This window comes from Oncorhynchus clarkii, chromosome 17 (genome assembly GCF_045791955.1).
Source record: "Oncorhynchus clarkii lewisi isolate Uvic-CL-2024 chromosome 17, UVic_Ocla_1.0, whole genome shotgun sequence".
Lineage (NCBI taxonomy): Eukaryota > Metazoa > Chordata > Actinopteri > Salmoniformes > Salmonidae > Oncorhynchus > Oncorhynchus clarkii.
The window spans coordinates 57933493-58173217 of NC_092163.1; the positions used below are offsets into that span (position 1 = coordinate 57933493).

At 42.3% G+C, this 239725-nt stretch overlaps 6 protein-coding genes and 2 pseudogenes across 30 annotated transcripts; 6 read left to right on the plus strand and 2 right to left on the minus strand.

Annotated features, from left to right (window-relative positions):
* Positions 1-28698: 28698 nt before the first annotated feature.
* On the minus strand, positions 28699-35471 carry LOC139369859 (alkaline phosphatase-like). Its single transcript, XM_071109139.1, has 11 exons — positions 35343-35471; positions 34077-34196; positions 33141-33256; positions 32569-32743; positions 31047-31222; positions 30694-30834; positions 30441-30510; positions 30166-30300; positions 29797-29988; positions 29539-29658; positions 28699-29379 (listed from the first exon to the last, which is right to left on the minus strand). The coding sequence occupies exons 1-11, from the start codon at positions 35410-35412 to the stop codon at positions 29114-29116; spliced, it is 1581 nt and encodes a 526-aa protein (XP_070965240.1). The 5' UTR covers positions 35413-35471; the 3' UTR covers positions 28699-29113.
* Positions 35472-62476: 27005 nt separating this feature from the next.
* Positions 62477-80950, minus strand: LOC139371168 (alkaline phosphatase-like). 2 transcript variants are annotated; one of them, XM_071111303.1, is made up of 13 exons: positions 80815-80903; positions 79797-79873; positions 78598-78726; positions 78030-78149; positions 71953-72068; positions 71380-71554; positions 70742-70917; positions 65771-65911; positions 65523-65592; positions 65249-65383; positions 64880-65071; positions 64623-64742; positions 62477-64463 (listed from the first exon to the last, which is right to left on the minus strand). In XM_071111303.1, exons 3-13 carry the CDS (start codon positions 78665-78667, stop codon positions 64198-64200), a joined length of 1581 nt encoding a protein of 526 aa, XP_070967404.1. In that variant the 5' UTR covers positions 78668-78726; positions 79797-79873; positions 80815-80903; the 3' UTR covers positions 62477-64197. The 2 variants fall into 2 exon arrangements, with proteins under 2 accessions (XP_070967404.1, XP_070967403.1); XM_071111302.1 differs by lacking the exon at positions 79797-79873 and having other exon boundaries at positions 80815-80950.
* Positions 80951-82746: 1796 nt separating this feature from the next.
* On the plus strand, positions 82747-127270 carry LOC139371172 (endothelin-converting enzyme 1-like). Of its 3 annotated transcripts, XM_071111323.1 has the most exons (19): positions 82747-82949; positions 108673-108756; positions 111883-112015; positions 115854-116066; positions 117135-117259; positions 117486-117632; positions 118046-118111; positions 120707-120895; positions 121683-121825; positions 122058-122172; positions 123405-123515; positions 123615-123713; positions 123998-124075; positions 124287-124390; positions 124696-124806; positions 124987-125054; positions 125487-125677; positions 125915-126010; positions 126187-127270. In XM_071111323.1, exons 2-19 carry the CDS (start codon positions 108673-108675, stop codon positions 126361-126363), a joined length of 2250 nt encoding a protein of 749 aa, XP_070967424.1. In that variant the 5' UTR covers positions 82747-82949; the 3' UTR covers positions 126364-127270. The 3 variants fall into 3 exon arrangements, with proteins under 3 accessions (XP_070967424.1, XP_070967423.1, XP_070967425.1); XM_071111322.1 differs by lacking the exon at positions 82747-82949 and having other exon boundaries at positions 108302-108756; XM_071111324.1 differs by lacking the exons at positions 82747-82949; positions 118046-118111; positions 120707-120895 and having other exon boundaries at positions 108524-108756.
* On the plus strand, positions 125186-125339 carry LOC139371511 (U1 spliceosomal RNA; annotated as a pseudogene).
* A 1559-nt stretch (positions 127271-128829) lies between the features above and the next one.
* Positions 128830-204623, plus strand: LOC139371169 (eukaryotic translation initiation factor 4 gamma 3-like). 17 transcript variants are annotated; one of them, XM_071111304.1, is made up of 36 exons: positions 128830-129402; positions 153513-153612; positions 154844-155011; positions 158035-158127; positions 158520-158570; positions 158765-158797; positions 161683-161703; positions 163273-163452; positions 163568-163679; positions 165441-165547; positions 171240-171374; positions 175658-175787; positions 175973-176734; positions 177036-177124; positions 184311-184584; positions 184712-184836; positions 185964-186104; positions 186501-186665; positions 186879-187076; positions 193102-193245; positions 193417-193653; positions 195467-195571; positions 196009-196147; positions 196407-196543; positions 197218-197308; positions 197419-197545; positions 197645-197856; positions 197981-198096; positions 200772-200944; positions 201048-201173; positions 201520-201601; positions 201825-201923; positions 202028-202174; positions 202373-202454; positions 202554-202700; positions 203582-204623. In XM_071111304.1, exons 1-36 carry the CDS (start codon positions 129239-129241, stop codon positions 203761-203763), a joined length of 5394 nt encoding a protein of 1797 aa, XP_070967405.1. In that variant the 5' UTR covers positions 128830-129238; the 3' UTR covers positions 203764-204623. The 17 variants fall into 17 exon arrangements, with proteins under 17 accessions (XP_070967405.1, XP_070967406.1, XP_070967410.1 ...); XM_071111305.1 differs by having other exon boundaries at positions 186504-186665; XM_071111309.1 differs by having other exon boundaries at positions 185964-186083.
* A 5937-nt stretch (positions 204624-210560) lies between these two features.
* On the plus strand, positions 210561-216888 carry LOC139371173 (heterochromatin protein 1-binding protein 3-like). Its single transcript, XM_071111326.1, has 12 exons — positions 210561-210656; positions 211197-211272; positions 211551-211758; positions 211863-212022; positions 213315-213458; positions 213641-213712; positions 214003-214157; positions 214402-214492; positions 214612-214771; positions 214921-215032; positions 215313-215477; positions 215572-216888. Exons 2-12 carry the CDS (start codon positions 211206-211208, stop codon positions 216053-216055), a joined length of 1818 nt encoding a protein of 605 aa, XP_070967427.1. The 5' UTR covers positions 210561-210656; positions 211197-211205; the 3' UTR covers positions 216056-216888.
* A 782-nt stretch (positions 216889-217670) lies between these two features.
* On the plus strand, positions 217671-222454 carry LOC139371174 (SH2 domain-containing protein 5-like). Of its 6 annotated transcripts, none has more exons than XM_071111327.1 (10): positions 217677-218212; positions 218891-219002; positions 219183-219263; positions 219592-219666; positions 219765-219911; positions 220023-220223; positions 220369-220561; positions 220996-221101; positions 221391-221550; positions 221669-222454. In XM_071111327.1, exons 2-10 carry the CDS (start codon positions 218952-218954, stop codon positions 221858-221860), a joined length of 1206 nt encoding a protein of 401 aa, XP_070967428.1. In that variant the 5' UTR covers positions 217677-218212; positions 218891-218951; the 3' UTR covers positions 221861-222454. The 6 variants fall into 6 exon arrangements, with proteins under 6 accessions (XP_070967431.1, XP_070967428.1, XP_070967433.1 ...); XM_071111328.1 differs by having other exon boundaries at positions 217739-218245; XM_071111329.1 differs by having other exon boundaries at positions 217794-218212; positions 218898-219002.
* Positions 222455-228622: 6168 nt separating this feature from the next.
* On the plus strand, positions 228623-233293 carry LOC139369467 (kinesin-like protein KIF17; annotated as a pseudogene).
* The last annotated feature ends 6432 nt before the right edge of the window (positions 233294-239725 follow it).

Genomic DNA, 239725 nt, shown 5'->3' on the forward strand with positions numbered 1-239725 from the left:
GTATGGATGGTGCCAGGTTTCCTCCTGACGTGATGCTTGACATTCATGCCAAAGAGGTCAATCTTGGTTTTATCAAAGCAGAGAATTTACTTTTTTATGGTCTGAGAATCTTTAGGTGCCTTTTAGCAAACTCCAAGCGGTCTGTCATGTGCCTTTTACTGAGGAGTGGCTTCTGTTTGGCCACTCTATCATAAAAGCCTGATTGGTGGAGTGCTGCAGAGATGGTTGTCCTTTTGGAAGGTTCTCCCATCGCCACAGAGGAACTCTGGAGTGACCATTGGGTTTTTTGTCACCTCCCTGACCAAGGCCCTTCTCCCCTGATTGCTCAGTTTGGCCGGGCGGACAGCTAAAGGAAGATTCTTGGTGGTTCCAAACTTATTTCATTTAATAATAATGGAGGCCACTATGTTCTTGGGTACCTTCAACGCTGCATAAATATTTTGGTACCCTTCACCATATCTGTGCCTCGACACAATCCTGTTTCAGAGCTCTACGGACAATTCCTTTGACCTCATGGCTTGGTTTTTTTCTTTGACATGCACTGTCAACTGTGGGACCTTACATAGACAGGTGTGTGCCTTTCCAAATCATGCCCAATCAATTGAATTTAATCAAGTTGTAGCAACAACTAAAGGATGATCAATGGAAACAGGATGCACCTGAGCTCAATTTCGAGTCTCGTAGCAAAGGGTCAGAATACTTATGTAAATAAGGTATTTCTGTTTAATAATACTTTTCTAAACATTTCTAAAAAACAGTTTTTGCTTTGTTATTGTGGGGTATTGTGTGTAGATTGATGTTTTTTCAGAATAAGCCAAAATGTGGAAAAAGTCAACGGGTTTGAAAACTTTCCAAATGCATTGTATATTGGATGAGCCTTCAAATCAAATCAAAGTTTATTTGTCACGTGCACCGAAAACCTTACAGTGAAATGCTTACTTAAAGGCTCTAACTAATAGTGCAGAGAAAAAAAAAGTATGTGTGTGTAGGTAAGTAAAGAAATAAAACAACAGTAAAAAGACATTTGAAAATAAAAGTATCAAGGCCATATACAGACACCGGTTAGTCAAGCTTATTGAGGTGGTATGTACATGTGGGTATGGTTAAAGTGACTATGCATATAAGATAAACAGAGAGTAGCAGTAGTGTAAAAAGAGGAGTAGGCTGGTGGTGGGACACAATGCAGATAGCCCGGTTAGCCAATGTGCGGGTGTACTTGTTGGTCGGGCCAATTGAGGTAATACAGTGGGGAGAACAAGTACTTGATACACTGCCGATTTTGCAGGTTTTCTTACTTACAAAGCATGTAGAGGTCTGTAATTTTTTATCATAGGTACACTTCAACTGTGAGAGACGGAATCTAAAACAAAAATCCAGAAAATCACATTGTATGATTTTTAAGTAATTAATGTGCATATTATTGCATGACATAAGTATTTGATCACCTACCAACCAGTAAGAACTCTCTAGTTCAGAGCGACATTCATTCATGTTGTTCTAGAATGGATGTTTCGGTGGTTGTTCTTCGCGTTCAATGATACCGAATTCCTAGCTGCAGACTAGTAATTAATATCAAAGACTTGTTCTTATTCTGTCAGTATCAATAGTCTAAGAGTTTAACCATGTGGTATGGTTAAAAGATTCAGCAATGGTCTGCAACCTTTGTCCTCCCGTGATTGAGAGAAACATGGTCTACGGAGAATTTCTCAAAATTGGGGTTTTATTCAGGAGTTGCACAAAAGGGGCTGTCCCAGGATGCCTGAACCTAATTAGGCTCATGGGCGGTCTTCTGATTTAGTTCAACTCAAAAGGGAATTGGAGTTTCCTTCATTAAACAGTCCAAAATCACATTGCACGGGGGATGGTGCTCGCTGTACCCAAAGAGGGCAACGTCATGACACTTGCCATGCGGTAGTAGAGAGAACAGTCTATGACTGGGGTGGCTGGGGTCTTTGACAATTTTCAGGACCTTCCTCTGACACTGCCTGGTGTGGAGGTCCTGGATGGCAGGCAGCTTGGCCCCAGTGATATACTGGGCCGTACGCACTACCCTCTGAAGTGCCTTGCGGTCGGAGGCCGAGCAATTGCCGTACCAGGCAGTGATGCAACCGGTCAGCATGCTCTCGATGTTGCAGCTGTAGAACCTTTTGAGGTTCTCAGGACCCATGCCAAATCTTTTTAGTTTCCTGATGGGGAATAGGCTTTGTCGTGCCCTCTTCACGACTGTCTTGGTGTGTTTGGACCAATCCCAGTTTGTTGTTGATGTGGACACCAAGGAATTTGAAGCTCTCAACCTGCTCCACTACAGCCCTGTCGATGAGAATGGGGACGTGCTCGGTGCTCCTTTTCCTGTATTCCACAATCATCTCCTTAGTCTTGGTTACGTTGAGGGATAGGTTGTTATTCTGGTACCACCCGGCCAGGTCTCTGACCTCCTCCCTATAGGCTGTCTCATCGTTGTCGGTGAGCTTTGAGGGTACTATGGTGTTGAACACTGAGCTGTAGTCAATGAATAGCATTCTCACATAGGTGTTCCTTCTGCCCTGTGCGGTGTTTGGAGAATATCGTGTGAGTCCTGCTTGGTGCTGTTGTTGTTGTTGTTGAAAAAAATCTTTGTCTAATCCGAGGTGAGTGATCGCTGTCCAGATATCTAGAAGCTATTTTCTGCCGTAAGATACGGTTGCAGAAACATTATGTACAAAATAATTTACAAATATCATGAAAAAACCCACATAATAGCACAATTGGTTAGGAGACCGTAAAACGGCGGCCATCTCCTCCTGCGCCATTTTAGCCTTGACAAGAATACAGTATATAAATATGAAGTCTGTAAAACAGTATGTAAACATGAATTAAAGTGACCATTGTTCAATGACTATGTACATAGGGCAGCAGTCTCGAAGGTACAGGGTTGAGTACCGGGTGGTAGTAACAGTGATTAAAGTTCAGGTCAGGGTATTGGGTGTATGCCGGCTAGTGGTGAATACAGTGCCTTGCGAAAGTATTCGGCCCCCTTGAACTTTGCGACCTTTTGCCACATTTCAGGCTTCAAACATAAAGATATAAAACTGTATTTTTTTGTGAAGAATCAACAACAAGTGGGACACAATCATGAAGTGGAACGACATTTATTGGATATTTCAAACTTTTTTAACAAATCAAAAACTGAAAAATTGGGCGTGCAAAATTATTCAGGCCCTTTACTTTCAGTGCAGCAAACTCTCTCCAGAAGTTCAGTGAGGATCTCTGAATGATCCAATGTTGACCTAAATGACTAATGATGATAAATACAATCCACCTGTGTGTAATCAAGTCTCCGTATAAATGCACCTGCACTGTGATAGTCTCAGAGGTCCGTTAAAAGCGCAGAGAGCATCATGAAGAACAAGGAACACACCAGGCAGGTCCGAGATACTGTTGTGAAGAAGTTTAAAGCCGGATTTGGATACAAAAAGATTTCCCAAGCTTTAAACATCCCAAGGAGCACTGTGCAAGCAATAATATTGAAATGGAAGGAGTATCAGACCACTGCAAATCTACCAAGACCTGGCCGTCCCTCTAAACTTTCAGCTCATACAAGGAGAAGACTGATCAGAGATGCAGCCAAGAGGCCCATGATCACTCTGGATAAACTGCAGAGATCTACAGCTGAGGTGGCCATGGTTCATCACTTTATCTCAGTGACTAATTTGGTGTCTTTACCTCAAAGCAGTCCTACTGAATTGTAAAATAAACGTCTACCCTGGCTGCCAAATCTGGGGTGGCTCCATATCTAAATCTTTTCAGGGTACATAAGGCTTTTATCACAAAGTGACGGATTGAGACAAATTTGTCAGCATAACTGCCCCACTAATAGGAAGTATGTGCACGTCATGTGTAGATTGTAAAAATACCCAGCATACGCATTGATGTAACAGGTTTGATTGAATTCCAGTCTCAAACAGGTGGAGCATGTCGTTGATTGCGAACTGAACAAATATTTGGGCAGACCTATCCAAACAATTTGACAAGATCAGTACAATACAACCATCTGCTATACATTTGACAGGGAGCCTTTTGCTTTGTTACCTGGGTTTATTGATAAATGACTGTGGTTGAGACAGGAGAAATTAGATTTATAGGATGTTTAATTGACACCAAGGACGTCAATATGGAACAACATGTCAACATTAAAAGCATACAAACAACATAGTGACGGGGGCATCTACAGAGGTGGATAAAGAAAAGAGGATCCTGTGGCGTAAACCTTCTTTGTTTTGTTATCAGACAGGTACCCCGGGTAGAGGGGCCCCCAGCCCCTTATTAATAGGTGACTTAATAATCTGGCCAGCGGTGGGTTTATAAAGGGCAGAGCAGAGCAGAGAGGCACACCTCAATTCAAGGAGTAGTCTATTCTCTGCATTTTAAGGCTCTCTTAGACATCCGGGCTAAGCTGAAAATGAAACCACTGAGTGTTTGTGTTGATCTCCAATATCCTGTGGGGGGGTCACTGAGTGTGGAGAACAGGGTGAGTAGCAATCTTCTTTATGTCCAGGTCATGGTCAGAAATGTTTGACTAGTGCTGTGACTCTTTGACATGGGAGGAAAACATTATTCTGGAGGTATTAGGGTTTGATTTGCATTTAACATATACTCTTACCCAGAGTGACTAGGGTTAAGTGCCTTGTTCAAAGGCACATCAACCTATTTGTAATCTACTCAGCTTGGGGATTTGAACCAGTAACCTTTCAGTTACTGGCACACCACTCGTAACAGCTAGGCTACCTACAATATCTGTAAGTGTCTAGATCTACTTGGAGTTTAGAGATACTGGTTGACACTTCTCTATTTCTTTCAAAAAAATGGAACCAGGCAAGTCAATCAAGAACCAAATCTAAATTACAATGACAGTCAGACAATGACTGAGTGTCCCTTAATTGTATAGAGCATTAAAAAGCGATCTACTTTTTGTTGGTTTTAATTATCATATAGCAATTCATTCTAGCTATTATCCATACACCGTTACACTTGTTTTGAACTAATTTACAAAGATATTAACCGGCTTATCTGTATTATAATATTTTAAGAAGCATGCTGTGAGAATCACCTCTATAAACCTGTCAACTTACCCGCAAACACCAGTCTCAATGTCAACAGTGAGGAGGCAACTCTGGGATGCTGGCCTTCTAGGCATACTAGCAAAGAACATATCTCAGACTGGCCAATAAAAAGACAAGATTGAAATGGGCAAAAGAACACAGACACTGGACAGAGGAACTGCCTAGAAAGCCAGCATCCTGGACTCGCCTCTTCGCTGGTGACGTTGAGACTGGTGTTTTGCGGGTACTTTTTAATGAAGCTGCCAGTTGAGGACTTGTGAGGCGTCTGTTTTTCAAACTAGACACTCTAATGTACTTATCCTCTTGCTCTCCCACTCCTCTTTCTATTCTGGTTAGAGCCCGTTTGTGCTATTCTGTGAAGGGAGTAGTACACAGCGTTGTATGAGATCTTCAGTTTTTTGGCAATTATTCACATGGATTACCTTAATTTCTCAGAACAAGAATAGACTGACGAGTTTCAGAAGAAAGTTATTTACAGGCCATTTTGAGCCTGTAATACAACCCACGAATGCTGATGCTCCAGATACTCAACTAGTCTAAAGAAGGCCAGTTTTATTGCTTCTTTCATCAGGACAACAGTTTTCAGCTGCGCTAACATAATTGCAAAAGGGTTATCTAATGATCAATTAGCCTTTTATAATGATTAGCTAACACAATGCGCCATTGGAACACAGGAGTGATGGTTCCTGATAATGGGCCTCTGTACACCTATGTAGATATTCCATTAAAGATCTGCCGTTTCCAGTAGTCATTTACAACATTAACAATGTCTACACTGTATTTCTGATACATTTGATGTTATTTTAATGGACGAAAAAATTGCTTTTCTTTCAAAAACAAGGACATTTCTAAGTGATCCCAAACTTTTGAACGGTAGTGTACTTCAGTATCAAAATTAAAAGTACAAATAATTTCAGATTCCTTATTAAGCAAACCAGACCGCACCATTTTCCTATCATTTTTTATTTACGGATAGCCAGGGGCACGTACCAACACTCAAACATAATTTACAAACTAAGAATATGTTTAGTGAGTCCGCCAGATCAGAGACAATAGGGATGACCAGAGATTTTTTTGATACAGTAAGTGTGAAAATTAGACAATTTTACTGTCCTGCTAAGCATTCGTAATGTAACAAGTACTTTTGGGTTTCAGGGAAAGTGTATGGAGTAGAAAGTACATAATTTTCTTTAGGAATATAGTGAAGTAAAAGTAAAAGTTGTCAAAAAATATAAATAGTTAAGTGACGTACAGATACCCCCAAAAACTACTTAAGTAGTACTTTCAAGTATTTTTCCTTAAGTACTTTACACCACTGCATATAAGATATCCTACTCCTGCCACTAGGTGACATGATTAATGTGTGTGGCTCTCGACTTATTCTACTCACAAGAGCCCAATAGAAGCTGACCAAATAGCATTTGAGTGCAATAAAGTGTGCAAAACAAAGAGTACATGCTTCTCTATTGCTCTGCGAACACGAGGGTGATTCATTCCTCCCTTTGTCAATATTAGCATTGTATCTGACACTCCGACAGTCAGAGGCATATATTATATGAATGGTATATTGTTACAGAAACTGGGTCGATCGTTCAACTAAATGAGTGCCTTTTGCGTCACTTAAATTTTTGTATTAGAAATTGTGCTCTAATATTGAATTTTAAAAGCCTGTTATATTAAATGAAGTGCCCTTTAATATAGACCACATGGAGAATTCAATAAATCAATACATTTTCAATATGAATAAAGACTTGCATACTGTAAGTGCAGGGCGGCAGGCAGCCGAGCAGTTAGAGCGTTGGGCCAGTAATTAAAAGGTTGCTGGTTTGAATAGCCGAGCCGACAAGGTGAAAAATCTGTTGATGTGCCGTTGAGCAAAGCACTTAACCCTCATTTCCTCCAGTTGCTCTGTACTACCATGGCTCACCCTGTAAAACAACATATTTCTCTGGTGTATGTGACAATAAAACATTGGTTGGTTTTTTAAGCATTTGACATGTCCCTCCATGCACGCTATGTGACTTCTAGGGACATTTTACCCACTTAATCCCAACATTTCTTCAAGTTTTCCCCATCATTGTAAAGTGCTAGTTATTTTGTTACTTTGACAAAGTCATTTCTGAAGATTATTATTTATTTCATGTGATTCGTTTATGTCTGTCCCTCATTTTAAGGTCAACCCTGTTACGTGAACGGAGCTCTTGTTTTAATATAGTTCAACTATTTTCTTTTAAAATATAGATATTTGAAGAAACATTGAACATCAAATAGTCAAAGCATAATGCAAAGTGGTTCGAAACTTTTTGGCAATTTTCTGTTTTCTGAAGCTTGCATTCAATTGCCTCCCATGTTGCGCAAAACAAGCTTCCATTCCCCCTGTCACAAGGGGATTTATGGCTGATTTAAGATGAAATCATCAACCCTGTTATGGTCAACCCTGTTACGGTCAACCCTGTTACTTTATTTGTCACTTAATAGGCACTTACTACAGTCATTTTATTTAACCTTATGAGATGATGTTGAACATGTGCTCTTTATGACAGAATGTTAAAATTAAGTGAAATCTTTTTTTTTTTTTTTTACCAAGTTACACTTCTCAAAAGGCACCGAAACCTTGTGTGTTTGCTGTCTCTCTCCAGCGGATGCCATCACGCCTCCAGATCCTTGTGATATTTGTGCTCACTCCGCCTGCTTTGAGAGTCTACCGTAAGACTGCCACCATCTGTTACACACACACAACATCTGAAGCTCTCCAATTCACACCACACATCTTCACCTTCTCCAGATCTCCAGATGTGAAGTTGTTTGAGCTGTATGGTCAAAATTAAGTTACTTGTTATTCAGCAAAAGGCTTTAAATCAGCAACATTGTCTAGATTGTCAAAATTCCCATGGATTTCTATAGGATATGTGTAACATTCACTGTTGAAATTGAGTTTTGTATAGATAATATACATTTCTGTTGCTATTCAAATTGCATCTAATATATTGTCTCACTTTTTCCACCAGACTAAATTAGTTTGCACTCAGCCAAATGGACTGTAAAAGGACTGTAAATCTTTGTCAGATTCTAAATAAATATGATTCCTAGTTTACTGACACTGTTAACTGTGTTATTCTAGATTGAAACAGCTATATTATGAATATGTCATCATCATTGAATGGTGCACCTTGTCAATTGTACACATTGCATTATAGCAATATATTGTTGAACCAACAGAGGGCAGACTTAAACACGTAAAAATCACCTCACACCGGGTTACTACCTTACTTTACACTAACACTAATTATATATTATGCCCAACTGAATTTTGATGCTGGATTTTTACTTTTCTTTAAATGGTTTTTGGATTTATTTTCAAAATAACCATGATCACCTCGGTTGGTGGGGATGTGTGTCATCATGACAAAGATGGTTCATAACAACAATTGTAAAGGTTCAATTTGAAAGAAATTGAACAATAATCAAATAATGTTAGAAGAAAACACTGATCAAATAACGGTATCACATCAAAGAAACAAGATTGTGCAGAGCACAGAGCGAGGTCACTTGACTTCCAACAACAGACTTTACATGAGTTGTTTTACATGGAAGAGAGGAATCCCAAATAAAAACAGGTCAGTGTTGTTTTGACCCTCTCTATTGACATCACAGCAGGCAGAGACATGATTTCCCTGGGAGAACAGGAAGTAGGAAGCCACCTTATCCATTTACTCCATCCTCTATCAAGTCTGTGTCAAGGAGGTCCACATCACGGTTGACATTCCTGTTCCTATAGAGGTTTCAGCTCTTGTGTCCATTGTGGAAAATGTGTACAGTATTAGGAAGTGAACCCCATTCCTACCACTGGCTGTATTAGCTTGAATTGCTCAGCTCCTCTGGTGAACCTTTGAGGACATTCAAAGCTTATCAAGATGGCCTATGATAATACCACACATGAAAACAGCAGCAAGACTTAAAATAAAGTGTACTATGAAAGATATTTTAAATCCAACGAGGGTATTTCTATTGGTGTGAATTCTCTTTTATCCAATGTTTAGGCTGGCAGAGATGAGCTGCTGCATCAGAACCAAAACCACAACACAAGGGAAGTTTGTCCTCAGCGCAAACAAAAACATCCATCTACGCAAGAATTTACCACCCAGTTTCTTTGTCTACAGCTTACTCACTATGGCCAGAGTTGTGTCTTCCTGGAAGCTGTGTGAACACAGCAGAGCAGTGCTTGACCTGAGTTAAGGTTTCTGCTAGCTGGCTGGCTTGTGTTCTCCTCAGCAGTGGGAGGGAGGGGTACAGTTCCTCTCTGGAGCCGAGTTTCCTCTGTGGTGAGCTGCCTGCCTCCTCTTACTGGAATCAATTAACAATCCCATTTCATAAGCAGATGGAGAGATAGGGAAAAGAGAGTAGGGATTAGATGCGGTTAATTACCAACTGAGAACAGCCTATTTGTTTGAAGACACTTCACAACACTCTTGTCTCTCCTTTGAAATATGTTTTGGGGTTGAGCGTATGAGTGGAAGTCCTTGAATAAATGCCCCCTCTGTTAAATAGTAGCGAGAGGAAGATCAGCAGAGAAACCTAGTGAACTTTATAAATGGAGATTTAGGGCATAGTAGGAAGTGGAACGTGTTAATGTGAAATGTGTTGATTTTTTTTCAGCCATTAAGTCAAATTGTAATCTTTCCTTTACAAGTCAGATTTAGAGAGTTTCAGAAATACATTGTGTAGCAATTGTTTATTTAAAGAACCAATGGATGAATTAGAGTTATAGGAGCCTCCCAGCAGTTACTCATTGAGACTAATGAAAGGGTTCCCTGTTTCAAAAGAATGTCAAACATTCAATCACATGCTGTCACCTTGAATGAGAAAAGGAGAGGCCTTTGCACTAACACACAGTAACCAGTCCCGTTTAGATCATTACAATTTAACAATGTAAAGTATTTTAATATTTGCAGTAATTGGGCACGCTTTCAATAGTTGCAGCCATTTGGGAGGAAAACTTCAGGTTCAGCGATCAGGTGAATTGGATATTAATGTACTTAGCAAGTCATTCTCTTTGGAGATAATCAGATAAATATGCCGTCTATGAACACAGCCCAGATATGAATAGCTGCAGCAAAGAGGAGCTTCCATCCAAACATCCCAACGAAGTCAACATTATTGAACACATAACCCACAAATAAACGTTCACATGTCAGTGAAAAATACATGAGCTTTAGGGGCTCATTAAAGACAGACTTGGCATCTCGCTTTGTGGGGTTTGAAGGGATTGGGGGATGGTGCTCATTCCGCTTTCGATCAACTGTAAGAGCTTGCAGCTGTGAGAGACATCCAACACACTGGGTAGGCAGGCAGGGAGACCCAGAGAGACCAAGGCAGGGATCATAGGAGACGTCATGCAGCTTTACCCCATCAAAGCCTCTCTCAGGAAGTGAGATTTAAGAGTTAGGGCTGCTTGGGTTCTAGAGGAATGACAGGAGTCTAAAGGTCTGCAAGACAATACAATGTCTGAATGAAAATGTCATCCTTTTCCTTGACATGTGAACTCTACTAGTTTCACAGTTAGCTGACTAAAATGCAAAGTATGACATTGAGAATAATCAGTGCTAATACAAATAACCAACTCATCATCAAGCTTTGACTATTTGAATCAGCTGTGTAGTGATAGGTCAAAAATGAAAACGTGAACCCAGGGGGCCCTAGGACCAACTTTGGGAAACCCTGTGCTAGGTCATGTAACCTGGTAGTTTTAAATTGCCCCATTTAAATAAAATAAGAACTTTATTTAACTAGGGAAGTCAGTTAAGAACAATTCTTATTTACAATGACAGCGTACCGGGGAACAGTGAGTTAACTGCCTTGTTCAGGTGCAGAATGACAGATTTCTCCTTGTCAGCCCGGGGATTCAATCCAGCAACCTTTCGGTTGCTGGCCCAACACTCTAACCACTAGGCTCAATCCAATTGGACCAATGCCCATGGTGTTTCAAAAATAAATTCTTATTAGCACAAAGTGCAATAGGACACCATGCATCCAAACATCCAAACGAAGTCACCAGCATAGAACACATAACACACAAATAAACATTCACATGTCAATGGAAAATACTTTAAATCCAAAGAGGGTATTTCTATTGGTGTGAATTCCCTTTTATCCAATGTTTAATTTGTCTGACAGAGATGAGCCGCTGCATCAGATCCAAAACCACAACACAAGGGAAGTTTGTCCTCAGCGCAAACAAAAACATTTATATACGCAAGAATTTACCACCCAGTTTCTTTATGTACAGCTTACTCACAATGTCCTGTCTGACCTCAAATTAACTCTCCTTTGGAGGTGCAGTTGGCAAATGGACACATCGGAGGTAAAACCCTTGATTATTACAGAGTTGTGTCTTCCTGAAAGGTGTGTGAACACAGCGCAGCAGTTCTTGACCTGAGTTATAAAGTTGCTGCTAGCTGGCTGTTCTCCTCAGTAAACACACTCAGATTCAACAAGTAAAATATGACAAATGCATAATCCTTCCAATATAATGATTGACTTGTCAAGTCTTATTCCACTCTGCTGCTCTTGGTTTATCCCCTTCAATGAACAAGCTGCAGGGATGATAAAGCTGGAGAGGAATAAGACTTGAAGGGAGTGCATGATGCATGTGGCACATAGAGTGATTTTATTACTGTTATTTTTATTTGTTTGACTACATATGATTCAGCCAAATACTCCTTCTGCATTGTCTGACTAAATGTGACTATGTTACTATGGCCAACAGTTACTTCATATAATGTGTATGCTCACTAAATCCCTATCTCTCGGGTTAAACTACTTCGTAGTGACTCGCTCTGGCTTGAGAGGCTCATTAAAGGCAGACTTGGCATCTATCTGTGCGGTTTGAAGGGATTGGGGGATGGTGCTCATTCCTCTTTCGATCAATGTTATGGGATTTTTTATGAATAATGACTAAATGATGTATACGGCATTGTAACTGGCAAGAATTCTACCCTGTCTTTCTAGTAGTGTTAAATAATGTTTGTTGATTAGGAAGGGGTTATATGGTATGGACCTAGGAAGACAGGAATGTATGAGGGGGTAGAAAGAGAACGGAGAGGGGCATTAACCTATGTTTGAACCGACCTGGATACAATAATGTTAGTATTTGATGATGTTTGTGAGGTTCAACTTCAGCCCTATGACATAGATAAAAGAGGGCTTAAGAAGAAACAAGATTGTGCAGAGCACAGAGCGAGGTCACTTGACTTCCAACAATAGACTTTACATGAGTTGTTTTACATGGAAGAGAGGAATCCCAAATAAAAACAGGTCAGTGTTGTTCTGACCCTCTCTATTGACATCACAGCAGGCAGAGACATGATTTCCCTGGGAGAACAGGAAGTAGGAAGCAGCCTTATCCATTTACTCCATCCTCTATCAAGTCTGTGTCAAGGAGGTCCACGTCACTGTTGACATTCCTGTTCCTATAGAAGTTTCAGCTCTTGTGTCCATTGTGGAAAAGGTGTATGGTATTAGGAAGTGAACCCCATTCCTAGCACTGGCTGTATTAGCTTGAATTGCTCAGCTCCTCTGGTGAACATTTGAGGACATTCAAAGCTTATCAAGACGGCCTATGATAATACCACACATGAAAATTGCAGCAAGACTTAAAATAAAGTGTACTATGAAAGATTTTCAAGGAAACAATATGGTTGCACTTTACACCACAGCACGGAATAAAGTGGTAATAACATGGTAATGCTAACATGCTTCAAATGTAGTAATTCTGTGCCTTCTCTTGTTCTTTAACTGAATTTTAGACATCTGGAAGACATGTTCTTCATACTAGTAAATAGTTGGTAGAATTGTTGTCCAAAGTCACAGTGTTTCCGGAAGGAAATAATATGCGCTAGAAGAGGGTTTTCCAAAGTAGGTCCTGGGTCCCCCCTGGGTGCACATTTAGTTTTTTGCCCTAGCACTACACAGCTGACTCAAATAACCAACTCATCATCAAGCTTTGATTATTTGAATCAGCTGTGCAGTGCTAGGTAAAAACCAAAACGTGAACCCAGGGGGGTGGCCCAGGACCAACATTAGGAAACCCTTTGCTACTGTAGATCAATTAACCTGGTAGTTTTACATTTCCCCTATTAAACATTACAGAGGCTCAATCCAGTTGGACCAATGCCCATGGTGTTTCAAATATAAATTGATAATGGCACAAAAGTGCAATTGGACACCTTGAATCCAAACATCCAAACGAAGTCACCAGCATAGAACACATAACACACAAATAAACATTCACGTCAATGGAAAATACTTTAAATCCAAAGAAGGTATTTCTATTGGTGTGAATTCTCTTTTATCCAATGTTTAGGCTGGCAGAGATGAGCTGCTGCATCAGAACCAAAACCACAACACTAGGGAAGTTTGTCCTCAGCGCAAACAAAAACATCCATCTACGCAAGAATTTACCACCCAGTTTCTTTGTCTACAGTTTACTCACTATGGCCAGAGTTGTGTCTTCCTGGAAGCTGTGTGAACACAGCAGAGCAGTGCTTGACCTGAGTTAAGGTTTCTGCTAGCTGGCTGGCTTGTGTTCTCCTCAGCAGTGGGAGGGAGGGGTACAGTTCCTCTCTGGAGCCGAGTTTCCTCTGTGGTGAGCTGCCTGCCTCCTCTTACTGGAATCAATTAACAATCCCATTTCATAAGCAGATGGAGAGATAGGGAAAAGAGAGTAGGGATTAGATGCTGTTAATTACCAACTGAGAACAGCCTATTTGTTTGAAGACACTTCACAACACTCTTGTCTCTCCTTTGAAATATGTTTTGGGGTTGAGCGTATGAGTGGAAGTCCTTGAATAAATGCCCCCTCTGTTAAATAGTAGCGAGAGGAAGATCAGCAGAGAAACCTAGTGAACTTTATAAATGGAGATTTAGGGCATAGTAGGAAGTGGAACGTGTTAATGTGAAATGTGTTGTCTTTTTTTCAGCCATTAAGTCAAATTGTAATCTTTCCTTTACAATTCAGATTTAGAGAGTTTCAGAAATACATTGTGTAGCAATTGTTTATTTAAAGAACCAATGGATGAATTAGAGTTATAGGAGCCTCCCAGCAGTTACTCATTGAGACTAATGAAAGGGTTCCCTGTTTCAAAAGAATGTCAAACATTCAATCACATGCTGTCACCTTGAATGAGAAAAGGAGAGGCCTTTGCACTAACACACAGTAACCAGTCCCGTTTAGATCATTACAATTTAACAATGTAAATTATTTTAATATTTGCAGTAATTGGGCACGCTTTCAAAAGTTGCAGCCATTTGGGAGGAAAACTTCAGGTTCAGCGATCAGGTGAATTGGATATTAATGTACTTAGCAAGTCATTCTCTTTGGAGATAATCAGATGAATATGCCGTCTATGAACACAGCCCAGATATGAATAGCTGCAGCAAAGAGGAGCTTCCATCCAAACATCCCAACGAAGTCAACATTATTGAACACATAACACACAAATAAACGTTCACGTCAGTGAAAAATACATGAGCTTTAGGGGCTCATTAAAGACAGACTTGGCATCTCGCTTTGTGGGGTTTGAAGGGAATGGGGGATGGTGCTCATTCCGCTTTCGATCAACTGTAAGAGCTTGCAGCTGTGAGAGACATCCAACACACTGGGTAGGCAGGCAGGGAGACCCAGAGAGACCCAGGCAGGGATCATAGGAGACGTCATGCAGCTTTACCCCATCAAAGCCTCTCTCAGGAAGTGAGATTTAAGAGTTAGGGCTGCTTGGGTTCTAGAGGAATGACAGGAGTCTAAAGGTCTGCAAGACAATACAATGTCTGAATGAAAATGTCATCCTTTTCCTTGACATGTGAACTCTACTAGTTTCACAGTTAGCTGACTAAAATGCAAAGTATGACATTGAGAATAATCAGTGCTAATACAAATAACCAACTCAGCATCAAGCTTAGACTATTTGAATCAGCTGTGTAGTGATAGGTCAAAAATGAAAACGTGAACCCAGGGGGCCCTAGGACCAATGTTGGGAAACCCTGTGCTAGGTCATGTAACCTGGTAGTTTTAAATTGCCCCATTTAAATAAAATAAGAACTTTATTTAACTAGGGAAGTCAGTTAAGAACAATTCTTATTTACAATGACAGCGTACCGGGGAACAGTGAGTTAACTGCCTTGTTCAGGTGCAGAATGACAGATTTCTCCTTGTCAGCTCGGGGATTCAATCCAGCAACCTTTCGGTTGCTGGCCCAACACTCTAACCACTAGGCTCAATCCAGTTGGACCAATGCCCATGGTGTTTCAAAAATAAATTCTTATTAGCACAAAGTGCAATAGGACACCATGCATCCAAACATCCAAACGAAGTCACCAGCATAGAACACATAACACACAAATAAACATTCACATGTCAATGGAAAATACTTTAAATCCAAAGAGGGTATTTCTATTGGTGTGAATTCCCTTTTATCCAATGTTTAATTTGTCTGACAGAGATGAGCCGCTGCATCAGATCCAAAACCACAACACAAGGGAAGTTTGTCCTCAGCGCAAACAAAAACATTTATATACGCAAGAATTTACCACCCAGTTTCTTTATGTACAGCTTACTCACAATGTCCTGTCTGACCTCAAATTAACTCTCCTTTGGAGGTGCAGTTGGCAAATGGACACATCGGAGGTAAAACCCTTGATTATTACAGAGTTGTGTCTTCCTGAAAGGTGTGTGAACACAGCGCAGCAGTTCTTGACCTGAGTTATAAAGTTGCTGCTAGCTGGCTGTTCTCCTCAGTAAACACACTCAGATTCAACAAGTAAAAGATGACAAATGCATAATCCTTCCAATATAATGATTGACTTGTCAAGTCTTATTCCACTCTGCTGCTCTTGGTTTATCCCCTTCAATGAACAAGCTGCAGGGATGATAAAGCTGGAGAGGAATAAGACTTGAAGGGAGTGCATGATGCATGTGGCACATAGAGTGATTTTATAACTGTTATTTTTGTTTGTTTGACTACATATGATTCAGCCAAATACTCCTTCTGCATTGTCTGACTAAATGTGACTATGTTACTGTGGCCAACAGTTACTTCATATAATGTGTATGCTCACTAAATCCCTATCTCTCGGGTTAAACTACTTCATAGTGACTCGCTCTGGCTTGAGAGGCTCATTAAAGACAGACTTGGCATCTCTCTGTGGGGTTTGAAGAAATTGGGGGATGGTGCTCATTCCTCTTTCGATCAATGTTATGGGATTTTTTATGAATAATGACTAAATGATGTATACGGCATTATAACTGGCAAGAATTCTACCCTGTCTTTCTAGTAGTGTTAAATAATGTTTGTTCATTAGGAAGGGGTTGATAATGTTGTATGTTTATGGGGCTGTGTCCTATCTAGGTATATTGTATGTCAATGGTTGCCTAGATTGGTTCTCAATTAGAGGCAGCTGTCTATCGTTGTCTCTGATTGGGAACCATATTTAGGCAGCCATATTCTGTGGGTACTTTGTGGGTGATTGTTTCTGTGTCTGTGTTTGTTTCACCACACGGTACTGTTTCGGTTTGTTTCACGGTTCGTTTATTGTTTTTGTACTGTTTCGGTTTATCATTAAAATCTACTATGGACACTTACTATGCTGCATTTTGGTTCGATCCCCGCTACACCTCCTCTTCAGACGAAGAGCAGGAAATCAGCAGTGACAGTCCACTCATACAGGAGTAATAAAGGCCCAGTGCACTACTTGTGTTCTGTTGATAGAGTGCTCTGTTGTGTACAGATGAACCATGAGCTCATGAATTGCACTTTTTCTACATGCATTTATTGATGGTATATGTCCTTTGTCTATCTTTGATTATGTGTTATGTATGCACAGAGACGCAACAAAAATGTCCCCATGGGGATAATAAAGTCGTTATCTTATCTTATGTGAAAGAAAAAAAATATTTGAAACAAATTTTTAGAATAATCATTTTTTATTCCGATTTATTAGGGGGTGTTGCAGTACCCTCATCACCCCTACTTCCCAAGGGCTATGAACAGCAGTATGATTTTCCAAACAGCAGTAGAGCTGGTGTCAGTCTACTTTGTGCTCTCTCTCTCTCTATCCACTCTCTTGTTCTGATTCCCTTGCTGCTGTGGGTACTCGTGGTGTGGTCTGGGATCACACAGGGTGTAGGCTGTGGCTGGTTCTTTCACAGTGTAGTCTGTGTTCTGGTGGGAATCTATTAACAGTATCACCCTGTGAAAACAATCATCTGTAAATCCACAGTTTTTTCTGCTCATCCAGTCTGTGTCTGGTCCATAAATAGAGCTGAATAAATATTTGACTTCATAAATATTTTATTAACTGCTTAATAAACATCTCAACATGTCCTGTTTATAAGTATACAGCGTGTAACAGAGTACACAAACACGGGAAAACTCAGACCACCACAGAGGTTTGTTCTTCCAGTAGTACGGTGTACTTATCTCCCAAAGTTCACTTGGTTCGTTATAAGTAAATATATATTTTATTTGTGTACTATACCCGTAACAACATTTCCATGCATTTAAACTACATCACATAAGGGAAAACTGAGAAGGAAACAAAAGACATAACCCTTTTAATCACTGTAAGGTGGACACAATGAGTGAAATCAAGAAATCAAGAAATCAACTGAATTGACACATAAAGAAATTATAGAATGGAAGGGTTGGAAAACTGAAATCCAACATTATAGAGGGGAGTCACAAAGATGTTTCAAAGACCCGAGATCCAATCAAAATGAATGACAGTTGACTACAATGGCATTGAAGAGAACGCCCTGAGTAGGTTTGCAAAATTACAGGAACTTGCAATAAATTCCCTGGTAGATTCCCAGAATCAGGAGGGAACAAGCAGGAAATCCGACATCCTCCAACCAGGATTTCTGGATAACTGGAGAATTTAGAGATAGTTCCCAGAATTTTGCAACCCTAGCCCTGAGGCAGCAAGGCTTGGTACATGGGGGGTAGGACTGGGGACAGAACTTACCATAAACTCAGAACACAGATGTTTCATTATTTGCTGAAAAACAAGAATTAACCCATTTCAACCTCTCATGCCTATAAACATTTCAAATCAAAATCTAATTTATTTATATTGCCCTTCGTACATCAGCTGATATTTCAAAGTGCTGTACAGAAACCCAGCCTAAAACACAAAACAGCAAGCAATGCAGGTGTTGAAGCACGTTGGCTAGGAAAAACTCCCTAGAAAGGACAAAACCTAGGAAGAAACCTAGAGAGGAACCAGGCTATGAGGGGTGGCCAGTCCTCTTCTGGCTGTGCTGGGTGGAGATTATAACAGAACATGGCCAAGATGTTCAAATGTACATAAATGACCAACATGGTCAAATAATAGGTCTGGGACAGGTAGCACGTCCGGTGAACAGGTCAGGATTCCATAGCCGCAGGCAGAACAGTTGAAACTGGAGCAGCAGCACGGCCAGGTGGACTGGGGACAGCAAGTCATCATGCCAAGTAGTCCTGAGGCATGGTCCTAGGGCTCAGGTCCTCTGAGAGAGAAAGAAAGAGAGAAAGAGAGAAGTAGAGAGAGCATACTTAAATTCACACAGGACACCGGATAAGACAGGAAAAGTACTCCAGATATAACAAACTGACCCTAGCCCCCCAACACATAAATTATTGCAGCATAAATACTGGAGGCTGAGACAGGAGGGGTCAGGAGACACTGTGGCCCCATCCAATGATACCCCTGGACAGGGCCAAACAGGAAGGATATAACCCCACCCACTTTGCCAAAGCACAGCCCCCACACCACTAGAGGGATATCTTCAACCACCAACTTACCAAAAAATGTTTTGTATTTTTTTTTTTACAGTTAATAGGATGTTTTCCCTGCAGTTGCATGTATTATTTATCGTGTAAAGTATACAGCCATGGTGGCACGTCCTGACCTTAGTTCATTTTTTATGTCTCTATTTTGGTTTGGTCAGGGCATGAGTTGGGGGGGGTCATTCTATGTTTTGGCCTGGAGGCAGCTGTCAATCGTTGTCTCTGATTGAGAACCATACTTAGGTAGCCTGTTCCCACCTGTGTTTGTGGGTAGTTGTTTTCTGTCTCTGTGTCTGCACCAGACAGAACTGTTTCGTGTTGGTCTATTTTTGTTATTTTGTCTTAGTGTTCTGAGTTAAATAAATATTAACATGGACACTTATCAAGCTGCGTTTTGGTCCAATCTTGACTACTCTTCATCAGACGAAGAGGATCGTTACACATGGCTTTATGTGTTGTGTTTGTAATTAGCTACATAGATTTGCTGAGTACTGTACATAATTTAGCTCCTCCGATTTCCTCTCTCTAAATGTGACCTAAGTCTTGGTTTCATTCTTGAGTTCATGAAATTGGAGGCTCCAGTTTCCTAACGTCACAGCACATTTTAGACCATTATTTTCATAATAGGGAGGCTGTATGGAGGAGAATTACAGGAAACGAAATGGAAATATTCACAGGAGGAAAGGCAGGGCTTTCTGGTATTTCCACACTCATTAAAAACCAACACAGAGAGAGGGCTGGAGAGGGATTAGCTTTCCTATTCATAAGAAACATGAGTTGTCAATCCCGACAGAGGTCGAAAGGGCATACATTCAAATGTTGAAAAATGAGAACTTCAATTATTTTTAGTAATATGGCTTTGTGAGATAATACACAGTAATTATTAGATTACTGTAGCTGCCCAGTGAATGACTGGCTTTCACTTATTCACCCTGTGTAGCTCTGTGTCATTCTGTGTACTTCCAAGATAGACAGGTTCTATGGGCAACAGACACACCTATTCCATCTCTGAAACACCACACTAAAGCTGAACTTTCAAAGACCATACTAAAACTGAACTCTCAAACACCATACTAACACTGAACTGGGCGAGAGGGAGTTGACTGGCTGTGGCATGCTTATGTCTGGAAGGCAGGCTTGGAGATGTGAAGCATTGTGAATCTGATTAATAACAGTGCTCTCCTGAGCTCACTCAAAATGTGGAGCAGGTTCAGGGGCAGTTGAATGGCCCAGGGGGGGTAAGAGGAGGATATCTGCTTTGAAAAGTCTCAATGCTCCTTTTCTACAGCAGCCTGTCAGCCTGCTCCTGCTGCCTGTGTTTGATCTGACTAAGACCTGAGCCCCTGCCTGGCTAAACACACTCTTGCTTTTTTCAATTATTCAGCTGTGCTCCACAGGCCCACAGAGTCAATCTCTAGGGCTGGAGGTCAGTGGCCAGATGGAACTGAGGATCCCAGAGAAACGGAGAGATAGAAGGAGACATCCAGAGGGAGAAAGGGAGATGGAGCGATAAAGAGAATTAGTGAGAGGGAGGATGATTTGAGAGAAAGACACAGACAGACAACGAGTCTCCATGGGAAGGAACAAAGCTGTCCCACATTGGTAGCATAATGGACCTGACAGATTGAGGCAGTGAAGCTGATGGGCTTTGATGCCAATCATTTCAGAGTGTGAGATGCTCTGATGATACAATAAAATATTTTTCAGGATAACTCATAAACCGTTTTCACTGCAGCGCAGTCAGAGTTTTTCCATTTGCAGTTCAATTTCTAATTGACTATAGGACTGGGAGACACCTGGTGAACAATAAACAACTCAAAAGGGACAATTTATGTAAGATGTTAATCAATGACTTTCCTAAGAGCAAAACCAATTGTGATTTCCTGGAGAGGTGTTGCAAATTTGAAACAGGTAGTTAATCCGAAAGCCACATTTTACATGCCAGACATGAGAACATCTTGTGAACAATCCACAACTAAAGTCACTCACAAAATATTCTTGGGAATCCAAAATCGAGAATCCAAAAACCAACCTTTCATATGTCAACATGAGAACATCTGGTGAACAATCCATAACACAAAAGTGACTCACAACTTTCCAAAAATAAAAATAAAATAGTGATTTCCAGAAGAGGTGTTGAAACAGATATGTTAGAGGGAGTAGCAGGGAGGGGAACTTTCTGATTGGATGATGGATCACTTGCTTATTACGAGATCGAGTTGTGGTCAGGGAAACAATAAGAATCCAATTACAATTCTGGAATGCATTCTCGAGAATCCCAAACCCACATTTCTCATGCTGGATTCATAAAAGGACTGTGACTGCTGTGATGTCCCTTTGTGCTAACTCAGAAAAATTATCCTTGTCACGTGTAGTGGAACAGGTGAACCCAAGAGCAGACTCAGACGAGGAGACTGGGATGAGGTAACCAAGGTTTTTATTGAAACACAGGTGGAAGATTAAGGTCAGGCCAGGGGAAGCTCAGGCGGGTTGCAGGAAACCAGGTGTGGAGGCTAAGGGGAATCCGGATGGGGAATCCATGGGAGCCGTAGAGTGGGGGATCCAGGACAGAGTAGCAGGACTGACGAGACGTAGGACTGGAGACATGGACCAGAGTCATAGTGGACAGAACTGTAGCGGAGAGGAAAACAACGTCAGGCAAGGGAAAACAGGCACAACAGGATCTAAACAGGAACAAATGGCTAGAATCATAGACTGAATGAGCAGCGATAACGATCTGGCAGCGTGGAAGTGGCAGGGTTGAGTATTTGTAGAGGTCTTGATTAAGGAAAAGGTTGCAGCTGGTGGAGATCTGCTCTGACTCCAGCACACCTGTCTCCGCCCACACAATCACAATCATACACACACACAGAAAGAGAGAGAGAAAGAGCACTGGGGGAGTGGCTGCCGGTCAAGGAGTCACCGGATGAGCAGTAGAGGGTGTGGCAGGAGCAGATGTAACACTCTTCTCCTGTTGGAACAACTCTACTATCAGCCTAGTTGGTTCATGATTAATCTTGTTTGTGATAAAGCAGGAAATGAAAACAGTTGGTGAAACTGTGTGTGTATTAGAGATGAAGCCATATATTCATTTATTACTGTACTTTAAAAATAATATGAATGAGTATGAGCAGTTAAAAGTATACTTGAATGTGTACTTTATAAAGCTTGAAACTGTAAAATTCCTCCAATTATTCATACAAACATAAGACAGGATTATAGAAATATCATCAGATAGATTGCTCTCTTATCTTGGCTGGTGGAAGATGAAATTATCAGAGTAAAGCCTCTCCTGCAGTGAGAAGGTGTATGTAAGGGAAAGACACCAGACACAGACCCCCTAGAGCCCAGATTCCAACCAGGCACAATGTGCAGCACCCACATGAAGAATGCCCCAGGGTGTGTGGACTATACTTCATACCCATCTTAGCTAAACCTCCATGTTCATGCTCCAGTCACCATGAGTCCCGAAGGGCTACAGTATGTGGCTTGAGTCCATTCACATTCTACGCAAACCTCATGCATTCAAGGTTGAGTATAGGTTTGTTTGAACATAACATTTCAGCTATTCTCCATTGTTAGAGATTTTAAATTTCTGTTGTCTATTTTCAAATCACTTCCAACTGCACTATTTTTACTTGTTTCTTTAAATAGTAAAAGTTTTCCTTCTGACAAGGTATTTTAATAATTCCAATACAAACACATTTACAAATTAATGTGTGTAGCATTAAACATTTCTCTATGAAGTGACAGATTTGTTAAAATATACACTTAGTGTACAAAACATTAAAGACACCTTCCTAATATTGAGTTGCACCACCCCCCTCCCTTTTGCTCTCAGAACAGCCTCAATTCGTCAGGGAATGGACTCCGCAGTGTTGCTGGACCATGTTCACTCCAATAATTCCCACAGTTGTGTCAAGTTGGCTGGATGTCCTTACGGTGGGGGACCATTGATACACACAGGAAACTGTCGAGCGCTGCAGTTCTTGACACAAACCGGTGCGCCTGGCACCTACTACCATACCCTGTTCAAAAGCACTTAAATCTTTTGACTTCCCATTCACCTTCTAAATGGCATAGATACACAATCCATGTCTCAATTGTCTCAAGACTTAAAAATCCTTATTTAACCTGTCTCCTCCCCTTCACATGACTGATTGAAGTGGATTTAACAAGTGACATCAATAAGGGGTCATATCTTTCACGTGGATTCACCTGGTCAGTTTATGTCATAGAAAGAGCAGGTGTCCTTAATATTTTGTACATTCAGTGTATCTTCCATCCCAAATAGTACCCATAATGCTTATTGAAAGTGCAACCAAAATCAGTTCATGGAAAACTGACACATTATCAATAATTTACAGAACACACACCAAGAATGTAAACACAACATTTTCAGAAAAAACAACAGGACTTCCTTTATTGGGTAAGAGATTGGCTAGCTTATATTTTATGAAATTCTGACAGTAGGGGACTTTTCATTCAGTGCTTTCAGGAAATATGTACAAATGAGATGGAATACATACCATTTACATTTAAAAAATAACATTTTAAACCATACACTCAAAATAGCCTCTGATTAGCTCATTGTAATGTTTACACGATTGTTTAGGGAATCTGATGAAAGCTTATGATGTAGATTCTATTTACTGATTGCTTTCTGTTTAGGTCGGAGGAATGGCTAAAATAATATATTCATATTCAAATCTAGAGGAATGTCAGGGGAGAGCGAGGTAAGTTGTCACACTGTTCATACCTCCAACACTAGAGGTGTTATCTCAAAAATCAAATAGCTACTTTGTGTGACTACATGTTCTATGGTTAACTTCCTGTTCGTATGTGGTCAAGGTCACTCTAATCTGAGGTGAGCACAATTTTCTTATTTCTCCTCTTCAAAAGTAAAGAATTGGCACTTTACATTTTATGCAATGAAACTTTGTTAGGTATCAAAGTTCAAAATTATAATTTTGCACTGAGTAGAGGAGACAATAACGTGTCTTTTGATAGTTTAACTGCAGTCCTAAGATTCAGCCAATATTTGCACACATGTCAATTTGGGGCAAGTTGTCTCAATGACCTTGTGGCAAGTCGACAACTTGCCCCAGTATACATCGACACATAGAACATGCTCTAAAAACATTGTGATATAGTGTAATCAGCTCTGATAATAGATAATAGTTACTGTAAATTGATTATTATATATATATATATATATATATATATATATATATATATATATATATATACAGTTTAGAGCAGCAGACATGTCCCTAGAGTACACAACACAGGCGTGTGTGGCGTGTGTGTGTGTGTGTGTGTGTATGCCTACTGTATGAGACAGTATATCCACACACACACACACACAGTGTCATGAATTTAGTGTCATGAATTTAGTGTGGTGTTATGAATTGCATTGTGGCAACAAGAATAGTAAACAGGGAGGTGGGCGTAATAAGCCTCTAATGAATATGCAATTGCAATGAGGAAATGTGATTTTAAAGGAAGGAAGGAAGGAAGGAAGGAAGGAAGGAAGGAAGGAAGGAAGGAAAGAAAGAAAGATGGTTAGAAATGATAAAAGAAAGACAGAGGATGGCAGCCCACCACCTGGCATAATGTTAAAGGCAGTGAGGCAGGTGAAGTTGCAGAACAAATCAATCAGGAGTACAGCAAAGGATTTTGACATAAATTCCCGTACCCTGACTCGGTATTGTCAAAAGGTTACCAGAGAAGAAGTTGAAAGTCAGACAGCCATACCAACAACAGTGGTTGGCTATACAAAGCCACAACAGGTTTTTTCACCTGATTTGGAGATGCAGCTTGTTTAGTATAGTACTAGGTCAGCTGACATTTATTTTGGTCTGTCGCCAAGTGAGGTCAGAAGACTTGCCTACCAGTTTGCTGTGACACAACAGCTTAAGTTCGCACCAATGTGGGCAGAAAAAGAAAAGGCCAGCTTGGAGTGGTTTACAGGTTTCTTAAAGCGGCACCCAACGCTGTTGCTGAGAAAGCCAGAGGCAACTAGCCTTGCCAGGGCAAGTAGCTTCAACAGAGAAAATGTTAATGCTTTCTTCGACAATGTAGCATAAGTGCTAGAGAGATATCAAGTTGGACCAGGAGACATGTGCAATGTCGATGAAACTGGAGTGACCACTGTACATAAACCTGACAAAGTGGTGGGCAGATGTGGATTCAAACAAGTAGGGTTCCTCGTCACACTGGCCTGTGCTATCTCAGCCACAGGGAATAGTATACCTCCATATTTTATATTCCCCGTGTCAACTTTCATGATCATTTCCTGATCAACGGGCCACCTGGTAGGAAAGGAGGGACAAATCCCTCTGGGTGGATGAAAGATGTGCACTGTTGACTTCCTGAAACATTTGTTTGAGCATACGAAGTGCTCAAAGGAGAAGCCCTGTTTACTTATTTTGGACAAAACCACGAAGTCTTATCTGTCTGTTGATGGACTCACTTATGCCAGAGTAAATTGCATAATTATGCTGTCATTCCCACCCCATTGCTCTCATCGGCTTCAACCTTAGACAGTTTTGTCTACAGGCAGCTAAAGAGGCACATCAACACCTCTTTTGATGCCTGGATGAGGAACAATCCTGAGAAGACAATGTCAATTTATGACATTCCTGGGATTGTGGCAATCACCTATCCTCTGGCTGCAACCCCCTTGAACATTCAGGCTGGCTTTAGGGTGGCTGGGGTACAACATTACAACCGAGTTTACGCCATCCTACATTACAGATCTCCCCATTCAGAACCCAACCCTACCAGGCCCCAGCACCAACCCTGCCCTGCCAGGCCCCAGTACCAACCCTGCTCTGCCAGGCCCAAGCAACAACCCTGCCCTGCCAGGCCCAAGCAACATTCCAACCCTGTCAGGCCCCAGCACCAACCCTGCCCTGCCAGGCCCAAGCAACATTCCAACCCTACCAGGCCCCAGCACCAACCCTGCCCTGCCAGGCCCAAGCAACATTCCAACCCTACCAGGCCCCAGCACCAACCCTGCCCTGCCAGGCCCAAGCAACATTCCAACCCTGTCAGGCCCCAACACCAACCTGCCAGGCCCCAGCACTATTCCAGCCCTGCCTGGCCCCAGCACCAACCTGGCTCCAGCACCAACCTGCCAGGCCCCAGCATCATTCCAGCCCTGCCTAGCACGAGCTCAGACACAGACCTGCCCAGTTCTTATGCTAGCACCAGCTCACCCTTGCCCAGCAATGCCATTGCTGACAGCAGACTACCAACTCCAGAGGACATCAGGCCATATTCAAAAGCTGACCCCCGAAAACAAGCTTGTAAAGGAAGAAAACGACGCAAAACAGCAATTCTAACTGACACACCAGTGAAGCAGGCAATAGAAATTTAAAAGAATAAGGCACAATCTAGCAAAAGGCTGTTTCTGAAGAAAGGTAAGCAAGGGGGAGGTCAAAATCTGGATCTGCAAAGAACAAGAAGGCAGCTAAAAAAAATGCATTAGTGCATTAGTGTGTTTAAACACCACATCTGTTTTGTTAAGACCTTAAACATTTAATTAAGCAAGTTATCTGCAGCATTCCATTCCAATTACAACAATTACCGTGGATCTATGTGCACGCCAGAGAACGTTTGATTTCAAGGTTCGAAGTAAAGTGGTCGTGCCACTTAATTACTGTGTGCTCTGCCAGTATTATTGTTTTGATTGAAAGACATGATTTGCCAGATTCTCTAGGCATGATTGATTTTTATTTTGAGCTCTTTAATGAAATTGAATTTGGTTTTGAATTTGAAATTAAAATCAATATTCACAATTAATTAGTTGTGTTCTTATTTGTTGATAATCCAATGTGACAACTTACCCGACGAAGTGTGACAATTTACCCGCTGATGGAGCAAACTGTCACATGTGCACACTCTCTATTTAACTGTCTACAACTCCGTACTGAAATAAGACATGAAGATGTAATGAATACAACATATGTGCCCAAGACTTCCTTCTTTCATTTGGTATGACATTTATAAGATTGTGATGGATTGTGCCCAGTAAATGTTAAGAGTGTGAAAAGTGTGACAACATGCCTCGCTCTCCCCGGCATTAGGTTTCTAATTTTCAAAAGGAACTGGCTTCTTTGAAAAGTTGACTAATCCATAGTCATGGCATTGACAGACAACAAATACAGTGCCTTGTGAAAGTATTCGGCCCCCTTGAACTTTGCGACCTTTTGCCACATTTCAGGCTTCAAACATAAAGATATAAAACTGTATTTTTTTGTGAAGAATCAACAACAAGTGGGACAAAATCATGAAGTGGAACGACATTTATTGGATATTTCAAACTTTTTTAACAAATCAAAAACTGAAAAATTGGGCGTGCAAAATTATTCAGCCCCTTTACTTTCAGTGCAGCACACTCTCTCCAGAAGTTCAGTGAGGATCTCTGAATGATCCAATGTTGACCTAAATGACTAATGATGATAAATACAATCCACCTGTGTGTAATCAAGTCTCCGTATAAATGCACCTGCACTGTGATAGTCTCAGAGGTCCATTAAAAGCGCAGAGAGCATCATGAAGAACAAGGAACACACCAGGCAGGTCCGAGATACTGTTGTGAAGAAGTTTAAAGCCGGATTTGGATACAAAAAGATTTCCCAAGCTTTAAACATCCCAAGGAGCACTGTGCAAGCGATAATATTGAAATGGAAGGAGTATCAGACCACTGCAAATCTACCAAGACCTGGCCATCCCTCTAAACTTTCAGCTCATACAAGGAGAAGACTGATCAGAGATGCAGCCAAGAGGCCCATGATCACTCTGGATGAACTGCAGAGATCTACAGCTGAGGTGGGAGACTCTGTCCATAGGACAACAAATCTGGCCTTTATGGAAGAGTGGCAAGAAGAAAGCCATTTCTTAAAGATATCCATAAAAAGTGTCGTTTAAAGTTTGCCACAAGCCACCTGGGAGACACACCAAACATGTGGAAGAAGGTGCTCTGGTCAGATGAAACCAAAATTGAACTTTTTGGCAACAATGCAAAACGTTATGTTTGGCGTAAAAGCAACACAGCTCACACCATCCCCACTGTCAAACATGGTGGTGGCAGCATCATGGTTTGGGCCTGCTTTTATTCAGCAGGGACAGGGAAGATGGTTAAAATTGATGGGAAGATGGATGGAGCCAAATACAGGACCATTCTGGAAGAAAACCTGATGGAGTCTGCAAAAGACCTGAGACTGGGACGGAGATTTGTCTTCCAACAAGACAATGATCCAAAACATAAAGCAAAATCTACAATGGAATGGTTCAAAAATAAACATATCCAGGTGTTAGAATGGCCAAGTCAAAGTCCAGACCTGAATCCAATCGAGAATCTGTGGAAAGAACTGAAAACTGCTGTTCACAAATGCTCTCCATCCAACCTCACTGAGCTCGAGCTGTTTTGCAAGGAGGAATGGGAAAAAATGTCAGTCTCTCGATGTGTAAAACTGATAGAGACATACCCCAAGCGACTTACAGCTGTAATCGCAGCAAAAGGTGGCGCTACAAAGTATTAACTTAAGGGGGCTGAATAATTTTGCACGCCCAATTTTTCAGTTTTTGATTTGTTAAAAAAGTTTGAAATATCCAATAAATGTCGTTCCACTTCATGATTGTGTCCCACTAGTTGTTGGTTCTTCACAAAAAAATACAGTTTTATATCTTTATGTTTGAAGCCTGAAATGTGGCAAAAGGTCGCAAAGTTCAAGGGGGCCGAATACTTTCGCAAGGCACTGTATATAGGTGGGCAGCAACATTGCTTTGTCATTAATCCCGGGAGGGTATTTTTCCCATACAATGATTGATATAAATTCAGAGATATACCCTTCTCTTAAACCAACTGACATGACAGAATTCTTCACATAGTTTTGGTGTTACCTGAATAGTGATCAATACCAAAGTAAAATAACACAACCTATCCTATAAGCAGTAGAAATAAAGTGATATCCTCTTATTTTCCCTAAAACTACATCTGACTGAACAACACCAACCCTGAAAACACTAACTTTAAATGCCCTTGCAGTGGTCATTATAGAATGAAAAAATATTTTTTAAATGGTAAGAAGAAAATACGCATTGCAACTGGAAAACAATATGTGGGCGTATCACATGTATACTAAGAGGGTTGGGGTAGTGCAGGAGGGGGGTTGGGGTGAAGGGTCAGCAAAGGAGGCGGATGAGTGTGAGGAGAGCTGTCAGGCTGGGCAGAGCAGCGCTGAGACTAGAGGCTCCACTGGATGATATGCAGTGGTCTCTGTTCTGGCCAATGCAGGCAGCATAAGCCATGACATGGGGAATGTAGTTCTGCTCGTGGACACCGTGCAGCAGGTGAGCCATAGGGCCCTTAGCAAACACAGCCACATCCTCTCCTCCATGAGTCTCCATACTCAGCGGCACTGCAGACTGGGCCTTGTAGTTATTTTCCTCTGAAGAGAGGGAAGGAAGGGAAGGGGTGGAGGTGGGGAAAGGGAAGGAGAAAGAGATCAGATGGATGATTTTCTGGCATGCCAAAGACCAAGTGATGTCCTCTATGACAGAGGACTGTCAAAATGGCAATACTCCATTGATGATAAGATTTCACTTACCATAGTCAAGGGTGGAGACGTTCTCTCTCAGACCATTGACTACTTTAAACCCTGGTCCATTCCCATATAAGATGGCTGTGAAGGGCTTCTGGTCCACATCACTCAATGTGGGAGCCAGTCCTGTAGACAGAGAGGAAACAATGAACGATCTCCATCACAAACCATTAATTACAACATACACAACATCCAAGTGACTGATGACTGAGTGTAGCCGCATACAATATACAATACATTGTTGCAAAATCATCCACTGCTCACCAAAAATTGTGTTCCCCCTTGGAGTGTAGCCTCCAAAGTTGAACATGTGAGAGTGGTCAGCAGTGACGACAGTCATTGTGTCATATATGCTGGTCATGAGGCCGGCGTGGCCAATGGCCCGGTCCATCTCCACTGCCTCATGCAGGGCCTGCTTGGCTTTACCGTCGTGATGTCCGTGGTCGATGCGCCCCCCTGCCAACGCACAGCTTGGTTAACCTCTCTCTCTCAAGCAGATGAGAAAATCTAGCATCAGGACTGGCAAAGCAGCCTAAGCTGTACAACTTCACATTCAACATGATATACATTATTAAACTTGTGCAGCTGATACAGTATTTACTGGTGCCAGAGTAAATGTAACACAACAATCACCCTCCACCAGCAGGTAGAATCCGCTGGGGTTTTTCTTCAGGATCTTAATGGCCACCTCCACCATCTCTGTCAGTGAAGGATCTGTCTCATTGTTTCTCTCCAGGTCATAGGGAAGATCTCCAGGCTCAAACAGACCTGTGTTAACACAGGAAGCAGGGTTTAATATATTGTGAAACAGGTAGAGAAGATGATCCGTGGTTAATATGATAGAAAACATGAAACAGGAAGGTCGTGAAATCAATAAAGAGCCAAGAATTTAAAAAAAAATAACTCACCCAAAAGGTAATCCACACTATTAGGGTTTAGCGATAAAAGTGCCTTCTTGTTCCATACATAGTGGGCGTTCTGTTTATTTAATAGATAAAACAATACATCATATGGCATTGATCCAACCCTGTGACAACCTAAAGCTATTCAAATGTTCTTGATAAGAAAAATTGAGAAAAGAGGAGGACGGAGAAGGACAAGGAAGAAACAGCAGACATGGTAGAAGAGGAGTGAGAGAAGAACTAAGACAGAGCAGTTGACCTTGTTTTTCATTCGGTTATTCCACTCCTCCACCAAGTTCCTTCTATCGATGCGGGTACCGAAGTGTTTCTTCTCTCCAGGATACTCCACATCTGACTGGTTTTTGGGGAACATGTACTTCCTCCCTCCTCCCATAATCACCTAGACATCCACCACAGAGGTAAAACATTTGATTCCTCTCTATGGACATCCCCGGTAGGGTTAAATATTTTCCTTTTATTATTATCTGTGTGCCTTTACATTACAGGTGCAAGTTGGTCAATATTACTGTCTGAACAATAATGCTCTGTTTTTAACATGATTACTGGATATTTTCTGTAACATCAGGATCCATATTATATGATGGGACTCACATCGATGTTGGGAATGTTCTCAAAGAGCTGTCTGGCGATGTCCTTGCAGCCCGCCTCTACTGCCTCAGCGGGCATTTCTCCATCGGAGTACCAGTCCCTGTTCACACAGTGGGCATAGGCTGCACTGGGGGTGGCATGGTTCACACGCGTTGTCGTGACTATTCCCACTGACTTGCCTGGGTAACAAACACACAAACCGTTTTTGAACCTGCTGCTTGGATTCTGTGCAATAGTCTGCCAGATCTGAAGACAATCAATAGCTCCAAAGAATCTGCTAATTCTAGTTTAACAATTCTGTTGACACCCAGGGCACCATCGAGAGCATCCTGGCCGGTTGCATCACAGCCTGGTATGGCAACTCCTCGGCATCTGACTGTAAGGCACTACAGAGTGTTGTGCGTAGGGCCCAGTACATCACTGGAGCCAAGCTTCCTGCAATCCAGGACCAATATAATAGGCGGTGTCAGAGGAAAGCCCAAAACATTGTCAGAGACTTCAGTCACCCAAGTCATAGACTGTTTCCTCTGCTACCGCACGGCAAACGGTACCAGAGCGCCAAGTCTAGGACCAAAAGGCTCATTAACAGCTTCTACCCCCAAGCCATAAGACTGCTGAACAATAAATCAAATGGCCACAGGACAATTACATTGACACCCCCCCCCCCCCCCCCCCCCCCCCATTTGTTTTGCACACCGCTGCTATTCGCTGTTAATTATCTATGCAGTCACTTCACCCTTACCTACAGTACATGTACAAATTCCCTCTAACCTGTACCCCCTTACAATGACTCGGTGCCGGTACCCCCTGCATATAGCCTCGTTATTGTTATGTTATTGTTTACTTTTTATGATTTTTTACTATAGTTTATTTGGTAAATATTTTCTTAACTCTTCTTGAACTGCACAGTTGGTTAAGGGCTTGTAAGTAAGCATTTCACAGTAAGGTCTACACTTGTATTCGGTGCATGTGACAAAGAAAGTTTGATTTGATTTGAATTCAATTTTCACTCATTTGAGAAATATGACAATTTATGTCTTTTTTGTTTGTTGTTTACCCATCACGGTTAGAGTACTTACTATGTTAGACAGATAATTATGGTTGTACAAATATTTCCACTGAGGATGAGTGTGTCAGAAACTAATTAGTTAAAGCCTGATCCTGATGTGAGTCATCAATTTCTGTGTGCTACAGTATGTGAAGGGCTCAGGTCATAAGTTCACTGTCAACCTGGTCTGGTCGCTAAGGATTGGATCCCTGATCCTCTCTGACCCCTGACCTCTACTCCAGAAGTCGTGTTTTCATTCCTGCCATGTCTCTAAGTCATTGGGGCCTGCTAGGGTGTCTCTGCTTTTGAGAAAATACATATGTAGCTATAAACTCCCCATTGAGATTCATGCATGCCTACGATTACAATGTTATCATGGTGTGTCTCTACTGCTTATCTCAGGTTGGCCAAATAAGGCTTAATATATCTGGTGTGGAAAGGTACTGTGAAAAAACATGAGTTATAATGAGACAGTACCGGCTTCCTTGGCCCATCTGAGGATGGAGGTGACCTCGTTGCCCTGTGTGGTGTTGCACTGAGAGCGGACGGCAGCTGCACTCACACCCACCGTGCCCTCGTTGGCCTTCACCCCACAGAGGAATGCTGTGGCTGTACCCGCACTGTCTGCAACCTGGGCATTGGTGTTATATGTCTGCAGAGACAGGACAGTAACGTGTGAATTATATAGAATTGTAGTAGGAGACATTGTTCTGCATGCCGGGTTGGTATTATCCGCACCTCCATGCATCACCTTGAAACGCTCAGATTTTGTAATTTCTTTTACATTCTTCATTCTTACACAATTATTGACACAGACTACTACATGATCAATCATGTGTGGAATGTGCTGCTCCCTTAACTATAAAGACAGTTTTATGATGTGTGGCTTCTTGCCAAGTATGTAACATAATAACACATTATTATCGTATGACATAGACAGTATGTGACCAGGTATATTGGTCTTGATCTTGGTGAACCATTCATTACTTCCAGATCAATAATGCATGCTATTCTATAGCTTTTCTATATGATAACAGACCAGGTCAGACCTTGGAAAGCGCAACATAGGGGAAATTGTCCATCTCCAGTTGGGTCTCTTCCCCACTCTGTCTGCTCAGCTGCCCCTTCAGTATTCGTGCTGCCGTCACTGTGGGAATGCCCATTCCTACACAACAAAAGCAAAGCAGTGCTCGGTCTGTTATGGTGTGATTCTATTTAAGGGATAGAAAGCCTTTCCATCTCATGCATTAACACCTTTTGGTTTTCTATCTGATTAACATGGCTCTGTGGTCACTTTTCACAGCAGCTGCTCCATCCACTGAACAGACAACTCTACATGTGGTGGTAAAGAACCCCGTCAAAAGAGCTTTTACTTGAGATCTGCCTTGAGTCACCAGAAATTTGTATTTTTAGAGATAACTATCTATTTTCCCTTTGTTTTATATGGATATCAAAATGGATGCTTTTGTAGAGAATGTGAACTGAAGTGAACTTCCACTTTATCCAGCATGATTGTTTTAAGCATGGTTGTCATACATGATAGAGTAAGATACATTGTATGCTGCTGCATGTAAAACATAGACAGTTAAGATCCTTTGAGGGGGACAGTTTAATGGGTTACTACATAACATAATATTAAGCAGAAGCAAAGTTATCCATTGGCACTGTAAGCATGTTTGTTTAATGCTCGATGGCTCCCATATTCAACATTCGATTTAGAAAGTCTGAAGCATACTATTTACTTCTGACTGGATTACATTAATCCTCCAGAATGTTTAGATGGAAACGACTGTGTTTGATGAGGAGGACATACTTATCATCAAAATACTAGTTTTCTACAACCACTAGGAACGATAATCTGGAAATGTATGAAAACTATTACATCTGTATGCTGCACATGAGCTCATAGAGTTAAGACTTCACTTCATCATACAGTATGGCACATACTCATGCAATGAAAAAGGCTCAGTGTAATCATGGCTTACCATCACCAAGGAAGAGGATGAGGTTCTTTGCAGTGTTTTGATTGAGCTTCTGAAGTGTGAGGGCATTCTTCAAAGTACGCTGAGCCCATGTGTTCCAGAACAGGGGATCTTTCTCTTGGTCTGCAACACGGAGGTAGACTTTTAGTTTTAAATGAGGAGGGAAAGAGGCCAGTAGAAGTGATCTGTAACACCTGCGAAAGTACTGGGACAAGTGGGACGGAATATGCCCCAATTAAATGGAATACAAGTTGAGGTTTATCCAGGGAAGCATTTTTTGATGGACAAAAACTTGAATAACACAGAAAAGATGCGTTGTCCATTATTTCCAAAATATCACTTCCTGATTTATTAATTTTTCATAACCTAGTTATAACCTTCTTAATTAATGTTTTACTGCCAGACAATGTCAAGGTTCCTTTGTGAGTAACTTATTTCTATACTGGTTTTAAGTCTCAGCATGACATATAATATGAACAAGTATGGACGATAATATCAAGGGACCAACAGGATGACCATAAGCATATACACATGTACTGTATTGATAATGACATGTTCTGTAGGGTCTGCCACTGCCAACCATATGACATTGGAGATCTCCAGCACGTAAGCTTCTTATTTCTGAAATCGCGTTGCCTAATATACACCAGCACATCTTATATCTGTTTAGGGAGAAATATTACACATCTGGAATCCATTTTGTGAACCTCTCCTTATCTGTACATAATATTTCAGGAGCTAAATGATTCTGGTCATTTTGTAGAGAGAACAGAGAAAATGGAGGTACACTAGCCATCGTATTGTAAATGCAGTCTGCATTACGTTCAGTGGGGTCAATAGACTGACAGTTATAACCCTAACACGCCGTGTTATTCTAAACAGGATGCCATAAACAACAGATAAGTGGCACTTCCTTAATAAGAGCAGTTGAAGACTTCTGCATGTGTCACATCTCCAATAAATCAAAGCCCAATTTAGTTTCTACCCTTCTTCCTGAAGTGTGCACTCATTCACTCCTCCTCAAGGACTATTGGAGCATTGGATTGGTTTCAGCATGTGCTAAAGGATCTTTCCACTAAATTTCCTAAACCGGTCCCTTTCCTTTCAAATATATGAATGGGAGTGAACAAGTGCACACTTCAGCGAGAAGAGGGAATGAAATAGGTCTGTGTTAGTATGTGTCCCCTCTAAGCTCTTCCTGGTGGATTTCAGTCAAACAGCTAGATGCTGTTAAGAGACATTACATTTATTGACAGGTGTGTGTATTACCAGGAAACTGTGGCTTCCCCAGGCCTTCCCAGGCCAGGCAGGAGCAGATGAGCAGGATTGTCACCTTCATGATGCTTTCGCTCTATCGCTGTAGTGTTATCACATAACACGTCCCAAACTAGAGGGAGTCTGTAAAAGAAGGAGAAATCAGTGTATATGAAAGTTGACGATGAGTTTGATTTAAAGTGCAGCAAATGATGTGGAAAGTAGGTAGGTTTCAACTTAGACATTTACAGTGAACAGAAGTAGTGGTTTTGTTGTAGTGTAGTCCTAACACGGCCCCATGGGCCCTGAGCAGCCAGCCTTCATCTATTATTACACCCCCCACCCTGTCCCTACCTCTCCCTCCAAAATTCCCACCCCTATCCCTTCCCTGTGCTGTGGTCAAGGTCGCTTTAATGGGATTGTGGGCCAAATCACAGAGATATTTCACAGCCATAACAAGAGGTTTCAAAATTATTGTTGCACATGCTCTAAATAACCATTATGTGCTTCAAAGAAATTGGTATTTCACAAATTCTTGAAACTGTGCGCGAATGAGCCCTGTTACTTTATGCTATTAAAACAGACAACACAAGTCCTCCAACATCAGTATACAATATGCTGTAGTTGAGTTTAGGGCTGGGCTATATATTGAATGAATTTGATTAATTTGAATGTATGTTTTTGTGTTATATTTGTTTATGCCCGTAGAGAATATCAAAGCCATGTTGAGTTCACAAGTGAACAAGAGTGTCCTTTTGATCGGTGGTGTGGTTCTGAAAAGATTAAAGACTTGAGGATTTAAAGACACTCATACTTCTCGAGCAGTTCAAGAATTGCCTTCATGATAGGGTTGCTACCTACATTCATGAGCACAATGATCTCACTCTTGAGAAAGCTGCAGTTCTTTCAGAAGAGTTTGTGTTGACACAAAACTTCCTTCCAAACCTTTTGTCCGACAGACAGATCTGGGTTTGGCGGTTGCCTGGATAACACTACCTGCCCGAATGTCACGAACTTCAAAATGAGCGGACCAAGGCGCAGAGTGCATTGAGTTCCACATCTTTTTAATACAAAGTGAAACTAGAAACAAAACCACAAAACTTACAAAGAACGTGAAGACCCAAACACACTAACACAAACAATATCCCACAAAGCAGGTGGGAGATAGGGCTTCCTAAATATGATCCCCAATTAGAGGCAATGATTACCAGCTTCCTCTAATTGAGAACCATACAAAACCACCAACATAGAAATACACATTCTAGAACACCCCCCTAGTCACACCCTGACCTAAACCACTGTAGAGAATGCAAGGGCTCTCTCTGGTCAGGGCAGAGAGAGCCCCCCCAAAAGGTGCGGACTCCGGCCGCAAAACCTGAAACCAAATGGGGAGGGTAGGGAGGATGACTAGTGGCGGTGGCGGCTCCGGTGCGGGTCGTAGCCCCTGCACCGACCACGGATCCAGCCATGGAGCTGGGTTGGACACCGCGCCCGGACTGGGCACTGGCGCCGAGGAAGGCTCCAGCCATGGAGCTGGGTTGGATGCCGTGCCTGGACTGGGCACCGGCGCAGCGGAAGGCTCTGACCATGGAGTTGGGTTGGATGCCGTGCCTGGACTGGGCACCGGCGCAGCGGAAGGCTCCGACCATGGAGCTGGGTTAGACGCCGCGCCCGAACTGGGCACAGGCACAATGGAGAGCGCCGGCCATGGAGCTGGGTTGGACGCCGTGCCTGGACTGGGCACCGGCGCAGAGGAATGATAACTAACCTAAACAACAGTATAAGGCATATTCACATTTGAGAGACACATAAAGCGAGGCATAAAGCAATCACAGGTGTTGATTGGGAGAGCTAGCTAAGACAACAAAGGGTAAGACAACAACAGCCAATCAGCTAAAACAACAACAACAGGTAAAATGACAATGAATGGGCAGAGACGGTCGGTTAACTATACACAGAGCCTGAGATCGCGGCTGGGGCCGACAGATAAACAAAAATAAACAGAATGGAGTACCGTGATTAATGGATAGTCCAGCAGGCATCAGCTATGTAGCCAAGTGATCATAGGGTCCTGGGGACAGCAATAGATGGAACAGGGGAGCCGCGGAGTAGTCGCTACTACGCTAGCACGCGGGCGACACAGCGTTTAAAGTTAGCAGCCCGGGGCTAGTAGAAGCGTCTGCTCCGAAGTCTGACGGAGGCCGGTTAAAGGCACAGCGGATGGAGTATTTGTCGGCAGACCAGTCGTGGTGGTGCGGCGGGGCGCCTTGTCAACAAAGGATCCAAGCCAAATGGTGAAAGAGGTATTGTAGTTGTAGTAATATAGTTTGCTCGTCGGGAGATGCGCCTGGCTCACGGCTAACTGGTGCTAGCTTCGGGGCAGGGGCATTAGCCACTATAGCCACTCGGTAGCAGCGGTAATCCGGTGCCAAGGTCCAGATTTTATGGCAAGGATCCGGTGGAGTAGAGGATTCTAGCAGTGTTTGGGTGGAGTCCGGGTTTACAACTGAGTAGGCCGGGAGGTGGGCCTGGCTCAGGGATAGCTTCGGTACTGGGTCACTCGGTGGCAGCTAGCTAGCTGTGAAGATCAGGAGTAATGGTCCAGGGTTTACGGCAGGTAAACATTTTTAGCGCTTCCATTTTTGTCAAACTCAGCAGAAAAGTATCCTGAAGGCATAGTCAGACTAAGGGAGAGTGGGAATTGTCATGTTATCAAACTTTGAGTTGTCATTCATGTATAATTGGGAATATCTTAACACGGTATTAATGCTGTTATGTTTGTGTGTTTGTTGCTTTCCAAGTCTTGTGCTATTACTCTCTTAGGAACCAGAAGGGGAAAGTGGAGAAACTAAAAGCTGCTCCATCTGCAATAGAACGAGACAGCAGATTCAGCTGGAATAGCATTTTGTTGTGTGATGATAGATGGAAATAAAATTGTGTGATCATAGTACAGATGCCATAAGTTTCTGAATTTGTAAACCTTGCGGTGAATGTTTGTTCATTGTTTGTTCATTTGTTTGTTTGTTTAATTCATGTTTTATAATCATTTGTTAGTTTGTTTTATTATTCATGTTTTATTATTGTTTATCCATTTAAGTCATTTTCAAGTTTATGTCAATTGAATATTAGGACGTTATTATTCAAGAGGAAGGACTGTTGGAATCGGCTAAACTTTGGTCATTGAGATATTAAATGAATGATAGGAAGTGAACGAGACTGGGTTTTATGTCAGAAGTGAATGGTTCTCTGAAGAAAGACAGATGGCTTCGGAGTGTGTTGGGTGGACGAGAGGAGAGCAACGTGTGAAACAGGGGCGACAGATGGACATCTGTGGATTAGATGAAGGAGGGGTTGAGGTCAGGAGGTGAGGACAGATTCTCTTAAGGGAGTAATAAAGGTTTGGTATCCTGTTACCCTCTTTATTATCTTCCTGTAGAGCCATAAAATGTAAGGATTGGAGAGAAGGAGGAGTGTTTTCAGTAGGATGTGTATAACTGTGATGGTGAGAAATGTTTTGTTGTCTGAATACAGCTGTGTCGACCCTTTGGGAAGAAATAAACTTGGTTAAGCTTCTCTAATGTGTCCGTGAGTTATTTACTCTGAAAAATAAGAACCTAACAGTAGATAGTGTGGTCTAGAGTTTATCATGAGGTACTCTACCTCAGGTGAGCAATACCTCGAGACCTTAATATTAGACATTGCAACTAGCTAGCTAGCTGTCAGCAACAGCTGTTATTGATAAAAAGACACACACCCCCACCCCTAATCTTAGCAGACATACAGTTGAAGTCGGAAGTTTACATATATCTTAGCCAAATACATTTAGACTCCATTTTTCATAATTCCTGAAATGTAATTCTCGTAAAACAAATTCCCTGCCTTAGGTCAGTTAGGATCACCACTTTATTTTAAGAATGTGAAATGTCAGAATAATAGCAGAGAATGATTTATTTCAGCTTTTATTTCTTTCATCACATTCCCAATGGGTCACAAGTATACATAGACTCAATTAGTATTTGGTAGAATTGCCTTTAAATTGTTTAACTTGGGTCAAACATTTCGGGTAAAGTTCCACAAGCTTCCCACAATAAGTTGGGTGAATTTTGGCCCATTCCCCCTAACAGAGCTGGTGTAACTGAGTCAGGTTTGTAGGCCTTCTTGCTCACACACGCTTTTTCAGTTCTGCACACACATTTTCTATGGGATTCAAGTCAGGGCTTTGTGATGGCCACTCCAATACCTTGACTTTGTTGTCCTGGAGACATTTTGCCACAACTTTGGAAGTATGCTCGGGGTCATTGTCCATTTGGAAGATCCATTTTCGACCAAGCTTTAACTTACTGACTGATGTCTTGAGATGTCGCTTCAATATATCCACAAAATTTTCCTCCCTCATGAAGCCATCTATTTTGTGAAGTGCACCAATCCCACCTGCAGCAAAACACCCCCACAACATGATGCTTCCACCCTCATGCTTCACAGTTGGGATGGTGTTCTTCGGCTTGCAAGCGTTCCCCTTTTCCCTTCAAACATAATGATGGTCATTATGGCCAAACAGTTCAATTTTTGTTTCATCAGACCAGAGTACCTTTCTCCAAAAAGTGCCATCTTTGTCCCCATGTGCAGTTGCAAACAGTAGTCTGGCTCTTTTATGGCAGTTTTGGAGCAGTGGCTTCTTCCTTGCTGAGTGGCCTTTATGGTCATGTCAATATAGGACTCGTTTTACTGTGGATATAGATACTTTTGTACCTGTTTCCTCCAGCATCTTCACAAGGTCCTTTGGTGTTGTTCTGTGATTGATTTGCACTTTTCGCACCAAAGTATGTTCATCTCTAGGAGACAGAACACATCTCCTTCCTGAGCGGTATGGCGGTTGCATGGTCCCATGGTGTTTATACTTGCGTACTACTGTTTGAACAGATGAACGTGGTACCTTCAGGCGTTTGGAAATTGTTCCCAGGGATGAAATAGACTTGTGGAGGTCTACCATTTGTTTTCTGAGGTCTTGGCTGATTTCTTTTGATTTCCCCATGATGTCAATCAAAGAGGCACTGAGTTTGAAGGTAGGCATTGAAATACATCCACAGGTACACCTCCAATATACTCAAATTATGACAAGTAGCCTATCAGAAGCTTCTAAAGCCATGACATCATTTTCTGGAATTTTCCAAGATGTTTAAAGGCACAGTCAGCTTATTGTATGTAAACTTCTGACCCACTGGAATTGTGGTACAGTGAATTATAAGTGAAATAATCTGTCTGTAAACAATTGTTGGAAAAATGACTTGTGTCATTCACAAAGTAGATGTCCTAACCGACTTGCCAAAACTATAGTTTGTTAATAAATCTTGTTGAGGATAGGGGGGAGTATTTTCACTTTGGATGAATTGTGTGCCCATAGTGAACTGCATCAAACTCTGTCCTAGATTGCTAATATATGCATATTATTATTACTATTGGATAGAAAACACTCTGAAGTTTCTAAAACTGTTTGAATTATGTCTGTGAGTATAACAGAACTCATAGGGCAGGCAATCTTCCAAACAAGGAGTGAAATTCTAAAAGTTGGGGCAACTTTGACGTCATCGCCCCCTCCTTTCCGAACAAGATATGGATCTGCAAGCACTTCCTACGCCTTCCACTCGATGTCCTCATTCAGTAGAAGTGTAATGGAGCATTTGCTGTGAACTTTGACCTAATGGGAGGGAAAATAGTCAGTGTCCCAACAGAATGCCATTTTGCTGTGGCGCATTTCACTGTGGGTGCTACGGCTGTTCCATTCGGCCCCAGATGAAAACGTATGATCCGGTTGGAACGTTATTGGATATATATGATAATAACATCCTGAAGATTGATTCTCTACTTAGTTTGACCAGTTTATTTTACCTTGAATTTATCTTTTGGAAGTTTTCGTGGAGTTATCTTGGACCAGCAGTCAGTTTTTGGGCACGTGAGCTGAAAGTGATAGCAAATGCAGCTACTTGGACACTAGTATTGGACATTATGGAACAAAACAACGATTTTTGTGGAACTAGGACTCCTTGCACTACATTCTGATGAAAGATCATCAAAGATAAGGGAATATTTATGTTGTAATTTTGTATTTCCGTTGACTCCAACATGGCGGTTACGTCTGAGAGACGTCTCAGATTATTGCAATGTTAGGCTTTTTCCGTAACATTTTTAAGAAATCTGACACAGCGGTTGCATTAAGAACCAGTGTATCTTTAATTATATGTAGAACATTTATCTTTAGTCAAAGTTTATGATGAGTATTTCTGTTATCTGGCGTAGCTTTCTATAATTCCTCCGGATATTTTTGAGGAATTTCTGAACATGGCGTCAATGTAAACTGAGATTTGTGGATATAAAAATGCAAATTATCGAACAAAACAGAAATGTACTGTGTAACATGTCATATGACTGTCATCTGATGAAGATTTTCAAGAGGTTAGTGATTAATTTTATTTATAATCCTGCTTTTGTGATTTTATCTTTGGCTGGAAAAAATGGCTGCGTTTTTTTCTTTGGTTTGGTGGTGGTCTAACATAAATATATGTTGTGTTTTCGCTGTAAAACATTTTAAAAATCTGACAAGATGGGTAGATGAACAAGGTGTTTATCTTTCATTTGAGGTATTGGACTTGATAATGTGTGAAAGTTAAATATTTCTAAAGAATATTTTTGAATTCCCTGCGCCACCTTTTCAGCTGAACGGGGGGGGGGGGGGGGGGGGGGGGGGAGGTTCCCTGAGGGGAGCTCCTTGCCCCAACAGGTTTTAACAAGACATTTGTGGAGTGGTTGAAAAACATGTTAATGACTCCAACCTAAGTGTATGTCAACTTTCAACTTCAACTGTATCTGTTCTGTCCTGCCGATGAACAGAAACCCAGCCAACTGAATATTATTGTCGTTCAGCCACGACTCGGTGAAACATACGATATTACAGTTTTTAATGTCCCGTTCGTAGGATAGTCTCGAGCTGAGTTTATTTTCCAGTGATTGCACGTTGGCCAACAGAGTGGATGGTAGAGGTGGGTTACCCACTCGCTGACTAAATCTCACAAGGCACCACAATCTCCGCCACCTGTATTTCCGTCTTTTCTTCACGTGAATGACTGGGATTTGGGCCTGGTCTCGGGGAAGCCAGATATCCTTCGCGTCGGATTCATTAAAGAAAACATCTTTGTCCAGTTCAAGGTGAGTAATCACTGTTCTGATATCCAGAACCTCTTTTCGGTCATAGGCGATTGTGGCAGCAAAATGATGTACAAAATAAGTTACAAACAATGCGAAAAACCCCCCCCACAAAATAGCATAGTTGGTTAGGAGCCCGTAAAACGGCAGCCATCCCCTCCAGCGCCATTACATTTTCAATCATGCATCCCAGGTTGAGGCTTGCTATCAGCAGGAACATGTAGTACTCTGTGCCAGGAAGTCGTGATATAATTTTTTCCTTTACATTACATTATACAATTTCAAGAGCTATTACTACATTCATATAAGAAGTGTATAAGCCCTATCTATGCACCATAATACGTTCTATTCCTGGAGTAACTCCCTGTCAGAGAGACTGTGAAAAGAGGGTTAGGCAGGAGGACCGGGGCCAGTGGTAGGTCAAGGGTGAGGGCTCTCTCTTTCAAGCACACTCACTACCTCTATCCATCTCTCTCCAGGTGCTACAGAGACAGACTGGTCCAAGGGCTTTCAGAGACTTCTGCCCAACTACCTGCGATCTCTCCAGGGCACAGAGATGTAAGCTCCACTCATAATAGTATACTTGATGCACTATGTAAACCTCATTCACTATGGCTGTCTGCTTGTGTGATGCTAGCATTTTATCCAGGGCCAATGGTTGGATTGGATTTACTGTACTCACTCCAACTCATGCTCTATCCTCCCTGTAAAAGTCTCCCAGACAATAATCAAAACTATCATTTGTCCATCCACCTTTCTTCTAGGTGAGTCTACTAGGCAATGGAACTCTAGAGAAGGACATCAACAAACCTGCCTACCTGTCACCCCTAGCCACAGACTTTCAATGGCCATATTTTGGGGATGACCAAATGCAATAGTTTTGTATAAACAACTTTTTTTTTGTAAGATTACAAAACTAACTTTTTCATAGCTTGTGTGTTATGTTGGTCTTCACATTTTTTACTAACTTCTGTGATAACTTAAACATCCAGAAAATACACTTAGAGCTTATGATTTAAAATGTCTAAAATAAATGTCTCATGTCCAGAGTGAATGCATTTTTATTAGTGTATATCATACATGTGTCTCAAATAAAATATATATCCCAGACAAGATTAAAGAATGGGACAAAGTGAATATACTGTAAGTCGGGGCTTTGGTCCGTAGCAGTTTTTATGAATTTGAGTGGTTAAATACAATACATGTTGACAGAATGGCTGCGAGACAGAGAGACTGTTGCTGTACTCCCAGGTAAGGCCCTTGCTCCTGGAACCACTTAAGACCCCAGTATTCAGTCAGGAAGCTTGAGATGTGTGTCAGGATGCAGTGGCCTGATATACCAAGAAATACAGTGCCTTGCGAAAGTATTCGGCCCCCTTGAACTTTGCGACCTTTTGCCACATTTCAGGCTTCAAACATAAAGATATAAAACTGTATTTTTTTGTGAAGAATCAACAACAAGTGGGACACAATCATGAAGTGGAACGACATTTATTGGATATTTCAAACTTTTTTAACAAATCAAAAACTGAAAAATTGGGCGTGCAAAATTATTCAGCCCCCTTAAGTTAATACTTTGTAGCGCCACCTTTTGCTGCGATTACAGCTGTAAGTCGCTTGGGGTATGTCTCTATCAGTTTTGCACATCGAGAGACTGAAATTTTTTCCCATTCCTCCTTGCAAAACAGCTCGAGCTCAGTGAGGTTGGATGGAGAGCATTTGTGAACAGCAGTTTTCAGTTCTTTCCACAGATTCTCGATTGGATTCAGGTCTGGACTTTGACTTGGCCATTCTAACACCTGGATATGTTTATTTTTGAACCATTCCATTGTAGATTTTGCTTTATGTTTTGGATCATTGTCTTGTTGGAAGACAAATCTCCGTCCCAGTCTCAGGTCTTTTGCAGACTCCATCAGGTTTTCTTCCAGAATGGTCCTGTATTTGGCTCCATCCATCTTCCCATCAATTTTAACCATCTTCCCTGTCCCTGCTGAAGAAAAGCAGGCCCAAACCATGATGCTGCCACCACCATGTTTGACAGTGGGGATGGTGTGATCAGGGTGATGAGCTGTGTTGCTTTTACGCCAAACATAACGTTTTGCATTGTTGCCAAAAAGTTCAATTTTGGTTTCATCTGACCAGAGCACCTTCTTCCACATGTTTGGTGTGTCTCCCAGGTGGCTTGTGGCAAACTTTAAACAACACTTTTTATGGATATCTTTAAGAAATGGCTTTCTTCTTGCCACTTTTCCATAAAGGCCAGATTTGTGCAATATACGACTGATTGTTGTCCTATGGACAGAGTCTCCCACCTCAGCTGTAGATCTCTGCAGTTCATCCAGAGTGATCATGGGCCTCTTGGCTGCATCTCTGATCAGTCTTCTCCTTGTATGACCTGAAAGTTTAGAGGGACGGCCAGGTCTTGGTAGATTTGCAGTGGTCTGATACTCCTTCCATTTCAATATTATCGCTTGCACAGTGCTCCTTGGGATGTTTAAAGCTTGGGAAATCTTTTTGTATCCAAATCCGGCTTTAAACTTCTTCACAACAGTATCTCGGACCTGCCTGGTGTGTTCCTTGTTCTTCATGATGCTCTCTGCGCTTTTAACAGACCTCTGAGACTATCACAGTGCAGGTGCATTTATACGGAGACTTGATTACACACAGGTGGATTGTATTTATCATCATTAGTCATTTAGGTCAACATTGGATCATTCAGAGATCCTCACTGAACTTCTGGAGAGAGTTTGCTGCACTGAAAGTAAAGGGGCTGAATAATTTTGCACGCCCAATTTTTCAGTTTTTGATTTGTTAAAAAAGTTTGAAATATCCAATAAATGTCGTTCCACTTCATGATTGTGTCCCACTTGTTGTTGATTCTTCACAAAAAAATACAGTTTTATATCTTTATGTTTGAAGCCTGAAATGTGGCAAAAGGTCGCAAAGTTCAAGGGGGCCGAATACTTTGGCATGGCACTGTATTCGACAAAAGCAATGTAGCAAACAAGTGAAAGTGCAGCTTTTGTGATTGGACAGTGAAAATGATATGTGTGTTCTTGACCCCCAGTTCACACTAGCTATTTTGGCACCACGTTTCTAGGGCTAGCCCTGAAAATTCCATGCTAACCCTGCTCCGGAAGAGTGCCAGCTATCCCTGGGCAAAGGTTGTTGCTAGCCCACTTTAGAATGTGCAAGTGTGAACACTGGGCTAAGGCAGTGTGAACACACCTCTTTGAATGCCAACCTATAGCTATCTATAGTAGCCTAGGTTTGTCCTCCATCACTTTTCATGACTGGCTGCTGCCCTGCTGGTGCAGGCGGCGAGCTGTTTGTGTTGTTGAGTTGCTGAGCAACCGAGTTGCTGTCCCGGTTTTAAAACCCAGATTCGACTGAGAAGATGTTAATGTTGTCAGATGCTACAAAAAGGTAACAAACACATCATTGGTTCTTAATGGTCAGAAATTAGCATGTGAGAGTGATAAATTATACATTAAATAACGTTTGCACCTACAAATTTAGTCAATCTGACATTTTTTTAAATCCATTGGTCACTTTATGGACGCTATAGTCTAAGATTAATCTGACATCTAGATTTTGAGCTAGGTAGGTGCAGAAAATACTTGGAAAATTAAATTGCTAAAGATTCTATTTTCTGGTATGTGATCATCGGTAATGGCCGGACAGCTCATGACAAGAGGTTTGGAGTGTGTTTTGTACCTCAAACCAAGTTTATTTGCAAATCAAGATTGGTGTCATATTAGCTAAAATACGGTATGATGGTATGGAGATTTTAATTTAATATTGAGCTCCAACCAATGCCATTAATACACAATTTAAATAGCCTTATATTACAGAGTCAATTAATGCAAACAGTTAAAGGAATAGACTTACTGCGGGTTCTTAAGCTTCTGTAGCAAAAACACGTCTGTCCGTTGATAAAGCACATTCACGTTTTCATATGTCTGTTCCTGATGCTCTTCACAATCCTTTTATAAGCATATGCACTAGCTCTGTCTGGGCGGTCGGTATCCCAACACAATGGCGAGAAACCACCCTATAAGTAATTGCTCTGCATGTTAAGAGTGTAAAGAAATACCTAGTCAACAATGCAAGTTCCTTAATCCTTAAATTCCTTAATACTTGAGAAATTAGTGTATTCATTATATAAACAAATTTAATTTAATTTTAGCTAAACCACCCCTCACCCTAGAATTATCGCTTTAGATGAATTATCTATCTCCAATAGGAACAGTTTATTTATTTATTTCTATCCATGAAAATTGCATACACCAAAACAGGTAGCAGTTGTAACCTAAGTAGGGCCAATATAACTATGTGTACCTGGCTTTACCTACATGTAGCCTAGGAAATCATGTACTGTAAATACATAGACCTAGTGTTTTGGATACTTAGTAAAGTGGGACCCTTTTCTTCTCAGGATAACTTTTTGAACATTAATTGCACCACAAAGTGTGGAACTTTCTAAGAAAAGGTCATCAGAATGTCATATTAATGTCATATTAAGACATAAGACCCTCAAACTCTATTGGTTAGAATGATAGAGAACTGGCCCTTTTATTTCAAGGCTCATTTTGGAAACTCAATATTTACAGTGATACTTTCGTATTGTATGGATGGGTTAGCTGACAACGTCGCAAAAATTATGTGCGAGCTTCCATGTAGCAGAAGTCAGCGTGTTGTTGTGATTATGGATGGCGAGATTGCTAGCAGAAATTCTAAGAAACTGCCATGTGAGGGAGCGTAAGTAGCTCGTTTCATCTTGTTCTTGATACCATGTCTTGTTTTCAGATATTTTGACTGATTTCATGTAAATGATAAAACTTGCTAGCTAGCTAACCAACAACTGTAACAACTTATTTGAGAGACAAGTGCACATTGTGCAAATGTGTTTGTTTTCAATAGACATTGGAGAAGAAATATAGCTTGCATGTTGTCAACAATCTAAGTCAACCCTGTCTGTTTTGCCCCATAGTTGTGCACGCATCGGTTTTGTTGCAACCAACCCGTCTATGGTCGCACTATATGACCGAAAAATCAAGTTAATGTCACTCATTTGTTGTGTCCGGCACACCAACAGCTGTCCCAGAAGATACATGAGAGGACTTCATAAACAGATTGAGCTAAAATAATGGTGGTAAAAAGCTGTTCTGTATAAAACGTATCTTAGCCTGTGTTTTATTAACTTAATTTGTTGCTGCTGTTGCTGTAAAGAAGTCATCTACATTTGGACCATTGGACCATCTCTGTGCGGAATAAATGAATGGTGCGTAATTGTGATTTTCAGTAACATTTGTGACCATGACATGAGGTACTGTGTTTAGCATAATTACTCAGATAACCTGTTTTTGCATTACCAAAACTAGTAATTCCCTGCACTTTAGTCTAGCCTAGGCCTCCTTTTAGTCTAGCCTAGGCCGCCTTATTATTATGATCATGTGGGCAGATAAAGCCAACTACTATACCAAATACGGCTTGAACACACTCTTTCATTGTAGAAAAACAATTATAGGCTAATGTTAAATCCATAGTTGGTTTGTTACTAGCCGACTAAACTCAATTCCACTTGTCACCATCCTTTCTTAAATAGTAGTTATTCATTACCTAGGGTCGAGGGATGAGAGTTTCTTGGCAGTAAACATAAGCCTACATACAGCAGCAGACACGGGTAATCTAATGTTATCTAGCTGAGTTGTAATGTCAAGGTGTAAACAAGCTTCCATATGCCACCTCTTGGGCGACTGTGCTTGTCTTCTTCTTCTATGGTATAATGGCAGTTCGACAAACAAACCTTTAAGGTGCATGCTGCCATCTACTGTGCTCTGTATCTGTGTCATGATGGCATCTGCGAGAGCATGGGCAGCACTATCTTGAAATTGTCAATTTTCTTCTTCACAAGTTAAATTAATTGGCTGAGCCCTCCTGATGACCCGGCTGTCACGACTCCAAGAGTCACCAGGTCATTCCAACCGGACATCAGGAGGGATCAGCTAAGAAACTTGGAAGCCCTTCCCAGTTGACTAAATAAAAATGGTGAAAGTCCTCAATGGCGCTGCCCATGTTAACACAGGCTTTTGGTCACTAGAGGACACAATACAACTCCATGGCGAGGATGTAGGTTTGGTTAGGTTTACTCTCTTGTCCATATTTACACCAACCCAACCCCGGCCAACAGCTCTGCACCCCCCGCAGCTACTTGCCAAAGCCTCCCCAGCTTCTCCTTCACCCAAATCCAGATAGCAGATGTTCTGAAAGAGCTGCAAAATCTGGACCCCTACAAATCAGCTGGGCTAGACATTCTGGACCCTCACTTTCCAAAATTATCCACTGCCATTGTTGCAACCCCTATTACCAGTCTGTTCAACCTCTTTTTCGTATCGTCTGAGATTCCTAAAGATTGGAAAGCTGCCGCGGTCATCGCCCTCTTCAAAGGGGGTGACACTCTAGACCCAAACTGTTACAGACCTATATATATCCTGCCCTGCCTATCTAAGGTCTTCGAAAGCCAAGTTAACAAACAGATCACTGACCATTTCGAATCCCACCGTACCTTCTCCACTGTGCACTCCGGTTTCCGAGATGGTCACGGGTGCACCTCAGCCACGCTCAAGGTACTAAACGATATCATAACCGCCATCGATAAAAGACAGTACTGTGCAGCCGTATTCATCGACCTTGGCCAAGGCTTTCAACTCTGTCAATCACCGTATTCTTATCGGCTGACTCAACAGCCTTGGTTTCTCAAATGACTGCCTTGCCTGGTTCACCAACTACATCTCAGATAGAGTTCAGTGTCAAATCGGAGGGCCTGTTGTCCAGACCTCTGGGAGTCTCTATGAGGGTACCACAGAGTTCAATTCTCGGGCCGACTCTTTTCTCTGTATATATCAACGATGTCGCTCTTGCTGCTGGTGATTCCTTGATCCACCGCTACGCAGACAACACCATTCTGTATACATCTGGCCCTTCTTTGGACACTGTGTTAACAAACCTCCAAATGAGCTTCAGTGCCATACAACACTCATTCCGTGGCCTCCAACTGCTCTTAAATGTTAGTAAAACTAAATGCATGCTCTTCAACCAATCGCTGCCGGCACCCACCCGCCCGACTAGCATCACTACTCTGGATGGTTCTGACTTAGAATATGTGGACAACTACAAATACCTAGGTTCTGGCTAGACTGTAAACTCTCCTTCCAGACTCATATTAAGCATCTCCAATCCAAAATTAAATCTAGAATCGGCTTCCTATTTCGCAACAAAACCTCCTTCACTCACGATGCCAAACATACCCTCGTAAAAAAGACTATCCTACCGATCCTCAACTTTGGCGATGTCATTTACAAAAAATAGCCTCCAACACTCTACTTAGCAGTCTATCACAGTGCCATCCATTTTGTCATCAAAGCACCATATACCACCCACCACTGCGACATGTATGGCTGGCCCTCGCTACATATTTGTCGCCAGACCCCCTGGCTCCAGGTCATCTATAAGTCTTTGCTAGGTAAAGCTCCTTCTTATCTCAGCTCACTGGTCACCATAACAACACCCACCCGTAGCACGCGCTCCAGAAGGTATATCTCACTGGTCATTCCCAAAGCCAACACCTCCTTTGGCCGCCTTTCCTTCCAGTTCTCTGCTGCCAATGACTAGAACGAATGGCAAAAATCACTGAAGTTGGAGACTTATATCTCCCTCACTAACTTTAAGCATCAGCTATCTGAGCAGCTTACCGATCACTGCAGCTGTACACAGCCGATCACTGCAGCTGTACACAGTAAATAGCCCATCCACCTACCTACCTCATCCCCATATTGTTTTTAAATTTACATTTTTGCTCTTTTGCACACCAGTATTTCTACTTGCACATCATCATCTGCACATCTATCACTCCAGTGTTAATTTTCTACATTGTAATTACTTCGCTACTATGGCCTATTTATTGCCTTACCTCCTTACTCCATTTGCACACACTGTATATAGATTTTTATATTGTGTTATTGACTGTACTTTTGTTTATCCCACGTGTATGTCACGTTCGTCGTAAGATTATTCGGACCAAAGCGATGCGTTATATGGGTTCCACATATTTATTGAAGTGAAACGCACAAAACAATAAAGAACAAACGAAACATGATGTCAATGAAGTGCTCAGATGCAACTACACAAAAACAAGATCCCGAAAAAACACAGTGGGGAAATGGCTGCCTAAATATGATCCACAGTAAGAGACAATGATAAACAGCTGCCTCTGATTGGATACCATACCAGGCCAACATAGAAATAAACACCCTAGATTACTAACCCTAGTCACACCCCGACCTAACCAAAGTAGAGAATAAAAAGGATCTCTATGGTCAGGGCATGACAGTACCCCCCCCCCCCCCCCCCCCACCCCCCCCCCAAAAAGGCCGCAAAACCTTATTCTATAGGGGAGGGTCCAGGTGGGCATCTAGCGTCAGTGGCGGCTCTGGTGCGGGACGAAGAACCCGCTCATGACTGGAGCAGGGCTGGTCGCCGTACCTGGACTGAATACCGGTGCTGAGGAAGGCTCCGGCCATGGAGCTGGACTGGACACCGTACCCAGACTGGGCACCGGTGCAGAGGAAGGCTCCTGCCCTGGAGCGGGACTAGACACCAGGTCAAGACTGGACATCGGTGCCGAGGAAGGCTCCGGCCATGGAGCTGGACTGGACGGCGTGCATGGACTGGGAATCGGTGCAGGGGAAGGCTCCGGCCATGGAGCTGAAGGTTCCGGACCGTTGACCGTCGCTGGAGGTTCCAGACCGTGGACCGTCGCTGGAGGTTCCAGAATGTGGACCGTCGCAGGAGGTTCCGGACTGTGGACTGTCGCAGGAGGTTCCGGACTGTGGACCGTTGCAGCATGTCCCGGACTGTGGACCGTCGCAGGAGGTTCCGGACTGTGGACCGTCACAGGAGGTTCCGGACTGTGGACCATCGCAGGAGGTTCCGGACTGTGAAACGTCACCGGAAGCTCTGGACTAGGGACCGTCGCCGGAAGCTGTGGACTGGGGACCGTCGCCGGAAGCTCTGCACGGAACACCGTGGCTGGAAGCTCTGGACTGTGAACTGTCGTCAGAAGCTCTGGACTGGTGACACACACCTCAGGGCGAGTGCGGGGAGCAGGCACAGGTGGTACCGGACTAGGAAGGCGCACTGGAGGCCTAGTGCGTGGAGCCGGCACAGGTGGTACCGGACTAGGAAGGCGCACTGGAGGCCTAGTGCGTGGAGCCGGCACAGGTGGTACCGGACTGATAGCACACTCCTCAGGACGAGTACGGAGAGCTGACTCAGGTGGCATCAAACTGATTACACGCTCTTTAGGGTGAATGTCATGCATCATACACCAACACAACAACTCTCTCATTTCACTCTCCTCCAATTTCTCCACCAACTCACTGACGGTCTCTAACTCTCTCCACTCACTCTCCTCCAATTTCTCCATCTTCTCTCAGACTGGCTCTGGTTCACCCTCGGCTCCGCCGACCACTCCGTGTGCCCCCCCAAAAAAACAATTTGGGGCTGTTTTTTGGGCTTTCGTTGTGGCCGCGAACCACGTTGCTGACCTCCCTTATCTCCTTGCGTCTGCTTCCAAGGAAGGCTTTCGTGTCCTCCCAAGATTTCCTCCCAAGTCCAGGATATCTTCTCCTCCTGGGCACGCTGCTTGGTCCTGGTTTGGTGGGATCTTCTGCTACGTTCGTCGTAAGAACATTCGGACCAAAGCACAGCTTGATATGGGTTCCACATATTTATTGAAGTGAAATGCACAAAACAATAAAGAACAAACGAAACGTGATGTCTATGACGTGCTCACAGGCAACTACACAAAAACAAGATCCCACGAAACACAGTGGGGAAATGGCTGCCTAAATATGATCCCCAATCAGAGACAACGATAAACAGCTGCCTCTGATAGGGAACCATGCCAGGCCAACATAGAAATGAACACCCTAGATTACCCACCCTAGTCACACCCCGACCTAACCAAAATAGAGAATTAAAAGGATCTCTATGGTCAGGGCGTGACAGTGTAACTCTGTGTTGTTTGTATCGCACTGCTTTGCTTTATCTTGGCCAGGTTGCAGTTGTAAATGAGAACAAGTTCTCAACTTGTTCTCAACTGGTTAAATAAAGGTGAAAAAAATCAAATCCAATGCTTTTTCAACTTTAGTGGTAGATGTAAGAAGAATCAAGTAGTCCACCATTTCCTTTGTCTGACAGAAAGAAAGAGCAAAAAACGTCAAGCAAAGTCATGGCACATTTGACATGTTATGTTTATGCAATATTAAACATGTATCACTGACTAACCCCTTCAAATAGGGGTTAATAAAAACAGCTGCAACTAGAGGTCTTCACGGATCCACCTGTACCCGAATCCCCAAGATCCAGAATTGTAAATAATGTCACTGGTCTGGGTCAGATCTGATATGATTGTCACGGTTCTCGGGTATGTGTAATTTTAACTGACTTGTCCGGAAGGGCCCGTACAGATCCTAATGCGACTGCTGCAGTAGAGAAAGAGAGAGAGAGAAATGTTATCATTTATGCTGCCACACTTGCTTTCCACGAGAGTGGAGCGTGGCACATAAATTTATTTTAATTTATTTAACCTTTATTTAACTAGGCAAGTCAGGTAAGAGCAAATTCTTATTTACAATAACGGCCTACCAAAAGGCACATGGCCTCCTGCAGGGACAGGGTCTGGGATTAAAAATGTAAAACTCAAATATAAATATAGGACAAAACACACATCACGACAAGAGAGACAACACAACACTACATAAAGAGAGACTTAAAACAACAACATAGCAAGGCAGCAACACATGACAACACATCGTGGTAGCAACACAACATGACAACAACATGGTAGCAGCACAAAACATACAGTAAAGCATTATTGGGCACAGACAACAGCACAAAGGGCAAGACTGTAGAGACAACAATACATCACGCAAAGCAGCCATAACTGTCAGTAAGAGTGTCCATTACTGAGTCCTTGAATGAAGAAGATTGAGATAAAACTGTCTAGTTTGAGTGTTTGTTGCAGCTTGTTCCAGTTGCTAGCTGCAGTTAACTGAAAAGACGAGCGACCCAGGGATGTGTGTGTTCTGGGGAACTTTAACAGAATGTGACTGGCAGAACAGGTGTTGTATGTGGAGGAAGAGGGTTGCAGTAGATATCTCAGATAGGGGGGAGTGAGGCCTAAGAGGGTTTTATAAATAAGCATCAACCAGTGGGTCTTGCGACGGAGATGACCAGTTTACAGAGGAGTATAGAGTGCAGTGATGTGTCCTATAAGGAGAATTGGTGGCTAATCTGATGGCCGAATGGTAAAGAACATCTAGCCAGCCGCTCGAGAACACCCTTATCTGCCGATCTATAAATGATGTCTCCATAATCTAGCATCAGTAGGATGGTCATCTGAATCAGGGTTAGTTTTGCAGCAGGGGTGAAAGAGAAGCGATTACAATAGAGAAAACCAAGTCTTGATTTAACTTTATCCTGCAGCTTTGATATGTGCAGAAAGAAGGACAGTGTACCGTCTAGCCATACTCCCGAGTACTTGAATGAGGTGACTACCTCAAGCTCTAAACCCTCAGAGGTAGTAATCACACCCGTGTGGAGAGGGGCATTCTTCTTACCAAACCACATGACCTTTTGTTTTGGAGGTGTTCAGAACAAGGTTAAGGGTAGAGAAAGCTTGTTGGACACTAAGAAAGCTTTGTTGTAGAGCTTTTAACACAGACTCTGGGGAGAGGCCAGCTGAGTATAAGACTGTATCATCTGCATATAAATGGATGAGAGAGCTTCCTACTGCCTGAACTAGGTTGTTGATGTACATTTAGAAGAGCGTGTGGCCTAGGATTGAACCTTGGGGTACTCCCTTGGTGACAAGCAGAGGCTGAGACAGCAGATTTTATGACTTTATACACTGCACTCTTTGAGAGAGGTAGTTAGCAAACTAGGCCAAAGACCCCTCAGAGACACCATTACTCCAATACACAAGAATGGAATGGTCTACTGTATCTAAAACTTTGGCAAGTCAATAAAAATAGCAGCACAACGTTGCTTAGAATCAAGGGCAATGGTGACATCGTTGAGGACCTTTAAGGTTGCAGTGACACATCCATTACCTGAGCGGAAACCAGATTGCATACCAGAGAGAATACTATAGACATCAAGAAGGCCAGTCAGTTGATTATTGACAAGTTTTTCCAACACATTTGATAAACAGGGCAAAATAGAAATAGGCCTATAACAGTTAGGATCAGCTTGATTTCCCCCTTTAAATAAAGGACGAACCATGGCTACCTTCCAAGCAATGGGAACCTCCCCAGAAAGGAGAGACAGGTTAAAAAGGTTGGAGATGATGGGGGAAGCAACCTTGAAGAAGAAAAGGTCTAAACCATCTGACCCAGATGTTTTTTTGGAGTCAAGGTTCAGGAGCTCCTTTAGCACCTCGGACTCAGTGACTGCCTGCAGGGAGAAACTTTGTAGCGGGGCAGGGGAAAAAGAGGGAAAAGCATCAGGGATAGTCGCATTAGAAGGGGTGGGAGATAAGGAAATGTTGGACGGGCAAGGAGGCATGGCTGAGTTTTTTAGCAAGGGTCTATGACAAATCAGGTCAAGTTGTTTCACTGAGCAGCCATGACGAACATAGGCTGTAAAACAGTGATCACTAAGGTCATTATAGAAAACACCAGACTGATACCTATCAGGATTATTTGTGAGGATAACATCAAGAAGAGTAGCCTTTTCTGCATGTTTGGAGTCATACCTTGTGAGATTGGTAATAATCTGAGAAAGATTTAGGGAGTCCCATTGCTTTAGGACTTGGTCAAGTGGTTTAAGCATGTCCCAGTTTAGGTCACCTAGCAGGACAAATTCAGACTTAGTGTAAGGGCCAGGAGAAAGCTTAGGGCAGGTAGGGTACAGGCCGGTGCTGATGGAGGATGATAGCACCCAACAACATTCAACAAAGAGCAATTTGAAAGTTTAGTACTTAGAACCAGCAAATCAAATTGTTTGGGGACAGACTTGGTGGAGATAACCGAGCACTGAAGGTGATCCTTGGTAAAGATTGCCACACCCCCACCTTTGGAAGATCTGTCTTGCCGAAAAAGGTTAGAACCAGGCAACGGGAATAGGTGTTACACCCACTTGGGAGAAGCTTTTATTTCTGGAGGCAGATGTCTTGTAGAAAATGCCAGTCTTTGAACAACAGCAGGAAGGGGCTTCAAGGCCTCTGGATTTGGGTGGGGTAGTCTGCCATTTGTTGGACTCAAAGGCTTCGACACCTCTCGCTTCACACGTCAGTGCAAACTGAAGTTGTATCTCTTTGTCCTAGCAAGCTTGGTAGCCTTAGCATTCAGTCCTTATAAAGTAAAATATAATTGTAATGTATTTTTCTACTTGGCTTTTGAAAGTTAAACAATTGCTTCAGACTCACTCAGCTCCAGGTTGGATGGTGTTTTCAGGTTTCTGTTTGTTTCCCAGAGCATTTGCTGTATAGTTTGGGAATAATAATTCTTGGGTGTAGGAAGCATTCCAGGTAATTCTGTCCAAAATCAGGTTGAAGGTTTGGAGTTTTGATTTGGAGTGAAGGTTATGTTGTTTAGGGTAGCATCCTGCATATGTCTCTGCCAAAAAAAATAAAATGTTGTTTAACTATAAATCTATTTATTTTCAAACAAAAGAGCGAGGAGTACCTCGAATAAATAACACATGCGCACAATGATTATCACACGGGACGAGACCCGTAATCATCTGCTCAATCCACAAGGGCACGAAAGCCCAAAACACACAGCGCAGGTACTCACACGCACCAAAGGACATTGTAACAATAATCGACAGCCCAATGGAAACCAAAATGCACAATTATACAAGTACTAATCAGTGGGAATAGAGGACATGTGTGCGTAATGAATGTTCCGGAGGGATCCGTGACAGAAGCTCATCTGCTCATGACCTCTCTCTCTTCTGCACATGTAGCTTGTTGTTGGCCAATCATAAGTCATCAAAGCGGCAATAGGCTACAATCATAGAGCCTCGCTCCGTGTGTGGCAAAAGGTAGGACATATCTAATCAATGGAAGATGGAATTAGAAGGACGAAATAAAAAGGTAAAGGAGAAGGATAGACTATAACGACCAAGAGCCAACAAGTAAGTAGGCTGCTACTTAATATTCTGAATAGAGTTGTTATTTGTAACTGTAGGATGCACTGCAGCCTCAATTAGCCAAGCTAGCTAACGTTAACTAGTTTAATTAACTAGCTTCTCCTGGTTTGATGCAGTCCAAGACAGGTACTACGTAATCATATTTGATGATAAATAACCTAGCCATGGCAGCTATTAGTCTACTATAGCGTGAGTCGACTTGGTCGGTTGCTCTCTCTCCCTCTCTCCTCCTTGCACCCCATGTCACCAGCTCACAATACGGCCCTTCCCCCACCTGCTAGAGCGGTACCTCTCTCCCGCCTCAGACGCTTTATTAGCTCTGGTTAATAAACTAGCTTAGAAAAGTACTTTTCTGCTACTTCCCTCACTCGGACCGGGTCTGGATCTGCCCAGGTCTATACGGAATGGGTCTAGTTTTCCTCGGGTGCATTTGGAACAGGTCTCTATATTTAGAGAATAGTTTTCAGTAAAGTTGTGTTATTTTTGTTTATGAAAGATTTTCCGATTTATTTGGAATTTTTTGATTCAGTTTTCTTTTACTATAATAATCTTGCTGAGATGTAATAAACATTAATGACAGAGGATTACAATGTTATTGAAGAGAATGCCCTGAGGCAGAAAGACAGAACTTGGGGGATAGCACTGGGGACAGAACTTACCTTAAACTCAGAACACTGAACACTTCTATTCACGATTTTGAGTGGGTTTCATTAGTTTCTAAAAAAATAAATAAAATAAGCAATAACGCATTTCAACCTCTCACGTCTAAATAAATATATTTGTTACAGTTAATTAGATTTTTTCCCTGCAGTTGCATTTTTTATTTATTGTGTAAAGTGTATTTGTAATTAACCACTGTAGGTTTGCTGAGTATGTACTTTACCTCCTCCGATTGCGCATTTCCTCTCTCTAAATGTGACCTAAGTTTTGGTTTCATTCTTGACTTCACAAAATTGGATGCTCCAGTTTTCTAATATCACAGGGCATTTTAGGCTTTTATTTATCATAATTATCATAATAGGGAGGCTGTAGGGAAGCCAAATGGAAATAATTATGCACAGGAGGGAGGGTAGGGCTTTCCGGTATTTCCACACTCATTCAAAACCAACACAGAGAGATGGCTGGAGAGGGATTAGCTTTCCTATTCATAAGAAATATGAGTTGTCAATCCCGACAGAGGTCGAAAGGGCACAAATTCAAATAAACAATATGAACTTGTTCAATTCTCTTTAGTAATATGGCTTTGTGATATAATACACAGCAAATATTAGATTACTGTGCTGCCTAGTGAATGGCTGGCTTTCACTTATTCACCCGGTGTATCTCTGTGTACTATTCCATCTCTCAAACACCTTACTAAAACTGAAATCTCAAACATGCTAAAATTGAACTCTCAAAGATCGTACTAAAACTGGACTCTCAAAGACCATACTAACACTGAACTGGGTGAGAAGGAGTTGATCGGCTGTGGCATGCTTATGTCTAGAAGGCAGACTTGGAGTTGTGAAGCAGGGTCAGGGACTGTTACATTTTACAATTACTTGTCTTTACGATTGGGAGACATCTGGTGAACAATCCACAACTCAATAGTGATAACTTATATAAGATGTTAACCATCAACGACTTTCCAAAGAGCAAATACAATTGTGATTTCCAGGAGAGGTGTTTAAAAAAGATTTATTGAGAATCCAAAATCCACATTTTACATGCAGGACATGAGAACATCTTGGGAACAATTGTAGTGGGGTGATATTTCATATGTACAGTATCAGTCAAAAGTGTGGACACACCTACTCATTAAAGGGTTTTAATTAATTTTTACTATTTTCTACATTGTAGAATAATAGTGAAGACATCAAAACTATTAAATAACACATATGGAATCATGTGGTAACCAAAAAAGTGCTAAACAAATCCAAATATATTAGCCATCCTTTGCCTTTATGACAGCTTTGCACACTCTTGGCATTCTCTCAACCAGCTTCACCTGGAATGCTTTTCCAACCGTCTTGAAGGAGTTCTCACATATACTGAACACTTGTTGGCTGCTTTTCCTTCACTCTGCGGTCCAACTCATCCCAAACCATCTCAATTTGGTTGATGTCGGGTGATTGTGGAGGCCAGGTCATCTGATGACTCCATCACTCCCCTTCTTAGTCAAATAGCCTTTATACAGACTGGAAGTGTGTTTTTGGTCATTGTCCTGTGAAAAACAAATAATAGCACAAATCAGATGGGATGGAGTATCACTGCAGAAGGCTGTGGTAGCCATTTTAGTTAAGTGGGCCTTGAATTATAAATAAATCACAGACAGTGTCACCAGAAAAGCACCCCCACACCATCACACCTCCTACTCCATGTTTCACAGTGGGAACTACACATGCGCAGATCATCTGTTCACCTACTCTGCATTTCACAAAGACATGGCGATCGGAAGCAAAAATCTCAAATTTGGACTCATTATACCAAAGGACAGATTTCCACGGTCTAATGTCCATTGCTTGTGTTTCTTGGCCCAAGCAAGTCTCTTATTCTTATTGGTGTCCTTTAGTGGTGGTTTCTTTGCAGCAATTTGAACATGATGGCCAGATTCACGCAGTCTCCTCTGAACAGTTGATGTTGACTAGCAAGAATTGTTCTGAGAATTGTCTATATCAAAGGCAGATATTTAATTACATTGTAAAATTAATGAATTCCCAGACAAGGCATAACACATAACAAGGCAATACTGACATTAAAGCATTTATCCTAGGCATATAGACAAAGCATGAATAAAGAGATGCCTACTAGGCCAGAGGCCTAGAAAATTAGAATTGATCATACAACCTTCCTCCATGGGCTGGATACAGGATGAGAGTGAGAACAAAGACATGTAATTCCATTTATAACATCTGAAAGTGTAACCTTCACAACCAAAACCAACGACCATTGACCAATCAAACGATACCCAGTTTACAGTGTAACCTAACCACCAAGGCCCAATCTCCACTGGGTGTCACAGCATCAAAAGGTTTGTGTGGGGGATAAGGCCAACATAAAAAAAGACAGAATTCCTGAGAAGACAATAAAACCCTTTGCATAGAGCAATTCAGAGTTCACCCTGTACAGATACAAGTTAGAAAAGAAATAATACCTCCATATAGATAGCATCAGAGTTATCTTCTGTGAACAAGTTTCAGATAGATACCAAACATGGACACTATAGTGTTATTGTATCAGTATTCAACAGTCAGTCCTCTGGATACTGTAACAGAGATATTTTTGCGCCTCAGAGGTGGGAGGGCTGACTAGTCCTTGGGAATTGTCCTTTGTGCTTCCCTTGTGTCCCTGGACCATTTGCCATTCAGCTCTAGGTGACAGAGCACATAAATTAGGGCTGAGCTTAAACAATCCACAACTCAAAAGTGACTCAATAAGTTTTCTTGGGAATCCAAAAACCCACATTTCACATCTACAGTTGGTATACCATGGCGCTTGCAACGCCAGGGATGTGTGTTCGATTCCCATCGGGGACCAGTACAAAAAAAGTATGAAAATGTATGAACTCACTACTGCAAGTCGCTCTGCATAAGAGTGTCTGATAAATGACTAAAATATCAAATGTAACATCTGGTGAACAATCCACAACTAATATAATATTTGTACCATTCCAATGACTTTACAAAAAGCAAATAAAATAGTGATTTCCAGAAGAGGTGTTGAAACAGATATGTTAGAGAGAGTAGCAGGGAGGGGAACTTTCTGATTGGATGATGGATCACTTGCTTATTACCAGATCGAGTTGTGGTCAGAGAAACAATAGGAATCCAATCACAATTCTGGAATGCATTCTCGAGAATCCAAAACCTACATTTCACATTCCGGATCAATCCAAGGACTGTGACTGCAGGATTGCTGTGGTCTCCTTTGGTGCTAACTGAGAAAAGTGATTCTCTCCTGTTGCGAAGACAGTACTGGTGCTGTGATGGGTAGGGAGGTACAGTATAAATAACAATGTAAAGAAAACCAACAACTCTACTATCAGCTCCAATTGGTTCATGATTAACCTTGTTTGAGATGGAGCAGGAAGTGAAAACAGTTGGTGAAACTGGCCTCAAGGCAAAGTACTTACGTATGTGCATTACAGAAGAAACCATATATTCTAGACTTTTTTAAATTACTAATTCATAAGTTGGTGGAGGCAGTTAAAAGTGTGTTTTTAAATCTTAAAACTGTTAAATTCCCCCAAATATTCAAACAAAAGATAAGATAATATTACAGAAGTATCATCAGATAGATTGCTGTCTTATCTTGGCTGGTGGAAGATGAGATGATCAGAGTACAGCCTCTCCTGCAGTGAGAAGGTTTGATTACCAACAACTACGAGAAAGCCTACAAGGGAGGAAGTGAGGGCCCTCGGAGTGTGGTGTCAGGTAAATAACCTCTCACTCAATGTCAACAAAACAAAGGAGATGATCGTGGACTTCAGGAAACAGCAGAGGGAGCATCCCCCCCATCCACATCGACGGGACAGTAGTGGAGAAGGTGGAAAGTTTCAAGTTCCTCGACGTACACAAACTTTTACAGGTGCACAATCGAGAGCATCCTGTCGGGCTGTATCACCGCCTGGTATGGCAACTGCTCCGCCCACAACTGCAAGGCTCTCCAGAGGGTAGTGCGGTCAGCACAACGCATCACCGGGGGAAAACTACCTGCCCTCCAGGACACCTACAGCATCCGATGTCACAGGAAGGCCAAAAAGATAATCAAGGACAACAACCACCTGAACCACTGCTGTTCACCCGCTATCATCCAGAAGGAGAGGTCAGTACAGGTGCATCAAAAGCTGGGACAGAGAGACAGCTTCTATCTCAAGGCCATCAGACTGTTAAACAGCCATCACTAACATAGAGTGGCTGCTGTCTACATACAGACTCAAATATCTTGCCACTTAAATACATTTTATAAATATATGTAATAAAGGTATTACTAGTCACTTTAAATAACGCCACTTTAATAATGTCTACATATGCTACATTACTCATCTCATATGTATATACTGTATTCTATACCATCTACTGTATCTTGCCTATGCCATCACTCATCCTTATATTTATATGTACATATATTATACGTACATATTCATCCCTTTACGTTTGTGTGTATAAGGTAGTCGTTGTGATTACTTGTTAGATATTACTGCACTGTCGGGAACTAGAAGCACAAGCATTTCGCCACACTCGCATTAACATCTGCTAACCATGTGTATGTGACCAATAAAATTTGCTTTCACATTTCCAAATAGGCAAAATGTGCAGCACCCATATCAAGAATACCCCAGAGTGTGTGGACTACATTTCATAACCTCTTAGCTTATCCTTCATGTTCATGCTCCAGCCATGAGTTCTCAAGGGCTATTCACATTCCACACAAACCACATATATCAAATGCTGAGTATGGGTTTGTTTGATTTTCTGTTTCTTCTTTAAACCCACTACCAACTGCACTATTTTTTTTATAGTTCAAATATTCCTTTGGACAAGGTATTTGAATAATTCCAATATGAAAAATGGAACCAATTAATTTGTGTAGCATTAAACATTCCTCAATGAGGTGACACATCTGTTCTAATATATATTCCATCCCAAATGGTACACATAATGCTTATTGAAAGTGCAACCAAAATCAGTTCCTGGCAAACTGACACATTATCTACCATTTACAGTCAACACATCAATAATGTAAACACAACATTTTCAGAAAAACCAACAGGACTTCCTTTATTGGCTAACTTATTTCTATGAAATTCTGACAGGGGGTGACTTTTCATTCAGTGCTTTTGGGAAGTACGTACAAAGGACATGGAATTAATTGTTTTGGTTTGTTTAAACCATACAATCAAAATAGCATCTACTTTCCTTATTGTAACGTTTACACGATTGTTTTGGGAATCTATGTAAATTCTGTTTACTGTTTGTATATACTGTTTTAATATATTCATATTCAAAACTAGGGGAGTGTTACATTAGGTTTCTAATTTAGGAAAAGAACTGGCTTCTTTGAAAAGTTGCCTGATCCATAGTCATGGAACTGACAGACAACAAGGTGGGCAGCAACATTGCTTTGTCATTAATACTGGGAGGTTATTTACCCCATACAATGATTGATATAAATTCAGAGATATACCCTTCTCTTAAACCAACTGATATGACAGAATTCTTCACATAGTTTTGGTGTTACCTGAATAGTGATCAATACCAAAGTAAAATAACACAACCTATCCTATAAGCAGTAGAAATAAAGTGATATCCTCTTATTTTCCCTAACCGTATATGCACAGCAACAACAAACCTCTAAAATATTTGAGCTTGTTGGCCATCAAAATTGCACTGATAAACGATGGGGAATAGCCTGCTTGTCCTTTTGCAGCTTTCCTACCAATGCATGCGTTGTCCCAACCAAGCACCCAAGGTAACTGGCCAAAATTAATAAGCTTGCTAGCTAGCTACTACCAGACACAAATGAGAGAACAACTCATTGACAATTTTACTCGCCGAGCAGATTAGGCTGTTTACATGTTATATAGAACATTCATGAATAACTATAACTTTTTTGGCCTACGGTTGCTGACACCGGTCTTATTCAGCAGGTCTTGCGTGTTCGTAAATTCATCCATTATTCAGCGCTCTGGCACCCTCAGAGCACTCTGAAATTGGAGTAGATGGCTAGCCATAGTGAATTTGTGAACGCAAGAGAAATGCTAACTGGATAACAGGCATTCAGCATAGCTACCAATCAAAGCGATTCACATTTATTTCTAGCTAACCAAATGACACGTGCATCTCTAGCTGTGTAGCCATCAAAAAATGATATGAGGGGAAAAAGTCGGTGAATGTCCTCACTCACGTCCTCCTAGCAGCTAGCTAGCTATCTAGCTAACGCTAGGATCTGTGTTTTTAGCTAGCTACATAAATAGATACCCTAGCATATTAGCCACATTATGTCTGACTTGTGATCATTGCCCTTGCTAGTTTGATTGTATTGACATTCCCAGCCTTAGTTACAATCGTCAGTTTTTGTCCAAAATATTTAGTCATTGAAAATGAAACAGTGCATCCGGAATGGAGGCCAGTTGTGATTTACAACATAATGTATTTACACCAAATGTATTGGTGAATTATATTAATCATGCATTGAACTGCATCCATCTATTCTGCCAACAATGCCTTAATGTACGTCATGGAATGTTGAGTCAAATAGAACCTATTTTTAAAACCTCTTATAAAGTTGGTTTTTTAAATGCCCTTACATTGGTCCCAAAGTCATTAAACTGTACAGAAGGATTTTAAAAAATCAGCAATAGAGAAAGAATCCAATCCGCATTATATCCACACTATAAAAAAGGTGTGGGAGTAATACATATATACAGAGAGGAGGGGTGGGGGTAGTGCAGGAGGGGGGTTGCGGTGAAAGGTCAGCAGAGGAGGCGGATGAGTGTGAGGAGAGCTGTCAGGCTGGGCAGAGCAGCTCTGAGACTAGAGGCTCCACTGGATGACATGCAGTGGTCTCTGTTCTGGCCAATGCAGGCAGCATAAGCCATGACATGGGGAATGTAGTTCTGCTCGTGGACACCGTGTAGCAGGTGAGCCATAGGGCCCTTAGCAAACACAGCCACATCCTCTCCTCCATGAGTCTCCATACTCAGCGGCACTGCAGACTGGGCCTTGTAGTTATTTTCCTCTGAAGAGAGGGAAGGAAGGGAAGGGGTGGAGGTGGGGAAAGGGAAGGAGAAAGAGATCAGAAGGATGATTTTCTGGCATGCCAAAGACCAAGTGATGTCCTCTATGACAGAGGACTGTCAAAATGGCAATACTCCATTGATGATAAGATTTCACTTACCATAGTCAAGGGTGGAGACGTTCTCTCTCAGACCATTGACTACTTTAAACCCTGGTCCATTCCCATATAAGATGGCTGTGAAGGGCTTCTGGTCCACATCACTCAACATGGGAGCCAGTCCTGTAGACAGAGAGGAAAATAATGAACCACCTCCATCACAAACCATTAATTACAACATACACAACATCCAAGTGACTGATGACAGTGTAGCCACATACAATATACAATGCATTGTTGCAAAATCATCCACTGCTCACCAAAAATTGTGTTCCCCCTTGGAGTGTAGCCTCCAAAGTTGAACATGTGAGAGTGGTCAGCAGTGACGACAGTCATTGTGTCATATATGCTGGTCATGAGGCCGGCGTGGCCAATGGCCCGGTCCATCTCCACTGCCTCATGCAGGGCCTGCTTGGCTTTACCCTCGTGATGTCCGTGGTCGATGCGCCCCCCTGCCAACGCACAGCTTGGTTAACCTCTCTCTCTCAAGCAGATGAGAAAATCTAGCATCAGGACTGGCAAAGCAGCCTAAGCTGTACAACTTCACATTCAACATGATATACATTATTAAACTTGTGCAGCTGATACAGTATTTACTGGTGCCAGAGTAAATGTAACACAACAATCACCCTCCACCAGCAGGTAGAATCCGCTGGGGTTTTTCTTCAGGATCTTAATGGCCACCTCCACCATCTCTGTCAGTGAAGGATCTGTCTCATTGTTTCTCTCCAGGTCATAGGGAAGATCTCCAGGCTCAAACAGACCTGTGTTAACACAGGAAGCAGGGTTTAATAATTGCAAAATAGGTAGAGAAGATGATCAGTGGTTAACATGAATACAAAATGTGAAACAGGAAGGTCGTGAAATCAATAAAGAGCAAACTATTTAAAAAAAATAACTCACCCAAAAGGTAATCCACACTATTAGGGTTTAGCGATAAAAGTTCCTTCTTGTTCCATACATAATGGGCATTCTGTTTATTTAATAGATAAAACAATACATCATATGGCATTGATCCAACCCTGTGACAACCTAAAACGATTCAAATGTTAATAAGAAAAATAGAGAAAGGAAGACAGAGAAGAACAAGGAAGAAACAACAGGACATGGTAGAAGAGGAGTGAGAGAAGAACTAAGACAGAGCAGCTGACCTTGTTTTTCATTCGGTTATTCCACTCCTCCACCAAGTTCCTTCTATCGATGCGGGTACCGAAGTGTTTTTTCTCTCCAGGATACTCCACATCTGACTGGTTTTTGGGGAACATGTACTTCCTCCCTCCTCCCATAATCACCTAGACATCCACCACAGAGGTAAAACCTTTGATTCCTCTCTATGGACATCCCCGGTAGGGTTAAATATTTTCCCGGTATTTTACAAATGTTCAATCGCCAGAACAAATCCCTTTTCTACCGTGTAACCCGGTATTTCCCGCCAAAACCAGAAGTGTCACTCAAAAGCATGTAAATAGGCCTGTCTGGATTTGATTAGAGCTTTGATCAAAAATTCAAGCCTGATGCTACCTGAGCCTGCCATACATTAAAAACATTTAATGAGCCCAAGGCCAAAAAAGCCCAAATGATTGTCCCGTCATCCAATTGCCTACATATTGTATAATATAGTCTACTGTACATTACGCATGACAGAAAAACATAAAAGCCCATAGATGTAGCTTGCTATATGCTCTCTTTGGTAAATAAATTAAAGTAGCTCCAGTAGGCTAATCTTTTTGAGTGTGAACTGTACTGTATTGTATTATACCGCATTATATGGACTGTAATTACGCATCGTTCAGGCTAGCGAATTCGATATTAATTTTGAAATATTCTTAGGGCCTATTTGTACACTGAACAAAAATATAAACACAACATGTAAAGTGTTGGTCCCATGTTTAAAAAAATCCCAGAAATTCTCTGTACACACCAAAAGCTTATTTCTCTGTGCACAAATTTGTTTATATCCATGTTAGTGAGCATTTCTCCTTTGCCAAGATAATCCATCCACCTGAGGTGGTATATCAAGAAGCTGATTAAAGAGCATGATCATTACACAAGTGCACCTTGTGCTGGGGACAATAAAGGGCCATTTTAAAGTGAGCAGTTTTGTCACACAAATGTCACAGATGTCTCAAGTTTTGAGGGAGCGTGCAATTGGCATGCTGACTGCAGACCTGTTGCCTGAGAATTTAATGTTCATTTTTACACCATAAGCTGGCTCCAACGTCGCTTTAGAGAATTTGGCAGTACGTCCAACCGGCTTCAAAACCGCAGACCATGATGTGTAACCACACCAGCCCGGGACCTCCACATCCGGTTTCTTCACCTGTGTGTGTGTGTGTGTGTGGGGGGGGGGGGGGGGGGGGGGGGGGGTCTGTAATAAAGCCCTTTTGTGGGTAAAAACCCATTCTGATTGGCTAGGCCTGGCTATCAAGTGGGTGGGCCTACAATATGCCCTCCAAGGCCCACCCATGCCAATCATGTGAAATCCACAGATTTGGGCCTAATGAATTCATTTGAATTGACTGATTTCCTTATTATGAACTGTTACTCAGTAAAATCTTTGAAATTGTTGCATGTTGCGTTTATATGTTTGTTGTACATAATTAGTAGACTGATGCATACAGTATCTTTCATAGTATTTCCCCTAATGTTATTAGTCTACCTCCTCTTTCTCTCTTGACTGCTTCATTCCTTCCTCGCTTTCAACAGGTAGGCTGAATTAAATACATGTTGTTGTCCTTAACTTCATCATTCTAATTACAACTTTGAATAATATAGGACTAAAATTAGATGCAGAAGGCTTTCACTTCTCATCACGAAGATTGAATGGTTATGCTTCTGAATAAATAACTGCTGTAGCCTACCGCGTTCACTCTTCTTTCAAACTACCCGTGCATTCTGGCTGCTGTTTTTAACATTCAGCAAACAAGAGCTTGCATCCCTCTTCGAATAGTCTATTGGTATAAGAAATTAAGAAAAAAAAAGAATGTCCAGCAAGCTATTCTAATCTAGCTTTTCCTGCATGGGACTCCAAGAGCTAAGGAACATTGTTTAACGAGAGAGGCCAGCGGAGCACAGGTGCGTGCGTATTGTGCAAGAGACAGAGGCTATAAATTAGAAGCTTATTATGCATTACCCATCATTAATTAGCTAAATATAAGTCTAATACTGCATTGAAAGTATTACATGAAACAAGTAGGCTGGGACTTGTATATACAGTGCATTCGGAAAGTATTCTGGCCCCTTCACTTTTACAGCCTTATTCTAAAATGGATTAAATAGTTTAATCCCCTAATCAATCTACACACAATATCCCAAAACAACAAAGCAAAAGCAGTTTTTTTTGTGCAAATGAATAACACATTTAAAACTGAAATATCACATTTACATACAGTGGGGCAAAAAAGTATTTAGTCAGCCACCAATTGTGCAAGTTCTCCCACTTAAAAAGATGAGAGAGGCCTGTAATTTTCATCATAGGTACACTTCAACTATGACAGACAAAATGAGGGGGAAAAAAATCCAGAAAATCACATTGTAGGAATTTTAATGAATTTATTTGCAAATTATGGTGGAAAATAAGTATTTGGTCACCTACAAACAAGCAAGATTTCTGGCTCTCACAGACCTGTAACTTCTTTTTTTCTTCAGACCTGTAACTTCTTCTTTCCTCTGTCCTCCACTCGTTACCTGTATTAATGGCACCTGTTTGAACTTGTTATCAGTATAAAAGACACCTGTCCAAAACCTCAAACAGGCACACTCCAAACTCCACTATGGCCGAGACCAAAGAGCTGTCAAAGGACACCAGAAACAAAATTGTAGACCTGCACCAAGCTGGGAAGACTGAATCTGCAATAGGTAAGCAGCTTGGTTTGAAGAAATCAACTGTGAGAGCAATTATTAGGAAATGGAAGACATACAAGACCACTGATAATCTCCCTCGATCTGAGGCTCCACGCAAGATCTCACCCCGTGGGGTCAAAATTATCACAAGAACAGTGAGCAAAAATCCCAGAACCACACGGGGGGACCTAGTGAATGACCTGCAGAGAGCTGGGACCAAAGTAACAAAGCCTACCATCAGCAAGGGCATTGAAGATGAAACGTGGCTGGGTCTTTCAGCATGACAATGATCCCAAACACCCCGCCGGGCAACAAAGGAGTGGCTTCGTAAGAAGCATTTCAAGGTCCTAGAGTGGCCTAGCCAGTCTCCAGATCTCAACCCCATAGAAAATCTTTGGAGGGAGTTGAAAGTCCGTGTTGCCCAGCAACAGCCCCAAAACATCACTGCTCTCGAGGAGATCTGCATGGAGGAATGGGCCAAAATACCAGCAACAGTGTGTGAAAACCTTGTGAAGACTTACAGAAAATGTTTGACCTCTGTCATTGCCAACAAAGGGTATATAACAAAGTATTGATATAAACTTTTGTTATTGACCAAATACTTATTTTCCACCAAAATTTGCAAATAAATTCATAAAAAATCCTACAGTGTGATTTTCTGGATGTTTTTTCTCTCGTTTTGTCTGTCATAGTTGAAGTGTACCTATGATGAAAATCATGTTTTTAAGTGGGAGAACTTGCACAATTGGTGGCTGACTAAATACTTTTTTGCCCCACTGTAAGTATTCAGGCCGTAGAGAAGCCAGATATAGACATATAATTTAATAGTTCCATTTCACGCCATGCTGTTCATATAAATAATTTATTGTAATTTACAGGTTTTTCAAAGTTATTTATCCTGGGAAAAGGGAGTGGTTTTGAGCAATAAATCCACAATAAATCTCAGTAACGGGGTCCCGCCATGCAACCTTAATCCATGGCAAGAATAATGAGGAGAGGAATTATCTGTGAGTCATTACATTACAGGTGCAAGTTGCTCAACATTACTGTCTGAAAAATGTATACAGAATAAAGAGCAATCATTGTTTTCAACAATAGCTGTTGCTTATAAAAATGCTCTGTTTTTAGCATGACTGGATATTTTCTGTAATATCAGGATCCATATTATATACACTACATGACCAAGAGTATGTGGACACCTGCACATAGAACATATCATTCCAGAATCATAGCATTAATATGGAGTTGGTCCCCCTTTGCTGTTATAACAGCATCCACTCTTCTGGGAAGATGTTGGAACATTGCTGGTGGGACCTGCTTCTATTCAGCCACAAGATCATTAGTGAGGTCGGCACTGATGTTGGGTTATTAGGCCTGGCTCGCAGTCTGCGTTCCAATTCATCCCAAAGGTGTTCGATGGAGTTGAGGTCAGGGCTCTGTGCAGGCCAGTCAAGTTCTTCTACACCGATCTCGACAAACCATTTCTGTATGGACCTCGCTTTGTGCATGGGGGCATTGTCATGCTGAAACAGGAAAGTACCTTCCCCAAGTTGTTGCCACAACGTTGGAAGCACAGAATTGTCTATAATGTCATTATATGCTGTAGCGTTAAGATTTCCCTTCACTGGAACTAAGAAAAACAGCTCCAGACAATAATTCCTCCTCCACCAAACTTTACAGTTTCCACTGTGCATTGGGGCAGGTAGCATTCTCCTGGCATCTACCAAACCCAGAGTCGTCTGACTGCCAGAAGCGTGATTTATCATTCCAGGTAAGGTGTTTCCACTGCTCCAGTTTCCAATGGCGGCAATCTTTACACCCATCCAGCGCTCGGCATTGCGACGAACAGTTATCGTGCTGATGTTGCTTCCAGAGAAATTTTGGGACACAGTAGTGAGTTTTGCAACAGAGGACAGATGATTTTTACGCGCTAAGTGCTTCAGGACTCGCGTTCTGTGAGCTTGTGGGGCCTACCACTTTGCGGCTGAGCTGTTGTTGCTCCGAGACATTTCCACTTCAGTTGACCGTGGCAGCTTAAGCAGGGCAGAAATTTGATGAACTGACTGGAAAGGTTGCTTCCTATGACGGTGCCACGATGAAAGTCACTGAGCTCTTCAGTAAGGCCATTCTACTACCAATGTTTGTCTATGGAGATTGCATGCCTATGTGCTCGATTTTATACACCTGTAAGCAACGGGTGTGGCTGAAATAGCCAAATCCACTAATTTGAAGGAGTGTCCACATACTTTTGTATAAAACGTGTAATTGCTGTGACTCACATCAATGTTAGGAATGTTCTCAAAGAGCTGCCTGGCGATGTCCTTGCAGCCCGCCTCTACTGCCTCAGCGGGCATTTCTCCATCGGAGTACCAGTCCCTGTCCACACAGTGGGCATAGGCTGCACTGGGGGTGGCATGGTTCACACGCGTTGTCGTGACTATTCCCACTGACTTGCCTGGGTAACAAACACACAAACAGTTTTGAACCTGCTACTAGGATTCTGTGCAATAGTCCGCCAGATCTAAAGACAACGATTAGCTCCAAAGAATCTGCTAATTCTAGTTGAACTTGAACAGAGTGTCAATTCATTTTTCAGTCATTTGAGAAATATGAGAAAACAATTTCTTTATTTTCTTGTTTGTTGGATCCCTGATCCTCTCTGACCCCTGACCTCTACTCCAGAAGACTTGTTTTCATTCCTGCCATGTCTCTAAGTCATTGGGGCCTGCTAGGGAGTCTCTGCCTTTAAGAAAATACATCTGTAGCTATAAACTCCTCATTGAGATCCATGTATGCCTAGGATTACAATGTTATCATGGTGTGTCTCTACTGCTTATCTCAGGTTGGCCAAATAAGGCTTAATAGGTCTGGTGTGGAAAGGTACTGTGAAAAAACATGAGTTATAATGAGACATTACCGGCTTCCTTGGCCCATCTGAGGATGGAGGTGACCTCGTTGCCCTGTGTGGTGTTGCACTGGGAACGTACGGCAGCTGCACTCACACCCACAGTGCCCTCGTTGGCCTTCACCCCACAGAGGTATGCTGTGGCTGTACCCGCACTGTCTGCAACCTGGGCATTGGTGTTATATGTCTGCAGAGACAGGATAGTAACGTGTGAATTATATAGAATTGTAGTAGGAGACATTGTTCTGCATGCCGTGTTGGTGTTATCCACACCTCCAAGCATCACCTTGAAACGCTCAGATTGAAGTAATTTCTTTTACATTCTTCATTCTTACACAATTATTGACACAGACTACTACATGATCAATCATGTGTGGAATGTGCTGCTCCCTCAACTATAAAGACAGTTTTATGATGTGTGGCTTCTTGCCAAGTATGTAACATAATAACACATTATTATCGTATGACATAGACAGTATGTGACCAGGTATATTGGTCTTGATCTTGGTGAACCATTCATTACTTCCAGATCAATAATGCATGCTATTCTATAGCTTTTCTATATGATAACAGGCCAGGTCAGACCTTGGAAAGCGCAACAAAGGGGAACTTGTCCATCTCCAGCTGGGTCTCTTCCCCACTCTGTCTGCTCAGCTGCCCCTTCAGTATTCGTGCTGCCGTCACTGTGGGAATGCCCATTCCTACACAACAAAAGCAAAGCAGTGCTCGGTCTGTTATGGTGTGATTCTATTTAAGGAATAGAAAGCCTTTCCATCTCATGCATTAACACCTTTTGGTTTTCTATCTGGTTAACATGGCTCTGTGGTCACTTTTCACAGCAGCTGCTCCATCCACTGAACAGACAACTCTACATTTGGTGGTAAATAATCCAGTCAAAAGAGCTTTTACTTGAGATCTGCCTTTTCACAAGTCAACAAAATTTGTATTTTAGAGATAACTATCTATTATTCCTTTGTTTTTATATGGGTATCAAAATGGATGCTTTTGTAGAGGATGTGAACTGACGTCCACTTTCACTTTATCCAGCATGATTGTTTTAAGCATGGTTGTCATACATGATAGAGTAAGATACATTGTATGCTGCTGCATGTAAAACATAGACAGTTAAGATCCTTTGGGGGGGACAGTTTAATGGGTCACTACATAACATAATATTAAGCAGAAGCAAAGTAATTTCCGGTCACAACTTGCAGACTTGTTTACGTGTTGCTGTGCGTTTTGTTGCCAACCTATTTTGCTACCTGACAACTTTACGGTTTTTATTTTTTAATTACCGTTTATATTTTTGTTTTTTTAGTTTTTTCCCTCAACTTTTTAACTCTGGACGCTTTATCTGGACACGGTTCGTCAGGACCTCCAACAGCCGAAGCTAAGTAGTAACATTAACACTAATTGCAGTCGCTGTACTCATAATATACAGGAGAACGATCGCCTTACGGCGAGGATAGCTGTGCTACAAGCCCAGCTTCAGACGCAATCGTTAGGCAAGGGTAATTTCAGTGTAGGAAAGGATGAAACAGCGTCTGTGCCACCAGTAAGTACAGATAGTAGTATAAATCCCCTGGCACAGTCCCCGCAGCCGGACAACTTTCTCACGGTTTCTGGAAGGAAATGCTGTAGGAATGCTCAACCGGTGTCGCTCATTCAGCCGACAGAAACTTTCAACTGGTTTTTCCCATTAAGCAGTGAGTCGGAGTCAGAGGCCGAGCCTTCTCTTATCTCTACTCCTCCCGTTACGGGGTCTGAGACGCCGAAGCTTCCCACCATTAGCTCTGACAAATTGAAAACTCTAGTCATTGGCGACTCCATTACCCGCAGTATTAGACTTAAAACGAATCATCCAGCGATCATACACTGTTTACCAGGGGGCAGGGCTACCAATGTTAAGGCTAATCTGAAGATGGTGCTGGCTAAAGCTAAAACTGGCGAGTGTAGAGAGTATAGAGATATTGTTATCCACGTCGGCACCAACGATGTTAGGATGAAACAGTCAGAGATCACCAAGCGCAACATAGCTTCTGCGTGTAAATCAGCTAGAAAGATGTGTCGGCATCGAGTAATTGTCTCTGGCCCCCTCCCAGTTAGGGGGAGTGATGAGCTCTACAGCAGAGTCTCACAACTCAATCGCTGGTTGAAAACTGTTTTCTGCCCCTCCCAAAAGATAGAATTTGTAGATAATTGGCCCTCTTTCTGGGACTCACCCACAAACAGGACCAAGCCTGACCTGCTGAGGAGTGACGGACTCCATCCTAGCTGGAGGGGTGCTCTCATCTTATCTACCAACATAGACAGGGCTCTAACTTCTCTAGCTCCACAATGAAATAGGGTGCAGGCCAGGCAGCAGGCTGTTAGCCAGCCTGCCAGCATAGTGGAGTCTGCCACTAGCAGTCAGTGTAGTCAACTCAGCTATCACCATTGAGACCGTGTCTGTGCCTCGACCTAGGTTGGGCAAAACTAAACATGGCGGTGTTCGCCTTAGCAATCTCACTAGGATAAAGACCTCCTCAATTCCTGTCATTATTGAAAGAGATCATTATACCTCACATCTCAAAATAGGGCTACTTAATGTTAGATCCCTTACTTCAAAGGCAATTATAGTCAATTAACTAATCACTGATCCTAATCTTGATGTGATTGGCCTGACTAAAACATGGCTTAAGCCTGATGAATTTACTGTGTTAAATGAGGCCTCACCACTAGTGACCATATCCCCCGTGCATCCCCCAAAGGCGGAGGTGTTGCTAACATTTACGATAGAAAATTTCAATTTACAAAAAAAAAATGAAGTTTTCGCCTTTTGAGTTTCTAGTCATGAAATCTATGTGGCCTACTCAATCACTTTTTATAGCTACTGTTTACAGGCCTCCTGGGCCATATACAGCGTTCCTCATTGAGTTCCCTGAATTCCTATCGGACCTTGTAGTCATGGCAGATAATATTCTAATCTTTGGTGACTTTAATATTCACATGGAAAAGTCCACAGACCCACTCCAAAAGGCTTTCGGAGCCATCATCGACTCAGTGGGTTTTGTCCAACATGTCTCTGGACCCACTCACTGTCACACTCTGGACCTAGTTTTGTCCCATGGATAAATGTTGTGGATCTTAATGTTTTTCCTCATAATCCTGGACTATCGGACCACCATTTTATTACGTTTGCAATTGCAACAAATAAACTGCTCAGACCCCAACCAAGGAACATCAAAAGTCGTGCTATAAATTCACAGACAACACAAAGATTCCTTGATGTCCTTCCAGATTCCCTCTGTCTACCCAAGGACGCCAGAGGACAAAAACCAGTTAACCACCTAACTGAGGAACTCAATTTAACCTTGTGCAATACCCTAGATGCAGTTGCACCCCTAAAAACTAAAAACATTTCTCATAAGAAACTAGCTCCCTGGTACACAGAAAATACCCGAGCTCTGAAGCAAGCTTCCAGAAAATTGGAACGGAAATGGCGCCATACCAAACTGGAAGTCTTCCGACTAGCTTGGAAAGACAGTACCGTGCAGTACCGAAGAGCCCTTACTGCTGCTCGATCATCCTATTTTTCTAACATAATTGAGGAAAATAAGACCAATCCGAAATTCCTTTTTGATACTGTCGCAAAGTTAACTAAAAAGCAGCATTCCCCAAGAGAGGATGGCTTTCACTTTAGCAGTGATAAATTTATGAACTTCTTTGAGGAAAAGATTATGATTATTAGAAAGCAAATTACGGACTCCTCTTTAAATCTGCGTATTCCTTCAAAGCTCAGTTGTCCTGAGTCTGCACAACTCTGCCAGGACCTAGGATCAAGAGAGACGCTCAAGTGTTTTAGTACTATATCTCTTGACACAATGATGAAAATAATCATGGCCTCTAAACCTTCAAGCTGCATACTGGACCCTATTCCAACTAAACTACTGAAGGAGCTGCTTCCTGTGCTTGGCCCTCCTATGTTGAACATAATAAACGGCTCTCTATCCACCGGATGTGTACCAAACTCACTAAAAGTGGCAGTAATAAAGCCTCTCTTGAAAAAGCCAAACCTTGACCCAGAAAATATAAAAAATTATCGGCCTATATCGAATCTTCCATTCCTCTCAAAATTTTTAGAAAAGGCTGTTGCGCAGCAACTCACTGCCTTCCTGAAGACAAACAATGTATACGAAATGCTAAATTACCTTTTAATGGCATCAGACCGAGGCTCTGCATCTGTCCTCGTGCTCCTAGACCTTAGTGCTGCTTTTGATACCATCGATCACCACATTCTTTTGGAGAGATTGGAAACCCAAATTGGTCTACACGGACAAGTTCTGGCCTGGTTTAGATCTTATCTGTCGGAAAAATATCAGTTTGTCTCTGTGAATGGTTTGTCCTCTGACAAATCAACTGTAAATTTCGGTGTTCCTCAAGGTTCCGTTTTAGGACCACTATTGTTTTCACTATATATTTAACCTCTTGGGGATGTCATTCGAAAACATAATGTTAACTTTCACTGCTATGCGGATGACACACAGCTGTACATTTCAATGAAACATGGTGAAGCCCCAAAATTGCCCTCGCTAGAAGCATGTGTTTCAGACATAAGGAAGTGGATGGCTGCAAACTTTCTCCTTTTAAACTCAGACAAAACAGAGATGCTTGTTCTAGGTCCCAAGAAACAAAGAGATCTTCTGTTGAATCTGACAATTAATATTAATGGTTGTACAGTCGTCTCAAATAAAACTGTGAAGGACCTCGGCGTTACTCTGGACCCTGATCTCTCTTTTGAAGAACATATCAGACCATTTCAAGGAACGCTTTTTTCCATCAACGTAACATTGCAAAAATCAGAAACTTTCTGTCCAAAAATTATGCAGAAAAATTAATCCATGCTTGTGTCACTTCTAGGTTAGACTACTGCAATACTTTCCGACTACCCGGATAAAGCACTAAATAAACTTCAGTTAGTGCTAAATACGGCTGCTAGAATCCTGACTAGAACCAAAAAATTTGATCATATTACTCCAGTGCTAGCCTCCCTACACTGGCTTCCTGTCAAAGCAAGGGCTGATTTCAAGGTTTTACTGCTAACCTACAAAGCATTACATGGGCTTGCTCCTAACCATCTCTCTGATTTGGTCCTGCCGTACATACCTACACGTACGCTACGGTCACAAGACGCAGGCCTCCTAATTGTCCCTAGAATTTCTAAGCAAACAGCTGGAGGCAGGGCTTTCTCCTATAGAGCTCCATTTTTATGGAACGGTCTGCCTACCCATGTCAGAGACGCAAACTCGGTCTCAACCTTTAAGTCCTTACTGAAGACTCATCTCTTCAGTGGGTAATATGATTGAGTGTAGTCTGGCCCAGGAGTGGGAAGGTGAACGGAAAGGCTCTGGAGCAACGAACCGACCTTGCTGCCTCTGCCTGGCCGGTTCCCCTCTTTCCACTGGGATTCTCTGCCTCAAACCCTATTACAGGGGCTGAGTCACTGGCTTACTGGGGCTCTCTCATACCGTCCCTGGAGAGGGTGCGTCACCTGAGTGGGTTGATTCACTGATGTGATCATCCTGTCTGGGTTGCCCCCCCCCCCCCCCCCCGGGTTGTGCCGTGGCGGAGATCTTTGTGGGCTATACTCAGCCTTGTCTCAGGATGGTAAGTTGGTGGTTGAAGGTATCCCTCTAGTGGTGTGGGGGCTGTGCTTTGACAAAGTGGGTGGGGTTATATCCTTCCTGTTTGGCCCTGTCCGGGGGTGTCCTCGGATGGGGCCACAGTGTCTCCTGACCCATCCTGTCTCAGCCTCCAGTATTTATGCTGCAGTAGTTTGTGTGTCGGGGGGCTAGGGTCAGTTTGTTATATCTGGAGTACTTCTCCTGTCCTATTCGGTGTCCTGTGTGAATTTAAGTGTGCTCTCTCTAATTCTCTCTTTCTCTCTCGGAGGAGGACCTGAGCCCTAGGACCATGCCTCAGGACTACCTGACATGATGACTCCTTGCTGTCCCCAGTCCACCTGGCCGTGCTGCTGCTCCAGTTTCAACTGTTCTGCCTTATTATTATTCGACCATGCTGGTCATTTATGAACATTTGAACATCTTGGCCATGTTCTGTTATAATCTCCACCCGGCACAGCCAGAAGAGGACTGGCCACCCCACATAGCCTGGTTCCTCTCTAGGTTTCTTCCTAGGTTTTGGCCTTTCTAGGGAGTTTTTCCTAGCACCCGTGCTTCTACACCTGCATTGCTTGCTGTTTGGGGTTTTAGGCTGGGTTTCTGTACAGCACTTTGAGATATCAGCTGATGTACGAAGGGCTATATAAATCAATTTGATTTGATTTGATTTATCCATTGGCACTGTAAGCATGTTTGTTTAATGCTCGATGGCTCCCATATTCAACATTCGATTTAGAAAGTCTGAAACATACTATTTACTTCTGACTGGATTACATTAATCCTCCAGAATGTTTAGATGGAAACGACTGTGTTTGATGAGGAGGACATACTTATCATCAAAATACTAGTTTTCTACAACCACTAGGAACAATATTCTGGAAATGTATAAAAACTATTACATCTGTATGCTGCACATGAGCTCATAGAGTTAAGACTTCACTTCATCATACAGTATGGCACATACTCATGCAATGAAAAAGGCTCAGTGTAATCATGGCTTACCATCACCAAGGAAGAGGATGAGGTTCTTTGCAGTGTTTTGATTGAGCTTCTGAAGTGTGAGGGCATTCTTCAAAGTACGCTGAGCCCATGTGTTCCAGAACAGGGGATCTTTCTCTTGGTCTGCAACACAGAGGTAGACTTTTAGTTTTAAATGAGGAGGGAAAGAGGCCAGTAGAAGTGATCTGTAACACCTGCGAAAGTACTGGGACAAGTGGGACGGAATATGACCCAATTAAATGGATGTGTCACATCTCCAATAAATCAAAGCCCAAATTAGTTTCTACCCTTCTTCCTGAAGTGTGCACTCATTCACTCCTCCTCAAGGATTATAGGAGCATTGGATTGGTTTCAGCATGTGCTAAAGGATCTTTCCACTACATTTCCTAAACCGGTCCCTTTCCTTTCAAATATATGAACGGGAGTGAAGAAGTGCACACTTCAGCAAGAAGAAGGAGTGAAAAAGGTCTGTGTTAGTATGTGTCCCCTCTAAGCTCTTCCTGGTGGATTTCAGTCAAACAGCTAGATACTGTTAAGAGACATAACATTTATTGAAAGGTGTGTGTATTACCAGGAAACTGTGGCTTCCCCAGGCCTTCCCAGGCCAGGCAGGAGCAGATGAGCAGGATTGTCACCTTCATGATGCTTTCGCTCTATCGCTGTAGTGTTATCACATAACACGTCCCAAACTAGAGGGAGTCTGTAAAAGAAGGAGAAATCAGTGTTTATGAAAGTTGACGATGAGTTTGATTTAAAGTGCAGCAAATGATGTGGAAAGTAGGTAGGTTTCAACTTAGACATTTACAGTGAACAGAAGTAGTGGTTTTGTTGTAGTGTAGTCCTAACACGGCCCCATGGGCCCTGAGCAGCCAGCCTTCATCTATTATTACACCCCCCACCCTGTCCCTACCTTTTTCCTCCGCAGTCCCACCTCTGTCGCTCCCCTGACCCACCCCTGTCCCACCTCTGTCCCTCCCCTGTGCTGTGGTCAAGGTAGCTTTAATGGGAGCGTTAATGGGATTGTGGGTTGTAGTACAGCGATTTAACAGCCATAACAAAGCCAATATACATGTTTTTTAAACAAGGTTTACAGTTTTGTAAAAAAGAGAGTTTGGCAAATGTATTGTTACACATGTGCTTGAAATAAAATGGTATTTCATAAAGTCTTGAAACTGTGTGCATATGAGACTTGTTAATTTATGCTATTAAAACAGACAACGCAAGTCCTACAGCATTAGTATACAATATGCTGTAGTTGAGCTCACATAAAGCTGCTAGGCTGGTCTCTGAGGAGAAGAGAGGTTTTACCGTCCCACAGATGCATGCCCCTCCATTCTGGGAAAACACTGACCTCAGACACATTCCCCCAAACCTTGGCCCATCCAAAATGTAATGGGAGGAGAAGGAATAAATCCAGGTCAATCAATGTTGTGGTACTTCCAAGAACTCTGGGTTTTGGCTTTATCCTAGGGTATGCTGTACACATGATATCTATGGTGATATTTTTCATGTTTAAATGTTTCTAGCACTGGCATTCTTTCCCCTCCAAACAACCATTGCCTTGTTGAGGAGTTGATAAGATTGAATGCCTGTTGCGCTTATAAAGGCTCCATAAGACCATACTACTAAGAGTTTTTAATTCTGTCAGAGATAAGGCACATTTTTCTATTTAACTAGGCAATTCAGTTAAGAACAAATTCTTATTTACAATGACAGCCCATAAACAGTGGGTTAACTGCCTTGTCCAGGGGCAGAAAGACAGATTCTTACCTTGTCAGCTCGGGGATTCAATTGAGCAACCTTTCGGTTACTGGACCAACGCTCTAACCACTAGGTGAGCTGCTGCCCTTACAGGAAAAATTTGAAGTGCTCAATTGTAGATGAGATATCATCCTCTCCTTAGCAAAGGCTAAACATTCCACCCTATTAATGCCAACTCAATCACAATACAACTTGAGATGTACCCCATGTGCTTTACATCACTGGAACAATGGCCATGTCTAGGGAACAATGACTGACAAGAAAAGAAAAAGGAAAGAACAAAGGTTTGCCATATGTTTTATTTTTTTTTCTGTTTACCTGTAAAAGGTGAGCGTGTCCAACCAATTTAGGTATTGTGCATCACAGTGTATACATTCATTGTCAGCCAGATTGAGTAAATTGCAGAATGCTCTATCCAAATGTGTTGATTAAACAAATATTTCAATCATTCGGTCTGTCTGTCAGTGTATTCTCCACCTTTTCAGCTTTATTGGTACCTTCTTTCAATTATTTTCTGGAGAACTATTGTGTTGTGAATTCTGACATTAATATTACTATAGCTGAGCACTCACTGCTAGTTGACCTTTTTATAATCAAAATGAACACCCAACAGCATAGGATATCAACCAAAATGAATGAAACTGGCTATAGATCTAGATATGTGATTTAGTGTAGTATTGGTTTAATAAAAAAACTTCACCCTTATGGAGGGTACTGCTATTGTTGTATTGATGCTCAATCACGTGTTGGAAAGTTGGGAAGATTGCGATTTCTACCTACAAGAATCTGCAATCACAAAAACTTCTACCACGGCTACATTTATAGGGTAATATTGCTTTAAAGAGATGGAAAGCGATAAGCAATACGCATGTGGTGCTAGTGGCATGTTTAATTGCACCTTTTCCTGACAATGCAGCCAATTGCAAGGATATTTTATGTTGATATTTTCTAAATAGCCTGCACACGATAAACCATTGATATTCCAAACATAGACAATTAATACAAAGAGTTAAAGGAATACACTTACTTCGGGTTCTATTTAAGCTTCTGTAGCAAAACACTTATGTCTGTGTCATCCTGTCGCTCTTTTATACGCCTATGCACCAGCTCTGTTATGAGGGCTGAGAATAGCGGTTGATATCCCACCACGATGGCGAGAAACCACCCTATAAATAATGGCATCATAACATGAAGAGCTGGATCGTGAGTGCCGCCTGTCGACCAGTTTCACTGTTGCATTTAGACTACACAACATATTTAATTCAAACCTTAAATCAGCCGAGTTCATTGTCAGCATGTGAAATACTAAACTGAAACATATTATTGGCCTACATACTTAACATATAGGTTTATAAGTAGCTCATCGTTGTCATTACTTTATAGCCTCGTTTATAAATGTGTAAGAATACAGTTGCTTGCCAAATTTAATGCACAATTTTGGCCTTTACTATTACTATATTGCTATTTTATAACCTCGATTGCATAATGCCGCGTTCATGTGTTAGTCGGAACTAGGAAACTCGGGAACTTCCGACTTGCTAACTGGTTGAATGCAGCACATGTATAGGCTCCTACAACCAGTTAAAAGTCAGAAGTTTCCTAGTTCCGACTAGCACACGAACGCGGCATAATGCACCAATTAACCCTGAGTGATTTTTGTTCATAATTTTGTATCCTTTAGATGTCACTAGAGACCAGTGAATATTCACACAATGTTATATTGGCTATCTCTCATACAGGAAAGCTACACTACCTACCCTTTCTCTGAAGCATCCCACACACAAATGCACAGTGTGAACAGGCAAACAATTACACTACTGGGATTATCTCACCGCTGCCATCAGTGTGTCAATTGAGAGGGAATAGACATAGCAGGACTTGCATTTTCGCTGTGAGGGAGGGAGGCTACAACATTTTAGAGTATTTGTCATGGTCTTTGCACATGTGAAAAATATACATATCTTCTGTCTAAGAAGCAATGAATTGCTTGGATAAAATAATTTACTGAACTGATTAATAGAAGGCCTATTTGGTATAGGTTAAAACACCATCGGAGTCCCTCTGCTATTGTTTTATTACTTTTTTTAAAGCAAAAAGACAATACTATTATAGCAATGGATAATTAAAAAGACTGGACCAGCCAGAGCCAAGAATGTTACTTTCTAAATTACCATTAGGACTAGTAGCCAGGCACGACGCCAATTTTCACAAATTTCCCGTGGACTTGTGAAAATGAGGATATTTTATAATCCCTCTGATCCTATTAGGCACTCGATTACTTTAGAAGCTTTTTGCAGTTATTTTCTTTCATCTCCACACTTTAAGTGATTGCTCTGCATGTTAAGACTGTAAAGAAACGCCCAGTCAACAATACATGTTCCTTAATCCTTAAATGCTGTAACCCTTGACAAAATTGTTTATGTATCAACACGTTGCAATTATTTTCAGGTAAACCCAGGAATTTTTATTTGACCTTTATTTAACTAGGCAAGTCAGTTAAGAACAAAATCTCATTTTCAATGACAGCCTAGGAACAGTGGGTTAACTGCCTGTTCAGGGGCAGAACAGATTTGTCAGCTCAGGAGTTTGAACTTGAAACCTTCCGGTTACTAGTCCAACGCTCTAACCACTAGGCTACCCTGCCGATCAATTATATATCTTCTACTTTTATTTGCAAATCCATGAAAATTGCATAAACCAAAACAGGTAGCAGTTAGAACCTAAGTAGGAAAAATATAACTGTACCTGGCTGTACCTACAAAGTCTAGACAAGCATGTACTGTAAATACATAGGCCTAGTGTTGTGGATACTTAGTAAAGTGCAACCATTTTTTCCTCAGAACTTTTTGTAAATTAATTGCACCACAGTGTGGAATTTTCTAAGAAAGGGTATTAAGTTTTATTAAAACCCACCCATTTCTCAAATCCTATTGGTTAGAATAATAGTGAATCCTTTCTCATTTTGCTGTTGGTTGGACATGTTATTTCAGGGTCAGCATGGAAACTCAATATTTACGTGGTACTTTCGCGTTATATGTTCGCACTATATGACCGAAAATACAGTTCGTCACTCATTTGTTGCGTCTGGCACACCAACAGCTGTCCGCTGAAGGCACTTGAGAGGAACGTATAGAGTAGACGGAGTGAGCTGAAATATTGGTGGTAAGAACCTGTTCCATATCAAATGTATCTTAATTACAAACCTTATGTTTATGAACTGAATTTATTGGCTGTCATTGCTGTAAATCTACATTTGGAGCATCTACGTGTGATGACGTGGTGCGCCAAAAAATTGATGATGTGCAATTAAGGTTTTTATTAACGTTTGCGACCATGACATGAGGTAATATCTTTAGCATAATTCCCGGGGCAACTGGTTCCTGCATGATCAAAACTAGTAATTCTCTGCATTTTAGGCCTACTCCCTGACTTAATAATTGTTGCCTTATTATGATCATGTGGACAGATAAGCCTTTTATGTCTTGAACACTCTTTCATTGTAAGAAAAAATACAAGGCTAATGTTAAATTCATAGTTGGTTTGTTACTAGCTGACTGAAGTCAACTCTACCATTAATGATGGAGTTGAGGAGTGACTAGTGTAGGTGGACTGGAGTTCTGAAGTTACATAAAATGTAGTTTTTAAAATAAAAAAAGACAGATTTCAAAGCCGCATTTACACAATACAATGTCATGTGTAAATGCAGGCTATTCTTTTGCTGCTGAAATCCATCATTTTGAATACAATTTTTTTTCTTTATGTGAATTCTGAGCTCCAATCCACCATTGGAATCTGCTGAGGGGAGGACTGCTCATAATAATGGCTGGAACAGATCAAATGGAATGGCATCAAACCATGCGTTTGTATTTGATACCATTCCACTTATTCCACTCAAGCCATTACCACAAGCCCATCCTCATCAATTAAATCAAATTTGATTTGTCACATACACATGGTTAGCAGATGTTAATGCAAGTGTAGCGAAATGCTTGTGCTTCTAGTTCCGACAATGCAGTAATAACCAACGAGTAATCTAACCTAACAATTCCACAACTACTACCTTATACACACACAAGTGTAAAGGGATAAAGAATATGTACAAAAATATGAATGAGTGATGGTACAGAACGGCATAGGCAAGATGCAGTAGATGGTATCGAGTACATTATATACATATGAGATGAGTAATGTAGTGTTGTGTCTTTGGCTATTGTTACGAATCCCTTTTGGCCCGACAGTCTAGGGGGGGATGGTAATGAGACACGTAACATAACTCATGCAAATTATAATTGTGACAAAGTAAAAGTGTGAACGTAATAACCAGGACAACTGAAATCTACCGTCAAACTCAAGGTTTATTTGATAAACACACGGTAATGGGGGGAGCAGGAAAAAGGGCTGAGCTGGACCCAAGGAAAGAAACAAATATGCAAAAACACCCCTAAGCTAGACTAGCCTACTTTAACAACAGCTAACTAACCAAAAATACAGTGGGTGGTCCGCCCAGTTCTAACTAGTGTTTTTAACAAAGTTCACCTACGGGTAGTGTATGCCCATGGGCGACTTGTCTTGGTTTCCCCTTTTTCCCACCAGCAAACACCATAAGCAAAAACAATACTCACAGGAGATGACAAAGTGATATGGAGGTGCTCAAACAAAAGAGAGGTTAATACACAAAGAGAGAGTGAAACAGAGAGCTCTACATACATGGCATTTACAGAGAGATTGAGCTACTGAAATCTATGAAGAACAGAGATCTACCAACATGGTATTTACAAAGAGATTGAGAGCTCTAGAGCAAACAAATGATGGGGTTTTTAAACCATGGGGAAGGAACTGTGATAGGGTAGGAAACAGGAGGAGGTGTGTCTTCTGATTGATGGGTTGATTGTTGACTGATTGGGGAGTGATGATTTTCACCTGTGAGGGGAGACGGAGAGAAAAGAAAACACACACAGGATACACACACAGGATACTTGTATCCGTAACAGCTATGCTGGATTAAGTGATATGACATGCTATTCTATAAAATAATTTATAGTATCACCTGATTGAGCTAATCATGTAAATGTAATTAACTAACGAGTCGGGCACCACAAAATAATATTTATAGAGCTGTTATCTTCCAAATGAACTCTTAAAGACCTAGTAATATTTTACATCAATAGCAGTCCATATCAATTGTCATCTTAATTCAGTCTCATCTGAAAGTTGTAAATTCTTGGTTATCTGCACGAACCCTGGCTAACAATTTGAATCAGCAATACAAAATTGGGTTTAATTATTTATTTACAAAATACCTAACTAATCACACAGAATTACACATACACATAATTAAATCATAACTTGATTACAAATTACGTCATAAAGGAAAACGTCCCTAGCGAGCGGAACAGATATGACAGCTTGTTACACAAAGGAAAAGGGCTGGGTTTGAGTGAAAGAGCGGGAAGACTGAGGGACACAGGGAGAAGCTGTGCTATCGTAAATACAGTATCTGATACATTCTAAATTACCGCCCAAAGGAAAATGCAATAAATATTTACTCTGAGCTGCTGTAGGTTGGTGGTAGATGGAAGGCCGTGTTGCCAAACCGAGTCCTTTGAAGAATATCTCTGGTTGTCAATTGCATACGTTGTAGTAACGTCGTTGGGTGATAGACAGGATACTCTGTCTGTTCCTTCCTAACCCTCGTTGCGTCTGCTGTTGCTAACTCAACGGCTAGGAGGTATCACTTCTGTAGTGAATAAGAGTTCAAAGTTCATACCATTCGCAACCAAAGCTCACGCTGATGTTGGCTTCGTTCTGTAGTTATTATCTGAACCATTCTGACATAGGACCGTCGTCCTACATCCTCGGAACAGGAGGTTATATTGTTGTCAAGTGCTTATAAAGGAAGGGAGAGGAGGGCGTGTTTGAAAAGTTTTATAGCCCATGTCCCTTCACAGGGGCGGGCCACTGATTGAGCAGAGCCATATCTTATGAAAACCCAAATCTCACATTTTAGAAGTTAAAATCATCTATTTCATCCCATCACAAATAATTTCATATTCAAACATTTAAGTTGAACAACAATTCCATGTGAATCCGATAACTCTGATGTGTAGACTTTCCACTGTAGAGTTTATGTAATCTTATCATTGATGAGAATGTCTCAGATGACAACCGATGACAACCATCATATTCATTAAGTACCACCGCATTTGTTCAATTGTTCGGATTACCAGAATATAGTTCATTTCCCCCCTCCTACTGACGTTCCCAGAATCTCTATGTTAACCAAGGGTTTTACAAATGTAACCTCAGTAGGGTAGAGAGAGGAAAAGGGGGGGAAGAGGTATTTATGACTGACATAAACCTACCCCCCAGGCCAACGTCTTGACAGTAGGGTATGTAAACAAAGTGGCAGAATTTAAAGTGGCTAGTGATACATCTATTACATAAAGATGCAGTATATGATATAGAGTACAGTATATACATATACATATGAGATGAGTAATGTAGGGTTTGTAAACATTATATTAAGTGGCATTGTTTAAAGTGGCTAGTGATACATTTTTCCCATCAATTTCCATTATTAAAGTGAGCTGGAGTTGAGTCAGTATGTTGGCAGCAGCCACTCAATGTTAGTGGTGGCTGTTTAACAGTCTGATGGCCTTGAGATAGAAGCTGTTTTTCAGTCTCTCGGTCCCTGCTTTGATGCACCTGTACTGACCTCGCCTTCTGGATGATAGCGGGGTGAACAATCAGTGGCTCGGGTGGTTGTTGTCCTCATCAATTAAGGTGCCACCAACCTCCTGTGCAATCCACCCAACACCATGGTAAATCGTGGAGTTGAGTTTATTCGGCTAGTTTGTACTTGTCATCATCCTTGTTTGTATAGTGGTTATTCATTACCTAGGGCCCAGGGGTAAGCATGAGAGTTTCTTGGCAGTAAACATAGGCCTACATGCAGCAGCAGACACAGGTAATCTACCTGAGCTGTAATGTCCAGGTGTAAACAAGCTTCCATATGCCACTCCTTAAAGAGCGACTGCACCACAGATGGATGTATAAATGTGAAGCAGCCGGTTGGCGTTTCCACTCACTACCAGATATGGTGATAAGAAGCCCAGCGAGATGGATTTTGGCCAACATTCTGCACATTTTCTCTTAGATGAAACACTTGATCTGCATACAGTTTTCTGTTTTCAAAAGTAGAATCTGTAACAAACAGAGTGGATTTCATTTTGTAGACTTTACCCGTTGACAAAGTTTGACAAAAAGCTGTGTTGTTTAGAAGAAGTGCAAGGGCAGATTAAGTTATTGCACATGCGCACTTCCCAGAGTAGCCGTTCCCAGACATAAATATGCAAATACATGCTAGACGTGCCAATAGGATCTCACTATCTCGTGCTTGGTTCTACCTACTATGAATAATTTGCTCCCATTGGAAACGAGGCTCTGGTCTATCTTCGGTTAGTTGTAAAAATCTTTGACTGCACTTCTATGGTATAATGGCGGTCCACAAACAAACGTTTAATATAAATAAACAAATAAATCCCTACTAACTTCATGTCAACAGTAACACCTGTTACTCCTAATAACTGTTGCCATATCCACAATAATCTTCAACCTGTCATTTCAGCTTTCCATAATCCGAGCCGTGTTGATAACCTTTCCAATGAAAGCTATGAAGTCAATTTTATTTACTAGCAAAAGTGAGCTTTGACACAGCACATTTGTGTAAACAAGATTTCTGAACAGGTCTCAAAACCATGTCAGGACTAGTAGAAGCACCAGTTCTGACACTAGGTCCACTTACTACGGTAGAAACCATGGTAGCTCCATCAGTCCGCATATAGTTCTACCAATCTGTTTTACAGCCTCTGCATATGAGAAATCATGATTCTATATCTCTGGGCCTCTCCTGCCCCTCTCTGCACCTGGCATCCACCAAATGTTGCATTGTGTTCCACCCCACAATTACAACACTTAGCCTTCAGATTATTCCCCCAGTCCACACTTTTCTTTTCTTTACAGTGAGCAGCTACATGTCCCATTCTTCTTTATTTGACATTTAAAACACCACAATGGGGATGGAACAAATTCTTGGATATTCAAACTTTGACGCTCTTTCCTACAAATCAAACTTTTGCTCTCAAACACTATGCCTCCCTTCAAATTGGACATAGATGGACATAGATAGTGGGACCCCAGAAATGATTCTCCTCAACATAGCATACACTCCATGGACATGGCTTTGATCTTCTTCCGATTGAGATATTCCATTTGAAGAATCTTCTGCTGCTGACCACAGAGTATTATCAGTCTACCATTTCCAATGAACCAGACTAGTTTTACTTCACCTAAACTCAGCAAAAAAATAAACGTCTTCTCACTGTCAACTGTGTTTATTTTCAGCAAATTTAACATGTGTAAATATACATAGCAAGATTCAACAACTGAGACATAAACTGAACAAGTTCCACAGACATGTGACTAACAGAGATGGGATAATGTGTCCCTGAACAAAGGGGGGTCAGAATCAAAAGTAACAGTCAATATCTGGTGTGGCCACCAGCTGCATTAAGTACTGCAGTGTATCTCCTCCTCATGGACTGCACCAGATTTGCCAGTTCTTGCTGTGAGATGTTACCCCACTCTTCAATCAAGGCACCTGCAAGTTCCCGGACATTTCTAGCCCTCACCCTCCAATCCAACATGTCCCAGATGTGCTCAATGGGCTTGAGATCCGGGCTCTTCACTGGCCATGGCAGAACACTGACATTCCTGTCTTGCAGGAAAGCATGCACCGAACGAACAGTATAGCTGGTGGCATTGTCATGCTGGAGGGTCATGTCAGGATGAGCCTGGAGGAAGGGTACCACATGAGGGAGGAGGATGTCTTCCCTGTAACGCACAGCGTTGAGATTGCCTGCAATGACAACAAGCTCAGTCTGATGATGCTGTGACACACCGCCCCAGACCATGACGGACCCTCCAAATCGATCCCGCTGCAGAGTACAGACCTCGGTGTAATGATCATTTCTTCGATGATAATCGCGAATCCGACCATCACCCCTGGCGAGACAAAACCGTGACTGGTCAGTGAAAGCACTTTTTGCCAGTCCTGTCTGGTCCAGCGATGATGGGTTTGTGCCCATAGGCGACGTTGTTGCCGGTGATGTCTGGTGTGGACCTGCCTTACAACATGCCTACTAAGCCCTCAGTCCAGCCTCTCTCAGCCTATTGGGGACAGTCTGAGCACTGATGGAGGGATTGTGTGTTCCTGGTGTAAATCGGGCAATTGTTGTTGCCATCCTGTACCTGTCCTGAAGGTGTGATGTTCGGAGGTACCGATCCTGTGCAGGTGTTGTTACACATAGTCTGCCACTACGAGGACGATCAGCTGTCCGTCCTGTCTCCCTGTAGCACTGTCTTAGGTGTGTCAAAGTACAGACATTGCAATTTATTGCCCTGGCCACATCTGGAGTCCTCATGCCTCCTTGCAGCATGCCAACGGCACGTTCATGCAGATGAGCAGGGACCCTGGACATCTTTCCTTTTGTGTTTTTCAGAGTCAGTAGAAAGGCCTCTTTAGTATCCGAAGTTTTCATAACTGTGACCTTAATTGCCTACCGTCTGTAAGTGGTTAGTGTCTTAACAACCGTTCCACAGGTGCATGTTCATTCATTGAACAAGCATGGGATACAGAGTTTAAACCCTTTACAACGAACATCTTTGAAGTTATTTGGATTTTTACGAATTATCTATGAAAGACAGGGTCCTGAAAAAGGGCCTTTTCTTTTTTTTGCTGAGTTTCTTTCTTTCTTTACGTTAGTAGGATTGGGTGTAGATCACATCAAACACCATCACCTGACCTGTGGTCACATCAAATACCATCACAACTTTACACTCCTACACATCATTACTCTTGTTTCCCATCTTCACCCTCACGCTCTCTGCACTAGAAGCATCACTGCTTTCAGTAGCATGGTTTCTCTTTTTCCTGTTACTGTCCTTGACACTCATTCTCCCGACCCATTTCATCAGAACTATCAACCATGATGATCACATTCAAGTGCAGCTGTTACTTCTCCAACTTTCTCTCCATACCCTCCATCACAGCATCTTCACTAATCACACGTCGGCAAACTGCACTTCCTGATTTGGACTCATTTTAGATTTGGTTAATAAAGAAATGCTAACAGCCATGGCTGAATTCAAACACGAGTTGGTTTCGGGGTGTGGTTTGATGTGGGTGTCTCTTGTATGTGTTCGCAGGTGGGAAGAGTTAGACAAATTATTTCGCCAATTAGCTTCAGCCAGCTGGTGTGCAACCGTGGAAAAATGTATTTGACTTTGGATAGCCTATCTCCGGAGCTAGCTATAGACCGTGAATAAATTGCCCAATATACTGTAAATGAGACAATATTTTCACGTTGCACACTTTTTTGTTTTCTTATTAAATGCTTTCAATATTTCTATATGCATTTCCACAATCTCTAGTTGGCCTGAGGTTTTTTAAGTCATTGAAATTTGGTGCTATTGCAATTTTTACATTGTCCCATGTACATTGTGTAATTTACCGATGGTCCCTAACTAGCCCCATAGGGACATCCAAAGTAAACCCAAATTTACCACAGGCATTACGATTAGGTCGTGTGCAGCTGCACTCAGAATGGATGATTACTTATGTGCTGCCAGCTGTGGTACATGTGGGCAGGATTGATACAAACCCAACCTTCATACAGTATACTTTGTGATGCAGTCACGAGCACAAGTCTCTGTTTTGGACGCAACCAAAACCAAAATTAACCTATTTACACCTATTTACCTAAAACATTTAAGTCTAATGTTGTGCCTATGTGATGTGTTGGACTGGTTTGTGTTGTGGGTTGGCTGTGACAACTGTGCCAAATTCCAATGGAGCAATTTACATGGCTGTGTTTGTGGGTGTAATGTTGGAATATTTTAAATATGTTCCTGGCTACAGTGGTTCCCCCTAGGGTACACTAAAGGGTTAACATGTGTTTGACTGCTGAGGGGCAGTATCTGTACTGTAGTGTGGCTCACTGACTCTGGACAACCTACAGGTGGCAGGGACAGGCTATGTATGGCCCATGATCCCTTGGAGTGGCTCTGTGAGTTTAAAACAAAAGCAGTTTAAGACAATTCTAGAAAAATATTAAGAACACATTCATTAGACTCCTAGTAAGTCTACATGCAATGTAGGGCACATGCAGTGAAGTTCACCAGTCCCCGTTTAATTAGCCTACATTCTAGGGGTGTAACGGTTAACTAAATCCACAGCTTGGTACATACTGTACCTCGGTTTTTGGGTCACGGTTCACAGAAGGAGGGAACACATTTTTATTATATTTTCAGTTGAGGTCGGAAGTTTACATACACCTTAGCCAAACTCAGTTTTTCACAATTTCTGACATTTAATCCAAGTAAAACTTCCCTGACTTAGGTCAGTTAGGATCACCACTTTATTTTAAGAATGTGAAATGTCAGAATTATAGTAGAGAGAATGATTTATGCACTCAATTAGTATTTGGTAGCATTGCCTCTAAATTGTTTAACTTGGGTCAAACGTTTCGGGTAGCCTTCCACAAGCTTCCCACAATAAGTTGATGAATTTTGGCCCATTCCTCCTGTCACGACTTCCACCGAAGGTGGTTCCTCTCCCTGTTCGGGAGGTGCTCGGCGGTCGGCGTCGCCAGCCTACTAACCATCACCGATCCATGTTTCATTTTCCGTTTGTTTTGTCTTTGGTTCATTCACACCTGGTTTTCATATGCTTTCATTTCTATGTGTATATTTACCCCCGTTTCCCTGCTTAGGTTTGTGCGGGATTATTTTCTTGTTGCTTGTGGAGGCTTTCCTCAGTGTATTTTGGGTGTGTTTATTATAGTAAGGTGCGTTGTGTTTTTGCGCCTTACTGTTAGTTCCCATTGACTTGGGCGTTGTTTTTGGGTATTGTACTGTCCCGTTTTTTTGGACTTGCCCTTATTGAGCGTCTGCTCCTGCTGACTCCGACATCAATGGAGGAACGCATTCAACAACATAAGGCAGTCTGGGAACAGCGATGGATCAGGTGATGGCGACGATGGACAGGTGGGAGAGAGGTGGCCTTCCTCCACCAGCCACACTACAACCACCCCCACAACCCTCTCATTTGTCACCTGGCTCCAGTGGTATTCGGCTCGCTCTCCCTGGAAACCGTTCACCCGGCTCCTTCGGGACATGAGAGAGTGAACGCCCTCGTCTCCTGCCTCTCAGGCAAAGCCCTGGAGTGGGCCAACGCGGTCTGAAATGATGGAGACTCGGCGAGGGACCACTACCCGGAGTTCACGGCGGGTGAACGTCTGTTCCATCTCAGGCAGGAGACAAGGAGCGCGTAGGACTTCGCACTGGAGTTCCGGACCTTGGCTGCCAGCGCGGGATGGAACAACAGGGCCTTGATCGATCACTATAGGTGTAGTTTGCGTGAGGACGTCCATAGGGAGCTAGCCTGAAGAGATACCACCCTCACCTTGGACCAGCTGGTGGATATGTCCATTCGGCTGGACAACTTGCTGGCTACCCGCCGGACGTCCGGATCAGGATCTGTCCGTTTCATCCCCCAGCACCTCTGCTCCACCGCCCATGGAGCTCGGAGGTGCTGCAGCGAGGGCGACCGGAGGAGGAGCACTTTCCTGCACCAGATGTGGTCGTAGAGGGCACACTGCTGACCGGTGCTGGAGGAGCTCTTCTGGGAGTCGAGACGACAGGCAGGTAGGGCACTGTTCGGGCACTTTTTAGATAGTCGACCATTAGGTTCAGGGCTAATCAGGGAGGCCACGGCTCCACTGGACATGGTTTCGCAGGGGGGTCATGGGGAGATAATTAGTCTCTTCCTTATTGATTCTCCTGCGTTTCCCGTGATGCTGGGGATGCCCCTGGTTGGCCCGTCACAACGCCAAGATTTTGTGGCAACAGAGGGCTCTTCAGGGGTGGTCGGAGGAGTGCTCAGGCAGGTGTGTAGGAGTTTCCATCGGTGCAACAATGGTGGAGAGTCCAGACCAAGTCTCCACCATGCACATTCCCTCAGAATATGCAGTAAAAAGAAGGCTACTCAATTACCACCTCATCGATGAGGGGATTGTGCGATAAATCTCCTGGTAGATGCCGCACTTCCCAGGAGTCACCGTCTCGGTGGCTATGGAGACATATATCTCTGGGGCAGGGGTACATTCGGCCCTCCACGTCACCTGCCTCCTCGAGTTTATTTTTTGTGAAGGAGGGAGGTCTGCGTCCATGCATTGACTATAGAGGTCTAAATACCATTACAGTGGGGTACAGTTACCCGCTACCTCTCATCGCCACGGCGATTGAGTCATTTCACAGGGCACGCTTCTTCACAGAACTGTATCTCAGGAGCGCCAATAACTTGGTGCGTATCCAGGAGGGAAATGAGTGGAAGACAGCGTTTAGTACCACATCAGGCCATTATGAGTACCTCGTCATGCCGTACGGGTTGAAGAATGCTCCAGCAGTCTTCCAATCCTTTGTAGATGAGATTCTCAGGGACCTGCACAGGCAGGGTGTGGTGGTTTATATCGATGACATTCTGACATATTCCGCTACACGTGCCGCGCATGTGGCTCTGGAGCGCAGAGTACTTGGGTGACTGTTGGAGCATGACCTGTACGTTAAGGTTGAGAAATGCTTGTTCTTCCAACAGGCCGTCTCCTTCCTAGGATATCGCATTTCCACATTGGGGTTGGTGATGGAGTGTGACTGCATTGCAGCCGTGCGTATTTGGCCTACTCCCAACACGGTAAAGGAAGTGCAGTGGTTTTTAGGGTTTGCCAACTACTACTGAAGGTTTATCCGGGGTTTTAGGCTGGTGGCTGCTCCCATTACCTCACTGCTGAAGGGGGAACCGGTGCGTCTGCGGTGGTCGGCTGAGGTGGACAGAGCTTTATGTCACCTGAAGGCTCTGTTTACCTCTGCTCCCGTGCTGGCCCATCCGGATCCCTCTTTGGCATTCATAGTGGAGGTGGACGCGTCCGAGGCTGGGATTGGAGCCGTGCACTCACAGCGCTCGGGTATTTCACCGAAGCTCCGCCCCGGCTGAGCGAAACTATGACGTGGGGGGCCGGGAGTTGTTGGCTGTCGTCAGGTCTCTGAAGGTGTGGAGACATTGGCTTGAGGGGGCTAAACACCCTTTTCTCACCTGGACTGAACACCGTAATCTAGAGTACATCCGGGCGGCGAGGAGACTGAACCCTCGCCAGGCAAGGTGGGCTATGTTTTTCACCCGTTTTAGGTTTACGATATCATATAGACCAGGTTCTCAGAACTCTAAGGAGAACGCACTGTCACGACTCTATGATACAGGGGAGCGGTCCATCGATCCCACTCCCATACTTCCGGCCTCTTGTCTGGTGCCACCGGTGGTATGGGAGGTGGACACGACATCGAGCGGGCGTCACGTTCAGAGCCTACTTCACCTCAGTGTCCAGCTGGACGGGTGTACGTTCCGTTCGATGTTCGTGACAGATTGATCTGGTGGGCTCATACGTCACCCTCCTCTGGTCATCCGGGCATCGGTAGGACGGTGCGAAGTCTTAGTGGGAAGTACTGGTTGTCCACATTGGCTGAGGACGTGAGGGTTTATGTTTCCTCCTGCTCGGTGTGCGCTCAGTGCAAGGCTCCTAGGCACCTGCCCCGAGGGCAATAACAACCCCTTCCCGTTCCACAGTGGCCTTGGTCACACCTGTCGGGTGGACTTCCTGACTGATCTTCCTCCGTCACAGGGCAACACCACGATCCTGGTCGTTGTGGATCGGTAGTACATTTACCGTTAATTACTATAATTTCTAATCTACAATGTTTGATTGGTTACTGTAATTTCTGGTAATGCATTCAATATATTACCATTCCAGTCTTTTACCATTCTTGTCAGAGTGGACACAATGTTTGCAAAGTGCATAACCTATGCTACACTTGCGAGAAATAAGTATTGGTTTATTTTATTCCTTTTAGGAGTTTTTTTTGTAAATTTAGTCTTTGTCTTTTGTTTGGAGTGCTCCTGACAATTTTGAGTAAGGACGCGCACTTGATTACACATCAAATCAAATTGATTTATATAGCCCTTCGTACATCAGCTGATATCTCAAAGTGCTGTACAGAAAACCAGCCTAAAACCCCAAACAGCAAGCAATGCAGGTGTAGAAGCACGGTGGCTAGGAAAAACTCCCTAGAAAGGCCAAAACCTAGGAAGAAACCTATAGAGGAACCAGGCTATGTGGGGTGGCCAGTCCTCTTCTGGTTGTGCCGGGTGGAGATTATAACAGAACATGGCCAAGATGTTCAAATGTTCATAAATGACCAGCATGGTCAAATAATAATAATCACAGGCAGAACAGTTGAAACTGGAGCAGCAGCACGGCCAGGTGGACTGGGGACAGCAAAGAGTCATCATGCCCGGTAGTCCTGAGGCATGGTCCTAGGGCTCAGGTCCTCCGAGAGAGAGAGAAAGAAAGAGAGAAAGAGAGAATTAGAGAGAGCATACTTAAATTCACACAGGACACTGGATAGGACAGGAGAAGTACTCCTCCTACAGATATAACAAACTGACCCTAGCCCCCCGACACATAAACTACTGCAGCATAAATACTGGAGGCTGAGACAGGAGGGGTCAGGAGACACTGTGGCCCCACATAGTGTAGAAGGAAATGCCAACATTTGGCCTGCGCGCAAATGTTGGCATATATACAGTGCCTTGCGAAAGTATTCGGCCCCCTTGAACTTTGCGACTTTTCGAGAGACTGACATTTTTTCCCATTCCTCCTTGCAAAACAGCTTGAGCTCAGTGAGGTTGGATGGAGAACATTTGTGAACCGCAGTTTTCAGTTCTTTCCACAGATTCTCGATTGGATTCAGGTCTGGACTTTGACTTGGCCATTCTAACACCTGGATATGTTTATTTTTGAACCATTCCATTGTAGATTTTGCTTTATGTTTTGGATCATTGTCTTGTTGGAAGACAAATCTCCGTCCCAGTCTCAGGTCTTTTGCAGACTCCATCAGGTTTTCTTCCAGAATGGTCCTGTATTTGGCTCCATCCATCTTCCCATCAATTTTAACCATCTTCCCTGTCCCTGCTGAAGAAAAGCAGGCCCAAACCATGATGCTGCCACCACCATGTTTGACAGTGGGGATGGTGTCTTCAGCTGTGTTGCTTTTACTCCAAACATAACATTTTGCATTGTTGCCAAAAAGTTCAATTTTGGTTTCATCTGACCAGAGCACCTTCTTCCACATGTTTGGTGTGTCTCCCAGGTGGCTTGTGGCAAACTTTAAACAACACTTTCTATGGATATCTTTAAGAAATGGCTTTCTTCTTGCCACTCTTCCATAAAGGCCAGATTTGTGCAATATACGACTGATTGTTGTCCTATGGACAGAGTCTCCCACCTCAGCTGTAGATCTCTGCAGTTCATCCAGAGTGATCATGGGCCTCTTGGCTGCATCTCTGATCAGTCTTCTCCTTGTATGAGCTGAAAGTTTAGAGGGACGGCCAGGTCTTGGTAGATTTGCAGTGGTCTGATACTCCTTCCATTTCAATATTACCGCTTGCACAGTGCTCCTTGGGATGTTTAAAGCTTTGGAAATCTTTTTGTATCCAAATCCGGCTTTAAACTTCTTCACAACAGTATCTCGGACCTGCCTGGTGTGTTCCTTGTTCTTCATGATGCTCTCTGCGCTTTTAACGGACCTCTGAGACTATCACAGTGCAGGTGCATTTATATGGAGACTTGATTACACACAGGTGGATTGTATTTATCATCATTAGTCATTTAGGTCAACATTGGATCATTCAGAGATCCTCACTGAACTTCTGGAGAGAGTTTGCTGCACTGAAAGTAAAGGGGCTGAATAATTCTGCACGCCCAATTTTTCCGTTTTTGATTTGTTAAAAAAGTTTGAAATATCCAATAAATGTCGATCCACTTCATGATTGTGTCCCACTTGTTGTTGATTCTTCACAAAAAAATACAGTTTTATATCTTTATGTTTGAAGCCTGAAATGTGGCAAAAGGTCGCAAAGTTCAAGGGGGCCGAATACTTTCGCAAGGCACTGTATGTGCCCATTTGGAGATCTGATAGTATTTCTGATTGGATTAGGGCACCACCACTAATGAGCTCTGGAGCTTTTCAAAGTAATGTTTTCTTCACCCCAAACAGCAAGCAAACAAAATATTTGTTTTTATATCCATTGAGAATGACAATAGTTCCTCAATGTATTTAAAAAAATGTCATGCTCTGATCCAGTGGTAAATAGGTCTAACTGATTACTTCTTATCAGTGCTTGACTTGGACTGAAATAGGTTCCGGTACTCATTTTGGGTGCTGGTAGTGTTTATATTTAGGTGCAGGAGCGTCACAATACTTTTGAGCTAATATTCTAGAAGATGAAGAGTAGCTCAAGCAGTAGAACATTTGAGGTGCTTTTACTCAGCTCTGGTGAGCTCCTGCCCAATTCAAGCACTGCTTCTTATCCCTTGCGAAAATAGCCTACCGTCCCGAGCTCACTGGCATGGGAAACTGTAGCATACAGTCCAGGCGTAGACAATGTGATTTATAGGATATTTATTTTTGTCGGGATATTTTCTATTTGCAGACTGCAATGTTTTTATTTGTTGACTATATGTAGGTTATTTTTACATAGTGGGCAATGGCAATAGAAGTTACGTTTTAGGTTTGTATCATTTTTATTTAGATTTGAATAGTATTTTGATTATAATAAATGAAATTAAAGTATTCCACAAAAATGTGCATATGGAAACCAAATCCGCACGCATGCAGATTGGTAGAAATTGTATGCGCATTTTACATTTACTGTACTTTCGCTGCATTTGTTGATAACGAAATCTGAAAGTACTCTGGATACATTCAGTAGCTTAATAATATTCCTGGAAAATGTGTGGTAGGTGGAACACAAGACAGAAAAATGACAAGGGTTTGAGTGAGCAGATTAACTGGGAAATGTGAAGCACATATTTGGATTTGCCATTTATTTGGCTTGCTTGTATGACATCAAAGTGGTATTTAATATAATCCTCAACTTCTCATCTTTCAAAATACATAGTCCTCTTAATTTACAGCATTTCCTTCACTCCAGACAAAAAAGCATTTTCAAATGTTGCTCAATTAGTGGGAGGGATGGGGGCAACTTTTTGTTGCCTACTGTGCTCAAGTTCAGAACAACTGTCAGTCAAAACCCATACAATTAAGGCACTTATCAGTACCCAAATTTGCCATTTCCAACCCAGGTACGAGTGTAAAAGGTTAAGGAGATTGAAGGAGATCTGTTACTCACTTGTCAGTTATGAAATTAATTTAATAGATGGAGAGAATAATCTTCATTTTTTGCAATCCAGGGATAGCTATGTTTACGCCAAATGAACAAGATGCCAATGTCAGCCATGGAACAAAACCACATAATCCTCTGTTATAATCCAAAGACATTTTGCCTTGTGAAACTGAAAATTCTTAGCAAATTGTGGTCCTAGCCATGCATGCCCACATCCCAGAAACACATACCCAAGTTCATGCACAAACACACACTCCCCTTACACATGATTCCTGCTTACAAGCTAAAATTAAAGCAGGAAGTACCAATGACTCGCTAAATATGGAAGTCGTCAGATGACGCGGAGCGGGTCGAGAGTTTCAAGTTCCTTGGTCTCCACATCCCCAACAAACTATAATGGTCCAAACACACCAATACAGCCGTGAAAAGGGCACAACAACACCTTTTCCCCCTCAGGTAACTGAAAAGATTTTGCATGGGTTCCCAGATCCTCAAAAAGTTCTACAGCTGTACCATCGAGAGCATCCTGACCAGTTGCATCACCGCCTGGTATGGCAACTGCTCGGCATCAGTGGGACCAGGCTTCCTTCCATCCAGGACCTACAGTGGCAAGAAAAAGTTTGGTTGATGTCATTGCTGCCAAAGGAGGGTCAACCAGTTATTAAATCCAAGGGTTCACATACTTTTCCCACCCTGCACTGTGAATGTTAACACAGTGTGTTCAATAAAGACATGAAAACGTATAATTGTTTGTGTGTTATTAGTTTAAGCAGACCGTGTTTGGCTATTGTTGTGACCTAGATGAAGATCAGATCAAATTTGATGACCAATTTATGCAGAAATCCAGGTAATTCCAACGGGTTCACATACTTTTTCTTGCCACTGTATATGACTAGGCGGTGTCAGAGGAAGGCCCAAACAATTGTCAGACTCAAGTCATAAGACTGTTCTCTCTGCTACCGCATGGCAAGCGGAACCGGAGCGCCAAGTCTAGGACCAAAAGGCTCCTTAACAGCTTCTACCCCCAAGCCGTAAGACTGCTGAACAATTAATCAAAATGGCCACCTTTGTTTTTACACTGCTGCTACTCGCTGTTTATTATCTATGCATAGTCATGTTACCCCTACCTACAGTGCCTTGCGAAAGTATTCGGCCCCCTTGAACTTTGCGACCTTTTGCCACATTTCAGGCTTCAAACATAAAGATATAAAACTGTATTTTTTTGTGAAGAATCAACAACAAGTGGGACACAATCATGAAGTGGAACGACATTTATTGGATATTTCAAACTTTTTTAACAAATCAAAAACTGAAAAATTGGGCGTGCAAAATTATTCAGCCCCTTTACTTTCAGTGCAGCAAACTCTCTCCAGAAGTTCAGTGAGGATCTCTGAAAGATCCAATGTTGACCTAAATGACTAATGATGATAAATACAATCCACCTGTGTGTAATCAAGTCTCCGTATAAATGCACCTGCACTGTGATAGTCTCAGAGGTCCGTTAAAAGCGCAGAGAGCATCATGAAGAACAAGGAACACACCAGGCAGGTCCGAGATACTGTTGTGAAGAAGTTTAAAGCCGGATTTGGATACAAAAATATTTCCCAAGCTTTAAACATCCCAAGGAGCACTGTGCAAGCGATAATATTGAAATGGAAGGAGTATCAGACCACTGCAAATCTACCAAGACCTGGCCGTCCCTCTAAACTTTCAGCTCATACAAGGAGAAGACTGATCAGAGATGCAGCCAAGAGGCCCATGATCACTCTGGATGAACTGCAGAGATCTACAGCTGAGGTGGGAGACTCTGTCCATAGGACAACAATCAGTTGTATATTGCACAAATCTGGCCTTTATGGAAGAGTGGCAAGAAGAAAGCCATTTCTTAAAGATATCCATAAAAAGTGTCGTTTAAAGTTTGCCACAAGCCACCTGGGAGACACACCAAACATGTGGAAGAAGGTGCTCTGGTCAGATGAAACCAAAATTGAACTTTTTGGCAACAATGCAAAACGTTATGTTTGGCGTAAAAGCAACACAGCTCATCACCCTGAACACACCATCCCCACTGTCAAACATGGTGGTGGCAGCATCATGGTTTGGGCCTGCTTTTCTTCAGCAGAGACAGGGAAGATGGTTAAAATTGATGGAAAGATGGATGGAGCCAAATACAGGACCATTCTGGAAGAAAACCTGATGGAGTCTGCAAAAGACCTGAGACTGGGACGGAGATTTGTCTTCCAACAAGACAATGATCCAAAACATAAAGCAAAATCTACAATGGAATGGTTCAAAAATAAACATATCCAGGTGTTAGAATGGCCAAGTCAAAGTCCAGACCTGAATCCAATCGAGAATCTGTGGAAAGAACTGAAAACTGCTGTTCACAAATGCTCTCCATCCAACCTCACTGAGCTTGAGCTGTTTTGCAAGGAGGAATGGGAAAAAATGTCAGTCTCTCGATGTGCAAAACTGATAGAGACATACCCCAAGCGACTTACAGCTGTAATCACAGCAAAAGGTGGCGCTAAAGTATTAACTTAAGGGGGCTTAATAATTTTGCACGCCCAATTTTTCAGTTTTTGATTTGTTAAAAAAGTTTGAAATATCCAATAAATGTCGTTCCACTTCATGATTGTGTCCCACTTGTTGTTGATTCTTCACAAAAAAATACAGTTTTATATCTTTATGTTTGAAGCCTGAAATGTGGCAAAAGGTCGCAAAGTTCAAGGGGGGCGAATACTTTCGCAAGGCACTGTACATGTACAAATGACCTTGACTAACATGTGCCCCCGCACATTGACTTGGTACCGGTACCCCCTGTATATAGCCTCGTTAATGTTATTTTATTGTTACTTTTTTATTTATTATAATAATTTTTACTTTAGTTTATTTAGTAAACATTTTCTTAACTCTATTGTCGTGTCTTTGGCATCATTAAATTGAAGACTGTTATTTTATCAAATCAATTCTCTGTAGTTATTATTGTGTGATTAAACTAATCATGTAAATGTAATTAACTAGGACGTCGGGGCACCAAGGAACATCTTCAGATTACAAAGTTATAATTTTCCTAATATAACTTCAGAAATGTTAATATCTGATCAATTAGTCTTCTAATTAATTAATTATTATTTACCTCAGTCTCATTCCAAACATCATAAATTGTTGGTTATCTGCACAAACCCAGCCTTTACTATGAATCATTCATACACCAATTGTCGTAATCATTTATTTACTAACTAACTAAATAATCACAGAAACGCATAAACAAACAAACAGTAGAGATGGTTAAGAGGAAATGATAGGGTAGGTTCCCTACTGGGTTAAGCCAATATGACGGCTCGGTGGACAAAGGGAAGTGGGTGTGGACTGAGAAGGGCGGGAAAGACAAAAGAGACACTACACAGTTGATAGTTATATTAATTGAAATGCAAAGTTCAACCAAGCGTCTCTCTGCTTCCCTGGAGTCTTTCGTGGTTAGAATAGATACTTCAGAGTACCATTCACAAATATTCTTATAGAATAGCTGTTTCGGCGGTTGTTGGTCTTCACATCTCATGTTCACATAATTTCTAGCTGCAGAATAGTAATTAGTATCGAAGATTTGCTCTTATTCTGTCGGGATCGATAGTCTCAGAGTTGAACAATTTCCACCCGTGGGATGGTTAGGAATTCAGCAACCATTACAACCTTAGCTTATACCGAGGTTTTTGTGGTCTCTACTCAACCTTCGCCCCCTCAGCTGACCGATGTATGCTTGGTCTGAAGAGGATTTCTTCAGGTGGGGGTTTTATTCATAACAGTAGAAAAGGGCTGTCCCATGAGCCAGATCATGTCTGTGCTCCTGGGGGCGGGCCAATGACTTAGTTAAACTTTAAAGGGAATACAGTTCTCTCACATTAACGGTTTAACATGGCATCACATCATTTCACAAATAGTTTAATCTTTACTAATTTATTTTATACAATAATTAGACGTAAACCTCAACGGAGGCTCCTGTATAAACAGAGTTATGGTAATGTGGCTGTATTGTCATGAGGTCACAAACATGAAACAAAACGGATCGGGTCGTAGCTGGCTTCTCCACCGACCGTTTACACATTCTTCAAAACATGGATATTGTTCAGTTCTCAAGTTCTGTGATGTAGAATAAGTTCCTTTGTTCTCTCTGTGTGTCTCTTTCTGCATGGGCAGGGGGAGAGAGTCTCCTCCGGGAATTTACAACCTGAGATAACAGAACCTGGATGTAGGAGAGGAGAGAGGGGGAAGGCACTCGCTATACCCAAAGAGGGCCACATCATGACATTATTGAACTACATTGTAGGGTTTATAACTAAGCATTTCATGGTAAGGTCTACCACACCTGTTGTATTTGGCGCATGTGATAAATAAGATTTGATTTGTAATGTAGTTATTCCTGGCGAATGCTCCTGTACCACACATAATTGTCTGGTTTGCAGGATCAGTGTTGAATTACTGACACATGCTTGTGGTTTACAGCCATGCTCAGAAGCCATGGCTTCACTATGTTCCTGGAATATTGACCTCTCATAGCCACCTGCTGCTCCGAGACACATCCACACATGCTGTGGAGGAACACAAGCAAAGACAATATGTAAAGTCATGTCCCAGACCTAGTCAATGAGACCATGAGAAATAATAGTCCATGGTTAATAAGATGATAGTTGGAGCTGTATTGTTAGATTTCAGTGCATCCTTTGATGTTATTGATAATGTATTGTTATTGAAAAAACTCCCTTGCAATGGCTTTACATCACCTGCAATTACATGGTTGGAGAGTTATTTATCCAATAGAACCCAGAGAGTGTTCTTCAATGGAAACTTCTCTAACATCAGATATGTACAGTGTTGTGTTTCTCAGGGCAGTGGTGCTGTTAATATTCTAAATTTTTACAAAAGATTTGCCACTGGTATTACACAAAGCTAGAATGACTATGTATGTGGGTGATTCTAGATTTCAGCACCCAAAGCCAGTGGGCTTTCTGAAATTCTAAATAAAGAGTTACAGTCAGTATCAAAATGGGTGATTATTAATAAATGGGTCTTAAATACATCTAAAACTAAAAGCATTGTATTTGTTTCAAAACATTCTCTAAGACCTAAACCTCAACTGGAGTTGTACATAAATGGTGTGACCATTGAGCAAGCTAAACTCCTAGGTATAACATTAGAATGTCAATTATCATGGTCAAGTCATATTGACAGAATTGTTATGAAGATGGGGAGTGATCTGTTATAAAAAGATGTTCTGCTTTTTTGACACAAATCAACTGTGCTAGTTGTTCAGTCTCTGGTCTTACTGTTCGGTAATACATTGAGTGCAACAAAGAAAGACCTAGTAAAGCTGCAGCTGGCTCAAAACAGAGCAGCACGCCTTGCCCTTAACTGCACATACAGAACTAACATCAACAGCATGCATCCAGTCTTTCCTGGTTGACGATTGACGAGAGATTACCTGCTTTTCCTAGTTTTTATGAGAAATATTACTGTGATGAAAATTCCATATTGTCTGCACAATCAAATAAAATGCAGCTCAGACACCCATACATACCCCACAAGACATGCCACCAGGGGCCAATTCACAGTCCCCAAGTCCAAAACGAATGCATGGCAATGCACAGTTTTATACAGAGCCATGATTGCATGGAACTCCCATCTTCAATTACTCAAGCATACAGCAAAATGACCCTTAAAAAACAGATTAAACAACTAATGAAACGGCGGGGGACTATGAGGGGACAAACACAATTTTTGTTGTTGTATTATTGTATTTTTTACTTGTATTGTTTGTATATCATTGTATTTTACATTTGTGTGACTGTCCTTCAGTGTTTTGTTACTTGTCATGTTTTGTGTTTTTTTGTGGACCCCAGGAAGGATAGCTTCTGCAAAAGCTAATGGGGATCCTAATAAACAAATACTAACACCATGGGACCAAGGGATCACTTGTATATGGTTGTTGTGGGTCATGTGGGGTTAATTTACCTGACGAAGACCATGTCAGTTGAACTGTTGTTTGTGTATCACAGTACATTTGAGTCAATAATCACCTTTGGGTGCAGCAAAACAGTGAGCCAGCATTGTCTTTCATTCTATGCACCAAACCCAGACAGGCTTTAAGAAATCAGAGTTGAAGAATCCTTTCTTCCTGTTAGGATCTCATATAATTACTATATTGTGGAATGCCTATGATCTCACACTACCACTATCTGTGGCCTTGGTAGCAATATAGAGGTGTTCTCATTGACAAAGCCTATTGACAGGATACACACTTACACAGGTGCTTCTGGTGATTCACAAAATAACCCCTTAACCCCGACTAGCCTTACATTAGTCACTCCTTCAACTCTCAACAGCAGGAAACAGAAGACCCCATCACCATTGGTCCTTTGATGCAGTGTTGTTAACTGAGGCAATCTGTGGCAATATGGGGGGATGCGGGCACATCTGCAAACACATCAGTGTCAGGATAGTGTCTAAATATGAGTGTGTGCTCTTGGGAATGACTGTACGTTAGGTGAGTTTGTGCCAGTGAATATCCAAACTTATTTAGGCTTAGTACCGTAACGTGGTGCTTCAACTCATTGACAACATGTATTTATTGTAGATTGTGACTGAAGAGTTGCAGATGTTTTTTTTGTGTAAAATAAATTATCTCCATACAAGGAGGCTTATGGACAGCCATATATAAAACCGAAAAGGATAAGAAAATGTCTGTCATTGGGATCTTAGTCATCAGCTATGCAAATCAAATCCCATTGTATTTGTCACCTGCTTCGTAAACAGGTGTAGACTAACAGTGAAATCATTACTTTACTGGCCCTTCCTAACAAAACCGAGAGAAGGAACGAGAAATTATTGAAAAATAGGAATAAATACACAGTTGGCTATATACATGGGGTACCAGTACCGAGTCGATGTGCAGGGTGTACGAGGTCATTGAGGTAAATATGTAAATATAGGTAGGGATAAAGTGACTAGGTAACAGGATAGATAATGAACAGTAGCAGCAGCGTATGTGATGAGTCAAAAGAGTTAGTGCAAAAAGGGTCAATGCAGATAGTTCGGGTAGCTATTGGTTACTTTTTAACTAACTATTTAGCAGTCTTATGGCTTTGGGGTAGAAGGTGTTCAGGGTTCAGTTGGTCCCAGACTTTCTGCATTGGTACCGCTTGCTGTGCGGTACTAGAGAGAACAGTCTATGACTTGGGTGCCTGGAGTCTTTGACACTTTTTCGGGCTTTCCTCTGACACCACCTGTTATAGAGGTCCTGGATGGTAGTGATGTACTGGGCCATACGCACTACCCTATCTAGCGCCTTGCGGTCGGATATCAAGCAGTTGCCATACCAAGCGAGGCTTACAGCCAGTCAAGACGGTCTCAATGGTGCAGCTGTAGAACTTTTTGAGGATCTGAGGGCCCATGCAAAATATTTTCAGCCTCCTGAGGGGGAAGAGGTGTTGTGCCTTCTTCACAACTGTGTTGGTGTGTGTGGACCATGATAATTCCTTAGTGATGTGGACCCCGAGGAACTTGAAGCTCTCAACCCGCTCTACTACAGCCCTGCTGATGTGGATGGGGGCGTGCTCCGCCCTCCGTTTCCTGTAGTCCACGATCAGCTCCTTTTGTATTTCTGACATTGAGAGAGAGGTTGTTGTCCTGGTACCACACTGCCAGGTCACTGACCTCCTCCCTATAGGCTGTCTCATCATTGTCGGTGATCAAGTCAACCACCTTTGTGTTGTCAGCAAACTTAAAATGTGTTTGAGTCGTGTGTGGCCATGCAGTCGTGGGTGAACAGGGAGTACAGGAGGGGACTAAGCACCCCTGAGGGGCCCCCGTGTTGAGGTTCAGCATGGCGGATATGTTGTTGCCTACCCTCACCACCTCGGGGTGGCCCAACAGGAAGTCCAAGATCCAGTTGCAGAAGGAGGTATTCAGTCCCAGGGTCCTAAGCTTAGGGATGAAGTTGGAGGGCACTTTGGTGCAGCATTCTGACGTAGTTGTTCCTCTTTTCCAGGTGAGAGAGGGCAGTGTGAAGTGCAATAGAGATTGCGCATCTGTGGATCTGTTGAGGCAGTATGCAAATTGGAGTGGGTCCAGGGTGTCTGGGATGATGGTGTTGATATGAGCCATGACCAGCCTTTCAAAGAATGTCATGGCTACCGATGTGAGTGCTACGGGGTGAGAGTAATTTAGACAGGTTACCTTGGCGTTCTCGGGCACAGGGACTATGGTGGTCTGCTTGAAACATGTAGGTATTACAGACTGGGTCAGGGAGAGGTTGAACATTTCAGGGAAGATGCTCTTAGTATGTGTTCTGGTAATCGGTCTGGCCACTCAGCCTTGTGAATAAAAACCTGTTTAAAAGTCTTACTCACATTGGCTACAGAGAGCGAGATTACACAGTCATCTGGAACAGGTGGTGCTCTTATGCATGGTTCAGTGCTGCTTGTCTCGAAGCGAGCATAGAAAGAAATTAGCTCATCTGTTAGGCTCGTGTCACTGGGCAGTTCTCGGCTGGGTTTCCCTTTGTAATCTATGATAGTTTGCAAGCCTTGCCACATCTGAAAGGCATAGTAGGATTCGATCTTAGTCCTGTTTTGACAGTTTGATGGCTCGTCGGAGGTTGTAGCAGGATTTCTTATAAGCATCCGGATTAGTGTCCCGCTCCTTGAAAGTGGCAGCTCTAGGCTTTAGCTCAGTGCGGATGTTGCCTGTAATCAATGGCTTCTGGTTGGGATATGTACATAAGGTCGTGGTGGGGATGACGTCATCGATGTACTTATTAATGAAGCCGGTGACTGATGTGGTACATTCCTTAATGTTATCGGATGAATCCCGGAACATATTCCAGTCTGTGCTTGTGAAACAGTCCTGTAGCTTAGCATCCGCTTCATCAGACCACTTGTTTGAGTTTTTTTCTTGTAAGCAGGAATCAGGAGGATAGAGTTGTGATCAGATTTGCGTTTTGTTTCTGTGTGTGGAGTAAAGGTGATCTAGAGTATTTTCGCTTCTAGCTGCCCATGTGACATGCTAGTAAAAATGAGGTAAAACAGGCCACAAGGAGCACCGCCACTGGATGTACATTTTCTTGTTTGCTTATGGCCCTATACAGCTCGTTAAGTGCAGTTATCCACTGCAGCGCCATCTTCTTCCACATACACTAGTAGGCATTATGATGCTGAGAACTGAAGCTCGCTTTACTCTGAAAATGTCCTTGAAAACCACTAAAAATAAGTGGTTGTCACAGAAGTCGCCTCCCAGTCTTTTTCTCATCCCTCTCATCACCTCTGCGTGTCTCCCACCATCTCTCTCTCTCTCATCAGAATGGCCCCTCCACAGGGTGATGATAGGACTGAGCAAGACCTTGTTAAGGAGAGCCAAGTATATCAGTGTGGGCGTTGGTGGGCATGTTTTATGAGTGGCCTTGTGGAGGTTAACAGAACACTAGTGTTTGTCCGCTGTGCTGTTCAGGCCTTGTGATACTGCCGGTAGATTTGACTGGCCCTGTCCGTGTAATAGAAAGCTGGGTTTGGTTTGGTAGGAGTGGAGTGGAGTCTGCAGTTTTGCTGTAGGCTGGTGTAGCAGTTACAGCTGCCTATTTGGTGTTGACATGAGTTATAGGTGTAGGTAACTAAGCTTTACTTAGGGGAAGTGTCATGGATTAGATTGAATACAGGAGAAGAACTAGTACTACACTTTTAAATTATAGCAGTTTACCTAATTACAAAGGTCAGTTCCAATATCAAACCTTTCCCCAAGCAGTAAAAACATATTATTTTAAGAAATTAAGATGTCTCAATGTCCTTCTGGGTGTAGGGTTAGAGAGGGTAAGGTTTGAAACAATCAACTGTCATGCCTATGGGGTGATGGTAACCCGGGCAACAACTGAAAGCATGCATGGGAGGGCATTTCCATCCAGACTCCACCCTCTGGTCTTGAAAGTCCTATGGATAGGAGAGTGGGAGGGAACTAACGTACAAAAGTTTCCTCCCTAAATCTATATGAAACCACTCTGGGGAATGCACACACTCCCTCTCACACACCCTCACTCTCAGTCACATAAGTCGATTAAGTGAATGCTCCTTCCTGTTTTTCGCGAGTTCCCTCTCTGTTTTGTTTCTTGTTTGACGAGGTTGGGCTAAATTGGAGCTCCAGGAGAGCATGTACTGAAGGAGGGCTGAGCAGAACAACATAGTTGCTAGAGAGGAAGGGCTGTTTCTTTGAAAACCTTTACAGGACTTTTTAAGTGGAGAGTCTTGACGGCGCCCACGAGATTAGACCCCAGGAGTAGCCGAATGACGCAATGGGGGGTTGTTGAGTAGGGGGTTAGGGGGTAGGGAGGTGGTGAGAAGAGGGTAGGAAATACTGGGGCGCTGAATTTAATATTCCTTCCCCTGATCTACATCACACACATCCTGACTGTAGGAAAGGAAAGGAAAGGAGAGGGCCTTAAGGAGCATGGAAGCACTGAGGGAGTCTTTTCTGCATTTGACCTTTCAGATGTCCACGTACAAGAGGGCCACTCTGAACGAAGATGACCTGGTAGATTCCAACGGGGATGAGTTCTACCCCCCTGTCATGCAGGTAAGACAACTATTCCTTTGTATAAAAATAATGGACGAGCTCTGACACGTGACAAGTCTGTCTAGATGCACTCATTCTGCTGCTTCTGTTGTTATGTTATGATCTGCTTGCATTGTATGACAAATTCCATTCCATTCCAAATAAATGCATTAGCATTGAGCTAATCAAATTCCAGTTCTTCTATTATCTTTGTGAGGACTTTGAGCGTCATGGTATTTCCTGAGAGCCTGCTATTCTCTGTCAGCCATGTGCTACATTCAACACAAAGAGCTACTTGAGGAGAAAGACTATTATCTCCTGATGCGTAGACTAAACAAACCACCCTTTATAGAGGCCCATACAGTGTCTGCATTTCTGGGTGCTTCAAAAAGCTTGGATAATCAGTTGCAGAGCCCATCTTACAGAACAGATGTCTCAAGTTGCATGTGTTTCTATAATATTTGACAGGCAAGGAGGAGCTCACTGCTTAGGTTTTCTGTTGATACAAATCTGTCAGATTAATACTGTAGTTAATCATATTGAAAACCAATGTGTTCACTGTACCTGCACTGGTAAGTGGATAACTGCACTGTTATGATAGGATTTTCAGCCCACAGATGTAAGTATATGAACACATTCCATTTGTATTCTTACTTTCTACCTTGCGGATACAACAGTCTTCTAACCATAGAGATTAAAGTATTTTAATTCCTAATTCTATGCTTACAACTCTGAATCACTGTGCAGGATTCTTCTTTCTCCCCTGCACTAAATAAAGTCACCAATAATCACAAATGTTTAACAGAGATACTCTACATGACCAAAGGTATGTGGACACTTGCTTGTTGAACAGCTCATTCCAAAATCATGGGCATTAACATGGAGTTGGTCCCTCTTTGCTGCTATAACAAGCTCCACCAGATGTTGGAACATTGCTGTGGGGACTAGCTTCCATTCAGCCACAAGAGCATTAGTGAGGTCAGACTCTGATGTTGGGCGATTAGGCCTGGCTCACAGTCGGCGTTCCAATTCATCCCAATGGTTTTTGATGGGGTTGAGATCAAGGCTCAAAGTTCTTCCATACCGATTTCGACAAACCATCTCTGTATGGATCTCGCTTTGTGCACGGGCGCATTGTCATGCTGAAACAGGAAACAGCCTTCCCCCAAACTGTTGCCACAAAGTTGGAAGCACAAAATCGTCTAGAATGTCATTGCATGCTGTAGTGTTAAGTTTTCCATTCACTGGACCTAATGAGCCTGAACAATGAAAAACAAAACTTTACAGTTGGCACTATGCATTCGGGCATGTAGCGTTCTCCTGGCATCCGCCAAACCCAGATTCGTCCGTCGGACTGATAGATGGTGAAGCGTGATTCATCACTCCAAAGAACACGTTTCCACTGCTCCAGAGTCCAATGGCGGCACACTTTACACCACTCCAGCCAACGCTTGGCATTGCGCATGGTGATTGTAGGCTTTTGTGTGGCTGCTCTTCAGTAAGGTCATTCTACTGATAATGTTTGTCTATGGAGATTGCATGGCTGTGTGCTCGATTTTATACACCTGTCAGCAACGGGTGTGGCTGAAATAGCAAATCCACTAATTTGAAGGGGTGTCCACATACTTTTGTATATATAGTGTATATCCACTATCCACAACTGATTAAGTAGGAGAATGCAGAACAACACGCTGCACCTACTGTGGACTGTTGACAAAGGTATCACTAGATAAAGGTATTTTGAAGACACTGTTGCCTAACTTTTTAGAGGCTGCAACAACAGTAACTATGTAACTGAGAATCATAACAGGTTATACAATGGACCTGCGCTGTCTGAGTCAGTGGCTTCACACATGTCTGGCTAGAAGTCTGTTACACTAAATCATTTCTGTTTTCATGGTTTCAATATTTCCATTTTACTTCAGCCAGCTCTTTTCCTTCTGCTGAGAATCTGAGCTTCCTCTGAAATCAGATCATTCCTAACATATTTTCCCATGGCTAAGAGAAGAATGGTATGTCACGAAATTAAGGGTACCATAGCAGTTTTCCTTGGGTTGAGATTATTTCCATCCTGCCCACAGCTGGCAGCACCCAAGTAATCATCAATTCGGGGAGGAGCTGCACATGACCTATCGTAATGCCCATGGTCAATTTGGTTTGACATTGGATATCCCTATGGGGCTAGTTAGGGACCATCAGTAAATTACACAATGTACATAGGACAATATTTTAAAATGTCAATAATGTGCAACATGAAAATATTGTCCTTTATACTTAGCTTATCTCTGGGGGGGCAGTCAATAAATTACACTATCGAATGTCAAACCAACATTACCACAGTTGCGCACCAGCTAGCTGAAGCTAAACGGCGACTTCAAGACACAAGGCCTGGTTAGACTGTTTTAAGTTATCTAGAAGGGTGAGTGACTAACTCTACTGTTTAGGCAGAGTGAATGTACAAACGCTTGACACATACAAACACACACACACAAGAGACACACATTAAACCATCCCCCCCAGACCACTCTTGTTTGGATTCAAACATGGCTGCTGCATTTCTTAATGACCAAGCTGAAAATCGAGGCAAAATCGTTTTCACAATTTCCCCTGGATAATAATGACATTTTCTGTGGGGCCTGTGTTTTTATTTTTCTGACTGCTGGCTCTTTCAGTTAAAAAAAAAACATGACAATGTCCTAGTTCATCCATTTTGGAAAGTGCTCTGCCTTCCCCTTATCTGGGGCAGTGGCACAATTTATTTTAATGATACCTTCTGAAGAACTAGAAAATGATGGACAAAATATGAATACATTACCTTTATATAGAGGGGTGTTGAAAGGTGATATGGTATATAATCTGTTAATAAAACCATGCTGTTAATAAAACCATTTCACCCATAACCAGAACATTCACACAGTACTAGTGCCTCTGTGGTATTGAGTGTATCATCTCTGACCAGATAGCGGATACCATTCATCATCGGATCATCGAACATAGTGGTTTGTTTGCCTGAGTACTGTGGATAAGGGGGACTTGTGTACCAATCTTTGTAACCTTTACACACATAACCAGTGTATGTGTAACTATGGAGATGACACTGTGGTGCCCTGTTCTCATTACTGTGTGTGTGTGTGTGTGTGTGTACAGGTGCGACATGGTCCTGGTCCCAGGTGTTGGGCTGAGAAGACATACACTGAACGGAGGCTGTTGGTCCTAGTGTGTGCATTGTCTGTTGCCTTGTTCTTCTCTCTCATCACTGTTGGGATCTTCTACAAAGAGAGTGAGTGGCTAAGATTATTAAGCCTGGTTCAGGTAAATAATCCTGAGAAGAGTTGATCAAACAACCTATGATTGCTCTTTTGTGTTCATATAATCTGCCAACATTTTCGTAGGTACACATTTTTACTGTACCGTCTGTATTTTCTCAGCTCAGTATTAATTTCCTTGTATTTTGAAAAGGGAACCAAATGCCACTTGCTCATATTCAACCACCAATCAGCCCACATGACAAAGTACCGTCATCTGTTATAAGAACCGGCACAAGAATGTGCTTTTACTAGACCATTCACCTTTCCAATCCTTTTATTCAGCTATAATTTTAATCGTTGATTAAAAAACATAAAACTTATTGTCAGAAATAAACAGCCTTAAACATAGACATGAGACAGAATGGATGAATTGGATTTTGGGTTCTGAATTATTATGCCTCTAAAAATATAAACATGTTTTCCACATCCTTTCCCGAAGAACACGTAGGGAGTTGCCAAATGCCGTGGGCTGTCCCTCAGCTTTTGCAACTAGTCCCAAATTCCAGAGCACTTTCTAACAAAATACTGTTATCCACGTTGCAGCCTTATTCTAAAAGATATTACATTTAAAACATCCTCGTCAATCTCATCAATCCCATGATGACAAAGCGAAAACACGTTTGTAGAAATGTTTGCAAATGTATTAGAAATAAAAACCAGATACCTTATTTACATAAGTATTCAGACCCTTTGCTATGAGACTCGAAATTGAGCTCAGGTGCACCCTGTTTCCATTGGTCATCCTTGATGCTTCTACAACTTGATTGGAATCCACCTGTGGTAAATTAAATTGATTGGACATGATTTGGAAAGGCACACACCTGTCTATATAAGGTCCCACATTTGACAGTGCATGTCAGAGCAAAAACCAAGCCATGAGGTCAAAGGAATTGGCCAGAGAGCTCTGAGACAGGATTGTGTCAAGGCACAGATCTGGGGAAGGGTACCAAAAAATGTCTGCAGCATTGAAGGTCCCCAAGAACACAGTGGCCTCCATCATTCTCAAATGGAAGAAGTTTGGAAGGGCCTTGGTCAGGGAGGTGACCTAGAACCCGATGGTCACTCTGACAGAGCTCCTCTGTGGAGATGGGAGAAACTTCCAGAAGGACAACCATCTCTGAAGCACTCTACCAATCAGGCCTTTATGGTAGTGGCCAGACGGAAGCCACTCCTCAGTAAAAGGCACATGACAGTCTGCTTGGAGTTTGCCAAAAGGCACCTAAAGGACTCTGACCATGAGAAACAAGATTCTCTGGTCTGATGAAACCAAGATTGAACTCTTTGGCCTGAATGCCAAGCGTCCGGAGGAGACCTGGCACCAACCCTACGGTGAAGCATGGTGGTGGCAGCATCATGCTGTGGGGATGTTTTTCAGTGGCAGGGACTGGGAGACTAGTCAGGATTGAGGGTAAGATGAACGGAGCAAAGTACAGAGAGATACTTGATGAAAACCTGCTCCAGAGCGCTCAGGACCTCAGACTGAGGCGAAGGTTCACCTTCCAACAGGACAACAACCTAAGCATACAACCAAGACAACGCAGGTGTGGCTTCAGGACAAGTCTCTGAATGTCCTTGAGTGGCCCAGCCAGAGCCCGGACTTGAACCCAATTTAACATCTCTGGAGAGACCTGAAAATAGCTGTGCAGCCACGCTGCTCATCCAACCTGACAGAGCTTGAGAGGATCTGCAGAGACGAATGGGAGAAACTCCCCAAATACAGGTATGCCAAGCTTGTAGTGTCATACCCAAGAAGACTCGAGGCTGTAATCGCTGCCAAAGGTGCTTCAACAAAGTACTGAGTAAAGGGTCTGAATAATTATGTAAATGTGATTAGTTTAAATGTTTATTTTATAAATTTGCAAAAAAAAAATATATGTTTTTGCTTTGTCATTATGGGGTATTGTGTCAAGATTGATGAGGTGAAAAAAACAATTGAATACATTTTGGAATTAGGCTGTAACATATCAAAATATTGAAAATTCAAGGGGTCTGAATACATACACTTACAACCTAAGTGTATGTAAACTTCTGACTTCAACTGTATATACACAGTATGTCCCCCCACTTCTAAAGCCAAAGTTGCACCCCTGGGAATTTCTATGTCATAGATGTATGTGATAATTAGTGGAATAGATACATGCTGGAATTCGGTTTTAACCAATCAGCATTAGACCTACCCGTTGTATAAATTGGGACAATGACTGACTGACCTCATCTGTGACACTACCTCTCGAGGAGTAGCCCTTCTCTCCTCTATAGAAGCTCCATCTATCTATTTTTCACTGTTAATTTCTAGAGCTTAGATAGAAGAAGTTATTTTTTCTGAGGTTATATGTTTTGGCAGTTACCTGTAGAAAACAATGGTTTCCAGATGGTCTGAAAACACCCATGTGCGTTTTTTGATCTCATATTTTAGAGGATTTATTTAAGGGCCCTTAAATATAAACTCAGCAAAAAAAGAAACGTCCTCTCACCGTCAACTGCATTTATTTTCAGCAAACTTAACATGTGTAAATATTTGTATGAATATAACAAGATTCAACAACTGACAAGATTTCACAGACATGTGACTAACAGAAATTGAAAAAGTGTCCCTGAACAAAGGAGGGGGGTCAAAATCAAAAGTAACAGTCAGTATCTGGTGTGGCCACCAGCTGCATTAAGTACTGCAGTGCATCTCCTCCTCATGGAATGCACCAGATTTGCTAGTTCTTGCTGTGAGATGTTACCCCACTCAAGGCACCTGCAAGTTCCCAGACATTTCTGGGGGGAATGGCCCTAGCCCTCACCCTCACCCTCCAATCTAACAGGTCCCAGACGTGCTAAATGGGATTGAGATCCGGGCTCTTCACTGGCCATGGCACAACACTGACATTCCTGTCTTGCATTCCTGTCCTCCAAATCAATCCCACTCCAGAGTACAGGCCTCTGTGTATCGCTCATTCCTTCGACGATAAACGTAAATCCAACAATCCCCCCTGGTAAGACAAAACCGCAACTCGTCAATTTATAGCACTTTTTGCCAGTACTTTCTGGTCCAGCGACGGTGGGTTTGTGCCCATAGGCGAGTTGTTGCTGGTGATGTCTGGTGTGAACCTGCGTTACAACAGACCTTCGCCCTCAGTCCAGCCTCTCTCAGCCTATTGGGGACAGTCTGAGCACTGATGGAGGGATTGTGCGTTCCTGGTGTAACTCTGGCAATTGTTGTTGCCATCCTGTACCTGTCCTGCAGATGTGATGTTCAGATGTACCGATCCTGTGCAGGTGTTGTTACACGTGGTCTGCCACTGTGAGGACGATCAGCTGTCCATCCCGTCTCCCTGTAGCTCTGTCTTAGGCATCTCACAGTACGGACATTGCAATGTATCGCCCTGGCCACATCTGCAGTCGTCATGCCTCCTTGCAGCATGCCTAAGGCACGTTCACGCAGATGAGCAGGGACCCTGGGCATCTTTCTTTTTGTGTTTTTCAGAGTCAGTAGAAAGGCCTCCTTTAGTGTCCTAAGTTTTCATAACTGTGACATTAATTGCCAACTTTCTATAAGCCATTGGTGTCTTAATGACCGTTCCACAGCTGCATGTTCATTAATTGTTTATGGTTCATTGAACAAGCATGGGAAACAGTGTTTAAACCCTTTACAATTAAGATTGGTGGATTTTTACAAATGATCTTTGAAAGAACGGGTCCTGAAAAAGTTTACGAGTTGTTTAATCAAAGCGATAGTGATGTCTAACTGTTGAGGCTAAAGTAGCAGTGTCTAAAATATATTTGATACAGTATGTTTAGCTGCTTGTCCCACTCCGTTGGCAGCTCACCCAGGTGTGTGTCGGACAGAACCATGCATTATTGTGGCTAGTGCTGTGATTGGAGCCCTGGACCGTTCTGTGGACCCCTGCCACGACTTCTACAGCTTTGCCTGTGGGGGATGGGTACGGAACAACCCACTCCCTGAGGGAAAGTCCCGATGGGGTCCCTTCAGCAACCTATGGGAGCGCAACATGGCCATCATGAAGCACCTGCTAGGTAAGATTCCTCCTTAGGGTATGGGGAGTCCTTAGCTGCCCCCCCTCACCAACCCCCTCACCAATACATTCAAACAGCTATGACCTAAACTCACCGTGTGATTTATCTTACAATGCATTGTTTTGAATTATAATGACCCAACCGAAGCCAGGTGGACGGGTTGTCCACTTTGACATCGATCTCAATTAGAACGCTTCGGTTTTTGTTGGCACTGTAGTCACACAAAACAAATTGTCAATCACCTTTTTCTAGCTAATTTGAATGGGACAAGATTGCTTAAGGTTTTACCATACATGCTAAATTACACCAATTTATCCACTTATGGAAACAACTTCACTACAAGCAAAGATGACTGGAGATATGAACTATCCTGCTAGTATGGTCACTGTTCTGCCTGTCCTATCCTTTCTACTTGCCTCGCTCTATTGCCTCACTGTTCTTTCTACATGTGTGTTATAGTTACGTTCCCCAGCAAGAAAACCAAACATTTTGCTCAAACAGAAGGGTGAACTAACAAAGAGTCACTAACCAACAACCAAAACAAAACCAGTGGGGTTCTGAGAGACACTTACGGGGGTGTCTACTGAAATTTGACTAGTAACAACAGCTGGAACCTAAAATTCACTCACCATGAGTGCCCACTACATTTGCCCAAGAAGAGGCTAACAAACATACTAAACTTAAAGACCGAAAGCGAACAGGGAATATCCAATAAAGGATTGGCTAGATATCAAAATAGGGCGCTTCAACTTAAGCTGTTAACCATCCACATCTCTCTAGACAAATGGAGCACTGGGCCAGCCACTCTGAAATAGCACCTGGGCCTGCACAGGTGAAACACCTTCCCACTAACGAGATGGCAACCAGCACAGGTGTAACATATACTGACTATAACAAGGTGACGCCAATCGGTGTGCCCTACGTGATAACGAGCTCTACGGTCTAAAGTCCAACCTCAAAACATAAATGGAAAAACGAAAGCCTATAACAGTTATCCTTTCATTGTAAGATTTTTTTTTGAAGGTTTTATCCAAACTTATCTTAACTGTAAAATGTTGTATATGGCAGAGAACACCACCATGAAGGGGCTGAGCAAGGCTGAGGAGAATGCCCAGATGTATTACAAGGCATGTATGAATGAGACTAAGATCGAGGAGTTAGGAGCTCAGCCTCTACAGGAGCTTATCAATCAGGTGAGTTCACTCCTCGACGCATCCTCATCCAGTCGTCTGACATGGCCCAATGTAGCTATGATGTCACATTTGATGTGCTAACGTATTCTTTGCCATAGTTAATGTAAATAGTTAACCAATTTTTTTTTTTAATTAATCCTTGATGTATCCATTGCCCTGATATTAAAGAACTCTCAGGTTTTAAGTGAGCTGATCTCTGAAGGAGATCATACATTTTATTTTACAGACAGGAGGATGGGCCCTAACTGGCTCCTGGGACAAGAACAATTTCCAGGAGGTTCTACGCACAGTGTCAGCCAACTACCATTGCTCCCCCTTCTTCACTGTGTTTGTCAGTACAGACTCCAAGTGCTCCAACCACAATATTATTCAGGTGAGAGGATAGCCAGTCACCCCAGTGGCTCCAGTCACCCCAGACAGTGGCTCCAGTCACCCCAGACAGTGGCTCCAGTCACCCCAGACAGTGGCTCCAGGCCCAGACAGTGGCTCCTCACTTATTTAGCAGTTGATTTACATTCCTCTTTACATTTGGTAGAACATTCATCAAACATAACTTATCCCCAGATCTATTCAGAGAGGATTTACATGCACATTTACCTGCTCTTTCTTTTAAAGGGGATGTTAGAAATTGTATGGTTAATCGAAGCTGCAGTATACTGTAGACCCTGCAATACTACACTGTCAAAGCTACAGTGGAGACCCAGGCTCACTTTGCTCAGAGCACTGAAATGTTTCAATGGGGTGTGAGCTGGTAGTCATGCACTGTTACTCTTACCTACTGTACAGGTGGATCAATCTGGGCTGGGGCTCCCCTCTCGGGATTATTACCTCAACAAAACTGCCAATGCAAAGGTACTGACAGATGGCTGCACTATGGCTCAAGGGGTTTAACTGGGTGAATGGGCTTAAAAATTGTAGCATGATGAAAGACTGGGTAAGGGAGGACTTAAAATAGATCAGTGCCTTGACACAAAGGCCAGATTAAATTAGGAAATGAATTTCATAAATTGGCACAGAACTACTGAGAAATGTATCTCGCTAGATATTTGTTTCAGTAGCTAGGTTTCCATCCAGTGGCGACAGATTTGCAGGAGAATATTCTAAAATGTACACTACCGTTCAAAGGTTTGAGGTCACTTAGAAATGTACTTGTTTTGAAAGAAAAGCAACAAAAAAAATGTCAATTCTAAAACATCAAATTGATCAGAAATACAGTGTAGACATTGTTAATGTTGTAAATGACTATTGTAGCTGGAAACAGCAGATTTTGAATGGAATATCTGCAGTTGAAGTTGGAAGTTTACATACACCTTAGCCAAATACATTTAAACTCAGTTTTTCACAATTCCTGATATTTAATCCTAAAAATTCCCTGTCTTAGGTCAGTTAGGATCACTTTATTTTAAGAATGTGAAATGTCAGGATAATAGAAGAGTGATTTATTTCCGCTTTTATTTCTTTCATCACATTCCCAGTGGGTCAGAAGTTTACATACACTCAATTAGTATTTGGTAGCATTGCCTTTAAATTATTTAACTTGGGTCAAACGTTTCGGGTAGCCTTCAACAAGCTTCCCACAATAAGTTGGGTGAATTTTGGCCCATTCCTTCTGACAGAGCTGGTGTAACTGAGTCAGGCTTGTAGGCCTCCTTGCTCGCACACGCTTTTTCAGTTCTGCCCACAAATTTTTCTATGGGATTGAGGTTAGGGCTTTGTGATGGCCACTCCAATACCTTGACTTTGTTGTCCCTACACCATTTTGCCACAACTTCGGAAGTATGCTTGGGGTCATTGTCCATTTTGAAGACACATTTGCGACCAAGCTTTATCTTCCTAGCTGATGTCTAGAGATGTTGCTTCAATATATCCACAAAATTTTCCTCCCTCATGATGCCATCTATTTCGTGAGGTGCACCAGTACCTCCTGCGGCAAAGCACCCCCACAACATGATGCTGCCACCCCTTGCTTCATGGTTGGGATGGTGTTCTTTGGCTTGCAAACCTCCCCTTTTTTCCCCCAAACATAACGATGATCATTATGGCCAAACAGTTCTATTTTTGTTTCATCAGACCAGAGGACATTTCTCCAAAAAGTATGATCTTTGTCCCCATGTGCAGTTGCAAACCGTAGTCTGGCTTTCTTATGGCGGTTTTGGAGCAGTGGCTTCTTCCTTGCTGAGCGGACGCATTCTGTCTCCTTCCTGAGCGGTATGACGGCTGCGTTGTCCCATGGTGTTTATACTTCCATGCTATTGTTTGTACAGATGAACGTGGTACCTTCAGGCATTTGGAAATTGCTCCCAAGGATGAACCAGACTTGTGGAGGTCTACCATTTTTTTTCTGAGGTCTTGGCTGATTTCTTTTGATTTTCCCATGATGTCAAGCAAAGAGGCACTGAGTTTGAAGGTAGGCCTTGAAATACATCCACAGTTACACCTCCAATTGACTAAAATGATATCAATTTGCCTAACAGAAGCTTCTAAAGCCATGACATTTTCTGGCATTTTCCAAGCTGTTTAAAGGCACAGTCAATTTAGTGTATGTAAACTTCTGGCCCTGGAATTGTGATACAGTGAAATAATCTGTCTGCAAACAATTGTGCATGATACAAGTCATTTTTACAACAAAGAAGATGTCCTAACCGACTTGCCAAAACTGTAGTTTGTTAACAAGAAATGTGTGGAGTGGTTGAAAAACGAGTTTTAATGACTCCAACCTAAGTGTATGTAAACTTCTGACTTCAACTGTATATACACAGTATGTCCCCCCACTTCTAAAGCCAAAGTTGCGCCCCTGGGCATTTCTATGTCATAGATTTAGGTGGTAACTTGTGGAATAGACACAGGCTGGAATGCGGTTTTAACCAATCAGCATTCAGGATTAGACCTACCCGTTGTTTAAATTGGGACAATGACTGACTGACCTCGTCTGTGACACTACCTTTCGAGGAGCAGCCCTTCTCTCCTCTATAGAAGCTCCATCTATCTATTTTTCACTGTTAATTTCTAAAGCTTAGATAGAGAAGTAATTTTTTTCTGAGGTTATATGCTTTGGCAGTTACCTGTAGAAAACAATGGTTTCCAGATGGTCTGAAAACACCCATGTGTGTTTTTTGATCTCATATATCTTAGAGGATTTATTTAAGGGCCCTTAAATATAAACTCAACAAAAAAAGAAACGTCCTCTCACCGTCAACTGCATTTATTTTCAGCAAACTTAACATGTGTAAATATTTGTAAAAAAAAACACATTAACAACCAAAGGGACAGTACAAACCCTATAGTACGCCACTTGGACAGAAAATGAAGAAATACTAGAGAAAGAATGTATAGCTCAAGGGATAATGCTCTGCTTGTAATAGTCAGTATTTTCCTAGTCCTGGATTGTGTTTTTAATTGAATTTAACCAACATCTCTCCCTCTGTGCTGCCTACATGGTCTTTGCAGTATCTGAATGCATACCTAGACTTCCTGGTGGAGTTAGGGGTCCTGTTGGGGGGCTCACAGGAGACATCCAGATCGCTGATGCAGGAAATTGTGGACTTTGAGACCACCCTGGCCAACATCACCGTACCCCAGGAGGAGAGGAGGGACGAGGAGCTAATTTACCATAAGATCCAGGCAAAGGATCTGGCGGTCAGTCCCAGAATGACTTGCATCTCTCTGCAACTTCAGATGATCCAAACATCAACACCATGTCCACCTGCAGTACAAACATACAGTAGATGACTTCCAGATTGAGCTGTCTCCAGTGGTGTAAAGTACTTAAGTAGTACTTAAGTAATTTTGTGTATCTGTACTTTACTGTTTATATTTTTGACAACTTTTACTTCACTACATTCCTAAGTAAAATAATGTACTTTTTATTCCATACATTTTCCCAGACACCCAAAAGTATGTGTTACATTTTTAATGCTTAGCAGGACAGGAAAATGGTGCAATTCACGCACATATCAAGAATACATCCCTAGTCATCCCTACTGCCTTTTGATCTGGCGGACTCACTAAATACACATGCTTCGTTTGTAAATTATGTATGTGTGTTGTAGTGTTCCCCAGGCTATCCTTAAAGAAATTTAAAAAAACAAGAATTGTGCCATTTGGTTTGCTTAATATAAGCAATTTCAAATGATTGTGTTTTACTTTTGATACTTATGTATATTTAAAACCAAATACTTTTACTCTAGTAGTATTTTACTGGGTGACCTTTTACTTGAGTCGTTTTCTATTAAGGTATGTTTACTTTTACTCGAGTATGACAATTGGGTACTTTTTCCACAACTGGCTGTTTCAATCAAGTGTATTTTGCATAGATTGCATTTTTGGTTTAACAGTGCCTTCATACCTGCTGATTTATAAAAATAAAATGCAAATCTGTGCACGAGTAGATGTTGACAGTATCATTGTTTCTGTGTGTCGGTAGACATTGGCTCCTGCGGTGGACTGGATGCCTTACCTCACAGACGTGTTTGCTCCTGTTCTTCTAAATGACTCAGAGCCTGTGGTGGTGTACGCCAAGGACTACCTCCAGAAGGTCTCTGACCTCATTGCAAGCACTAACAAGAGGTTAGAATCACTTCCAAGCCCTGCCTTCCACTCATTCATATTTAAATGCTGATGGACAACGCTTTGTAATTAAGGTAACCATTGGGGTGATTTAATATCGATTGGAAAGGGATATTATATGAGCAGCACAGGGGACATTATAAAACGTTATGCAAACTAGAATATAACCTTTTGCTTCCTTTCCTGAAATGTTAATATGGTGTAATGAATTAATCTACTCCTACCTGAGCAGTGTCCTGAACAACTACATGATCATGAAGGTGGTGAGGAAGATGGTGTCCATCCTGGACAAGAAGTTCCAGGATGCTGAGCAGCGCTTCTTTGAAGTCATGTATGGAACCAAGAAGGTGAGAGAGAGAGATGGGGAAAACGTCAGGGCTGTAAGCAGGCAGGGAAATTATCAACAGACCTACAGATAAGGGTACTCGAGGGGGACCAGATTTTCCTGCTGCCTCAGTCAAGAAGTAAAGAGATACTTGCTTATAGCACAGATATAAATAAATTAGTGGCTATAAAGTAAACTGTAAACAGAAATTGGCATAGATAAAACTTAATGAGATGTGCACTTGTCAGTGGCGTTAGGGGAAACTTAAAGGGACACTTTGTGATGCTCCAGAGTCCGATGAACTCGTGGATTACCATTGTATGTCTCTTCGTCCAGTATGAATGAAGTTGAGGGTAATTTTGTGAGTCAATGCCAACTAGTGTTACCCATGGTGCAATAACAAAGTCTTATCTACAAGCAACGCTAGTTAGCAATTGTGCTAGCACTAGTCAGCAACTTACTTCAAAGGGTCTCTGCCAAAATCCCAAAGTGTCCCTTTAATTAAACAAGGAGCTGATAAGAAATACTTTAGCTGAGTCACTGTCATCATTAGGCACATAGCGCTTCTGCTAAAAGCTATCTGCTGTGTTGTGGGTGTTCCAGTTATCCAAACCCTTATCTGAGAAAGATCCTGTTAGCCTTGCTTTGCTCTGGAGTCACACTGTCAGAAGCATTGTCAAGAGCATTCTCATCCTGGGGAGTGTGTGCACAATTCCTGAGACCCTCTAAACTACACTTTTAGCACCCCTCCCTTTCTACCCATCACTCACTGTCATTGTTTTCCCTGTCTCTACTCGTATCTCTTGTTCTCTCACTCACCCGTTTCCACTCTGTTGACCTCTCCCTTTCCCCCTTCCTCTGTCTGCAGTCTGTTTGATTCTAATATTCCCTGTAATCGAGGGGAAGTTGGGCGAGAGGGCTGTCCTATTGCCAATCTCGGAGAGTCTCACAAAAACAACAGTCAGCCCTTTTAGAGGGGAACGTGCTGTCTCCCCACACTCTGATAAAGGCCTGGCTTTACCTCCAAGTCATAGCCGCAAGATTATGGATTCCAAGGAAATATTGTTTACTTCAAAAGAAAAACCAACACTTTAATACTTATTCCATGCTTGAGGAGCATTTTAAAAGCTAATACAGTTAGACTGGGTTGATACTACGTTAGTATCATGCAGTGTTTAAGTCTGAGAGACAGTGCTATCTTGTGTGTAGGTGGTTTGGTGTCATAGTTCTCATGTGCTTGGTGTGATGTTTCAGAGCTGCACCCCACGCTGGAAGCTGTGCGTCAGTGACACAGACAGTGCCCTCGGCTTTGCTCTCGGGGCCCTCTTTGTCAAAGCCACTTTTGCTGAGGACAGCAAGGCCATTGTAAGTGTTTCAAGGTATCGCCTACACACCTACCTACACTGTGAACTGCCCCTGGGTTAGATTTTGACAAGCCTTTCCTTTTCCCTATATTTCTATCAGGCAGAAGATATGGTCTCTGAGATCAAATGGGCATTTGAGGACAGCCTGAAGTATGTGGACTGGATGGATCAGGGGACCAAAAAGGCAGCCAGAGAGAAGGTGGGAGAGATGGGTTGCTTTGACTAACTTGTAGAAAGTGTTCCACTGCTGGGGTGAGGGACTTGTCATTACACAGATTAGCAACTCTGGAAAAGTTTACTTCCTTATAACTAACATAAGGTATGTAGCAGCGATAGAATTTCCATTGTATTCCATAAGAGATTGCCAGACAGGACACAGAAAACATAGTCCTTATTGCTTTATCATCAGTTAGTGAAACAGAACTCTGCAGTGCCATCTGGTGTAAGCATCTGTCTCAATTCACCTCATCTGCTCTGTTATAGGCTGAAGCCATTTACAACATGGTTGGATATCCAAAATTCATAATGGACCCCAAGGAGCTTGACAAAGTGTTCAATGATGTAGGTAAATATGTAATTACATTGAATATGCATACTTCTATATTATGACGTCCATGTCTCATATGTTGATTAAAAGACCCAACTCATTGATGTTGTCTTATTATAAGACACCCTGGTTCTGGGGAGGGTTGCCAATCTTACAGTATCTCCTGTTTGAATTGCTTGTGTGTGAACCTCTTTCGCCTTCTAACCTGATTCCCCTCTCTCTCAGTTTGAGGTGGTGTCTGACCTGTATTTTCAAAATGTCATGCAGTACTACAACTTCTCTGCCAGAGTGACTGCGGACCAGTTAAGGAAAACCCCTAACAGAGATCAGTGAGTGCTCGCCTCTCCAAAGAAGAGGTCAAATTCTCTGACGGTTACAAATTCCCATTCTGCTGACACTGTAGAATAGTACTGGCACCCAGAAATGTTCCCTGGCAACCAATTTCCCTCATCCGAACTGATCTTTTTATCTCACTACATAGTGTAAGAGAGCAGCTTAGGGTTCTAATGCTTTCACACTGATCTCTAGTCAACAGCCTAGCTAAGGGGATAGGGGAGAGTCAACGACTGGTTACCATCCTCATCTCAGATTTATGTTCTATGTCTGTCTTATATATTTTGTCTTGCATATACAGGTGGAGCATGACCCCTCCTACAGTGAATGCATACTATAATCCTACCAAAAATGAGATGGTGCTCCCTGCGGGAATCCTTCAAGCTCCTTTTTATAGCCGCTCATGGCCAAAGTAGGTCCCTTTTCAGCCTAAAGTACAAGTACACCACAGTTGTGTGTGTGCACGCTGTACTTGCGTGAATTGTATACAGTGTGTGTGGTGTCTTCACATAGCTCAGAATGTAATTGTTTTGTTATAACGTGCTTTTATTTACTTGAAAGGATTTTGTTAAACTGTTGAATACATTTACAGGGCCCTGAACTTTGGGGGGATTGGTGTAGTTATGGGACATGAGTTGACACATGCTTTTGATGACCAAGGTAAGACTTTGTATTTTCATATAAGTTGTAGTGTGTTAACTCTTGTTACTTTATATGGGAGACTCAGAATAAAATGATGTGACTATAGAAGTCTAAGACTCTCTTTTTAGAAATATAGCTAGGCTGTACACTTACAGTACCTGGCAGGGGAGACACCTTGATCACGAAGGAGGTTCACACCCAGGGCGAGGTTTGGCCATTGCACTCTGGATGAGCTGATCCCTTGAATTCTCTACTGCATAATTTGTGGTAGTGGGGGACTGTGTCCACACTCATACACCCCCCCCCCCCCCCCCCCAAAAAAAATATATATATATATATATATTATATTATAGGCTGTAAGTTGTAAGCATCCCACCAATCAAACATATGGCACATTATGATTTCAAATTAGGTCTCCCGTTCTGAAGCATATTTTGCTTTATGTTAAAGGGAGGGAGTATGACAAGGATGGGAACCTCCGCTCCTGGTGGAAGAACTCATCTGTGGAGGCCTTTAAGAAGCAGACCCAGTGTATGGTGGAGCAGTACAGTAACTACAGCATCAACAAGGAAGCCCTCAATGGAAAACACACCTTGGGAGAGAACATAGCTGACAATGGTGGCCTGAAGGCTGCCTACAAGGTTTGTATGATGGGGAGGTGTTTAGGGTGGGCTAAGGGGAAAGTAGACTTGACAATTCAACTTACAAGCACACATACAGTAAATGTGCAGATGTTTCAGAATCATCAATGTGAGATACAGTATTTGGAACGTTTGAGGGCAAGAAAGATATTTTTTATTTTTTTACATTTCAAACATCCTCTCGCCATAGAGAACAAATGCATGCTGCCTGTAACATGATCCTTGTCTGCTTTGAAGGCTTATGTGAACTGGATTGCAAAGAATGGAGAGGAGGCCACTCTGCCCGCCCTAGGGATGACTAATCATCAGTTATTTTTTGTTGGATTTGCCCAGGTTTGTGCCACTTACATTATCTCCATGTCTGTGGCAAATTTAGTAATGCATTCTCTAGCATGCCTGCCTTCAACATTATGTATTAATTTGAATGACCTATTACATTGATAATGTAAATGAAGGATTATTCACTCAAGTCCTTAATAATATGTGTCTGTGCTTCCTGCTATGTGTAGGTATGGTGCTCAGTTCGAACTCCGGAAAGCTCGCATGAGGGCATCATCACAGATCCACACAGTCCGTCGAGATTTCGAGTTATTGGCACCATCTCCAATTCCCATGAGTTCTCCAAGCACTTTGGCTGCAAGGCAGATGCTCCCATGAACCCTAAACACAAGTGTAAGCTTTGGTGATGCCTAGCTACACATAGGTAGGTCTGGCAGGTGGCAAAATGGACACTGGGGACATGGAGCAAAAATAGATGCAGTGGTAAAGTCTCTAAGGAAGGAGAGTACTGGTCTCGATACCACTGAAAATCCAGCTGTCTTACCCACTACACTTCTCAGTGTCCTTAATGAGGACTGAAGCTGAGCCAGATCCAACTCTCTTCATAAAGAAAATTTGTTATAGAAATCAGCCTCTCTTTCCTCAATGGAACTCTGAAAATGTGCCTTCGTGTTCACTTAATGGAGGGACAATTTTAACACTGGAAACCAAAGGAATGGTTATAAAAAGGAGAACACTAATGGGAACTTCTCTCAATCAGATTTTATGAAGTTGTCATATGCATTATAGTGATATTTATTTGTTGTTTGTATCAGTTATATCAACCCACCTCTGTGTTTTCAGTTACTATATATTTCTTGACTGCAAAAGAAAATGATGAGTTGCAATTCCTGGATTTGGATTGAGATATAATCCAGAGGAAACGGTCAATCACATCTACAGTATAATATAAGTTACTGTCATAAGTGGATTGTAAAAGCCATATTTTATTATTGCACATGATTGATCTGGTCAATAAGCCCAATGTGTAGGCCTAGCTTGTTTCTGCATCGACAAAAGCTAACACTGATTTGGGTTAATGTCTCCAGTGTATGCAGTAGTGGTGTTGTTAGAAAGTGACCCTCACATAATTGGTAAATGCCTGATATAAGAGACATATTTAAACAAATATTCATTCAGAGCATTCTGAAACTCAGGGATGTACTGTTTAACCTTTATTTAACAATGCAAGTACTGAAAAAAATATAAACGCAGCATGTAAAGTGTTGGTCCCATTTTTTTTTTTACAAGCTGAATTAAAAGATCCCAGAAATATTCCATATGCACAAAAAGCTTTTCCCTCAAATGTTGAGCATACATTTGTTTACATCCCTGTTAGTTAGCAATTCTCTGTTACCAAGATAATCCATCCACCTGATAGGTGAGGCATATCAATTAAAATGTTTTATTTTACCTTTATTTAACTAGGCAAGTCAGTTAAGAACAAATTCTTATTTTCAATGACGGCCGAGGAACAGCCTTGTTCAGGGGCAGAACGACAGATTTGTACCTTGTCAGCTAGGGGATTCGCTCTTGCAACCTTTCGGTTTCTAGTCCAACACTCTAACCACTAGGCTACGCTGCTGCCCCAAGATGGTGATTAAACCGCATGATCTTTACACAGGTGCACCTTGTGCTGGGGACAATGAAAGGCCACTCTAAAATGTGCAGCTTTGTCACAGATGCCAAGTTTTGAGGGAGCATGCTGACTGCAGGAATGTCCAACAGAGCTGTTGCCAGAGAATTGGATGTTAATTTCTCTACCATAAGCTGCCTCCAATGTCATTTTAGAGAATTTGGCAGTCCATCCAACAACCGCAGATCATGTGTAACCATGCCAGCCCAGGACCTCCACATCCAGCTTCTTCACCTGTGGGATTTTCTGAGGGGAGTGGGATATGTATGTCTGTAATAAAGCCCTTTTGTGGGGAAAAACTCATTCGGATTGGTTGGGTGGGCCTGGTTCCTAAGTGGATGAGCCTTTGCCCACCCATGGCTGTGCCCCTGCCCAGTCATGTCAAATCCATAAATTAGGGCCTAATTTATTTATTTCAATTGACTGATTTCCTTCTATGAACTGTTACTCCGTAAAATCTTTTAAAGTGTTGCATGTTGCGTGGATATTTTTGTTCAGTATATTAACCATTGAACAAGTCACGTAACAAACACAGTTTTACCGTTCTGTGTCTGGTCATACATGACTTCTCTGTGACGTTACTTATCTAATTGTTCTTATCTCATAGAAATGTTGTCACCATTCTTTTGTATGACCCATCTATTTCGATGGCCCATCTGAGGCTTCATAACGACACCTTTAACGTAATGATGAGCCTCCGTTGTATTCCAAAACAATAAAAGTAAATTAATAGTGGTTATCAACGCTAGATGTCGCTGCACACAAACAATATAGTACCGAGTACAGTACGATCTAATACAAACTTCACTTCTGCCTTCTGGCAGTAAATACACCATCGGTCCATCATTATGTGTACAGATGACTGTACTTGAACCTGATTACATTTTTAGATATTGAGTGAGTGGTTCTTGAGAATGACCCCATACATATAGCAGGAGATAGTTTATTTTACACACACACACTTCAAGACAGCCACTACAGCTAAAATAATAAATAACATTCATTCTTTAAAAAAAATATCATAAAGCGTAGTTATTTAGAACAAAAATAATGCAGTACTCAATATACATGAATGTAGGCCTATGTGCCAGTCAGTATAGGTAATTGGCCACATGAATGCAACAAATGAGCGTCATTTTCGATAGCTGTAGTTAAAACGTACATACCCGTAATTGGACGAGAATAGCCGAATCATCTGTCCTACCGGACTGGAAGCGGCCGGAACGCCATGTTGACGAAGTCTCCCATCTCCGTGGAAAAAATGATTATAGAAAAATCAGTCGTTGAAAACAAATGTTAAATTATCGAAGGAGAAAAGACGCCGGTGATAGTGTTCGGAAGAACTGAAACGGATCTGCAGAGGTCCCGGGCGGGCAAGGGAGGCAAACCTCCCACCGTCCCCATGAATAGCACCACAGACCCGAACAGCGACTTTCCATGAAAAAAAGCTATTCTGAGTTGCTATAATAGCTAGCTAGCCCTAGTGTCGGCTAAAGGATTTGCGGCCTGTTTCAATCATATTCAACGCTTGCTATATTTATGAAAGCTAGATATATTTTGTATCAGTATTTACTAGTGTATTGTTTTCCTTGGTTTGTTTTTTTGCAATGAGTTTGCCGGCGAAAATAGTCCCAAAACCTGCCACTGTCGCAGTAAGTGGACCTGGAACTGGCCCGTCTCCGTCGAGCCAACTGCGGGCTACCCTGACCTCGGTGTCTTTACCGTCGGGAGCACCAGGCGCTCCTCAACTGAACACCTTGCCGCCTCCTCAGTATCCTTCATTGACAAGAATACCCCTGCCATCTCTTGGTCAGGTATTCGGGGGAGAAACATTTAGGTAACGTATTGGTGAGCGGTTGGGTGCGGGTCAATGACTGATGTTTTGAAGAATAGGGAGGAGACATTTAGCTTCTTAGTTAGTTAGCTTACGTTAGCTAGCTAACATATTACTATAGTTGTTTATTGACAATCTGCTCAAATGGCTAGCTAGTAAAATTTGCTAAACTGCAGATAATTTTGTTGGCCAATGCATTTTAACTGTTGTGCTTGTGGGGATCAGAAAAGCTGGTCATCTAGACACAATTTCACGAGTTGGCGTAACGTTAGCTAGCTAACTCTAGAAGGCCACCTCACCGGCTTTGTTCAGTTTACCGGTAGCTAGCTAACTAGTCAGCCACATTCATATTAGCAGCTGTAGACTCATAACTAGCAAATCCGGCTAACATATTGGCGAACTATTTTATTCGGGTCAGGCAGTATTTTGTAAGAGGGTTTGGGTGGACTAGATTTTGTAGCAATCAAAACGTAACTTGTTAATCATCCTAAAACTATATTATTGCTACCTCGTATGAGTGAATGTAAACTAGCTGGGTACAGTAGTAACCTAGCTAACCAAGTTGGGCCTTATCCCCGGTATCCATAAAAGGAATGCTAACTGTCGTTATTTAGCTAGCTAGCTAGGCCGTAGTTAAACCGGGTAGTAGATGGCAACCGGTGCCACACCGGTATACCCATATTGACACGGTAGTGACGCCACATACATATTTGCTGGTAGCTACGTTATCAACTGTATTAACGTTACAGTGTAATGCATTTGATCCAGTATGGGTTTACCGGTATTCCTATTTTATTTGGGGTTATGCATGTATCATGATTGTATGAATGACATTCAGTAAGCCTATGTCAAGTCACTGCGTATCTATTTTTTTTAAACAGAAATTGATCAAGAGCATTTTCCTCACTTCAGACACCTCTTGTCCCTGTGAACACTTTTGATCCCAGCCAGTGGAATTGTTCTGCCAAATTGGATCTCCTAACAAAGTGCCTTGCTTGATTTGTATGAACTTTGTGAATATCAACTTTGAATCTTAATTCATTTGATCCGGCCATTTAAAGTTAGGATCTAGTGGCTTTTTATGATTTAAAACATGATTGTTTTGATCTAATGTCCAGTCATAATGGAAGTATTGTCTCCTGAGTGCTAGTCTTTGAGTCTTATCATCTTCGATGGTGCAGCCTCCGACCAAAAGTTTTAGAGGATGCCCTCTTGGCCGCAAGGACAAAATATTGCTGTTTGAAAGCACATTTCCTGCAATTCTACACATTTAGCCTTGAGGCAGAGAACATTTTCCAGTTTTAAAGTACATTTCCTGCAATTCTACACATTTTGCCATAGCATAAGAACACGGCATAAGCTATCTGAGTGACTTAAAAATAACAAAATCAATGCAAAGGCATTTCTTCAAGTTGTGAAAGGACTATTAGAAAAGCCATAAGAACAGTTAAATTGTATACATTAATCACCACTTCATCCATGCTTAATAACATTAACAACGTTACAGGCTTCTAAAGGAATCTGCCACAGTGATAGCGAGTCAGCTGACTCATATCCTCAACCTGTTAATCTCAACTGGGGAAATCCCATGTCAATAGAAAACGGCTTATATAACACCAAGTCGGGATAGATCGGATGTGGCCAACTACAGTCCAGTATCAGTTCTTTGTGCTGTCTCCAAAGTGTTGTAAAGGCTGGTGCAGACACGGGTGGCCAACTATTTCTCACTCAACGGCCTATTTACAGCCTATCAACGCTGCTTTAGAAAGATACACATCTACAGCAGTGCAAAAGGTTGTGGAGGACATCAAGTCGGCTTGTAACAGCCAGGTCACAGCAGCGCTCTTCTTGGATCTGGAGGAAGCTTTTGACACTACACCAAACCACACTCCAGAGGAAGCCTGTGAAACTAGGCTTTGACAGCACTGCAATCAAGTGATTCACATCATACTTACGGGGAGAAGTCAGTACAAACTGCAGAGCACGCAATTAGCCCAGGTACCTGTGGTGAATGGAGTCCCACAAGGGAATGTGCTTGGATCCCTGCTGTTCTGCATTTACATAAATGACTTTCCATCAGTGCTGGAGAAATGCTGCATACATAATTGCAGATGAGACAATCCTATACTACTCAGCAAATACACCAGGGAGTGTGAGGAGGCAGTGTCAAACGACATCAACAGGGAAGCGTCTTAGTTCGCTAATAACAAGCTCTCCCTACACCCTCATAAGACCAAGGAAATGCTGTTTGGCATCCCACAAAAGCTGAGACGCAGCCAAATCTATTACAATAACAGACAGACAAAAAACGTACAAACAAGTAAACTGCTTAAAGTACCTGGGGAAGAAGTTGGACCCACACCTACACTGGAATGAACATGCTGGCCTGGTCACAGGGAAATGGCTTTCTGGGCTTGGCGCTCTAAAAAGGTAAAGGGACTTTGTCTCCAAGGGCAGCCTCCTGACAATCTACTACCACCATGATGACTCACCTGGACAACTGTGCCACGATATGGCTTCCCACCCTACATCAGTGCAATAAGACAGGTTTTATCCAGCTACAGGGTATCATCAACAGGGCTGCTGGTATCATGACTGGGAATTCACGGAGGGAACACATAAAGAAAAAGGTTTTTCTGCAAAAATCTGGAATCAAACCACCGACGGACAGGATCCATTATAACACCCTAGTGATTGTTTTCAAGGCGACAGCACAAACTGGCTGAATACATGTCAGACCAGTTCAGGTGGGAGTCTTCACCCATCCTCCGGGGGTGCACCAGAGCAGCAGCCAAAGCTTATGACCAATGGGACCATGGCCTTCCAAGGCAGTCTGCAGTTCTTTGGACCATTGCTCTAGAACAAGTTGGACTTATCCACACAACAGCTAGCTAGCATGTCCACCATCAAAAGAGCTTTATACAAATCTAGACTGATGTAATGTGAGTGTGGTTTTGTATGTATGCTCTATATTCTTCTGTGTATGGTGCTTTTATCTAGAAAACTTTGTGATGTGTATACTGAGTTAACACAACATGAGACTGGCCAGGTGAATCCAGATGAAAGCTATGATCCCTTATTGATGTCACTTGTTAAATCTGCTTGTATAAGTGTAGAGGAAGGGGAGGTGATGTGTTAAAGAAGGATTTTAAAGTAATGAGACAATTTAGATATGGATTGTGTATGTGTGCAATTCAGAAGTGAATGGGCAAGGCAAAAGATTTGCAGTGCATTCGGAAAGGATTCAGACCCCTTGACTTTTTCTACATTTTGTTACGTTAGACTTATTCTAAAATGGTTTCAATTGTGTTTTTACCCCTCAATACCACACAATACCTCATAATGACAAAGTGAAAATAATTTTTTAGATATTTTTGCAAATGTATTAAATATACAGATGAAGTCAGAAGTTTACATACACTTCGATTGGAATCATAACTCATTTTTCAACCACTCCGCACATTTCTTGTTAACAAACTATAGTTTTGGTAAGTAAGTTAGGACATCTACTGTGTGCACGACAAGTCATTTTTCCAATAATTGTTTAGACAGATTATTTCACTTATAATCCACTGTATCACAATTCCAGTGGGTCAGACGTTTACATACACTCAAGTTGACTGTGCCTTTAAACAGCTTGGAAAATTCCCGAAAATGATGTCATGGCTTTAGAAGCTTCTGATAGGCTAATTGACATAATTTGAGTCAATTGGAAGTGTACCTGTGGCTGTATTTCAAGGCCTACCTTCAAAAATTGTAGACCACCAAGTCTGGTTCATCCTTGGGAGCAATTTCCAAACGTTTGAAGGTACCACGTTCATCTGTACAAACAATAGCACACAAGTATAAACACCATGGGACCACGCAGCCGTCATACTGCTCAGGAAGGAGACACGTTCTGTCTCCTAGAGATGAATGTACTTTGGTGTGAAAAGTGCTAATCAATCCCAGAACAACAGCAAAGGACCTTGTGAAGATGCTGGAGGAAACAGTTACAAAAGTATCCATATCCACAGTAAAACGAGTCCTCTATCGACTTAACCTGAAAGGCCGCTCGGCAAGGAAGAAGCCAGTGCTCCATAACCTCCATAAAAAAGCCAGACTACGGTTTGCAACTGCACATGGGGACAAAGATTGTACTTTTTGGACAAATGTTCTCTGGTCTGATGAAACAGAAATATAACTGTTTGGCCATAATGACCATCGTTATGTTTGGAGGAAAAATGGGGATGCTTGCAAGCCGAAGAACACCACCCCAACCGTGCACTATACAAAATAGATGGCATCATAAGGGAGGAAAATTATGTGGATGGATATATTGAAGCAACATCTCAAGACATCAGTCAGGAAGTTAAAGCTTGGTCGCAAATGAGTCTTCCAAATGGAAAATGACCCCAAGCATACTTCGAAAGTTGTGGCAAAATGGCTTCAGGACAACAAAGTCAAGGTATTGGAGTGGCCACCACAAAGCCCTGACCTCAATCCTATAGAAAATATGTGGGCAGAACTGAAAAGGCGTGTGCGAGCAAGGAAGCCTACAAACCTTACTCAGTTACACCAGCTCTGTCAGGAGGAATGGGCCAAAATTCACCCAACTTATTTTGGGAAGTTTGGAAGGTTACCTAAAACGTTTGACCCAAGTTAAACAATTTAAAGGCAACCCACTTGGAATGCGATGAAAGAAATAAAAGCTGAAATAAATAATTCTCTCTACTATTATTCTGACATTTCACTTTCTTAAAATAAAGTGGTGATCCTAACTGACCTGTGACAGGTCATTGTGACTAGGATTAAATGTCAGGAAATGTGAAACTGAGTTTAAATGTATTTGGCTAAGGTGTATGTAAACTTCTGACTTTAACTGTAAACAACACCTTATTTACGTAGGTATTCAGACCCGTATGTAAATTAGCTAGCATACACGGACCTTTGCTTACATGTTGCTATGATTTAAAACCGTCAACAGCAGTATTGGCCAAAAAGTATATTTTATACACATTTTCGACACTGCATCCATATGCCGCACATTGTGACATTGTTTACAAGTTTGCTATTTTAATGTGTAATGTGGGGATATAATTTCTCTCATTCACTTACTCAATGCCCCAAAAGTATGTAGGGTGTTCGCTCAATGCTCGAATGAAATATGGGTAATTTCAAGAGGGTGCTCCAAAATGTATGTCTAAACCTTGTTTTCTGTAGCCTATGTCATTATGAATCACATAAAATTATTCATTAGATTGTTCTTTACAATATTGCAACCTTAATATGCTTGTACCTAATTGTTGCTTAAATAAGAACATTAGTTTGTTGTAATGGTTGCAAGTTTAGACCGCGCCTCTCTTGGTTGTATCTCTTCCATATTTCCGTGTTAGGTGGTAACATTTGGAGGAGTTTCTGTGCTTTGGACCAATCAAAAACAACTTGATACTCGTCTTTTTCATCTCCGGATCCGTGGCTTTTTATTCCTCTAACCCCAGTCAATCAATGTTGAGGGGCCCCTTTCTATTGCAATTTAAAGGGGAAGACTAAAAACCTCGCAATGGAAACTGGAACAGATTGTTTTTCCACGGAGGGGTCAGATATTGAAATTCAGTCTGTTAGCTTTGTTAAATTATATATACACATATATATACAGTACCAGTTTAAAGTTTGGACACCTACAAATTCAAGGGTTTTTCTTTATTTTAATTTATTTTCTACATTGTAGAATAATAGTGAAGACACACTAAGTGTTAAACAAATCTAAATATATTTTAGATTCTTCAAAGTAGCCACCCTTTGCCTTGATGACGGCTTTGCACACTCTTTGCATTCTTTCAACCAGCCTCACCTGGAATGCTTTTCCAAGTCTTGAAGGAATTCCCACTAATGCTGAACACTTTGTTGGCTGCTTTTTCTTCTCTCTACGGTCCAACTCATCCCAAATCATCTCAATTGGGTTTCAGTCGGGTGCTTGTGGAGGCCAGGTCATCTGATGCAGCAGTCCATCACTCTCCTTCTTGGTCAAATAGCCCTTACACAGCCTGGCGGTGTGTTGGGTCATTGTCCTGTTGAAAAACAAATGATAGTCCCACTAAGCGTGAACAAGATGGGATGGCTAATTGCTGCAGAATGCTGTGGTAGCCATGCTGGTTAAGTGTGCCTTGAATTCTAAATAAATCACTGACAGTGTCACCAGCAAAGCAGCATTACACCACCACCTCCATGCTTCATGGTGGGAACCATACATGCATAGATCATCTGTTCACCAAGTGGGTGGCTACTTTGAATAATCTTTAATGTTTTTTTGGTACTACATGATTCCATATGTGTTATTTCATACTTTTGATGTCTTTTCTACAATGTAGAAAATAGTAAAAATAAAAACCCTTGAATGAGGTGTCCAAACTTCTGAATTTATTTCATTTAACTAGGCACGTCAGTTAAGAACAAATTCTTATTTACGACAGCCTAAAGGACAGCCAATTGACGGATTTCGTTATGAATTGTAAATCAGTAAAATCTGACATTTTTGCGTGTTGCGTTATAATTTTCTGTGTGTGAAGTTTACATACACCTTAGCCAAATACATTTGAACTCAGTTTTTTACAATTCCTGACATCTAATCCTAGTAAAAATTCCCTGTTTTAGGTCAGTTAGGATCAACACTTTATTTTAAGAATGTGAAATGTCATAATAGTAGAGAATTATTTCTTTCAGCTTTTATTTCTTTCATCACATTCCCAGTGGCGGTTTTGGAGCAGTGGCTTCTTCCTTGCTGAGCGGCCTTTCAGGTTATGTCAATATAGGACTCGTTTTTACTGTGGATATAGAGACTTTTGTACCTGTTTCCTCCAGAATCTCTTCACAAGGTCCTTTGCTGTTGTTCTGGGATTGATTTGCAGTTTTCGCACCGAAGTACGTTCATCTCTAGGAGACAGAACGCGTCTCCTTCCTGAGCGGTATGACAGCTGCGAGGTCCCATGGTGTTTATACTTGCGTACTATTGTTGGTACCTTCTGGCGTTTGGAAATTGCTCCCAAGGATGAACCAGACTTGTGGAAGTCTACAATTTTTGAAGGTAGGCCTTGAAATACATCCACAGGTACACCTCCAATTGACTCAAATGATGTCAATTAGCCTATCAGAAGCTTCTAAAGCCATGACATTTTCTGAAATTTTCCATGCTGTTAGTGTATGTAAACTTCTGATCCACTGGAATTGTGATAATTTCACTATCTGTCTGTAAACAATTGTTGTAAAAATTACTTAAACTATAGTTTGCTAACAATAAATTTGTGGAGTGGTTGAAAAACAAGTTTTATTGACTCCAACCTAAGTGTATGTAAACTTCCGACTTCAACTGTATAAAGTGCCTTCGGAAAGTATTCAAACCCCTTGACCTTCTCCACATTTTGTTACGTTACAGCCTTATTCTAAAATTGATTTAAATAGATTTTTGCCCTCATCAATACACACACACACACACACACACACAATACCCCATATTGACTTTTATTTATTTGAATGTATTAAAAATAAAACACTGAAATCACATTTTACTTAAGTATTCAGGCACTTTACTCAGTATTTTGAACCACCAGTGATTACAGCCTTTGGATATGACGCTACAAGCTCGGCGCACCTATATTTGGGGAGTTTCTCCCATTCTTCTCTGTAGACCCTCTCAAGCTCTGTCAGGTTGGATGGGGAGCATCACTGTACAGCTATTTACAAGTCTCTCCAGAGATGTTTGAGGGCTCTGGCTGGGCCACTCAAGAACATTCAGAGACTTGTCTCGAAGCCACACCTGCGTTGTCTTGGTTGTTGTCCTGTTGGAAGGTGAACCTTCGCCTCAGTCAGGTTCTGAGCGCTCTGGAGCAGGTTTTCATCAAGGATCTCTCTGTACTTTGCTCCGTTCATCTTTCCCTCGATTCTGACTAGTCTCCCAGTCCCTGCCACCGAAAAACATCCCCACAGCATGATGCTGCCACCATGCTTCACCGTAGGGTCTCTCTGTACTTTGCTCCGTTCATCTTTCCCTCGATTCTGACTAGACTCCCAGTCCCTGCCACCGAAAAACATCCCCACAGCATGATGCTGCCACCATGCTTCACCGTAGGGTTGGTGCTAGGTTTCCTCCAGATGCTACGCTACGCATTCAGGAGTTCAAGAGTTCAATCTTGGTTTCATCAGACCAGATAATCTTGTTTCTCATGGTCTGAGTCTCTTTAGGTGCCTTTTGTCAAACTCCAAGCGGGCTGTCATGTGCCTTTCTGAGGAGTGACTTCCGTCTGGCCACTTTACCGAAAAGGCCTGATTTGGTGGAGTGCTTCAGAGATGGTTGTCCTTCTGGAAGGTTCTCCCATCTCCACAGAGGAGCTCTGTCAGAGTGACCATCAGGTTTTTGGTCACCTCGCTGACCAAGGCCCTTCTCCCCTGATTACTCAGTTTGGCCGGGCGGCCGGCTCTAGGAAGAGTCTTGGTGGTTCCAAACTTCTTCCATTGAAGAATGATGAATGTCACTGCTTTCTTGGATGTTGCAGAAATGTTTTGGTACCCTTTCCCAGATCTGTGCCTCGACACAATCCTGTCTCGGAGCTCTATGAACAATTCCTTCAACCTCATGGCTTGGTTTTGGCTCTGACATGCACTGTCAACTGTGACCTTTTATATAGACAGGTGTGTGCCCTTTCCAAACCATGTCCAATTAATTGAATTAACCACAGGTGGACGTCAATTAAGTTGAAGAGACATCTCAAGAATGATCACTGGAAATAGGATGCACCTGAGCTCAATTTCGAGTATGTTTTTGTAATTTTTTTAACGATTTAAACAAAAGATAATGACTGAACCTGTTTTCTATTTGTCATTGATTGGGTATTGTGTGTAGGTTGAGATTATTTTATTTTTATGAAATTGATTATTTCTTTCCAAATGGGGGGCTCATAAAACTAATTCGGGAAGCAGGGATCTTTATCTAGGAGGGGATTGATTTGTCTTTGCTGTAACCAAGAAGCTTGATCTTGCAAGCTAACCAGTTTGCTATGAAGTTAGCCAACCAAATGCATAGCTGGAGCCCTGATGTTGAGAGAATGTATTAACTTAGTAATAAGCAGTGGCATAGCATGAGCTTTAGGGCACCCCAAAAAACAAAACAAATTGAAGGTATTGAACATTTCTAAATACCTCTGTATAATTTCTAAATACCTCTGATGGTTCTTACTAAACACAGGAGACTTCTCGTTAAAATTACAGTCAAGTATACATTTTCTCAAGAACCAAGATCTGCTAAAGCGGTCTGAATAAGCTAACTTCCTATGCATTGTCAGTAGTAACTGTAGTGAGATGGCAGTCCCAGGCCATAGCAGACAGCGTCTTGAACCTTGTGTTTATTCAGTGCAGTGAGAACCTGGTCTGGTGGGACAGCGGAAAGGAGCACAGTGAAGGGGTGGTTTTGTGTCTGCACCATCTTGGCTGTCTCCAGTCACTTCCTGTTCCTCCACTCTGAACCCAGTGCACTCAGCCTCAGGTAGGCTATAGCTCCAGGCTGCTACAATTACAGACTGGAAGGGATCCTCAGGGTTAGTCACTGTGCTATTAGATGGGTAGAGGAGAAGATGCTGTAGTAAACTTAGCATATCAATTCTATAACAAAAGTAATTGTCTGATCCTTGTCATTGTAAAGTGTAATGAATTTTTAACTCTTGCAAGTGACTCCTTTTTCTTTGGGCATTCTGTGTAGTCTGGTGATTCAGAAGGTCATTTGAGATTTTGTCCTGAATATGTTCTCACAGAAACACTTTTTAGGTGATCTAATTTGTCTGCAGAACAGTCAAGTCAGCAGAAAATCTGATTTGACTTTCTAACACTGAACTTCTCCCTTTCCTTTCTCTTATTCTATCAGCACGGTTCTCTCTCTCTCCCTCCTACATACACACTCCGCACATAAGTGGCTTTACATGATGATACAGGGACACGGTGTCTTTTCCCCCTTTGCTGGCTCTAAATGGGACTGGGCAGTGGAGGGTCTTGGCTACTGTACGTTCAAAGGCAAAATAGGGATCGGGATAGAGTGCCGGATATTGCCTGTAGCAGTTGCCCCAAAATGATTGGTAATGAACTACTAGACTTGCAGAACCTGATGATCTGTATCAGAGCCTGGAAACCTGAACCTGTACTTGAGATGGGCATAGGGGTTAGGTTACAGGTCTGGGCTGACCTGGCAGGAGGCAAAGGAGCAGAGTGACTTAGAGGGGTTGGTTTTTGTTAACATCCGTGTCTACTGAGCTGTGATAGGTGCCCTTCTATGCCCTTCACAGATCAGTGTTTTACATGTATGTAAAAAGGTTGTCTGGGGCAGACCATGGTTTCCCTTCCCTACTTTCACTGTGTTCTGTCTGCTGCATCAAAACATGACATGTTTTCTAATGAAGTTGTAGCCTAGGTTGCTAAAGCTCACTTGTTATCCAGTCCCTATTGGTCACATGTAGCAATGAGCTGATTACCTGGCTGTGCATAATTGTACAGACATTCATTTTCTCTCATCTGATCCCTTGGTCTTTTGTAACTCTAATAGATGACATATTTTCCTCCGCTCTCGCTGCAGAAACTAAATGAAGCTCAGACTGATTACTAATTAGTGTGGTCAGCAACTCATGGCTGTAGCTGGTGCTTGCAGGGTTGAATGGGGGGTGCCAGTTAGGGCTGGCACAATTACAGTTAACCTTGTAACTGACGGTTATGGTTGAAGACCGTCATGAAAATAAAAATAACCCTCAGAACTGCAACACTACCGTTCAAAGTGTGGGGTCACTTAGAAATGTCCTTGTTTTTGAAAGAAAAGCACAAAAAAATCATTTTTTAATGACATAAAATTGATCAGAAATACAGTGTAGACACTAATGTTGTAAGTGACTATTGTAGCTGGAGTGGCTGATTTTTAATGGAATATCTATGTAGGCATACAGAGACCCATTATCAGCAACCATCATTCCTGTGTTCCAATGGCAGGTTGTGTTAGCTAATCCAAGTTGATCATTTTAAAAGACTAATTGATCATTAGAAAACCCTTTTGCAGTTATGTTAGCACAGCTGAAAACTGTTGTCTTGATTAAAGAAGCAATAAAACTGGCCTTCTTTAGACTAGTTGAGTATCTGGAGCATCAGCATTTGTGGTTTTGATTACAGGTGCAAAATGGCCAGAAACAAAGACCTTACTTCTGAAACTTGTCAGTCTATTCTTGTTCTGAGAAATGAAGGCTATTCCATGTGAGAAATTGCCAAGAAACTGAAGATATCTTACAATGCTGTGTACTACTCCCTTCACAGAACAGCGCAAACTAGCTCTAAACAGAATAGAAAGAGTGGGAGGCCCCGGTGCACAACTGAGCAAGAGGACAAGTACATTAGAGAGTCTGGTTTGAGAAACAGACACCTCACAAGACCTCAACTGGCAGCGTCATTAAATAGTACCTACAAAACACCAGTCTCAATGTCAACAGTGAAGAGGCGACTCCGGGATGCTTGCCTTCTAGGCAGAGTCTGTTTGGATGAACTCTACAACGTTTTGTTTCTTCTTCTGAAACAAGCAAGGTGTTGTAGCAAGCAAGTCTTCGGGGACTGCAGTCATTTGGCTGACCAGTAACCGTCATCTAAAATGTAATGACCATCACAGCCCTAGTGCCAGTGCCTCTGAGGGTAATATGTGGGTATGTATGTAATTATAAGGCCCAGTGGAATTGGGCTTGTATAACAAAATAGGGTAGCTAAAATAATATGGCCTTTGTTAACAGTTCAAATCAAATTTTATTGGTCACATACATATGGTCAGCAGATGTTATTGCGAGTGTAGCAAAATGCTTATGTTTCTAGATCAGACATTAGCTGTTAGTGCAGCAGTATCTATCTAACAATTCCACAACAAAACCTAATACACACAATCTAGTAAAGGAATGGGATGAGAATATGTCTTAAATATATGGATGAGCAGTGACAGAGTGGCTAAGATGCAATAGATAGTGAAGGATACAGTATATACATATGAGATGAGTAATGCGAGATATGTAAACATTCTTAAAGTGGCATTATTAAAGTGACTAGTGTTCCATTTATTTAAGTGGCCAATGATATCAAGTCTGTAGGTAGGCAGCCGCCTGTCTGTGCTAGTGGTGGCTGTTTTAACAATCTGATGGCCTTGAGATTGAAAAAACACTTCTATCTCTCTGTCCCAGCTGTGATGCACCAGTACTGACTTCGCCTTCTGGATGATAGTGGGGTGAACAGGTAGTGGCTCGGGTGGTTGTCGTTGATGATATTTTTTGCCTTCCTGTGACATCAGGTGTATGTATCCTGGAGGTAGGGCTGGGCGCTATACCATATTTAACTATATACCGGTATTTATGCACGAACCGGTTTGGGTTTTTACTTTACTTTCTATAACGGTATTTTAATGTTTGGTTTGTTAAATGTGATACGCTGTGTGTGTGACGTCCATTTTTATAGTTTACTCCTCTACTTGAGTCATCCCTTTCCACACTATCTCCATGCCGCTTTCCACACAGACCTAGCCCCGCCCCCTGTCACTCAAGGAGCATTTGTTGTTGCTTGACCACGAGGCACTTGCGTTCAGTCTACATGGTCAATGCAGCACATGCAACAATGTTGATGACAACAATGTTTCCACTTAGATCTTAATATAAATCCACATGAGTTCTATAATTACAATATTAGTTTGTTTCTTACATCTGCAAACAGCTAGTTTGTCTTTTCTTAGCAAGTTAAGCTAAATTGTGTTAGCCACTAATGCTAATCGCTAGTCAGAGCGAACGTAGCTAGTTAATACAAATACTGGTGGAGGCATAAATCAGCATGTTGTTTGTGGAACAGTATCTTCTAAATCAAAGAGGAAAAGGTGAAGCATGAGTATGTTGGCTATATGAATAAAGACTTAATGTAGCCAAAGATTATAGGGTCACCTAGGAAACACTGAACACCACTTTGGTTTTCACCCTGTCACAATAACTCGTCCATGGCATTTTCATTCGTTGTCATGTCAAACAACACTGTATTCAAAGTGCCCACTATTATTTATATTCTAGCTAGAATTATATTAAAGTGTTTTGTTCTAAATTGCAATGGCAACATTTGGTTAAAAATAAGGACAAGTATTTTTGCCCATATCGTGGCAGTGTGGAAATGATTGAAAATGAGTGCTGGTAATGCAGGAAATGATTTTCGTTTGAAGTTGAATTGAACAGTATAAAACAATCCGACTAGAGAAAGACCCATTGAAATAATTTAGAATATATGTGTTGCCACCCTAGGGTCACGCACTACTTATAAAGCAAATTTAGAACTTTTATTAATCAAAAACATAAAATACCGTCAAATTTGAAAAATACCATGCTATGATATTTTGGCCATATCGCCCAGCCCAGCCCTACCTGGAGGACAGGTAGTTTGTAATGCGTTGTGCAGACTGCACCACCCTCTGGAGAGCCCTGTGTTTGTGGGTGGTGCAGTTGCCGTACCAGGCGGGGATACAGCCCGACAGGCTGCTCACAATTGTGCACCTGTGAAAGTTAGTGTGGGTTTTCGGTTCAAGTCAAATTTCTTCAGCCTCCTGAGGTTGAAGAGGCGCTGTTGTGCCTTCTTCACCACACTGTCTGTGTGCGTGGACCATTTCAGTTTGTCGGTGATATGTACAGTACACAGAGGAACTTAAAACCTTCCTCCTTCTCCACTGCTGTCCCTTCGATGTTGATAGGGGGGTGCTCCCTTTGCTGTTTCCTGAAGTCCACGATCATCTCTTTTCAAATCAAATCAAATTTTATTTGTCACATACACATGGTTAGCAGATGTTAATGCGAGTGTAGCGAAATGCTTGTGCTTCTAGTTCCGACAATGCAGTAATAACCAACAAGTAATCTAGCTAACAATTCCAAAACTACTACCTTATAGACACAAGTGTAAGGGGATTAAGAATATGTACATAAAGATATATGAATGAGTGATGGTACAGAGCAGCATAGGCAAGATACAGTAGATGGTATTGAGTGCAGTATATACGTATGAGATGAGTATATAAACAAAGTGGCATAGTTAGTGGCTAGTGATACATGTATTACATAAAGATGCAGTAGATGATATAGAGTACAGCATATACATATGCGATGAATAATGTAGGGTATGTAAACATTATATTAGGTAGCATTGTTTAAAGTGGCTAGTGATATATTTTACATCATTTCCCATCAATTCCCATTATTAAAGTGGCTGGAGTTGAGTCAGTGTGTTGGCAGCAGCCACTCAATGTTAGTAGTGGCTGTTTAACAGTCTGATGGCCTTGAGATAGAAGCTGTTTTTCAGTCTCTCGGTCCCAGCTTTGATGCACCTGTACTGACCTCGCCTTCTGGATGATAGCGGGGTGAACAGGCAGTGGCTCGGGTGGTTGTTGTCCTTGATGATCTTTATGGCCTTCCTGTGACATCGGGTGGTGTAGGTGTCCTGGAGCGCAGGTAGTTTGCCCCCGGTGATGCGTTGTGCAGACCTCACTACCCTCTGGAGAGCCTTACGGTTGTGGGCGGAGCAGTTGCCATACCAGGCGGTGATACAGCCCGACAGGATGCTCTCAATTGTGCATCTGTAGAAGTTTGTGAGTGCTTTTGGTGACAAGCCGAATTTCTTCAGCCTCCTGAGGTTGAAGAGGCACTGCTGCGCCTTCTTCACGATGCTGTCTGTGTGGGTGGACCAATTCAGTTTGTCTGTGATGTGTACGCCGAGGAACTTAACTTACTACCCTCTCCACTACTGTTCCATCGATGTGGATAGGGGGGTGTTCCCTCTGCTGTTTCCTGAAGTCCACAATCATCTTTTGTTTAGCTGACATGGAGTGTGAGGTTATTTTCCTGACACCACACTCCGAGGGCCCTCACCTCCTCCCAGTAAGATGTCTCGTCGTTGTTGGTAGTCAAGCCTACCACTCGTGTCGTCTCCAAACTTGATGATTGAATTGGAGGCATGCATGGCCACGCAGTCATGGGTGAACAGGGAGAACAGGAGAGGGCTGAGCACACACCCTTGTGGGGCCCCAGTGTTGAGGGTCAGAAAAGTGTTGACAGCAAATGTTGTTTCCAACCTTCACCATCTGGGGGTGACCCGTCAGGAAGTCCAGGACCCAATTGCACATAGCAGGGGTCTAGACCCAGGGTCTCAAGCTTAATGATCAGTTTGGAGGGTACTATGCTGTTGAATGCTGAGCTGTAGTCAATGAACAGCATTCTTACATAGTTATTCCTCTTGTCCAGATGCAATAGGGCAGTGTGATGGAGACTGCATCGTCTGTGAACCTATTGGGGCGGTAAGAAAATTGGAGTGGGTCTAGGGGGACAGGTAGGGTGGAGGTGATATGATCCTTGACTAGTCTCTCAAAGCACTTCATGATGACAGAAGTAGTCATTTAGTTCAGCTGCCTTAGCTTTCTTGGGAACAGGAACAAAGGTGGCCATCTTGAAGCGTGTGTGGACAGCAGACTGGGATGGGGATTGATTATGTCCGTAAACACACCAGCCAGCTGGTCTGCACATGCTCTGAGGACGCAGCTAGGGATGCAGTCTGTGCCGGCAGCCCTGTGAGGGTTTTACTCACGTCGGCCACGGATAAGGGGAGCCCAAAGTCTTTGGTAGCGGGCCCTTGTCGGTGGCTCTGTATTGTCCTCAAAGCACTCAAAGAAGTTGTTTAATTTGTCTGGGAGCAAGACGTTTGTGACGGGGCTGGTTATCTTTCTGTCATTCGTGATTGTCTGTAGACCCTGAAACGAACGTCTCGTGTTTGAGCCGTTGAATTGTGACTCCACTTTGTCTCTATACTGACGCTTTACTTGTTTGATTGCCTTACGGCGGGAATGACTACACTGTTTGTATTCGGCCTTGTTTCCAGTCTCCTTGCCATGATTAAATGCGGTGGTACATGCTTTCAGTTTTGTGCGAATGCTGCCAACAATCCACGGTTTCTGGTTAGGGAATGTTTTAATAGCCACATGGTACAACATCTCCTTTATACTTCCTTATAAACTCGCTCACCGAGTCATCATATACGTCAATGTTGTTCCCTGAGGCTACCCGGAACATATCCCAGTCCATGTGATCTTGATGCGTTGGATAGACTTAAGAACGGGCCCGTTCTGTTTTAGTTTCTGCCTATAGGAGGGGAGCAACAAAATGGAGTCATGGTCAGATTTTCCAAAAGGGGGGCGAGGGAGGGCCTTGTATGCATCGCGGAAGTTAAAGTAGCAGTGGTCGAGTTGGTTGCTCGTGTACTGCAATCGATATACTGATTTAGGTAGCCTTGTTCTCAGATTAGCTTTGTTAAAATTCCCAGCTCAATAAATGCTGCCTCCGGATATATGGTTTCCAGTTTGCATAGTCCAGTGGTTCCTTGATGGCCCTCCTCGTATCCGCTTGCGGGGGGATATACACGGCCGTAACGATAACCAAGGAGAGTTCTCTTGGTAGAAAATACTGTCGGCATTTGATTGAGGAATTCTAGGTATGGTGAACAAAAGGACTTGCGTTATTGTGTATTGTTACAATTACACCATGAGTCGTTAATCATGAAACCATACACCCCTGCCCTTCTTCTTACCAGAGAGATGTTTGTTCCTGTTGGCGCAATGCACGGAAAATCCTATTGGCTGTACGGACTCCGACAACATGTCCCCAGCTAGCCATGTCTCCGTGAGACCCGAGTATGTTACAATCCCGGATACCTCTTTGGAAAGCAACTCTTGCACTAATTTTGTCTACTTTGTTAACTTCTTATGGCTGAAATTCCGTTAACGGGATCGATTTGACAACAGCCAGTGAAAGTGCAGGGCGCCAAATTCAAACAACAGAACTCTCATAATTAAAATTCCTCAAACATACAAGTATTATACACCATTTTAAAGATTAACCTGTTGCGACGACCAAACCCGGATCCGGGATTCTATTTATAGACCTAAGCTCATTACCATAACGCAACGTTAACTATTCATGAAAATCGCAAATGAAATGAAATAAATATGCTAGCTCTCAAGCTTAGCCTTTTGTTAACAACACTGTCATCTCAGATTTTCAAAATATGCTTTTCAACCATAGGAAAACAATCATTTGTGTAACAGTAGCTAGCTAGCGTAGCATTTAGCGTTAGCATTAGCGTTAGCATTAGCAGGCAACTATCACAAAAACAAGTAAAGCCTTCAAATAAAATAACTTACCTTTGAAGAACTTCTGATGTTTTCAATGAGGAGACTCTCAGTTAGATAGCAGATGCTCCGTTTTTCCAAAAAGATTCTTTGTGTATTAGAAATAGCTCCGTTTTGTACATCACATTTGGCTACCAAAAAAAAAAAAAAAAAAAAAAAAAACGAAAATTCAGCCCTCAAAACGCGAACTTTTTTCCAAATTAACTCCATAATATCGACTGAAACATGGCAAACGTGGTTTAGAATCAATCCTCAAGGTGTTTTTCCACATATCTCTTCAATGATATATCCTTCGTGGAAGCCTGGTTTCTCCTTGCTCTCAAATGGAAAAATAATTGCACCTGGCTTTACGCTCCAATTTCGACGCAGGGACACCAGGCGGACACTTGGAAAATGTAGTCTCTTATGGTCAATCTTCCAATGATATGCCTACAAATACGTCACAATGCTGCTAACACTTTGGGGGAACGACAGAAAGTGTAGGCTCATTCCTTGCGCAATCACAGCCATATAAGGAGACAATGGAAAACAGAGCTTCAGAAATTCTGCTCATTTCCTGGTTGATGCATCATCTTGGCTTCGCCTGTAGAATGAGTTCTGGGGCACTTACAGACAATATCTTTGCAGATTCTGAAACTTCAGAGTGTTTTCTTTCAAAAACTGTCAAGAATATGCATAGTCGAGCATCTTTTCGTGACAAAATATCGCGCTTAAAACGGGAACGTTTTTTATCCAAAAATGAAATAGCGCCCCTAGAGATCAAAGAGGTTAACTTGTTGTTAATCCCACCACAGTGTCCGATTTCAAAAAGGCTTTATGACGAAAGCATACCATGTGATTATGTTAGGTCAGCGCCTAGTCACAAAAAACAGCCATTTTCCAGCCAAAAAGTGGAGTCACAAAAAGCAGAAATACAGAGAAAATGAATCACTAACCTTTGATCTCCATCAGATGGCACTCATAGGACTTCATGTTACACAATACATGTATGTTACATAAAATAAACAAAATACTCTCTGTCGGCGCCATCTTCTTTCCCCTCCAGTTACCCTTTAGATTCAAGTCTAAGCCACATGTTGCCTAATGCAACAATGGATTTACACTATTTAATGAATCATATTGTGGGGCTCGTAGCCTAGTGGTTAGAGCGTTGGACCAGTAACCGAAAGGTTGCTAGATCGACTCTCCGAGCTGACAAGGTAAAAACCTGTCGTTCTGCCCCTGAACAAGGCTGTTAACCCACTATTCCTAGGCCGTCATTGTAAATAAGAATTTGTTCTTAACTGACTTGCCTAGTTAAATAAAGGTGTAAATATATATATTTGTGTTGCACATGCGAAGGGATTTGGTTCGGCAATTCATCACTACATAGCAATTGCAGGACTCAGATCAAATTGTAATTCCAGTAAGAGTCATGTGGTCCCTCCTGCCAAATCCCTGGTGGTGTCAGCTGTCTCGTCTCATCTGATCATTTTACCATCTGCCGTTGCGTGGCCTGCTAACCTCTGACCCCTGGAGGAAACGTCCTTGCTGCTTGCGAATCAGATTCCCTTATTGTCACTACCTCCTTCCCTCCAGCCCCTCACACACACCACACAAGACCGCACGGCATCAGGATTCACTCCTGTCTGTTTTATCCCTAGACTGTAGCTACAGCCATCACCCTGCCCATGTTAAAGGTTAGTGAAGTCACACTCGCAGTAGGAATCTCCACTCAATATTATTTTTTATTTTTTTTGGGGGGGGGGCTTTATTTAGTAGCTCCAAGTGTTTTATTTTAATTTCATACTGTATTCTCTCTTCCACATAAGGGCTATTAATACCCTACGGAGACTGTAGTGCAGTGTCGTTTTTTTGTCACAAAAGGGGTGGCTCCTTGTGCGCTGTGACATTCTCTGTACTCGGTACCACATGAAAAATGTAACGTGCCATATCATTCCTTGTATAGCCATGGGGGCATGGTTGTGTAGGCAATTAAACTTGCTTGGTTCCTTAATCTGATCTATAGGCTCTACATCAAAGTAACCTATTTTGCATTGATAAGTAAATATAATCTCAGCAACTATTCAAACAATAAACCAAACAACATTGTAGCCTTATTAGAATCTCCCCAAAATGTATTTTGTTTAGAAGAAATAACTATTTATTCCAGGCTATTGGTTAAAAACAACTGCGAGAGATGTGCTTTTTCTATGTGACCAAAATAGGATGACATTCTAGTTTTTAAATACATTGAAGTAGCATACCAAATTGGCATAATGTTGTAGGTTTCACCAGCAAGTATACAAATATTTATGTGGGAATGTGCTGATGTGGGAAGCTAATCAACTTCAAAATAACCTCCAATTTCAAGATTGCTGTCTCGGTTTAGATTGACATTAAATAAGCGGCCTATTTTGCATTGATAACCAAATATAATCTCAGCGACTTTTCAAACAATAAACCAAACAACATTGTAGCCTTATTAGAATCCCCCCAAAAGGTATTTTGTTTAGAAGTGGTACATTCTTTCTAGCCTATTTGGAAACTTAAACAGATGTGTTCTTCTCTTCTCTTTTTTACATTATATTTTGAAATATGAGAGTGAATACATTGAAGCAGCATATCAAATTGGCATAATGTTGTAGGTTACATCGGCAAGTATAAAAATATTTGCCAGGGCATATTATTTCATTATACATCAGATTATTTCACATGGCGATGTGGGAAATTAAAAGGCTACATAGTTTGCAGTGTTTAGCCAACTTGCTAGCAAGGGAAGACATTTACATTTTAGTCATTGAGCAGATGCTCTTATCCAGAGCAACTTAGTGCATTCATCTTTAAAATAGCAAGGAGGGACAACCACATCAGTCATAGTAAGTACATTTTACCTCAATAAAGAGGCTATTTTGTTAACACGTGTGAATCCATTGACGCATCTGGCAACTGAATTTGCTTTCACAACAAATGAGAAGACAACAAGAACCTCTGTCGCCCTGTTATGAATGCTGCTATTTGGGAGTCTGGACCGGTGAGGTACCATGTTACCAAAAGGTGCACATTGTTTAGAGTAATCTGACTCCCAGTACACGTGTATATCTGCGCGCATTAAGTGTGGAAACCTATAGCAGACCCTTGTTATGCTGTGTAGCTGCTGTCTCCAGTTCCACTGTTATAAAACGTATTGGGAGGAGTGTTGGTTTTGGCGGGAAGCCAGGGGAGACGAGAGCCCCTGCAGGCAAGGAAAGAATGGGATTGAGGGGAGGAGGGCGGGATTTAGGGAATAACTAAAAAGTGTCAGAGGGGAAAGAAGAAAGCCAGGCGTTCTATTTCCCTGAAATCATGTGACCATTGTGTGTGCCTCTAAGACCCAACAAACTGCCTGAGCAGGTTACTGAGCTCCTCTATCTGTCTGGCATTTCCCCTCTCCATCTTTTCATCCTCCTCATCACTGTCACATGCACAGGATACAGGGTGTAAATGGTACAGTGAAATGCTTACTTTCAAGGTCTCAACAGTGCAGTACACTTGATCAAAATATTTACCTTTCTAGCGCAGGGGTTCCGCTAGCGGAACACCTCGACAACATTCCACTGAAAGGGCAGCGCGCTCAATTCTAAAATATTTTTTAGAAATATGTAACTTTAACACATGAACAAGTCCAATACAGCAAATTAAATATAAACATCTTGTTAATCTACCCATCGTGTACGATTTCAAAAATGCTTTACAGCTAAAGCACAACATATGACATAACATATGTTAGATCACCGCCAAGTCGAAAAAACACAGCCATTTTTCCAGCCAAAGACGGGAGTCACAAAAAGCAGAAATATAGATAAAATGAATCACTTTGATGATCTTCATCGGATAACACTCATAGGACATCATGTTACACAATACATGTATTTTTTGTTCAATAATGTGCATATTTATATCCAAAAATCTCAGTTTACATTGGCTCTTTTATTTTTTTATTATTTTGTTACCTTTTATTTAACTAGGCAAGTCAGTTAAGAACAAATTCTTATTTTCAATGACGGCCTAGGTTAACTGGCAGAACGACAGATTTGTACCTTGTCAGGTGGGGGGCTTGAACTTGCAACCTTCCGGTTACTAGTCCAACACCCTAACCACTAGGCTACCCTGCCTTACGAGCCGTAATGTTTTGATTCCAAAACATCCGGCCATTTTGCAGAAATACTCATAATAAACATTGATAAAAGATACTAGTGTTACTCACAGAATTAAAGCTAGACTTCTCCTTAACTTCTTTAGGATAGGGGACGGTTGCGTCCCACTTGGGCAAAAAACAGGGAAAATGCAGCGTGACAGATTTTTAAATAATTTTTATGAATTTAACTTTCATTAAATCACACATGTAAGATACTCAATTAAAGCTACACTCGTTGTGAATCCAGCCAACGTGTCAGATTCTCAAAAGGCTTTAAATAGTAAACAAAGAGGGTAGCATATTTCAACCCTACAGGCGCTACACAAAATGCAGAAATAAAATATAAAACATGCATTACCTTTGTCGAGCTTCTTTTGTTGGCACTCCAATATGTCCCATAAACATCACAATTGGTCCTTTTGTTCGATTTAATTCCGTCCATATATATCCAAATGTCCATTTATTTGACGCGTTTGATCCAGAAAAAAACAGCTTCCAAAATACGCAACGTCACTACAAAATATTTCAAAAGTTGCCCATAAACTTTGCCAAAATATTTCAAACTACTTTTGTAATACAACTTTAGGTATTTTTAAACGTTAATAATCAATCAAATTGTAGACGGGTCTATCTGTGTTCAATACAGGAAGACAACAAACCATGCTACTTTTCACGTCTTGCGCAATCTACAGTGTTACCCAGTTCCTAGATGGCCTACTTCTTCATTGCACAAATGAATAACCTCAACCAAATTCCAAAGACTGGTGACATCCAGTGGAAGCGGTAGGAACTGAAAACAGTTCCTAAGAAATATAATTTGCCAATGAGAAATCGTTGAAAAGACAGAGACCAACAACAACAAAATCTGAACGGTTAGTCCTCTGGGTTTTGCCTGCTACATAAGTTCTGTTATACTCACAGACATGATGCAAACGGTTTTAGAAACTTCAGAGTATTTTCTATCCAAATCTACTAGTAATATGCACATCTTATATTCCTGGCATGAGTAGCAGGAAGTTGAAATTGGGCACGCTATTTATCCAAAAGTGAAAATGCTGCCCCCTATACCTTAAGTTAATGCAACCGCTGTGTCAGATTTGAAAAAAACTTTACGGAAAAAGCATAATCTGAGAACGACGCTCAGAACCCAAAACAGCCAGAGGAATATCCGCCATTTTGGAATCAACAAAGTTAGAAACAACACCATAAATATTCACTTACCTTTGATCTTCATCAGAAGGCACTACCAGGAATCCCAGTTTGACAATAAATGACTGATTTGTTCCATAAAGTTCCATCGTTTGTCCAAATAGCCACTTTTTGTTAGTGTGTTCAGCCCAGTAATCCATCTTCATGAGGCGCAGGCACTTCATCCAGACAAACTCAAAGTTCCGTTACAGTCCTTTAGAAACATGTCAAACGATCTATGGAATCAATCGTTAGGATGTTTTTAACATAAAACATCAATAATGTTCCAACCGGAGAATTCCTTTGTCTTCAGAAAAAGCACTGGAACGAGAAGTAGCTCTGTCGGGAGAGCGCGTCATGAGATCAAGGCTCTCTGCCAGACCACTGACTCATAGGTCTTATGAGCCCCTCCTTTATAGTAGAATCCTCAAACCAGTTTCTAAAGACTGTTGACATCTAGTGGAAGCCCTAGGAAGTGCAACCTCATCCATATTTCAATGTGTAGGTAGGCCAAGCTTTGAAAAACTACAAACCTCAGATGTCCCACTTCCTGGTTTGATTTTTCCTCAGGTCTTTCGCCTGCCATATGAGTTCTATTATACTCAAACATCATTCAAACAGTTTTAGAAACTTCAGTGTTTTCTATCCAATACTAATAATAATATGCATATATTAGCATCTGGTACAGAGTAGGAGGCAGTTCACTCTGGGCACGCATTTCATCCAAAAGTGAAAATGCTGCCCCCTATCCCAAAAAGGTTAACAAATGAGTAATTAAAAGTAGTGATGTTGGAAATATATACACAGTAAGAATATACAGTAAATACTGTGAAATTTGTGAAAGTTAATCAGGTTGCATTCACATCGGTCATGACCCGTGATCACATGGTAACAACCCTATCAGGAAATAGAAAGACTGTCCCTGGTTAAGGGGCTCTTTAAGTAAACTAGGCCTAGATGTGAGACAGTACATTTCAGGAATTTATTTTCAGCTGTCATGATTGACCTATTAAGTTAGTAATAGATTCTAAAATTACCTTTGAAATTGGTACCTTGAGTAAAATGGAAATGGGCCATCTGGAGCATGATCATTCCTAGAGTAGGAGTTTTGGAAAGCCATGTTGGGATTTCCCTTTGACACATACAAGCTCCCTGATAAAGGTACACAGTGTACTCTTGGAGATGAGGCTTTTTTTGGGGGGGGGGGGCAGAAGTGTCGGGGATGGGGAAAAGTTGGCTAAAAACCTGCTAAAGGAACTAGAGAACAAAGATGTGATAAACTTGCGGACAAAGATGTGATAAACTTGCTATGTTTGAATTGAAAGACTTGAATGGTTTTGCAATATTTAATAGCCATAGACTGCATTAGTGCATTAATGTCCCAAAGCATGTGAATGTGTGCTGCTCCTGCTGCTGTTGAGGTTGTTGATGCCCCCACCTTTTACCCGTTTTGGCCTTAAGTTGACACTTTTTCAGAATTTTCCTTAATATGACGCGTCCCAGGTTCTCTCGGGTTCAGCCATCCCTGGATGACCGCATCTTCCCCACACAGCCCGGTGTCGCTGCCGTCTACAGCGTGAGTACATACCCTGCACCACACGCACACATTCATACTGCACCACAGACACATACGCTCATACCACACACACTAGTTGTGAACCTCACAAGCATACCTCAACCACATCTCACAGGTCTGACGCACAGTCTGTTTAGTTCTGACATAAAATCTAGAAAACAAACGCCTGGTGTGTGTCTGTGTATAATGTTGCATATGTGTAATGTATGACAGAAACTGATGGGAGATCACTTCTCTAACTGAACCCAGCCTGCAGCTGGAAAGATATGGCTGTCACCTCTGCAACATAGTGATTCATAATAACCGTCAGCATCATCACCCACCTACCCCCTGCTGTGTGTGTGAGTTGCCCTCACTTCACCACCCATCTTGGGGTTGTTTAGCAGTCTGGAAGGCTCTTCTCTGCTGCTGAGGAGAGGGGTGCTTTCTGGACTTTCCCTCCCCCACCCCGACTGTCACATTGCTTGTCAGTGGAGTCAGTCACTGGCAAAGACTCCTTCTCTGGCAACATAAGTCAGATTAGCTGCTTTATCCTGGGTCAACCAGGGGAAATGGGCCACACAGAGAGATGCTAGGGAGAGTAAACCAGTGTTCAGAGACAAACAGTGATGTTGTCGTACAACAAACAGAAGAGTGTTGCCTCTACCGCACAGAGGCTCCTGTGCAGAAGCAGCAGCGATGTAGGCACCACAAAGCCCAGGGGAGCAGAGGTGGGCCGGCCGGCCTGCCTGCTGCCTGCATTATCTGCTGTGCCAGGCTTGCTGCAGCAGCAACACCTGCAGTGGGTTACAGCTCACAGTACAGTACAGCACAGCACAGTGGCAGGGCATGGGGATAGTACAGCACGAAGCACACTGCCTGCAAACACTGCAAAGGGACAGACAGGGCAGCACTCCACAGCCAGGGCAGAGCCTGATTCTGCACAGCAGGGCACAACACACTTCATGTCCAGCATAGGTCTGTTCCTCTGCACAAAGACAGACAGGGGTTAATCCCTGCCTTAGCACCTTATTTACATTCCTCAGCAGGAGCAGGTCTAATGACCTGTGGAATCCTGTGCGTGTGTGACTGTGAACATCCCCTGGGTGATGCTTTGACAAAATTATACCGCTTCAGCACACTAACAAATACCGGATATCATTTAACTCAGCACACACACAAGCATATGCCCTCTATCTTCCTATATCTTCAGTGACATCTGATGTCCTTTATCTTGTTCTGTGTGCTGTAGGTACCGAGGCACCCTGGTCCTCCCTACACAGCTCACGACTACACAAAGGGACACCCTAACTTGGCGGGCACGCCGCCAGGACATGCCCACTCGCAGGCGCTCTCTCAGGTATCATTACCCACAGCTTCCCCATATCGCTACCCTAAGGGCTGGGAGGCAGGTGGAGTGGTGAGTGTAGCCGAGTCTCCGCCGTCATCCTCTCTGCGTCTGACCATTGGTCTGTCTGTCCGTCCGTCTGCCTGCCTGTGTGTTTGTCTGTATTTCTCTCTCTAACATCTTTATCAAAATGCCTGTTGCAGCCTGCTTCTTGTGTGAGTTTAATGAATTAAATACACTGAGTGCCTGTTGATTGGTCGGAGGTTGTGTTTTTGTATCTCTATATGTCCTGTACTGTTTGTCAATAGTCCAAGAGAAGCACATTTGTCTTAATGATCTGAATTCCACAGGACATCAGCAACTTCGACTGCTGCGGCGCTCTCTTATTTTCTCTGCTCTCCATAAGAGGCTGCTAAAGGGGTCATCAATTTGTCACTGAGACAGCAAGTCAATTACATTGCCTTTGCTGTGATTTGCTAGTTTCTCCTACTGCCTTGGAAGTGCACACGGGTGCACATACACTTGTTTGCAATTCCAGAATGAGTCAGCCTTTGCAGAAGGTGTGTGTTGAAAGGGTTCCCATGACCCTGTGTTCACCATGGTCACCCTCGGCCTGAAGGAGCTGCTCTCTCTGGCTTAATAAGTGTCTGCAGCCGGTGGCACAACTGTAATTATCCCAGCTATATAGCCACACCACCAGCCACTCACGAAGGCAAGAAGTGCTGCTTTTAATTCCCTACGATGCACACATGAAGTGATGCGACACGGGGGCTGGTGTTATAAAAGCTCCTTAGAGATGTAAAGTCGTGGCCAAAAGTTTTGAGAATGACACAAATATAAATTTTCACAAAGTCTGCTGCCTCAGTTTGTATGATGGCAATTTGCATATACTCCAGAATGTTATGAAGTGATCAGATGAATTGCAAAGACCCTCTTTGCCATGCAAATGAACTGAATCCCCAAAAAAACATTTCCACTGCATTTCAGCCCTGCCACAAAAGGACCAGCTGACATGTCAGTGATTCTCTTGTTAACATAGGTGTGAGTGTTGACGAGGCTGGAGATCACTCTGTCAATACCTATGTGAGAATGCTGTTCATCGACTACAGCTCGGCATTTAACTCCATAGTACCCTCCAAACTCGTCATCAAGCTCGAGACCCTGGGTCTCGACCCCACCCTGTGCAACTAGGTACTGGACTTCCTGACGGGCCGCCCCCAGGTGGTGAGGGTAGGTAACAACATCTCCACCCCGCTGATCCTCAACACTGGGGCCCCACCAACAACGACGAGACGGCCTACAGGGAGGAGGTGAGGGCCCTCGGAGTGTGGTGTCAGGAAAATAACCACACTCAACGTCAACAAAACAAAGGAGATGATTGTGGACTTCAGGAAACAGCAGAGGGAGCACCCCCCTATCCACATCGACGGGACAGTAGTGGAGAGGGTAGAAAGTTTTAAGTTCCTCGGCGTACACATCCCAGACAAATGATGTGTACGCCACCCGATGTCACAGGAAGGCCATAAAGATCATCAAGGACAACAACCACCCGAGCCACTGCCTGTTCACCCCGCTATCATCCAGAAGGCGAGGTCAGTACAGGTGCATCAAAGCTGGGACCAAGAGACTGAAAAACAGCTTCTATCTCAAGGCCATCAGATTGTTAATAAACAGCCATCACTAACATTGAGTGGCTGCTGATCATCAAGAACTTCAAGGAGAGCGGTCAATTGTTGTGAAGAAGGCTTCAGGGTGCCCAAGAAAGTCCAGCAAGCGCCAGGACCGTCTCCTAAAGTTGATTCAGCTGCGGGATCGGGGCACCACCAGTACAGAGCTTGCTCAGGAATGGCAGCAGGCAGGTGTGAGTGCATCTGCACGCACAGTGAGTCAAAGAGTTTTGGAGGATGGCCTGGTGTCAAGAATGGCAGCAAAGAAGCCACTTCTCTCCAGGAAAAATATCAGGGACAGACTGATATTCTGCAAAAGGTACAGGGATTGGACTGCTGAGGACTGGGGTGGTCATTTTCTCTGATGAATCCCCTTTCCAATTGTTTGGGGCGTATGGAAAAAAGCTTGTCCAGAGAAGACAAGGTGAGCGCTACCATCATGTCATGCCAACAGTAATGCATTCTGAGACCATTCATGTGTGGGGTTGCTTCTCAGCCAAGGGAGTGGGCTCACTCACAATTTCACCTAAGAACACAGCTATGAATAAAGAATGGTACCAACACATTCTCCGAGAACAGCTTCTCCCAACCATCCAGGAACAGTTTGGTGACCTTGGAACATGATGGAGCACCTTGCCATAAGGCAAAAGGGGAACAAAACATTTATATTTTGGGTCCATGGCCAGGAAACTCCCCAGATCTTAATCCCATGAGAACTTGTGGTCAATCCTCGAGGCGGGTGGACAAACAAAAAAACTATTCTGACAAACTCCAAGCATTGATTATGCAAGAATGGGCTGCCATCAGTCAGGATGTGACCCAGAAGTTAATTGACAGCATGCCAGGGTGGATTGCAGAGGTCTTGAAAAAGAAGGGTCAACACTGCAAATATTGACTCTTTGCATCAACTTCATGTAATTGTCAATAAAATCCTTTGACACTCATGAAATGCTTGTAATTATACTTCAGTATTCCATAGTAACATCGGACAATAATATCTAAAGACACTGAAGCAGCAAACTTTGTGGAAATTAATATTTGTGTCATTCTCAAAACTTTTGGCCACGACTGTAGTCATGCACAAGATATCCCCATATTTAGCTCTCAGGGCTAACCCCTGCAGAATGTACAAGATAGGCTATGACATGGTCTTGTTCAGTGTTTAACTAGACTACTACTGTAGATTTACCATGCTGACACTGTCTGTTATTCTCCATTGCTGAGGAGAGCAACAGTTTGGTTGGTCTAAATAATTGTGAACTCAGGTAAAATGCCCAAACTGATGAGTCATCCAATCTCTTCTTAGCTTATTCTTAACTACCATTTTCCATCCCGCTTCCCTTTTTCTCTGTCCTAAATACGTCCCCCTCTCTTTCCTTTCATCTCTTTTCTACATCCATCCATCCCTCTGTCCCTCCCCTATGACAGTCTCCATACACCACTGGACAGAATTCTGGCTCAGCACCTCTAGTGTACTCTCCTCAGACGCAGCAAATGAACACGCAACCGCAGAGTCGCCCGGTAAGTGCCTGTTCCTTCTCTCTGCGTCATTTGTATGTATTATGACTGGTGTGCTTTGGGAAACCCAGACAGATCATGTTTCATTTTGATTGGCCTGGGGGGGTACGGTGTCGTCTGAGGTAGTGATTGACATGTTCTGGGTTCAGTAATGATAAGTCCTGATGACGTGTCTGTCAGGCAGTCCTCTTCACACTCTCTGGAATCTGCTGTGTCTGAGATGCTTTCCAGTCTTGAGTTATCTAATACCGGTAGTTGTTGATAATCATTCCTGTAAATGTTGTAATCATTTTGTGTTACCTAATTTTAGAATGTCATAGTTTATTCAGTGTGCCAATGACTTTAAGATGATATACTTAAAGTATTGTACTGTTCTATCTGCACTTTCAATGTAGTCATCCATGCCCAGCCCCAGCCCCAGCCCCCCTGTCATGTGGAACCACCAGGTCTGCATCATCTCCTCTAATGGCAGTAAACTTGACAACGTGGCAGCTCTACTGCTCTGTGGTTTTGTATTACCGTGCCTCAGTGTTCCCCTCATTGTTCATCTTGTCTCTTTGTTACTGTCCTCCTCTCTCTGCTTTGCCATTGCTGCCTCACACTCTCTTTCTGCCGGACCTCACACCTTCTCCCCCATCAGTTCGCGACGGGCCCTCGACCAACCCACCATCAGGTAACTTACCCCATTCCGTCTGTCCTCGTCTGTTTTCCCTCAGCTAGAGCTGCTTAGTGCACTTTACCACGCTACTGTTATTGGTTGGCAAAGAGCTTCTGCTCTCAGTGGAAATAGGGCCTGTTTATATAGGATGTGTCCCTTAAGTCAGTGTTTCCCAACTCCATTCCTCAAGTACGTTTTTGCTTCCAAGTAGATTACGTAGATCAAACGGCGATGGAGTATGTTGCCACTGCGCAATGAGAATAGCCTATGCAGATGCCAACACCTCAAACATGTTGACACATTTACGCTGACGGGACCCCAGTATTCCTACCATCGGAGCAAGACAAATGCCAAACGGCATTTCAGAACCGGCCAAAGGAATTACAATAGAGAGAGGCATGTTTATAGCCACGGAAATGCACACCTTCTCGTGGTTGAGAAGAATAGGGGTTTCAACACTTCGTGAAAGTGCTCGAGCCACCTTATAGACTTTCAGTAAATAGGCAGTACCTGCTCTATAAAAGCAAGCTAAACCCGAAGTTGTCAATGAATTGGCCAATGTTGACTTACTACAGATGGATGGACCTCCAGGGCTACACAGAGATACTTAACAATGACACCCCATCACATTACCTCAGACTGGGAAATGAGAAGTACCGCGCTTCAGACATGCCCTGTTTGAGTGCCACACAAATGTGCATATTTTTCTCTTTGTAAAAATACATTATAGCATAGGCCTATACAATATCTGAGCCATGTTTATTCATTGACAACTTCGGGATTAACTTGCTTTGGGTACTGCCTGATTTCACATGCATATTGCACTTTATTTTAGTGTTGGTGAGTAATTGTGTGTTTTCATTTAAGAAAATACAAAGTGTTGGTATTCCTGATTTGTACTTTTATCAGGCATTATGACTCATGATCATGTATGGAATCAGGAATAACAGTAGATTGTATTTTCTTAAATAAACTAAAATTAACTACAGTTACTTTTGCATTTCATTTTCCCGCTGTACCAAAACCGAACCGTCACCCCAAAACCGCAATACGTACCGAACAGTGTGTTTGGTGAACCGTTACACCCCTAGTGTTTAGGGGTACTTGAGGAAAGGAGTTGGGAAACACTGCCCTAACTTAATGATGCCACGCAGGCATGCAACAGTCTGATTGTGTTTGTCAACAACCATTCTCTCTAGATTTTTTGCCACATTGTTGCTAAAGGCATATCCAAAAAGACTGTTGCCTGTCTGCCAGTCGCACAACGATGCTAGATGTTTGCCATACTATAGTGATGGCTATCTTTTCTTCTCATGCTGTGGACTTGCTAGTCAAACTGTTGATCAGACTTAGTGTCAACAAGACTGCGTCAACATTTTGGAAATATCTTGTCCTGTTTTCTGACGTTGTTATACTTTATGTACCTGATTCTTCTCCTTTTAAAGAGGGTTGAAATGCATTTTTAGATTATCAGTTGATTTAGATGCTTCATATGAATGTGATTGTATGTTTTGTTTGTGAAGTGCGTGTGTGTGTGTGTGCGTGCGTGTGTGTGTGTGTGCATAACTATGTGATTGCTGAGGTGATCCTGGGCACAGAAACGGAGCCCGTTGAGCCTTCCTGGTTTCTCCCTGTCTGAGAAGCAGATGCCATTTAAAGACACTGGGTCCCACAGGCAGACAGGCACCCCCACCCCATCCATAACTTGTTGTCCAACATTCTCACCTTCTGGATCATTCTGTGTTGGCCATTTTGACAGACTATTAATAGTCAGCCTCCTATGTCAGTCAGTCTCAGTGTGTCTGAATCTGAACTGTTTACTGGCACAGAGTACACAGTACATGCCCTGTCACATACTGGCTCTGCTCTGTGCTGGCACTGGCCTCTCTTGTGCCGCCACGGAAGTGGAGTCGGAAAGCAGATGAAGCAGAACTAAAGGGCTATTATACGGCCAGAGAAAATGGGCCTTGTCTCTGATATAAATTGCAATCCCCACACACAAAAATGATTACATAGTGATCTCATTCAGACTTCTCAGTGTTACTCTTGATTTCTCTTTTCTAAAGTAACTTCAGTCTTTTGCTCTTTATTGCTCTTTAAGAATGCAAACCAAGAGGTCAGACATAAGGATAAAGTTGTTGTTTGGTTGGACAACATTAGTTGTAGCCTATATCTCCACTTTAGAGACATCCAAGTAAATTGTATCAGTATTGTTTTTGAGCTGGTGTTTACTGTGAGCAGTTTTCTTCCAGTTTTTCTAGTAAGAGTTAGAATTCAGCCATGGAATGGTCAGATATTAGCGTCAACATTTTGCATCTTGCATTAACATTTAACTTGCTCAATTGAGGCCATGTCATCGTGCTCTGTTTGAAATGAGCAGAGCGATCATTTTTGGCACTCCCTGATACTAACAACAAGCTGTTGTCTGCCAGCCAAATTTGAGCAAAATCCTAGTTGGTCTACCGTGCATGTTGCCAGAGCAAAGCAAACTGAAAGGGAAGAAAAAGGAGCGTTCCCGTCAGGATTGACTCGGACTCCCGCCTCCCTCTCTCTGTCTTTACTCCGTGGTGTTGGGAATAATACTGCGGTCACACCTGGTGAGCCTGGCTGAGTTTAGTCCTAGGTGAATGGTTGCAGCTAGATAGAAAGAGCTCTGTGATGTCACAACTCCAGAGGGTAGGTCCTGGCTCGCAGCGGTCCACACCCTGTCTGTGTTACTAAGTCATTGCTGTCGGCTCCTCACTGGGACTGAGAACTACCCAGTTGGAAAAAAGGCCCACCAGCTGCATAATGTTGCGGTTTGTGTGTGTGTTGTGAATGATTGCCCGCTGTGTTGGGCTCCACACTCATCAGTGCAGTCTCCCATTGGCTTTTCTCTCTTTCTTGCTTCAATATTCAAGGGAGGATTCAGGCCCATCCAGGTAATAATGACTCTTATCATAACTCTCTGCAGATGCATGGCATGAGGAACACTCCTACCCACCACCTAGGGGTCCTAACCCCTAACATTTAACCTTTAACCCCAGAGCCCTCCTGTGGCCATCATCTTCACTACATTTTTCTAAGTAGAAAACGCATCTTCCCCCCAACATAACAATCTAAGACCACCACACTCACTCTCATGTTCTCTTTTTAACAAACAAAACCTTTTTTAAATAATTCTATCATTTTGATCCATTCTTCTTTCCTCATCTTTGCTTAGTTTGGATGAACTGCATGCAGAATATTAGAACTGTTAACTCTTCCTTTTAGATCTGATAACTCTTCCTCCCCCCCATTTTATTTATTTTTTGTTGTAATTTTTTACCTACCTTTTTCTCCCCAATTTCATGTTAACGATCTTGTCTCATGAGCCTAGAAAATCCCCCCCCCCCAGCCAAACCCTCTCCTAACCCGGACGACGCTGGGCCAATTGTGCACCGCCGTATGGGACTTGCGGTCAAAATACGTTTTTTTACTAAAAATAACCTGAACCTTTAAAGGAAGTTTGTGTACACTTCAGGGTACCTGAATCTCTGAATGATTGGAAGCTGATTCAACTGTGTGGTAAACTTGAGCTCTAGTCGTTAGGATGTCGGCCACAGCTGTTGAGTCTTTCATCTTGCCCAGAGTACGTTGATTGCTGCATAAAATGTTATGAGTTCCCCCAAAAGAGCCTGGCAGTACAGAGCCTCCCATTGATTGTAATATTTAGTCTCCTGCAAACAGCACCGCTTCTGCAGTCATGAGAACATTTTCATGATTCTGTTTTTTATGATGCGCGAAGAGCTGTCTCCAAATCGTAAACACAATCTATACACAGAACTATAATACACTGTATCCCCAGTTTGTCTACATTAGCTATAGCATAAACAGTAACAATTTATCTTAGAGCACTTCCCTTTACAAATGTGACTGTTGTAGACACTGCATTGTAAAGGCCATTTGGTTGCATATAGAGTCAGCATTTGTGGTGTGTAACAGTGTGTGTGGCTGCAGAGATAGGTGAGTAGGTACAGGTGTTGCTGTGCGCTGGTTGTTGGTGGACTCTGGCAGCATGGCACAGTGCTCTCCAAAGCCCTGTTGTAACGGCACAGCAGGTTGGGAGGCAGAGGTGGATGGTAGACTGCTGTGTTTTGAGACCTTTCACAACCTCCATCTCTCTGATGAGAGGGCTGAGTGAACCCAGCTGGAGGGGTCAGGAGTCCTATGGGTGTGCTATGGGTTTAATGCTGCCTGGGGAAAGATGTGCTCTGACTGTTTCAGTGTCTCTCTGTAGACCAGAACAGAGTGATGGAGTGGAAGTGCCATCCACCTGGTCCTCTGAGATGATGCTTTCTGTCCCTTAGGCCTTAGTGGCTATTCTCTCAGAGCCCCTGCATCCCCAAAGCTGAAATGATACCGCACAGGACAGGCATGAAGAGATAACACTGCTGTTGGGACAGTTGTGGTTCCTCTCTTGCTCTTCTGGGACTAACTTTTGCCACATTTATTATCTTTGTGTGTGTCAGTTTTTCCAGAGGGCTCAGATGCAGACAGCGCGGCCAACCATCCCCACCAACGCTCCCTCTATGCGGCCCTGCTCTCAGAACCCCACATCGGCGGTGTACCCCCCCAACCAGCCCACCATGATGATGATGGCCCCCATGCCTTTCCCCTCCCCACAGGCTGCCCAGTACTACATCCCACAGGTGAGACTGACTGACCAGGCTGCTGCTACACTCCAGTAGGCATTCCTCTCCTATTGTCCCACACTGCCTTTAACCTTTTTGTTCTATTCTATCCCCTCTGTTTGTCTCTCTGCAGTATCGCCACAGTACGCCCTATGTGGGGCCGCCCCAGCAGTTTTCAGTGCAGCCGCCGGGGTCTGGCACCTTCTATCCTGGCCCTAGCCCAGGGGAGTACCCTGCTCAGTACGGTAAGTCTCAGCCAAGCGTATGTATGTGTGTGTGTGTGTGTGTGTGTATGTATGTATGTATGTATGTATGTATATATATATATGTGTGTGTGTGTGTGTGTGTGTGTGTGTGTACAGTGGGGCAAAATAGTATTTAGTCAGCCACCAATTGTGCAAGTTCTCCCACTTAAAAAGATGAGAGAGGCCTGTAATTTTCATCATAGGTACACTTCAACTATGACAGACAAAATGAGAAAAAAAATCCAGAAAATCACATTGTAGGAATTTTTATTTATTTATTTGCAAATTATGGTGGAAAATAAGTATTTGGTCAATAACAAAAGTTTATCTCAATACTTTGTTATATACCCTTTGTTGGCAATGACAGAGGTCAAACGTTTTCTGTAAGTCTTCACAAGGTTTTCACACACTGTTGCTGGTATTTTGGCCCATTCCTCCATGCAGATCTCTAGAGCAGTGATGTTTTGGGGCTGTTGCTGGGCAACACAGACTTTCAACTCCCTCCAAAGATTTTCTATAGGGTTGAGATCTGGAGACTGGCTAGGCCACTCCAGGACCTTGAAATGCTTCTTACGAAGCCACTCCTTCGTTGCCTGGGCGGTGTGTTTGGGATCATTGTCATGCTGAAAGACCCAGCCACGTTTCAACTTCAATGCCCTTGCTGATGGAAGGAGGTTTTCACTCAAAATCTCACGATACATGGCCCCATTCATTCTTTACTTTACACGGATCTGTCGTCCTGGTCCCTTTGCAGAAAAACAACCCCAAAACATGTTTCCACCCCCATGCTTCACAGTAGGTATGGTGTTCTTTGGATGCAACTCAGCATTCTTTGTCCTCCAAACACGACGAGTTGAGTTTTTACCAAAAAGTTATATTTTGGTTTCATCTGACCATATGACATTCTCCCAATCTTCTTCTGGATCATCCAAATGCTCTCTAGCAAACTTCAGACGGGCCTGGACATGCACTGGCTTAAGCAGAGGGACACGTCTGGCACTGCAGGATTTGAGTCCCTGGCGGCGTAGTAGTGTTACTGATGGTAGGCTTTGTTACTTTGGTCCCAGCTCTCTGCAGGTCATTCACTAGGTCCCCCCGTGTAGTTCTGGGATTTTTGCTCACCGTTCTTGTGGTCATTTTGACCCCACTGGGTGAGATCTTGCGTGGAGCCCCAGATCGAGGGAGATTATCAGTGGTCTTGTATGTCTTCCATTTCCTAATAATTGCTCCCGCAGTTGATTTCTTCAAACCAAGCTGCTTACCTATTGCAGATTCAGTCTTCCCAGCCTGGCGCCAGTCTACAATTTTGTTTCTGGTGTCCTTTGACAGCTCTTTGGTCTTGGCCATAGTAGAGTTTGGAGTGTGACTGTTTGAGGTTGTGGACAGGTGTCTTTTATACTGATAACAAGTTCAAACAGGTGCCATTAATACAGGTAACGAGTGGAGGACAGAGGAGCCTCTTAAAGAAGAAGTTACAGGTCTGTGAGAGCCAGAAATCTTGCTTGTTTGTAGGTGACCAAATACTTATTTTCCACCATAATTTGCAAATAAATTCATAAAAAATCCTACAATGTGATTTTCTGGATTTTATTTTTCTCATTTTGTCTATCATAGTTGAAGTGTACCTATGATAAAGTACAGGCCTCATCTTTTTAAGTGGGAGAACTTGCACAATTGATGTGTGTGTGTGTGTGTATATATTTTGTGTGTGTATATATACTGTACTCTGCTTACCCTTTTCTTTGTCCTCCCTGACAAAAGCTCCTGGACCTCAATACTATCCAGGACAGCAGGTGTACCCCCCCTCACCCTCCATCATAGTGCCTACACCGCAGCAACCTCCACCAGCCAAGCGTGAGAAGAAACCAGTGAGTATCTCAGCACGCTGCCGTCTCCACACAGACACACATGCCATTGTCTACCAAACATTTTCCTATCATACACTCCCCATGTATGTAAGCATACACATACAGATACACACACTAGCAGAGGCCATCTGCTCAGTTACACACCAACTTTTCCATTTCCATATGCATATTGAGAGGATATGAGAAATGATCCCTGAAGTTTCTGATAAGAGACACTTCTGGATCCATCAGCCTTTTTGAGTTACATTTTAAACGCATTCATTATTTTACAGAGAAGGTTTGAGGGATGACATGGGTTGATTTAGATCAAGGCTGCCAGGAGGGTTTCTGTGTGTGGAAGGAGGGTTGGTTTGAAATGTATGCCAGGCCTTAATCTAGCTCTGATGCTTGGGAGCTCGACCTCGAGGGACCCCACTTTGAGCCTATTAGCAGTCATTTTGACTGCAACATTCTAACAGTAATACATACATTTCATATATGCCATCGGAAAAATAATCATTTGGTTGTGTTTATAAAGGTTTTGGTTATTTCAAAGAACACTATCATTTTGATTAGTTTGTTACTGTAGGCCGTCTGCTGCTGCATGCTCATTCGTGAAGCGCCTGGAATAGCTGTTATTCTTAATATTTTGAAATGGAGCTCATCTCTTCAAATTTGAGATTTATTTGTCAAAGGTAAGCGTTTTTGAAACCTCAATCTGCACTTTCTGGTACTATATAGAAATCAAACGTCTTACCTGCATGTGACTAGGAGGATTTGAAGAAGTCACTTTTTGTTGCTCCATTTCCCTGCCTCAGTCAATTACAAGCTGCGCTTCATATACAGTTTGACAATTTATGATTGTCAATTTAATCTTGTTTTAAGGCTAACTCTATATGTGAAATTAGTTTCAATCGGGTGTTGGTGTAGTTTCGATTGGCCATCATTAGGGTTGCTCATTTTGGGGAATATTCAGAGTTGGAAACTTTACGTGGGAATATATGGGAATTAACGGAAATATATGCCAGTTAATATTAAAACCATTTAAATGTAGAATTTTTTTGCATTGGATATACACTGCTCAAAAAAATAAAGGGAACACTTAAACAACACAATGTAACTCCAAGTCAATCACACTTCTGTGAAATCAAACTGTCCACTTAGGAAGCAACACTGATTGACAATAAATTTCACATGCTGTTGTGCAAATGGAATAGCCAACAGGTGGAAATTATAGGCAATTAGCAAGACACCCCCAATAAAGGAGTGGTTCTGCAGGTGGTGACCACAGACCACTTCTCAGGTCCAATGCTTCCTGGCTGATGTTTTGGTCACTTTTGAATGCTGGCGGTGCTTTCACCTCTAGTGGTAGCATGAGACGGAGTCTACAACCCACATAAGTGGTTTAGGTAGTGCAGCTCATCCAGGATGGCACATCAATGTGAGCTGTGGCAAGAAGGTTTGCTATGTCTGTTAGCGTAGTGTCCAGAGCATGGAAGCGCTACTAGGAGACAGGCCAGTACATCAGGAGACGTGGAGGAGGCCGTAGGAGGGCAACAACCCAGCAGCAGGACCACTACCTCCGCCTTTGTGCAAGGAGGCTGAGCTACTGAGCCTCATTTTGACTTGTTTTAAGGACATTACATCAAAGTTGGATCAGACTGTAGTGTGGTTTTCCACTTTAATTTTGAGTGTGACTCCAAATCCAGACCTCCATGGGTTGATAAATTTGATTTCCATTGATAATTTGTGTGATTTTGTTGTCAGCACATTCAACTATGTAAAGAAAAAAGTATTTAATAAGAATATTTCATTCATTCAGATCTAGGATGTGTTATTTTAGTGTTCCCTTTATTTTTTTGAGCAGTGTATTTACCATATCATATGGAGACAAACATAATTGCAAATGATTAAATCCTTCCAATAGAAAAACAACAATTTAGTTACACAAACAAACGTACAATCAATACAACAATAGAAACATCTATGTACAGTGTGTGTGCAAATGTAGAAGAGTAGGGAGGTAAGGCAATAAATAGGCCATGGAGGCAAAATAATAACAATTTAGCATTACACTGGAGTGATAGATGTGCAGATGATGATGTGCAAGTAGAGATACTGGGGTGCAAAAGAGCAAGAAGATAAATAACAATATTGGGATGAGGTAGTTGGGCGTGCTATTAACAGATTGGCTGTGTACAGGTACAGTGATAGGTAAGCTGCTCTGACAGCTGATGCTTAAAGTTAGAGAGGGAGACATAAGACTCCAGCTTCACTGATTTTTGCAATTTGTTCCAGTCATTGGCAGCAGAGAACTGGATGGAAAGGCGGCCAAAGGAAGTGTTGGCTTTGGGGATGACCAGTGAAATATACCTGCCAGAGCGTGTGCTACGGGTGGGTGTTGCTATGGTGACCAGTGAGCTGAGATAAGGTGGGGCTTTTCCTAGCATAGATTTATAGATGACCTGGAGCCAGTGGGTTAGGCAATGAATATGTAGCGAGGGCCAGCCAACAAGAGCATACAGGTCGCAGTGGTGGGTAGTATATGGGGCTTTGGTGACAAAACGGATGGCACTGTGATGGACTACATCCAGTTTGCTGAGTAGAGTTTTGGAGGCTATTTGGTAAATGACATCGCAGAGGTCAAGGATCAGTAGGATAGTCAGTTTTACGAGGGTATGTTTGGCAGCATGATTGAAAGAGGCTTTGTTTTGTGGAAGAGGAAGGCGATTCTAGATTTAATTTTGGATTAGTTGACTCTTCACATGGGATGATTTCACTGAACAACAACAAAGGGAATATTAAATGGTCCCCAATAATCCATTGCATCTCCCAAAAAAGGTTTTCAACATATATCTGTAAAATTATAGTCTAGAAACTTAAGTTTTGGTTGTCTTTCTCTCAGGCTTCCATGTCTTCTCCCTAGACCTCCTCAATGTCCACGTCTTGAAAATCAGACTCCGAGACCTCATCTTCACTGTTACTCTCCAACCTTGTTGAGGATGGCTCGTTGTTAGGCTCAAAAAGCCTCACATTTTCCCGGGTGTCCACCAATTTCTCAACCCTTGTATTGTTCAGCCTGTTCCGTGGTTTGGTCTGTGTTCCCAAACAAGGACCAGGTGCATACTGAGGTGGCTGATGTTGGTGGGATTTGGAGGATGATTGAGGCAACAGGGGAAAGAGCCTCAGCTCCACAAAGTCCCTTCCACCAGGTTGTTGATGAGATGTGTTGGCACAACTGCCATATTGCATCTCCATTCCAAAGCACTTGCTTGGAAGTGTATATTGCCAGACTGCCAGATACCTTGCCCTCATCCAGGCCAAGGTGGTGCGACATTGTAGTGATGACACTAGAGGTCGACCGACTATGGTTTTTCAACGCCGATACCGATTATTGGAGGACCAAAAAAAGCCAATAACGATTAATCTGACGTTTTTATTTTTTTTATTTTTAATAATAACAATTACAATAATACTGAATGAACACTTATTTTAACTTAATATAATACATCAATAAAATACATTTAGCCTCAAATAAATATTGAAACATGTTCAATTTGGTTTAAATAATGCAAAATTAAAGTGTTGGAGATTAAAGTAAAAGTGCAATATGTGCCATGTAAGAAAGCTAACGTTTAATTGCCTTGCTCAGAACATGAGAACATATGAAAGCTGGTGGTTCCTTTTAACATGAGTCTTCAATATTCCCAGGTAAGAAGTTTTAGGTTGTAGTTATTATAGGAATTATAGGACTATTTCTCTACCATTTGTATTTCATTAACCTTTGGCTATTGAATGTTCTTATAGGCACCTTAGTGTTGCCAGTGTAACAGTATACAGTGGGGCAAAAAAGTATTTAGTCAGCCACCAATTGTGCAAGTTATCCCACTTAAAAAGATGAGGCCTGTAATTTTCACCATAGGTACACTTCAACTATGACAGACAAAATGAGAAAAAAAATCCAGAAAATCACTTTGTAGGATTTTTTATGAATTGATTTGCAAATTATGGTGGAAAATAAACTTTTGTTATTGACCAAATACTTATCTCAATACTTTGTTATATACCCGTTGTTGGCAATGACAGAGGTCAAACATTTTCTGTAAGTCACAAGGTTTTCACACGCAGTTGCTGGTATTTTGGCCCATTCCTCCATGCAGATCTCCTCTAGAGCAGTGATGTTTTGGGGCTATTGCTGGGCAACACGGACTTTCAACTCCCTTCAATGCCCAAAAAGAGACATTCTAATGATAAGTATCTCACAAGCATATTATGAAAGTAAATAAAACATATTATTTATCTTTGTTACCTAACTAATTCTGATTCAGCTATGACATTAATCATTTTCACCTCGAATAGAGGAAGAGGGACTTTTGTCAGAGGTTGCTTGTTGTGAGCGCTGAAGGAACTTTATGCACTTGGCCAGATGATTCTGCATCTTTGTTTCATTCTTCACATATGATTTGGCATAGTATTTGCAAATGTACACAGCTTTTCCTTCTACAATAGCAGCAGTGAAATGTCTCCACACATCAGATAGTGCCCATGACATTTTCCTGTAAAGATTAGAAAGAAATTAGTTTAAAAAAATAAAAAAGGATCAATAGTTAAGCAGTTAGATTAAACAACTCCTTTGTACGATAAATGTTTTAAAATTAAATGTGTATGGAAACAGGTGAATTACCACTCCTCAGTTAGCAGGCTCAAGCAAGCTAAAACCCACATGGTAGCAAGAACTAACTAGCAGAAATTGTTAACACGTTAGAGTTGATTTAAACACACTTTGCTGTAGGCAACTATTTACTAGTTAACAAAAAGTAATGTATGTCATATAAAATATATTCACCCCACCCAGTATTCAAAACTTACCAGAAAGCATGTAGTCCTTGGCTCAGACAGTGTAGTAGTGTGGGCTCAAGAGCATCTCATTAGAGTGCAAGATCTTGAGAATCAACAGCTGTACATGTGATGGAATTGGGGATAGTTTAACAAAAATATGCCACAAGACCTAGAATTGCCTTGTGTATCCCACAAAAAAGGTTCACTGTTATAAGATAACTTTTTTGATTAGTTTATGCACAATTCCCGATATTCCAAGGCTTAACTTCCCATGGACAATTTCCAGCCCTTTGCAACCCTAGCTGTTATTAGCTGTGCAGGCTGACAGCTGGTTAATGAGGGGTGGCAAGGGGAAGGGATGATATGTCCTATTAACTTCTTATAACACACATTGATATTGAAATTCTAACAACATACATGTGTTAAAAAAATATATATTTTTGAAAAGTCCAGGGCAGAGGTGGCATGACTTTAAAAATGGCAGAGATGTTTTCATTTTAAATGAATATGCTGTCAAAATGACTGCCTCTGCGCTTCTAGTGTTTATTCTTCTGCCAGAGAACCTTTGATCTAGGGCCAGTGGGAAACTTTAAGGTATTCAGAAATATAGTGCTGTTCCGTTTGGACTCTTATGACCCACTTGTTAAGACTCGCATGAAAATATATTATCTTGCTAGAAACCCTTTCAAGTGCCTCTGCTGAAATACTGTTAAGCTTTTTCTCTCTACATTTGCACAAGCTGAATAAAAATGTCTGAAACTTTTGGTCACAGATGCACTCCTGTACACGACACACTCACTGTTTTGAATGGCTGGGTGAGGGTTGCTCTGAATCGCTGGCACTTTAGTGAGATGCCGCTCCTTTTGTGTCATTGTCCTCCCAGATCCGTATCCGGGACCCCAACCAGGGCGGCAGGGACATCACAGAGGAGATCATGGCAGGGGGCACAGGGAGCCGAAATCCAACCCCCCCTGTCGGACGGCCCTCCTCCACCCCCACCCCTCCGCAAGTAAGGACACATCTTCTCTCATGCTGCCTGATATTCGGCTTATTTTCTCTTGCACGCGTACACACACACACACACAGGTTGCCATTGTGTGCCACTGGCCCACTGAACTGAGCTGTTAGCCTTTCACCCATGTCTGTGTAATCTGTGCCCAGGGAAGACTGCTTGGTGTTGGGAGGGAACAGGCAATTAAGCCACCGGGGCTTTGGCACCACGACAGACAGAGCCATGCATGCAGGCACAGCACATTTTCTGTGTTTGTAATCCATCCTCTGCCATGCTGCGTTAGACACAGCCAGCCACTCTGACTTCAGCCACTGTCCCTTACTCCCTGCCCCCCACCCATTGCTCTGCAACTGGGCCCAAACACACTTATCTGGCCTCGCCTTCACAACCTTTGCTATCCAATTTGAGTAACAGAAAACCATGGCTATTTTACAAAAGTGATCTAAACACTTTCGTTGTTCATAGTAAATGTGTTATCATATTCATCTTTGACACATAGATATATGGCTTACACATGTGTAATAAATAAATAAATATATATTACCTATTAGTACCTACCTGCATGTATCACTGTATCTCCTCCCTCACTTGTGCAGTAAATGTTGTGGAACATGTCGTTTATGCTTTTTGTCCCTCCATGACAAATCCAGAATAAGATTCTATACTTCATTGATTCAAACGAAATGAGTCATTGATGTGCTGAGAATTTTAATAAATGGGTTAGCTGACAACATCACAAACTATGCTCACGCTTCAATGGGGCAGACGTCTGTGTTGTGATTTTGGATGGTCAGATAGCTAGCAACAATGACAAGACGCTGACATGTGGGGAGTCGTAGGTGGCTTGTTTTATCTTGTTCTTGATAACATGTCTTATTTTGACTAGAGGTCGACCGATTATGATTTTTCAACACCGATGCCGATTATTGGAGGACCAAAAAAGCCGATACCGATTTAATTTTATTTGTAATAATGACAATTACAACAATACTGAATGAACACTTATTTTAACTTAATATCAATATCAATAAAATCAATTTAGCCTCATAAATAATGAAAAATGTTCAATTTGGTTTAACCTGTTATGGCTGCAATCCCGATATCGGGATCGATATGACAACTACCAGTGAAAATAGAGGGCGCCAAATTCAAACCACAGAAATCTCATAAATACAATTCCTAAAACATACGTCTTACATGATTTTAAAGCTATTCTCGTTGTTAATCCCACCAAAGTGTCCAATTTCAAATAGGCTTTTCAGCAAAAGCACTACAAACGATTGTTAGGTCTCCACCAAACCACAATAAGCACAGCCATTTTCCAGCAAAATATAGCATTCACAAAAAGCATAAATAAAGATAAAATGAATCACTACCTTGAATTATCTTCATCAGATGACACTCATAGGACTTCATGTTACACAATACATGCATGTTTTGTTTGATAAAGGTCATATTTATATTTTTAAAAATCGGAGTTTACATTGGCTATTTAGATTCACTAGTTCCAAAAACATCAAGTGATTTTGCATAGCCACATCGTTTTAACAGAAATACTCATCATAAATGTAGATGATAATACAAGTTATACACATAGAATTATAGATTTACCTCTCCGTAATGCAACCGCTCTGTCAGATTTCAAAAAAAGTTTGCGGAAAAAGCAACCCATCTCATAATCTGAGACGGCACTCAGAACAGTAGCCAAATTAGCCTCCATGTTGAAGTCAACAGAAACCAGAAAATACATGATAAATGTTTCCTTACCTTAGATGAACTTCATCAGAATGCAGTCCTAGAAATCCCAGGTCCACAATAAATGCTTGATTTGTTCGAAAATGTCCGTTATTTATGTCCAATTAGCTACTTTGGTTAGCGCGTTTGGTAAACAATTCCAATTGGTAAAAAGTCACAAAGAGCGTCCACTATAACGAGACGAAATGTCCAAAAGTTCCGTAACAGTCAGTAGAAACATGTCAAACGATGTACTGAATCAATCTTTATAATGTTGTTTACATATATCTTGAATAACGTTCCAACCGGAGAATTAGAATTACTTCAGATGAGCGGTGGAACGCAAGTCCTTCCCCTGTGAACACGCCTGGTGAAAGCATGGTCCACTCATGGCTGTGGTGACTATTTCCTGTGTCAATCGACCCCCCCCCCCTTCACATTAGTCATCAGACAAAGTTCTATTGACTGCTGACATCTAGTGGAAGGCGTAGGAAGTGAAAACTCATCCATATCTCGCTGTAATTTCAATGAGACCTTGGTTGAAAATCTGCCACCTCCAGAAAAAAAAACAGGAAGTGGAATTTCTCAGGTTTTTGCCTGCTATATGAGTTCTGTTATACTCACAAACATAATTCAAAAAGTTTTAGAAACCTCAGTGTTTCCTATCCAATACTAATAATAATATGCAAATATTAGCAACTATGACTGAGGAGCAGGCCGTTTGATATGGGCACCTTTCATCCAAGCTACTCAATACTGCCCCTGCAGCCATAAAAAGTTAAATAATGCAAAAACAAAGTGTTGGAGAAGAAAGTAAAAGTGCAATATTTGCCATGTAAGAAAGCTAACGTTTAAGTTCCTTGCTCAGAACATGAGAACATATGAAAGCTGGTGGTTCCTTTTAACATGAGTCTTCAATATTCCCAGGTAAGAAGTTTTAGGTTGTAGTTATTATAGGAATTATAGGACTATTTCTCTCTATACCATTTGTATTTCATTAACTTTTGACTAAAGGATGTTCTTATAGGCACTTTAGTATTGCCAGTGTAACAGTATAACTTCCGTCCCTCTCCTTGCTCCTCCCTGGGCTCGAACCAAGAACACAAAGACAACAGCCACCCTCGAAGCAGCGTTACCCATGCAGAGCAGGGGGAACAACCACTCCCAGGCTCAGAGCGAGCGAGTGACGTTTGAAACGCTATTAGCGCGCTCTAACTAGCCAGCCATTTCACTTCGGTTACACCACCCTAATCTCAGGAGTTGGTATGCTTGAAGTCATAAACAGTGCAATGCTTGACGCACAATGAAGAGCTGCTGGCAAAACGCACAAAGTGCTGTTTGAATGAATGTTTATGCGCCTGCTTCTGCCTACCACCGCTCAGTCAGATACTTAGATACTTGTATGCTCAGTCAGATTATACGCAATGCATGACACGCTAGATAATATCTAGTAATATCATCAACCATGGTTAGTTAACTAGTGATTGATTATGATTGATCGTTTTTATAAGATAAGTTTAATGCTAGCTAGCAACTTACCTTGGCTTACTGCCTTCGCGTAACAGGCGGTCTCCTTGTGGAGTGCAACAAGAGGCAGGTCGTTATTGCGTTGGACTAGTGAAAATCTGTCATTCTGCCCCTGAACGAGGCAGTTAACCCACCGTTCCTAGGCCGTCATTGTAAAATAAGAATGTGTTCTTAACTGACTTGCCTAGTTAAATAAAGGTGTTAAAAAATATTTAAAAATCTGCAAAATCGGCGTCCAAAAATACTGATTTCCGATTGTTATGAAAACTTGAAATCGTCCCGAATTAATCGGCCATTCCGATTAATCGGTCGACCTCTAGTTTTGACTGATGTCACGTCTATACTAATATGACTCAAATTGGCTAGCTTGCCAACCAACATCTGTAACGATGTATTTGAGACGACAAGTGCTCATTGTAAAAATATATTTATATTTTCAATAAACATTATAGTTTACATTGTTGTCAACGAATTATAGTTGACATGTTGTCAACAATTTAAGCCAACCCCATCTGTATTGCCCCATAGTTGCGTACAAGTCAGTTTTGTTGTTTAACAACCAACCCATCTATAGAAATAGGCAATCATCTTTAAATTACAGTTCTTTTTTCTGGATTCTGTAGAGGGAAAGCTTTTGTGACACTTCCTCCCTGTCCTCTCCTTGGACTTTAACATTCTCTCCTCTCTTTCTGTGTTTTGTCCTTTTTCTTTTTACTCTCCTTTCTTTTGCTTTGTTTAACCTTCTGTGCCTCCATTTCCCTGTCATTCACACTCCACCTCCCCTACTCTTGCACGTTCTTTTTGCTGCTTCTTCTCCTTTTCTACCTTTTGCCTGCTTTCCATGGTTGCTGTCTCCTTGCTTGTCTCCCCCTGTTTTTTCCTTGGCTAATGTATCTAACCATACCCACTGGTCTCCTTATTTCCGCTTAATTCTATTTTTGTGCTTATTTGTCTGTCTGTGTTGCTAGTTTTTATGGACGCACCCTCATTATCCTCACATTTTCTACCTCAAATCGCAGCAGCAGCCGGGCGGTAGCCAGACTCCGGAGCAAAGCCAGGGCCAGGCCAACTCAGCCTACAGCCTGGAGCTCCCCCAGCAGCCACAGCAGCAGCTCACACCTGGGGCTGCAGCCAGCAAGCCAGGGCCAGGTCTGACCCTCTACCCCCGGCCCTCACCCCTCCATCCTTCAGGCAGAATACATCCCTGCTTTGAGAGCAGCGGCCTGAGGAATAAAACGTTTTTTAGAACCTGAATGTTGACTCAGTTAAGAGATTGGCATAAATAATGGTCTCTTCTTTTGTGTTTAATGTCTGTTATCTGTTCTCTTTTCCAGTAGATGATAAGCCAAAATTGGAGCTGCTTGTCCAGAAGTCTTCCTCTCCCGGGCTTGGTCAATCAGAACCTTCATTGGAAAGGCGAGAGGCCAGTGCATCTGTAACTGCTCCCTCTCCCCACTTGGATCCAGAGCTTCCCTCCCCAGCCCCAGTGTTGGTTTCCCCCATCCTGGCCCCTCTTCCTGTTGCCGGCCCTATTGAGCAGCCCTCTGCCGTGGAGCCCACTGCTCCCCCTCCCTCTTCTGCAGCGGACCCCAAGCACCTGCCACTCACGACTCAGTCCCAGACCTCAAACACAGAGGAACTTCTTCCAGAAGCCCCACGCACCCTTGCTGCTTCCCCAGCCCTAACCCCTAAGGCTTTGAATGGCCATGCTGACACTGGGGCTGAGATGGACACCCAGTCTCAGGAGCACTACCCCCTTGCTCCCTCCCTATCCCCAACCCAGCCCCAGGCTTCAGCCCCGGCTCCTAGAGAAGACTGCAGTGAGGCTGTGCCCAGTGTGGTGAGGGCAGAGATGCCCCCTGCTGTCATGGACCCTATCGCACCAATCACTGTGATGCCAGTCACTCTGACCTCCAGCCCTGCGCCTGCTGTTCCAGCGCCTCCCCCTGGCCTTCCGCCGCTAGTGCAGGCCACAGCAGAGACCAGCAAGCTCTCTGACACTAAAGACATCCCTCTCAAAGCAGGGACAGAGAGACTCATCACACCAAACAGCAAGCTTGAACCACAAGCCCTTTTCAGAAAGAGTCCCACTACAGGTATGTGCATAGCCATGGATACAGACATGACAGCGTGGATGTCACATGGATGCCTATGTGTGTATACTATAAATAAACAGTTAACGGTTGCTGATAGACAAGACTTGGATCAGCCAGACTGAACTCCATGCTGACTGCTGAGAACAGCACAGTGCTTACACTAACAACTGTATTTAATTGTTATTCTGGGGAGAAGGCCACTGTTTTCTGCTAGTATAATAAGTCTAGTCATTGATATTTAACGGAAGAAATTTGGGGTAAATCGCCAGCCTATAGCTGACTTTAGCTGTTGTCTCTGCAGTATGTCAGACTGTTCCTGCTACACCAAAAACCTGGAAGAAACCAAATGAAGGGAGTCCTGTTGGAGATGCATCACAGAGGGAGACTGAGGTAAGCAATGATGCTTTCTATTCACTCTATGGGGGGGGCACACATGCCCTCAGACAAACCGTCGAACAGGCAAAGCGTCAATACAGGACTAAGATTGAATCGTACTACACCGGCTCTAACGCTCGTCAGATGTGGCAGGGCTTGCAAACTATTAGACGACAAAAGGAAGCACAGTCGCGAGCTGCCCAGTGACACAAGCCTACCAGACGAGCTAAATTACTTCTATGCTCTCTTTGAGGCAAGCAACACTGAAGTATGTATGTATGAGAGCATCAGCTGTTCCGGACGACTGTGATTACTCCGTAGCTGATGTGAGTAAGACTTTTAAACAGGTCAACATTCACAAGGCCACATGGCCCTACAGATTACCAAGATGTGTAATCCAAGCATGCGCTGACCAACTGGAAAGTGTCTTCACTGACATTTTCAACCTGTCCCTGACTGAGTCTGTAATACAACATGTTTCAAGCAGACCACCGTTGTCCCTGTGCCTAAGAACACTAAGGTAACCTGCCTAAATGACTAGGACTCACGTCTGTAGCCATGAAATGCTTTGACAGGCTGGTCATGGCTCAAAACACCATTATTCCAGAATTTGCATTCCGTCCCAACAGATCCACAGATGACGCAATCTTGATTGCACTCCACACTGCCCTTTCCCACCTGGACAAAAGGAACACCTACGTGAGAATGCTATTAATTGACTACAGCTCAGCGTTCAACACCATAGTGCCCTCAAAGCTCATCACTAAACTAATGACCCTGGGACTAAACACCTCACTCTAACTGGGTCCTGGACTTCCTGACGGTAGGTAACAACACATGTGCCACACTGATCATCAACACGGGGGCCACTCAGGGGTGTGCGCTCAGTCCCCTCTTGTACGGTCTGTTCACTCATGCCAGGCACGACTCCAGCACCATCATTAAGTTTGCCGACAACACAACAGTGGTAGGCCGACAACGATGAGACAGCCTATAAGGAGGAGGTCAGAGACCTGACCGTGTGGTGCCAGGATAACAACCTCTGCCTCAAGTGATCAAGACCAGGAGATCTATTGTGGATAACAGGAAAAGGAGGACCGAGCACGCCCCCTTTCTCATCCACAGTGATGTAGTGGAGCAGGTTGACAGCTTGAAGATCCTTGGGTGTCCACATCACCAACAAACTATCATGGCCCAAACACACCAAGACAGTCATGAACAGGGCACGACAAAGCCTATTCCCCCTCAGAAGACTGAAAAGATTTGGCATGTGTCCTCAGATCCTCAAAAAGTTCTACAGCTGCGCCATCGAGAGCATTACTGCCTGGTATGGCAACTGCTCGGCCTCCGACTGCAAGGCACTACAGAGGGTATTGCGAACGGCCCAGTATATCACTGGGGCCAAGCTTCCTGCCAACCATGACCTTTATACCAGGTGGTGTCAGAGGAAGGCACAAACAATTGTCAGACTCCAACCACCCTAGTCATAGACTGTTCTCTCTGCTACCGCATGACAAGCGGTACTGGAGCACCAAATCTAGGTCTAAAAGACTTCACAGCGTCTACCCCCAAGGCATAAGACTCCTGAACAGCTAATCAAATGGCTATCCAGACTATTTGCATTGTCCCCACACCCTCTTTTACACTGCTGCTACTCTCTGGTTATTATCTATGCATAGTCATTTTAACTTTACCCAACTGTACATATTACCTCAATTACCTCGACTGACTTGTGCCCCCCCACATTGACTCTGTACCAGTACCCCCTGTATATAGCCTCGGTACTGTTATTTTACTGCTGCTCTTTAACTATGTTCTTTTTATTTTTTTAAACAACAATGCCGTTTTAAGAAAAATAAGTGTTAAGGGCTTGTAATTAAGCATTTCACTGTAAGGTCTACACCTGTTCTATTCAGCGCATGTGACAAATAACTAGGGTAGCAAAGGGTTGAAAACTTTCTGGTAAATTTTCCTTAAATTTCAGGGGGAAAGTTCCATAGGAAGTTAAGCCTTGGAATTTTGGGAATTTGCTTAAATTCATCAAAAATGTTAGCTTATTACAGTGAACCTTTTTTGTGGGATACACAAGGCAATTCTAGGTCTTGTGGCATATTTTTTTTTTAAACTATCCCCAATTGGATGGAATTTCAACCCTCTGCATGCACAGTGAATTCTTCCATCACATGTATAGTACACTCTTTCATCAAATGTACAGCTGATTCTCAAGATCTTGCACTCTAATGAGATGCTATTGAGCCCACACTACTACACTGTCTGAGCTGAGGACTACATGCTTTCTGGTAAGTTTTGAATACTGGGTGGGGTGAATATATTTATATGACATATATGACTTTTTGTTAACTAGTAAATAGTTGCCTACAGCAAAGTGTGTTTAAATCATCTCTAACGTGTTAACAATTTCTGCTAGTTAGTTCTTGCTACCATGTGGGTTTTAGCTTGCTTGAGCCTGCTAACTGAGGAGTGGTAATTCACCTGTTTCCATACACATTTAATTTTAAAACATTTATCTAACAAAGGAGTTGTTTAATCTAACTGCTTAACTATTGATCCTTATTTGTTTTTTTTTACTCATTTTTTTTCTAATATTTACAGGAAAATGCCATGGGCACTATCTGATGTGGAGACAATTCACTGCTGCTAATGTAGAATGACAAGCTGTGTACATTTGAAAATACTGTGCCAAATCATATGTGAAGAATGCAACAAAGATGCAGAATCATCTGGCCAAGTGCATAAAGTTCCCTCAGCGCTCACAACAAGCAACCTCTGACAAAAGTCCCTCTACTTCTATTTGAATGAATCAGACACGTTATCGATAGCAACAGCTCATGGTCCTGGAATCAGAAGTTTTTTTGACTCAATGGAGGAACGTAGTCAGAGAAATGCTGATGAACTAGTTCACCTCTGATGCTCACAGTGTATTGGAAGAGATTTCTGAATGTTCTTCACCCAGCATACACCACTCCAACCAGACATGCTTTATCTACTAATTTACTGGATGTAGAGTTCAACAGTTCAAGTGAAGATCAAGCAAATCATCTCTGATGGGTGGTCAAATGTTCGTGGGCAAGGAATAATTAACTACATTTCCACCCCTCAACCAGTATTATACAAGGGACAACAGACACACCGGTCCCTACATTGCAGATGAGCTGAAGGCAGTCATCAATGACCTTGGACCACAGAAGGTATTTGCACTGGTGACAGACAATGCTGCCAACATGAAGGCTGCTTGGTCTAAAGTGGAGGAGTCCTATCCTCACCACACCCATTGGCTGTCCTGCTCATGCATTGAATCTGCTCCTCAAGGACATCATGGCACTGTAAACAATGGACACACTCTACAAGAGAGCCAAGGAAATGGTTAGGTATGTGAAGGGTCATCAATTTAAAGCAGCAATTTACCTCACCAAGCAAAGTGAGAAGAATAAGAGCACCACCCATTGTCATCATGTTTGACAGTCTCCTGGAGGGGAAGGTGTCTCCAATAAATGGCCATATCACAGTCTGCCGATATGAACAGCCCCATCAAGAGGTTCACCTTTGCTCCAAGCAGAGGAAACTGCAGTTCTGAAATGCATCAAAAAACGTGAAGACTTCTGCCTGAAACCCATACACGCTGCAGCGTACACGTTGGACCCCAAGTACGCTGGCAAGGGCATCCTGTCTGGTGCAGAGATCAACAAGGCCTATAGTGTCATCACTACCATGTCTTGCCATCTTGGCCTGGATGAGGGCAAGGTTCTTGGCAGTCTGGCGAAGTACACTTCCAAGCAAGGGCTTTGGGATGGAGATGCAATATGGCAGTTGTTGCAACATATCGTATCAGCCACCTGGTGGAAGGGACTTTGTGGGTCTGAGGCTCTTTCCCTGTTACCTCCATCATCCTCCAAATCCCGCCAACATCAGCCGCCTCAGAGTGCAACTGGTCCTTGTTTGGGAACACACACACCAAAGCACGCACCAGGCTGACTAATACAAGGGTTGAAAAATTGGTGGCCATCCGTGAAAATTTGAGGCTTTTTGAGCCTAACAACGAGCCATCCTCAACAATGTTGGAGAGTGACAGTGAAGATGAGGTCTCTGAGTTTGATGTTCAAGAGGTGGACATTGAGGAGGTCCAGGGAGAAGACATGGAAACCTGAGAGGAAGACAACCAAAGCTTTAGTTTCTAGACTATCGTATTACAGATGTATTACAGTATGTTAAATGATTTTGGGAGATGCGATGGATCATTGGGATCATTCAATATTCCCTTTCTTTTGTTTTTCAGTGGATTCATCCCATGTGAAGAGTCAAATCATTTGATTAAAGTAGAATTTGTGACTAAACAGCTTTTTCTTTTTTTTCTATTGGAAGGATTTAATCATTAGCAATTGTCTACTTAAGGTAAAAGGTTTGCTTCGGTCTCCATTTGATATGGTAAATATATACAATAAAAAAAAAACATCTGCATTTAAATGATATGAATATTAATGTGCATATATTCCTGTTAATTCCCACAAAGTTTCCACCTCTGAATATTCCCCAAAATGTGCAATTCTATAAATAACATTTGATTTTATTAATGATTTGAAGTGTTGTCGTCTGATTTTGTTGATTTTTATTAGAATCCCCATTAGCCACCACCAATGGCGACAGCTAGTCTTACTTTACCTTCCTTGGACACTGTGCTAACTAACCTCCAAACGAGCTTCAATGCCATACAACACTCCTTCCGTGGCCTCCAACTGCTCTTAAACGCTAGTAAAAACCAAATGCGTGCTTTTGAACCGTTCGCTGCCTGCACCCGCCCGCCCAACTAGCATCACCACCCTGGACGGTTCCGACCTAGAATATGTGGACAACTATAAATACCTAGGTGTCTGGCTACACTGTAAACTATCCTTCCAGACTCATATTAAACATCTCCAATCAAAAATCAAACCTAGGGGCCTCCGGGTGGTGCAGTGGTTAAGGGCGCTGTACTGCAGCGCCAGCTGTGCCACCAGAGATTCTGGGTTCACGCCCAGGCTCTGTTGCAACCGGCCGTGACCGGGAGGTCCGTGGGGCGACGCACAATTGGTCTAGCGTTGTCCGGGTTAGGGAGGGCTTGGCCGGTAGGGATATACTTGTCTCATCGCACACCAGCGACTCCTGTGGCGGGCTGGGCGCAGTGCACGCTAACCAAGGTTGCCAGGTGCACGGTGTTTCCTCCGACACATTGGTGCGGCTGGCTTCGGGGTTGGATGCTCACTGTGTTAAGAAGCAGTGCGGCTTGGTTGGGTTGTGTATCGGAGGACGCATGACTTTCAATCTTCGTCTCTCCCAGACCCGTACGGGAGTTGTAGCGATGAGACAAGATAGTAGCTACTAAACAATTGGATACCACGCAATTGGGGAGAAAAAGGGGTAAAATTAAAAAATCAAATCTAGAATCGGCTTTCTATTTCGCTACAAAACCTCCTTCAATCGCGCCGCCAAACTTACCCTAGTAAAACTGACTATCCTACCGATCCTCGACTTCGGTGATGTCATCTACAAAATAGCTTCCAACACTCTACTCAGCAAACTGGATGCAGTTTATCACAGTGCCATCCATTTTGTTACCAAATCACCGTATACCACCCACCACTACTACCTGTATGCTCTAGTCGGCTGGCCCTCGCTACATATTCGTCGCTAGACCCACTGGCTCCAGGTCATCTATGTCTATGCTAGGTAAAGCTCCGCCTTATCTCAGTTCACTGGTCACGATAACAACACCCACCCGTAGCACACATTCCAGATTATTTGTTGCTAGACCCAAAGCCAACACCTCCTTTGGTCGCCTTTCCTTCCAGTTCTCTGCTGCCAGTGACTGGAACGATTTGCAAAAATCGCTGAAGTTGGAGACTTTTATTTCCCTCACCAACTTTAACCATCAACTATCTGAGCAGCTAACCAATCGCTGCAGCTGTACATAGTCCATCTGTAAATAGCCCACCCAATTTACCTACCTCATCCCCATACTGTTTTTATTTTATTTACTTTTCTGCTCTTTTGCACACCAGTATCTCTACTGCTCATTTATCACTCCAGTGTTAATCTGCTATATTGTAACTATTTGCTCCTATGGCCTATTTATTGCCTACCTCCTCATGCCTTTTTCACACACTGTATATAGACTTTCTTTTTTCTACTGTGTCATTGATTTGTTTGTGTTATTGGCTTTTTTATTGTTTACTCCATGTGTAACTCTGTTTTGTTGTCTGTGTCACACTGCTTTGCCCTATCTTGGCCAGGTCGCAGTTGCAAATGAGTACTTGTTCTCAACTAGCCTACCTGGTTAAATAAAGGCGAATTTAAAAAAAATTATTAATGGGTTCCGACATACATCAAAAAATACATCACAGACAAAAGACGAGTTACATACATTTAAAAACATGAGTATGATGTGTGTGTGAGTGGTTAGATATCCCGCTCATTGCTCACGGAGCAGTGCTTGCACAACGTTCTGACGCTCCACATCTCTTTCCAACCTCTCATTGAAAGAGGTAATATGTCAGGCATATTGGGCCAAAATCAATGATAGCCTATTGTGTAGATAATAGAACGAACATTAACTTTTAAGAGATCAGATTTTGTTTTTAATACTTTGCTACAATCCTCATCTTTGTAAGTCACCTTGCTTTTGCATGTGTGTCTTATCAGTTTCTTTAAACTCCATGACAGGGCTATAGCAGCACACAAGTAGTCTACAAATGCATGCTGGGCCAGTCATGTCCTGAGCTCATGAAGTAAGTACTACTGGAGTGAAATTGGAGCAGGTGAGAAGGCTGACACTCCAGCCTTTGGGAAACTCGCTCCGCGCTCCAGTCAAATTGGGCACGTTCCAGCTCCGCTCCCCACACACAGTCTGGTGTACATCGATCAGTTACACATACATGTTAATACATGCACACACAAAGTAGGTTGACTATGGAAACTATTTGGAATTTCCAACTGTTTCTTTACAAAAACCAGAAGCGATGCAGTCAGTCGTTCCTTAACTCTTAGCCAAGAGAGACTGGCATGCATAGTGTTGATAGTATCCCTCTGATTATAATGAAGGGCTAAGACTCGGCAAGGAGTTATCCATCATGATCAGTGTTCCAAACCCCCTGTGTGAAGTCCACTCTGTCCCTCTATCTCACCCCTCTCCCTCCCTTGCCTCCCCCAGGATGAGCTCAAGCCTGTGGAGGAGGCTGCTGGAGACCAGGCCCTGCAGCCCGCCAGGCCCCATAGTAGCAGCAGCCCGCCCCCACCCTCAGCAGCGCCTCCAGCCATGGAGGCAGAGGAGAAGCCCCCTGCCCCAGAGGAAAATGGGGAGGCTGAGCTGGAGCCCATGAGGAACAGGGCTGGGCACACCTCGGAGACAGAGAGCAGTGACAGTGGGGCCACCCCTGGGGACAAGGAGGGCTCTACAGGAGCACCCCCAGACCTCTTCCAGGAAGGTAGGTGGGCAGTTATTAGCCTCAGTTTCAATTGTGTCTTTTCACTTAGTGTTGACAATCAAGTCATGCAACCTTTGCACAGTATGAGATGAGCAGGGCTGTTTTCTTCCTCTCGTTGTTTCCTCAGATCTGCTGGAGACCAACGGGAAGCGCCAGTACAACCGGGACTTCCTGCTGGGCTTCCAGTTCATGGCTGCCTGTACACAGAAGCCAGACGGGCTACCTCAGATCAGTGACGTAGTTCTGGACAAGGTGTGTGTGTGTGTGAGTGGTCTGAGCAGAGCTCCAGTCTAGTGGACAGAATGAGTTGTGAGCAAGCCCCTAAACCCCACAGTGGTTCAGTAAATATTCAGGACTATAAATTGATAGTGTAAGATGTTAGCAAAGTAAGTTGCTTTTGAAAAGAGCTTTTCTTTCAAGTACAGGGATTATTTATATAGAACAAATAGCATGAGTAGCTGTATGTGATCCCTTTAGTAAGCACAAGACCAGATGTATAGGTTTTTTTCAGCTATTGTCTAATAGTCATTTATGAAATGATAGGCTTCTGGTAAATGAATTTCCCTCGTCTCCACATAGGCTACATACTGTTGGAGCCTATAATGGCTAGCCCATAGACATCCTGTTTTGATTAAAATCACATTGCCATTATGTCACACTTGGCAGTGTTGATAATTCAGCCCCAGAAAAGGAGCATTAAGGCTGGCAATGATTGATGTACAGTCCCAGGAGTCATATTTTTCTCCCTGAGAAAATGTTCGCTGGATGAGAGTACTAAGGGAAGTCCAGGACAGCTGAGAGAGCTGTAGTTGTTCTCCCCCTTCCCTTCCCCCACAATGTTCCCCTCAGTCCTCCTTCCACATCTGGTTCTGACTTCACTCACTGTGCCAGTCACAAAATGTGTTTAAACATAATTTATCGAAAGCATAGCTGAAACACAAAACAACATACGAAGTTGGTGGTGAGCTAGGACTGTTATTGAGAATCCACCACCGCTCAGTAAAAACCAGTGGGATAGACCTGGGGGGGGGGGGGGGTCTGGCCAGTCTTTCTCCCCAGTGGTAGGCCAGAAACAACTCCCAGCCCCTACCTCAGGCACTTCATGTAGATCTGAAATAGTTGATGGGTATATGCAATATGGTAGTAACCCTACCTTTCCCTCTGATGGGCTTGGTAGCGGTTTCACCATATTGATCATTATATTATTATTGTTATATATTCATTATTGCACCTATCCAAGGTATGTGACAGTGAAACATTATTTGATTTGGGTTATACAGCCACTGCTTTTCCCCTATGGCTAGGCCCACAGTGTTAGAGAATCACTGCTCCCCCTGCTGGTCTGTCAGCTCACCATCTCGCTCCCTGTGTGTCTGCAGATAAACCAAAACAAGCTGCCAACCCGGGCGGTGGAATCCAGGGTGATCTCTCGTGGCCCTGACTTCACACCTGCCTTCGCTGACTTTGGCAGGCAGATGAGTGGAGGACGCGGCGCTGCAGTGAGTCACGCACACGCTCACGTAATTACTACTCCTCCACCTGACACCAACACAACACCCCTCTTTCTCTCAAATAATGTCTCTTGTCTTTGTGTTTCTCATATTTCTCTCTCACATGCACTCAGAGAATATTACCTTGTGCGTTTAACTTCCCCCAGAGTCTTCTGGTATGGTAACAAACAACATCGCTGGGCTGGTATCATAGTGAGATAAATGAATCATGGGGAATTATTTGCTGCTCTTGTTGGTTTGCTAGAGATGAGTCATTTCCCAAAGTCGTGCTCATTCAAGGAAAGTCGTAAATTGAACATCAGCGCACAACCCAAGCCCTTATCTGAGGAGTCTTGGTAATATTGTGTTTTGTTGGTGGTGAACTGCAGAAGTGACGAGTTGTGCGGTCTCCTCTCTGTCCTCCAGCAGATGATGAACATGGGAGGGGGTGCCCGGCGGCCCCCGCCCAGGAAGATTATCCTGAACGTGTCAGCGAACGACGAGGTGCAGCTGAAAAAGGCCGAGAACGCCTGGAAACCTGGCATGAAGAGGGCGGGGCCATCAGACGACCCTGAGGTCATTACAACACAGGTAGGATGAGCCCAACCTTTCATCAGACACAACCACACAGTCAAAAACACACACCCTACTCAACTACAAAATATTATGAGTTTCTTCAGCAGTCGCTCCACACAGCAAAGAAATGTTGTGACCAAGGAGTTGTCAAGAGACCAAAGATGAAATGAAGTGTGAGTGAATGAATGTTCACCTCAATAAATGATGAGGATGTTGTTGCTGTGTCAGGAGCTCTTCCGGAAGGTGCGCAGCATCCTCAACAAACTGACGCCTCAGATGTTCAACCAGCTGATGAAGCAGGTGACGGACCTTACCATCGACACGGAGGAGCGCCTCAAGGGCGTCATCGACCTGGTCTTTGAGAAGGCCATCGACGAGCCCGGCTTCTCTGTGGCCTACGGGAACATGTGCCGCTGCCTCACCACGGTATGTTATGCTCATTTCTTTATCGTTCAGACATGATTATTTGTGGTTCCTCTGAATGCTGCTAGCCAACATCAAAATATAGAGGGGCGCTAGAGAGCGTGCTATGGAGTAGACGTGCTTTGCTAGAGCTCCGCTCCATTTTGAAACAAATTAGTATTTATCTTAACCTCTCACAACCTATATCTTCAAACAAATATGACAAAGGGAAAAGGCACCAGAAAAGGGAGCGCTAAACAAGATCATTTGAATGAGATAGACAACGAACCAATTTCAACGTCGCCAACCCACGAGGAGTTAGCTGAAGAGGCTAGCTTCCAAGAGTCCCCCACAGAGCCTACGCAAAGTGACATACTGGCTGCCACAAACTCACTAAGCAAGAAGGTGGACACAAGGTTGGCTGATATCTCAAAGAGTATTGGGACTTTGGCCGAAACTGTGAAGGCAACTCAGAGAAGGGTGCATGAGGTTGAGCAGACGACAGTCGATCACGAGGCCAGGCTACAGGACATAAAGAAACAGTGCGCAACGTTCAAAAATGACAACAAAACCCTGAAAGCCCGACTGGAAATGCTTGAGTCGCATTCAAGACACCAGAACATCCGAATATGTGGCATCCAGGAGGACACTGAGAAAGGGAATTTGAATTTGTCTCGGAGCTGATACCGGCCCTGCTGGGGAGCGAACACTTCAAAACGGCCATCCTGATCGACCGCGCACACAGATCTCAGGCAACGAAGCCGGCCAAGGGCGGGCCACCAAGGCCATTCATTGTACGGCTGCACTATCCCCAGACCAGGGATCTCATCCTCAAGCTGGCTAGTCAAAAGTTCCCCCTTAACTTCAACGGAGCCAGGGTGTCTTTCTACCCAGATCTTACCTTGGAGGTGAGGAACCAACGGAAATGCAGGGCGGCCAACATCCGATATGGACTCCTCTTCCCAGCCCGGTTTAAGGTGACAGTCGAAGGATCAACACGTACGTTTGACAACCCAAAAGAGGCCGATCTGTTCTTGACAAGCAAGCTCCCTGGCTGAGGATACAGAACGGCTGTGTCAGCCGGCTAAATGACCAAATACAGGCCAGGAATGTGTTTGGATTTCCGGACTATGTCTTTTCGATTAGAAGATCAGAATTTGGGACTTATGATTGGTGAGATGTTGTGGCTAATATAGCATTGTTTGGCACATCATGTTTTAGCGCCACTCACCCCCTAACGTGAGAGTTAAGTTTTATTTAATATTAGCGTATATGCGGAGCATCTATAGACGACGAGTTAGTTCAAGCTGTATATCTAGACACCCTAAAGTTTGTGTGTTAGCCAAGGAGTGCTTCGTTTGGGGAAGTCACTCAGTAAAGGGACGGGAGGGGGGATGGGGTATGTGTTTTATGTTCACGTTTATTATTAGTACAGGTGGCATGACAAGCTCCCGCACGGCGGGACGTTTTTCTTCTGAGTTTTGTATGACAGCAACAATTTGCTCAAAAATAAGAAATGACACAAGCACAGAGTAGACCAGGTGGAATAAAGATAGTCAGCTGGAACTGTAACAGCTTAGGGCATGTGGTGAAACGAGCGAAGGTTTTCTCTCATCTTAAATCACTGGGTGCTGACATAGTGTTTCTTCAAGAAACTCATATTAAACGCTCCGCTCAGGCCAAGCTACGAGTCGGCTGGATCGGTCAGATATACCAGTCTAACTTTGATGCAAAAGCGAGAGGGGTAGCAATCCTGATAAGGAAAAACATTCCGTTTGTTTACTCATCCTCGATTTCAGATCCTAATGGTCGGTATATTATTGTGGCTGGTACACTGAATTCGAAACCAGTAACCTTGGTCAATTTATATGGACCCAACTTCGATGATCCATTATTTTTTCAAAGGGTATTTAAGGACATACCAAATATCTCGGATACAAGTGTTATTGTTGGAGGGGACTTTAACTGTACGTTAGATCCTCTTTTAGATAAACAGCTATCAAGGTCACTTCAACAATCAAATGCCAGTGTCTGTCTAAATACATTGATGACAAACCTTAACATTGTCGATATTTGGAGACTGACGCACCCAACAGACAGGGATTACTCTTTCTTTTCATCAGTTCATAAATCATATTCCAGAATTGACTATTTTTTTGTTGGACTCCAAACTAATCTCAGCGGCTGAGTCGGTTACCTATCACCCTATTCTAATTACGGACCACTCTCCTGTGTCCATGGGGCTGAAACTCGACAATATGTCGACAGGTCGGCGACCGTGGCGCTTAGACGCATACCTGCTGAAAGATGAGGCTTTTTGTCAGTATTTGAAGGAGCGGATTGCCTTTTTCCTCGGAACTAACGACACGGGGATGTTGACGACTCCACCCTTTGGGAATTTCTAAAGGCTGTGATTAGAGGTTACATTATTTCTTATACATCAGAGAGGAAGAAACGTGCCAATACTAGGCTAAGAGAAATTGAAAGAGAGTTAGGGGAACAGGAGAACGTTTTTAGGACGAATTCCTCGTATACAGTCCTTGAGAAGATCACAAAGTTAAAATATGAATACAATACCATCCTTTCGAAACGGGTGGGCTCTTTACTTGCTAGAACGCAACAAAGTTATTTTGAACTGGGTGACAAACCACATAAATTATTAGCAAGACAGCTAAGGCATGTACAGGCATCTAGAGCTATTCACAAAATAAAAGACAAGAAGGGTAAAATAGTAACAGATCCGCAGGATATTAATAAATGCTTTGCGCAGTTTTACTCAGAGCTATACCAATCAAAATGCGATGCTACTGATCCACAAACTATGGAACGCTTTCTCGCTGAATGTGAACTTCCTAAACTAGACAGGGGGGCAGCTTCTGCACTTGATGCAGGGATAACTTTGGAGGAAATGAACACAGCGATAGCACAATTTCCAAACAGCAAGGCCCCTGGGCTTATGGATATGTCATAGAATTCTATAAGAAGTACTGTGCCAGTCTATCTCCACTTCTGTTGCGAATGTTTAAACAATCCAAAGAAAATGCCGAACTCCCGCAAACACTGTATGAGGCTACAATAGCACTGATCTTGAAAAAAGATAGGGATTCCATGGAGATGTCGTCTTATCGCCCCGTGTCGTTACTCCCCATAGAAAACAAGGTGTTGACAAAGATATTGGCAAACCGATTGAAAACATATATTTCTGACATCATACACCCTGACCAGACAGGTTTTATCCCGGGCCGACATATACACTACAATTTGAGATGTCTTTTCAACGTAATGTATCACGATCATAAGGTTGAGGCAGTGGTAATAGCTCTTGATGCAGAGAAGGCGTTTGACCGTATTGAGTGGAAATATATGATGTCGGTTCTGGAGCACTTCGGATTCGGAAAGGAATTTATTAATTGGATAAGAATTATTTATGCACACCCAATGGCGTCCGTGGTAACCAATCAAGAAATGTCGCAGTCATTCCGCTTGTTCAAGGGGTGCCGACAGGGGTGCCCTATTTCGCCTGCTCTCTTCGCTATAGCCATGGAACCCCTTGTTACTCGCATTCGGGCATGTGCCGATATAGCTTCTGTTAAAATAAAGGACACACAGCACAACATTTCCCTATATGCAGACGATGTTCTTTTGTTTTTGTCCAAGCCTAAAACTTCTATTCCACCCTTAATTAACTTGATAAACACATTTGGCTCCTTCTCTGGCTACAAGATAAACTGTCAAAAAAGTGAGTTGATGCCAATATCACGGCATGTGGATATGCAATTTCTGCAATCTACCCCGTTTAGAACAGTGATGGACAAGTTCACAAGCCTTGGCATTGTAGTGACAAGAGACCTTGATCAGCTATTGAAAGCGAATTGGGACATGAAAATATATCAGCTTAAACAAAATATAGATTTTTGGAAAACTCTGCCTATCTCCTTGGTTGGTCGTATAAACGCTATTAAAATGGTTGTCCTACCCAGGTTTCTCTACCTCTTCCAATGTCTACCCAATTTCATACCACAAAGCTATTTTAAGAAACTGGATTCAATAGTAACTCCATTTTTATGGGATAACAAGGCAGCCAGAATTTCAAAGAAGCATTTATGCAAGTACAAAATCGAGGGGGGCTGTGGCCTTCCTCACTTTAAACTGTATTATTGGGCTCCTAATCTGAACATTGTGTCTTTCTGGAGGGAAAGCTTACCTGCTATGAGACAGAAGGATATGCCTGCATGGCTTTTGATTGAGCAGGCCTCCTGTCAACGTTCCTCACTCCCTGCACTTGTTAATAGCCCATCATATGTGAAAAAATCCACTTATGACTCTAACCCAGTCATTTGTCATACGCTTAGGATCTGGAAACAGATTAGGTATTTTCTTAACATACCCACTGTATACATTGACAGCCCGATTTGCCTGAATCATGCTTTCTACCCCGCATTGGATGATGTGGTGTTTTCACAGTGGAGGGAGAAGGGGCTCACAACAATTGGTAATCTATACATAGATGGTCAGTTAGCTTCATTTCAACAATTACAGGGAAAGTTCAACATGCCAACAACACATTTTTTCTGATACCTCCAAATCAGGAATTTCGTAAGGACACATATCCCACAGTATGGCATGAAGCCAAATAGTCCTACATTAGATAGCTTGATCCTTGTCAAACCCCATTCAAAAGGGTCGGTCTCTAGACTGTATGATGTGCTACAAGCCCACATAGAGGTATCCACAGACACCATTAAAAGGGCTTGGGAACAAGAACTTGGCTCAGAAATCTCAGATGAGGACTGGGTAGAAGCTCTCAGGAATATAAACCACAATTCAGTGAATGCCAGACACAACCTTGTACAGTTTAAGGTGATACACGGGTTACATTACTCAAAAGTAAAACCGCATAAAATATTCCCGGACACCACCACTGTGTGAGAAGTGCAAGCAGGATGAGGGGACGTTGACCCACTTATTCTGGACATGTCCTAAGTTACATGTTTACTGGGCTCTCATTTTTGATTATTTATCTAGAGCCTTTGATAGAGTTCTAGCCCCAGACCCATTGACCGCTCTGTTTGGCACAGTTGATGGGAATAATCACGAAGGGAAAGCTGTCTCTCTTTGTACTCTATTAGCCAAAAGGCTCATATTGCAATTTTGGAAACTGGAGACTGTACCTACCTTTGAAATGTGGTTACGGGATTTAGGAAATGTAATACATATGGAAAAGATTCGATGCAATACCTCCAATAGAAGTCCAATGTTTTACAAAATATGGCAGCCGATACTGGATAAATGGTCTAGTCCCGCTTCATAACTGGGTTGACGATCTGCTGCTACTCTGTGCTGTACTCCACTCAATATTTATTTTTGGCTTAACTACACTGCTTGTAATATGTAATATATATATTACATATTACAAGCAGTGTAGTTAAGCCAAAAATAAATATTGAGTGGAGTACAGCACAGAGTAGCATATATATATATATATTTATATATATATATATATATATATATATATATATATATATATATATATATATATATATATATATATATATATATATATATATATATATATATATATATATATATATATATATAAAATAATAATAATAATAATAATAATAATAATAATAATAATAATAATAATAATAATAATAATAATAATAATATGCTGTCTTCCTATACATGTACCACCTAATAGGATTTAGTTTTATTTTGTGTATGTGTGAGTTAAGTTTAGTTTTGTCCTCTACATTGGCCATCCCATTCAACAGTACAATGAATGTCATTGTTAGTATTGCTGTCTTTTTTATTAGATTTTTTTATTGTAAAATAATAAACATATTATAGAAAATAAAAAAAACATCAAAATATAATCTGTATATGCATGGGTCCTCTAAAGCCTCATACACATTTAGCAAAATGTCCCTAAATGTACATTTCTGCCCCCCTTTTCACTCTTCGACACCATCTCCCGTTCAATTCAAAGTGTTTCCCCCATATTTCTTCCCCTCTAACCAAATTGTTACTTATCTCGGTTGCTCTCCAGCTCAAAGTGCCCATGACAGACAAACCCAACACCACAGTGAACTTCCGTAAGCTTCTGCTCAACCGCTGTCAGAAGGAGTTTGAGCGGGACAAGGTGGACGACGTGGTGTTTGAGAGGAAACAGAAGGAGCTCGACTCTGCACAGGTACCCAGATCACCTGACACACACTACCCAGATCACCAACCGGTTTGTCACCTACTGTCCCTAGTAGGGGAATATAGAGCAGAGAACTCCAGTCAGTTGCTGATGTTAGTTGAATAGTGAGTGTGGGGTTTGTTGTTAGGTCTGACAATCTACTCTCCATTTCCTTTCCAGTCCAGTGATCAAGAGAGACTACGGTTGGAGCTGGAGGAGGCCAAGGACAAGGCCCGCCGGCGCTCCATAGGAAACATCAGATTCATCGGGGAGCTGTTCAAACTCAAGATGCTGACAGAGGCCATCATGCACGACTGTGTGGTCAAGCTGCTGAAGAACCATGACGAGGAATCGCTGGAGTGCCTGTGCAGGCTGCTCACCACCATTGGCAAAGACCTGGACTTTGAGAAGGCCAAGGTAAGCCATAGGGATGGGCTGGGGAGGGCAGGGCAGAGGAGGGGACTTAAATGAATTCCAGCTGGTGGTATAGGGATGCCTCTGAGGGCTGCAGGGATGTGGGTGAAGAGACATGGTTGAAGACATCTCACTGTTCCCTCTTGTCTGCTGTTGTCTGGCCTGTTTTAACCTGCTGCTGACCAAAGGAATAGCTCCTAGACATATACAGAAGTGTTCTCCCTTTTGGGCTCTGCCAGAGTTTTAAGACTCTGTGGTCCTCACTCATACTACGCTGACTCTGCAACACACACACACTACATATGCTAAACACACACACATCCATATTGACGGCGCACGCAAACACACTTACACACTTCACATACGCTGCTGTTACTCTGTTTATTATATATCCTGATTGCCTAGTCACTTTTACCCTTACCCACATGTACATACTGTATTACCCTTGGTTCTCCTTGTAAATAGTCTTGTTAATGTTTTTGTGTTATATTTGCTAAAAATAAATAAATAGTGTCTTTTTAACTGCACTGTTGGGAATGGTCTCGTAAGTAAAGTATTACACTGTAAAGTCTAAAGATCCCAGAAATGTTCCATATGCACAAAAAGCTTATTTCTTTGTGCACAAATTTGTTTACATCCCTGTTAGTGAGCTTTTGCCAAGATCATCCATCCACCTGACAGGTGTGGCATATCAAGAAGCTGATTAAACAGCATGATCACTACACAGGTGCACAATAAAAGATCACTCTAACAAGTGCAGTTTTTTCACAAAACAATGCCACAGATGTCTCAAGTTTTTTTGAGGGAGCTTGCAATTGACATGCTGACTGAAGGAATGTCCACCAGAGCTGTTGCCAAATAATTGAATGTTTATTTCTCTACCATAAGCCACCTCCAACATCATTTTAGAGAATTTGGCAGTACGTCCGAACAGCCTCACAACCGCAGACCCCGTGTAACCATGCCAGCCCAGGACCGCCACATCCGGCTTCTTTACCTGCGGGATCGTCTGAGACCAGCCACCCGGACAGCTGATGAAACTGTGGGTTTGCACAACCAAATAATTTCTGCACAAACCTTCAGAAACCGTCTCAGGGAAGCTCATCTGTGTGTTCGTCGTCCTCACCAGGTTCTTGACCTGACCGCAGTTTGGCGTCGTAACCGACTTCAGTGGGCAAATGTTAACATTCGATGGCCACTGGCACACTGGAGAAGTGTGCTCGTCACTGATGAATCCCGGTTTCAACTGTACTGGGCAGATGGCAGACAGCGTCATGTGGGCAAGCAGTTTGCTGATGTCAATGTTGTGAACGGAGTGCTCCATGGTGGCGGTGGGGTTATGGTATGGGCAGGCATGAGCTACGGACAATGAACACAATTGCATTTTGTCAATGGCAATTTGAATGCAACGAGATCCTGAGGCCCATTGTCTTGCCATTCATCCGCCACCCTAACATGTTTCAGCATGATAAACCACAGCCACATGTTGCAAGGATCTGTACACAATTCCTGGAAGATGAAAATGCCCCAGTTCTTCCATGGCCTGCATACTCACCAGACATGTCACTTATTGAGCGTGTTTGGGATGCTCTGGATCAACGTTTACAAATTGTAACTCAGTTTGAAATTGCATGTTGTTTATATTTTTGTTCAGTGTACATCAAAATTATTGTTCCAATAAATAAAGTGCACATTGAATTGCATAATGGAGTGGAGTGAAATTGAGTGTCTGGGTGTCCACTGGAGTGAATAGTGAAAATGTTGTATTAATACACCACTTTGCATTGACCCTTAATTTCTCTCTTTCTTGTCATAGCCTCGCATGGATCAGTATTTCAATCAAATGGAGAAAATTGTCAAGGAGCGGAAGACATCGTCTCGGATACGGTTTATGCTGCAAGACGTGATAGATCTCCGATTGGTAAGTTGTGTGTGCGTCTCCCTCTTGTGTTGGTGGGGCGGGAGCGGTGGGGATATGTGCGTGCATGCATGCTTTGTTGAGATTTGTGGTGTGTGTGTGTGTGTGTGTGTGTGTGTGTTCTGTCCTGCTCAGCTGTGAGGATGTATTTTCCATTACAGTGAATCAGAATGCTCATTTTCAGTACCTCCATTTCATGCAGGCTCCCTGAGCACACCAATAATTAGATCTGAGGCAGAAAACAATCGGTGAGATTCTAATCAGTGAGATTTGAGCATAGAATTAAACATTCTGCACAGCCCTCCACACAATACTACTGTGCCATTGGGGCTATGTGACTGTTGGCCAATTATGTTGTACACAGTTCACTAATTCAAAACACCAGATTGTTTCTCTGAGGAAACTCCTTGCGTAAGTCTAACACTGCTCTTTTTCTCCAGCACAACTGGGTGTCCAGGAGAGCCGACCAGGGACCCAAGACCATCGAGCAGATCCACAAAGAGGCCAAGATCGAAGAGCAGGAGGAGCAGAGGAAGGTGCACCAGCAGCTGCTCTCCAAGGACACCAAGAGAAGGCCAGGTCAGCCAGGCCCATGGGCTAAATCCTCTTTAAGGCTTACAGCCACACTGGAATCCCCTCCCCATAACTTGCAGACTCAGAAATGCTACAGTGGCCCACAGTGGACAGAAGGCTCCCCCACTCTCTCCCTTCTGTCAACTCACCCCATTGTATTCTCTCAAGCCTGGGGCATGAGGTGTTGATGTTGTCACAATTTGAGTTGTCTTTTAATAAACCCATTAACATCTCATCCCCCGTGTGTGTTCCCTCTGTCCTCCAGAGCAGCAGCAGAGAGAGCAGCAGAGAGAACAGCAGAGGGAGCAGCGTGTGCAGCAGAGAGAGGAGACCTGGAACACTGTGCCCATGACCAAGAACAGCAGGACCATTGACCCGACCAAGATCCCCAAGATCTCCAAGGTCAGCCCCAAAAACACCTGTAGATCTCAACTTTTGACTTCCTCTTTTGGATGGTTTACCATGGAGGTTCACTGGTGTTTAAGTGTATTCTATTTTAATTACAAAATGGCGTTGGACAATAGTAGATGTTTGGTTCCTTCAAGTCTTTACAAGTTGGATGACATAAGTCAGCCTGACATTTTGAGTTATGTTTACTCCATTAATGAAGATTTGTGTCCTCATTGGTCTGCAAGCACATGTCTTCCTGGACATGTTTGCATTCGTATTAGGTACATGGTCTTCCCAACTGCCATACAATGCCAACTAGAAGAAGAAACACTACTGTGCTGTACTGTAGACATTACACCGCATCCTGTAGTTCTTCATTAATACTTCTACAATATCATGTGGCACACATCCCTGTCCTCATGATATTGTACTGGTGGTGAAATAATACATGTCCACCTGCTGGATAGTTGCGGTACAACCACACAAAGCCTTGCATACTGGTACATGGCATCCCCTGCTGGAGGAAAGATGTTAGAAACCCAGACAGTCCTCTGTGTGTCAGTACCAATGATGTATAAGGCAGCTCTCCATTCTCAGAGATTGTTAGTCATTATTGCATTGTAGGCCCAGATCACATGATATGAGTATTGGAAGGTGAACTGTTTGTCTGTCATCATCCTATCTAGCCTCAGATGGATGAGAAGATCCAACTGGGACCACGGGCCTCACTCAACTGGATGAAGGGCAGTAGTGGAGGGGCCAAAGCCAGTGACTCTGGTGAGGAGACATAACGTGTCTCACACACACATTGGTGATCCAGTTGAATTAGCTGTAATTGTGTTCTGGTTGAAATGTAATGTCCGCTGCTTCATCTTGTCTCCCATCAGAATTATCCCGGTCTGGTGGTGGTGGCGCCAGTTTAAACCGGTATTCTGCACTCCAGTCCACCCCATCTCAACCCACCACCCCACCTGCACAAAACCCAGAGTATGACACTAGAAGAACCTTGGGCAGGTAATGATCACATTTTGAAACTTGTATAATGGATTTGGTCTCTGAACATCTTATTTTGAGGCAAAACATTCGTGTTGTGTGTGTTTTCTCCTCCCTCAGTCGAAGCAGTGCAGGGAAAGAGCGAAGCGAGAAGCCCTTGAGCTCAGCCCTGCCGCGGCCTGGTTCCTTCGTTCGAGGCGTCAGTGCCAAAGAGCTGCTGGCGAGCCCGGCCCTGAGTCCCGAGGAGCCCCGCAGAGAGCTGGAGAGCATCAGGAGGCTCAGCGTCAGCGAGGACAAGACTGAGCCAGAGTGCAGCAGAGCCAGGGAGCCTGGTAAGGCAACAAAACCCAGCTCTAGAGACATACAATGACTAAACACACAGAGAGTCAGTGGACACACACACACTCTCTCTCTAGCAGGGGAGCGCTCTTGTAACATTGTTGTTTCCCCCTGCAGTGAAAGCAGAGCCTGTGGTTGCCCAGTCTCCAGACAGACCTGCCCTCTCTGAGGAGGAGATGGAGAGGAAGTCCAAAGCTATCATTGACGAGTTCTTGCACATCAACGACTATAAGGTACAGTCATTCAAAGTGGAACTGATACCATTTGAACTGCTTTAAACACAGATAATCATCATATCGGTCTAAAATATCAAATTAGCAGTTTATGCTTCAAAACCAACTTTATAAGAGGTTATATTTGACTCAAAATTCCATTACATAGAGTAAGGCATTGTTGGCAGAATTAAATGGATGCTTAATACAATTCACCAATAAATCGCTAGGTAGTCTATTAAATTTTGCTATCAGGTTGTAAATCACAGCTAGTACATTTCTTTGCTGCCTCCATCCATTCAGGGGATGAACTGTTTCAGTTTCACTGACCTAATATTTTGAGAGAAAAAATACAAAGTAAATTGATTGGGGAAACGCAACACAATCAATCTAGCTATGCAGTCCCGTTACATGGCTAAGACTATAGCTAGCTTATCTATTTATACTGAACAAAAATATAAATGCAACATGTAAAGTGTTGGTTTCATGAGCTAAATTAAAAGATCCCAGAAATGGTAATGGCTGCTAACATTAGCCATCAAGCTAACGAAGTTAGTCCCAGATGAGTTTTCCAATGGAGCCATCTTTGTCTGGAGAAGTAATTTCTAATTTAGGGAAAAAGGCAAACTCTGCTCCATCATTCATTGAATCAGATGGCTCATTCGTCACAAAACCGACTGATATTGCCAACTACTTTAATTATTTTTTCATTGTCAAGATTAGCAAACTTAGGCAGGACATGCCAGCAAAAAACGTTGACACTACACATCCAAGTATATCTGACCAAATTATGAAAGACAAGAATTAGTGTGAGAGGAAGAGGTGAAAAAATTGTCTATCAACAATGACAAGCCACCAGGTCTAACAACTTGGATGGATAATAGCGGATAATATTGCCACTCCTATTTGCCATATCTTCAATTGAAGCCTACAAGAAAGTGTGTGCCCTCCAGCCTGGAGGGAAGCAAAAGTCATTCCGCTACCTAAGAATAGTGAAGCACTCTTTACTGGCTCAAATAGCCAACCAATCAGCCTGTTACCAACCCTTAGTAAAGTTTGGGGAAAAATGGTGTTTGACCAGATACAATGCTATTTTAACAGAATTTCAGCATGCTTATAGGGAAGGACACTCAACAAGCACAGCACTTACATTTCTCTCAGCCCATCAGTAATTTGTGTATGATTAAAAATTGGAGGGGGTTTGTTTTGTTAAACTTCAGTGCGGCTTTTGGCATTATCGATCATAATCTGCTGCTGTTAAAACTTGTGTTATGGCTTTACACCCTCTGCTATATTGTGGATTACAAGTTAACTGTCTAATAAAACAGAGGGTGTTCTTTAATGGAAGCCTCTCCAACATAATACAGATCAAATCAGGAATTTCTCATGGCAACTGTCTAGGCCCCTTACTTTTTTCAATCTTTACTCACAACATGCCACTGGCTTTGAGTAAAGCCAGTGTGTCTATGTATGCGGATGACTCAACACTATACACGTCAGCTACTACGGCGACTGAAATGACTGCAACACTTAAAAGGGCTGCAGTCAGTTTCAGAATGGGTGGCAAGGAATAAGTTAGTCCTAAATATTTCAAAAACTAAAATAATTATATTTGAGAACACACATGATAACATATGCACTATATACACATGGATTTTGTGTTGTAGATATGTGGCAGTGGAGTTGGGACCTGAGGGCACACACTTAGTGTGTTGTGAAATATGTTATGAATGTATTGAAAAGTGTTTTAAATTATATAACTGCCTTAATTTTGCTGGACCTCAAGAAGTGTAGATGATGCCTTTGCAGCAGCTAATTGGCATCCATAAAAATAAATGCACCGAGGCTTATTTCTCTCATTTGTTTGCACAAATTTGTTTACATCCCTAGTAGTGAGCATTTCTCCTTTGCCAAGATAATCCAGCCACCTGACCAGTGTGGCATATCAAGAAGCTGATTTAAACAGCATAATTATTACACAGATCCACCTTGTGCTGTGGACAATAAAAGGTCACTCTAACGTGCAGTTTTGTCACACAACACAATGCCACCGATGTTTAAAGTTTTGAGGGAGCATGAATTTCCACCAAAGCTGTTGCCAGAGAATTTAATGTTAATTTCTCTACCATAAGCTACATCCAACGTCGTTTTAGAGAACTTGGCAGTATGTCTAACCAGCCTCACAACCGCAGACCACATGTAACCATGCCAGCCCAGGATCTCCACATCCGGCTTCTTCACTGCGGGATTGTCTGAGACCAGCCACCCGGACAGCGATGAAACTGTGGGTTTGCACAAACTCTCAGAAAGAGTGTGCAAAACTGTCATCAAGGCAAAGGGGGGCTACTTTGAAGAATCTCAAATATAAAATAGATTTTGATTTGTTTAACACTTTTTTAGTTACTACATGATTCCATATGTGATATTTCATAGTTTTGATGTCTTCAATATTATTCTACAATGTAGAAGAAAAATAATGAAGAAACCCTGGAATGAGTAAGTGTGTACAAACGTTTTGACTGTTACTGTATGTGCTCGCTTGTCACAAAATAATTGTCTTTTGTCATTCTTCCCATTTGATGGTGCTTAATCTGTGCCCGGTCCTCTAATAATGCTGCATACTGTATGTGCATGCTTTTGTATTTTACTCTACAGGAAGTTTGTAACACCAAGATGTGTGTTCGTATTCTCTGTAGGAGGCTGTGCAGTGTGTGAACGAGCTGGACCTGTCCTCTCAGCTCCACGTGTTTGTTCGTGTGGGGGTGGAGTCCACCCTGGAGCGCAGTCAGATCACACGGGACCACATGGGCCAGCTCCTCTTCCAGTTAGTGCAGCAGGGCACCCTGCCCAAGCCCCAGTTCTTCAAAGGGTCAGCCTGCCTACATATCCATCTGCTCTCATTCGAGCTGTCATCGAACAACTGTACTGTATCTAAAATGGCTGTCTCCTCAGAATATCTGTGTTTCCTTCAGGTTTGCTGACACCCTTGAACTGGCGGACGACATGGCCATTGACATTCCCCATATCTGGCTGTATCTGGCCGAGCTGCTCAGCCCTGTGCTGAGAGACGGGGGCTTCTCTATGAGAGAGCTCTTTAGGTAACACTGCTACTCTACAGCACAACAATATTGTATTGTTATCTCCCTGTAAAGCTATGGGTATCAAGGGGGGGTTATTATTGCATCAACAGATCTTACCTGATCAGATCACTCCACATGCAACCCACATTTATTCAGATCTCACAGTCTGCATGATGAGTAAAATGTACCCCGTTCCCTCTGTCAAGGATTGCTGCTTGTTGCTATCGCAGTTCTTTCATTATGGAGTGTTGATGTTGGCTCTCACACCTCCATTCCCTACTTTCTGTAAACTGTGATATGAAGGAAAACAGTTGGGCGGGATGGAACCGCTGGAGACATCTAATGCTTTTCTCTTTGTCCACAGTGAATTAAGCAAACCTTTACTTCCTGTTGGAAGAGCTGGGGTCTTATTTTCTGAAATACTGCACATACTATGCAAACAAATGGTAAGTTACATTGTTCTTTTTTTCCTCTAATATTCCTGAAAGAATGTTTTACCCCTTTAGCTCTTCTGACCTGAGAGGGAATTTCACACAGCATCTTGTTAATATAGCTGTCAGATATTTTTGCATGACTTTTGTCGGGGTGCAAGTGAGTATCAAGTCAGCAAACCCATTAACTATTGGATGCCAGGGTTCTGACATGTTGTCCTGTCTGTCTCCCACACAGAGCCATAGGAAAGTAGGCACCTTGTGGAGAAAGGCGGGCCTCAGCTGGAGTGACTTCCTGCCAGAGGAAGAGGACATCCAGGATTTCATCTCGCAACAGGTTAGTGAGAGAGACTCATTGTATTACGGCATGGAGGCATCCCAAGAAACGGTTTCACAGCAACCTAAACCTTCTCTCCTCCCCGTCTCCCCTCCTCCTGTCAGAAGCTCCAGTTCACTGTGGTGGACTGCTCTAGCCCTGAGGCAGCCCTCTCTGCGACAGAATTGTCCCCCGAGGTGCTCAACCGGCAGCTGGAGAGACTCCTGCTGGAGGACATGGCCAGTGATGAGCAGATCTTTGACTGGGTAGAGGTACGAACTGTAACATTAAAAGCCCACCACACAGCCCAGCACAGGCACGTTTGGCTCCGTCATACACATATTGGATTATAAATACATAGTGTTGCATATTTCAAGTGAAGTGTCAGAGATCCAGGCACTGATGTCGTGCAGCTTTCCCATGTCTAACCGGAGCTTCTTTGTGCTCCTCTGTTGTCCGCCACATCCCAGGCAAATCTAGATGAATCTCAGATGAGCTCGTCTCCGTTCCTGAGAGCTCTGATGACTTCTGTGTGTAAGGCAGCGGTGAAAGGTAAGCTGTCATTCTTTTAGCTAGGGACAGTCCATTGTTTTGTATATATTATATAGCTAGAGCAGTTCACAATTTTCTCCATCTTTGTTTCTTGTGTAGATGAAAGCACTTCCTGCCGAGTGGACGTAGCCATCATACAGAGGAGATTGCCCGTATTACTCAAGTACCTTAACTCAGACACTGAGCGACAGCTTCAAGCACTTTATGCACTTCAGGCGCTGATAGTCACACTGGATCAGCCTCCTAGTAAGTAACATGCCACTTAGAACGTTAAACCTGAAGATTCACTATAAAGATATAAGCACGGTTCTGTCTCCTGCCCTGCACAGAACCATTTTACATTTACTTTTTTATTCTTGACAAAACTAAAATGTTTTTTTGTCACATACACCAGATCAGTGCAGTAAATTGTTTGGTTTTACAGGGTCAGACATAATAGTACGGCGCCCCTGGATCAAATTGGGGTTAAGTGCCTTTTCTCAAGGGCCCATCGACAGATTTTTCACCTTGTCGGCTCAGGTATCTGAACCAGCAACCTTTCTGTTATTGACCCTACACTTTATATGTTAGGCTACCTGCCGCCCTGAAGACATCCTTTTATGGTTTTATTTCATGCAGCCATTGCAATTATATAAAAATGTCTTCATGAACTTACTATGAAAACAGACTAATTTAAAGCTAGAATCCTTAGTTGCTACATACATTTTTTCTTAAACTTATAAATGAATGATATATACACCCATTTACCTAGTTAAATACAAGTTAATAAATAAATAAAATGTTATTCTTGAATAATATATCTTATAAATCCCTCATGAGCTTAGTTTAATTGTCATACCCCATCAGAACCCGAAATATGCTTGTTTTACTCCAATGTTTGTAAACAATGCAAATGTAACATGGTTAAATCTTTGAATTTAACCACTCAAATGTTGATATCATGGATGGATAGTCCTTGCATACATAGCTCTGTCTATGAATTTGAGTGGTTACATTTCTCCAGGCCCATCCCTCAGCTTTTTACCAAAACATAGATGGGGAGCCGCTTATCGTTTCAATTAAGGATTCTAGATTTAAGGGATTTGGTTATTATTTGGTTATTATATCCCTTTCCCCTCTCTCTCCAGACCTGCTCCGGATGTTCTTTGACTGTCTGTATGACGAGGACGTCATCTCGGAGGACGCTTTTTACAAGTGGGAGACCAGCAAGGACCCCGCGGAGCAGCTGGGCAAAGGTGTGGCTCTCAAGTCTGTAACCGCTTTCTTCACCTGGCTGAGGGAGGCCGAGGAAGAGTCGGAGGATAATTGACAAGGGAGCAGGTGACCGCTGCAAGCCTCCAGGACAAGAGGCCAGCTGTTGCTACATAGAATAACTGCATCCTCGTAGCAGAACAAACGGACAAACCTACAAAATGTGTGCGGGCAGAATGACATGTATACGGCTGGAATTTTTTCTGCGGAATGGTTCTGAGACATGCCGCCATTTTGAGTTTGAATTCTAATGGCGGAAGCACTAAATACCTGTATTATACATAGAAAATATTTTTGTTTTAAATTTTAACTTTTCTTTTGTTACTTTTTAAGAAGAGACTTAAAGATACATAGGTTCCGGACTCTTTAATTTATTATTTTTTTAAGGACTGCAAATATGGACGTTTATTTAACATTTGCAGATGCTCACAATGAGAACATTGATGATGAATAGAAATAACAATATTAATTATAATAACAATAATAATTGTGAAATAAATAGCCTCCCTGGATTCCATGTTGTTTGGTTGAAAACAGGGTAAAAATATATTTTGGAATGTAGGGGAAGGTAGAGAGTGAATGCACAGGGACAACTGACGTCAATGGTTATCAGTGATTAATCACAGGAAGTGTTTCCTCTGATTTGGCTTGCTCTCTATGTGATATGTACGTAAACTTCCCAAGAGGCAGCGATATGCATTCAAGATGCAATGCAAATCAGTCCACAAAAGAACATCACATGAACATAAATAAACAACAATGAACAATAGATGCATTCAAATGAAATAAGCAAAATGCAAGTTTAAAAAGCAAATGCCAGGGTTGCTGAACATGAAGCGCTTGTAATACTTCAGACCTACAGAGCAAATTAAAAGCTTGTAAATACATTAAAGACAAAAAAGGTATTTAAAAAACATAGCAAATGCAATCAATGGTGGTTATTTTGTTGAGTGGTGATGTTTGCACTACAAGAGTTTTTTTTTACTTGGTTTTAACATTGCTTGCAATGCAGTCTGAAGTTGAAAGTGAATTTTGTGTCAAGTGCCATCTCTAAAATGAGACTACAGTATAGGAATTGTAAAAGATACATTACCAAAAGTATGTGAACACCTGCTCGTCGAGCATCTCATTCTAAAATCATGGGCATTAATATGGAGTTGGGCCCCCCTTTGTTGCTATAACAGCCTCCACTCTTCTAAGAGGGAAGGCTTTCCACTAGATGTTGAGACATTGCTGTGGGGACTTGCTTCCATTCTGCAACAAGAGCATTAGTGAGGCCAGTCACTGATGTTGGGTGATTAGACTTGGCTTGCAGTCGACGTTCCAATTCATCCCAAAGGTGTTCGATGGGGTTGAGGTCAGGGCTCCGTGCAGGCCAGTCAAGTTCTTCCACACCGATCTCAACAAACCATTTTTGTATGGACCTCGCTTTGTGCACGCGGGCATTGTCATGCTGAAACAGGAAACAGCCTTGTCCCAACTGTATGCCACAAAGTTGGAAGCACAGAATCGTCTAGAATGTCATGGTGTGCTGTAGTGTTAAGATTTCCCTTCACTGAAACTAATGGGCCTAGCCTGAACCATGAAAAACAGACCCATTAATCCTCCTCCGCCAAACTTTACAGTTGGCATTCGGCAGGTAGCTTGTGTGGCCTACCACTTTGCGGCTGAGCCATTTTTGCTCCTAGACGTTTCCACTTCACAATAACAGCATTTACAGTTGATGAGCAGCTCTAGCAGGGCAGAAATTTGATGAACTGACTTGTTGGAAAGGTGGCGTCCTATTACAGTGCCACGTTGAATGTCACTAAGCTCTTCAGGAAGGGCGGTCTACTGCCAATGTTTTGCTATGGAGATTGCATGGCTGTGTACTCTTTTATACACCTGTCAGCAAATGGTGTGGCTGAAAAAGCAGAATCCACATACTTTTGTGTATATAAGCAACTATTGGCGGACCAATGACGTTAACTAGAACAATTAGCATCTATTATTGAGCCTTTTCTAATAAGAGTTGCCAGTTTTCTCCATTCATGCACATTGGTTGAAAAGCGAATTAGCGACAGTAACTTTTCCTCAACGAGGGATTGACCGTATCTTATTTTATAACCTGTATTAGTGTGGAAATATTGTAATGAACTAGCTGAGCACGATGTAAGATGGGGCATGATTGTGGTAGGACAAGTCATATCTTGCATAGCCTTATGACGTTTGCCAGCATTCCTATGTAATGCTCATGTGATCTCTAATTCCGGTGTAGTTACTGAACTGAAGTTACACTCCACTGTAATGGATGAGAGGAAACCTCTGCAGAGGGCATTCACATAGTCTGCAGAAATGTAAGTCTGTGTCTACCATTGCCTTTGATCACATTTCAGATGATTTCTAACTTTGACTGACTGGAAACCAGAAATGGTATTTGAAATCTAGATTGGAGCTGACGGAGACCATTGGGAAAATGAAATATTCAAACAGCTTTGATAACAAATACTTAATGGATAGGATTTCATTGGTAGCTGCAGGTATGGGATGACCTAATCTTGGAGAGACTAGGGTTAACCCATAGAGATGTACTAGTGCCCAGAAGTCTGTTTTAGCATTGGCAGCGCCATTAAGGACTTTCACCATTTTGAAGTGGTCAACTGGGTGCTGATTTCCTATGGGTTAAGGAAGGATCACATAATTCCATCCAGGTCATAAAGTGCGATCAGCCAATGAATTATATTTATGAGCAAACATTGGCAGTAAATCGCCAACCTTGGATTTATACCTGTTCAAACAACACATTCTAGGTGGCAGTATGCACCCTTTCGATTTGTTTACCAACTCATAGAAGTAGTAGATTAAAATTGACTACTTCAAAATGGAGAAGGCCTCAATGGTGCTGCCCATGCTCTCAGAAGCCATAATAGGACAGATATAATGTTGCGTCCTTTAACTATCTGAGTTAACCTTATCCAGCTACAATCAAGTAGGCCAACACTGTAGTCCACAGTGACTTCTGCAGGACAAAGGTTGGCGCCTGGTTAGCGAGAACATATATCTGAACCAGAGATGTATAACTAACCCAATATAGTTAATCTGCGTATTTTACAGTGAGAGCAAATTAAGCATAGTGGGCAGAACAAGCCAGAAGGTAGGCAAAGTCAAGCACAAGCTAGCGATATAGTATTGGCGCGTTGTAGCACGTATTTGCTTATTTCCGTTAGGGAATGCCTCTGAAGTGCACAAACTAATTCCCGCCGCTGGACTTCCTCTCACTATCATATTTGGTGGTGAGAACGTTCTAAACGGATGCTTCAGCTTTATAGTCCCGGTGACGTGTCTGTGTTACCTATTTCTGTTTGTGTCTGGATCTCAGAAGATTTTTTTATATATATATATATATATATATATATATATAAAAAAAAAAAAAAAAAGTCTGGATCTCTCGGGTTGGAATGCCGTAGCCATTTTGGAATGGCACGTCGCGTTGAACAACAAAGGATAGTCAGCCAATCAGTCTCCTTTGTTGTTCAACGCGATATTCTGCATGCCATTCCAAAATGGCTGCTGTGGCTTCTGTTGTAGGCATAAGGACGAAAAGGGCAGTTTAATTAAAAACGAGCAGTATTTCAATCTTTAACTTATCATTTTAGATAATAGGATAATTATGAGTACAGCAACATCTTCCATCCCTGGTACGTTTTCCCAGCCATATCCCGCCCCTTCTACGTGCTGTCCACATTCTGGTAGCTATGCGTTTTGACCTCAAGGGTTCAGATGTATTTACTGGGTCGGAACAGTTCTGGCTACTGCCTGGTAAGCAAATCTGGGAGAAGAGATCCCAAATAAAATACTGCAGCATTTATATTAGAATTTCTACTTTTCAGATGTTCCTAATCATTATACAACATTGGCATTCAATAGGGTTGAGTAGAGCACTGCAAAATCACTGTATTACGTCCCAAATAAGTAGTCATTGGGTGCGTTCCAGGGGGTAGGTTTACGATCCATGTTGCATTTAGTCATACTAAACAGAATATTTGAGAACCACACCTGGAGACATGTATGTCTGAGGAAGCACCTGGTGCTTCGGTAAAGTTACACATCTATCTAGCAGGTACTGAAACGTATATAAATTGCTGCCTCGTTCATTGAGTGACGAAGTCATCAAGTGGTTACATAGCATGGAATATCCCGACTTTACACAGGATGGAACGCAAGTAATGCAGTTTGAGGGGATCGACCAGAGCGAGATGCTGCAGAGATTTTCTGACCTTGCGCACATTCAGATAAGAGTTGTTATTTGGGATGAATACACGGTGATTTGTAGATTGTAATTCAGCACCACGTGCCCTGCGACAATCCCTCAAATGCTCTAGTTGCATTCCAGGTTGTCAAAAGATTATTTTGGTCAACTTCTTCCTTTATTTAACTAGGCAATTCAGTTAAGAACAAATTCTTATTTACAATGACATTCTAGGAACAGTGGGTTAACTGCCTTGTTCAGGGGCAGAACGACCTTGTCAGCTCGGGATTCGATTTAGCAACCTTTCGGTTACTAGGCTACCTGCCGCCCCAGTACCTCTTCTGTGTGTGATTTAAAATTAACATTGGTTCAAGGACATGCATCTGGTGTAATAGAAGCAATAATTGGTACCATTATTGTCTTTGGAAAAAAAATAGTATTTACACGAAGATTTAACACATATTGCCATTTCCCCACTCACTATAGTGGGGGATCCTGTTTTCTGCAAACAATGCCTACAGTACAGCAGTCGGCCTTTCGTGGCTTCAATGAGAGTGGGCAGTAGTTCTCCGCTGATTTAAATAACTATTTTAGTGCTATTCGGGATCCTTGGGACAAAAGGGGTTAGTTATAATTACAAACTGGGGGTTTTGAGCCCTGATTGGCTGACAGCTGTGGTATATCAGACCATATACCACGGTATGACAACTTGTTTTTACTGCTCGAATTCCATTGGTAAACAGTTTATTGGCAATAAGGCACTTCTGGGGTTTGTGATATATGGCCAATATACCACAGTTAAGGGCTGTGTCCAGGCACTCTGACGTTGATCATGCTAAGGAACAGCCCTTAGCCGTGGTATATTGGCCATGTACCACACCCCTCGGTTCTTATTGCTTAAATATATTTGCCTTAACCACAGTTTCTAAACCCAGAGGAGCAACATCCTGGAACGCTTGCGAAACAAGCCGACCATGCCAGGGTTTTGGGTTTCAGAAGTCCGAGTGCAGTGAAAAATCTAAAGGCACAACCTAGATTCGTCAATGTCTAATGTAGTTGAACATGTTTTTACTGCAACCTCGTGAAACTGACACGTTTCACTGATTTATAGTGAAGGAGTAACTTTGACGGTGTGCACATGCGCAGTTCGGCACGAGATGCCCTTTTGATGCGTTTCTTCCCTTGAGTTTAGCTAACCAACGTCGCCATGACCTCGCCTAATAATAAAGCGTCAGCATGCGTCATTCATTTCGAACCAACAAGTGTGCTTACATGACCTTCACTTGAAATACAAGATAAAAGCGGCAATAGTACTGTTTGTCAATTTTGAAACGCCGTAGCCCGTATGCGCTTCCTCAAAATAGTCAGAATTAACGCAAGATAACTCAAGAAATCTGTCATGGATTTTTGCGTTTTTGCCAAGGAGATCTAATAGTCTAAATTTGCATGAGGACGAGTCCTATCGTTAAATGACAATGGGCACTTCATGGAAGAATCCCTCTACTGTTGACCAATCGCGGATGTGGGGGCGTAGACTTCAGCTACGGATGTCGGCTTGCTTCAAACATTTTGTGTGCCCCAACAGCCGAAACACTTTCTGTAGTCCAAAACGAACAAAAACGTCACAATGTTTTCATAATATATGCACGAACTGTTTCGTCTGGGAAGCATGCAGATCTTCATACTATACTCAGTGGTGAAATAAGTACCCAATTGTCATACAAGAGTAGAAGTAAAGATACCTTAATAGAATATGACTCAAGTGAAAGTCACCCAGTAAAATACTACTTATATGTAGTAAAAGTCAAAGTATTTGGTTTTAAATATACCTAAGTATCAAAAGTAATTGATAAAATATACTAAAATGTACTTTTTAAAATATCAAAGTATAAATAATTTCAAATTCCTTATTATGCAAACCAGATGGCATAATTTATTTGTATTGCTCCTGAGTGGTGCAGCGGTCTAAGGCACTGCATCTCAATGCAAGAGGTGTCACTATAGTACCTGGTTCGCATCTAGGCTGTGTCACATTCGGCCATGATTGGGAGTCCCATAGGGTGGCGCACAATTGGCCCAGCGACGTCGGGGTTTGGCCGGAGTAGGCCGTCATTGTAAATAAGATTTGGTTCTTAACTGACTTGCCTAGTTAAATAAAGGTTAAAGAAAAAAATTGATAGCCAGGGGCACACTCCAAACACAATTTACGAAGGAAGCATTTGTGTTTAGGTTGTCCACCAGATCAGAGGCAGCACAGATGACCAGTGATGTTCTCTTGATAAGTGCCTGAATTGGACCATTTTCTCTCTTCTCTGTTGATCCCGATTCACCCACTTATTTTGCAAGCCCACTTTCATACCAACTCCCAAGTATGCAGTTACCCATCCTTGTTTTAACCGACATAATTTGGCTTCAATGCCTATTGAGTCTTCACATAAGAATGAACGGTGTCACGAGATCGATGGCTTTGTCCAGTCATTTAAACAGTCATTGACCCTAACCCTTACAGTTTTGTAAATGTTAAATTCAATGGGGTGACGTCATAGTTGGACGTCCCAACGATTCTACATAGCAAGAACCAACAAAGAACACACCCAACGTGACACCACACCCACGAGGTTGCTACGTGTACGTTCAAGGGGGAGGGGCACGTAAGTAACAAAAAAAAGAAGGAAAGGAGAGCGAAGCAATTTTATTTCAACATCTTTATAGAAAGTCTAAAGGTAAGAATATAAACAATTGTTCATGGTTAGTCCCTGCAAAAAGCGTTCTACATTAGATCTTTTGCAAAAATGCATGCGCCGTTTTCTTATTTACCAATGCAACTTCGGTGCATTTACCATCAGCTCTATGCAGCGCCATTACGGTGTGGGGTGGCCTAAATCAATGGACAAAATGGCCATATTTGAATTTTTACTGGAAGACGTGCATCTTCACCGATATTCATTTTTGATTGGTATTTACACGCCCCCACCATTCCAAAACACTATAGAAAAGTGCACACTGCTTGTGGTTTTATCGATGTTTGACGATAATGTACTTTGCAAAGAGCAGTATCTTGCGTTTGATGAATGAGGCCATGATTGACGTTTTCTCGCACATACAGAAGCAGTGGGTGACTGCATGATGTTACCATTGGGTAACATTTGGGTACCTAAGTTGCTTTAGATCCAGTAACTTTATTGTGATCGGTAATACATAATTTATCTGTCAGTGCTGAGGATATGTTTTAATTTATAATTTTGCGTCTCTATGGTCAACAGTTTGGAGTCATGCCTATACGTCGTGCAGCTGGGACTCCACCCCAGGAGACACCCCCCTTGGCTGCACCAGATGGAGGTGAGTTCAAGACCCTCGACATGAACAGGAACTATGCTTTGAGATTCCGATTGGTACCCAGCATTGACAGGCTATGAGTGAATAGGCACCACTTGACAGGACCTGATTGGAATTCTGGTGAATCTAGGTCCTGCCCGCTATTAGTGGTTATTTTAGGAAAGCGTGGAATCAGACATTGTTCAGAGTTCTTGTTGTTGAGTGGCATGTAAATACTTTTACATCTACTTGCTGAATTTACATATTCACTCTTGTCTTCCTCCTTCCACATTTCTCTTCAGAGCCTGATGCCAGCTCTGAGGAATCTGCCTCTGTTGAGGAGGAGCAGGAGGTAGCACCCGCAGCCCCAGTAGCCAAGAAGGGGGAGGGTCAAGGAGAATGTGAGGGCACAGGTGAAGGAGACCCAAAAGAGAATGGTGAGAAACCTGATGAATCGACTGGAAAGAAGACTGAGGAGAAGAAGGCTGAGGGGGAGGAGGCTGAGAAGGAGTGAGTTGCTTGTGCTCAAACCCTGCAAATGTTGCATTCATATCTGTTTCGATAAATGTATAATTTCACATTTTCGTGCTTGCTGTGTTGTGGTTTGGCTGCAGAGAGAAAGATGGAGTGAAAGAGAAAGTCAAGAAGCCCATTAAAAGGACCATTCCTGCCTGGGCCACCATGTCTGCCAGCAAACGTGCAACGCTCACTAATAAGAGCACCTCCACCATGCAGCCGCCTAGGATGGATGACATCCTCATTGAGGCTATTGAGGTCTGTACACAACACTTATTACTAGGGATGCACAATATATCGGTGAACATATCGGAATAGGCCCATATTGGCTCAAAATGCCAACATCTGTATCGGCCCGATGTCTAGTTTAACACCGATGTTAAAAACGGATGTCAAAGCTACTGTGCATACCTATATAAAGTAGGTACATGACGTAATGACGCCACATAAAATGTTGAGCTACACGTGCAACACAGCATTCCTAACCTAGCCCACAATGTCTGCTGTATGGCTCGAGCAGGCAACAAGCCAAGCAGTCATTTGAAAGAGTAATAACATTTCAACGAGACAACTCAAAGGCGAAATCCATTAAAGCCAAGATAATGGGATTCATAGCCCTTGACAATCAACCGGTCTCTTGTCATGGGTGATGTTGGCTTTCGCCGACTGGTCGAGCACTGGTACACACTACCAAATGTGCTATTTTTCAGATGTTGGCCTTCCGGAGTTACACAGTAATAGCATCACTGCTATGAGCTTCACGACATACATACTATGGAATGCCATTTGTGTCTTTGCCTGTCAAAAACAATACAGTAGCACTGTCAAAGCTGTACAGAAAAGTCTGCAAACAAGTAAACACCGGCCACAAACAATGTGTTGACAATACCGCGTTGGTAATAAAGCATTTGTTTGACCGCAACTTCTGGGGTAGCTAACTTTAGCTTGGTACCTAGCTAGCACCAATACAACCAGTCTGAAAACAATGACCAGTAGAAACTGCAGTCATATTCATTATTCTTAGCAATGATTTAGGAATCCCTGTAAGTATTAGCTAGGTTGCCACTTGTTGTTCACCTATTGAAATTGAACTTCAATTCATGAAACTAAAGAGCTAGCCAGCTACTTACCCTGTTGCCCAAAGCTAATGTTATAAGCAGCTAGCTAACTTCATCTGGCTAGTGAGGCTCGACCAGACCGGGTTATGTTTTGTGAAGCTAGCCACAATAAGGATTAGGCACAATAGTGGAATTTGCAGTTTGCCTTCAAAATAAAAGTATGTCATTGACAGTGATGCAAATGAATACAAATAGTAGAATTATGCTATACTTTTATTTTGAAGGATAACTGCAAAGTCTACTATTGTGGCTAATCCTTATTGTGGCTAGCTTCACATAGATGGGTCCGACCACTATTAATCAAATAAGAACTGTCTTATAAGGTTATCGGTATCGGCCAAAAATGTCATATCGGTGCATCACTACTTATTATGTTATCCCTTACTCCCCACTAATGCTGCACCTGCAATTTATCATATTTCCTCTCTGCAGTCCTGCAAGGAGAAGACTGGGGCCTCAGCCCATTCTGTCATGAAGTACATTGTGAAGAAATACCCTAACCTGGAGTTGGACAAGAGGAAATTCCTTCTCAAGAAGGCTCTCAAGAGGCAGCTGGAGAAGGGCACCATCAAACAGGTGAGAAGTCCTTATCCCTGACCACAGCTAACAGTGAATTAACATGAATTGCAAATGTTAGGTGGCAGCCTATCCTAGTGTTTGACCTGTGGGTTACATGTTGTGGTGCAATATACCCTGTGCGTCTGGTACTTTATTTGTCTGCATACTCATGTTCCTTTACCTCCTATTCACTCTCACAGCTGAAGGGTAAAGGCCTTTCTGGAAGCTTTACCATTGGGAAGCAGCCCCCTAATAAATCCACTGCTAAAGGGGTAGGTATTTTCAGTCACCTATCTACAAACTTAAACAATAGCAATGTACCATTATGTGTTTGTCCCATTTGGCTTTTAGCAGACATCATTTGAAATAAAATATACGGTGCATGCCTATATAATGTAGGCACATATGTCATTTAGCAGACACTTTTATCCGAAGCGACTCAGTCATGCTTGCATACATTTTCTGTATGGGTGGTCCCGGAAACCGAACCAACTATCCTGGCGTTGCAAGTGCCGTGCTCTACCAACTGAGTTTGACTGTGATTCTGATGGTTTGGTGCTAGAAGCCGATGGCAGTAGCTCCTGGGTTGAAGGCAGAGACCCTTGGGGATGCTCTGCCCCTGATCATCACACGGCTATGTGAGCCCAAAGAGGCGTCTTACATTCTGATCAAGAAATATGTGGAGCAGCACTTCCCTCAACTCAACGTGGAGCATCGGTAAATACCTTTTTATTGTCATATTTGATTGGGAATGGTTTCAATGATCGGGTCCTGTTATTCTCCGAGTACGTAAACACATGCTAACTTGACGTACCTGACATGGTAATGCAAACTTCTGCGCAACCCAAATCTACAGTATGTTTAATGTAGTCTGAAAATAAGGAACCCACTACCTTTTGAACTGTCCAAAGTTGTGTAGGTTAAAATAGGGTTCTCAATGCAGTCACCGATTCATTCCTAGGCCGGATATCCTAAAGAGTGGCCTGGTGAGAGCTGTGGACAAGGGTCAACTGGAGCAGATCACTGGAAAAGGTGCCTCTGGAACATTCCAGGTTAGTCTTGTACTAAAGGAATGCACAATTCAGTCTACTCCATAAAGGCCTTTGGCGTCTATAATGTTAGATCTTTGCTCTGAGGTGTTTCTCTCAGACTCTCTCTTACCCCCTCACAGCTGAAGCGGGAAGGGGGCAAGTTCCTGCTTAAGGGTGGGCCCCTGGAGGACGCTATCATGACAGCCATCGTGGCCATGAACGAACCCAAGACTTGCAGTACCACCACACTCCGCAAATTCCTGTTGGAGACAAACAAGGACAGCATGGAGTACCGTGTGGGTAAGACCTGTTCCCTTACTCTCCTAACTGAATCACTGCTTTGACAATGTGTGAATACCTACCTGAAACTGCAGGAGCTCTCTCATTAGCTGGGTTGAATCAGAGAAGTTAAGATTCTTTATTGACACTGGGCACTTCTCTTCCCTCAGTGAACAGCCTAAAGAGGACACTGCAGAAGTGTAAAATGATGGGCTGGATGGAGCAGATCACTGGGAATGGGCTAAATGGGACCTACCAGCTCTGCTACCCTTACCACCCCAGGTAGAACTCCACCCTAGGAAGATTACACTGCGAAGTTCATTGCTTACCTCTGTACATAATTGCACAAATGTGTGCTATACCAGGAGCAGTATTCTCTGTTTAGAAAGATGCTGACTACACTACTAATCATGTAACTTTTCATTCATGTTTACTGAACCTCTGATGTACTGAATATTTCAACAGTCTGGTAGTAATAACAGAAATGCCTGCACTCTTGCAATACCTTTTATTTATTTTGGGGGGCTCAGGTTAGAGATCAGATTGTTTTCTTATTCCACAGCCCAGCCATTCTGTTCCCAGAAAAACAGAAAGTGAAAGAGCAGAAAATGGCAGAGAAGGCTAAACGCAGAAAGACGGTTGACTCGTCTGATGAGGACTCTGATGAGGAGGAAGAGGAGTCGTCTGAGGAGGATGAGGAGTCAGATGATGAACCCCCTCCTAAGAGGTGAGTCCAAGGTCAAATTGCTGAAATCCAATGAAAATAGTGGCGTTTCAAATGGTTCACTGCTAACAGTGTATTTGTTCAATACGATCCTTAGGAAAGCTGTGAAGCGGCCACCACCTAAAGCACGTCGCCCTCCCCCCAGCAAGAAGTCACAGCCGGCAAGTCAGTCAAGGGCTAAGGGCAAGAAAAGAGCTGCCCCTGCTAAGAGATCTGCTCCCCCAGTCAAGAAACCAGCACCCCAAGCTAAGAAAGCAGCACCCCCAGCCAAGAAGCCTGCTCCCCCAGCGAGGAAACCAGTGCCACCAACAAACAAACCAGTGCCCCCGGTTAAGAAACCTGCAGCTGCCAGTAAAGCTGTAGCCTCAAAGAAGACGCCCCCACCAGCTAAGGCGGCACCCACACCAGTCAAGAAAGCTGCTCCAGCGAGCAAGCCCAAAACGCCCATTGTCAAAAAGCTGACAAGCAGGGCATCAAAGCGCCCAGTGCCCAAAAAGTCACCACCTGCGAAGAAGGAAGCAGCCAAATCTGCAATGAAGGCCAAGCCAGCAGCCCGCAAGTCCCTGAGGGAGAGGAAGTGAGCTCACTATTGACCAGCAGTGGAAGTTTAACTGTAGCTCTGAAGACTGCAGTGCTCTGCCTCTAGCCATGCTCTCTTTCGCATCATTGTTTTCTCCCTGTTTGGGGCTCTAGAATTCTTCTCTGTAGGATAGGGATGTGACAGTTATCAGTTCATGTCAATTTACTGTACTTTGAACTGTTACATTTCTGTGAACCCAACCTCTGAACACCTTATGTAGAAAGTCCTCTTCAAAAACTGTAAAATTGCCTAGGTATTGAATTGTGAAATGTCACAATTTCCCTCACACGCTTGTGTATATGCAGAGATCTAACATAAAATCAAAGTGACTTGTCTTTTAATTTTAACATTTAATCCCAATCCACTTTCCCATGTTTTAGCTTGACACATTCCTTGTATAAAAATATAGAATTCTCTACATTTAATCTAGAGTAAATTTTCAAATCTTAAAGAATATTTGAGAGCATGAGAGCCAACTTTTCATGTAATGAATTGTGTTATTTAAATTAAATTTCCTTGATCAGTTGCAGGGCCCATGGTTAAAATACTTAATTTGATTGGAGACTGACATAAGGAAGCAATTTGTCATTGTCATATTCAGTACTACTGCATAGTATTAGGGGAATATTTTTTTAAAGTGCGTAACTAATGAAAGTTAATTTTATCATATAAAGCTATAAAAAAATATATACAAAATCGTCTACATTCTGTGTAATAGTACAAGATTTGAAGAAACTTCATTTTGAAGGTGTGGCTCATGCATACCTTGCATGCGTGTATTCTTTATGTTATGCTTTTTTCCAAGTCGTTATTAAAATGGCTATTTGTACTAAATTCCTTGTTATTCACTCTGTCATGGTCTTAAGGAAGGGTACAAACACCAAATACAGCGTCTGCTGGTGGATCATAAGTTGGAGCAAAAGTATACATTATAGGGTAGTGGCTACAAACTACAAATCAATAGATGTCAATTTGATTCACTCAAAGTGCTGGATGTTTTAGTTGTGGGTTATTGAAATAGATATACCTAATTTTGCAATGTCACTTTGCAAATTAGGCCATATCCATATATCCAGACCGGTTATGAATCATTTTGGTGAATGAAGATATTCAAAACATTGTTTACTTATCATGCAAATTGAAATATGTTGATGAACCAGGAGGAAATTAGATGAGAATAACAATTCAGGAACAATAGCTACCGCAGGGATACTACCTAGCCGACTATACGCAACTCCATGATTTGTGTATAATCGGCTAGGGTGCTACTGAACCAGTAGCTGCAGGTACCCTTGGGTTTGAGGAGTACTACTTAACGTCTACTAATTGTCAATAAGTGTACTTTGGGGGGGAATAGTCGACATGGTCATGGAAAGGCTAGAGAAAAGGTTTTCTTCCAAGGGAAATAAACAAAAGTTTTTCATGCTCAACGGTTTCCCTTGTGTGTCCTCCAGCCAATTTGACACAGCTGTGGGAAGCATCCCTATGGAACACTTTCGACACCTTGTAGAGTCCATGCCCTGACGAATTGAGGCTGTTCTGGGGGCAAATGGGGGGAGGAGGGGGGGGGGGGGGGGGTGCAACTCAATATTAGGAGGGAGTCCTTAATGTTTTGTACATTCAGTGTACACTGTCTCGAAAGAGCCATGTTTCCAGTCACGCCCAAACACACCGGTGAATGGCCAACCCTTTTCTGAATTGAGTTGGGAAATATGCTGCTCTGTGGGCTTCAGGGTCCGTGTACATTTCGTTATCAAAACTGAGAATGGAAAAACTAAATTTGAAAATCAGAAATCAACTTGTTTTCTCATTTGTTTGGCTTGCACTAGCTAGCACTAGCTGCTAGCATAAAGTAATATGACATCTCATTTTGTCTTAGCTTGTAACTTGTAAAATATTTATTTATATATTTTTGGACAAAACTAAAAACATTTAATATATTGTGTTATATGTTTTATATTATTACATGTCCAATTTTGAAACAATTGAGAAACGGAATCGTTTTGCGTTTTTCCATTCTCCGTTTTTATTCGGAAATCAAAATAACGAAATGTACACGGACCCGTCAGCTTGATAAGGTGAAGCAACCTTGAGTAGGAGGGGAAATCAGAGTTTGGAATTGGAACTGTGGCAGAAGATCCGGAGTACGAGTACGGAGGTGAGAAGAGCGTTGGTTTGAAACTAAATTAAGGTATTTTATAATAATGAATTTGTTGACATGTTTACCAAACTTGCGCCTGCAGGTTAGAAATACTTCACCCGTGCGTAAATGTTTGCTCTGGCCGTTCATACAACAGAATAATGGGTGTCACCCGCGTGCTCTGACTGCTGTAATAATAGTCTGAAGGCTATGGAATTAATTTTGAAATGTGACGAAATCCAAACCAGTAGGGCTAAGAGTATGCTTCTGACAATGTTTGGGTTGTAATTCGACGATTCAAACGAAACAGTCGCAACAATCTATTCGATTGCAGGTGCGCATATAATGTTCAGAATTCACGAGGACAAGGTTTAGATCTAGTGCTTGACTTGGGCAGGAGCTGATTATCGGCACTTGAAAAGGTGTACTGCTTGAGCTCCTGTTCCTCTTATAGAATATTAGCTCAAAAGTATTTTGTAGATCTGACAGTTTCGAGTTTTTGAAATTACTGTAGACTTACTATCTACCATAACACATACATGTGTCTTGAAAGTTTTGCGTTCACAGCTCTTTTTAATACTACCTCCTGGTTACAAAAGCATTTTCCCATGGGTATAATAACACTACCAGACGCAACGTTGTTGACATGTCCAATGTTTATAATGCTGGGTACTACAATGCTATCTGCTCCCGCAGCACTCAGGATAAGTCCTCCAGAAACAGCAGGACAAAGAAATCTAACTCCGGAGTGATAAGGATGGGTGAGACACCAGTCAGGGATGATGGCACAGTTACAAGGTCAGCTGAGGTAAGCCATATTTTTCCTTCCCATATGGAAGTACTATTTGTTTGAAATAAAAGTACTTCCCAATAGGAAGAAATCCTATTTGTCTTTGCTCTTCCCTTGTATTCTGCGCCTGGTTACATTACATGATGTCTATCTAAAATTGATAGTATGTGTAACATGTAGTCTTTCTTCTTTATGAAGTATGTTGGCTCCTTTCCTGTGGATGACTGTTGTTTGGATGATCAGATGCAGCAGTTGCACACACAGCTCAAGTCTCTCAAAGTAGGTGCTGGTAATAACAAGTTAGAAAGCAGCAGTACTTTAAGGCAAGTATTGGCTGTTCACAAATGTTTATGGTGGAGATGGGGTCGTGCACAGATCTCTTCGTGGTCAGGTGCTCAAACCACAAAAAGGGCATGAAAGCAATAGGTGGACATATCTTTATAGCCCATTTAAATGAGACATTTAACATGACTTTAACAATGGCTTGCAGGCAGTGGGTTCAGAACAACAATGATAAACTGTAATATGAAGAATATATTGTTTTGGCCCCCCAAAAAACTTGAGACTGGAAGGATGTGCCTGCCTGAGGTGTTGAACTTTTTCACAGACATGCAAGAAAAGGAGGTCTGTGTCCCTGAAATTTTCCATCAAAGGTGTGAAGATGTACGATGAAGATGAGACGGTAAGAGTTGACCTTCTCAGAGCAAAGCACATGTATCATTGCTGTTAGAGCTGTGTACACTACATCAACATTATTTTTTAAACTTTCCTTGTCTGTAGACCATCCTCATGGCCCATGCTCTACGAAGGGTCTCCCTTTCCACCGCCCACCCCTCGGACGCCCAGTTCGCCTTTGTTTCCCACAACCCAGGCAACCCTGATGCCCAACTATACTGCCACCTCTTCAAGGCTAGTCATGCCAGAGCAGTAAGAACCAGCGTTAGATCTTTGTCTCCCAAGATGATTGTCAATGGAATTCCTCTGTGATGGCTTTAAGCTGCAATTTATTGTATAATTTGTTTCTGTGTTCCCTCCAAGGCCCAGTTCCTGAACCTGTTGCTGTGCCGCTGTTTCCAGCTGTCCTACCTGGAGAAGCACCCAGAGGAGGCTCAAGTTGAGTCTGCAGGCCCACTGCCCAACTGTACCCCCTCCCTCCTCAACCAGGGCTTCCCTCTCAGTGTCAGCGCCCTTGTGTCCTTCAGAAGGGCCCCCACTCAGGGCTTACTCCCAGGGGAAAAGGTCAGTCAAACCTGTTTGTTTTAACTGAATTGTGAAAGCACAGTGAAATAATGCTTTTTTTGTGTGTGTGTGTGTAGCTGAACCCTGTACATTGTGCTAGCCTAGCTGTTGACCTGTTAACACTTTCTATGGGTCCTTATTGTAGGTCTTCCCATTGAAAAACAACAGTGCAACAACTGAGGAACAACCAAGCATCCAAGAAAACGTCATCACCTCTCCTTCCCTGGTGCGCAAGAAAGCCATCCGCAACAAAGTACTGCGCTCAGGGGCCTATCGCTCCTTCACTTACACCCCTCACAAACAACGCCACCTCCAGGATCGGCTTAACTCTCCACAAGGTGGGCTAAGTGTGCAGAGAGCTCTTTCAAGAGTGAAACAGTTCATTAGGTAATGCAAACCCTTAGTGCTTTGTGATGGGCACTCACTCAACGTCTGTGGTGTAGGCTACATTTTCCATGGTATTGATTTGTCATTACATACAGGTTGTAGTAGGCACTTTTTTTCACAGGGTTCTGATTACTGTAACGTTAAAAGCTTTTTACCACGCATTTTTAAAGTGAACATGTTATGACGTTTTATGAAATTCTTTCACAGTTTCCCTTGAAACAGTAGTTGTACTCACATCAGTAAGTTTTTCCACAGTGATTCAACTTGAGGTGGAATGGATATAGATTGGAGGTTATCCAAAGCAAACAACATTTCCCTTGAGGGACATCTTGAATTGTGATCATCCCAAGATGCTAAGGAATCTCTTATCTTGTATGTGAAACAGGAAACGGGCAGGACAAAATGCCAGGGAGGAGAGCCCGGGCCCCGAGCCTTGCTGAAACAGAAGAAGCTCTGGCTCAAGCGGTGTGGTGTTGGGCTGGCATCACCACGTGAGTCCCCCTCTCTTTTATTATAATAATATATGCTATTTAGCAGACACTTTCATCCAAAGTGACTTAGTCATTTGTGCATAGATTTTTTTGCATAGGGTTGTCCCAGCGGGAATCGAACCCACAATCCTTGCATTCCTAGCACCGGGCTCTAATAACTGAGCCACGTTTACCTGACTCTCACTTATCCCAGACCAGTTCCTTGTGTGCTTTATGGTGTGTTTGCTTGAGGAAAGTCATGTGACTCATCTCAGGGCTACCATTGGTCTTCACCCCCCATGTGTTACAGTGACAGCAGCTCTTCCCTGCTTGCAGAGGACGTCCTGGGCTCGTACCTCCTGTGCCCGCATCCTAAGAGGCCTGGCTGTGGCTCTCTCATCATTCGTTTCTCTTCTGGCCTCATCACCCACCTCATAGACAACACATATAAAGGGACATACCTGCTTGAGGTGAGCTGTCATGGTCAATCATTCCATTTTCATCAACTTTCTTTAACTTCCAATTTAAGCTCTTTGTTAATGTATGTTCAATGTGTAGCTATGAAGTCATTTATGTTTTTTTTACTAGAACTGCCAACAAGAATTCTGCACCATTGCTGCTTTGATAGAGCACTACACAGAGTTCAAGGAGGAGCTGGACTTTCCTCTGAGTTGTGCCCGTGTAAACCACTGCTACGAGTGGGAGGAGAATGTTGGCAAGGCACACCAAAGCCTCAAAAGAAAGAATGCAGAATATAACCAGAGGAAGCAATGGGTTTAAAAGTAATTTCTGAACATTGGATTGATTGATGTATCCCATTCTCTAAGAGACACTGACAACATGTTACACTGACACTTTTCATTTCTTTGCACTTAAATACAATACAATTCATTCACTTCTGTGCTTCATTTAGGTTACTTTTATTGTTTTGAGATTTGTGATAAGTAATGTTTATCACAATTCACCTGCTAAAGGGAAGTTTGATCGCAAGGGTGGAGCAGAGCCATATATTTAGATAAATGTAAGGCGTGTGGAGTAAGATGTTGGCACTTTGCCTATGATGTAGTTATTTTTTTTTATGTCAGTGTGTTTGAGATGTATATTCTATTTTAGCTGCCCCTACTTTTTAAATTGTATAGTTTTTTTTTTTAAGTAGGAATTTAGTGTGTGTGTATATGAATTAGAGGTATTTTCTATTTTTGTATGTGTTAAGCTGTATGCCTCGTGTTATGCTGTCTGTTTCACGGCATGTTTTAAGATGTTCTGTGAGAACATGGTACATGACTCACTTTACACCACAAAGTGGAGGCTATTTTTATTGTTGGGTTATGCATAATGCATTGCCGGATTTTATGCATAAATGCAGACCTCTAACTTGATCTAAGTCTGTTTTTTTTTAGGGGGAACAAGAAGTGATTTCAATTTTGGCTCTTTGGAAAGACGATGGGCAGCAAAAAAAACATTTTCACACATGACGTAGTTTTATCAAGTGTATGGTTGTCTTGGAACGCGGTGGGAAGGGAACCGACAGAGCGAGAGTGAGAGTGTTTTTTGCGTATACTTTTGTTTTTGAGCAGGGATTGTATTCATTGGACGACATGATGCCATCTGCCAATACTACGTTTTTATAGCATGTGGATAATTGATTTGACAAGAAATTAGTCCAACCAATTAACGGTCCGACATGTCTTGCAGGTTAGCTGGTACAGGTTGTGAACTTGATTGCTTTGAGGCTTGGCCAATGTGGCAAGCTAGCTACCGTCCTTAGCTTAGTTAGCGTTCTGATTTGCTGTCATGCTTCTGTGACCAGATCAACAGGTTAGATTTGTGTTATTCTGATCACTTCAGTTGTAGCATGTCAACTGGAAAGATCTGTCATGGCTGCTAGTTAGATTAATTGTTTAGTTTCCAAATAACAGTAGACTAGCTATTTATTTTTCTAGCTTGCACAATGCTGAATGAAATGGATTCAACAATTGAATCCTACAGACAAAGAACCATATATGGAACATTAAAAATATATATTTAAAAAAAGAGATATACATGAAAAATCATTATTGGACACCCTTTTCTATAGTGAACCGGTTTCACAAGCTTTCCGCGCGCTAATTCAAATCAAATTTATTTATATAGCCCTTCGTACATCAGCTGATATCTCAAAGTGCTGTACAGAAACCCAGCCTAAAACCCCAAACAGCAAGCAATGCAGGTGTAGAAGCACGGTGGCTAGGAAAAACTCCCTAGAAAGGCCAAAACCTAGGAAGAAACCTAGAGAGGAACCAGGCTATGTGGGGTGGCCAGTCCTCTTCTGGCTGTGCAGGGTGGAGATTATAACAAAACATGGTCAAGATGTTCAAATGTTCATAGATGACCAGCATGGTCGAATAATAATAAGGCAGAATAGTTGAAACTGGAGCAGCAGCACAGTCAGGTGGACTGGGGACAGCAAGGAGTCATCATGTCAGGTATTCCTGGGGCATGGTCCTAGGGCTCAGGTCCTCCGAGAGAGAGAAAGAAAGAGAGAATTAGAGAGAGCATATGTGGGATGGCCAGTCCTCTTCTGGCTGTGCCGGGTGGAGATTATAACAGAACATGGCCAAGATGTTCAAATGTTCATAAATGACCAGCATGGTCGAATAATAATAAGGCAGAACAGTTGAAACTGGAGCAGCAGCACAGCCAGGTGGACTGGGGACAGCAAGGAGTCATCATGTCAGGTAGTCCTGGGGCATGGTCCTAGGGCTCAGGTCCTCCGAGAGAGAGAAAGAGAGGAGAGAATTAGAGAACGCACACTTAGATTCACACAGGACACCGAATAGGACAGGAGAAGTACTCCAGATATAACAAACTGACCCTAGCCCCCCCCGACACATAAACTACTGCAGCATAAATACTGGAGGCTGAGACAGGAGGGGTCAGGAGACACTGTGGCCCACTCCGAGGACACCCCCGCACAGGGCCAAACAGGAAGGATATAATCCCACCCACTTTGCCAAAGCACAGCCCCCACACCACTAGAGGGATATCTTCAACCACCAACTTATTGGTGTTATTAACAATCATTTTAAATTTAAAGATAGGCTCTCGTGGAATAACCGTTTATGTGCACCACTCAGAATGGACGGACAAGCGCACAACTTTTCTGTTGCTGATGAAAATCGCTGAAATGTGGGAAAGAAACGTAAAACAAACTAAAAGAATGGAAAGACATGCAAAGGAAGATCTTACGGGATGCGGGAAAAGCTTATAGAAATCGTAAGGGTCAAGAAAAAACTGGGAAAAGCTGTCCAAAAGAGGTATGTGTTTGATATACGGTTCTATCAAGCTAGCTAGCTATAGAGTACAGTAACTAACATGTATGTTCTGGGTTGTCTAATTTGTAACTATAGAGAAAACATATTAGCTAAAGTTCGTTGGCTAGTTTGTTACAAATGTTATTGCTAGATTATAGAAGAAACATAGTTATCTACTTTTTCTCCATCCACCGGATGATTCGACATGGCTACAGTAGCTTGCTAGTTATATGTAACGTTACACTGAATCCTGCAGGGAAGAGCGTGTTCCACGACGTGCAGAAAGGATTGTGGAAAGTAGATTGATGAGCGTAAACTGCATCTGTTCAACAGTTTCTACACTGTCCCATACGAGAAACAACAATCGTTGATTCTCTCCGGTTTAGAACAGGTTAGAAATAAGACAAAACGCCTATTATTATAATAGCTATATTGAACACTTGCATAGTTTAACTTTGACAGTAATGATACGTACATTAACGATAACTCTAAAAGTGCAATGTTACACAATGGTGCAATACAAACTCATTCTGTGTATAGGTTGGGAGTGTGTGAAAGATGGAGGTCCTGATCAAGCAATAACCTGAATGTGCTACAGTATATTAAATTCTGAATTTATCATTGTCAAGTTTTATTGCAGCATGAGGTGAAACAGAGACGTAACCTTAGGATACAAAGGAGAACAAACGACGGAAACAAACCATGTACAGCACGCAGGCCAGAGTTTGAATTTGTGCAAGGTCACTTTCATGTCTGTGTTCCAGCTAACCAACAGCCTTCTTCAGGCAAGTGAAAATGTGAATTAATGTCTATATGAATATCAATTACAAACATATATTGTATTCTCTGTACTAGTTTTTAAGAACCTGCTAATTGAAATGTAATTGTTTTGGTCAGGTTGTTCAGGAAAAGTTAGGAGTTCAAGCTGAGGCAGGTGAGGTTGCAGGGTCTCCAGATCAGGCTACTGAGGCTAGGTCTCCTTTAGAAGATGGAAGAGGGAAGCATAGCAATAGGTAATGCGCTATGGATTCCAGCCTGGATTATTTCACTATAGCAGTGCTCTAAACATTAACATAGAGTATCGAATGGATGAATAGCGAATTCTGAAACGGAAATATAAAAATGTTTATTACTTTTAAACAAAATGATGGTAACTAAGTTGTCCAACTACAACCTGAGCATTGAGGACTGAATGCCGATTACCTTCCCCCTCCCACCGGACGGCACTGGCCTAATTCCCCCCTCTACAAAGAGAAGAATACCACATCATATGCAAAATTCTGGGTTTATAGGGACATTTTCAAACAGCAGAGTCTCAATTTTGGCCAACCCAGGAGTGACACCTGTGGCAAATGTGACGCATTCTTCACTAAGATGTCAGCAGCAACATCTGAAGAGGAAGATTGCAGTTGAAAGTGAGTTGCACCATCGAAGCCGAAAAGGCCTACACACAGCTTCAAAGTGACAGAGTGGGCTAAAGCCAATCCTGACTGCCATGTAATTTCTGTGGATCTACAGGGGGTGATGTACACCCCTAATCTGACCCACTCTGATGTCCACTACCAGCGGCAGCTGTCAAATTTTAACATTTGCATCCAGGAACTTGGAAAAGAAGATCCTGCATACATGTGTGTTTGGCATGAGGGGATTGCACACCGAGGGTCCATTGAGGTGGCAAGCTGCATATTGAAGTGGGTGAAGACAAAATTCACGCCACTCACCAAACCAGAGGTGCGCAAGTTGATCATCTTCAGTGACAGATGCTGTGGGCAGAATAACAACTGATGGATGCTCAATCTGATGTCGATACTCGTCTCTATGGGCTACTTTACCCAAGTTGAGCAGAAGTTCATGGTCTCTGGTCATCCTTTTCTTCCTTGTGATGGATCTTTTGCCACCATCGTGAAGAGGCGCAAGGTGTCAGTCCTTCATACAACTGATGATGTTTCAAAGATGATACTTGAAGCACAACCAGCAAAACCGTTCAAGGTGAGGTGGTTAAAAGTCACAGGTATTGCACAGAGAATAGTTTACTAACATCCCATCAACACGCAACATGTTCTAACAATAAAATATCCTAATGCTTGACTGTGAAAGTTGTTTATTGATGTCAGGAACTTAAAATGTTTCTGTTCTAATTTCAGTTGAGGATCCTTGGAATCTGTACGCCAGACAGAGCCACAGTCTATGAGGGATGGAAATCGTGGCTGATCTCCAAACCAAAACAAGGAGCTACACCTCAACCTCTTTATTTTGCAAGCCACTACCCTAGAGCATATGAGAGTCCTCTGCCCATCAAAAAAAACAAGTACCAAGATCTGATGACCATGCTCAACTACTTGCCAGCTGCTGCACGCTCTTTTTATAAATCACTGCAGAGTGAATAATTTGATGTTAAACCAAGCTACGTAATTAACCGTTTTTTCTGTGAGTTTGATCCCCTGAACCTGTATAGTATGTTGAATCTGAATACATTTCAGAAGACATGTCACCCCTATTGTAGGAAATTAAATGTGTAGTACGTGTTTTCTATGTGAATCAATGTGTATGATTTGAACCAGCACAATATATTGAATTAATTTTAAGATGTTCCTAGTGTAGAAAATGTTATGTACAATGTGTTCTGTTGAGAATGATTTTGTGTGTGATCATTTGAACTTTTTTTAATCGGAATTAATTAAAAACAAAAGTCATCACATACAGTATGTGAGTATTCATTTGATCTTGATTCCCTCTTTTTTTTATTCATTACAATATACAGTAGATCTCTCTGTCACCACATTTATCATTAACTCCAAGCAGTTAATACTTATGAGAGTCCTCTGTCCATCAGTCCTCTGCCCCTCAGTACAGAAGGACATTTCTTGTTTTTAGCATGGGTTTAACGCAATTCAAAACTTAATTGCTGATCATAGTGTTAAACGCAAAGAGAATGGTTTTCTGAACGTTTTGTAATATTGACCTTAGGGACCTGCATAATGGACATGCATATTGGTACATCACATTGATCCATATTTAATATGTACAAGTTGGGCTTGTTTTGATTTAATTCATTTAATTGTATTCTATTTTTGTAGTTATTCTATGGTATGTTCACATTGAGGACTTCATTTTAAATGAGACTTCATGACTTCATGACTCAACTTTTAAGAAAGTCATCAGTGCTAAAGTTGATAGACCACCTTTAAATGAACCTCCATACAAATTAATGAACTACATATTGCATTTAAGTTATTTACATGAAGGGCATCTGTACTTAATATATCAGGTGTTAAAAAAGGACATCTTACAAGGGTCATGCAAAATGTCACATATACTGTTCTTCCACAAACTGAGATCATCACTGGAGATATGCTGTTCTTCCACAAACTGAAATCATCACAAGATATACTGTTCTTCCACAAACTGAGATCATCACTGGAGATATACTGTTCTTCCACAAACAGATCATCACGAGATATACTGTTCTTCCACAAACTGAAATCATCACTGGAGATATACTGTTCTTCCACAAACTGAAATCATCACGAGATATACTGTTCTTCCACAAACTGAAATCATCACGAGATATACTGTTCTTCCACATTCTAAAAATTAAAACGGCAATAAAACAAGTATTTTTTAAAATAACAAAATATCAATTGTTGGAAGATATGGGTATGGTGAATTATTTGTCAACCATAAAACACCTAATGTGGTACACACAATAATATAAAAACAACTGATTGTCTTAAAATGGAAAAATTCTCACATATATGGTTCTTCGTCTGTAGGATTCAACTGACGATTGACTCTAATTTTGATATTGGCTACCAGTGTCAAACGGTGTTAATCAGGCATTGCCTTGCTTGTCACCAGTACGTGTGTCTGATATCAGACACCCCAAGAAGACTGAGGCAAAAATGGCTGCAGAGTCAGTGAAGGTAGTGGTCAGTTGTCTGCCGATGAATGATAGGAAGCAAATGTTGAATTGTAAGACGGTGGTATCCGTAGAGATGAGTCGCTGTCAGTGTTTCATCAAGAAGCCAGGGGTGAAGGAGGAGCCACCAAAACAATTCACCTTTGATGGAAGCCTCTTCATTGACTTAAACACTGAGCAGATGTACAACGAGATAATTTACCCTTTGGTTGAGGTTGGCCTACAATAAATCCTACTACATTTTCACAACTTGATTATGGTGAATTACATGCAGTAGCACCAGCTCGTGGACTATTGGACATCTCCAGTATATATCTGAAACTAAATAACATGTCAGTTAGGAAAACACGTGTGCTGCTGGACTTGGCTGGCAGCGAGCGCCAGTTTAAGACGGGTACCACCGGGGAACGGCTCTATGAGGCCACCAAGATCAACCTGTCCCAGTCAGCTCTAGGCAACGTCATCTCAACAGATCCCCTACCGAGACTCCAAGCTGACCCGGTTGTTGCAGGACTCCCTGGGAGGGAACACTGGCACCCCGATGGTGGCCTGCAGACAACAACTATGAGGAGAGCCTGAGCACCCTGCGCTACGCCAACAGGGCCAAGAGCATCCAGAACAGGCCCCGCATCAACGAAGACCACAAAGATTCCCTGCTCCGAGAGTACCAGGAGGAAATCAAGCAGCTACAGTGCCTTGCGAAAGTATTTGGCCCCCTTGAACTTTGCGACCTTTTGCCACATTTCAGGCTTCAAACATAAAGATATAAAACTGTATTTTTTTGTGAAGAATCAACAACAAGTGGGACACAATCATGAAGTGGAACGACATTTATTGGATATTTCAAACTTTTTTAACAAATCAAAAACTGAAAAATTGAGCGCGCAAAATCAAAAACAGCTCGAGCTCAGTGAGGTTGGATGGAGAGCATTTGTGAACAGCAGTTTTCAGTTCTTTCCACAGATTCTCGATTTGATTCAGGTCTGGACTTTGACTTGGCCATTCTAACACCTGGATATGTTTATTTTTGAACCATTCCATTGTAGATTTTGCTTTATGTTTTGGATCATTGTCTTGTTGGAAGACAAATCTCCGTCCCAGTCTCAGGTCTTTTGCAGACTCCATCAGGTTTTCTTCCAGAATGGTCCTGTATTTGGCTCCATCCATCTTCCCATCAATTTTAACCATCTTCTCCCTGTCCCTGCTGAAGAAAAGCAGGCCCAAACCATGATGCTGCCACCACCATGTTTGACAGTGGGGATGGTGTGTTCAGCTGTGTTGCTTTTACGCCAAACATAACGTTTTGCATTGTTGCCAAAAAGTTCAATTTTGGTTTCATCTGACCAGAGCACCTTCTTCCACATGTTTGGTGTGTCTCCCAGGTGGCTTGTGGCAAACTTTAAACAACACTTTTTATGGATATCTTTAAGAAATGGCTTTCTTCTTGCCACTCTTCCATAAAGGCCAGATTTGTGCAATATACGATTGTTGTCCTATGGACAGAGTCTCCCACCTCAGCTGTAGATCTCTGCAGTTCATCCAGAGTGATCATGGGCCTCTTGGCTGCATCTCTGATCAGTCTTCTCCTTGTATGAGCTGAAAGTTTAGAGGGACGGCCAGGTCTTGGTAGATTTGCAGTGGTCTGATACTCCTTCCATTTCAATATTATCGCTTGCACAGTGCTCCTTGGGATGTTTAAAGCTTGGGAAATCTTTTTGTATCCAAATCCGGCTTTAAACTTCTTCACAACAGTATCTCGGCCCTGCCTGGTGTGTTCCTTGTTCTTCATGATGCTCTCTGCGCTTTTAACGGACCTCTGAGACTATCACAGTGCAGGTGCATTTATACGGAGACTTGATTACACACAGGTGGATTGTATTTATCATCATTAGTCATTTAGGTCAACATTGGATCATTCAGAGATCCTCACTGAACTTCTGGAGAGAGTTTGCTGCACTGAAAGTAAAGGGGCTGAATAATTTTGAACGCCCAATTTTTCAGTTTTTGATTTGTTAAAAAAGTTTGAAATATCCAATAAATGTCGTTCCACTTCATGATTGTGTCCCACTTGTTGTTGATTCTTCACAAAAAAATACAGTTTTATATCTTTATGTTTGAAGCCTGAAATGTGGCAAAAGGTTGCAAAGTTCAAGGGGGCCGAATACTTTCGCAAGGCACTGTATGTGCCTTAATCTCTGGCCAGCTGGGCAATACCAACCTGTCATGTGAGCACCATGCTTTTCTCCACACTTTGTCTAATCACTGAGAGTAAGAGTTTGCACATCAAAGTGCTAGATTAAAATGTTATTATTCTCCATGGTCCTATTTTAATCAGCGTTTCTGGATGGTCAGTTGTCTGCAGGGCCCTCTGCTGGTCCATCGAAGCCACAGTCCAGCACTACAGAGAAGGAGAAGATTAAAGAGGTGGGTTAACTTCCACAAGAAGTTGACTGAAGCTGCTTAGCAGAATGAGCTCAACTAACCTATTTGTGACCTTCAGAAGTATGAGGAGACGCTGGCCTGGCTTCAGGCTGAGTATAATGCAGAGCAGGAATCCAAGGCCAAGCTTCAGGAGGACATTGCTGTCCTGCGCTCTTCATATGAGACCAAGCTGTCCAATCTGGAAAAGTCCCAGACCAGCAGAGGGCACTCTATTACCACTGCTGGTACCATTACGACATCCCTGTCTACGTTCAAAACTCCAACCAATTCAAATTTCACACAGACGACCATAGCCAAGGATATTAATAAGACAAATTTTCTGAAGATAAATAGCTTTAACCGTCAGGTGTATAGATAGTGCTCTAGTACATTACAGGATATTAAGCCTTGTTTTCTAATTGCCTAGTGTCAGAGCTCTTCATCCTTATTATACAAGCTCTTGAGGAGGAATTATGTTGTGTCACTGCACATGAGCTTAGTGATTTGGAACCAGTCCTAGCCAAGATACCCATGCATCAAGTTCCTAGTACTTGTGGGTAACCGGTTATGCATGCATTTTGTAGTAGTACACATCTGAGTAGGGCGGCCCCTTTAATGATGTAACTTCTCTTCTTGTGGGTGAGCCAGACACATGCATCTTGCCAGATGACCAGTGTCCAGATAGGGTCTGAGGGGGAGGAGAATGCAGACTCTCCTCCAATCGGTACCCCAGGCCCTCTGGACCAGAAGCATGTCCTCAAGAGGTGAGTTACCACACTCACACACACTCCCTTTTATATAACATAATGTCCAGTGGTGTGGCTTGGTGCTCTGTCCTGTCTCCAGGCTACAGCACACCGACAGAGGAATACCCTGGCAGATCAGAGGAAGAAGCAGCTGATTGGCCCTGGCAGAGAATGGTGAGGAGAGTGACAATGTGATCTTCAATGTCTACGACTCCATCCAGGAGGAAGTCCATGCTAAGAGTCGACTCCTAGAGAACACACAGGGCAAGGTGGGACACATCTTCATGGAAAAGAAATGCCAGATTAATGATTTATCTACCAACATGCTTGTTCCTGTACCACATTTCTGTCACGCATTTGTATTGTTTGCCTATTCTGTTAATACATTATGTACTGTGACAGACTTAAGTCTGTATGGTCATTTTGTGGTGTTCTCCTGATGTGATGCCACAGCTGAAGGTGGCCACGCTGGAGATCCACAACTTGCAGACGGAGTTTGAGCTAGAGAGGAATGACTACCTGGCAACAATCCGCAGGCTGGAGGGGGAGGGCAAGCTGCTACAGAGCCTGGTCCGTCGTGACTGCAACTACAGCAACTTGGATCGCCTGCGGACGGAGGCCACTTGGGATGACGACAGCGTCACCTCGAGGCTGCCTGACATGTTGGTGCAGAAAACAGCCCTGCTATCAGGTGAGCGTAGGACCGGGGAAGAAATTATGTTGTGAAGATGTCTTTGAATTTAGAACGAATGTTAATCTTTCAGTGGATGGACTATTTTTATTTAGATTTTCAATGTTGTGATTACATGGATGGTTGGTCCTGTTTAGGTTTCTCATCCTCTGTTGTGTCCCTTCTGTCTTTCAGCAGTAGCTCCTTCAGCTCAGAGGCTCTCTGTGTGCATGAGCTCAGCGGCTGACACAGGAGAATCCTTTCAAGTTTGTACTTTACATTTTTTTTTTATTAAACACATTTATATTTTTTACCTCCCCTATGGGATATGAGGAACAAAACAAAATGTTTATGATCCTTCATCGTTGCCTGTTTTGTGCAGGACGATGAAATCAGTATATAAAGAGATGATGAACCGCAGCGACAGCGAGAACTTCGCCAGCAACTACTTCAAGCCTAAGAGAGTCAACCAGTTGCTGGGCATTGAGCCACAACTGTGACTGAGGTGCAGTTAATGTTAACATAAAAACAGTCAAACTATTCATTGGTATTTTAATGAAGTGTGCAGACCAAAGGGAAAGTTCCCGAATAGACAATGAAATAATACAATTCAGATACTTTTGGAATCAACATTCAAATAAAATGTGACAATCATAACACCACATCATACCAATGTACTGCTTGCTAATACAAAATAGTTTTAGAAGGGTACAAGTCAGTTACTGGAAACATTCAAAAGATCTAACCTGCTATCTGCTTAACTTCAACAGATAATTTGCCCTACATGTGTGGCTATTCCACTGATGACCTCTTCCCATGCAGCAGTTCACTCAGCACCCCAGAGGAATGGTACGCCTCACCTGACCTCCAGCGGCTCCAACATTGGCCCCTCACTCAGCCCTGAATCTCTCCTCCCTTTCCCCTTCCGCCTTGAGTCACCAGCCAATGGCAAGGTGAAGAGGAAGAAAAGCAGAACATAGAGAGCTGGGCTACAGAGGCACTCTGTCACCACCTCCCCCAGTCTATCAATTTCTACCTGCCACCCTTTTTGACCACTAGAGACCTCACAATTCGTTGGCTTGTTTAGGTAGAGTATTTAATTCATCCACTGTGATTGACCCTAGGTTGTTAGTAGTTCACTATTGAACTTTCAGTAACCAGCAATATAATGGCACTTTTAAATGGACACTTGGTCTGGCAATGTGATGCTTCTGGTGTTTATTATTATTTTTTGCACCTTTTTAAATGTTAGCGAAGATAATGCCACACCATAGTGCTTGCAGTGACTCTTAATTCTGTGATACAATGGTTTATCCAACCTTGAATATAATATTTATCACTGTTGTGGTTTTTGCTGCTCATAAACTGTAATTGTTAATACAATATTCTTTCTGTAGCTTACTGTGTATCTTGTTCATTTCATGTCTCGTACTACTTCACTTCCCAGAATACATGTCTGGTTGTGCAAAATATTTTTTTTTGAGCATCACTAACAGGAAGGTCATCTTCAGTCTTTCAGCATCAGGGCTAAGAAATAAGATCTGAGAGGCAAACATGTCAGACCAGTTTCAGTGTCACACAATCTGGATGACTCCACAAATGCACTGGGGCCAGGGTGGTGTTGTCATAGCAGCAGTGTTAACAAGCCATGTATGACGGTGGAGGGTAGCCTCCGGTTTCCTGTCCTCTAAAAAGACGTGTCAATGACGTGTTGTCTGGAAACAAGACGAGTGTGGAGCAACCTTGTGACCTCCAGGGAGCTGAGTGACACAGACAACCTGAATTGATTGTTCCCTGGTTGTAATAATCTGAGCCGGGTTTATTTGGCAGTAAAATTTAATTGACCTTTTCTGAAAATTTAAGTTGAAAGGGTTAGTTAACCCCAAATGACATTGTTTTCCTTACCCTGTAAGCAGTCTATGGACAAGGTATGACATTAATCCATGCTTTGGTTGTTTAAATTGTCTACTGTTTCAAATGTTAACTTGTGAGCATTTATGGCGCAAATCCAATGTGAGTCAATGGCAACTACAGTACCTTCGGAAGTATTCATACTCCTTGACTTACTCCACATTTTGTTACAGATTGGCTGCAAAATGTATTAAATATTCATTTTTCTCTTTATCATCTACCCACAATACACTATAATGACAGTGAAAACATGTTTTTAGACATTTTTGCTAATTTATTGAAAATAAACACAAAAATATCTCATTTACATAAGTATTCACACTTCTGAGTGTGAATGTTAGAATCACCTTTGGCAACAATTTACAGCTGTGAGTCTTTCTGGGTAATTCTCTAAGCACTTTGCACACCTGGATTGTACAATATTTATTTGCACATTATTCTTTAAAAATTCTTCAAGCTCTGTCAAGTTGGTTGTTGATCACTGCTAGACATCCATTTTCAAGTCTTGTCATAGATTTTCAAGCCGATTTACACTACCGTTCAAAAGTTTGGGCTCGCTTAGAAATGTCCTTGTTTTTTAAAGAAAATCACTATATTATCCATTAAAATAACATCAAATTGATCAGAATTACAGTGTAGACGTTAATGTTGTAAATGACTATTGTAGCTGGAAACAGTTGACTTTTTAAAATGGAATATCTACATAGGTGTACAGAGGCCCATTATCAGCAACCATCACTCCTGTGTTCCAATGGCAGGTTGTGTTAGCTAATCCAAGTTTATAATTTTAAAAGGCTAATTGGTCATTAGAAAACCCTATTGCAATTATGTTAGCACAGCTGAAAACTGCTGTCCTGATAAAATAAGCAATAAAACTGGCCTTCTTTAGACTAGTTGAGTATCTGGAGCATCAGCATTTGTGAGTTCGATTACAGGCTCAAAAAGTCCAGAAACAAGAACTTTCTTCTAAAACTCGTCAGTCTATTCTTGTTCTGAGAAATGAAGGTAATCCATGAGAAATTGCCAGGAAACTGAAAATCTCTTACAACACTGTGTACTACTCCCTTCACAGAACAGCACAAACTGGCTTTAACCAGAATAGAAAGAGGAGTGGGAGACCCCGGGGGGCAACTGAGCAAGAGGACAATACATTAGTGTCTAGTTTGAGAAACAGATGCCTCAAGTCCTCAACTGGCAGCTTCAATAAATAGTACCCGCAAAACACCATTCTCAACGTCAACAGTGAAGAGGCGACTCCGGGATGCTGGCCTTCTAGGCAGAGTTGCAAAGAAAAAGCAATTTCTCAGACTGGCCAATAAAAAGAAAAGATTAAGATGGGCAAAAGAACAGACACTGGACAGAGGAACTCTTCCTAGAGGGCCAGCATCCCAGAGTCGGATCTTCACTGTTGACGTTGAGATGTTTTTGCAGTTTTACTTTAGTGCCTTATTGCAAACAGGATGCATGTTCTGGAATATTTATATTCTGTACAGGCTTCATCTTTTCACTCTGTCATTTAGGTTAGTATTGTGGAGTAAGTACAATGTTGTTGAGCCATCCTTTGTTTTCTCCTATCACAGCCATTAAACTCTGTAACTGTTTTAAAGTCCCTGCTGCTCCTGAGTGGCGCAGCAGTCTAAGGCACTGCATCTCAGCGCTAGCGGCATCACTGCAGACCCTGGTTTGATTCCAGGCTCTATCACAACTGGCCGTGATTGGGAGTCCCATAGGGCGGCCCATTGTTGTCCAGGTTTTGCCGGGGTAGGCCATCATTTTAAATATGAATTTGTTCTTGACTGACTTGCCTAGTTAAATAAAGGTTCATAAAATTCTGGCCTTATCGTTAAGTCCCTGACCGGTTTCTTTCCTCTCGGGCAACTGAGTTAGGAAGGACACCTGTTTCTTTGTAGTGACTGTGTGTATTGATACTCCACCCAAAGTGTAATTAATAACTTCACCATACTCAAAGGGATATTCAATGTCTGCCTTTAATTTAAAAAAAAAAAAATATTTAAACCCCAAATAGGTGCCCTTATTTGCTCGGCATTGAAAAACCTCCCTCGTCTTTGTGGTTGAAATTGGTTGAAATTCACTGTTATACTGATGGACTTTAAAAAAATAATTGTATGCGTGGGGTGCAGAGATGAGGTAGTCATTCAAAAATCATGTTAAACACTATTATTGCACAGAGTGAGTCCATGCAACTTATGTAACTTGTTAAGCAAATGTTTACTCCTGAACTGATCTATGTTTGCCATAACAAAGGGGATGAATACATATTGAAGACATTTCAGCTTTTACTTTTTTATAAATTTGTAAAAATATTCCACTTAAAAAAAATATGGGGCATTGTCTAAAGGCCAGAGACCCAAAATCGAAATTGTATCATTATAAATTCAGGCTGTAGCACAACAATATGTGGAAAGTAAAGGGGTGTGAGTACTTTCTGAAGACACTTAGCCTTTCCACGCTTCATGTCGACATCTTTAACTAACTTAACTGAGTTACACAATACATTTTTAGATACTTTAAGATGATTTGGATATGAAACATGAAAATACTAATATAGGTACCATTGACTTGCATTGGATTTGTGCCATAAATGCAAAAAAGTTAGCATTTGAAACCAGTTAAACACAACCAAAGCATGGATTGCTGTCATACCTTGTCCATAGACTGTTTACAGGGTTTTCTAATTTGGGTGAACTATCCCTTTAATATCCCTAACCACATACTGTAAATTGCCATCACAATGGAACATCACTTGGGGGGTGACCATTTAGTCTGAAGATCGATTAATCAAATCATTTATTTTTTCTTTCTCTGTCTTGTGTTTCCCACTTGCGTAATGGATCGATTTTTCCATCCATTTTTCAATATGACTTGACCGGTGGCAGGCGTTTCAGTTGAGAGAGGTGACACCATCATATGCAAAGTACTCCACTCAGACATGGATACGGCTCCACTACAATAATACCTCACTAAGAGATAACACTGAAGTGGAACCATAGCAACAGTGATGTTGTGACCACATTTCCAGGTAGAGGGTATATAAGATACTGACCTCTCGCTGAAACTGTTTAATGAAATGAAAGAGCTGTTTGGACATTAGGAATGAACACCACAGAAAATAAAGCACTGGTCTGTTCAGTAGGACAGGTTCACATAGAGGTGCAGTCCAAGATAATCCGATAACACACAGACAGCTGAGTTGGCTTTCTCATTGTGAAAGTGGCATGTGTAAAATGAGTAGTATGACTAGTCTGTAAGATGAGAGGAGGGTGCACTGAGGCAGAGAAAGGTAAAGCTGGTGGAAAGTACCTGTATAAATAATTATTTGTCTTTTTGTACAAAACCTATTCTTTGATTGGGTTGTGAGGGTTGGAGGAAAAACAAATGGCTGTAATTTAACAACGGGAAGATCAGTCAGGAAAAAAATGGAAAGGAAATGGTCATCTGACACAAAAAAGTCCAACATGTTTAAGTGTATGATCAAATACGTTCACATCTCAACCACGAATGCAGTCTGTTAAACAGCAATTATGACACAAATATGATACACCTGTTAAAGTGCCTATCATAAGTATTCCCCCCTTGGATTTCCTCATATTTTATTGTGTTACAAAGTGGGATTACAATGTATTTAATTGTAATTTTTTTTCTTCAACGATTTACACAAAATAATGTCAAAGTGAAATAAAAATTCCATTTACATTTTTTATTATGAATTAAAATGTAAAAAAAATATATCTTCATTAAATAAGTATTCACCCCCCCCCCCCCCCCCAGGACAATACATCCCACTGGGCACAGACGTCAGTTTTGATTTACATTTGGTGGAGTTGTGGAGTTGGTGGAGTTGTCAACTTTGTGAATTCCAAATGAATAAATAAATATATATATATATATATATATATATATATATATATATATATATATATATATAAAATGTCCTTGCATTGATTACTTTCTGCAAATCCAATTCGTTTTCCACGTTGATTCAATGTTATCACATAGATTTTTTATGGGGTCAAACTGTTTTGCCCAGTGGGATCTTAGAAACACCTTTGGCAGTGATTACTGCTGTGAGTCTTCTTTATAGAACACGTTTGGGTATACTTCTTGGGTAAGTCTGATAGGGGCCGATTCAGACTTAGGAATTTGACGTTCCCACTGACGCATTTCTTATGCACTTCTCAGTATTTGGTGTTCAGACATACCTTATTAAGTTGCTTAATGCGCTCTGCAGGTATGGCTGCCTTGTGCGCTCTGAATAAATGTCATTCAACCCCTGAAAATCCTTCCACTTGCTGGCCAACAGATTTTCTCGTGGAGTTTTCATTCAATAGGGTTTTCAGTTCCTTAAGCCATCCCTTTAAAGACAGTGTACCTTTAAGTTTGAATTTTGTTGAGAGACTCACTAGAATATATCGAGAGAACGGCTTCAGAATATTAGGTATCAATGAATGAAAGTCATATATATATATATATATATGCATATTCTTCTTTGTTTCAGCACCAATTGGTAGATAAAAAAATACTCAGATTATTTAGGTTAAGGAAAATACTTTAGAATCATAAAAAACAGGTTTGGAGAGCCTTTACGCACAAAAGAAAGAAAATGGTGGTTCATTCTGAAAATTGTCACATTCAGTTCCTCAATCCATGACAATGTTGAAAGATTACTGTATATACAGTAGAATTATAATAGGGAGAATAGTGCACAATAGTAGGCTATACCCTCGTCTATTGCCTGCACAAACCATGGAACACAAACCATGGAACTGTGTGACGACACAGCCAAGTATTGCACCATGTGTCAGGTTCAAACCGTTACAGCTTGGTCTACGCGCTGCTCCATAATGATTTAATTAGCTTACATTTCTTTTTATATACAGTATCATCAATTGTCACTAATGATCTTCAGCAACAACCACACGGCCATGACGACGTTTACAGAGGAAGCAATGAAGGTAAACTAAACAATGTAATTAAATGGAATGATAACGTAGGCTTTACCACCTGAAGGGAACTAACAGGAAATTGACAGCTGAATATGTGTGGTTATTATGCCTACTGACAATCAATACTGATAATGGCTATTAAAATGCTAGAAATAGGAAACAGAGAAAGTCTGGGTAGCCTATAATTAACACATTCGAGAGTGCCCATTCCTGCAAGTTAAAAGCCCTTACAATTTACATTTTGCATAATGGCACAACAATTCATAAACTTTACTGTGGGTATGTTGATACGCTCCTGTTTGCTGCCATATAACTGGTTTCACATTTGTCTCCAGCGATTATAAGGTAAAATAGATCTAAAACAAGTGTAATTTATATTTACAATTCCCTTAGCCAAACAGATTACTCATTTACCTATATCTTATCAATATCTCTTAACAAGTTGTAAATTACATTGTATGGAAAATAGTATTATTTCTATCGGAAAAAATTAAGTAGATGCTTTTTCCAGTTGGAACTGGTCGGTTTGCTAGACCACAGGTTTCCTGTGTGTAAATGTGGTGGAATTATTAGGGAATTAAGTCAAGATCAAAATACGCCATATCTGTAGACACAAATCTGCCACACCTTCATTTATTAGATCTCCACCAAATGAATAGCGGGTTCCATTTACGCGCGCTTAACTTGGGTCCGAATCGGCCCCTTAGTGCTGTGCACAATT

Bases quoted from the DNA above. Each gene is read 5' to 3' on its own strand.
- LOC139369859 (XM_071109139.1), bottom strand. From the start codon at position 35,412: ATGAAGGTGACAATCCTGCTCATCTGCTCCTGCCTGGCCTGGGAAGGC. The intron at 30,301-30,440 runs GTGAGTTATTTT...GTGTTAACACAG, and splicing joins TAGTGTGGATTACCTTTTGG to GTCTGTTTGAGCCTGGAGAT. The intron at 29,380-29,538 runs GTAAGTGAAATC...CCCTCTCTTCAG, and splicing joins CGTCTCCACCCTTGACTATG to AGGAAAATAACTACAAGGCC.
- LOC139371168 (XM_071111302.1), bottom strand. From the start codon at position 78,667: ATGAAGGTGACAATCCTGCTCATCTGCTCCTGCCTGGCCTGGGAAGGC. The intron at 71,555-71,952 runs GTCTGACCTGGC...CTGTCTCTGCAG, and splicing joins CCTTTGTTGCGCTTTCCAAG to ACATATAACACCAATGCCCA. The intron at 65,593-65,770 runs GTCAGCTGCTCT...TTAAATAAACAG, and splicing joins ATAACCGAATGAAAAACAAG to AATGCCCATTATGTATGGAA.
- LOC139371172 (XM_071111322.1), top strand. From the start codon at position 108,631: ATGGAAGCACTGAGGGAGTCTTTTCTGCATTTGACCTTTCAGATGTCC. The intron at 108,757-111,882 runs GTAAGACAACTA...GTGTGTGTACAG, and splicing joins TCTACCCCCCTGTCATGCAG to GTGCGACATGGTCCTGGTCC. The intron at 125,055-125,486 runs GTAAGACTTTGT...TTTATGTTAAAG, and splicing joins ACATGCTTTTGATGACCAAG to GGAGGGAGTATGACAAGGAT.
- LOC139371169 (XM_071111304.1), top strand. From the start codon at position 129,239: ATGAGTTTGCCGGCGAAAATAGTCCCAAAACCTGCCACTGTCGCAGTA. The intron at 163,453-163,567 runs GTGAGACTGACT...GTCTCTCTGCAG, and splicing joins CCCAGTACTACATCCCACAG to TATCGCCACAGTACGCCCTA. The intron at 186,105-186,500 runs GTAATTACTACT...TCTGTCCTCCAG, and splicing joins TGAGTCACGCACACGCTCAC to CAGATGATGAACATGGGAGG.
- LOC139371173 (XM_071111326.1), top strand. From the start codon at position 211,206: ATGCCTATACGTCGTGCAGCTGGGACTCCACCCCAGGAGACACCCCCC. The intron at 211,273-211,550 runs GTGAGTTCAAGA...ATTTCTCTTCAG, and splicing joins CTTGGCTGCACCAGATGGAG to AGCCTGATGCCAGCTCTGAG. The intron at 212,023-213,314 runs GTCTGTACACAA...TCCTCTCTGCAG, and splicing joins TCCTCATTGAGGCTATTGAG to TCCTGCAAGGAGAAGACTGG.
- LOC139371174 (XM_071111327.1), top strand. From the start codon at position 218,952: ATGGGTGAGACACCAGTCAGGGATGATGGCACAGTTACAAGGTCAGCT. The intron at 219,667-219,764 runs GTAAGAGTTGAC...CCTTGTCTGTAG, and splicing joins TGTACGATGAAGATGAGACG to ACCATCCTCATGGCCCATGC. The intron at 219,912-220,022 runs GTAAGAACCAGC...GTTCCCTCCAAG, and splicing joins AGGCTAGTCATGCCAGAGCA to GCCCAGTTCCTGAACCTGTT.